The sequence below is a fragment of the Plectropomus leopardus genome, chromosome 3 (assembly GCF_026936395.1).
Source record: "Plectropomus leopardus strain MGB_pleo_1.0 chromosome 3, ASM2693639v1, whole genome shotgun sequence".
Lineage (NCBI taxonomy): Eukaryota > Metazoa > Chordata > Actinopteri > Perciformes > Serranidae > Plectropomus > Plectropomus leopardus.
In genome coordinates, this window is record NC_142178.1 from 30645 (window position 1) to 319002 (window position 288358).

At 40.8% G+C, this 288358-nt stretch overlaps 7 protein-coding genes across 22 annotated transcripts; 6 read left to right on the forward strand and 1 right to left on the reverse strand.

The window, feature by feature from the left end:
* Positions 1 to 19849: 19849 nt before the first annotated feature.
* On the forward strand, positions 19850 to 107375 carry ctnnd1 (catenin (cadherin-associated protein), delta 1). 9 transcript variants are annotated; one of them, XM_088075302.1, is made up of 25 exons: positions 19850 to 19985; positions 20119 to 20253; positions 28134 to 28227; positions 29689 to 29836; positions 31560 to 31634; positions 31766 to 31891; positions 33331 to 33617; positions 33743 to 33833; positions 33945 to 34135; positions 44825 to 45080; positions 51391 to 51462; positions 54895 to 55045; positions 76056 to 76257; positions 94160 to 94277; positions 96383 to 96539; positions 97849 to 97866; positions 98097 to 98162; positions 98430 to 98557; positions 101149 to 101299; positions 101424 to 101619; positions 101732 to 101925; positions 102848 to 102895; positions 104089 to 104171; positions 104879 to 104933; positions 105400 to 107375. In XM_088075302.1, exons 4-25 carry the CDS (start codon positions 29696 to 29698, stop codon positions 105456 to 105458), a joined length of 2865 nt encoding a protein of 954 aa, XP_087931428.1. In that variant the 5' UTR covers positions 19850 to 19985; positions 20119 to 20253; positions 28134 to 28227; positions 29689 to 29695; the 3' UTR covers positions 105459 to 107375. The 9 variants fall into 9 exon arrangements, with proteins under 9 accessions (XP_087931428.1, XP_087931429.1, XP_042341025.1 ...); XM_088075303.1 differs by lacking the exon at positions 28134 to 28227 and having other exon boundaries at positions 104879 to 104973; XM_042485091.2 differs by lacking the exon at positions 28134 to 28227.
* An 83-nt stretch (positions 107376 to 107458) lies between these two features.
* Positions 107459 to 126989, forward strand: LOC121942023 (uncharacterized). Of its 5 annotated transcripts, XM_088075307.1 has the most exons (8): positions 107488 to 107523; positions 107846 to 107964; positions 109045 to 109160; positions 109244 to 110274; positions 110455 to 110550; positions 116180 to 116684; positions 118030 to 119817; positions 126143 to 126987. In XM_088075307.1, exons 2-8 carry the CDS (start codon positions 107933 to 107935, stop codon positions 126514 to 126516), a joined length of 3942 nt encoding a protein of 1313 aa, XP_087931433.1. In that variant the 5' UTR covers positions 107488 to 107523; positions 107846 to 107932; the 3' UTR covers positions 126517 to 126987. The 5 variants fall into 5 exon arrangements, with proteins under 5 accessions (XP_042341019.2, XP_087931433.1, XP_087931436.1 ...); XM_042485085.2 differs by lacking the exon at positions 107846 to 107964 and having other exon boundaries at positions 107459 to 107523; XM_088075310.1 differs by lacking the exon at positions 107488 to 107523 and having other exon boundaries at positions 107603 to 107964; positions 118030 to 119112; positions 126143 to 126989.
* Positions 126990 to 127179: 190 nt separating this feature from the next.
* Positions 127180 to 132121, forward strand: timm10 (translocase of inner mitochondrial membrane 10 homolog (yeast)). The gene is made up of 2 exons (XM_042485451.2): positions 127180 to 127386; positions 130953 to 132121. The coding sequence occupies exons 1-2, from the start codon at positions 127316 to 127318 to the stop codon at positions 131146 to 131148; spliced, it is 267 nt and encodes an 88-aa protein (XP_042341385.1). The 5' UTR covers positions 127180 to 127315; the 3' UTR covers positions 131149 to 132121.
* A 142-nt stretch (positions 132122 to 132263) lies between these two features.
* On the forward strand, positions 132264 to 161019 carry unc93b1 (unc-93 homolog B1, TLR signaling regulator). 4 transcript variants are annotated; one of them, XM_042485089.2, is made up of 14 exons: positions 134530 to 134747; positions 137882 to 137998; positions 138127 to 138268; positions 138417 to 138570; positions 139151 to 139312; positions 140137 to 140266; positions 140396 to 140489; positions 141485 to 141609; positions 143116 to 143298; positions 143503 to 143779; positions 144472 to 144593; positions 144689 to 144811; positions 155137 to 155381; positions 158427 to 161019. In XM_042485089.2, the coding sequence occupies exons 1-13, from the start codon at positions 134646 to 134648 to the stop codon at positions 155374 to 155376; spliced, it is 1971 nt and encodes a 656-aa protein (XP_042341023.1). In that variant the 5' UTR covers positions 134530 to 134645; the 3' UTR covers positions 155377 to 155381; positions 158427 to 161019. The 4 variants fall into 4 exon arrangements, with proteins under 4 accessions (XP_042341024.1, XP_087931437.1, XP_042341023.1 ...); XM_042485088.2 differs by having other exon boundaries at positions 155137 to 155376; XM_042485090.2 differs by lacking the exons at positions 134530 to 134747; positions 158427 to 161019 and adding an exon at positions 132264 to 132450 and having other exon boundaries at positions 155137 to 157110.
* Positions 161020 to 182884: 21865 nt separating this feature from the next.
* Positions 182885 to 188225, forward strand: crybb1l2 (crystallin, beta B1, like 2). Its single transcript, XM_042485525.2, has 6 exons — positions 182885 to 182986; positions 183629 to 183729; positions 184234 to 184352; positions 185060 to 185192; positions 185351 to 185493; positions 187499 to 188225. Exons 2-6 carry the CDS (start codon positions 183634 to 183636, stop codon positions 187668 to 187670), a joined length of 663 nt encoding a protein of 220 aa, XP_042341459.1. The 5' UTR covers positions 182885 to 182986; positions 183629 to 183633; the 3' UTR covers positions 187671 to 188225.
* A 58795-nt stretch (positions 188226 to 247020) lies between these two features.
* rtn4rl2a (reticulon 4 receptor-like 2 a) lies at positions 247021 to 250648 on the forward strand. The gene is made up of 4 exons (XM_042485681.2): positions 247021 to 247230; positions 247792 to 248018; positions 248168 to 248401; positions 248653 to 250648. The coding sequence occupies exons 1-4, from the start codon at positions 247173 to 247175 to the stop codon at positions 249511 to 249513; spliced, it is 1380 nt and encodes a 459-aa protein (XP_042341615.1). The 5' UTR covers positions 247021 to 247172; the 3' UTR covers positions 249514 to 250648.
* Positions 250649 to 257826: 7178 nt separating this feature from the next.
* On the reverse strand, positions 257827 to 258708 carry LOC148189841 (uncharacterized). The gene has a single exon (XM_088075251.1). It carries the CDS (start codon positions 258706 to 258708, stop codon positions 257827 to 257829), a length of 882 nt encoding a protein of 293 aa, XP_087931377.1.
* Between the last annotated feature and the right edge of the window lie 29650 nt (positions 258709 to 288358).

Here is a 288358-nt window from a genome sequence, read left to right on the forward strand (position 1 = left end):
CATTTAGTTCTGCTGCCCACACTGAAAAAAGTGATTTTTTGGCCCTGTAATTATTACTTCAATTATGTATATAATTCTACAAATAAATATAATTTCAGTGCTTTTACTTTAAAATGTCAGTTTTCATGTCCTGTGTTACTTGGTGATTGTTTGTAACAATGTATCCTCAATTTTGCATATAAATTTTACCCTTTATTTCAAGTAATATTCACTAAACTACTACATTAACTTTATTAGTTGATAGGTGCAAGTAAGATGTACTTGGCTGATATCAGTGAACCTGGCAACCTTCTTTGCACTCGGACATCAGAGGCCCGTTCCACAGTGTGTTGTTGAGCGGTTCTGCCCGCGGACATGTGCGGACATAAACAAGAATAACTGGGTCACCACATTGGGATTTTCAGCAACATGGAACCATGGAGGTAAGTCTTAAGCTTAATAAACTGTGTACGTTCCGTTCTCTATGTTCCTTATTTGCGTAAGTCCGTGCTCCAGCACTGAAAACAGTGGTGCTAGCGAATCTTTTTTTTCTTTTTTCCGCTAGCTAACAAGTTAGTTCAAGTGTCGTCCTTTTTGCCTGGAGAGGTCCCATAGAGGAGGCCATGGTTTTATCAGAGCTGTATATGTTGCTGGGTGGAACAATTGGCTTGCACACATATATAATAAATGTTTCACAGATTTAAATGAATATAGTTGTCCTGCCTGGTATGACCCACCCCACCCCCTCCCTCGCTGGTCAAATCAATAGTCGTCTTACGTTCAATGTCAATGACATTTTTCAAGATATGAAAATAGTATTTGGGTTAAGTTATGATTTGATATTTGCGCACAGAAGAATTACCACATAAATATGTTTAAAATGTTGGATAGTTGCTCTAGAGGACAAGGCCGGTTAGACATGTGTGTTGAAGTAATCCCTGGGGGCAGTTTCAGGAGCTATGAGCCTGTTTTGAATTATTATTATTATTATTATTATTATTATTATTATTATTATTATTATTATTATTATTATTTTCTGTTAGGGGCTCAGGGACCATCTACATTTTGCAATACCAAAAACAGAATCTAAAGTATTCACAAACTACCTCTTATACATTGTAGAGTCAGAAAAAATGTGCAGAAAGATGTTGCACATCTGTTGACTTCACTGTTTTCCCCTGTTTTGTTTAATTTTTTTTTTTTTCAATAACTTTGTTGTAAGGAACTGTAGTGTAACAATAATGTCATGTCATATATCAGTAGTCTCCTGCTGGTTAGACTCCCAACTAGCAGAAGTCTACAAGTATGTGACATACCTTTTCTGTTTTTTTCTGCAATTAAATTATTAGAAAATGTAATGTAAGAAATATTGTAGCAGATTTTAAAGTTTCAATATGCATTCTAAGGCATGAGCTAATCGAAATTACTCTAAAAAGCACATAGATAACACTTTTTTCCCCTTTACAGAACCCAGAAGGACATTTGCTCATCCCTCTGCAACTTCTGAGTCCACAGCTGATAGAAGGTAAGATCAAATTGGTAATGAATAGGAACACAGAACACAGGTTTAGTTTTAATATATTGAATTTGTATGTTTCAGGTGCCATGAGATGGGTGTGTAAGATTTGTAGATTTGAATCAGAGAAGAGGGGAGCATTGTTGAAACACTACAGACTAAAGCATGGACATGGCGGTCGAAGCCAGTCAGTTCCTTGTCTCCACACTGATTGCCCCTGCTCATTTAAAACATTCAATGCCCTTCGGACCCATTTGTCTCGGCAGCATGCACAGATGGCCACACAAAGTGGACCTCTTTTATTTTCTTGTCTACTGTGCTCCTCTGGTTTTTTTAATTCAGAGAAGCAGTATTTTGAGCATCTTGGCAGCCATTTGAGAAAGTTTGAACTCGTAGCATGTCTCTTCAAAAACTGCAACTTCAGCACAAACATTTATTCAACATTCACTACCCGTAGACACAGAAAGCACCATTCACACTCCCCTGATGATTTTAAAGCAGAAGTCTTAAAACAACCCTCTGAACCCGTTTCAGCTCAGGATGAGACCTATGTGGAAGAAGGCTCAGAGCTTTTGGGTGGGGAACCACAGGAGTTGACCCAAGATATAAAAGAGAGGTTTGGTCATCTCTTTTTGAAGTTGGAGAGCACTTTCAATGTCCCAAACAAATGCATTGATGAAATAGTAGATGACCTTCAGTTTATATCCGCATGTGTGTCTGGTCCACTCTTAAAAGACGTGGTTGTATCCACCTTGAGAAACCATAAGTGTGATCTGGATCCAGCTGTTGTTTCAGATTTGGTAAAAAATCTGTGTGAGTCGCACCCTATAAGTACTACCTTGGGGACGGATGGGCCTTTCACAACACAGTACAAGAGGAGAGAATTCTTGAAAAAACATTTTTCAGTTGTCGAACCCGAAGAACACATACTTGACAAAAAGAAGGGCAAAACCTTCCAATATGTTCCAATATTGCCCTCCTTGTTGCAGGTCCTAAGCAAGACCTTTCAAGAAGAGACATTTGAATGTGGAAAAAATTCTGAAAACAAGTACCAGACATTTTGTGATGGATCTCACTATCAGAAATAAAAAAAAATTTCTGTGAAAGAGGACAGAGTCAGTCTAATACTCTACATCGATGACTTTGAGGTATGCAATCCTCTCGGGACATCACGAAAAAAACACAAAGTCACCGCTGTATATTGGGTGTTGGGAAACATTCCAGTGCAGTTGCGGTCCACATTGGCATCTATCTGTCTGGCAATTCTGTGTAAGGCTGAAGACACCAAGCAGTTTGGATTCCACAGAGTTTTAGAGCCACTCTTAGCAGATATTCAAAGCTTGGAGGAAGATGGTCTCTTTATTCCAGAGTTAGGCAAAGCCATTAAAGGAACTGTGGTCAGTGTGGTGGCAGATAATTTGGGGGCCCACTCTGTGGCAGGATTTGTCGAGAGCTTCACAGGATCTTACGTCTGCCAGTTTTGTATTGGGGAGCGATCAGCGTTTCAGTCCAGTGAAGTGAGATCCGGGTCTTTTCAACAAAGAACTAAAGATCAACATGCACTGCATGTGTGATAGATTGATTTTTGTTAAGAAACTGATAATTGATAATTTCTCAAGGCAGCAAAATCACTAAAATCAGTTTTAAAACACTTTATAAAATCAGTCATTAAAGAACGGTCATCTAAAACAGTAAAAAGGAGAAGTCATTTATAAATGGATGCTGTAACTATAAAACTCTTTCATAATTATTAATTTTCAAATTCATTGTGGATGAGATTAAAATTGTGAAAGCTGTTAAAATTTTAAGTGCTACGAAAGAGCTTAAAATAGTTAAAAACAAGGTTAAAACGGTTATAAGTATACCTGTCAGATGAGTGTATCTGGGATCTACCTGTTAAGCCTTTAGAGATTGATCGTGATTGATTAGTTATGCCTGCAGAGGCCGGAAGGGGGAGCTCTCAGCCACCATGCGTCATTCTCAATGAAGCTGTCAGAGAGGAAACATCGTGTCCGAGCATCTTTATTGATATCTCCCCTTTTCAGGGTGTAACACATGTACAGACAGCTGTGTCTACTCCAAGTCACACACCTTGCTATGGTGTGAAAAAACAGTGTGCATTGTCAGAAAAACTTAAACATTTTCATGTGACATCTGGTTACCCTCCAGATGTTTTACATGACACTCTGGTGGGCATCGTTCCTGTGGAACTGGTTTTTGTCATTTGATATCCTGATCAAGAAAAAATACTTTTCTCTCATGGAACTCAATAATGCCATTCGTGATTTCCCATATAAGTGGAGTGATAAAACCAATCGCCCTCATCTCATTCCTGCTAATTTTAGCACTCGAAAATCAGTGGGCGGAAATGCACATGAAAATTGGTGCTTATTGCAACTGCTGCCTCTGATAATAGGTTTAAAAGTACCTGAACATGAGCCTGTATGGCAGATGTTAATGACATTGAAAGACACTGTGGACCTTGTCATGTCTCCAGTCCACACAGAAGAAAGCATCTGCTATCTTGACAGTATGATTGCAGAACACCGAAGCAGATTCCTTGATGTTTTTCCCCAAGAGACACTCATACCCAAGCACCATTTCCTGGAACACTATCCTCAGCTCATTCGGGAATTTGGCCCTGTTGCCACCCTTTGGACAATGAGATTTGAGGCCAAACACAGCTTTTTTAAGAGAATCATCAGGCACACTGGTTGTTTCAGGAATATCTTGCTGTCCCTTGCAAATAAGCACCAGCTCATGGTTGCGTACCATCAATCACATGCTGTCAAACCATCACTTGCAGTCACAAAAACTACAGAGGTCTCTTTAGATGTACTTAAGGATGATCTAAAAGACCTGGTGAAATACAGATTCCCATCTGTTACAGCTGTGCGTGTTGCCAATAATGTGTTCTTTTTAGGCACCAACTATGCAGTGGGAATGTTATTGTGTTGTGGCTCCACTGCAGGATTGCCTGATTTTTCTGAAGTGTTGCAGATAATGGTGATTTGTGACAAACTGACTTTTTCTTGTGAGACAACAAAACACATGGTACAACGAACACCTCTGGAGTTAAGAGCTGGAGAACACAGCCAGTGTGCAGTTACTTGAACAAAGAGAGCTTAAAGATTTATATCCCTCAGCTGCATATACTCTTGCTGGAAGACGACTGACAACTTTGAAGCACCACATTTGCCTCTCCTTTTAAGTAAGACATGAGTAGAGAATGGTCTTGTACCAATTAATGTCTCTGTGTCTTTTTTTCTCAGTTTTTTGAAGCACCTTCTTCCTGTTGAGATGACAAACCCAGTGAAGCTGCGGATCATCTTTGGCGAGGATGACATTCGCAAACTAATTCTGCCTTCAGGCATCCCGGGCACAATTCAGGACCTCACTGATGTTATTCAAGAGACATTTCGCATTACAGGATCATTCACTGTAATGTATCAGGACATGGATTTTGATGGTCAGTTTTTCACTTTGACCTCAATTGAGGAAGTACAAGATAAGGCTACCCTTAAACTTGTAATGACTGAACCAGTAGTCTTAACTCTCAATCCTGTGGATTTATCAGACATAGAATCCCTAGTACCACAGTCTTCTGATGCAAGCTCTTGCCACTCATCTGGATCTCAGGACACAATCCTGCTTTCCCACCAAGATGAAAGTGGAACATCTTACAGGTCTAAGCCATGGCCAACTAAGTTTGAAATACCACCTTTTTCTTATGACGTAGACCTTGTACTGGAAGCTGGAAACCAGGCTTATGAAAAGGAAGGCACACTGTTGATCAAACCGAGAGTAACAAGTAGCATACTTGACAAGCTATCAGAGAAAATATTTTGCTTCACAGCATACCCAACTGGTGTCCAGATTTTAGCTGTAGCTGAACCCTTGGTAGAAAAGTATCCGTGCCTCAAAGAGCCAGGGTCTTTTAATGGCTTATATGGCTGGCAACAGAGGATCAAGTATAAAATGGGCAATTACCGGGCAAAGTTAAGAGGTCGCCAGCTAGCTATTCCAGAACTGGAGGTTAACACACTGAAGAGACGATGCTCCAATGAAGAGGGTTCATCTAAAGGCATCAAAAGGCCAACAAAAGCTGAAGTGAACTACCTGCCACCACTGCCATTAGGTGAGACAGAGGAAACTTTAGAGAAGGAGAGACTAGATTTGCTCAAGGAAATAAAGAGGAAGAACAATGGGACGATAATTAATGAGAAAATGGAGAAGTTTTTCGCGGTCCGAAGAATAGAGGCTGTAAATCACTGCCCCACAGTTCAAGACCTCATGGAACGATGGCCTTCTCTGTTCAGTGAAACTCAGGTAACTTGAGTTCTTTCTTCCAGTTACTGTATATCACACTACATATGGTTTTTCTGATGGGGACTTGTTCATGCAACAACTAAGTGTAATTGGGGTCTGTTGAGTCATCTTGATATGATTTTGTGTTTATATCTCTCGTTTTAGGTCAAAGAAGAGTTCAAAAGAATAACCACAATTCACCTGGAGCGAACCTTTTTGTCCAAACTGGACAGGCACACCACCAAACTCATGGAGATATTTCGGAAGAAGGGCGGGATTGCAGGAACGAAGATTAGACCAATGTTGGACTCACTGAGTGAGGTAAATGTTTTAATTAATTTAATTGCATCATCTAATGTTGACATCATACACACAGAATGTGTTGCTGATGTTTTATTTTGGTCAGTGTGTATTTATTTGGATGCACTGACGGGACTGCATTTTTAATTTCGTTGTACTGGTTCTATTCTATTCTGTTGGCCACAAACTTTTCTCTTTATCTCATATCACTGTGGCCACAAATTAATGCATGATTTCTCCCAGAAATGTAGACAAACTTGTCCTCTCTCATATTATGTGCTCAAAAAAGCAGAGACATTTACATAATTTTCACCGTGAGTCTTTGAGTGCGGCCAGATCTGTTCCTGCTGCTCCCAGACTCCAATACTAAATTTTCAGACAGAGACAATCAGAAGGGGCTCCAGTTTGATACTGGCTGTCACAACAGCAGCCCCGAGGGACAAAACTTAGGTTTGTTTATCACCCACTTTAGTGTCAAAGTTCAACACACATGCACACTTTGACATCCCCTTAATGTTTAGAGAGAATTTATCATGTATTTGAGTAATTCTGTCTTTACAATGAGTGACTCTTGACCTTAAGGCCGTGGGTTTGATTCCCATGTTGACAGAGACCCTGTAGCTACGATCGAGCCCTTGGTGGAGCACATTGTCTCAACAGACACCATTAAGAAATACATTTTAAGTTGCACATTTCTCATATTCTTGCCCACATAGAACGCTGTTGCAAGCTTACATTCCCTGAAGATAACTCTCTGTTTAAGTCAGTTTTAAGTCAGTTTTATTTATAGAGCCCATTATCACAAAACATGGTTTGCCTCAGAGGGCTTTACAGTGTACGACATCCCTCTGCCCTTAGACCCTCACATCACCCAAGGAAAAACTCCCCAAAAAGAACCCCTGTAACGGGGAAAAAAAAGAGGAAGAAACCTCAGGAAGTAGAGGATAGTGAGGGATCCCTCTTCCAGGACAGACAGACGAGCAATAGATGTCGTAAATAGCAAATGAAATACAATCATGGCAAAAAAGGAAAGACAAAGAGAGAGGGTGGGGGGGACAAGGGAGCAGGAACGCTCCCGAGAGGCAACAGGATTAGCGTAGTGCAGTTCAACAGACCCAGGCTCTGTAATCGCGAGCCCCAGGTAGTGAGAGTACCACATGACTATCACAGAGCTAAGCTAAGCTTGCAAATGGCAATGCAGTTAACAGACATGCATGATTTCTGATGACGGCATTGAGAGAAGGAAAAGGAGCTCAGTGTATCAGAGGAAGTCCCCCAGCAGGTTAACCTATGTCAGCCTAACTATGGGCTGGTCCAGGCAGCCTGAGCCAGCCCTAATTATAAGCTTTATCAAAGAGGAAGGTCTTAAGTCTACCCTTAAAAGTTGAAACGGTGTCTGCCTCCCTGACCGAAAATGGAAGAGGAGCATGTTAGCTGAAGGCTCTGGTTCCTAACCTACTTTTGGAAATTTTGGGAACCACAAGTAACCCTGCATTTTCAGAGCGCAGTGATCTTGAGGGTTGGTAAGGAACTATGAGCTGTGACAGGTAGGATGGAGCCTGACCATTTAGAGCTTTGTAAGTAAGGAGGAGGATTTTAAATTCAATCCTGGATTTCACAGGGAGCCAGTGCAGAGAAGCTAAAACAGGAGAAATATGATCCCTTTTCTTGCTTCCCATTAAAACACGAGCAGCAGCGTTCTGCACCAGTTGGAGAGACCTAAGAGATTTGTTGGGGCAACCAAATAATAGGGAGTTACAGTAATCCAGCCTAGAGGTGACAAATGCATGTACTAATTTTTCAGCATCTGTTTGGGAGAGGATATGTCTAATTTTTGCGATGTTACGCAAGTGAAAGAAAGCCGTCCTTGAAGTTTGTTTTATATGGGAGGCAAAGCATAAATCCTGGTCAAATAAAACTCCGAGGTTCCTTACAGTTGTGCTAGAGGCCAAGGTAATGCCATCTAGAGAAATTACATTGTTGGAAAAGGAGCTTCTGAGGTGTTTTGGGCCAAGAACAATAACTTCAGTTTTGTCTGAATTCAACATCAGGAAATTACGGCTCATCCAGGCTTTTACATCCTTAAGACATGTTTGAAGTCTAGATAGCTGATCAGTTTCATCTGGTTTCATAGATAGATATAATTGCTTATCATCAGCATAACAATGGAAATTTAAGGAATGTTTTCTAATTATGTTGCCTAGAGGAAGCATATATAAAGTGAAAAGGATTGGTCCAAGCACCGAACCTTGTGGCACTCCAAAGCAGACCTTTGTATGTGCGGAGGGTTGATCATTGATGTGAACAAATTGGGAACGATCTGATAAGTATGACTTAAACCAGGCTAGTGATGTTCCTTTAAGGCCAATTGAGGTTTCAAGTCTGTGCAGTAAGATTTGATGGTCAATGGTGTCAAATGCAGCACTGAGATCTAATAGGATTAAAACAGAGACCATGCCCGTGTCAGAAGCGATAAATAAGTCGTTATTAATTTTTACTAGTGCCGTCTCTGTACTATGATGAACTCTGAAGCCTGACTGAAAGTCCTCGAATAAACTGTTGTCTTGGAGAAAGTCACAGAGCTGATGAGCAACCACTCTCTCAAGGATTTGAGAAATAAAGGGGAGATTAGATATCAGTCTATAGTTAGCTAAAATCTCAGGATCGAGAGTGGGCTTCTTTAGAAGAGGTTTAATGACAGCTACTTTAAAAGACTGGGGTACATAACCTGTTAACAAAGACGCGTTGATTATATCTAATAAAAAGTTGTCTAATAAAGGCAAAACTTCCTTAAGGAGCTTAGTTGGGATTGGGTCTAGCAGGCATGTTGATGGCTTAGATGCAGAAACCAAAGTATAGAGTTGATGAAGGTCAATGGGGGAGAAATGGTCTAGATAAATTTCGGGCCTTGCTGCCATATCCAGTTTACATTTGTATGTGCTGTTATGTATTGTTCTCTGTAATAAATCTTCTTATCTTTTTTTAACAGCAACATGTCGAAGGCAGAAGAGACATCATCATCCGTTGCTTGGTTGAGTTCCTTGGAGAGTCTGTAGAGGAGCTGATCAAAGACTACCAGGTAAATTTTATGATTTTTGGATGACCACATTAAGAGGTCGTCTGGCCGTATAATCTGATATTCACTTCTGATGTTATCTTTCGGGGTAAAACTTGTTTATTCTGACAATAAATATGGGCATAAACATGAACTGGCAATTATTAACCTTTATTTAACCAAGTAAATCAATTCAGAACTAGTTCTCATTTACAATGATGACCTGGGCCAAAGGCAACATAGCTAATACGAATACAAAATTACAATATAATACAATATTAATGGCAGTGAGTCCTGTTTTTGGACACACTGCCATTCACTCACACAGATTTTTTTACCAAATCTGAAGCAACAGCTGGATCCAGAAAGGTGGATACAACCACGTCTTTTAAGAGTGGACCAGACGCACATGCGGATATAAACTGAAGGTCATCTACTATTTCATCAATGCATTTGTTTGGGACATTGAAAGTGCTCTCCAACTTCAAAAAGAGATGACCAAACCTCTCTTTTATATCTTGGGTCAACTCCTGTGGTTCCCCACCCAAAAGCTCTGAGCCTTCTTCCACATAGGTCTCATCCTGAGCTGAAACGGGTTCAGAGGGTTGTTTTAAGACTTCTGCTTTAAAATCATCAGGGGAGTGTGAATGGTGCTTTCTGTGTCTATGGGTAGCGAATGTTGAATAAATGTTTGTGCTGAAGTTGCAGTTTTTGAAGAGACATGCTACGAGTTCAAACTTTCTCAAATGGCTGCCAAGATGCTCAAAATACTGCTTCTCTGAATTAAAAAAAACCAGAGGAGCACAGTAGACAAGAAAATAAAAGAGGTCCACTTTGTGTGGCCATCTGTGCATGCTGCCGAGACAAATGGGTCCGAAGGGCATTGAATGTTTTAAATGAGCAGGGGCAATCAGTGTGGAGACAAGGAACTGACTGGCTTTGACCGCCATGTCCATGCTTTAGTCTGTAGTGTTTCAACAATGCTCCCCTCTTCTCTGATTCAAATCTACAAATTTTACACACCCATCTCATGGCACCTGAAACATACAAATTCAATATATTAAAACTAAACCTGTGTTCTGTGTTCCTATTCATTACCAATTTGATCTTACCTTCTATCAGCTGTGGACTCAGAAGTTGCAGAGGGATGAGCAAATGTCCTTCTGGGTTCTGTAAAGGGGAAAAAAGTGTTATCTATGTGCTTTTTAGAGTAATTTCGATTAGCTCATGCCTTAGAATGCATATTGAAACTTTAAAATCTGCTACAATATTTCATACATTACATTTTCTAATAATTTAATTGCAGAAAAAAACAGAAAAGGTATGTCACATACTTGTAGACTTCTGCTAGTTGGGAGTCTAACCAGCAGGAGACTACTGATATATGACATGACATTATTGTTACACTACAGTTCCTTACAACAAAGTTATTGAAAAAAAAAAAAATTAAACAAAACAGGGGAAAACAGTGAAGTCAACAGATGTGCAACATCTTTCTGCACATTTTTTCTGACTCTACAATGTATAACAGGTAGTTTGTGAATACTTTAGATTCTGTTTTGGTATTGCAAAATGTAGATGGTCCCTGAGCCCTAACAGAAAATAATAATAATAATAATAATAATAATAATAATAATAATAATAATAATAATAATAATAATAATAATAATAATAATAATAATAATAATAATAATAATAATAATAATAATAATAATAATCCAAAACTGGAGTGGCTCATAGCTCCTGAAACTGTCCCCAGGGATTACTTCAACACACATGCCTAACCGGCCTTGTCCTCTAGAGCAACTATCCAACATTTTAAACATATTTATGTGGTAATTCTTCTGTGCGCAAATATCAAATCATAACTTAACCCAAATACTATTTTCATATCTTGAAAAATGTCATCGACATTGAACATAAGACGACTATTGATTTGACCAGCGAGGGAGGGGGTAGGGTGAGTCATACCAGGCAGGACAACTATATTCGTTTAAATCTGTGAAACATTTATTATATATGTGTGCAAGCCAATCGTTCCACCCAGCAACATATACAGCTCTGATAAAACCATGGCCTCCTCTATGGGACCTCTCCAGGCAAAAAGGACGACACTTGAGCTAACTTCTTAGCTAACGGAAAAAAGAAAAAAAAGATTCGCTAGCACCACTGTTTTCAGTGCTGGAGCACGGACTTACGCAAATAAGGAACATAGAGAACGGAACGAACACAGTTTGTTAAGCTTAAGACTTACCTCCATGGTTCCATGTCGCTGAAAATCCCAATGTGGTGACCCAGTTATTCTTGTTTATGTCCGTGGGCAGAACCGCTCAACAACACACTGTGGAACGGGCCTCTGACGTCCGAGTGCAAAGAAGGTTGCCAGGTTCACTGATATCAGCCAAGTACATCTTACTTGCACCTATCAACTAATAAAGTTAATGTAGTAGTTTAGTGAATATTACTTGGAATAAAGGGTAAAATTTATATGCAAAATTGAGGATACATTGTTACAAACAATCACCAAGTAACACAGGACATGAAAACTGACATTTTAAAGTAAAAGCACTGAAATTATATTTATTTGTAGAATTATATACATAATTGAAGTAATAATTACAGGGCCAAAAAATCACTTTTTTCAGTGCAGAGCAATTAGGTTCATTAGTTGACCCTGAGGCATTTACTGACCTCCCTCCTCATATCTTAAATTGCTGTCAAAATTCCATCAAGTCCATTTTCAAGTCATTGATTGCTTCAAGAACTGGCATGTAGTTTATGGAGGAGCAAGATTAACATGATCTTACATGATGAAGGATTGAATTAGGTTGTTTTACATGATTCTGATATTTGAAAAAGTATTGAATCAGTATAAAAACCAACCCACTGGAATAATTCAGTGGCACAAAAGGGACACTGCAGGGCTTTTTCTTTTGTTTTTATTCTTTTTTTTAGTCAAAGAGGACAACTAATGTGCCAACTTCATTGCTACCTAGCAGCTATTCGAACCCTCTCAGCTGTGGTATATTGAAATAGCAACAAGAGACACATTTAGCAACTCATTTAGATCATCTAGGAACAAGGAGGACATATTGTCATTTATTCCCATGCGCGCTGCTCTCAGTAATCGCAGAACACTGCTGACAGCAGCCGTCAGGCCAGCATCTCCCCTCTCTCTCCTCTTGTGCCAGCTGTGTGTTTGATGGTGATAGGTGAGAGGAGATGCTGCTCGCGGTGTGAATTCAGGTGAAGTGAGTTTCCATCTCTTTAGTGTTGAAAGAATAAACTGATGTTTGATTCCTTTAAACTCCCAACAAGCAGAACAATATGTAAATATGCAGAGATCACAACAAAGCCAAGTAGGCCTGCTTGGGAAATGTTCTGTAGCTGTGATGCTACCTGACATTTTGGGGAATGTTCCACTCTATAGTTCCATTGTAACTCAAACAGAATATTCCTCCACCCTTCTCTGTTCCCAGTGAGAGGGTTTTTAGCACAAGAGGGAACATTTATCAGGACAAGAGGAGCTCTCTGACAGGTGTGAATGCTGAGAAGCTGCTTCTTGTTTTACAACCTGCCCCTCATTGACTGGCAGTATTAAAATAGCCACTAATTGACTGATACTGAACAGTACTGATGTTTATTTAGCTATTTATTTTATTGTTGGTCAGACCCTACAGTACTGATGTGTATTTTATTTTTATATTCTTTAGTTCAGCAAAGACTGATGTTGAACACATACAGTACAGATATTTATTCTCATCTTTTATTTATTCACTATTTTTGTTTGTGTGTAATGTTCAATAAGTAAATTGTTTAATAAAAGATGTTTAAGAAAGCAACCTTCTGAAAACTTTTGCATAGTCTTATCAGTGCAAAATCATTGCACAATCCACAAAGAAATGATATATTTTCATTCCAGCTCAAAATTAACTATATCCTTTGCCATATCTATAATTGATTTTTAAAAAAAAAAAAAAAAAAATCAGTATTGGTCTCAAAAATCCCATATTGGTCGAGTTCTAATTCTGACCAATAAGAAAAATAATTCTAATCACTCGACTAGGATCCGAGAGTGGTTTCATATGACTGGGCATAAAAAAGGTGGAGGTTCCAGGTTCTATGACCTTATTCAGGATGTACAAGTACCTAATTTGGAGGGATTGAGACTGAGCTGGGGAAAAAATGTGGGTGAAAAAATTGTAGAGGACAGATGGACCAAACTTGTTGTTTCTTGACATACATGATCACATGAAGCTTGGTCTTAATTCATTCAAACTGGTAAACAGAACATACGAGACCCCAAGTATGTTAGCCAGACTAAAACTAAGAAACAGTGACATCTGCTGGAGATGTGAAAAAGAGGTTGGTACTTTTACACACTATTTTTCTGTGAAAAAAAAGGTTTTGTGTGATGAGGTTATTGCCCTCTTGGGGAATGAATTGTTTAACTTAAGGCTGATAAATCTCCAGCTCTCTGCATCTTGAGTTTGTTACAAGATAATGTTGTTATGAGTGAAGAAAAGAGACCATGGGTCTGCCTGGCTACAACAACAGCATGTAGAATAATTTTAAGACATTGGAAATCACTTGGTCTCTGCTGTTTTAGGGAATGGGTTGAACTGATGACAAAAAATGGTCACGTCTTAACGTGTTACATACGAATAATGGGGAGAGAAGATATTTTTTTAATCAAATTTCAGGTCGTTTTTTGGCCTTAATAGAGGGGAATGCCTGACTAATATGATAATGACACCTGCTTTGGTGAATTGGTAGATTTTGAAAGTACTGATACTGTGAACGCAGTTTTTTGTTGCTTGCTTGTGTGTTGTATGTTACTCATTTTTGTGTTTTTTTTTTTTTTTGACATGGGACAGTGAACAGTTCTGTTGATTATGTGTTAAAACTGTTCTGGTGTCCTTACCAAAAACATCCATTTAAAAAAAAAGAAAGAAAAACCAAACCTTACAATATAGTCTGTCATTAAATACAAAAAAATTAAAATAAAAGTCTTTGTAAAGAATCAAAAATTTTAAAAGAAATTGATAGTACACTATGTCATAAGAATCTGAAAAAAACTAAGACAAAACAAAACATTACATAGTAAGTCATAAAAATGCAAAGAAAAAGTATTAGTTTAGCATATCAACAACTTTTAAAAATAACTCGTCATAAAAAGTCAGTCAAGTATGGTATGACATCAAAACACAAAAAAAGTCATAGATTAGTATGTCATCACAAAACAAAAAACTGATAGTAGAGTATGCCATAAACATCAGAAGAAAGTAATACTAGAGTATGTCATGAAAATTCAAAAGGGCTCATTGTGTAGTTTGTCTTAAAAATGCAAAATAAAGTGCCATATTGCACAATGTCTTCAAAATGAAAAAAGTCATAGTATAATATTGGAAAAAAATATTTAATATTACTATAGTATATTATTGAAATGAATAAAAAGTCAAAGGATACCCTCTCTCTTCAAAATGCAAAAAAAACAACCTGTCAAGGTATAATATGTCTTTAAAATGCCAATACAATGCCAATATTTGCCAATACAAATATCATCAAACATGGAGGAAAATATATGTTGCTTTAAAAACACAAAAAAGGTCCCTCCCTGGGGTCTCATCCCTGGCTGGGGTGTGGGGGGTGGGGGTGGGGGGCGCTGTGGCCTCCTGCCGTCTTCCCCACGGGGTATAGAACATCAGCAGAACATCAAGCGCATTAAAAGTGAAAGTTAACCGTCTGCAGGGTCTAAAACTTTACTTTAACTTACAGACATCTGCAAACAGCTCCTCTCATTCATTGATGTGATCTGATCGGCTGTATAGGTATCTACAGATCAATTATTCACCTTACCAGTGACAATTGCTGCCTAGGAGAGTCATGGAAACTCGGCTGCGCTGTGTTCAGGCACCCGTAAAAACATTGGGTTTTGGGGTAAGTCCGCAGATATGATTATATCAGCGATGTTTCAGTACAAACCAGCAGCTTCAACGCATAACAAATAGTGCTGTCAGTGGTTCTGAAACAACTGCTAATCTATTTCAACAGCACATAGTCTGAGTTTGCACCCTGAACACAGTTTAGTAGCTAACAGTAGCACAAAGCACAAACCAGTGAGCTGTAAATGCCGGAGGGCTGGATAGCCAGTTGGGGCAGATCATGGATGTAGGCAGATGGAGTAAAAGGAAAGTTACAACCGTCATGTGTTCACTTTGTAGCAGGTGGCACCCAGAATGGGGAAAGGGTACCACCTAGTGACGTTTTATTATATATAGCTCTACCTGAAAGAGGAACAGAGGCTGCATTGCTGATTCAGGCTAGTGGAGTAGGGCAGGTGCACAACTCACTCCATGCTGGCGTGTGGCGAACATGGAAGCATTGAAATACAGAAACGTCTTGTGGGCGTAACGTTGCTCTGTGAGTATTTTTTTTTTTTGTTATTTGAATGTGTGTGTAACATTTGAGTGTTTTCATTTGTTTTCGGGCCAGCTTCCCTGCTGAGCTGAAGGCGGCTGGTAGTCGGTAGTGCAAAAATAGATCGACGTACCAGGTATTTTAAAGTTAGTTGTGTTGAATTTACCGTTTTGTCGGTATTTATTTTAATATTTAATAACAAAATAGTTTTTAAGATTATTCATCTGTTTTTTACAGAACTTGGGTGGCCCGCTGTTCTTACTGTGAGACTATTTGTATAGTGTGATTTTGTTTTGTCTTGGTCTTTTTGGTCTTGTCTAGTCCGCCCTGGCAAGTGAGCTGGTAGCGGGCAAAAAAAGAAATGGATGTTGCCCTTGGGGCGGACTAGTTTTCTTTCTTTTTTCTTTTTTATTGTATAAACTTACTTCGTGTTATCTGCCTGCTTCCCCCAACTAATCCTTTACTCAGGGTAAACCCCACTTGGGCAGTCAGGGCAGGCCTAAGGTGTGATGTGGCTCATAGTTTGCAGTGAAAGCCATAATGTGTGGAAAATTTGGAAGCGTGTGAAATTAATTGTACAACTTAATTATTGTCATCAAAGTACTGTTTATAATTAACCCCCCGAATTTTACTTTACTAAAGTCAAAGATCATACTTCATAATATTAGTAAGCCTGATATACTCCTCTGTCTCTGTCTCTGTCTGTGTCTCTGTCTGTGTGTGTGTGTGTGTGTGTGTGTGTGTGTGTGTGTGTGTACGTACAAGCATCATGATTTTCCTTCATCGCGAGCATGGATATTGACACTCTATTGTGTCTCTTGTTGCTTCAAGAGGGTCCGAAAAGCAGCTAAATAGCAATAAATTCGGTATGCTGGTAGCCCTCTCCTCCTGTTACCCTGGAACCTTAGATCGTCTTGTTCGTTTGCAGTGACAGGCCATTGTTTATTAACTTAAGAGTATGTACTTCAATGTGGCTTACCATGAAAACAACCTGTGCTTCAGAGTTCAGAGAGTAGTGTAAACAATTGAGTAAGAGTGCACTCTGCTGAACTACATAAGGAAACCATTTCTAAACCACCCAAGCATCATTTTCTGCATGATATGGTCTGTAAAGAAAAGTTTTCCTATCAGCGCTATATGCTCCAACATGTCTGTGAAAGTCTAAAATTGGCCGATAATATTGGTAAACCAGTAACTCGGTTGGGCTCTATTAATTAATATATCATATCACTTCCTAAAATACAATATTTAAAAATAAAGAAACTCCAGTGATGAGAAGAACAAATGAACAAGTGAAGCACCCACAGTTTTTTTCACCAGGATTGTTGTTGTGAGTGTACGTGTGTTTGAACTCACCTGCAGCTGTGTGCAGAAAGCTTTGTGACAGAACTCAAGGCACTTAAGGACCACTGGAAGCTGCGCAAAACTGAGTAGCAGGGTTGCTGTGAAGAGAACACAACACACTTCATCTCACATGCAGGTAAAACCACATGCAGGTAAAATCACATCAATAGCTTGACCTCCATTTCCATTTTGAACAGTTTTTGCAAGTGCATCATATTCTGTATTAGAATTATGAGACAGACATGGCCCACTCAGGTATTAGCTTCATCATTGTTTAATATAAAAAAATAATTAATATGAAAATAATTTAAATAACAAAATTAAACTATTTGAAAATCAAGATAATTTCTTTGGCATTTAAATTTTTTGCCTTGTTGGAAATATGACCCAGGGGTGACCTCTAGCTCACAGGGTAGAGTGTGCGCCCCATATGCCTCCCACAGCGGCCCAGGTTCAAGTCCAGCCTGTGGCCCTCTTGTTGCGTGTCGGTCCCCCTTCTCTGTGCCAACCTTCCTGCCTCTCTCAAACTATCCTAAATATTAAAAGGAAAAATGCCCCACAAAAAATAATCTTCAAAAAAAAAAAAGAAAAGAAATGTGACCCAATCATGACACCACCCAATCAACACACCGCACACTAACGTTAACCCTGAACTGTTACACCCTTACTTAAGATGATTGAAGATTCCCTGATACCAGATGCTATTTTTACATCTTGATGCATTTAAAATTCCCAGGTTGTTTCGGGGAAATCTGACAATCATTGCAAAAGAGTTTGACAATAAATGTAGCTTCTAAATAAATATTCAAGTTGATACACTGGTGTTTCCTTGGTTATAACTCTCTGGGGCTTGCGGGGTTGAGGGAAATTGGATTTTTTTGTTTTTGCTTATGTAGACTATTTCATTTTAATCTCCACTTTAGAGGTAACTATTTTTAATCCTCTGCCTTTGTCTGACAGCTTCAGTTACTTTTCAGTGACAGTTTGTCATCCCTTTGCTGTTCAGTGGAGTCCATGTATCAGCAGATGTGTTGATGTGTGTTGATGTTTGTGATAAACTGTTTCCTCTATTTGCTGAGAACATTCTCCTTCTTAAGGTGCAGTCTGTGATTTTAAGTCAACTTTAAAAAAATCAGGTGTTTTATACACAGCCCTGGCTCTATAAATGGGCAACAGACAAAGAGGCTTGGATTGAGACACAGTGCTCCCTGTTGCCATAGCAACACTCTCTTCATGTTGACTTCACAGCAGTAAATCCTGCATACAGTGTTTGCAAAGGATTTTATAGACTTAAACATGTTTGCTAGCACAGTGGAGTTATTTGGGTTGATGCAGGTAAACTTATCTTCCTTGTTACCTGATCTACAAACACATAGCTCTGTCCCCTGCCTCGCCCTCTTTCTCTGCCAGTGTGTATTAAAGTCCTCTAAGGGACTGTCCATTATTTATCAGATGAGGGGGGAGGCTGTGGTGTGACTTTTTTTCACTCTCTCTTTAGCTTTATCTTGACCCTCCCAGAAGCTATAATAAATGTTATTCCCAATTAACACTCTCTCCAAAACAAAAGACACTTAAGTCTGTATCTTGTTTTTTTTTTCAAAATGCCTTACAACTTTTGCACCACTCCTTCTCCCCTCATAATAATGAATCCTAAGCACTGAACACATTTTCCCCTCTTCCTGGGTTACACTATTAAAATAATGAAGTGTAAATACAGTGTTTCTGATTACATTACTGCAACTGTCACAGCAAGTAGCTTAAAGTCTGTCTCCCTGCCCCTCACATACAAACAAAAACTAATTTTTTTAGGAAACACTAAAAACATTGGATATATTACTTTGCAAACTTGGTATATATATTTTTTTTTACAAACAACAATAGACCTCATATTGTTTCTCCCTGTAATTACACATGTTCACCTCTGTAACTAATTCATTGAGTGTTCTCTCACCCATCTGCATTAACATCATTGTCTTCGTTTTTAAACTAGTGCAAAATTTCATGGTTAATAATATCAAATGCTTTTTTTTAAGTCAATAAATATTCCCACTGTATATTTTTTGTTATCTATACAGCTCATTAACTCCTCAACTAGTTCCATTAATGCCATAGATGCTGATCTGGTTGACCTGAAACCATACTGACTGTCTATTAGCAAGTTATGTTTTTCAATAAAATTGTATAGTTTTGCAAAAAAATAGTTTTTCAAGTATCGTGGCGAACTGTGAAAGGATACTGGCCTATAGTCGGTAAAATGATGTGCATCACCAGCTTCATACAGTATAATGGGATGACTTTGGTGATTATTATTATTATTATTATTGTTGTTATTATTATTATTATTATTATTATTAATAATAATAATAATAATACCTTTTATTCATAGAGCACTTTTCAAGATACTCAAAGACACTTAACAGAATTAAAAAAAAAAAAGATTATAAAATTCAATGCATTTTAATACATAATAAAATACACAACATTAAAATTAATATGACATTAATAAGTCATTAAAAGCAGTTTTGAAAAGGTGAATTTTGATAAGTGTTTTGAACTGGGAGAGGTCAGTGCAGCTCCAGATGCTCAGCATCAGAGGAGCGGATGGTGCAAGGAGTGAGGAATGAGCTGGTTGCTGAGGTGGGGGGATCGCAGGAGCAGGAGTGAATGAGCAAACGAACAGCAGAGTTCTAACAGGAGAGGGCAGTGCTGGTGATGTTCAGGGAGGATTCCAGACTGGAGAGATGAATGGTGTGGCTGAATGTGTCAAAGGCCGCTGTAAAGTCGAGAAGGACGAGAATACTGAGGGTACCAAAGTCTGAGGAGAGGAGGTCATTGGTGACTTTGAGGAGAACTGTTTCTGTGCTGTGTTGTGAGCGGAATCCAGAATAAAGTGATTTGAACAGGCTATTGGAAGTGAGGTGGGTTTTGAGTTGAGAGATTTGAAAAAAACGCCCCGCCCCCCGGCTCTTCTATTCTCCTTCGCTCAGCCCCGCCTCTCCCCTCCAGTGGAGAGGAAGAGCAGAGACAAATGAACTACAAGCCAAACCAGGGAAGAAAGGATTGGTGGGTCTTATTTACCGTAACTACTACGAGTGCCCTCGCCCTGCGGTGGACACTTTATTTGTGCAGTTGTAAGGTGTTTGGCCAGTGGGGCGCGATTTTTTTGTCTAATTGCAACTCACTTATTGTCCGACAGGCGGGTGGAGGTGTGGATCGTGTCAGCACAGCAGCGGCAGCAATAGCAGCAACAGCTCTCCACTTGGCTAGGCCTGAATCCTCCTCGCAATCACTAATGGACTTTGAAAAACAAGCCTTAGAGTCTCCGGAATAGGTAACGACCTGCCTTTGATATTTCGCGCTCGGTTCCGCTGGTTTGGGGTTGGGATTGTTGTTGGTGGAAAGAGAAATGATCCTTAATTTGGTTAACTTGGTTTGTTGTATGTGCAGTGTACGCAAGCTAGCTATCATAGCAAGAGCTAATTTTACGAGCCTCGGTGTATTCCATCCTTAGCATGATGAATAACTAATCTAGAGTGAGACTCGGGAAAGTTAAGTAGGCCTACACCACGTAACGCGAATGGGCTGGTTTGCAGATGGCTGATACAACGTTATTGTTATAATATTTCAATAACATTAACGTGTCATGACTAGTCCTTGCGGCTTGTTGCCCTCAAAAAATCAAAGCAGCAACATTTAATCATACTTTTGTGCGAGCTGGGAGGTATTCAGGACAGGTGCGAGTACAAGGAAGTAACTGGGCCATTCAGGTTGGACTCAAAGTCCATTCTCAGTTTACTTATCAATTTGCCGTTATGTATTTTACCTGAGACGCCCACTCTCTGCGGACGGTGAAGAGACAAGGTTCCATTCGGGCTATTATGCTTGCAGATCTAGTGCTCTGCTGCTTTTAACTTTGGTGCTCTTAAAGTCTGTTGTGAAAACACAGTTTAATGGTTCAGCAGCTATGTTTTGATGTGCCACGCGGGAGAGGATGGGGACAGGGGGCGGTGGCGGAGCAACGAGGTGGTAAAACAGCGAAAACCTGTTGTGTTGGTCTGGATATGTGGGTGTGGTAAGGTGGCAGGCGTGTTTGTGTTTTGATAATGTAGTTCAGGCTAAATCTGCCTTGCCGGATCATTCTCGGAGTAGGCTTGCAGTCGTGGTTTTCATGAGTTTAGGCATGTGACGTAGCACAGCAACAACATACACATAAACCTGTTTGGTAGCTTGTCGAAAGTAACCATGAATTGTTAATTTTTAAGTTAGTTTAGTCAGCAGCATGGTGAGTCTCAGTGTAGCATGCTTGTTGCTTGGGCATGCTTGTCATGATCTCTAAATACCTTGCAGGCGTGGCTGCATTGAGACTGAGACAGAAATGGAAAAGATTGTGAGCAAGTTTGGACAAGCTTTCTCAGAAATGTCCCTTCTGTAGTATTTAAAGGGGAGAGGCATAACATTTTTAAGTAAATTTTGTTTGTCGGGCCTGGTCCCTTGGTGCTTTGCCAGGTGTTTTAATGAGGGCTATCATTTGTAAGCCCCTGTAATGATGGGCTTTCAAAGTACACCAGGGGTGTGTCCCTCAGTCACTGGGTTTTCTTTTTTATGCTCTCTCTCTCTCTCTCTCTTCCCCTTCACACACACTTCGGGTGCTTTTCATTACACTGACCTAAATCCTCGTGTCCCTCATTCGCCTTCTCTTCCCGCGTTTTCAGTCTCTCTCACAGGAGGTGCGAGCTGAGGAGTCGAGGAAGAGATGCAAAAAGAAGGGGAAGGGGTGCTTTTAATTACGCTAACCTGACTCCAAGCTTCCTTCACTCGCCTTAAGTCCCTCCCACAGGAGATGTGAGCGGAGGAGCCCAGGAGGAGATGCGAGGAGAGAGGAGGTTAAACTGTGTAATGAGAAATCTTTGGTTCCACAGGGTCAGGCCTGTTTCTCATAGCCGCGTGTCAGAAGTGCATGACTTTAGCCTCGCTGAAATGCAGCGTGTTTCATGCTAGTTGTGTTCACGAGGGCTGAAACGATTCCTCGAATAATTCGAGTAACTGGATTACAAAAAATGATCGAGGAATATTCTCTGCTTCGAGGAATCGTTTAAATTTGCCAGCTCAAAGCATGGTATTTCGCCCGGAGTACTTTTAATGCGGCACAACGAGCTGACGTCACGCACGTAAAGGAAGAAGAAAGAGGCGGCGGATATGTTTGGTTTTAACCATGGATGTAGAGGTAACGACGAAGAAGGCGACGAAAGCGAAGGAAAAGGCAGAAAATGTCAAAAGTGTGGGAGCATTTCAAGCTGGACACCAAGGCGAACACTGCGTGTATTCACTGTAAGACAGCGCTTGTATACCACAACAGTACGTCTTCAATGCTGCAGCATCTCCACCGAAGGCACCCTGTTTACTCCGAGAGCGGAGGACCGTCACCCGAGACAAGGCAAAATTAAGTTAACGTAGCGCTAATTAATGAGATTAACGTTACTGTACCTTGCTAACATAACGTTAGCCCTGCGGAGGGCTAGGTTTCTATTAATTATAACTACTGTCGATGCGTGGCTAACGTGCCTTTCATACAGGCTTTATTTAATCTGTAAAAACACAGCGCTGTAGAGTGATGAGGGTGGAAAATAAAAACATAATAAAGCTAACTGGGTAGTTAAAAAAGGAAACCAATGGTTCATTATTAGGTGAAATGTCTTATTGTCTCATGTATATTTATAATTGCTCTTTAACTAAACAAAAATATGTTTTATCCGATTACTTGATTTATTGATGGAATTTTCAGTAGAATACTCGATTACTAAAATATTCGATAGCTGCAGCCCTAGTGTTCACACATGCAGCATTGTTGCAACGTTGCTGCCACATTGCTGCCCGCAGATATTAGTACCGTATTTTCATATTTATAACCACAAATTCCACTCATTTATGAAGTTGTGCAAGGTCATGCACAGCCGACAAAACAAAATGCCATGTATCAGCAACTGATGGTATTCTGTCCACAGAGACACTGTCAGAGGGCTTTTGTTTTGAAAGGGAAGCAGGGAAGTTGGAGTAAAACAAACGTCTTTGTCTTTCCTCATCTCTGTGACAGAGAGAGACTTTTAAACTGCAGTACAAAATGGTATAGTTTTCCAAGTTTTCATTAAATAGTAATAGAAATATACAGAGGAGAAGATAAGACAGTCTAAGATCCCATATAATGAATGAGCAAGTATAGTTGACTTTTCCTTTAGAAAAATCTATATTTTTATTGGTAACATTGCAAAAGACTCTGTGAAGTGAGCACTAAGATAGTGATTTGGGGGCCTGGGGCCACAGGCACATTGCCTTACTTTCAACCTTTCTCTAATTCAGAATGTTGGCAGGCTGTTGGCAGCTATAGAAGAAATAGGCTTATTTAAAACTGTTTTTCTCAAGAACAATGATTATTAGCACACAGTAGAAGTTCAAGTCAGAGTCTTGCAGTCAGAGGTAGGCGTATTATCAGCACATTATACTTAATTTTACTTGAAGTTTGTTTAAGATGGAGCTTTTAATTCTTATGTAATGCTGGATCGTGTGATAAATAATAATGCATCATATGTTTATTACACTCCAACACACTGTGGTCAAATGAAACCATGTCAGTGAACTTTCAGGTCAAAAAATAAATAAAAAAAACAGGGAAGCAAAAAAACAAAATAATTGTTCATTAAGCACAATTTGAGTGAAATGTTCAATTAACCGTGATATTGATTTTAGGTATCAACGCTCTGCCCTACTAGACACAGCAGTGAGTGCATGAGGGGACGGTTATCAGGCAGATTGAACAATGTACACCAAAATTACAACAATTTCCTATTTTGTGGCGAGAAGACATCAAAATTGTATGGCCCGTAACGGGAAAACTGTAAAAGTTCAGGTTTCACGGACCTGTGACAACTTTTCATCACCAAGGGGTTGAAAATGGACACACCAACTCTTAAGTCGATCTGATTAATGCTGTAGGAGAAGATGGCAAAAGTATGAGGCCTGAAATTGCCAAAATTGAGCACAAAATTCAAAATAGCTAATCCCCTGTTGACTTTAGGGGATGGGTCTGAGAGGCTTTTTTGTTTGTCTTTGCATGATACATAAGTGTACTGCATTTCATAATTGTAGGTGAAACTAAATGTGAACTTCCCATAGTTCCTGTGGAGCCATTTTGCCACGCCCATTTCTGAAGACCCCAAAATACAAGATTTTTCGCCAGTCTGGATGAGCGTAGCAATTTTCATGGAGTTTTTGGGCATGTTTAGACTTCCAAAAATGCAATTCATTGGAGAGAATGCTGCACTCATTGAGTGAGATATTTCACACAATGTAGTACTTCTTATGACCACTAGGTGGTGCCGGAGAACACAAAATCAAAGTCATCCTGGTCTACATCATTTGTAGACCAAAGCATGTTAAATCAAACGATAATTGTGTTACAAGGTATACTTCCTGTTGCCAGCAGAAGGCGCATTGAGTATCATAGTTAACTGACATGTTGATGTTTTCAGGGCTGCAACCTGATCACAACTGCAAAAAATGTGGGGCTAATCCGTAAAGGCAAACTGAAATTAGAGCAGCTTCCTATTTGGTTGCGAATACTACATTGCCACGGCAACAGTGTTCATTAAAAACATATGAGCTTCACAAGGAGGCATCATAGAGGTCTTAAAGCAGCTTTTGTTACCAAGTTTAAGCTGACTGTGGTCAACCTGTAAGTGGATGCACCTAAAAATATAAATCATGTGACTTCCTGTTTCCAGTAGGTAGCAGTATGCCGATTAGTCAAATGAACCATGCAAATGTTATCAGGTTGGGACTCAAGCATGAGAAGTCTGGGGGCAGATTGGCCAATGTCTGATTGAGCTACTACAACTTCCTGTTTCATGGCGACATCAAAGTTGAAAACCTAGCCACACCCCCATTGTATGATGAAAACTCAGAAACTGAATAACTTTCGATGTCCCGTGATCTTACATTTCAGTGAAAGTCTGAACAAGCAGGCAGAGAGTTTCGATCCTTCAGTTAGATATTTAATGTGGGGTAATACCTCCTGTGGCCCGTGGCGCTAGAAACCACGTAAAATGTACATCATCTTGGTCTACATAATTTGTGGACCAAACCATGTTTATGTCAAAGTATAGTTGTGTCAAGAGTATTACTCTCTTTTTCCAGTTGGTGGCACTGTGATCATCATACTTAATTGACATGTTGATGTGTTCAGGGCTGCACCTTGATCACACCTGTAAAATTTGGGTCCGATCGGTTGATGCAAACTGAAGTTCTAACAACTTCCTGTTTGGCGGCGAAGACCATGTTGCCATGGCAACAATGTTCATAAAAAACCTATTAAATCACAAGCAGGCATTGTCATGGTCTTAAAGCTTTTCTTACGGGGTTTGAGCTGAGTACAGTCAACTTGGAAGGAGGTGCACATCAAAATATAAAACGTGTAACTCCCTGTCTCCAGTAGGTGGCGCTATTATGATAACTCAATTGAGCCATTCAGGTGTGTTCAGGGCGTGACTCTTTATCAAGCAGTAGAAGTTTTTGGGAGATTGCACGATGTTAGGGTGAGATACGACAACTTCCTGTTTCATGGCGAAACATCAAAGTTGGAAACCAAGTCACGCCCACATGGTGTGACGAAAACTCATTTTTTAAATCAGTTCTTATATCAAATGTCTTAAGGTGTCATGGAACACATTTGAAGTCAACTGGGTGAAGTGAAATCTGTAGGAGATATACTACATCAGAGAATAACGTGATTTTCATGCCATTACTTGTTGCCAGTAGGTGGCACAGAAATGGTAAGGGTTATCAAGAAGGTGTGTTCAGGATGGGACTGTCATCAAATGTGACGTTTGGTGCATATTGAACCATGTCTCTTAGAGTTATTAACTACTTCCTGTTTACCTCCTGGTTCATGGCGAGACATGGACATTTTTGGCCCAATAATGACCACACATTTTAATAACTTTTGACGACCAAGTCCTTCTGAGAAGATGTTTCATCTTGGGGTGTTACATGTGCCTACCAATTTTGGTTAATGTAGGTGAAAGCAGAGGCGGGGGCTGTTTCACACAAATGTAATAGGGGGTGTCCTGAGCCATTTTTTCAAACTTGCGCCTGAGACCCTTAAAATATTTTTTCAACAGACCTGATAAAGCTGCCAAATTTCATGGTGTAGTAATTCAAGTTGCCACTAGATGTCAGCAGAGGGGAGACAAATTCAATGTCACCTTTGTGTACATCATTTGTATCATGTAAATCCAATGATAATTGTCCCTCAAGGCTTACTTCCTTTTGCGAGTAGGTGGTGCTATTATGACTAGTGGATATTGTCATACTGATATGTTCAGGGCGGGATCCTAATGAAACCTTAGTTTTTTTGAGCATGTTCAGACCTCCAAAAATGCAATTCATTTGAGAGAAAAATAATAATAACAATTCTTTGCATTCCAAGAGGGTCCTCGCACCGTTCAGCACTGGGGCCCTAATTAAAGCTGCAAGCAGCGATGAACGGGCCTTTGCACCCCTACGCAAGTCGGGGCTACTGGCGAGACTCCAAGTGATGTAATCGTTCATTTCAGTGAAAGTCGGAAAAAGTATGCAGAGAGTTTGGACATTTCACATGTTGTAGTACTTCCTGTGGCCACTAGGTGGCGCTGGAAGCCACACAAAATCTACGTCATCTTGGTCTAAATCATTTGTAGACCAAGCCATGTAAATAATTTCATGTAAATCAAAGGATAGTTGTGTTATGAGGCTCACTTCTTTTTTCCAATTGGTGGTGCTGTGAGTATCATACTTCATTGACATGTTGATGTGAATTGCTGATGATTTGAAGTCAATCGGATAAACTCGCATGTCATTTCTATGTCATTTCCTGTTGCCAGAAGAGGGGGCTATAAGTAATAGTAACAATTGTCATGTAGGTGTGTTCAGGGCAAGACTGTCATCCAACATGTGGAGTTTTTAGTGCAGATTGGACCATGTCCCTTAGAGTTATAAAGCACTTACTGTTTACGTCCCGGTTCATGGTGAGACATTGATAATTGTCAGCCAAGTAACCCCAGAACAGTGAAAGTCAGAAAAAGTAGGAAGAGAGTTTCGATCCTTCAGTTAAATATTTCATATGGGGTAATACTTCCTGTGGCCAGTGGGTGGTGCTGGAGACCACACAAAATGTACATCATCTGGTTTACATCATATGTAGACCAAACCATGTAAATGTCATGTAAATCAAAGTATAGTTGTCTTAAGAGGTTCACTTCTTTTTTTTCCCAGTTGGTGGCACTGAATTGACATGTTGATGTGTACAAGGCTGCACGTTGATCTCAGCTGTAACATTTGGGGCCAATCGGTTGATGCAAAGTGAATTTGCAACAACTTCCTGTTTGGCGGCAAATACCAGGTTGCTAAGGTGATGGTCACTAAGGTGATGAACCAGGAAGTACCCTCCCCCTTGGGTACTTCCTGGTTCATGGCGAGACATGGAAATGTTTGGCCCAGTAACGGCCACAGTGTGATGAAAACTCACAAATTTAATAACTTTTGATGTCCCACGCCTTCTGAGAGGATTTCTTAAATTTGAAGTCAATTGGATGAAATCTGTAGGAGAAAACTGAATTATAATGACCCTTCTTAAAGGACAAAAATACACCATTATTTTATTTTTACATGCAGGTGGGGCTGCTTGATAAAGGCGAAAATCATAAACATGATTATTTTGGTCAATACTGAAATCATGATTACTTACCAGGATTACTCACTGACTTTGTAAACATGTTGCATTTATTGAACATAAAAGACTGTTGAACATTAATTTCCCTTAATACTTTTACAATAGAGCTTCTTTTGATGCCTTAATTTAAGTCCTGTTGAGTTGCTTTGTATAATTTGTGTCCTTAACTGACGACTGCTCTGGGGTTGTCCTTTTCTCCTTTTGTTTGTTTTATGATTTGGTCATAGGCCAATTTGTGTTTAAACTTAAGCTTATTGATAAGATTTGATGCATGTGATACAGACACCACCATGTCGCAAATCTTGCATTTTATTCATTTTTGTTCCATGTCGGATGCCTCATATCGAAAGTGTTCCCGCACAACAGAATTGTTCTGCCTAATTTGCTCCCCAAACGCTGTTGCTCTCCGTCTGTCATCTTTCCTTGTGCTGATACAACTTGCTTTCTGGTAGTATCGGCTGCATGTGATGAGTTTAGGCTGAGGGATGGAGGGGCCAAAATGCGCAGGCCCATGGCATTCAGGGCACAAGACAAGACGAAATACAGGTACACTTGCAAATAATTGTTTTTTCTCGATTACATTGTTTTTGTAATTGTCAGCAGTCGAAATTGAAATTTGATTAATTGCACAGCCCTACATGCAGACTTTATGTCCTTTATATTTATATATTTATATTTATATATATATATATATATATATATATATATATATATATATATATATATATATATATACACATATATATATATGTCCTTTATATTTATATATTTATATATATATATATATACATATATATATATATATATATTATGGGAGTAGCAGAGAGACAGCATTAATCAGTTTTTCTGTTTAATTTTTGAGGGAGGGATATTTGTTCTCAGCAGGCAAAATACATTTACAGTATGTATGCATTTATATTTTTCTTGTGCTACAATGCTTGTAAATACTCACAACCCACAGTGTTAAGTAACAAAGCATTACCTAACAGTGCTTAAGAATGACCTCTTTAATGCATTGAAGGATGTATGATATTTACAAAGCTACCAACATAAATTATAAAGCTAATGACGTAATTCTAAAGAATAACAACTCATAGCTCATAGACATAGTAATTATACGCGGGGTGCCCAGGTGAGTTACTGGGTGCCTTACAGCCCTTTGTGTCTTTAACATTGATATGAGGAAGGTATCTGCCAGACTGATTCTGTTTTCAGTTGCTTGTTATATATATATATATTTTTTTTACCTTGGAATGCAGGATAATGCTTCCATAGCACTATCTGACACTAGATCATTGATTGAAATCCAAAAAAGACCATTGACCAGCCTATTTTTTATGACTTTTTCTGTTTGAATTGCCATCCATTGTTATAGTAAGTGGCATAATAGAAAAATGAGGTCTGCCAAATGTGGTAATGCGATGCTGTCTCTGAATGCTCTCACACTTGCACTAGTCCTTCGTCTAGTTTTCACTTTTTTCTTTCTATTTTTTAACAATGCACAACAGAAGGTGAAGAAATGCACCAATTAAGTGACAGTAATGTTCCCTCATCCATGATCTGCAGTCCCACCATGTCCTGGCAATGAATGATCACTTTTGCAGATAAATCCTTCAGTAGTGAGCTCTTTCTTAACACTTGCTTTTGATTCAGTGTTTCTTGCTCGTATTCTGTCTGATCACACTTTTTCTTTGTACCTGCTTCTTTATCTCCTGTGCTTTCTCTTGCTTTATTTATCTTACCTTGCTTTGCCCTCCTGTGTCAGCCCCTGCTTCTTTTTAACCTTTAAAATTCAACATCATTAGTGCTTTAATGTGTGCATTAACAAATGTGCACGATGCCAGGGCCCCTCTGACTTTATATGTGCTTGGGGGACTCAGCCTTGCTCTATGTCTTTTCTTCAATTACATCCTGGTGTTGGTTGAATGTTTCTACTCTATGTTGTTGACCTTGTCCTGTCCTTTCCTGTCCTTTCCTGTCCTTTCCTTTCTCGTGCTCTGCTCTCAGTGTGTGAATGGAGCAGTGTGCCAGTACGGCCTCCCTGCTGGCCTCAATGCGGGAGCAGGAGAGGCAGTTTGAGATGCTGAGCCGAGCTCTGGAGGAGGAGCGGAGGTCATGTGACAGAACCCTGCCCCGCCCCCTCCCCAACATGCAGGTAACACGGAACCAACCCTGCCTGCATTTCCTCCCACCTTCACGCACATTTTTCATTGAAAGGTCACTTGGATTCACCCTTGATCCACATGAGTGCATCTGTTGTCATCACCATGGTCACCTCCATCCCATGTGTGTGGACTGGCTGGATAGCAGCAGAACCTAAACCAAACCTGTAGGAAAAAATACCTCCTTGGTAGGTTTTAGTCAAATTGGAGTCTTGAAATGTACTTGAATTAAACTTGAATTTTGGGAGTTAAACATAGTGAAATAAAGCGAGTCAAGCACCTTTCAATACTGCCTTCCTGAGGAGGTGATTTTCAGTCTCTGCTGCTTCTCACATTATATATTGTTTCCTTCCTCCATTGTGGTGGATGTCTAATTCAACATCCTCATCGTCATTCTTGCCCTCCACCAATCAAGATTAACAATGTAACCCATCATGTTTGTCTTGACCTTCACCATGGGAAATTGCATGCAGGGTAATGTCTTTGATGATATCTGATATTGGGCTTTTTCTAAGCCTCTCTAAGTAGCTGAGATACACTTTGTCAGCCATGTGGTTTATTTATAATTTGTTTTATTTATTTCAGGTAAAAGGAAGACACCCCTCAGCTGTTTTTTGAGTGGGCTTAAATCCATTAATGTGGAAAAGGGTTTAGCCATACTTGTTTCCTCAGCTATGAACTCTTTGTAAAAAAAAAAAAAAAAAAAAAAAAGCAACAAACTTGATCTCTGACATGAATAAACTGGTGTACAATGTGCACACACAAAAGCATACTTAAAGACCTGAGGCAACCTTTGAAACACACTGGGTCCTCTCACTTGTTCACTTTACCTTTTTCATTATTGCATTGGAGCACACATTTCCTGGTAAAAATCCCAGTCCAAGGTAATTTCAGTGGTTGATAAGGAGCAGAAATATAGGAACAGTGTGTGTTATTGTGAAAGCAGAACAGAAATGTGGGGTATGCTGGTTCTTATCTTTGCTGTATGTGTTTACATAGCCCATAGGTCTCAGAATGTCTCTGCTTCTCTCCCAGATAACATAACATGACCTTAGTCTTTACTGACAGGTTCCCACATGCTCATATCTGCCTGGCACTTTTTTACTCTTCTCTTTGACTGAGCCCTTATCTGAACTCAGGAGTGTGTTCATTTGCTTAAAGTCTTGTTTTTGTGATCTAGGCCTGAGTGGCACTTTTAAAGGCTGTTATTGCGCCCCCCAGAAGTATTTTTTCTAGATACAACATCTATGTCACCATAAGACAACTTTACTCCATGTCTGAATTGCTGTCGAGCAATTTGCCCACTGGCTGCACCCCCATAGTAGTGGAGTTTAACTGCAGAGATGGCTGTAGAGATGCATAGAACTGGCCCCTGTGGTTGGAATGCGAAGTGCACCACACTCATCACCATTCCTGGGCAGACAATGCTGTTGCTTTATACTCATAAAAGAAAGACGTTTGTGTCTTTGTCTCTCTGTGGCTCATTATTAATTTCATAGCTTATTATTTCATCCTTTAATTGTATTATCACATTGAATTCATAGGATTGTTGGCTAAGTGAGTTCCATTCAGTGGTTTGTGATAGGGCTGAAGTGCAAAAGTAAATCCTCTATGTCCAGCACCCACTCTACTGCACACTTGGATGTGCATGTCATTCAAACTTTTCTTTACCTTTATGTGTGTTGGATCTTCTCGTGTGTGTTGTCCTTCCTGCAGAACAGCCGCATTCTCTGTGATGCAGACATAGAGAGGCTCACACTGAACGAGAGTTACATCAACGGGACACATCACGTAAGCATCTTTCAGATCCCTTTCTCTCAGCTATTTTATTCCTAATGATTGTATGGTTTGAAGGTCACACATGGTTATCCCATGTGTGACCTTCATGTGAGTTTCTCTCTGAAATTTGTGTGCATATGCAGTTCAGGATGGAGCCTGGCCAGGTGGTGCAGGAGACATACACAGTGGAGGAAGATCCTCAGGAGGCACCACCTGTTGTCTCTGTGAAGGCCAGTGAAGATGGGACCACGCGATGCACAGAAACTACGGTAACACGAGTTAAATAACAAATAAACTTTGTTACAAGGGATAGTTTGGGATTTTTTTAAGTGGGGCTGTATGGGATACTTATGTATATTCAGTGTACAACATACAATAGCCGGGTATGCAGAAACAGACGGGGCGCACCTCAAAGCTCAGAATTACACTAATGTATAGGGGTTGATATGAAAATCCGATTAAGCCACTTTAAAAATGGCCTACAGAAAAAAATCTATATCTACCTCACCATCACAAACCCTTTCCTTTGGCACTACATGTTCTCAACCGCATAACTTCTGTATTCCTACACATAAGGCCAAAAGAGCCTTGCATTGTATCAAGCCGCTGGTCAGGTGTTTGTGTCAGAAAATGCTGTTACTGACTCTTACATGACATGACTGAAATGAAACTTTGCGATTCTAAAGATTTCACGTTGATGTTTTTTTCTGAGATGTGCAGAAAAAGTGGAAAAAAAGAAAGTTGCACTGAATATAGACTTAAACCTGCAAGTCTGAGACAGTTCTGCATTTGCAGTGAACATTCTCTCAAGAGAATTATATAAAACCACCAGCTAATAAACAAAAGAGACACTGGAGAGCACTGCTGAACCCAATCATCAGGTCAAAGTATACTAAAAACCTACAAATATATGAAATGACTCAAGCAAGCAGGAAAGTGTGAAGTGCTTACACCTTCTGATCCATTAATATTCTGAACTTGTGTTGTTAGCAAGTCCAGGCAGCAGCAGCTCTCTGTTTACAGTTCACAAATAACTTTTGCTCTGTTTCATTTCGGCCTGTTCAGTCTGCCTTTGTAAAAGTTCTCTGTACTCTGTTTTGTTGAAGTATCCCTTTGTCTTCAAGGTGAACCCCATATTGTTGTCGCTGCCATAATCACTCTAGTATTTTTTGTCTCTTCCATGAACTGCAGAGAGTTTGAATCAAACAGCTGAAGTTATACAGTTAAGAAAATGTAGCCAAAAGAAAATGCTGTGTGATGGAGAAGTAAAATGTTGATAACGCTCTCAGCACAGAGTCTGCTTAGACTGACATTGATTTTTTTAAGCAAGCCTTTTTTAAAATGGTTAAAATATGTTTGGATATCAAGCCTCTCTATACAGCAGTGTAAATGCTGAGCTGTGGTCTGCGCACCCCCTCTGTTTCTGCAAACAGGGAGTGTGCCCACCGCCAGCCGCTGTATGCAATACACTGACTATACATACGTATCTCATACAGCCCCACTTAAAAAAATCTATCTGATCAATCTGAGCTATTACTTTAAGCGAGCATTACAAAACTGACAACGGAAGAACAGTTTTGTGTGGCATAAGACTTTTTTTGTTAAGATTGAATCTCGTATTAACTTTAAAGTGTAAATTACATAATGCCAAACTTGTAAATATTACCTGTTGAATCTTGTCTCCTGTCTCCCTGTTTTGTCCTTAAAGGTAAAGAAAGTAATGACGACCACCACCACTCGCACAGTCATCCCTTCAGTGTCGGACACATTTTCCCTGGATGGTGGAGGTTCATTGACAGGTATGGGTGGCTACACTGCACCCATGGTCTACAGACAGGGACCTGGAGGTGGCTTGCCTATGGATTACCCCACTCAAACTGTGCCCCGCAACTACCACTACGGGCCGCAAGGGAATCTAGACGACTACCGCACTGGACCCCCATCTGAGATTTACGCAAGCCATAGTAGGGCAGCTCAGATGGATAATCGCTACAGGTATAGTTTTTGTTAAAACTCATGTCCACACAGCTGATGTAGGATAAACGCTATTGCCACAGGGTAATATGGCCCATAATTGCATCTCTTCCTTAATTTACTCTCAACTTTCCTGCCCTCTCCAGAACAGTCCATCCAGATGGGTACAGAACCCTGGATCCAAGCTACAGAGCCCCCAGCAGGAACCAGCTGGACCCCTATGCTGCTCAGCCACAGGCATGTCATTGTATCACTTTGTTGAAACAGAGTTTTACTTGATCTGCTGATACTTTTTGCCACAGCATTTAGCTTGTAACTTCTATTATTCTGGACCCTGTCCCTGTGTAGGTTGGGCGTATGGGAAGTGCCATCGAGCTATCCTCGATCCCCAGGTTTGTCCCAGAGCCATATGGTCTGGAGGATGATCAGCACAGCATGGGCTATGATGAGCCTGACTATGGCATGGGACACCCAATACAATACAGCACCGTACCCCACAACCATCATGCATTCTCCCATGGGCCCCCACGCAGGACTGGGTAAGTTAAGTATTTTTGCAGAGACTCATCTGTGTTTCAGGGCCACCACAATCTTTGAAAGTGATGTTTATGTGTCCAAGGAATGCACACAATGATGTCCCTTCCACGATCATTTATATTTTAGAGAAAAGAGGACGTCAAGGGAAAATATATTGAATTTATTTAGTATGCCTGAAGTGTAAACTACGGGCATACTATGGGCCCTATTTAGACGATCTATAGCGCATGGTCTAAAGCGCATGGTGCAAATGTTTTTAGGGCGTGCCAAAGTCCATTTTGCTTGTTAAACGGTGGATAATCTGGGCGCCAGGTGCGGAGCATGGCGCAGACGGGTTGTACTTTGTAGGGCTGGGGCATCGCGTCAATGTCATCGATTACGTAAATATGTTGATTCAGTTAACATGCGTCAGCGCGTCGCACCGTTTCATACAGTGCGCGTAATGAGAGTTTGAGCAGAGATGGGTGTGTGGGTGTGTTGTTTTTGTTTGGGCGCTTATGTTATCAAGTTAGAGCGTGCACGCTGCTCGCAGCGCTTGTCAGGTACGTCTGAGCTGCGTGTCAGCTGCAGCACATCTAGAGAAACGGTGGCTCACCGTTTTTTTACGTGACGCTCTCGTTTGTTGCATCTATACCACTTTATACTGCAGTTTAAAATCTCTCTCTGTCATGGAGATTAGGAAATACAAAGATGTTTGTTTTACCTCGACTTTCTTGCTTCCCTTTCAAAACAAAAGCTATCTGACTATGTCTCTGTGGACAGAATGCCTTCACTTGCTGATACAATGCTTTTTGTTTTGAAACGTTCACAGGACGGGGTTGTCAGCTGTGCAGGAGCTTGTATAACTTCATAAATGAGTGGAATATGTGCTTATAAATATGAAAATACAGCACTCATAATAGCAGGTAGCGATATACCTTCAGGCCCAGTTATAATCATTTCTGAGAAAAGTTAGTGTTATTCAAATTGCACTAATTTTACTGTAAGATATTTTGTTGGACTGCTAGATTTGAGATTTGTTAATGTAACAAAGAGTAACTGTTTTGTTACGCGTCCTAAAAGTGACTTGTATTTTACATTGTTTTATTTATTTTGCTGTTGGACTGTTAAATGTAGATTGCACTACATTCCTTTTACTGGAACAAGCTCTTGCATTAATTTTATTTCTTACACTTATCATATCAGACTGTAAAACACAAATTACCAGTTAAGACTGGGCTATTTTTGTTGGGGAATAATGCTCTGCAGCGTTTTAAAATGTTATTTTCTGTGAATTTGTTGTTATAATAATTGAGTAATAAAAAAATAATAGTTAAATCAATTAGAAAAAATAATCGATACATTCATCAAAAAAGTAATCGATAGATTAATCAATAAAAAAATAAACGTTTGGTGCAGCCCTAGTATTCTGAATGGGGAAGGGTAAACAAAGCTCGGCGCTCAGCATAAAAATCAAGCAGAAACATGAGGAGCTGGCTGGCATCGTCACACGAAGTTAAGCCTCACGCCTTGCATCCTGTAATGATTTGTAAATAGCAGGACTGAATGACACCCTATGTTTACTGACTGAAATTTAGATTGTGATCGAAAACCACTCCCAAGTTTCAAGCTGTTGCATATTAATTGGTAATCCAAACACAAAGATGGGCATGTGTGAGTTGTGTGTATCTGCGGTACAAGCAGTATGTTGTAACTGTAGTTGGCAATAAATGTAGTAGACAGTACCGGTAGGTTTTATTTCTTGCAGTATATGGTACTTTTTTTTTTTTTTTTAACCTGTCCTGTTCGGCAGCTTAGGCATGCAGTATGAGAGGTCTGGATGCCTTGAGGTGCCATAACAGATTTGCTCTGCAAAGGAGGAGTCTGACATACTTCCTCCTGTTGCAGTCCGTACTGAGATTTATTGGCAAGGCTACCGGACAGCACAACGTTAGAGTGGATAGGAAGAGAGAAAAGAGAGAGGTTGGGGGACACAGAGGGGAGGGGAAGACACAAGAGACAACAGAAACCGCAGCAACAATAACAACAACAACGACAATGAAAACGATGACAACAATGCTAACTACAATAATGACAGCTGCAAGTATTTACAACAGTATTAACAGTGGAAGCAGGCAGGAAATGTGTAAGTAAAAAAAAAAGAGGAAAAGAACAAAAAAAGTAAGTAATTAGAGAGAAAAAAAAAATAGAATAAAGTAAATAATAAATAAATGAAGTAAATAATAAATAAATAAATAAAAAAAACAAAAGAACCCCCCCCAAAAACCAAAAAAAACCAGCCTGCATAAATACTTACCCAATATAACCTTGACATGGATAACATCCATATTTGTAACTGTTGTACGTGTCTGATTGTATAACAGTTGTGTGCTGTGTGTGTGTGTGCTGTGTGTGCTGTGTGTGTGTGTGAGAGTTTGTCATTGGATGTGGTTTGTAGTTGATGGGGTGGGCCGTAACAACACCCCCCAAACTCCCAGGGGCAGGCAGGCCAAGACCTAAGCCACCAGAGCACCCAACAGCCCCCCATAACACGACAGACCCAACACCACGTGCCCCAGAGACAGCCACGCGCCCCACCCAAGGGGGAACAAGCAAGGGAACACAGAGGCAACACCCCCCAGGCCGGGGGGAAGCCCACAGAGAGACAAGGGATAGGAGGCCCCCTGGCCCAGCCCAAGGCCACCAACCCCGGCACGACCTGAGCCCACAGCCACAGGGCCCCACCAACCCGAGACCCGCCCGACCCAAGTGGGAGCCCACACGCACCAGAGAGGCCAGAGCCCCCCAACCCCGGCCCCAACGGGCGGGCCACGCCCACCATGACGACCCAGCCCACCGCCTGGCCAACCCATATACCCCGTGGGGAAGACGCCCCCCCGCCACCACCTCAGCCAGGGGCGAAACCCCAGGGAGACCGGGGAGAGCAGGCCCCCAGCCCAGTCAGAAGCCAAACCCTCCACAGGCGCAGACAGTGTCCAGACCATCCCAGAGCTACCCAAACCCCCGGCAGGGCAACCGCCACACAGCAGCAGGGCCCAAGCAACCACCCAGCCCAGTCCCGCACAGAGAGGCCGACCACCATCCCAGAGACACTGGCGACACCCCCGCAGCAGAACTGACGCCACACCCCCAGACCACAGACCACCCGTCCAGCCCTGCAGGACCAGGGACAGAGGCAGTGGGGGCTGTCCCCATGTGGCCAGCTTCCTGACTGGCCCTGAAACTTACCCCCATCACTGTCCCCACCTGGCCAACAGGGAGTCAGGCCTACCGGCCCAGGGGCCGCACCCGAACATCCAAGGGAGCCACTAGAGGACCCGAGACGGAGGCCCACCAGCCATTCGGGAGCAGGCCAGGAGGACACTGACACCCCGTGCACGGCAAGCCCCCGGCCAGGGGCCCGGAGCCGGGACAACATGGACCCACCCATGCCCGGGCGGCCAGCCCGACCAAGCAGGGGATATTGAGAAGATATAATTTATTTTCGGCAGGACCATCATTTTAACTGTTGCCACTCTTCCCATAAGCGATATGGGCAGATTCCTCCACCGAGTGAGATCATCCTCTATTGTTTTAAGTAGGGGAATGTGATTTAGCCGTGTCAGGTCAGACAGCCTGGTGGAAATGTTGATACCTAAGTATCTAATGTTTCCTGATTGTAGTGGGGCGGTTGACCCGCTCTTGAAATTAGAGTTTATAGGTAGGACTGTTGATTTGTTCCAATTAATAGAGTAGTCTGAAATAGAGGAAAATTTGTCTATGTGCTGTTGTCTCAGAGAGAGAGGCTTGTGCATTTTGAAGGAAAAGTAGTACATCATCAGCATAAAGGCTTATCTTATGGTTCACATTTGCTGTTCGAATCCCTTTGATATTATTATTTTGCCGAATTGCAGCTGCGAGTGGTTCGATAAATATGGCAAAAAGGGATGGAGAGAGTGGGCAACCCTGCCTGGTGCCCCTTTGGAGATTGAAGCTTGGAGAAGTTTGATCATTTGTTCTGACACAAGCACTGGGTGAACTGTATAATATTTTGATCCAGAATAGAAAGTTGTCTCCGAACCCAAATTTTTGTAATGCAGCGAAGAGAAATTTCCAATTCACCCGGTCAAAATCCTTTTCAACATCTAATGAGACTATTATGGCTTCCTTGTTGTGAATATTACAGTAGTCTATCAAATTGATTAGTCTGCGTGTGTTATTTGTAGAGTGTCTGCCCTTGATAAATCCTGTTTGGTCAGGATGTATTATGTGAGGTGTTATTTTTTCAATTCTTCTAGCCAGCGCTTTGCAAATGATTTTTAAATCTGCATTTATAAGTGATATTGGACGATAGCTAGATGGGAGTAATGGGTCTTTATCTGGTTTAAGGAGGAGGCTAATGTTTGCACAGTTCATGTTAGGAGGGAGTATGGAAGTTTCCTTAATTTCGGCAACCATTCTGTTGAAAATTGGTGTGAGCATTGGCCAGAATTCTTTGTTGAATTCTGCGGGAAAAACCATCGGGTCCTGGGGCTTTCTTGTTCAGCATATGCTGGAGGGCTTCATGAAGTTCCTCTATTGAAATAGGTGATTCCAAAACCATGATCTGTTCATTATTTAATTGTGGTAGTTCAACTGCACTTAAAAAAGCATCTATGCTGGAGTTTGACGGATTAATTTGTGATGAATACAAGTTTTTGTAAAAATCCCTAAATGTGTTATTTATTTCTTCTGGGACACAGGTTGTTTTCCCAGCAGAGTTCTTTATTGAGGAAATTGTTACTTTTTCTTTATTCTGTTTTAGTTGGTTTGCTAAGAGTCTACTGGATTTGTTGCTGTGTTCAAAGTTCTCCAAGCGTAATCTCTGTCGCTGAAATTGTGTTTTTCTGTCAAGTAATTCATTTAGTTTCAGTTTTAATTTTCTCAATTCACTGAACAAATGTTTATCTTGGGAGGCGGCATGAGCTGTCTCCAAAGCTTTAATTTGCTGTTCTAATTCTATTTCAAGAGCTTTCTCCTTTTTTTTCTTGTATGTGGAGTAAGAAATTATTTTACCTCGCATGACTGCTTTTGCCGCCTCCCAGAAGAACACATGAGGAGATGTCAGGCAGGTCATTTGTTTCAGAGAATATTGTCCACTCTTTTTTAAAGAATTTAATAAAGTCTGGGTCTTTAAGCAATGATGTATTAAATTTGCAATGTCTAGATGGTGGTGTGACTGTTTTCTTAGTGATTGTTAGAGTGACTGGAGCGTGGTCGCTGATGGTGATAGGGTGAATCTGTGTGTCAGAGATGTCCATCATAATTGAGTTACTTGTTAAAAAGTAGTCTAAACGGGAATAAGAGTGGTGGACTGGTGAGAAGAAGGTGTATTCTTTGAGCGTGGGGTGACAAGAGCGCCAAGCATCGCAGAGACCACAATCACTCATGTATTGTTTTATTATATCACTTGATTGCCAGTGGCGATGACTACCTGCTCTGCTAAGTCTGTCTAATTCTGGATTAAGTACCAAGTTGAAGTCCCCTCCCACTATAAGTGTTGTGTCTGAGTGTGCCGAAAGTGCAGTGAAAAAGCTGTGGAAGAAGGAGGGGTCATCAACATTTGGACCATATATATTGGCAATGCATAACTCTGTATTATGTGTTGATATATTGATTATTATAAATCGTCCTTCTGGGTCTGTGGTAGTGTTATTGCAAGTGAAATTTATTTTTTTACTAATTAAAATAGCTACGCCTCTTTGTTTGGTATTATAGCTAGCTAAGTATGTGTGAGGAAACTGTGATGAACTAAGTTTATGATGTTCTACTTTGGATGTGTGAGTCTCCTGCAGTAGAACAATGTCTGCCTGAAGGTTATTAAGGTGTTCAAAAATTTTGAGTCTTTTTTCATGCGATCCAATTCCACGCACATTCCAAGTGACAAACCGTAACGTGTTCATATCTAAACTAACTTATTGAGTGTAAATTTTAATTTAGATAAGTGGAGGTGTGTGTGTGTGTGTGTGTGTGCGTGCGTGTGCGTGAGTGTGCGTGCATGCGTGTGCGTGAGTGTGTGTGTGTGTGTGTGTGTTAGATGTGTGCAGCTGCCTTCCTGAGGAACCTGCATAAACAAGTTGTTGTATATTTGTTTTCTTGTATGTGTGCGTGTGTATGTCTGTGACAAGTGTATCTTTGTAAAATATGTAGTCGGACTGAGCATCATTGAAACACGATGGATTTAAGCATAAGTGGTGACACATTACAACAACTACAACAGGAAACAAAACAAACAGAACAGGTAACACAAATATACAGATTAACAGACCGGAAGGAAAACAGTACATTATGAGACGTGCACTGTGATTTTAGTTAATAAAGGCCCAAAAGGAAATTAGTGGAGGAATTGTTCTGTGTTCTGTATTACCTTACTCGGAGACTACCTTTAAGTGTGGTAGACGACGTTCATTCAGTAGAGCCAAGGAGTGACTTCTGGATCACGGAACAGCTGTCCATTAACGTAGAGTTTGTCCACAGTGATGATAGCCCGGGATCCTCCGTCGATAAATTTCTCTCTGATTGGGAACAGGCATCTGCGGCGCTCCAGGATTTCCTTGGGGAATTGATCGTTCACCCTGAAGTCCATTCCTCTTAGCTCCCTGCCTCGGCTCTTCACCAGCTCCTTTTGCTTGAAGTGTTCAAATTTCGCAACAATGGGTCTCGGGCGCCGGCTGTCTGGTCTCTTCCCTCCAAGGCGGTGGATCCGATGGAAGGTGATGTTCTTCACAGTGTCCGTTGGGAGTTTCAGTTGTTTCTGGAGAAACTCCTTGATGGACGCTTCCGGATCTTCCTCTGCCCGCTCTGGGATCCTGGAGAAAACCAGGTTGTCTCACATGCTGCGCGCTTGAATGTCGAGGATGGACTCCTTCATCCGTTGGTTATCCTCGGAGAGCTTCGTCATACCCTCGGTGAGCGATTTGACTGAGCCCCTCAGGGTCTCGTTCTCAGCCGCTAGCGAGGCCACCTGTTGCTGGCTAAATTCCAGAGGCTCACGTAGCGCCTGAAACTCTCTGTGGAGGACTTCCACCAGAGCCAGGCGGGCGTCAAAGCTGCTTAGCTTTGTATCTATCGAGTCTGGGATGTCTCCGTAGTCTCTTTCGGGCGACGAGGTGGCACTTGGAGACTTCTCCGAGCGGCTTCTCTTTGAGGAGGAAGTCGGCGTGTCGGTTGCCTTCCCCATGACGAGTCTGTAATAGCACTCGTCAACGTAATCCTGCAGGCTTTCCACGGTCTCTTCGTCCAGGATTTATCAGACAGATTTATTGCAGAATGGGGAGAACGTGTAACAGTAAGTTTAACTGAATTATTGGGCTTGTATAAGCTGACGTTGGGGGTTGAGCTGAGCTGTTTACATTCAGAAGGGCGCCGCCATGTTGAATCACGCACAAATCTCGCGACGTCTCACGCTAGCATTCCGTCTCTCACACTAGCATCTGCCTATCTTCTGATTAGAAGACCACCCACTCTGAGGAGCCGGCTGGCATCGTCACACACAGTTAAGACCCCACCCACTCTGAGGAGCCGGCTGGCATCGTCACACGCAGTTAAGCCTCACGCCTTGCATCCTGTAATGATTTGTAAATAGCAGGACTGAATGACACCCTATGTGTACTGACTGAAATTTAGATTGTGATCGAAAACCACTCCCAAGTTTCTAGCTGTTTGTTGCATATTAATTGGTAATCCAAACACAAAGATGGGCATGTGTGAGTTGTGTGCATCTGCGGTACAAGCAGTATGTTGTAACTGTAGTTGGCAATAAATGTAGTAGACAGTACCGGTAGGTTTTATTTCTTGCAGTATATGGTACTTGAAGCATAAAGTACCTGCTCTATGTAGTAGAGACACACAGCGTGCAGCTGATGTACCTCAGTGATATGGCTACTGTTATTAATACTTTTACTACATATTTACTTAGTACTTGCCGCAGGAGCAGGCACCTGTCAAAATGTCCTAATAAGGGCCTGAGCACTGAACGGTGCGAGGACCCTCTTTAAACTGAAGAAATTCTTATTAGGGCCTGAGCACTGAACGGTGCGAGGACCCTCTTGAAACTGAAGAAATTATTATTATTATTAGGGCCTGAGCACCAAAGTGGTGCGAGGATCCTAATAAAACTGGAGGAATTCTTATTATTAGGGCCCGAGCGCCAAACGATGCGAGGACGGAACGGTGCGAGGACCCTCTTGAAACTGAAAGAATTCTTCTTCCTCCTCTTCTTCTTCATCTTCTTATTATATTTCTCTCAAATGAATTGCCTTTTTGAGGGCTTTAATATATTCAAAAAGCCATGAAACTTTGCAGACTTATCAGGCCTGTTGAAAAATTTGATATTTTAATGGTTTCGTGCGTGGGTGGGAGTAAATGTATGAGTTGTGGCCCCTACTGATTTTCAACAAAGCAGCCCCCGCAGCACGTTCTACCTAGAGGTGTGAAACTTTGGAGGCCTGTGCAACACCCCAGTACCTACAAAAAAGTATCTTGGGGCCATACCGTAAAACCAACAGGAAGTCAGCTATTTTGATTTGAAGTTGTAATTTTGCTGTATTTTTGGCCATTTTCAGGGGTTGTAATCTTGAGAACTTGTCTTAGAGCTTTCATCAGATTGACTTCAAATGTTATGTCTACCTTCATAAGACCTTTGACAGCAAAAGTTATTCAAATCATGAGTTTTCATCACACCGTGTGATCTGTATGAGGCATCTAATTTGCATGTTCTGCCATGAACCAGGAAGTAAACAGGAAGTGGTATGTAACTCTGCTGTAAATGGCTCAATGTGACCCAAACTTCACATTTGATAGGAGTCCCGTCCTGAACACATCTATATGACAATTGTAAGTGATAATGAGAGCGCCACCTATTGGCACAAGAAAGGCAAAGTTTTACAGTAAGATGTCCAGCTCCTAGCAGGTTGACCGGATTGATCTCAAAATGGTCTCAAAAAATCTTTAAGACGTTGATGATGCTTTTCATTGTTTCATTGTTTCACACAGAGTTTTCATTGAAAGGCGTTGCTGAAGTCAGGCGGACAATTTTGATGTTTCGATATGACATCAAAAACTGTTGTAACTTCGCCCCAGATGGTCAGATCTTTACAAAATTTCACAGAATTTGATGAGTTCAGGCCTGAAGACATCTGCAGTGCAATTTGGAATCTTACTCGTAGCGCCACCTATTAGTAGCAGGAAGTTACTTTTTTTACTCTTTGATTTTCCACCTTTAGCAGGTTAACTTAACTGACCTCATATCCAATTAGAATAATGTAAAAACCTTCATGATGCACAGAAATGAGGCTTTTGAGTTTTCATCAAACGCTGTTGCCAAAGTTGCGCATTATTCGCCATAAAACTGGAAGCACTTTTTGAGAGGCGAGGCATGCACCAAAACTCACCAAACTTAGCACACACATCAGAAGTCCTAAAATGTGATATTTGATAGGATTTATTTTTTGCACTGATGTGCCAAAATGGCTCTGTAGCACTCTCCTACAGATTTCAATAAAGCAGCCCCTGCAGTACATTTCACCTGGAGCTACAAAACTTGAAAGACGTGTAACAGCCCAAGACCTACAAAAAATCTTCTTGGACCCATACCCTACACCCAACAGGAAGTCAGACATTTTGAATTGAATGTGCAATTTTGGAGTATTTTTGGCCATTTTCAGGGCTTGCAATTTTTCGATCTTCTGCTACAGATTTCATGTGATTGACTTCAAAATTTAAAAATCCTCTCAGAAAGCCTGTGATGTCAAAAGTTATTACATTTATGAGTTTTCATCACATCCTGTGGTTGTTTCTATTTCAATCATTTCCATTTCTCACCATTAACCAGGAAGTAGTTAAAAACTTTCAGGGACATGGTCCAATCTTCACCAAACTTCACGTTTGATGACTGTACACTGAACACATCTACATGACAACCATTTCCATTACTTTTAGCGCCCTCTATTGGCAACATAAAATGTCATGGAAATTACATGCTTTCTTCTTTGATGGAATGCAATATATATATATATACGATTGACTTTAAATCTGGTGACAAAACCCTTAAGACCTTAATGATGCCGCCCTCTGAAGTATAGGTTTTCCATGAACGCTGTTGCCATGGAGACCCAGTGGTGGCCACCAAAAAGGAAGTTGTTGTAACCTCACTTTACATCGACCAATTGGCCCCAGATTTCACAGTTGGGGTCAGGCTGCAGCCCTTAACACATCAACATGTCATTTAATATGATGCTTACTGAGCCACCCACTGTCAACAGGAAGGACAGCTCGTACTACAACTATACTTTGATTTTCATGAAGTTGTTCGACAAATGATGTGGACCGAGAAGCCACAGATTTTGTGTGTCCAAAGGAAGTAATTCACCATGTGAAATGTCTCCCTCAAGGGTCCAAAGTCTCTACATACTTTTTCCAAGTTTCACTGAAATGGATGATTGCATCACTCAGAGTCCCTGCAGTAGCCTTGACTTGTGTGGGGGTGCGAGGGCCTGTTCATTGCTGCTTGCAGCTTTAATGTATACTATTTTTGTTTTCAAATCATTGCTCTCATTATCAACTACTGGAAAAACTGTTTTATCCACACTTACTTTCTCTGCTTTCTGTTTATACAGATGGAAGTTTGTCAAAAAGTGTGAACATTCATAAACATTCTGCTCCTCCCTCCTCAGAAGTTACGAGGGAACCTTGGATGGCGACATGAGTGGTCCAGGGGACATGTACTATTGGGGAGGAGGAGCACCGCTAGCCCACGGCGAAAGAGGTAGCATGGCTTCATTGGACAGCACTCTAAGGAAAGGACCCGGCCCTGGTGGTTGGCGTCAACCAGAGCTGCCAGAGGTTATCGCCATGCTGAACTATAGGCTGGACCCCGTCCGAAGCAATGCAGCTGCATACCTGCAGCATCTCACCTATAGGAATGATAAAGTAAGTGATGCAAGCATGTATTTTTAAGGCATAACTGGAGCTCCTATCCACTGTCATGTAGCTTGTAATAGATTCTAATTAAAAGCAATTAGCTGAGGTAGTTGATCAGTCGATTAGCTAGTCAGTTTATGGTTGGATCGATCAGACTTAACAAGATTATTACATCAGGGAACAGCTAAAGCAGAAACGAGTGGAAGCAGACTTTTAGACCCATCCATGAACAGCAGAGTGTGCAGTTTTCATGGGAATGCATCCAGTTTCATCAAAAGTGGAAAAATGATGAGAGTTCAAAATAAGGCGGTACCCTCCTGATCATGTACATGTGCATGTGGAATTGCAATAACTGTGTGTATCGTGATTCTGGTAAGAGTACACTGTTGAAAAATAAAGTTATGCATATTGTTCAATCAAAAATCCCCCAAAATATGCAACCTACAGCTAAACCATTGATGTAAGGAGTAATTCTGGGCACACTACACTGGATAAAAGTGAAGATATTTAATATTTTTGCTGTATCTTTTTTGGTGTTGCACTTTGTAGACAGTCCCTGAGCACTCCTCTCTCCTTGGGCTGCACACAGAGAGAAATGTTACTTATCCAACTCGGAAGGCGTCTCATGTTGATGAAAATTATTTTGGAGCTCAGTGTCTACTATACTAGAGTTTGAAAGAACCATTGTTGGTGTTTTAATAATTTACTTGTGAGTAGGGTTGCAGTATACCATGGTATGTAAATTGACGATTATTGCACCATGTACATTTGCTTTTCTACAGTATTGCGAAAAAAAATGCCACCGGTCGCAGAACCTCACCTGTGCAGGCCCATCTCTTCTCCTCTCAGACTGCCTGCCAGACTTGTCAGTTTGCACTGCATACACATGCAAGGCAAACACCTTTCATCCCATGATGGGAAAAAATTAAAATTAAAATCAGCCGTGTGATATAACTTTGGATGGAGGAAGGAATAGGGTATTGTCCTTTGCGATAGATTTCCAGTTTGCAAAAATTGTGTCTGTCTGTTCAGTCACCTCTGATTTATACACACACACTGACCCCAATTTGATCCCATAAAGAGACACATTTTAAACTTCCCTGGATCGGCGGTGCTGACATAAGTGAGTGGGTAAGTTTGAGGTAAAGGCAAGAGTAGTCTGCAAAGTAGCTTTTATGTTTGTCATTTAATGTTTTTCCTTTCTATTAGTAGTTCATTTTGACATGATATAGTTCTGCTAACATGTAAGCTAAGTTATAAATCATTATTATACAGCCCGTTAGTTACATGCTATTTTTCAACCAGGTTTTTAATGTTTATCTATTTCCTCATGTAATTATTTACGGTCAAGCCAGCACTGCAAAGACATTTCCCAATCCAGCTTAACCTACTGTCACACAGTTTGCAATGGACATTAAGTTAGGCCCCACATCCTAACAAGCTTTTTCTTTTTTCTTTCCCTGTTTTCATTCCTTAAAGGGTCATTGTAAAGTATAATAGCAATAATAATAATTGTCTAATATTATGATACTGTGATATTTTCTGAAACAATTATTGTTCCATGAAAATCTCATAGCGTTACAACTCTGTTTATGAGTTATGGATCTAAAAAGAATCTATGAATATTAGTGTCCAGCCATGGAAAAACCAGGAACAAGTCACCAGAGGGGCATTTTGACATTAGTCATTGACAGTTGTGTACAGATTCTGAAAGTGTAGTGTCTAAGCTTTCCAATGATGTCTAACACATGGAAATCTGAAAATATTTGATGAAGATGTGGCTATTTGAATGTAGGCACTCCTCAAACTAGTTTTGTGAGAAATCCAGCCTTAAAGTTTCTGAAAGATACTCACCTGCCTGGGGAGCCAGGTAACAGTGGCTGCTCATCTGCATCACATTTACATAAATCCAACCCCCTACCGGTCTAGCTATCAGTGACATCTGTTAGCCCACAGGACAGTCATTCATGTACCCATGGGTGTGTTATTTACACATTATTCAAGCACATTATCAGGTTGGTGTGTTATTCAAATTAATAGCAGATGCTCACAGTTTCGATGTGCGTATCATTACATTTTAAAATGACAATAGCTAGCTAGATAACTTGGACATTTATGAAACTCACAGTGGATTATTGAAAGATAGCTTCTAGCATGAAAAACAGTTTGTAATCCCTGTATGTGACTTCAAATGAACACTAACGTAACGTAGATAACTTGGATGTTAATGAAAACTCACCGCACACGAAACTGAAAAGCAGACTTCATTGCCTCCGATCAGACAACAAGTTTGGGGGTGCTTTCTTTTCGTCGCAGGCTTCTTGATGGATGTAATCATCTCAGAATTTACTACTGTACACCTGTTCGCCTCAATGTGTCCATTTATTACCATGTCCTGCCACTCTCTTTCGGCCACTAAATAATCCATCCGTATGTTGTACTGTAACAGCCCCAATTTAGTTCTTCTGCAATGTGTTTTTCCTGCGCGACTTAATTCAGTGATGAAAACACACACAGCTTCCAGAAGTAGCAGTAACAGTTACTAGCCTACTTTAAATGCAGGAGCGGCTGCTTAAATAGCCATGTGGTTTGTCTTTAACGTGCAGCTGATTGGCCGAATAAAGGAACGAAAGCACATGAATAGCCAAAGAAAGCCAGTATGCTAGTTTACTGGGGTATCACCTCACCCCCAACTAGGAACCGACTTTTCCTCTAAAATAACCCAAATTCAAATACAAAGGTTTTGGTTTTAGGGCCCCCAATACTGGTATTTGAAGCATGGAATGGCTACTTCGTGATTTCAACTTGCATATTCTGCAAAATAACGAAAATCACGAATTAAAAAAAAACAACAATTTTTCTTTGTTTACACAACTTGTGCTGGGCTGAGTTCTTGCTGGTTTTCTGGTGGTGGGTCACATTTTTTCAACTTTCCCAAACTTCATAGAGCTGCATTCATATATATATGGAGTCCTGTAGACAGTGGCATTTGTAAGTCTAGCTGGCGATAAAACACTACATGAAAACATTTAACGGCAGGGAAAAGGAGACTATTAACAACCACATCGGCGTTCTCTCACATTTATAGGACTGGCACCCTTTTTGCTGCAACCCAGCTGAAGGCAGACAGCTCTTTTCTCCCTTTTTGACAGTTTTGGCAGCACCTGTAATGCTGCAATTGCAGTTAGGGACCGAAATTCACAAAGTTCAGCAGAAGAGTTTTCCTCTTTTGTTGTCGTCTTCGATAAAGGCCCTCTTAACAGTTTGGTGAACAATGTACTGTATCTCTGTAGTGAGCAAGATGACATGTCGTGCAAGCTGCACAAGTCTTAAGACTGTATTCTTTTCTGTCATCCACACCATTAGGCCACAGCACTTTCCCTGTATCAACTTTTTTCGTGATTTTTTTCAGTGTCAGCACTGGCATTACAGCAGCAGCAGTGGTGGAGGAAGTATTTAGGACCTACCTAAGTATCAAAACTACACTGTAAAAAAACTTTATTACTAAAGTCCTGCATAAGACGTTACTTAAATTAAAATTTGTAAGTACAATCAGGAAAATGAATTTTAAGTATTAAAAGTTTAAGTACTTAATGTTGAAAGTTTTAAATAAATTCAATTAATTAAAAAGAATTCATAAGAAAAGCATCAAATCCTCATATTTGAAAAGCATGAAATGTTTTAGCACGAAAAATGATTAAGGAATAACAAAATAGTTGCCAATTTTTTTTTTTCTCTTTTTAGCAAAATTCTTAATTTGTAAAGTAACAAGTAACTTAAGTTGTCAAACAATTGGCCTGAAGAATAATTTGCATCCAGTCAAATCAAGAGGTTTTTCTATTAGCTAAGTATGAATATTCTGTCTCTCATAAAAATTTGTCTTGCATAAGAAAAGACCAAAAGTTAGAAAACACCGGCAAATCCCGCATATCAGTGGGTACTTACAAAATAAGAACAAATTGTAGATACCAGCACAGATGAGAGAAACTTTGTTTTAAACAGCTTCCTGCATGAGGCCAAATGAAATGTTAAGTTTCACTTGCACTTCTGCTGGCGTTGCTTCGTCTTAGTCCAGAGTAGGCTCTGTGCTACAAAAGTGTGGTTCTTTGAACAACCACACAGTATGTAAATATTTCCCAAGATCCAGCTCCAAAAATTGAAAATCAAAGTGCCAAAATTGTAGCGGACCTCCACAAAAGAATGAATTTGTGAAAAAAAGCCCTGCAGTGTCAAGACTGCGGTTTTGCAAGCCTTTACCTTGGCTCAAGCTCTTAGCTGGAAAACACTTTTGACAATTTGACTGTCAAAAATCACACCAAGATTTTTAATAAATGGTCAACCTTGAGATGCTAAAGGGCCAAGAAAATCAACAGAGTCATCCAATAACTAGGGTTGCTAAAGATGATGATCTCTCTTACTTTCATGTAGATTGAAAAAAAAATGTTGACTCATCTAAGTTTTGTCAAATTAACATTTTTGCAAAGGCTGTACATAATCTTTTCCAGTTTTTTAAATAAACCTGCAGATCTATTGTATAGATAAATCTGTACATAATTGGCTAAGCAATGAAAAGGAATGTTGTGTTTATTAATAATGGAAACCAAAGGCAGCATATACAGTGAAAATAGGACAGAGCCCAAAATAGAGCCTTGAGGAACCCCACAAGCAAGTGGGGCCACTGCTGATGAGGTTTCGCCAAGGCCGACTGAAAAGCTCCTATCTGGTATGACTGAAACTATTTCAGTCAAACCTTACAGACAAGAGCTCCTCGTTATTATAACATTCAACTTATAATTCTAAATAAAGACAGTGTTAAGATTTTAAGAGCAAGTACCTCCAGGTTTATTGGGTGCAGTTTTTAGCACTTAATGTGCGCTAAACTGTCAAGGTGGAACTTCCTAAATGAATTGCATAGCCAAGGTGTTTTTTCATCTTCTTCACTGAGGGTCTTTCATTGTACTGTCCCGTGTCCAGCATTTTGCTTTGCTCCCTTAACCCTCTGAGCCCTAAGCTGTTCTTACCTAGTTCTTGTTTGCCTAGACTTTTTTTGTAATAATGCACGTAAAACCTTAGTCCCTTAATGAATAATCAAGCTATATACATCTTTTTTTCAGGACAACCTGGACTATCAGAATATTTAGGCTGCAGTGATGTCCCTTGAATGTACAAATAGTTATGAGACCATAAAGACAAAAGAAAAAGCAAGACAGAAATTTAATTTTACAGATCTTTAGTGATAAATCACACAAAAATATTATGTGCAAGCCTTTTTGCAAGCTTTTTTCTCCCAAGTGTTGGGAATCAGAAAGTGAAAACATAAATGTTGTAACTATTATAGTTCAAAAAATGGACACACTTTTCCAAAAACAGTCCAATTGTTTTTTTTTTTGTTTTTTGTGGTTTTTTTTGTAGTTGTGTTTTGTATCCCATTATCTGTGCCATTCTGAAAAGCAGCTCCTATCAGTGATGATGTAGAGGGCCATCACACTCCGGACACTTCCAGAGAGGGGCCCGATTCTCCTGCCTGCTCTGGCTGCAGTGAACACAAAGTTTACATCCGTATGAGGCCCCGCTGCTTGTTAGACTCCTAGTCTCCTGATTTACCCTTTTCTCATTATTATTATTATTATAGGGGCTACCAGAGTTTATTCTAATACACGAAGCGCTACCAATAGCACAGAGCGATAGATACAGTAGGATTAGGCTAATTGCAGTGCAGTTTGCTTCAGATGATGTGAGGCACACGTAAGTGGATACAAAGCATTGGACTGTCTTTCGCTTGGTGGACAAGACCAAAACAAACCTCTGAGCTCTCCAAAGGAACTATGGGAAACCAATATTGGGGTTAGTTTTGATGCTAATGTACTTTTATCATCAAAATATGGATAAAATATGGATGGAAGACACCCAGTATCGGATCTATCATTATGGATTTATTGAACAAGGTCCCGTAAAAACACCCGAATTCCAGGGCTGGATAGAGAGGCTTCTAAAAGAGCTACAATGCATCAGATCATCCCTCTGCACAGCACAGAGGGCAGCTTTCACTGGTGAAAAAAGTAAGGTCATCAGACAATGGTTTCAGAATTAGGACAACTTACATAAGTGGAACAAATTTTAGTTGCCGGCTCAGAGGGTTAATGTTTGGATTGAATTTGTTTGTACATCATTGCATCTTTTACTTATTTAATTTACTTTTGATCTGATTGATGTTGACATAGTATAGATTTGCAGGACTGATTAAAATCTGTAAACTGGACTTTTCCTGGACCCCATCCACATCACCGCTAATGTATATGCCTATTATTTTACTTTCCAGGTGAAGTCTGATGTGCGTCGACTGAAAGGCATCCCAGCTTTGGTCTGTATGCTTGACAATCCAAACAAAGAGGTACGTTTGCTGATTTTCTCCATGACTTTCTGTTCATCCTGTACTATGTTATGACAGGACTGTTGTAGGTGTATTTCCTAAATAACGGTGAGACATCTTATTGGCCTGAGACAAGGTGAACTTGAGACTGGGCACTAATACTTTCTTGGTCAATTCTGTAGGTCAACATTTGTGCTAAATAACAAAACATTAATGGATTTTTGAGAATATATATATATGTGTGTGTGTGTGTGTGTGTGTATATGTATATATATGTATGTATGTATGTATGTATGTGTATATATATATAACATTATGTATTTATATATGTGTGTATGGGTGTGTGCGCACATATGTGTATACAGTGCTGTAAAAAAGTATTTGCCCCCTTACCGATTTCTTACTTTTTTGTGTGTTAAACTCAACTGTTTCAGATCATCAAACAAATTTAAATATTAAACAAAGATAACCCAAGTAAACATACAATGCAGTTTTTCTGTGATCATTTTATTTGTTAAGAGAAAAATACTATCCAAACCCACATGATCCTGTGTGAAAAAGTAATTGCCCCCCTTGTTAAATGATGAGGTAATTGTGATTAATCATATTATCGTGGAAAGCTGAGTTCAATTTCATAGCCACACCCAGGCCTGATTGCTGCCAGACCTTTAAAATCAAGAGATCACTTAAATAGAACCTGTCTGACAGGGTGAAGTAGGCCATATTGAACCCAAGACATCATGCTGCGATCCAAAGAAATTCAGGAGCAGATCAGAAGAAAAGTAATTGATATGTCTCAGTCTGGATATGGTTACAAAGCCATTTCTAAATCTTTGGGACTCCAGCGAACCACAGTGAGAGCCATTATCCACAAATGGAGAAAGCATGGTACAGTGGTGAACCTTCCCAGGAGTGGCCGACCCTACAAAAATTACCCCAAGAGCACAGCGACGACTGATCCAAGAGGGCATAAAGGAACCCAGAACAACATCTAAACAACTGCAGGCCTCACTTGCCTCAGTAAAGGTCAGTGTTCATGACTCAACCATAAGAAAGAGACTAGGAAAAAATGGCATGCATGGCAGAGTTCCAAGGCGAAAGCCACTGCTGACAAAAAAGAACATAAAGGCTCGTCTCACTTTTGCGAAAAAACATCCCGATGATCCTCAAAGCTTTTGGGAAAATATTCTGTGGACTGATGGAACAAAAGTTAAACTTTTGGAAGGAGTGCATCCTGTTACATGCGAATAAAATGAACACAGCATTTGATAAAAAGATCATGCCAACAGTGAAACATGGTGGTGGTAGTGTCATGGTTTGGGGCTGCTTTGCTGCTTCAGCACCTGAACGACTTGCTGTGATTGAAGGAACCATGAACTCTGCTGTCTACCAACAAATCCTGAAGGAGAATGTCCGGCCATCAGTTTGTGACCTTAAGCTGAAGGGCACTTCTGGTTCTGCAGCAGGACAATGATCCAAAGCACACCAGCAAGTCCACTTCTGAATGGCTTAAAAAAAACAAAATGAGGGTTTTGGAGTGGCCTAGTCAAAGTCCAGACCTGAACCCAATTGAGATGCTGTGGCATGACCTTAAAAAGGTGGTTCATGCTCAGAAACCCTCCAGTGTGGCTGATTTAAAACAATTCTGCAAAGAAGAGTGGGCCAAAATTCCTCCACAGCGATGTGAAAGACTCTGCCAGTTATCGCAAATGCTTGACTGCAGTTGTTGTTGCTAAGGGTGGTTCAACCAGTTATTAGGTGTAGGGGGCAGTTACTTTTTCACATGGGCCATGGCGGTTCAGATGGCTTTTTTCCCTTAATAAATAAAATTGGCACTTAAAACTGCATTTTGTGTTTACTTGTGAGTTATCTTATCTTTTCTTATCTATAAACTTATATTTAAGTTTGCTTGATCTGAAATGGATAAGAGCGACAAAGGTGCAAAAAAGTAAGAAATCGGTAAGGGGGCAAATACTTTTTACAGCACTGTATATGCATATACATGACTGTTGATTTTAGAAAGAAGGATGCAAAGACACACACCCTTGTCTATGTCAGTTGAGCTGAGGTGGAGCAGGTGAACAGCTATAAGTTCCTTGGAATTACCATCACTGAGAACCTGATGAGAATCAGCACCTCCAAATCCGAGACCATGGTTCTCAGCCGGAATCGGGGACGAAGTCCTGCCCCAAGTGGAGGAGTTTAAGTACCTCGGGGTATTGTTCACGAGAGAGGGAAGGATGGAACGGGAGATCGACAGGCGGATCGGTGCAGCGTCTGCAGTAATGCAGACTCTGCACCGGTCTGTTGTGGTGAAGAGGGAGCTGAGCCGAAAGGCAAAGCTCTCGATTTACCGGTCGATCTTCGTTCCTACCCTCACCTATGGTCACGAGCTTTGGGTAGTGACCGAAAGGACAAGATCGCGGGTACAAGCGGCCGAAATGAGTTTCCTCCATAGGGTGGCTGGGCTCTCCCTTAGAGATAGGGTGAGAAGCTTGGTCATCCGGGAGGAGCTTAGAGTACAGCCGCTGCTCCTCCGCGTTGAGAAGAGCCAGATGAGGTGGCTCGGGCATCTAATTAGGATGCCTCCAGGACGCCTCCCTGGTGAGGTGTTCAGGGCACGTCCCACCGGTAGGAGGCCCCGGGGAAGACCCAGGACAAGCTGGAGAGACTACGTCTCACAGCTGGCCTGGGAACGCCTCGGGGTCCCCTGGGAAGAGCTGGACGAAGTGGCCGGGGAGAGGGAAGTCTGGGTTTCCCTGCTTAGGCTGCTGCCCCCACGACCCGACCCCGGATAAGCGGAAGAAAATGGATGGATGGATGGATGGAGAACCTATCTTAGTGAAAAAAAGCACAGAAAAGGCTCTACTTCCTACAGAAACTTAGCAAGGCTAAATTCCAGAGCAAGATGCTGGTTAACTTCTACAGAGGAGCAATAGAAAGCATACATCACGAACTGGCATGGTTTGTGCGCGGTCCAGGACAGGAAGGCACTACAGCGGGTGACTAAAACTGCCCAGAACATCACTGGTTCCCATCTACAGAGCATCAGTGACCTCGGTGAAATGAGGTGTCTGCACAGAGCCCAAAGGATACTCAAAGACAGAGCCACTCAAGCCACAGTCTGTTCACCCTGCTGCCACCTGGAAAAAGATACAGAAGTATCTGCTGCCGAACCACCAAACTACAAAGCAGCTTCTTTCCCCAGGCTGCAAGACTCCTCAACCCCTCCCTTAATGCCAAAAAGATGTAGCAGGATTTAGGATCAACTTCAATTTAATTTCTTCTTAAACCACATTCAAGAAAAATGACAATAAATCTGCCTTGTACCTTATACCTTGTTGTATGGTCTTGTGGGTCGTACATGGCCCGGAGGCCGGAGTTTCCCCTCCCCAGCTTTAAATGATACTCTGACTATTGTTACAATAAGCTGTGACTGTGTCATTGTTATAGGTTCACTATGCAGCCTGTGGAGCACTAAAGAACATCTCCTATGGCAAAGATCATGACAACAAGATCGCTATCAAGAACTGTGATGGAGTGCCTGCTCTGATCAGGCTGCTAAGGAAGACCCATGACCAGGACCTTACTGACACCATCACAGGTTAGACACCATCACAGGTTAGACACCATCACAGGTTAGACACACACCAAACAGTGCATTGTGGCCACTGACCAATTACGTCAGTGGAAACAGCAGAAACAGTCTTGGATTACTTGTAACTTTTTAAAGTGTATTACATTTTTAGTAGTTGACTCATGACGAGACAAAAAAACTCTGTTCTCTGTCACTCTGTTCTATACATGTTGAAAATGCAAACATATTAGGGGTGAACTGTTCCCTGATATGTTTATCCATAATAATTAAGGATAGATCGACCAATCAAAGGTAAAATGTCAGTCGACATGGTGTGCTTTTGGCCATTTTCGGGGTCGCGTTTTTTTTCCATCTTCTACAGATTTCATCTGATTCACTTCAAAATTAAAACATCTTCTCAGAAGGACTTAGTTATCAAAAGTTATTAAAATCATGAGTTTTCATCACACTGTTTGGCCGTTATTGGGCCAAACATTTCCATGTCTCGCCATGAACCAGGAACTAAACAGGAAGTAGTTAATAACTCTGAGGGACATGGTTCAGTCTGCACCAAACGTCACATGTTTGATAACAGTCCCATCTTAAACACATCTACATGATAACCCTTACAATTTCTTATAGCGCCACCTACTGGCAACAGCTAATGGCATGAAAATGAGATGGGTTCTTCTTTGATGAATATCTCCTACAGATTTCACCCAATTGACTTAAGATGTGGTCAGTGACGCCTTAAGACATGGTGTCACCTTGATGACCTGAACACATCTGCATTGCTCTATTTAGTTATGATCATAGCGCCACCTACTGGAGACAGGGAGTTAAATGTTTTATATTTTGATGTGCACCTCCTTACAGGTTGACCATATTAATCTCAAACTTGGTAAGAAAAACTTTGAGACCTTGATGATTCCTGCTTGTTATTTAAGAGCTTTTTCATGAACATTGTTGCCATGGCAACATGGTCTTCACTGCCAAACAGGAGGCTTTTGTAACTTCACTTTGCATCAACCGATTGGCCCCAAACTTTACAGGTGTGATCAAGGTGCAGCCCTAAGCACATCAACATATCAAATTGGATAATCCCAGCGACACCAACTGGAAAAAAGAAGTAAGCCTCTTAACACAACTATACTTTAATTTACATGACATTTACATGGTTTGGTCTACAGATGATGTAGACCAAGATAATGTACATTTTGTCTGGTCTCTAGTGCCACCTACTGGCCACAGGATGTATTACTGCATATGAAATATCTAACTGAAGGACCAAAACTCTCTGCCTACTTGTTCCGAATTTCACAGAAATAAAAGATTTACCCTCATGCTTGATGGGAGTCCTGACCTGAGCACATCTGCATTGCTTATTTGACTTATCGACATACCGCCACCTACTGGAAACAGGAAGTTACATGATTTATGTTTTTAGGTGCATCCCCTTACAGGATTACCACATTCAGCTCAAACTTGGTAACAAAAGCTGCTTTAAGACCTTCATGATTCCTCCTTGTGAAGATCATATGTTTTCAATGAACGCTGTTGCCGTGGCAATACAGTTTTTGCAGCCAAACAGAAAGCTAATGTAACTTTACTTTGTATTAACCGATTTTCCCCAAATTGTATGGGTGTGATCAGGTGGCAGCCTTGAACACATCAACATATAAGTTAACCATGGGACTCAATGGGCCACCTACTGGTAACAGGAAGTATACCATGTAACACAGTTATCGTTTGATTTACATGAAATTTACATGGTTTGTTCTATAAATGATGTTCACCAAGATGACATGGAAATTATGTCCCCTCCATGGCCACCTACTGGCCACTGGAAATATTATGCCATGTGACATTTTTCACTCCAGGGAGAAAACTCTGCGTGCATTATCTAACTTTCACAGAGGTAAGCGACTGTGTCAGATAGAGTTTTTAAGGAACCCCTACATGCGTTGGGGTGTGAGGGCCCGTTCATTGCTGCTTGCAGCTTTAATTATTATTATTATTATTATTATTATTAGGGCCTGAGCACCCAACGGTGCAAGGACCCTCTTGAAACTGAAGGAATTATTATTAGGGCCCGAGCAACACCTCAAGACGACCAAATGGGAAAGTCGGCCATTTTGAATTGAAAGTGCAATTTTGGTGCATTTTTGGCCTTTCAGAGGGGTCATAACTTTTCGAACTAGTCCTACAGATTTTATCCGTTTGACTTCAAAATTTAAACATCCTCTCAGAAGGCCTATGACATCAAAAGTTATTAGATTTGTGAGTTTTCACCACACCGTGTGGGCTTTAATGGCATGGATCTATTATAAATCTTGATACAGCCATGGGGGCAGGGCCTAGTTCATTCCTGAGAGCTGCTCAGTGCCGCATGAAGCAGAGAAAACTCTTTTCCCGGGTTTAGAAAAGTGTTAAATACCCCGGATCTACTGGCCCATAGAGCATGCTTAGAAGTGATTAATGACAGCTGAACGCGCCGGAGTGCGGCCAAGTGTACCCAAGCATTGACTCTGACTCACTGGCTCACTCACACAAGTTACCGGAGTCGAGTGCTTGAAGCGAACAGTGCTCATTCCTCTCGTAGTAGCTTAGCTTATTAGCAACAGCAGCTAATTTGCGGTATAACGACAGCAGTGCTGTCAGTTTTAATATTTACATGATAGTCAGATAATGGTATATTTATCTCTCTACACACACATACACACACACAAATATATATACAGCTTATCAGGGAATCATATCGTAATCACGGCCGGAGAAATTAAATTAACAGAACCAAAATGTGTTGTGCACACAAAAATATAATAAAAGGTGGTGCCTTGTAATATTACCCCACACAGCTCAACTTTAAGTAAATACTACGTTCAGTACTGTTTAGTAACTGTCACTAGTGCTCCGTGCAGCTTCCTGATAACTGGTAGTTTGAATACAGACAGTAGACTGCATACACGGTCTCTCATACAGACACAGTAAGACGTCCATATTAAAGGCTTTACCGCCAACAGCGTATGGATATGTTGTAAAATGGTAAAAATTATGAATTATGATTTTAAAAAATCCATTACTACGGCTGGCACGAAGCCTGTGTTGTGTCACAGACTCCAAGAGTTACATGCGTGTTTACACGGTAGAGTCCTGCGGGTCCTATGCGGGTTCATTTTATGTCTGGAGCAATACTGAATTCCAAATCTTTATCCGGAAAATGGTGCATTTTACGTCTTTAGGACTTAATGTTTTTAATAATGGCTTTTAAAAAATGAGTTCTGAAAAGTTAACTTGTCTTGTCTAAAATTATCCAGTGATTTAAGGAGGGCTCTTTCCCAATGTTAAGCAAATGGGGAAAAGCCGCTGGTTGGTTACTTGGCCAAACATTTCCATGTCTCACTATGAACCAGGAAGTAATTTATAACTCTGAGGGACATGGTCCAGTCTTCACCAAACCTCACATGTTGGATGACAGTCCCACCCTGAACACATCGACATGATAAGCATTACCATTTCTTATAGCGCCTCCTACTGGCCAAAGAAAATGACATGAAAATCACGTGTTCTTCTTTGATGTATATCTCCTACAGATTTGACCCAATTGACTTCAGATGTGGTTTCTACCTGTGACATAACAACTGATTTAAAAAACTGAGTTTTTGTCACACCATGTGGGCGTGGCTTGATTTCCAACTTTGATGTTTCACCAAGAAACAGGAAGTTGTTGTAACACAGCCAAACATCATCCGATCTGCCCAAAACTTCTCATGCTTGATAAGAGTACAGAGTATAACACATCTGCATGGCTCACTTGATTTATCGGCATACCGCCACTTACTGGAAACAGGAATTTACATGATTTATATTTTTAGTTGCATCCCCTAAAGGTTGACCACATTCAACTCAAACTTGGTAACACAGGCTACTGTAAGACCTTCATGATGTCTCCTTGTGAAGATCATATGTTTTCAATGAACGTTGTTGATGTGGCAATGCAGTGTTCACCACCAAACAGGAAGCTTCTGTCACATCAGTTTGCAATAAACGATTGGCCCCAAATTGTACAGGCGTGAACAGGTTGCAGCCCTGAACACATCAACATGTGATACTCAATGCACCACCTACTGCCATCAAGAAGTATGCCGTGCAACAATATCATCATGTGATTCACATGCAATTTACAAGGTTTGGTCTGCACATGACATAGACCAGTATGACTTAGATTTTGTTTTGTCTCCTGCGCCACCTAGTGGTTTTGGGAAGTACTACACCATGTGAAGTATCTCACTCAATGGTCCAGACTTTCTGCATGCATCTAACTTTCACTACAATTAAAGATCGGGGCAGTCACGTCAGTAACCCTGAGTTGTGTGGGGGTGCGAGGGCCCGTTCATTGCTGCTTTCAGCTTTAATTAGGGAGAAACTGAAGTTATTGTTATTATTATTATTATTATTATTATTATTATTTTTATTCTTTCAAATGAATTGCCTTTTTTGAGGGCTTTAAACATATTCAAAATGTCATGAAACTTTGCAGACTTACTGTATCAGGTCTGATTATAGTAAAATTTGATATTTTAATGGTCTTGCGCGTGGGTGGGGGAAAATGTATCAGCTGCGCCCCCTACTGATTTTCAGTGAAGCAGCCCCCGCAGCACATTTTACCTAGAGCTGTGAAACTTTGGAGGCCTATGCAACACCCCAATACCTACAGATAGGTCTCTTGGGGGTATACTGTAAAGCCAACAGGAAGTCAGCCATTTTGATTTGAAGTTGTAATTTTGGTCTATTTTTGGCCATTTTCAGGGGTCGTAATCTTCAGAACTTGTCCTAAAGCTTTCATCAGATTGACTTCAAATGTTATGGCTTCCTTCATAAGACCTTTGACAGCAAAAGTTATTCAAATCATGAGTTTTCATCACACCGTGTGATCTGTATGAGGCATCTAATTTGAATGTTCTGCCAAGAACCAGAAAGTAAACAGGAAGTGGTATGTAACTCTGCTGTCAATGGTCCAATATGACCCAAACTTCACACGTTTGATAGGAGTCCTGCCCTGAACACATCTATATGACAATTTTAAGCGATAATGAGAGCACCACCTATTGGCACAAGAAAGGCAAAGTTTTACAGTAACATGTCCAGCTCCTAGCAGGTTGACCGGATTGATCTCAAAATGGTCTCAAAAAATCTTTAAGACGTTGATGATGCTTGAAAATGAATATTGAGAGTTTGCGTTGAAAGGCGTTACTGAAGTCGGGTGGACAATTTTGATGTTTTTACATGACATCAAAAACTGTTGTAACTTCGCCCTCAATGGTCAGATCTTTACAAAATTTCACAGATTTGATAGGAGTCCAGGCCTGAAGTAATCTGCAATGCAAATTTGAATCTTAGTCATAGTGCCACCTATTGCTAGCAGGAAATTACTTTTTTTTAATCTTTGATCTTTCCCCTCTAGCAGGAGGACTTAATTGACCTCATATCCAATTAGAATAATGTAAAAACCTTCATGATGCACAGATATTACATGTTTGCATTTTCATCAAACGCTGTTGCCAAAGTTACGCATTATTCGCCATAAAACTGGAAGCACTTTTTGGGAGGCAAGACATGCACCAAAACACGCCAAACTTAGCACACACATCAGAAGTCCTAAAATGTGATATTTGATAGGATTTATTTTTTGCACTGATGTGCCAAAATGGCTCTGTAGCACCCCCTACAAATTTCAATAAAGCAGCCCCTGCAGTACATTTCACCTAGAGCTACAAAACTTGGGAAGAATGTGTAGCAGCCCAAGACCTACAAAAAAGCCTCTTAGACCCATACCCTAAACCCAACAGGAAGTCAGACATTTTGAATTGAATGTGCAATTTTGGTGTATTTTTGGCCATTTTCAGGGCTTGCAATTTTTTAATCTTCTGCTACAGATTTCATGTGATTGACTTCAAAATATAAAAATCCTCTCAGAAGGCCTGTGATGTCAAAAGTTTTTACATTTATGAGTTTTCGTCACATTGTGTGGTTGTTACTGTTCCAATCATTTCCATGTTTCACCATTAACCAGGAAGTAGTTTATAACTCTGAGGGACATGGTCCAATCTTCACCAAACTCCATATGTTTGATGACTTTCTTGCCTAGAATACATCTACATGACAACCAATACCATTACTTTTAGCGCCCCCTACTGGCAACATGAAATGTCATGGAAATCACATGCTTTCTTCTTTGATGGAATGCTCCTACAGACTGTATACGATTGACTTCATATCTGTTGACAAAACTTTAAAAAGCTTAATGATGTCTCCCTCTAAAGTATAGGTTTTCATAGACATAGATATAGATATTCATATAGACCCAGTGGTGGCTGCCAAAAGGGAAGTTGTTGTAACTTCACTTTACATCGACCAATTGGCCCCAGATTTCACAGTTGTGGTCAGGCTGCAGCCCTTAACACATCAGCATGTCCTTTAATATGATACTCCTTGAGCCACCTAATGTCAACAGGAAGGATGCCTCATACCACAGCTATCCTTTGATTTTCATGAAGTTAACATGTTTTGTTCGACAAATAATGTAGACCAAGATGCCACAGACTTTGTGTGTCCAAAGGAAGTAATTTACCATGTTTAATATCTCCCTCAAGGGTTCAAAGTCTCTACATACTATTTCCAAGTTTCACTGAAATGGATGATTGCATCACTCAAAGTCCCTACAGTAGCCTTGACTTGCGTGGGGGTGCGAGGGCCCGTTCATCGCTGCTTGCAGCTTTAATTATTATTATTTTTCTCTCCCAAGAATTGCATTTTTGGAGGTCTGAACCCACCCCCCAAACCCAACAGGAAGTCGGCCATTTTTAATTTTGTGCTGATATTTGGCGATTACGGGCCTCATATTTTTGCCATCTTGTCCTACAGGATTCATCCGATTGACTTCAGAATTGATGTGTCCATTCTCAACCCCTTGGTGATGAAAAGTTATTACAGGTCTGCACAAAACTTTTATAGCTTTCCCGTTATGTGGCATGCAGTTTTTATGTCTCGCCATACAACAGGAAATTGCTGCAACTCTTGTGTACATTGTTCGATCTGCCTGAAACTTCATAGGTTTTATTAGGGTCCCGCCCTGAACACATCTGTATGACAGTTTTCACTAGTTGTGATAGCACCACCTAGTGGCCACAGGAAATAACTTTTTTTTTTTTTTGTTTACAGTTTTATCAACTTGAATTACACAATTGGATCCACTTGAAATTTTGTCTGTATGATCCTAAGACCTTCCTGATTGAAAGTTATCAGTGGTTCATGCAAAACTTTTAAGGTTTTATCTGGTGTACAATTTTCGCAAGAAACAGGACGTTGCAACTGTGGTGTACATAGTCTGATCTGCCTGAAACTTCATAGGCTTTTTTAGGGTTCTGCCGTGAACACATCTCTATGACAATATTTACTAGTCATGATAGCGCCACCTACTGTCAACAGGTAGTGCCACATCCATATCTTATGTCCAAGGCGAGCAAATTCCAGCAGCAGGCAGCATAGCGACATAAGCTCCTTCACCACACATGGTTTTAACATGGGGCACCCTTACCTGAGCAGTCTCTGTAGATATGAGGGCCCTACCTGGCTTGAATTCAGCAAGCATATCTGAAATATATGTTGGACCCAGACCACTGAGTAACTAGTAGACAATGAGTAAGGCCTTGAAATCAATTCTATATGTAACAGAAAGCCACAGTAAACAGTAAGCTTTTCTTTTCTTTTTTTTTTTTTTTAACCTGTACTGTTCGGCAGCTTAGGCATGCAGTATGAGAGGTCTGGATGCCTTGAGGTGCCATAACAGATTTGCTCTGCAAAGGAGGAGTCTGACATACTTCCTCCTGTTGCAGTCCGTACTGAGATTTATTGGCAAGGCTACCGGACAGCACAACGTTAGAGTGGATAGGGAGAGAGAAAAGAGAGAGCTTGGGGGACACAGAGGGGAGGGGAAGACACAAGAGACCCCCACCCCCACCCCAGCCAGGGGCGAAACCCCAGGGAGACCGGGGAGAGCAGGCCCCCAGCCCAGCCAGAAGCCAAACCCTCCACAGGCACAGACAGTGTCCAGACCATCCCAGAGCTACCCAAACCCCCGGCAGGGCAACCGCCACACAGCAGCAGGGCCTAAGCAACCACCCAGCCCAGAGAGACCGACCACCCTCCCGGAGCCACCGGCGACACCCCATAGCAGAACTGACGCCACTCCCCCAGACCACAGACCCCCCGTCCAGCCCTGCAGGGCCAGGGACAGAGGCAGTGGGAGATCCCCACCCCGCCCCTGCCGACCCCCTGTCCAACAGGGATGCAGGGTGTATGCATGTGAAGGTGTGTGTATTTAGATATTTGTTACGAGATGTGTGAGTGACTACGGTGCAATTTAAAATTGGGGGGGAATGGCCAGGGCGTGGGCGCCCCACCGCTGGCAGACGGCGGAGTCTCCCAAAAGGCCCCACCCGCCCCCCATGCCCTCAGTGTCTCCTGTGCAATTAAAATTAAGGGGCGGTGCAATGACCAGAGCAGGGAGGAGGGCCAGGCCGCCATAAAGCAGCCCCACCCCCCACCCACTGGCCCCACTGGCCCCGCCTCAAGGCCCTAGTGTCTTATGAGGTGGGATGTAATGCGATAGGGGGTCAACAAGGAGGTAAAGTGGGGCTGTCCCCATGTGGCCAGCTTCCTGACTGGCCCTGAAACTTACCCCATCACTGTCCCCACCTGGCCAACAGGGAGTCAGGCCTACCGGCCCAGGGGCCGCACCCGAACATCCAAGGGAGCCACCGACCCCCCGTGCACGGCAAGCCCCCAGCCAGGGGCCCGGAGTCGGGACATCATGGACCCACCCACGCCTGGGCGGCCAGCCCGACCAAGCAGGGGGCCCCCACCCCAGACACCCAACATGCCCCCCACCCCATCCCCATCCCTCGAGCACCTGGGCACGCCTGTCCCGAGACGCCACAGCAGGCACCGACCTGCCCCCCCAGGGGGGGGCCGTGCCTGCCCGGGCCCGGCCCCCCCCGCATGTGCACGGCGACAGCACGGGCCCCAGGCCACCAGGCCCCAAAGCCCCAGACCCACCCGCACCAGCGAGGCAGCCCAGGCAGGGCCCAAGGGCCACCAACCCTCCAACCCCCCAGAGCATCCCCCCACACCGAGGAGGCAGAGGCCCCGCACCCCAGGCTTTTAACAGTTTTTTGACATAGGTTTTAGTCTTAAGTCCTTTGGAGTCAAGGTAGGACCTAAGTGCCAGGCCTCCTTTTTTAATTTTTTTTTTTTTTATTGGCGAAGAGAATAATTTCAGTCTTGTCTTTGTTTAGTTGAAGTAAATTGTTTTGCATCCAGTGGATTCCTTTTTAAACCATAGACAAAGTGAAACTATGGGACTATAGTTGTTTGGAGACAGTGCAATATAGATCTGCGTGTGGTCTGCATAACCATCATAAGCGACCTTAGAGTCTTGGAGAATTTGACTAAGAGGAAGCCTGTGAAGACTGAAGAGGAGGGCCCAAGAACAGATCCTTGTGGGGCTGTATACATCATGGCTGTTCTTTCAGACTCATAATTGTCAATACTGACTATACATTACCTACCTTCTAACAATGACCCAAACCAACCGAGGACTGTCCCTGATTACCAAACCCAATTCTCTAGTCTTTCTAGAGGATTTTATGATCCACAGTGTCAAATTCATCAGTAACTGTCAGACTACCAGAATCAGTATTCAAAGGGATGTCATTTAAAATCTTAATAAGAGCAGTTCCAGTGTTATGCTGAGGGCAGAAACCGAGTTGAAAGATATCCAGAAAGATATCCATTCATCTGCAGGAAATCATTGATTTGATTAAAAACTACTTGTTCAATAATCTGGTTCATGAAGAGAAGACTTGACATTGCTAAGTGTTAAAGGATCCAGATTTCTCTTTCTGAAGAGGGGCCTGACAGCTACAGTCTTTCGTGATGTTGGAAACATGCCTGAGACTAGCGAGCCATTTACAATATGTAACAGACTGACTGTCAAAGTGTTAAAAAACAAAAAAATATCTAATGAGCACGTGGATGGTTTAAGATACCTTTCTTTTCAAGAGTTTTGTTATCAGTTGCAGTGAATTCCGACATAAAGAACCATTCTTTTTGCAGAGAGAGACAAGGTTGTAATGTTACCATTTAGCTGAGTGGAGCTCAGACTTAATCCAATATTTTAAATTTTGTGATGGAAGAAATAGGTCAACTCCTTACATTTTTTAACTGACAGGAATTCAGGGGGAGTCTGCAGTGGGGGATTTGTTAATCTATCAACAGTGTTAAATAATTCACAGATAATGTTAATATTTCCATTAGTGATACTAGAGAAATGGGACTGCCTAGTCTTGTGCAGTTCAGAGTTGTAAAGACAGAGAGTTTCTCTGTATAGCTTTCATAGACAGTCTAAAGTTTAGTTTTTCTCCGTCTTCGCTCTGCCTTCCTGTAACCTTACCTCTGACATGCTACTGTTGTGGCTACTCTTTGGGTTTCCCAGAAGTCATTTTAGACTTGACAGGTGCTATTGCATCAGAGACGCCAAATATTTTGGAATTAAAGTGTTAAAGACAATCATCCACAGACCCTGCCTAATTGACTGATGAAATAGACACAGCTTTCATAAAAAGAGTGCTGGTACTCTCGTTAATGTACCTTTTTTGACAGTTTCAGATCTAGACTGAATAGCTGGAGTGACCCATGCATCAAATAAGATGCAGAAGTGGTCAGACAAAGCAAGATTCGTGCTGGTTACATGCTGTGACAGCTCAAATGTTATAAAAATAAAGCGCAAGGTTCTTTAAAAGTATTGTCATGGGACTGTCTTTATGAATGTTGAAGTCCCCATTTTAAAGAATTTAAGTTAGTACATATAATTTATAGCATTTCAGAAAAGTAATAAAGTGTGTATAGTATTTCAGGGCTTGTATATAGTAACTAACAAAATGCTTGGTGAGGTATTCACCACAGCACAGAGTTATTCAAAGGAATTATACTCACCAAATGATGACATGGTCTATTATTGATTATAAGTGGGATGGTGGAGTGGCTCTAATTATTTGAGTTGTAGGGGGCGCTGGTGGTACAGACAGGAGGTGAAAGGGTCACTAGGGACTAAGAGGACCAATCATTATTTTGGGCGGTGCTGTTGTGGAGTAGCTGGTGGTCAGTCAGTGACATGCTGCTGTTGTAACTGCATAAAAAATGTTTGCCAGAAGTGCTCATGTGCTATGGAAGCTATGGTGAATACTGTCTCTGCTAAAAAGGAAGCTTGTTCCCAAAAGAGATGAACATTTTTGATTAAAGACAAATTGTGTGATAGACAGACTGCCTGTAACCATGTATATATAGAGCCAGTTGCCGAGTGAAGTGTCGGATGCTCATCCAGAATGTTGTACCGGTTTATGAGCTGAATTTCACATATCCTGGATTTCACATTATGCTGGAATAGCAGGGGAAATATAATGGACCAAGGCTCCTGGTTGACAGTGGAACTGTGGATTTTCAGATTTGTGTGAAGGTAGGTGACCTTAGCCTTTTTCGTTGGTTTCGCTCCTTACTTTTGCCAGAGGTCCTCAGTGTCGGATTTGTCAGCCGGGATAGTGGAGCCCAGCTCAGCCTCAGCTGAAGCATTAGGGGCAGCGCCTGCTTTAACCAGGTAATCAAGGAACAGTTCTTCATCCCTAGTCTGTGTTGTTATGGATTGCAGATGTGTCCTTCCAGCTCTGCAATGATTTGGGTCAGATATAGGCAGCAGTCACACATGGATGGTGAGGTTAGTGGTGGCATACTGGGTTCAGACAGAAGCTGGGTAGACAGAAAATATGGCTGTTGCAGTAAAGATGTAGTGTGTGTTGAATTTTTAGTTCTCATTTTATAGCTATTGCTTTGCAGAAGCACAAAATACAAACTTACACTTGAAGACTCCACAAAAGGGAGTCCACAATGTTATCTTGGCTTGGGCAGAGATCAGAGCAGATTAAAGTCCTATAAGTAGAAAAACTTAACGGCAAAGGCCAAAAGACTGGGCCCACTGAGCTGAATGAGAATCTGCCGTTATAGTTATGGTGTCCAGTGGGCATGGATGTCATCAATCACTCCAGATTGAAACATCTGATGGTTTATATCTTTGAAGTGGTTCAAACACGTAGGCTTAAAAGACATGTATTTAGAAAGTGTAACTAGCATTATGTATTAAAACTGGATAAAATAAAAATTTGTGACAGAAATTCAATTGGACAAACAGAACACCATCGCATGGGCAGTAAATTTATAGATTAGGTTTGGTTTGGTTTGGTTTGATTTCATTTCATTTCATTTCATTTCATTTCATTTCATTTGATCTGATCTGATCTGATCTGATCTGATCTGATCTGTATTTGTCCAAAATCTGGAAAATTGTCTTTGGCTTCACAAAAACACAATGACATGAATTACAAACAAAACAACATTTAAAAACAAAATATATAAAATATATAAATATTGTAAATGTAATAATTCATTAACATGTTGTGGGAATTTCTTCAAATTTGACACAAACTCTTGAGTAGACTCAAGGATGAACTGATTAGATTTTAGTGGTCAAAGGTCAAGGCCACAGTGACCTTTTGAAAATGTTTTTTATGGCCATAACTCAACAATTGCTCAAATTTCACACAACTGTCTCATAGGATAAGATGAGGAAGTTCTGACATTTTACATCCAAGAGGTCAGAGGTGAATTGTGATATTGTAATGTTCTGCAAAAATACTTTTTTAGCCATTACTCAAGGTCATATGTCAGGAAAAGAAGGGGAAACATTTGGTCAGATACTGAATTGGTGACACTGATCTTGAAACTGTGCTGACATGGATGTAAACTGTCAGTGCAACTTGACTGGTGTGCAGAGGCATACAACTGCGTGGCTATATTTCAAATTCTATAGTGTAGATTTTTGGTTTCTCTTGTACAAAGGAAGAACTCTGTGACATATCGCATAGCACTAATGTCATATATGGTTTAAACCTCTATTGTGTGATTCCGCTACTTACACAGTCCTGTAATTTGAGGTATCTAAAAAAAAAAATCTGAATTGGTCAGTTTAAAAAATGGCTTGTAGTTGGTCTAGACTTGTGAAAGACCTTTTCACATACATCACAATCACAATATATGCAGTGAAATTCCCTGACAGTTAGTAATATCATTCAAATTGTAATTATCATGATAACCGCGTGTGATCACCGTGCTTTGAAATCATGGTAAAAAGTCTCGGCGGGGTCCCAAATTAACATCCGCCGAGTGCCAAATGTGATGAATTCTCTGGTGGTTATTTACCACACTAGTGGGTAAATATTTGTGCCAAAATAGTCATGGACAACACTCTGCTGAGAGTCTCCGGTGCATTTTTAGGGGTGCACGGCTCTGCTGCTCTGTGCAGCTGCTTCTGTACTCTCTGTGTCACTCACACACATCTGCGTGGTGCAGCGAAGCTGTTGTGAGCGCTCCTGTTTACAGCACGAGACCTCAGCTGATCACTAGACTGTCAGCCACTGGTCTGCGGGTGGCTAATGCTATATGCATACTGATGAAGGTTATGAGATATTTAGACAGAGGCCCTGTAGTTAGAACCAACACGGCAAACTCCTTTTAGTTCTCACATTGACAGCGTCAGTGCGGTAGCTGTACTTCTTATATTATCACGCTGATATCGATTGTCATGATAATTTTGATCACGATAATCGTGATATGAAAATTTTATATTGTAGTCTGTAAACTCTCCTCCTGCTGACTTCTAGTGAGCTAACTGCTAGCTAGCTTGTTCGAGTTAAAAACGAGGGAATGGTGTGTACCAAAATTTTGACTTCGATATGATACCTATCTTAAATATCTTGATACCAATACTGAAATGATACCATGCTAAAAAACTAAAACACCAAGAAAAGTAATGAAAGAATATATAGCCTAAGATGACAGTCCTGACATGACAGAAATGAAGGGCTTGAAAAAGGGACAGCAGAGGATAGGTATTTACACGACATTTGAGCTGTTTTATTATCAATTTATTATTATTATTATTATTATTAGTATTGTTGTAGTAATTAAATTTCAGTGGAAATCTGAAATTTAGCCATCAGAGTTTTCTTGTTTTGTAAAGTCAATAACGTGCTATGTTTAACCTGCACACAAGAGGGAGCTATTATGTAATTACTGAGGGGATTTATTCATTTAACTATGGGCACCTGATTGATACAGATTAATTTAGCTACTGCTTTGTTCACTATGTTTGCATTTTTTGAGTCTTTGTCACACTTAGTGTTGTTTTCAGACACAGCTGAAAGGTAAGGCTGCCTTAACTGGTTGGTTGCAGATTTTGCTGGTATGTGTTTGTGTGCCTTGTGGGGTGGGAGAGATATATAAATTATGCTAATGTTAGTTTCAATAGTTTAATAATTCAATTTGATAGCCTAAAACCAATACACACAAATGACACTAAGTGTAAGTCTGTCACTTTGTGATCTAAAAGCTCAAATCCAGGCTTATTAGCCAGCACACTACAGTTGCGCACTAAAGTAGACTAAACGCAAACCATAAAATACACCTCCTTATTAATGGAGGTCTCCACTCTGTATGTATGTATAGGGGCATGTCATCATGTTATTTATCACATTTGTTAACCAACCTGTTGCTGTTTGAATTCAATAATCAAGTCGGCATGTCTGTCGACGAAATGCTTTGGATGCTTTAGATCTTTGTGGTGTGGCTCTAGTTTTGTATCTCACCATGACAGCAAGCAAATGTTTGGCACACCCACAATGCCCGGTGGGAGTGAAAGAGCTTAGAACTATAGCCCCACTGATCGATAGGTTTACCAATATTATTGGCTGATATGAGCCTCTTACATACGTATTGGCGCAAATCGACATCAGCGTATATATTTTTTCAGATATGCGCCAATAAGAAAACTATTTTTTACAGACCATATAATGTAGGAAAAGATGCTTGGGTGGTTTGGAAATAGTTTCATTTTCTAAACTCCATTGTTTACATTACTGTTAGCACTCTGAAGCACATGTAGCTGAACTAGCATTCCAGCGAAGCAGTCAGTCAAGGGTTGTTTTCACGGTACGCAACATTGAAATATAACTGTGAAGTTAATAAACAATGACCCCATCATTTTGCAAAACGCACAAGATTTTCTAAGGTCCCAGGGTGATGGGAGGAGAGGACAACCAACGTGCCGATTTTATCTCTATTTAGTGGCTTTTTAGCGACAAAGCCGTTAGGCTTACTTAGGGACTGTTCTGTAGCTGTGGTGCTTCCTGACATTTTGGGGAATATTCCACTCTATAATTTCACTTTAACTCAAACAGAATACAAACAAAGCCTATTGTAAGGGACTTTTTTGTATGTTTGAATATCTGGATTTTTTCAACTGAAAGTCATTATATGATATATATGCGTGTATATATGTATATATAAAGAAGGTTTTGTGGAAAACAGAAACATGAGGAACAAAGGGTGATCAGCATTCAGTTTTGCTGACAATTGACGTTCTTGCTGACTTAACTCCTGAATAGGCTTTTTTTTTTTTTTTTTTTAAATTGGAAATCAAACAAGAAAATCTGATAGGGGAGATTAGATATCCAGTCACTCCATTTAAATTCAGAAAAAAATGAAAATTGAATACATAAATAAATGTAAAAAAGAAAATATAAAATATATTTAATAAAATGTTACACCCTTGACCTTAGTTGTGTGTCTAGATGGTTAAAGACATACATAAAGGGCAAGAGAAAACATTTAACTAAATAAATTGTACTCAGATGTTAAGTAGTTGTTGCCTTTCCACTTTTATCTCACTCTTTGGCAAAGGCACACAGTGCTCACAATTCTGTAATCATAATGGATACCGGCCAAAATAGTATGTTTAAGCAACTGTACATACAATGAGGTGGAGAGTAACGTAAGTTAAAATAATAAATTGTAAGGCAGCCAGACGTCTAAGAGAAAATGTAAGAGAAGTCAAGTCCAGATGCACCAAACGCTTTTAACCACCCAAATTTTCTCTTACCCAGTTGTGCTCAGTGATGAATCCAGCTTGATCATAATTCACCTGTAAGTACAGGTAAGGCCCCCATAACACTATATAAGGGCAGTTTTTGTGCCATGTGCAAAGACTCTGACACATGAATGGATGTGGATGAATGGGGAGGTGAATGCTCTTCTCAGAGCAAAGAAAGCTGCCTTTCAGTCAGGGGACATGGAGGCATACATTATTGCCAGAGCACGACTGGCATCAAAGAGGCTAAGAGGAGACATCCGCAGAGATTGGAGACAGACCTCAAGAGCAACAGCACAAAAGATACGTGGCTGGCGATTCAAAAAGTCACAGGCTACAAAAGTAGGAGTGCCCCCATCATATGTGAGCTGAACACATTTTATGCTCGCCTTGACCTCCTCAATAAGGACTCAGCTGTGGAGTCTGCCTCCAGAGGACTGGCCACTCTCAGTGACCACAACAGATGTGAGAAAACTCCTGCTGAGAGTGAATTTAAACAGGTCTCAAATCTCACTGTCACAAGAGACAGTTCCCTCCTGCCTCAAGATAGCCATCATGGTCCCTGTACCTAAAAAGTCTGCTCTGTCTAGTCTCAATGACTACCACCCTGTTGCTCTTGACCCCCATCCTGATGGAGATCTTTGAGAAACTGGTTCTCCTATGGTCCAAATGGCAGCTCAGAGTATCCACCCTTTTTGGAGTCCTTAGAGGGGGTGCTGGAGAGTGCTCCTTCTGGGGATTCCCTCGTTCTGCTGGGGGACTTAAACGCTCATGTTGGCAGCGACAGTGAGACCTGGAGGGGTGTGATTGGGAGGAATGGCCCCCCTGATCTGAACCCGAGTGGTGTTTTGTTATTGGACTTATGCTTGCCACAGATTGTCCATAACGAACACCATTTTCAGGCATAAGGGTGTCCATATGTGCACTTGGCACCAGGACACCCAAGGCCGCAGGTCGATGATTGCATCGTGTTGTTGGACTTGCAGCCGCATGTCTTGGACACTGTCAACTGATCACCACCTGGTGTTGAGTTGGCTCCGATGGTGGGGGAGGACACCGGTCAGACCTGGCAGACCCAAATGCACTGTGAGGGTCTGCTGGGAACATCTGACAGAGTCTTCTGTCAGAAGGAGCTTCAACTCCCACCTCCGGGAGAGCTTCGACCATGTCCCGGGGGAGGCGGGGGACATTGAGCCCGCGTGGGCCATGTCCCGTGCCTTTGTTGTTGAGGCAGCCAATCGGTGCTGTGGCCGTAAGGTGGTTGGTGCCTGTCGTGGCAGCAAAATTCGAACCCATTGGTGGTCAGTGGCGGTGAGGGGTGCCGTCAAGCTGAAGAAGGAGTCCTATCGGGCCTTCTTGGCCTGTGAGACTCCGGAGGCAGCAGACAGATACTGGCAAGCCAAGCGGAGTGTAGCTACGGTGGTTGCGGAGACGAAAATCCAGGCGTGGGAAGAGTTTGGTGAGGCCATGGAGAATGACCTCTGAATGGCTTCGAAGAGATTCTGGACCACCATCCGGCGTCTCAGGAGGAGGAAGCGAAGCAGTGCTCTATCCACACTATGGTGTGGACGGTGCGCTACTGACTTCGACTCGGGACATTGTAGATCGGGGACTCATGGGGAATCAGGAGTGGGCTCTCCCATCTCTGGGCTGAGGTTGCAGAGGTGGTCAAAAAGCTCCTCGTGGCAGGGCTCCGAGGGTGGATGAGATCCGGCCAGAGTTCCTTAAGGCCCTGGATGGCCCTGGATGATGGTTCATGGTTGACACGACTCTGCAACATTGTGTGGACATTGGGGGCAGTGCCTCTGGACTGGCCGACCGGGGTGATGGTCCCTCTTTTTAAGAAGGGGGACCGGAGGGTGTGTTCCAACTATAGGGGCATCACACTCCTCTGCCGTCTGTTCCCTGTACGACCGGTGCCAGAGCATGGTCCGCATTGCTGGCAAGTCGCAAGTCCGCAAGTCGGGCTCATTTCCAGTGAGGGTTGGACTCCACCAGGGCTGCCCTTTGTCACCAATTCTGTTCATAACTTTTATGGACAGAATTTCTATGTGCAGCCAGGGCGTTGAGGGGGTCCGGTTCGGTGACCTCAGGTCGCTGGTTTTTGCAGATGATGTGGTCCTGTTGGCTTCATCAGGCCGTGACCTTCAGCTCTCACTGGATAGGTTCGCAGCCAGTTGTGAAGTGGCCGGGACGGGAATGAGCACCTCCAAATCCGATCTAATTAGAATGCCTCCCGGACGCCTCCCTGGTGAGGTGTTCAGGGCATGTCCCACCGTTAGGAGACCCTGGGGAAGACCCAGGACACAATGGAGAGACTATGTCTCTGAGCTGGCCTGGGAATGCCTGGGGATCCCCCGGGAAGAAGTGGATGAAGTGGCTGGGGAGAGGAAATCCCGGCTTCCCTGCTTAGGCTGCTACCCCCACGACCCGACCCAGGATAAGCGGTAGAAAATGGATGGATGTAGTTTCTTGCATGAGGCCCATTGAGTATAGGGGCTGACCAAGAGACAGACCCACCCCTCTCTCCCGCAAACTCCCATGAAGCTGATCGGAAAACTTGACACTCTGGGCTTCAGTACAACACTCTGCAAGTGGATACTGGACTTACTCACGTGCGAACCCCGGAGAGTTCGGATTGGTAGTCACACCTCCTCTACTTTAGTGCCCGACACTGGAATCCCCCAGGGCTGTGTGCTCAGCCCCCTCCTGTTCACACTGTGCACCCATGGCTGCACTCCCAGACATCAGGAGAACTTTATTTTGAAGTATGCAGACGACACCACCATCAGTGGCCGTATTACAAACAACGATGAGAGTTCATACCGGGAGGACATCATCAATCTTACAGAGTGGTGCACAGAGAACAAGCTACTGCTCAACGTCATCACTGGTTGCCATCTACAGAGCATCAGTGACCTTGTTGGGAGCCATAAGGACACAAGACTCTGATGCAAATTAAAAAAATGCACTGCAGGAATTGTATGATGCCTTCGGCAGCAACGTGCCTAAACAACCAGATGAAATTTAAGTAGTAGCTGGTGATCTTAATAAACTCATCCTTCAACTCCTAAGATGTAGCAGGATCAAGGAAAAATGAATTTTTGTTTTCTCAGCGACTTGCCTCAAATGAGTTGCAAGTTACCCCAAATGTCCAGTTGGGCAAAAAAATCTGTCAATGCAGGACAAAGTCATTAGTTCCACAGGGTAATTAGGTCTAATTTTCTAAAGAAAGTTTCAGTCTCAGCTAGAATTTGAATATTTTGTCATGTTCAGGATTTGTTCTTGTCATCCACTACAATAGAATAGGACAACAATGAGCGGGAGCATTTTACTGCACAATGACTACGTATACTTTAAGTACTTAGAGTACATTTTGCTGATAATACTTTTACATAGCATATATGAATTCCACCACTTCAAAAATGTCAGTTTCTTTCAAAAGTTTTTTTTTTCCTTTTCATGCTTTCTGCCACAAACATGTTAGGCCTGGTACCCATTGTTATTCGCTTAGAATTAGAATATTTTTTACCTTGCAATTTTCATGCAAGAAATTTTCCACTGGACTTGGTCTACAGCCATACACCATATGCTTTGTTTTTATAATGAGAGGGCAGTTATGTAAGCTAATGTGCACAGAATATTTTAGTTACTACAATTCAGTAACTCAAAAACAATGTTTACAGTTGTCTAGTTTAATTTCTCATGGTATTAATTTTTGCCTTTAGAGGTTTTAAAAAGTTCTTAAAAGTAATTAAATTTATACTTAAAAAATGTGCTGATACCCTGAAAAGCATCAGCTACTGCCATCAGTGAGCAACCAAAATTTTGACCCATACCAATCTGTAACCGATAAATCAATCACTGCAAAAAAAGAGGAAAAAAAGAAAGATTAGGGTAGGAATTGACCCTGCAGCTGCTGTAGAAAGGACAGAGCCCTTGTACATGGGTGCCTGCTGGTGTGCTACTGGGTGCCCCAGTTGCAACAGTTTTTGTAGTGTCAGTGTAACCATGCGCAGCTGCACTTTTCTGAAGCCGGCTGGTTCAAACCCAGACTCTGCGTTGTGTTGTATTAAATGATGGACAGGATACCCGCTTACAGTTCATGCTGTCGTTTATTCTGAACAGGAACAGGATATGTACTGGTCAGTCATGTAGTTTGGCTCAAAAGGCAGCTCACACACAGCATGCTCGGTCACGTCTCTCATTAACTGGCCGTGTTCTCACAATACAAAATCACATATAAAATAAAATAACAATGAATGTGTACCTGAACAGGAACAGGATATGTACTGGTCAGTCATGTAGTTTGGCTCAAAAGGCAGCTCACACGCAGCATGCTCGGTCACGTCTCTCATTAACTGGCAGTGTTTTCAAGTAGCAGGAAGCATTTGTCAACTGCCTGAGAGGGGGGCGCCATTGAGCCATCTATCCTCATCCAGCCATTACAGCAAGTGGAAACAAACACTACATACAAACTCTGTTACATCAGCCTAACTTTTCATATGAATATTCCTATGTTTTTAACAGTGTCTTATTTCACTAAAATTGTATGAACGTATCATACACAATATTTTTCATAGGCTTATAGTTTGGCAGGGACAGAAGTAGGCTTAGTATCTGAAAACATTTGCTTTGTTTCACTTATGCTGTGACTGAGGAAGTAGAGCAGGCGGTCCACTTATCGAAGGATCAGCGGTTAAGTCCTCGGCTCCTTCAGTCAGCCTGTCAAAGTATTCCAATCCCAGTTGCTGTTCCATTGGTGTGTGTGTGTGTGTGCTTGTGTGCGTGTGCATCTTTAACTGATTAGCAAGCGGGCATTTGTATAGCCTTGGCCACCAGTGGATGACTGTGTGTCTGGATGGGTGAATTTGACAAGTAGTGTTAACGCATTTTGAGAGGTCAGAAGACCAGAAAGGCAATTCAATTTTGTGTTTTTCCCAGGAACGTTGTGGAACCTATCGTCTCACGACTCTGTAAAAATGGAGATTGTGGACCATGCACTGCACGCCCTCTCTGACGAGGTGATGGTACACCATTCAGGCTGGGAGAGAGGGAGCAATGGAACAGGAGGAGGGGAGGAAAACTGCAAGCCCAGACATCTGGAGTGGGAGACAGCCCTCACCAACACAGCGGGCTGCCTGAGGTATGAAACAAAGAGCTGATCAGAGGTGTTTGACTGCTACTGATGATATGACTGTTATGATGATAAGAGAGGAAGAATGGAAAATGGCATCCAAACAGACTGACAGAGCAGTGGATTGTACTAGGGAGGAAATAAGCAATGATGAGTTAAAAGAGCAGAGGAGATGGAAAACGTCATGAAGTGGTTTCAATGAAGAGAGAGCAAAGAAGCTGTATTCATGCAGTCTTTTATTCCACAAATCATTAGAGTGATGACACAGGGTTTGGTATTGTTTGTTTTATTTTCGATACCAGTGCTAAAATGATACTCTTCAAACAGTACAAGTGCCTAAACAATGCTTGAACAGTTTTTTTTCTTTTTTTTAATGCCCCTGCACTAACGATAGCCATTGCCAGTGGCATTAAGTTATGTGTGTTGTTTTTGTTTCACTTAATTTCAGTAGAATAAAATGATGAAGTTCATACATTTTATATCAAAGATCAACTTAAATTTGACGTCATAATGAAAAACACTTTTCTGGCCATTATTCAGCATCACTCAGGAACAGAAGGGGAGACATTTGGTCAGACACTGATCTGTGCTGATAGTAGAGATCTTCTGTGCTACCGGGGGGAAGATGTGAAGCATCCATGTTTTCACAGACAACCCTGCCACCTTCAACAAACCCAGGCTCCGTTTATGCGAGCTCCAGGTAGTGGCAGTACCACCTGGCTATCACAGATACAAGGCTAATAATGTAATACACAACAACTTTTTTTTTTCTTTAAAATGTTGTGAGGATGTGGGATATGTTTTGAATGTGTACTTTGTTTTAAATGTGAGCAGAAAAGTTAGTTAAACATATATTAGCTTAAGTCCAGGGATTTCTAAATTAATTATAATAAATTAAGATGGCATTGACGTGAAAAGGTGCCACACACTGCAAAAACAAGGACACAAAGGAAGACTGAGGGGTGAATCATGCCTACATGTGTGTTGATACATTTGAAATCTATACAGAATGCCTGAGAGACTTACTGCATAATATTTCATTATATTTTTATATTTTGAATTGTTACTTGGTGCCTGAATTCTGCTTTTTCTATCAAACAAAAAAGACATTTCCACAAGCAATTCCTCCAGATTGCAGGAAATGAAGTGTTTGATGCTCCAGATTTCTTGGTGGAGGACTTCAGACTGCTTTTATTTTATATCGTATTTTTCATCACTGCCAAATTACCACCTTGTGATTGGCTGCTGTCTGTGACCAGTAATGAGACCTAATTTAAGTTTGAATGTCAGATGCGTTTGTTTAACACTCAGATTTTAATTTCAATTTTATTCACATTACTTTTTTACCCTCTGAGAAACTAATGATAATGATGTTCCAGCAGCTCAGTTTGATCAAATCACACAGGTCCATAAAAGGTTGAGAACCACTGGTCTAGAGTATTTAAACTTCATAGCAGCATTAGAGAGAAGCAGCTATGGCTATGTGTGGAATGGCGCTGAAATCTGATAACTATATATTGTGTTATTTGTTTAGCAAGCGTCAAGTATATTTTGTAAATTGCACATTAGATACATGACTAAGCTGCAGCATGGAAAACATTTTAGTCAAAAGATCATTTCGTGCTTTCATCCCTGCAGACATGGATGTAAATGTTAAGTGCTTCTTAACTGGGGAACTGAAGCATATAATCATGTGGTGGTAAATCTAGTCTTTAGTGCATTATCACCTGAAGATAAGAACTGTTGTGATTTCATTACCTTAAAATGAGCTGTTATGGAGATACACCACCATGTTGCACCACCATGTTTCAACAGAACCCCAGAACAGACAACAAAACCGTGGCTCCCAGACGAGGGAGTGGAAGCATACATGTTCAAATCACAAGCAAGTCCCAAGTCTTAACCTTCAAGTCTCAAGTTACTGTGTTGAAAATCAAGTAGGTGAAGTCCTTGCTTTAATTTAAGCAAGACAAGTCAAGTCATTGCTCAGTTAAGCAATCACAAATCAAGTAATACTCATCAAGATTAAAAAAAAAAACATAAGTTGCGCCCAGTGGTGAAATGTGACTAAATACATCCACGCAGGAACTGTAGATCTGAGTCTTGTCACCTCGTTTTACTGTCTACTTCTACTCCACTACATTCATCTGACTGCTTTAACAAATTAAGATTTTTGTGCACAAAACATATGAAAATGTACAAGTACAGGTGGGACTATAAGACAGTTAATGAATTGACAAAAATTAATTGGCAGCTATTTTCAAAATTCTTTAAGTCATTCTTTATGAAAAAAACATTTCATTGTTCCAGCTTCACAAATGTCAGGACTTTTCGCTGCTTTATTTACTTACTTTTTATTGTTTATTAGTTTGAATGTTTTAATAATGTTGAGAACTGTTTGTTGGACAAAATTCTCTGTCATAGTGATGTGAGTTCTCATTACTTCCATGTTTTTACAAACTAAATGATCAGTTGATTAATTGAGAAACTAATCACATTAATCCATAATGAAAGTAATCAGTTAAAAGCTCAAAATGAGCTCTACCTCAACAAACTTCAATTGTAAAATCCTGCTTTTACATAAATGTATAAGTCAAAATCATCTAATGAGATCAGATATAAAGGTATTATAGTCACAGGGGACATTTTCTTGGTACAGCACTTTTACCTTTAATACTTTAAGTACCTTTTCATAGTGAGAAAAATAAATACTGTTGTTTAAAAAAAAACAAAAAAAAAAACGGTGTAAGCTGGAAAAACATGCCTAATAATCAGTCAGTCACTGAATAGGTTGTTAACATTAGCAGTGATAGATGTACCCGGTAGTGCTGTAGTAGTCGGAAATACAAGGTACAAGGTACAAGGTACAAGGTATAAGGTAGATTTATTTGTCATTTGACCCTAAATCCTGCTATATCTTTTTGGAGTCAAAGGAGGAGTTGAGGAGTCTCATGGCCCGGGGAAAGAAGCTGCTATGTAGTCTGGTGGTTTAGCAGCAGATACTTCTGTACCGTTTTCTAGATGGCAGCAGGATGAACAGACTGTGGCTGGGGTGGCTGCTGTCTTTCAGTATCCTTTGGGCTCTGTGCAGAAACCTTAGTTCACTGAGGTCACTGATGCTCTGTAGATGGGAACCAGTGAACTGGCGATTTTAATCACCCGGTGTAGAGCCTTCCTGTCCTAGGCCGTGCACAAACCATGCCAGTTCATGATGTGTCCAGTCAGTATGCTTTCTATTGCTCCTCAGTAGAAGTTAACCTGGCTCTTGCTCTGGAAGCCTTCCTAAGTTTTTGTAGGAAGTAGAGCCTTTTCTGTGCTTTTTTCACTGAGATAGGTTCTCAGTGATAGTAATTCCAAGGGACCTATAGCTGTTCACCTGCTCCACCTCAGCTCCACTGATATAGAGTATGTGTCTTTGCCTCCTCCTTTCTAAAATAAACAATCAGCTCCTTGGTTTTACTGACTTTAGCAGTAGTTTGTTCTCTGTGCACCACTCAGCAAGATTGTTGATTTCCTCCCAGTGTGATCTCTAATTGTTGTTTGTAATATGGCCGATGATGGTGGTCGTCCGCATACTTCACAATATAGTTCTCCTGATGTCTGGTAGTGCAGTCATGGGTGTACAGTGTGAACATGAAGGGGCTGAGCACACAGCCCTGGGGAGCTCCGGTGTTGACCACCAATGTAGAGGTGTGACTGCCAATTTGAACTCTCTAGGGTCTGCATGTGAGGAAATCCAATATCCAGTTGCAGAGTGTTGTACTGAAGCCCAGAGTGTTAAATTTTCCTATCAGCTTCATGGGAGAGATTGTGTTGAATGCTGAGCTAATGTCAACAGCATCCTGATGTAGAAGTAAATAAATAAAAAGAGGAAAGGGAAAACAAAAAGCAAAATATTGAATATAGTTAAAGGGGAATAAGCACATAATAATAATAACAACAACAATAATTGCTGTTATTAATATCACTAATAAATGGGAAAAAGGGGGCAAATTAAGCAGATAGAAAAGAATAACAATAGGATTTTGATAGTAAGGTAAGGTTATGTTAATAAAAATAAATTATCTAACACATTGATACGTTTATATATATATATATATATATATATATATATATATATATATATATATATATATATTAGTGCTGAGCATAGATTAATTTTTTAATCTAATCTCACTGCAATCCTGTAGTTAATCTAGATTAATCTAGATTAAAATTATAGATTTGGATTTTGCCAAAGACATTCAAAATAATATCTATCTATCTAAATGATGAAAATGCATCACAAAATGCTTGAGAAAGCTGTTCTACTATAATATTTGGTAAAGAAAAATAATGTTCCATAAGATTTACTTTGGTGTTTAACTTTTTTTATTTTGTTAAACACAGACATTTAGGAACACAGGTTCTGTCTCCATGTGGAAAAAGCTTTTTCCTGCTAACTGGAATGAACAGCAGAGGGCGCAGCCTCTGATAACATGATCATAACTGAACTGTGGGCCTACATTCGAGGTCATGAAGAAGACCATTAACAGTCAGCAGCTTTGTGACACGGCTTGAGCCAATCACTCCAGTCACTCAGGCAGACCAGCTTCCGCCTTGTTCACGCCTCCGCTGTAATTCGACCAGGTATACATCCGCGCTTAAACAACAAAGTGAAATTGGTGCCTTGCTCACTGTATAGACCCAACTTAGTGAATAGTTTATCGCGCGATTATATATATATATATATATATATATATATATATATATATATTCCACAGTGAAGTGTCCAAGCTGCAAACATCCCACCCCCAGTCTCTGATCATCATCTCAGGAGACTTCAACCATACATCGCTCTCCACCACTCTCCCAACATTCAGCCAGTATGTGGACTGCCCCACTAGAGACAATAACACCTTGGACCTACTGTATGCAAACACCAAGGATGCATACAACTCATCACCCCTCCCCCCGCTGGGTCGCTCAGATCACAACCTGGTGAGACTGCAGACCATTTACATACCTATGGTGAAAAAACAACCCCCGACTATACGGTATGTGAAAAAGTGGTCTGAGGAGGTCACTGAGGCGCTGCAGGACTGCTTCGAGACCACGGACTGGGATGTACTGTGCGGCCCACACAATGAGGACATTGACACCATTACACACTGCGTCACAGACTACATTAACTTCTGTGTTGAGAACACTGTATCCACCAGGAAGGTACGGTGTTTCTCTAACACAAAACCCTGGGTGACCCCTGAACTGAAGGTCCTGCTGAAGGAGAAGAGGAGGGTCTTTGGATCTGGGGACAAAGAGGAGCTGAGGAGGGTGCAGAAGGAGCTGAAGAGAAAAATCAGGGAGGGAAAGGCCAGCTATAAGACCAAGATGGAAACCTACTTGCAACAAAATAACGCAAGGGAGGTCTGGAGAGGCCTCAAAACCATCTCTGGTCACAGCAGAGGCCAGGTGAGGGGACCTGAAGCAGGAGACCAGGAGTGGGCAAACGAGCTGAACCTGTTCTTTAACAGATTTGACTCTACTCCCACTCCTCCCCCCACTCATCAGAGCACCGACCGGCTGGCTCTTTTTTCACACCACCTCAGCTCTCCGTCAGCCCCATCACCTCCACCACCACCCCTCATCAGCCCCTCCTCCGCCACCCTCGGCCTCTCCATAACAGCTGATCAGGTGAGAAGTGAGCTGAAGAAGCTGAAGGCGAGAAAGGCCACGAGTCCTGATGGCATCAGCTCCAGACTCCTGAAGGACTGTGCAGATCAGCTCTGCCTGGTTCTTCTGCGCATCTACAACCTGAGCCTGAGTCTGGAGAGGGTCCCAGCGCTGTGGAAGACCTCCTGTGTGGTTCCTGTCCCAAGACAGCGCACCCCAGGGAGCCCAACCACTTCAGACCTGTGGCCCTCACTTCTCACCTGATGAAAACCATGGAGAGGATTGTTCTCAGAAACCTCCGCCCCCTGGTGAGCTCACATCTGGATCCACTGCAGTTTGCGTACCAACCGGGCATTGGAGTGGATGACGCAGTCCTCTACCTGCTGCACAGATCCCTGACTCACCTGGAGGACACCGGCAGCACTGTGAGAGTCATGTTCTTTGACTTCTCCAGTGCATTCAACACAATCCAGCCTTCACTGCTAAGGGGGAAGCTTGAAAGAGCGGGAGTAGACTGTCACCTGGCTGCATGGACCATCGATTACCTCACCGACAGACCACAGTTCGTGAGGCTTCAGGACTGTGTGTCGGATATGGTAGTCTACAGCACCGGGCCCCTCAGGGGACAGTGCTCTCCCCCTTTCTCTTCACCCTGTACACTTCTGACTACCACTACAACTCTGGGAGCTGTCACCTCCAGAAGTTCTCCGATGATACAGCCATTGTTGGGTGCATATCTGAGGGGGACGAGCGGGAGTACAGGACCGTCATCACAGACTTTGTCAACTGGTGTGAGCAGAACCATCTCCAGCTCAACGCCAGTAAGACAAAGGAGATGGTTATTGACTTCCGCAGGAGGAAGACACCCCAGACTACACAGGTGAACATCCAGGGTCTGGACATTGAGATGGTGGAGACCTATCGATACCTGGGTGTTCACCTTAACAATAAACTGGACTGGTCTAATAACACAGATGTCCTGTACAAGAAGGGCCAGAGTCGTCTCCACCTGCTGAGAAGACTGAGGTCCTTTGGAGTGTGCAAGACTCTGCTCCGGACATTCTATGACACTGTGGTAGCATCTGCTCTTTTCTATGCAGTGGTCTGCTGGGGAGCAGGGAGCACAGATCGGGACAGAAAGAGACTGAACAGACTGGTCAGGAGGGCCGGTTCTGTCCTGGACTGCTCCCTGGACTCCATTGAGGAGGTGGGTGAGAGGAGGATGTTAGCAAAGCTCACATCCATCATGGACAACCCCTCTCACCCACTGCATGAGACTGTGGGGGCTTTAAGCAGCTCCTTCAGCAGCAGACTGCGACATCCACCCTGCAAGAAGGAGCGCTACCGCAGGTCATTCATCCCATCTGCAATAAGACTCTATAACATCAGCATCACTGGCTGAATAATTTGCACAACAAATTTTTGTAAATTCTATTCTCAAATCCATCTTTTGTGTACATACTTATTCTATTACTTACTTATTATGTGTACATACCTTTTTCCTCTATGTACATACTTATTTTATTACTTATTTATTGTTATTTGTTATTGTATAATTGTGTTATTGTATAATTGTGTTATTGTTATTTTCTTTGTTACATTCCACTTTCTCTTTTTCATGCTGCTGTAACATTTGAAATTTCCCCCAATGGGGGATCAATAAAGGAATATTCTATTCTATTCTATATATATATATCTGGTCGAATTACGCGGAGGGGGCGTGAACAAGGCGGAAGCTGGTCTGCCTGAGTGACTGGAGTGATTGGCTCAAGCCGTGTCACAAAGCTGCTGACTGTTAATGGTCTTCTTCATGACCTCTAATGTAGGCCCACAGTTCAGTTAGGGTCATGTTATCAGAGGCTGCGCCCTCTGCTGTTCATTCCAGTTAGCAGGAAAAAGCTTTTTCCACATGGAGACAGAACCTGTGTTCCTAAATGTCTGTGTTTAACAAAATAAAAAAAAGTTAAACACCAAAGTAAATCTTATGGAACATTATTTTTCTTTACCAAATATTATAGTAGAACAGCTTTCTCAAGCATTTTGTGATGCATTTTCATCATTTAGATAGATAGATATTATTTTGAATGTCTTTGGCAAAATCCAAATCTATAATTTTAATCTAGATTAATCTAGATTAACTACAGGATTGCAGTGAGATTAGATTAAAAAAATTAATCTATGCCCAGCACTAATATATATATATATATATATATATATATATATATATATATATATATATATATGAAAAAAATAGTGATTGATAATAATGTAGTGGAGATAGGCTGTAGAGAGTGTTGGGAGAGCAGGTCCCAATACCTCATACAAACAAGTTACAAGAGAGCCTGAGCATATGACAGTTTGCAGCGCATGTATTGGCTCTCTTAAGTGCTGACTAGGTGTGAATAACGGCCTGGGGCTGAGAGTGTGTCGCTGGTTGCCAAGCACGTTCAATACTAAATAAATTGTTGAATTGTTAACTCACATGTATCACGCAGATAAAACTGAATAAAAGTGCAAGGGGAAGCTTATGATGCCACTGTATACTGTCATCCCTCCAAGGACAGCAGTGCAGGAAGACAGAGCTCTCGTAGCATGGGCACTAATACCAGCCAGTTGTCTCTCCCACGCTACGACATATGCATCGTCATGTTTCAAAAACAAAACATAATTTCTCAATATCTACAAAAAGTCAAGTCCTTCCAAGTCATGTGACTTGAGTTTTTGTGTTTTTGCTTGAGCCACTATAGTAAGAAGCCCATTTGCAATCAGCAGTGCTGGTGTTAAACTGTGTGTAATGTTAAACCAGGGCATGGGTGAGAAATCGATTTTATCAGTTAATTCTCAATTTTCTCTTCCGCCACCCCCTTTGTGCTTCTGTAGGCCCAGTGGGCTGCACCCTCCCTTTGCGGTTCCCTCCCAGAGATTCACACAAACGACAACATGACAGCAAACATGAATGACATTGAAGAGTCCGTTCTTGTTTGGAACTGATTCGGTTTAGCTGCATCAGATCTCAGAACACACCAAAGTCTGCTCCAAAGTTATTTTAAAGGCTGTTGCAGCTAAAGTTAGCAGCTTTATTTCAATACCTCAAAGAGAGGCATGCAGCACAGTGGGAGAAACATGTTTCAAGACCGTGTCAGCCCACAAACACCCCGTAAAAGCAGCTGACATTTGTGGAATCATTTTCCCATTGTGTCCTGTATAACAGGAAAGTGACCTGCTGCAAAAAAAGCTGGTACTGATGCAGTCGCGCTGCATATCAGCTGACCCAGGTCCTTTCTATTTGGAGTTTGCATGTTATCCCTGTGTCTGCGGTTTCCTCCGGCCTTCTATGGTTTCCCCCACCTCTATCAAAAACATGTACATTAGGTTAATACACCTGTTGGTGCTCCTGACCAAGGCGCCCTCAGATGGCATGATGCCGGTCCCCAAGCACTGCATGCAGCTAGTCACTGCTGCTCACTGCTGCTCAAGGATGGGTTTAAGGCCGAGAACAGTTTCACTGTACAGTGTGTGTGAAGATAAAGAATTATTCTTCCTTTTCTTAAAAGATATGGTATCAGTGAATTCATGTATCTAGAATGTATATGTTTTGTGATATTACTTCAGCCCTCAGCGCAAATGTAAACAACTCCCACTCTCCTGAAACTACATAATGCACTCTTAAAGACAAGTTTGCAGCTTGAACTTAAACCCCAAAAGGGTTTGCCTTTGTTCATTTTAATTGTTAAAATTAAAGCAAAACGTGTTTTGAGTCATTTCTTTATCAATTGTAGTTTATTTTAAAGAACAAAAAAAAAAAATTGTAAATCGGTTTGGTGTGAAAAAATCAGATTTTATTTTTAGGCCATATCGCCCAGCCTTACGTTAAAAAGCCTTATTATGTCTTTATAGTGGTTTATATCACCTGGTCTGTCTGTTCTGGAGAGAAAGAGACCGCTATTGATAATTCGGCTTCCAGTTAAAACCTCCTCGAACATCTGGATTTTAAGTTATCGGGAAAAAAAGGTACATGTGTTGGATGAGCTGCCCGCAGCAACGTGCCAAACAGAGTTGGAAATACATGATTTGTACCATGAAACTCCTTTATTTGGTGTCTTTACCAGATTATAGTCACTGGATCTGTTTGTTTTGTAAAGGATAGGACCTCTGCAGATAATAGATCTCAAGTTAAGTACCTCCTTAATGTCTGGATCAGAAAAATACGAGCACACATTAACTTACTAGAGAAGAGGGTTGAGCAAAAATAATCATATGGTGAATGAGCTGCTCATCTCTGACATAGCGAACAACATCAGAGATGCATGATTTGTAACAGGAAACTACATCAGTCAGTTTTGTTAAACGGTCACATGGCCCATTCATTTTGGAGAGGAAGAGACCCCTGTGGATAATTCAGGTTGTTATGCCCAGCTCGTTCAAGAGCATAACAAAGAAGGAGGACCACACAATAATTATTTAAATTAACAATAAATTTATTAAAGATAACCCAACAAAAGCAAACCAAGATGTAGGTCAGTCATCAGTGGTGAGGTGTGAGTGTTGGGTGCATGAAGTGTGTGGGTGCGAACTCAAACCATAAGGAAACAAAAGACTGACCAAACAAACAACACCAAACCATGTTGGGGTGCCTGAGAGGCACCGGCCTTCAGGAAGGAGAGAGAAAGAGACATCTTGGAAATGGCCAGGCTTAAATAGACTTGGGGCAGGTGGGTTGAATCCCAGCAACGAGGTGGGAGGAGCCGAGCAGGGAGGGAGATCCGAAACAAAGAGCACAGGCAGGCCAAACAGGAACTGACAAGTGTTCCAGGGGCATCACAAGGTCCTTTTAATTTAAATTAAAACCTTAACAATGAACGCTAAAGGAATTCTTGCTGGGAAAAGTTTTAGCTGGTTACATTACACAATCCACTGCTTGACACCACCCAAATCCCCCTAAATTTTACATACTTAACCTAAAAGTGAGTACAGGCAGGGTCAAATGGGAGGCAAACTTTGCTTGCTAACTGTGTTCACTTGAATCCGGTGTAGGCAAGCAAGACATGGTAACTTGGCTTGGCTCTTAACAGTGCAGAGTGAACCAGCTGCTGCAGGGCCCCGAGGGTGACTGAAGTATTCAATCAGTCTTTCAGTGTGAACACTATGAATGCAGTATCAACATTCCTTTGTGTGGGAATGTGAAGCCAACCGTTCAGTCTGTCCAATTTGTATTTTACTGTTAACATATTCATATCATTGTGCAGCATCTTGTGTGATTATCAGTTATTATTTTATCTTTATTAAAAAGACTGTACAGGGGCTCTTTCAATAACTAATTGTACCATTGTGGAGAAACACATTATAGAGACATTCAACAGAGACTGTTGCTCCTTTAAGAAGCAGAGTTCAGAGCTGACAGCAGCTCTCATTCATCTACCGTCAGATGAATGAGAGTGTCTTGGTATGTGTTGTTGCTGTTTCAAAGTGAGAGTAAACAGACTCGACTCGACTCAGTCTCTTTGTCTCGTCATTCCCGTACTCCCAAACCATCTTCATTCATTCTGGTTATCTCTTTGATATCGCCTAATGTATAGGAAGGGAGAAGAGGCAAAAAATGGTCGTACTGGCATATAATAATGAAGCATAAATATATATTTTACACCAAACACATATTTTGTCATAGGTGACATCAGCCTGTTGATATCACTTATTTTATTTATAAAAATGTCAACTGCTGAAAATGAGGAATCATTCTAGAGTTGTTAGAATCTATACTGAATCAGATGATATTTACCTAAAGTGTCACCTTTCATTTTGGAAATGTGCAAACATGAACCACTCATTACAGCATAAGCATTCTTCCTCCGTGGGCAGAGCATAGACTGGTTACAGCCTCTGTACATGGAGCACCCGCTCTATCCACTGAGCCACCAGGTGCCCCCTCAAGTTATCCTTTATGGATGAATATCAGCTTTTTATTCAAGAAAAATCTGTGCTGCCCCACAGAACCTCTGTGTCAGGAAAGGATTAGGAAAGGAATTTCAGAGTTTACAGGGAAAGGACAAGTACAACACACTGGGGCATTGACTTTTACAGTGTAAACAGTGCATTCTAGCCTGCAAGACCGTTATCTATGCTTTCACTTTGACCACAAGGTAATTACAGAGTTCATTTCCACATCTAGAAAAATCTGTGTGAATAACTTGGGAGCCTTCAAGACTGAAAAAGTCTAGTCTAGTTTTAGTCTAGACAGCATCTTTGTAGTGCACAGCAGGCACTGTAGTGAAATTCTTTTATCTTTTTTTGCTTTTTATTAAGAAACAAAACAATATATTTTATGTAAAAAACAAACAAATAAACAAACCTAGAATATTCAGAGAAGTCATGAAATCTCACAGCATATAGTACCTGCTGAGGCCCCTCCTCACATGTAAACACACAGATGTTGATTTGAAAGATACGTGATTATCTACAGCGCATTTCTTAAATGTAATGTAGATTGCTTGCATATTGAATGAATTGCAATACTTAACATGAATGGGCTAAAAGCATTATACTAGCTGCACCGGGTTTTCTCCCTTGGATTTGTGTACAACAAAAGTATGCTTCTAAAATAATTTGAGAGATGCTATAGTCACAGAAGCATTGTACTAACATGGGCATTAAATAAAATCTCAGACCACCTTCACATTTAGAAAAAGCAGTAAGTACCCTAGATGAAAACTTTTACCTGTGCAGGTGAGTAGAGGAAAGGAAATCATAACAGTGGTAATTTAAATTCATTGCAGAGCTTCAAATGGCCAATAGGTAGAGCTCAAATGAAGAGTAGGCTGAGCCTGCTCAAATGAAGACAAAGATAACTGCTATGGGTAAACTTGAGAAAACCAGAGGAAATCCTTCTTTGATTAATTAATGAATAGGAAAGGATAATACATTAAAAACCCATATGCAGCGTGATATTTTTGTGATTTTAAACAGCTGCCCAAAGCATAAATTGACAAACACTGTTTTTTTTTCCCATCGAACCACACTCTTCTAAAGTGGTACACACCTTAACATCCCTGCAGTATCAGTAAAGCCACTAATAATGTCCCACTAACTGATAAGGACATTTCATATTCTAGAAATTCTTCACCATAAAATTCCAGTTAGTTTGGTATGTAAATGCTTTTGTGATGAATCAGCAAAATAAGGAAATGATGGGTTTTCATCAGCAGTAGCTGAACACGACTCCTCCTAGAACATGTAACGGAAAATTAAAATGGATATCTGAAGCACAGTGATGCAGGAGGAGTGCTTTTAGCAGCACTCCAAAATGTGTCCAATGGCTCGGCATGTTGAAACTGGAAAAAGGAAATGGTCTGATTCAGAGCCGCCAATGGAAAAGCCCTATAAGTGTGTATTTTGTATGTGTAAATGTGTATCTTATTTATCTTTGTCCTTCTACTGACTTATTTACTGCAATTGATTAATTTAATTAATATCTAATAAACTCAGAAACATAAAGCTGCATGAGGATGATGCAGTCGTGTACAGAAAGGGAGTACGCGTGCATATTTTCTCCACTGACACGCAGATGAGGAAAATATTGTTGAGTAATGCCAGCAAAAGTAGTCTTATACTCACCACAGATTACAACTGCAAAAAAATATGTGAGGTTATCATTTTCAAAAACTGCGTCAGAGCATTTTACCCAAACAAAGACCACACCATTGGGCAGCCTTGTATATAGTTTAATAAAAATAAGAAACAGGGAAAGGCTTGCAGAAGACAGGGAGCTGACACTCAGGATGAGGGTGTTGTCTTAGTGCAGGAAGTCTCAAGCCTCAATTGAATCCCTGTGTAGCTCTTTTCCTGAAAGAGAGAGGGAGAAAAGGACAGGAGAGGGGGTTAGACATACCGGTATAGGCCTGGGTCGGAAGCCACTTTGGGAGATAAGGTGTGTTTGCTCCCCAACTTCAGTTATGAAACTTTGTTTGCACTTCTCATAGTGAATTACTCGCTTGGAAATTAGCTTTTGCTGTGGTAACCTCAGCATTTGTCTATAGTGTTTCATATAATAGGCCTACAAATATTGATCCTTTCTTTGATAATTTATCAGACTTTGATCTTTTGTCAACCTGCCCGTCCGTGTGTCCAAGCTTTTTCCATCGTATAAAAAGGTCAAGGCTACTTCATTGTTCTATGCTGTCACACTACCATAAAAATAAGAGAGTGATTTCAATACAAAGAGTAAACTACTGCATTTGAATGCATGATTTAGTCAGATCTGTGCTCCAGAGGAGAGCTTTCATTAGGATGTGTAATATTGCCCTCTACTGGATTATAGGTTAATGAACTGCATTAAACTAGAGCCTTCTGCATTTTTACAACCCGCTTCGAAATAGTTCCTCCAGCACCCAGTGCTCCTACCAACCATACAATAACAAGATTACATATATAACATCATAATAAAAATGTTATAATACAGTAGTGTAACAATTTCAGTGTTTAGAATAATTCCCCATTAAGCCGAGTACCTTTCATTTTTTAAAATGGTAAATGGAATCAACAGAATCACAAAGCTAAAAACATTCACCCTTAAATTATTTTTCTGTTTACAGTAATGTTTTTCCATTGTTTATTAGTTTCAAATATGCACTCTTAATCCATATAAATACTTGTACCATGTTATCTTTAACAAAGCTGACATGTAACTCGCACTGACCTGTAAACTGAATTACACAAGCCTTTTCTCCCCTTTAACTTCCCAATCTTGGATGATAACATTAGCTTCCCAGTTAGCATATCTTTTCCTAAATTTACTAATTTAGCGGCAGATAATCCAATATCATGCTTTAATGCACATGTTAATTTAGCTAAAATATGCTGATAATATAAAAAACGATTCTTTAGATGTCTTACCCTATTAAAGCCCATCAGAAATGGTCTTCTCTGCTGCAATTCCACTGCGCAGCTAGCAATTAATGCTTCTACTGGGACCTATTGAGATGCTCCATGTTCCGCCATTGCTGTGAAAAAACGGTCCATTGGCATGAACGGAGATGACACGACTCTCTCTTAAAGGGCTCTGGTCGGACCTAAGTGTTGTATAATGTTAGATAGGTCACGATACCATGATAACCCAAGTGTAGCTTGCTAACACACTAACCTTACATGCAAAGTACAGCTAAAGGTGATGAGAATGTCATTGTCATTGTCACTAGTTTTGCGGTTATTTGCAAAACAGCTATTACAGGTATTTGGTAGGGCTGTAGATCACTAGTTTCATCACAATATTATATTGATTCTTTCGACAACAGGGTATTTGCAGTTATCACAAAGTCTGGCAGGATACAATATCAGTTCAATTCAGGGGCATGTGATCGATATAAGATGATATCATCTACCCATTTGACATTTGAGCCTGTCTCAGCAGCCATAAAACAATATTGTTTAACAAAAGTGTAAAATATGGTTCAACATCAAAGACAAAACTGTCTTTTGCAAGTCATTTTTCCCTATACAACATTCTAACAATGGTAATGTAAGACTATAACATTTTGCATTATATAATTGAGCCTAGCAGCTAGCTTAGTTCTTTCTACTCATAGCTTAAAAATTACATATATTATTAAAGGTTTTAGCCTGAACGGCTGAAATCCCATTATTTTTTCTTTCTTCAGAAATGTCTTCGCAAATTTGCAATGATTGGTAGTTGTGTGCAAATGCTGCTCAAGAAATATGATCACATATGATGCTTTTTGCAAAAGGCAAAATCCATCCTGTCAGTCAGTGCTCATCCCCTGCGCTCTGAGTTTCAGTTACTTTGTTCTGGTTCCCGGTTCAGATTTCCCTCTGTGAGAAGCAACACATACATGCACTTGTTTGTCCCTAGTGCCATTTATCTTCTTAATTCATGTCAGAGGGGGAGATAGTTGTTTTGGACATGTTGTAGGTACAAAGGATGTAGATGATGGTGACATTGTTTGTTGTTGCGGTGTTTCAAACTTTGGCTGTGTTGCTGTGATCTCTATACATTCACAACATAGTCAGTAGTTAATTACTTTGCATTGTTGGCTAGTATTATTGTAATCTTTTACTGTAAATATCTCACTGACGTATGAATTGCACCAGTGACTTTTATTACTAGTGATGATTATCAGTGATGTATTTATATTACATATTGACTCAGCAGTACTTTATTCTTGTATGAAATGTAGCTGCAAGGATAGTCAGTCAGGGATCGCTGCTATCTTCAGTGTCTGTTACCTCATTGGCCTTTTTAACATTGTGTCCTTTTGGTGTCTTGCTGTAAAACCAGTTGCCCTTTGGGGACAAATAAAGTTGAAGTTGAAATCCAATGCTTATTAAAAGTTATCAAAAGCTCGTTGATATCTGATATTGTTTGAAATTGAATGAACTTTTGGGGGAGGGGTGTGTCTCACCCATAGACTGCATATAAAGATGGACCATGACAGCTCCCCCAAAATGAGGCTATTCAATCTCGATTGCCCCCTGCTGTCTGACTGCAGTACAGATCCTAAAACCCGCCCCTCCATAGTAGTGAATGGTCATAGGCTGAACTAAAAACTCAAAGTACATGCAAAATAAATTTTTTCCAAAGACAATTTCTGTCACTGAAAGTAGTTCTCATCACCCTGATGTTTGTTTAATTTATTTTTTTGTGCTAAGTTTGGTTTTAATGAGTTATGAATTATACAAAAGGGGGCGTTTCTGCCATGATTGACAGCTGTAACAGCCAATCTGTGCACTCGCATTCAATGGAGCTGCTCAGGATTGGTCGGACGGGTGTTTTGGCGGGAACTCCCCCACTGCGGATATTGCTACTGCGCAGATGCAGGGCTTTCAATGACATCACCCATGCAAGATAGCAACACCCATATCCCAGATATTTAGATATAGATACGGCTGTGATTCAGTTGACCTCACGCGTGATATTGCTTTTATACAACAGTTCTACAAGCATCTTTTATTTGTTAATAGTAACAAGCGATAAACAGATCATGATTTGTTTGTCTATTTAATGTTTTTTTGGGCTCTGCTGACACAAATGGTTCCGCAGCAGATGGATGTGACAGCTGTTGCCTAGCAACATATAAACATTTTCTTGGATGCTGTGTCTCGCTCGGTCTGCATGTTATGCACAGAGCAGCTACTTAGCATCATCATAGATGGATAAATGCTTTCACTTTGCAAAGATGATATCTGTTAATTGTTAATCATTGAATCGATATATCAATCCAAAGAGATGGATAGCTTTGACCTGATGATGATTGATAGAAAATTAAGGGGTCATTTAGATGATCAAAATTCAGCATTAAGAGGGACATGGATGTCTATAAATGCCATGGCAATTTAACCAGTAATTTTTAAGAAATTACAGCCTGAAACAAAGTGATGGGGTGACTGACTGAAATTGTCATCTACAGAACCATGGTGTTAGTAAACTGAACTCCATTTTTTACCTGGTTCTTAATAAACAGGCTGAAAGTCTAACACCAATGAATCCATCCTCATCTAATGGAAGGGCTCACTCTCTGTTGAGAAGCTGAGTTTTTTTTGTCAAGCCAAAACATTATAGCAAGGGTTACATTTGAATTTCATTCTTGGTGGCATTCGAAAGTCTGAAATCAAACCTGCCTTAAGCTGTTGGAATCCTGGAATAAAAAACTAACTGGATATCAGTTTACACATGTTTCCATCTATTCAGTCTCTAAGTGGGACTGAGTCAGAAAGCAGTTGAAGAAATTTGTCTAGAGCTTTAACTTGATTTTACCAAACTCCACTCTAAAACAGCAGATTTAACAGGAACTTCATTCAAACCACTGTGTCCACAAACATTGTGTGTTGCCGTTATTTTGTAGGCAGCGTGGTGGTGTAGTGGTTAGCACTGTCGCTTCACAGAGTCATAGGTTCCGACTCAGGTAGGGGAAAGATTTGGACTTTGGGTGAGAGGCCCTTCCGTGTGGAGACTGTGGAAGGTTTCCCCTCACAGTCCAAAGACATGCAGGTCAGGTTAATTGGTGACTCTAAACTGGCTATAGATGTGATTGTGAGCCTTAACGGTTGTCTGTCTCTATGTGTCAGCCCTGCAATAGTTTGGCAACCTGTCCAGGGTGTATCCTACCTCTCGCCCAATGCTGGGATAGTGCCCCTCCACCCACTCTTTCCTCTCTCTTTTAACAGCCTCATTTATTTCCCAAACTTTCAAACTTCTAATCCATGTTTTGTTTTATATTCATGTTTTTCTCTACAACTTTCCTCTCGTCGAAAGAAATGTGAGTTCAGAGCGAAGTGAGGCAAGGAGGAAGCTGAGGGAATGCACGGGATTGGTTGATTCGCTCATGTACATTGTCCAGTCCCAGATTGATTGTAAAGATGTCGACAATAAGGTAAGTGGACCCCTGATTTATTTGACATTAAAGTGGAATTCCACCAATTTTACACATCAGTCTGTTTGCAGCTCTTGAGGAGTATCACTGCAAATATCTGAAAACAATTGTGTAATATCTGATGAATTGCCTTATGGAACCCTATACATGATGTTTTGAGTTGAGAGCACAAACATTTGTTTACTAGAAACCTTGAAGATTAAAAAAAAGTTAGTTAGTAAAAATATATCATTGGGGTGCATGGGGACCCCACCTTCCTACACAACTGATAGAGGCTTGAGGCATAACACACCCAAATGTATGACCAAACTGTCCAGTGGTCAGGATGGTTGTAATTAATTCATTCATTACTACAAAGGGTGTATGTTTCTAAGTGCTTTATTGTAGGTAACTGGACTTGCTTGAATTGCTTGAAGGCGTTTCCTCTCTCATCAGATAGGCTTCTTCAGTTCTAACTGACTAGTCAGGAGTTGCAGGCTTTAAACCCTGTGTGGGTGTGAACCCTTACAGAGTCATAGGGTCACATGTGACCCTAAGGTGGGGGTGAGAAATAAATCGAAACCGACATTCAGAACCTCTAACTGACATAATCTTGTCCGTGTTGGTTATTTTGTTTAAAAAAAAAAATCTGTTCATCCTTTCCTTACTGGGGTTACCATCTCTCATGCATCTGGCGTGAGTCTCATGCTTTCGGGCACTGTCTCAGGCTCTCGTGAGGAAAATCTCATGCCAAAACACTGACAGCAGAAGTGTTGACCAATCACATTAGCTGTATACTTACAGCCAAGCATTTGACAACTGAGCAGCAGTTCATTGTCGCGGATCAAATGGCTGATGGTCCAATAGCGAGCTTCTCCTCACAGCACAAAAGTGTCCGAATGAACAAACAGACAAAAATTCAGCAGTGGAAAGTGACTTCTTTAGACTTCTACACACTACTTTGTTTCAGTTTCAGGTTTAGTCAGACTTTGGATGGAATTATTTAGAAACACTAGGATGCATCACTCCATGTCTCATCCAGCCACTTGCGCTGAGTTCTCATTATTATTACCAGGGGCAGATGTAGTGATTTGGGGTCCGGGGCCAAAGGCACATTGCCTTATTTTCAACCTTTCTCTAACTGGAAATGTTGGCAGGCTGTTGGCAGCTATAAAAAATTGGGCCTACTCAAAACTTTTTCCCAAGTAAAGCAAATAATAGCACACAGCAAAGGTTCAAGTCAGAGTCCTGCAGTCAGGAGAGGTTTGTCTGTTATCAGCACAATGTTTTTAAATGTACCTGAAGACGGAGTTTTTATATTCTTATAGAATTCTGGATAGTTTAATAAAAAATAATGCATCTTAAGTTAATTTACAACCCAACACACCCTGCTAAAATGAAACTGTGTCAGTGAACTATGAGGGGGAAAAAAAATCATCTAAAAAGCAAAAAAAAAAAAAAAAAGATCATTCATTAATCGTAATTGAGGTAAAATGTTCAATTTATCGTGATATTAATTTGAGGTTAAATTGCCCAGCCATACCCCAAGGCCTCTGAAACTCAGGGCTAATGTGACCTCAACAACTCTGTAAGACTCCTCACCCACACAGCCTAGTATGTGTAAGAAAGAGTATGGACTGGTTAAGAAGGAGGAACAAGAAAATATGATTTTCATAATGGCTAAATAGTTTTCCCCAAACCCAAATTTATGAAAACCTTAACCATTTTTAATGCCTTTTGTAATGAATTTCAGTCATATAAGGTCACTTTTCATATGGAATAGGTCTATACTGTTTTTTTTTATTAGCCTAAATAAACTAAATATGCCCATGTTATTTATCTAATTTATGTTTCAGTCTCTACTTCTCAATTCTCCTCCTCTCCAGCAAGGAGTTGTCTCATTTTTTTATTGTTTTATGTTAGACAAAAGATTTTTTTGTACTTTTGTATCTCTCTCAACCTGCCTTGTTGTGTGTTAATTTTCATTGTTCAATAAAAAAAATACTGAAGCAGTTAAATAAAAAAACATTTTCAAATAAATAACTTGGCAGGTGAGGAATTCCTATTTTAATAATTCTTTTTATTCCCACCACAACCACCCCTCCGACTTCCCACCCTCTTTGAAGTTGATAGAAAACAGCGTGTGTCTGCTGAGAAACCTATCCTATCAGGTGCATCGTGAAATCCCAGGCTGTGAACGCTACCAGGAGGCCACACTGCTCAACCAGGGCCCCACCCCCTCAAGCCAAAAGGGCGGCTGCTTCAGTTCTCGCAAGAGTAAAGGTCTGTGCCAGAATGTGAGATGTGGCTCTGTTTGTTCTATCAGGAGTAAAAATATTTGTAATCTTACTGTTGACTGTAGTGTCACACACACGAAACCGTTCTCACAGGAATGTTAACAATTTCCCCAACTGAAAAAAAAACTCACCCCCTCTCTCACTTGAGATAGAGGAGGTGAGAAAACAAACTATTATTATAAAAAGCACCCATGGTGTTTCTCTGTCCTCCTCGGAGGACAGAAGAGGAGAGCAGAGCAGAGCAGAGCAGAGCAGAGTTCCCACCAACCACACTCACCACTGTAAGTGCAATGAAAGCCCCACAAGCAAAAAAACAACATGTCTTATAAATTAATGAAGCGTAATCTGCCCTAAAGATGTGCAGAAGATGAAAATAAAGACTTAACAGAATACAGTTTATTTAGGTTACTCAGACACAGGCTGCACCGAAGAAACAAACACTGTGGAGTACTCTAAGTACTAAAGAGACAGCGACAACAAAAGATTAGCGACAATGCCAAAAAGATTAAAGGGAGGGTCATTTTATGCTATATTTTTTTAAATAAAGTGATAATGATATGCTGTTGATATTGTCAAGCATAGGCTATACATTGGATTGATTTATTAGAACCTGAAAGAGGCCTTTATAAAGTGTGCACTGTGCAGCTGTATCATCTGGGAAAAAACAGACGTATCAGATCACGACTGTATTATCAGATACTCAATATCAAATAACTCGGATCGGGGACAATAAAATGTGATCAGGACATCCCTACATCAGATAAGATTTTACTTTGAGATATAATAGAGAGAATGACTCAACTGTTTAATGAAAAAGCAAGTTGAGAAAGTAGTTGTTATGCAAGATATAGATGTGGTACTTATTGGGGAGCACACAAGAAATGTCTCAGATCACTTAGTAACATTCTGGATATCAACTTATTGGTTAGATAATGCTTTTCTGTATATTAAAATATTTTGTAGTTGTGTTAAACAGGAATATATCATAGCAACAAATTCTCAAAGTAATACCGTACAGGACAGTTATAATGTGTGTATACAAAAAGGTTAAATGAGCTATTGTGATCTTTGATTTGCTTTATTTGGCCCTCATACTTTGCATGTCACATTGCTGATTTCTGTGTGGTGGTGGCAACAACAGTGCTGTTGGGATCTAAGCAGGTGTTAGCTGGGTGGCTCAATTATGGCTGCTTTCCTCTTACTGTAAATGCTCTCTCTTCCTCCTGTTCTGACCCCCCACCCCCCCAACCCCTTCCCTCCTCTATTCTTCTGTCCTGTTTTGTGCTGGGCTACAGATGAGTGGTTTTCCAAAGGTGAGCTCTTTACCTCTGTATGATTGCAGTAACAGAGTAGCTGAGCTAAAAGGTCAGTGTAACTGTCTCAGCACTAACATGCATGCATCATGCATGTCAGTTTTTGGCAGTAGCATACTGTATATTTAACTAAACTAGAACAATTATACTAACAGTAAAAGTACCTGTGCAAAATAAAGGCATCATATTGAGTGTCTGTGTGTTTCTAAGGCAGTGATGTTTGATTCCAGGTAGGAAAGATGAGGATACAGCTGCAGACATAATAGACATTCCAAAGAGGACCACGCCGGCTAAAGGTAACACATTTATTGTTGTATCATACAGTAAAGACAAAAACTGAAAAGAAAATGAAAAAATGCATTGTTTAAAACATTGTCATTTGTCTGTCTCAAACCACCTTTAACCTCCTTTTGCCCATCTTCTTTATCTCTTCATGTCCCCGTTTCTTCTGCATCTTCCCATCAATCATTCCTGCTATTTGCACTTGCTTCTCCATGCTTTCCCACCTCCTCTTTCTTCCCGCTTTTCCACTCTCTTCTTCTGTCTCTCTTTCTTTTCTGCAGGCTATGAGCTGTTGTACCAGCCAGAGGTGGTCCGCATTTATACTTCACTGCTAAAGGAGTCCAAGAACCCCACTGTGCTGGAGGCCTCAGCTGGAGCCGTTCAGAACCTGTGCGCCGGCCGCTGGACTGTGAGAACCACTCTTTATTATTATTCTGTTCCAATTTACCAACACTCCCTTAGCTGAATAAACACAATAGTTGAAGAAACATTGTCCCAGATTGTGGTAACCTGAAGAAACATGAACATATGCATAAATCTTATTAAACTGAAAGATATTGAAATCCCCCTACTGACAACATATTGTTAAGAAAACCAATATGCAATATTAATAAAAAAGGAAAAGGTCCAAAAAAAGGAAAAGATGAGAAAGATATGGCTTTCTTCCATGCTCATGTGCTGCCTTGGCTGACCTTGGCATGTCAACCCAGCGCTGCAGCCGCTTACTTCTCTATTACATCAGGGCTACCTGCTTGAAGGTTAGTCTTCAACTGATGATGTTTTAAAGCAGTGGGCTCATCAACAGTTAAAGGTCCTTTGTTAATTTGCTGCAAGTGTTTTTCCATCACACATTCCAGGTAAATGTAGCACACCTGTTGGAGGTAAGCTGTTTGCAGAAGTGCCATTAAAGCCTTGTTTGCAGCTTCCCATCTAACATCTCACTTTGGCTGCTCTGCTTGTGCTCTTCTTTCCTGTGGTATCAGCAGACATGTTTTTATGAAGAATATCTGCTCAAAAAGGTCCACTAATTTGGTAATGAACAACTTTGATTTTCTTATAAATTCCTCTCAAAAATTCCTCTCCTGTTATTTTGTAATGTCCAAATTTTATTATGAAGCAGCAAAATAGAAAATCTTAGGTTTTCATCAACAGTAACTTATCACAAGTCCTTAACAGCTGAAAGAGATCATGAAATGGAGAAATAAAAACAATATCTGAAAGTCATCTAACATCTAACTCGATGAAATTTGGGTTTATTTATTAATCCAGAGTTGGTGTTTGCTGGAATAGTGAACTAAATAACTGGATGACTGAGAAGACTACCTAAGACGGTTCCGATGAGTTTCATTACGTTTCTGTTGCGTTTGAATAAAGTGTGTTTTGCCATGAGTTTAAAGGCAGTTAAGCTAACCTTAGTGTTTGGCGCATCAATTTGCATTTGTATTTTCCCTTTCAATAGAAAAAAGGTGTAAAAGATAGGCTAAAACAGAATTCTCAAACTAGTGAACGTGACAAATTTACAGCCCCACTGATGTTTGTTTTCTCCATACCAACTAACACGGCCTCCATTTTGTTTTGTACTAAATGACCATGACAAACAGTTCAATGTGCTTTCTTTTCATTGTCCCAAACCCCTTTCCAAAGTGCTTACTCAGATAATGATAATGTGACTCTTCATATTTGGGATGTCCATACTTACAACTAAGCTGACCTTGATTATCAACACATTACTGCAGAGGAAAAAATTAATGTCATCTCCTGGGGTAAAAGAGGCAAGTCACATTTTGAATGACACTTTACCTATGAGGTTAAAGCCTGTTTCACACAGCATGCGTCAAAAGTGCGCCTCGCTGAGCAGCAGCGTGTTTCAGGCTTGTGGTGTTCACACATGCAGCATTGCTACAGTGTGGCTGCTGCATCACGGCCTGCAGAGATTAGTACTGTATTTCCCATGGATGTATTATAGTGAAGTCTGGATATAGACATGAGGGAGGGGTCTCGCTCATTCCATGCAGTTTGGATACTTCCATGGGGGTGGGGGTGGGGCCTTGTTCATTTCTATGAGAGCTGCTCAATGGTGCATGCCAAGCCCCCAGAAAGTGCGCCATGCGTTGATGGCGTTTATCTGCCACATGTGCCACTGCGCTGCTCTCGTAGAAATGACCCAGCGAGGCCCCGCCCCCATGGCTGTATCCAGACTTCACTATAATACATCTATGGGAAATACAGTACTAATTTCTACCGGCCGTGACACAGCAGCCACGTTGCAACAACCCTGCATGTGTGAACACCACAAGCATGAAACACGCTGCTGCTCATCGAGGCTAACGTCTTGCACTCAAACGCACTGTGTGAAACGGGCCTAAGGCTTCTGCAGCGGCCCAGGTTCGAGTCGGGACTGTGGCCCTGTGCTGCGTGTCATTCCCCCCTCTCTCTCCCACCTTTCCTGTCTCTCTCACACTATCTTATAAATAAAGGGAAATGCCCCAAAAAAGTAACTTTAAAAAAAGACTGCTACACAGATGATTTAAGAATAAAATAATCTTGGGAGTTTGAGTTCTAGTTTGAAAGTCCATTTCATGTGGGAAAGACATCACATGTACCTTCCTCCAATATAAATGCATGTGAAAATTAAGGCTCGTTAACCCAAGGTTACTCACGAAGATATTCTGTCTAAATGTATGACTGTTTTAATTCAGATTTGATCAATATTGTTGTTCAGTGAACTTTTATATGGATATACTTGAGAGTAGATTCAGATGATACAAATAATCAGTTCCCATGTGAAAATTGACATTTAAATGTTAGTTTGTATGTAATAGTGTAAAGGGCACTTATAAAACAGTTGTGTGTCAATTTAGGGGTGCACCTTTGCCATGTGTCATCGAGCATTTGAATTGGGCTGCATCACAAAATTAGAGCAGAAACTGTACAGCATTCTATCAAAGGTAGAGTAGTTTGTCCCCTGATTTCAATGAGAAAAAATGTGTTTTTGTTTAGTACGGGAGATACATTCGTGCCTTGCTGCGCCAGGAGAAGGGGCTACCCATGATGACAGAGCTACTGGCCCACGGCAATGACCGCGTTGTTCGCGCCATGTCTGGAGCCCTCCGCAACCTGGCCATTGACTCACGCAACAGAGATCTACTAGGTGTGACCTGGAGCACTCTGTGTAACTCAATGAGTCGTACTATCATAAGGCTTTATTTTATCAAAAGGATAGTGTCAGTATTTAGGTGTAATTGAATTTTTTCTTTGGACTTGTGTGTTGTCAGGAAAACATGCAGTGCCTCACCTTGTTGCCAACCTGCCTGGCGGTGGTCAGAGTCAGCCAGTGCGAGCGCTGTCAGAGGAGACTGTGGTGTCTGTATTGAGCACACTTCATGAGGTGTTGGGCTCCAGCCTGGATGCAGCCAAGACCCTCAGAGCCTCACAGGGAATTGAGAGACTGGTGCTCATTAACAAGGATGGGTAGGAGTTAATTTCTGAGTTTTTTTCTGTCCATGTCTACATGTTTGTTGCAAGTGAAATTCTTACAAGTCCCATCTTCTTTTTAACACTGCCTGTCCACTGGGATGACCAGTAATCGTTCTGAGCGAGAGGTGCGTGGGGCTGGCCTGGTGCTGCAGACAGTGTGGGGTTATAAGGAGCTGCGGCGCACGTTAGAGAAGGACGGCTGGAAGAAGACTGACTTCATGGTCAACCTTACCCCTCCTAACAACAACACCAGGGCCAATGGGGGATATGAGGACAGCACTATGCCACTCATAGACAAAGGTTAGGAAGCAAAATGTTAACACATGCATGTTAAGTGCACTGTTCTGCAAGGCCAAATATCTAAGTTTGATTAGTGAATGCAAGTGGTCAGTGCCTTCCACCTTTAACTCTCCTGTCCAGTTGAAGTATAGTTAGTATTTGTAGCATTACTACTACTTTGTTTTGTTGATACTAACAGAATTGCTTTTATGTTTGTTTGTTTTTTTTCTTAAATTTTGACACATATTGAGTCATGTCTGGGTTATTGTTTTACTTTGCACACAGGTTCAATTAGGTTTCCTTTAAAGACATAATTAAATTTGGAGGTTGGACTTTCCATAGCCCTTTTAGGTTGTGTATTGTTTTTGACGACACAAGTCTAGTATTTTACTTTCACCTCACTCGACTACTACTTTCACTTCAATTTATATTCTCCCGATTTAACTGTGGCAGTATTAAGGAGAAGCAACACTTGTTGCGGTTTATGCTATGTTTCTATGCCATTCATGACAAGTTGTTCATTTAAAATGACAACAGGCTGATTGTCGACTTTGGAGAATTAAATTAATTCTTGTATGTTTGCCTCAGCCTGCCTGGTCTGCTTCAAGTCTTTTAAGGGTTTACCACAATGAGGCATTTTTGGTTAGCCCAACCAGGGTTGTCAGTCACCATGTTTTTGTTAAAATATCTCTTTAATATACTCAAAAGGTCTTTTAAGCTTTTAAAACCCCACTCATCATCACACAGCAATGTAACATAAATTATACATTTGCAAATTCTATCTGGCTCATGTCTGAAACTCTCACAAAACACACACACACACATATAAACTCCTTTGTCTTTGGCAATTGATGATGTGGCTGTTAACACTGCTTCTCTGAGGGAACAAAAACCTGAAACATGACATTGCAGTGGTCATTGTTCTTGTGTCTTTAACACATAGGGGGCAAACAGGACCGGGAAATGATTCCAATGAATGACCTGGGGCCAGGCAAGTGTTACAACAGAAAATACACACAAGGTTTTTATACTGGCATATATACCAGATGAAACTTAGCAATGAACAGGTTTTTGTTTTTTTTTTTTGAGATCTTTGCATTACACACTCACACACACACTTGAGGCCTGTACCTCAAAGCAGGAATTGGTGTTAGTGAGGTAACTTAGGGTTTAACTCTGGGTTTTTAGTACAACAAAGCTGGTTCACTTTTTACCAGAATAAATCACTGTGGTAACCTGTGCGTAACAGCTGACCTACTCTGCAGCAGATGAACTTCAGAGTATCGGATCACAACCAGGCATACCCAGACCACTGACCAATCAGATCACTTGATAGAAAAGATTCCAACAAGACAAAGTCCTGGGTTACCCGTAAAAAGAGTGTGTTTATAGAGCAGTGGAAATTATTTAATCATTCTAGACTTTTTATTTTCACTCTGCTTTCAAAACAGAGCTTCTAAAATACAGACATTGTTTACAACATTAAACACAGACAGATGATTTTAACAGTATGATATTTGTAGTAGTAATAGTTGATATTCGATCCTGCAGTGACAGCTGACAGTGTGGTCTATTTAACACTCTGATTCCATCATGTCAGCTCAGAATAACATGAGACACCTGTGTGATGAAAACTGGAAATAAAAACCAAAGATTGTCTTTTAAATAATCCACACTGTTAATTGACTTCTGTGATTGTAAATTCAGCATTTGTTCAGATAAACTTCATCATTCATTCTCTAGTTTTCCAGTTTTTGCTTAGGTAGCAGAAACACTAAACATTAAAAAAAAAACTAATAGGGCGCCCGTCAGCTTGGTGGATAGAGCGGGCGCCCCATGTACAGAGGCTGTGTCCTCACCGCAGCGGCCGTAGGTTCGATTCAAGCCTCGGCCCTTTACTGCATGTCGCCCCCTCTCTTTCTCTCCCGCCTTCACGCTTAACCTTTCCGATCCAATTAAAGGCAAAAAAGCCATAAAAAATCTTTAAAAAAACAACTAAAAAACAACAACTTAAAAGTGAAGCTAGAGTTGTTTCTTAATCATCCAACTAAATAACAAGAAATACTCTGTTCTTAAGACATAATAAAAATTATTAAACATAACTGAAGAATATCAACATATCCTGCATATGTTGAACTGACTTTGGAGTACAGGCTTCTGGTTTAACATGTTCTTCCTCATCAGATGCCTATTCCACACTGGACCAGAGAGGGAGAGGACACACTCTGGATAACACACTTGAACCTGCTGACAAAGATGCATCACAGGTAAAAATTGGCAACATTTACACGTGTGAGCACACACGCACATTCACATACAAACTCTCCTACACTCGTCCTTCATCCAATTACTTACCTTGTTGTGTGCCATCACAAAGTTAGAAAGTGCTTTTTATCCTGGGTTTATTGCACATCATCACTTAGCTGAAAAGATTTAAATGGTTGGACATATGAAACTGGTTAACCATGTGCTACACACACAGAGAGACAAATACACACACACCTTTTGAGGTTCCAGATTTTAGGATGATACACAGGGCATTATACTCACTAACTGTGGGAAATATTTCCTTGTCAGCAGACGTGCTGTCACACTCACAGACAGCATGTTGATGCATGTGTTGTTTAAGCACAGTGGTTGATCTGTCTTTTTTTATTGGTGCTCGTTTTTGACCCCTGAAACATGAACTAACATTTAACTGACCTTTTGTAACCCTTCTTTCTTCTCTCATCTGATGATGAGATCTCATCACTTTCTCTTGCTGTTCCTTTGCCCTTCATCTCTCTTTTCCCTGTTTTGTGTCTCTTTACCTTCCCCTTGGATTTTAACTTTTAACCCCTTTGTTTCTGTATTTGCACCCTCATTGATGTGTTCTGACTTTCTGTTTGTGATCTTCGATGTCTCTCTCCTTCTCTCTCTTCCTCTATAACTGTCACACACTTCTACTCTCTTTCTTTTTGTCTCTCTCTCTCAGGGAGGGATTTATGGGGAGAAGCAGGCCTCTTTGCCTCTGATGGATTCTTACGATGGTTAGGCTACACCCACTGTCACACTGCATGTCAGGGCATGGTATGTGTGTCCCAATGGCTGCTCTCCTCAACTCACTGCATGGCCTTATATCTTAGTTGTGTATTAATAGCTGTGATTTTGAGTGTGTTTAAAAATGACTAGTGTTTTCAGTGAGCTGCCATTGTACTGTATTTGGACTGATCTGTGCTCGCCCTGCTGGTAAAAAAAAAAAAGTCAGTGATTTTTGTTCTCCTGAGATTTTTTTCTCTTTGTACAGTATGTGTAATTGTTGTTGATGTGTGATAACTTTGTTGCCAGCAGACATTATTTTGTACTGTATTTTCTACTTTTTTTTCCCATTGAAGCCCCTGCTGTGAATATGAATTTTTATAGTGCAATTCTTCTTGTCTGGGCATGAATGCCTCACACTGGCTGCTCCTCCCTTAAAAGCAAACTCACTCTCTTGTGCCTCTTCTTCTATTGCAGAAAAACTGATTGTGTGCATCACAAGACGACAGCCTCCTCCTGCCTACTGCCCATGCTGAGCTGACAATGGGGGACTACTACACAACAATGGGATGAAACTCCATCCTTTACACTTAACTCTTCTGTCCCTTTTACTCTTTTGCAGCTTCTCCTGTCTCTTTCCCTTTGTTGCATTCCTTTGTTGCAGCTAACAAACTAATGAAATGACACAGACTAACTGATGTGGCTCCCTGTGGACAGCCAGAAGAGACACTATGACCACTTTGTGCTCTGCAATTCCCTCAACTCCATAATGCTAACTAATCAATCAGATACCACTGGCCACAACACTACACACCCACACTACACTACAACTTGCCTGTACAACCCTAATTCTCCCTTTGCCAAAAATCAAAGACTATGGCTTCATCTGAGAACATTTATATGTTGGGATCAGAACTGGACACTTTTTGGTGAAATTTTACATAAATGGCTATTACTGTTTTGAAGAAATTTGAGAAAATGTGGTTTTGTTTCTCTCTGATGGTTAAATACGAGAAAAAATGATTTCCTTCCACTGAGAACCAAATTTTAATTATTTAATCAGATATGCATTTATGCTCCTGCTTGTGTTTTGGTAGTGGTTGCTCCTCTTCTACCTTGGCTCTGTACCACAGTAATGTGCATGTGCCAAATGAAACTGCTACTGCTTTGGCTGTCAATACATAATACAAGAAATTCATACACTCAGACTTTTATTACAGCTACATAGAAAACTGACAACTGCTTTGTTTTGTGTGCAGCTTGTGTCAGTGATAGTCCTTCAACAGGATGCACAGGGATTCAGCATTTTCTGTATTTGATTGTGATCCATAGATATAAACAGGTGGAGGTCCCAATATGGATATTCTTGCAGAAAGAAAAAGACTAGTTTTTCTTCATCTCATTTGAATGGATAATACAGTATATGTTTCTAAAGTGATGTTTCTGTTAAATGTAAGCAGCGCCATAACTTTGTAATTCTTGGAAGATATCACAGTGAGGTGCATTTTCTTGTATCTGCAGGTCTGTTATCTCATGAATGTACATACAAGTCTGCATCTGTCTACATCTGTGTTGGATAATTGGAGTGTCTCACTAATTCAGGATAGGTCTAATGGTTGAGCCCAACATGACATCGGAAACCAATCAAGTTTTGCTTAGTAGTCTATTGGTGGGGAGCACTGTATATGGAATTCATCTGTTTTCTATTTTTCACAAAAATGAAATGTGTGAGCTTGTATGCATGTAAGACCTGACTCCTGTTATTGGAATCGGTTTGTTTTATAAGGTATAAGACTCTTTAAATCCATGTAATTTACTGCTTCACAAACCCATAGCCAACTTGGCTTGAAGGTGACAGAACATGGATGTTTTTCTTAAGTACAGTGCTGGTTCTGTAGAGGATTGCATATAGGTATTCTTAGTGCAGAGTGAGATCTAGATACTTACTGACTTGATTAAAAGGAGCACTAGGGGGCACAATGTGTGTTTTTCTTCTTCCATTAATATTTTTGTAACAAGTTGCCTTCAGGAGATGACTGACTAAAAGAAGAGAAAGAGGAGAGCGTGGATTTGTGATAGAAAAAGGTCTGTGTAAGGAGATGTAGACTGGATTTTGAAATTAAGTGGAGAAAAAAGCACATTTAAACTATATATACAAGAGAATATTTGTTGATTTAAAGGTTTTGTGTAATTCCTTTTATATTGATTTGGGTTCTATTATTTTGGGTGCTCTAGGAGAACGCATATGCAATCAGTTTTCATATTTTGATCTTAATTAAATGATACTATCCTCCAAGACAGTCATAAGATACTGGAACACTAATAGGAAAAAAATGATTTTTGACTACACCTTAATCTCTTTGCCTTGGCTCTTAAAGTTGCACATTCTCATTATAAATGAATTATGTAACTAGCAATACTGTTTTTATTAATAAAAATGTGTCTAAGCCTCAGTTTTCTTTGTTTATCACATTTTCTGCCGTCTTGTCTGGTACTTTTTCTCACAGTCATTTCACAGAGCTGCCACATCGTGGCGCTTTGAGGTCTTGATATGCAACAATCGTTGGGCGTGTAATGCTGAACAGACGTGTGAGGCTTCTGGTAAGTAGAATTGCCAAGCAAACGTTAACGTTAGCTCGCTTTAGCAGCGGTATGTAGAAACGCTAGAGTTAGCTAACGTCACCCCTAACCTCGATTATAAATGCAGTTACATTATCAAGCTGTTTTTGTGAATGAAGAGAACTTCGCACAATTACTTAATTTATCGAATCGACTTTTTTCATTTAAAGATGGAGATGCTAACGGGCCAACATTTACAAAAAAGGAGATTAAATGGTAGCATGAAATTACGGCTTTATCCTCAAAAGTAAGATGTCTGACAATTAACACGAAGTTCACCAACGCTGTTAATAAAACAATGCAGTTGTTGTCCTCCACGTGCTGCGTGACGGCTGCCACCGGACCGAGTTCACAGTAAAGGCGGAAACACGACCCCAACCATGCCACCCTCATGACAGACAATGTTGATGCTGCAAAATTTCGGTATGAGTTCACATTTGCCCATTTTTTGGAAATAGCATACAGGCAGAACACACTGTTACGTAGTTATAGGGTAGCACTTAATTCACAATGACCAAGTTTAAAACTGCTTTTAAACAAAATTCTAAAAATAAAATTAAAAATTGTCCATGATCCTGCTACATCTTTAGTGTTGAAGGTTGAGTTGATTAAAATTACCAGCTATTGGGAAAATCCCGTTACATATTGTACTTGTAGTGCCGATAATGATGGTGATGATGATGATGGGGTGACAGTAACAGTACATATTTTACTTGTAGTACTGATGGTGATGATGATAATGATGATGATGGGGTAACAGTAACATATTGTACTTGTAGTACTGATGATGCGGTGACATTAACAGTACATATTGTACTTGAAGTACTGATGATGATGATGATGGGATGACATTGAAAGTACATATTGTACTTGGAGTACTGATGATGATAATGAAGATGATGATGGGGTGACATTGAAAGTACATATTGTACTTGTATTGATGATGTTGATGTTGATGACAGTGATTGGGTAACAGAACTATTGTACTCATGAGCTGTATTGGCCTTTATGGTAATGTTACTGATGCTGCATCATTGTAACTGTCATGACCTGTTGAAGGTGCTGCATACTACACTGGAAATGGTTACGTTATCAGGAGATGTCATATTTAATACTCACTGAATTATTATAGGCTCTATGGAGTTATGGTGGACACTTTTCTGCTCCCGTAGAGTGTGAATGTGCACTGGTGCAGGTCATCTCTTGTATGTTTCTATGTCATGTTGTTTTTGCGTTATATGTTATTACTGTGTTTTTGCTACTTGCTGCAACACAAACTGCTCTCTGGGACAAATAATAAAATTGAATTTAATTGAAATAAAATATGATAAATCACATTCCAACATGTAGTAAAAGCAATGCAGAGAGAAAGGTTCATTATTTGCAACAATGAACAGGGAGGTTCAATCAGTTGTGGGTGTACTTCTGTGTGTCTTTCACAATAGATTTAAACATACTTCTTTATCTGTCATCCTCGCCTCTGCCATCCTTCCTTGCCTCCAGTGCCCATATGAACATGCAGTGCTACCGGTGGCCAGGTCATGAGATAAGGCTTCTTGGAGAGCTGCAGAGACAACAAAACAATGCCCAGTACTGTGATACCTTGTTGCAAACTGAGGGTGAGCTGTGCGACATACGTTAAATTTGAAATGAAAGGGAATAAAAAAATTAATTAACCCTTTATTTTCTTATATTTGTAAAGGTATCTCAGTCCCAGCCCACAGTTGCATCCTTGCAGCCCTTAGCCCCTATTTGTCTCAGAAGTTGTCGGCCTCTTTGTCTCCACGATCAGGCCAAAAGCGGCAACTTCAGCTCCAGGCAGTGAAGGCTCAGACCCTGCTGAAGCTCGTTGGTCTTCTGTACTCTGGGGAGCTGGTGGTAAAAGGAAGCATAGAGCAGCATGAAGTGCTATCTGCAGCCTGCCTGTTTGGGATCACATACCTTGTTGAAAGACAGGAAGATCGGGCAGGGAAGGAGAAAGAACCCCAGAAAAGGAGTTTTGGGAATTGCAGAGACAATGAGGAAGCAGGCAGAGAGAAGAATGAAAGCAGAAAAATGCAGGATGCACAAGTTCAGGCTGAAATGGCTGGAAGGAGAGAGACAGATTCCCCAGATGTGAAGAAAAAGTTTGTATCCATAGGCACACAGACTGTTAAAACTGGTGAGAAGATAATGGACAATTATTTTACTCACTCTGGTCAAACCAAACACACAACACCAGAGCCTGCATCATCTGTTGCTCAAAAATTAGATTTTTCCATTTCATTGCAGTGCCAAAACTTCTTGCTGGATAAACCAACCAACCATTGCCCATCTATTTCCAGTATGCTCAGTGGAGCATGCAGTGATGGAGTGTCTACATTAGGCCAAACCTTTGACAGTGTAACAACTCCCACAACTCCAGCTTTGTCCAGCAACGTGATGACCTTCCCCATTTCCTTTAATAATGACTCAGACTCTCCAACAACTCAGGAAGACAGCAACTACCAGCAGTCATCAGAGTTTGGGGACAGTATACAGGTGTCAGCTGAGGAAGGGACGGGATTGGAAAATAGAAAAACAGCTGAGAATAGTGAAAATACAGAGTGGCCAAGCCACAGCAACAGAATGGAGATGCTAGGACAGGAAAGGGGAAACTTTACAAAGAAGAGGTATGAACATGAAGGGATAAAGAGCCTGGTTAAGATGAAACCGATGCAGCAGATGATGGAGACGGCACAGTTTTCTGTCAAGGTAAGAGGGGCTACTTAATTATGTCACATATCAAATAGCAAATATTTAGCTTCACAGAACTTTTATGTCTCAGCTTTGATGTGTTCCAGATGCCTTCAGACTGTCATAACAAATGTGTAGGATGCCCTCTCATTTTTACCCTTGATGTTTTCTTCACTGTATTTTCTTCCCTCTGTGCAGGTGAAGCTGAGGAGGAGGACCAAAGGAGAAGTGTGGGAGGTGGTGAGCATGCAAGACACAGATGAGACATTTTCAGGTCTTACCTCTTTGAAACAGGTACACAAGTATCATGATGGATTTGTAGACAGATACAGTTGTCATCCAATTTACATGGATTTGATTTGATCTGTTGAGAAAATGAAGATCTTACAGTTAAAATCACTAAATCTGCCATGTGCAGTAACTGCTCAATAACTGCTGTAGTTTCTTTGGACCTGTTAGTTATCCCATATTGTAAGGGCTTTTTTATATATTTACTCTTTACACATAACTGTCTTTGTTCATGGGAAACAAAAGAACAAAGGTGGAAAGTGTTTAGTGAAAGAGTCCTGCCACAACAAATTTGTTAATCAATAGGTCCAGGCAAGAATTGTCACTAATTGGTACCACCCAAGGTGGCAAATTCTAGTTTAGTATTTTGATTGTAAATTGTATCTCTAGATAATATATCAACATGATAACCCTTGCCAAGTGGCAGCCTAGTCACAGTCATCAGCCTACAATAACACCAATGGTTAATCTGACACATTTGAATGGAACATGCCATACATTAAAAAAAAGAATTCTGCTTCTTTCATTCACTTGTTTAACCACTGAACGTTATTGTCATAATCATAACAAACATCATATTACATTTTACATGCTATCATCACTTCTTGAGCATTCATGTTCTGTCATTTCCCATTGTCATTATTAGTAAGACCTGACATTCTTCTTAGTCATTATTAGCGTAGTACATGAACGCAACCCATTATGGGTTCTTTTTTTTCTTCAGCAGCAGTTTGAGGAGTGTGAGTTGCAGGTTAGATAATTGATCAGTCATTGTGGTCAAAGCTAATCAGATCGATGGATTAGAAGAGCACCTGTTGCAGAGGCAGATGACTGCAAACATTTAGACCCCATGCAATGAACAGTTAAGTATAACTTTCACTGCATCTGACATTATGCTGCTCAATCTGTGACCAGAGTGCTCCTTGCACTCCGAGCGTGTGTTTCAAACAATAGTTTAACTGTATCTGGGTTCTAAGAGCGCTTCTATTCAATGGTCCTGCTCCAAAAATAAATAATTACCGTAATTCCTAAAATGTTAGTAAATCTGTAAGTAGACCTCCACATAAAACACCTTGGTACTAAAACCTACCCAACATTCATAAACACCATGTGACATTCAGATTTGATTGTAGACACGTGTGTGTGTTCATGAATGCTAATCAATAGGAAATTGATGGCGTGCTCCCACCAGTCAGCAATTACCATTCATCTCTGCCTGTGAATAGCCAGTGAGCACCATATAAGGAGGTGATAATTACTACGGATGGGTGCATCCTTTCGACCTGCGAACATTATCATCACTATTATTATTGTTGTTGTTATTATTATTATTATTATTATTATTATTATTATTATTATTATTATTATTATTATGTGTATATTTGACAGGGACAAATGTATGAAACATTGCTTTATAAGAAATATAAAGTAGATGCTATGCATACAGGTTTCTAGCCAAGGCTAGTTTGCAACCCCAGTCCCTGGCTTCCAAAATTTAAACAGACACAACAGAGTACTGAGTTGAAAATACAACAACCATTAGAAACATACAATAAAATCAATGTATATAATAAAATGTAGGACTTCAACAAAGATGGAAGCCTGCATAGGTAGAGACTAAAATAAAATAAAATACAATAAGCATGCAAACAAAGAAAGAGGGAAAGAGAAAGGAAAAACTTTTCAACACTGAAAAGTTATTTTGGCTAAAGTGGAGTTGAGAAAAAATATTTTATTTTCTTCTGTTAGTAGTGGTTTGACACAGACAAGTAAATGAAAGGCCTGGAAGGAGGTAATGGATGCTTTTAACTGTGTCCTCAGAAGAACCATCCAAAAAGTTTAACAAAAATTGTTAAGTATGAAAGGTAGATTTACAAGGTACAAGGCAGATTTATTAGTCATTATAAAACATAGTTTTAAAGAAAAGAAATTAAGATTTGTCGTTGCTCCTGCTACATCTTTTGGAGTTGAAGAAGGAGTTGAGGAGAGCTGTTTTAATCACCTGCTGTAGAGCCCTCTTGTCCTGGGTTGTGCACAAACCATGCCAGTTTGTGATGTTTCCAGTCAGTATGCTTTCTATTGCTCCTCTGTAGAAGTTAACCAGGATCTTGCTGTGGAATTCACCCTTTCTAAGTTTCCGTAGGAAATAGGGCCTTTTCTGTCCTTTTTTTAACCTGGGTGGTGATGTGTGATGATCAAGATAGGTTCTCAGTGATAGTAAGTCCAAGGAACTTATAGCTGTTCACCTGCTCCACCTCAGCTCCAATGATGTAGACAGGGGTGTGTAGCTTTGCCTCCTTCTTTCTAAAATCAACAATCAGCTCCTTGGTTTTACTGACGTTGAGCAGTAGGTTGTTCTCTGTGCACCACTCTGCAAGATTGTGGATTTCCTCTCGATATGAACTCTCATTGTTGTTTACAATACGGCTGAGGATGGTTGTGTTGTCAGCATACTTCACAATAGAGCTCTCCTGATATCCCGGAGTGCAGTCATGGGTGTACAGTGTGAACAGGAGGGGGCTGAGAACACAGCCCTGGGGGGTTCTGGTGTAGAGCACTAATGTAGAGGAGGTGGAGGAGGTGTGACTGCCAATCCGAACTCTCTGGGGTCTGCATGTGAGTCCAGTATCCAGTTGCAGAGTGTTATACTGAAGAAGAGAGTGTTAAGTTTTCCAATCAGCTTTATGGGAGCGATTGTCTTGAATGCTGAGCGAAAGTCAACAAACAGCATCCTGATGTAGCTGTTCTTATTCTCCAGGTGAGCAAAGACTGAGTGAAGAGCAGTAGATATGGCATCCTCTACAATATAGGCCTATTTTTACAGTGCAAATGTGGATTTTTAATCTGGTTTGGGTCAGTTGTAATTTATAACAATGACAAGTGATATTTATGTGCATTCCTTATTTATACAAGCACTACGAGCAGTCAGAGGCTGGTGATTTTGTTAGTACCAACAGAAATAGAGTTACTGGAGTTACTAACATATTGATGAATGCTGAAAATGTCTTTCTGTAGACAATTTACATACATATTTGTTATGCTAATGTTTCATGAATTTGACCCAATATGTTGCGGCTGAAGTTTTAATTGCGGCAGGCCGCCACAAATGAATACCCTTGTTTAGAAACCCTGAGTGTCCTCTAGCTGTTTCCTCTTTAGTGCTCAGTTCAGCACAAAACCAGCAATCTCTCTGAAGGTTTTGCCATTGAATTTGAGGGGGGGGACATGGTGGAGTAAGTCAATAAAACTGCACCAATGAAAGAGGAGACCTTACTAGCTGCATTTGCTATTTGGAGCTGAACTTTTGTTCAATGCCGTGTTTCTATTTATTCTTGTTGCTCAATTTAAAAGTGCTACAATGGACCAGGAACAGCTGATTCATGAAGCTGCAATGAGGAATTATCTACACAGTATCTCCTTTTCACTACAAAGAAACAAAATACAGTGGCAGCTAATTGAAGGGAGATCTCAGGGGAACTTAAAGTTTTTGGTAAATGACCATAGCTAATAACAAGCAAGGCTACTTACTGCGAGCTATATTGTAGGCTATGCCGTTTCCAGGAAATATCACAATACACAATGACTGTTTTCTGGTTTAAAAAGTAATGTTACAAACATGGGGATATAGCGTGTAGGCTACTCACTCATCTTTTAAGTGGTTATGTTTCCACACTGATCTCGAGCACACAGCTGATACTTACTGTATGGGGTTTGTTTACATGAAGTAACAGACGTGAATATTCAAAGCATTCAATGTGGACAGAGAGCTATGCTATGCAATAAGTCAGGTGCTAGTTTTCTATGGAGACACGATTATGAGATTATGATTGTGAGACATTGTTATTACAGTGTCACACAGGATTGGCCCAGCTCTAATCATCTCTGTCTCCTTTCAAGACCACCTCATTGTATTGTGTTTGGTTTCCTCTCACACATTTCACGATGCTTGAGAATATCTTCAGATCCTGTTTTCTGTTTTTTCATGGAACTTGACTGTTAGGCCTGTTTAACACAGCACGCGTCAGCAGTGTGTGAGCAGCACCGACTGTGTAAATTTTTAATGGTGCCCATGTTAATGGGCATGCAGTTTGAGCATGCACACTGCCCACCCGAGCAGCGCTTGTCAGACGTATTTCAGCTGCATGTCAGCTGCAGCACATCCACAGAAATGGTGGCTCGCGATTTTTTACGCATACCACACACACTTGTGAGTAGAAATACAAAGTGAAAATGGTGTTTTGATGATTAGATTGACTTTAGACTACCTTTAACTGCAGTTTAAAAAACTCTCTGTCAAAGAGATGAGGAAATACAAAGGCATCTATTTTACTCTAACTTCCCTGCTTCACTTTTGAAACAAAATCCCTCTGACATTGTCTTTGTGGAAGGAATTCCATCAGTTGCTGATACAAGGCATTTTATTTTGAAGCATTTACAGGACTGTGTTACTGGCTGTGCAGGAGCTTGTACAACTTCATAAATGAGTGGAATGTATGCTTATAAATGTGGAAATACAGTACTACAGTACTACAGCAGCGATGCAGCAGCAGCGACGCAGTAGCAGCAGCAGCGACGCAGCATGTGCCAACACCACAAGCGTGAAACACGCTGCAGATGATGCTTGTTAGTTGCCTCTGATACTAACTTATCCGATTTGAGATAGTATCTGGGGACCGCTCCTGTTTTCAGACCCTTGGTTCTTCTGGCAGTCTGGGTGTCCTTATTTACATGCGCCTCAGTTGTCTGGTCTACCATAATCTTTCCTATGAAATTCTTCTTTCCCAGCTGGGCAGAAAAAACACCCACTACAAAGTTTACATGAACAAAAGGATTATCAAATTCCATGGGGACCTAAGAATTGCTGTGTTTTTGTTACCTTAGAATGAGCCCTTAAGAACTACAGAAGGTTGGGTCCTCTTGCATAGAGCCCGTCATGTTGCACTGCGGTGTTTCTTCAGTAGCCCAAAACAGACAAGCTCATAGAGCCTGTTTATATTCTTTATATATATATTATATTATATTATATGTGTGTGTATATGTAATTTATGTTTAATTTAAACTTATTTAATGCAAATGTTGGTACATAAGATCTTACAGTAAACTGCACACAAACCTTCTGTGTGGATACTGTAGGGCAATACTGGCAACAACGACTGACCCAAAAAATTAGTGAAGCTGCTCATTTAAAATATATACATGGAGAGATAAGTGTACACAGAAGAGGAGGTGGTGCAGGTGGATAGACTGAAGCTTTGAAGAGTTGTTTAGGCGCTGGGGCTCTACTCTGAAAGAAGTGAAAGGCAGTGTGGTGTAAATGTCAGGTAGAATTCTAACCTAGTGGGTCCAGAGTTGCTGCCTGAGGCTTGATGGACAACAAGTCTGTTTCGTGATCTGCTCCCATACTCCACCTCAGCAGCACCACAGGCATGCTAATAATTATTAGGAAAGTTTATTATTTTATATATAAATATAGATAATTTGATTTAAATGTACATGCATATTACATAATTAATGAAATTATAACAGAAATTGGTATTATAAAAAGTGTGTGAATGTAGTGGTTCTGATATGAATTTGATTTCATTAAACTAAACTTGAAAAAAAAATAATTGACCTCTTATTTATCTGCCTAAAGGATGGCGCCAACCACAAAAGGCCACAGAAGGACCTTACAAACAGAGAGCCCCTTCCCTCCTCTGTCCGGCCAGGCCTAGTTCATGAACCAGAGGCCGCAATTCTTCAGCCTGCTACCACCAACTCCCCTAACCAACCACCTCACACCAATACCACCTTTGACGCCCAGCTTCTCTCTGATGACCGCTTCACTCCAAACCAAAACAACAGTCCTGAGTCAGTCCCACTTCCCCAGCCTCCAGGCCCTGTTGAGGAGTGTGATGAGCAGATAGAGAAGCTATTGGAGGATATCATGATGGGCCTGAACATCCTGCCAAACTTTGAGAGGGACTGCAAGAAGTCTTATTATCTGCAACCAAACCATGATGAAGCAGCAGCCGTTTACCAGGCCCCAGCAGTGGAGAATGAGTGGCTGCAGAGTGGGATGCACACTGCTGTCAGTACAGCAGGGTGTATCTATGACCAGGATGTTGGGACACAAACTGGTCACTCATCAACTGATACAGGTATCTAGATGCATTTGTTTTTATATTTTTTCCACTAACAAGTTGTGAAATAGGGCTTGCAGTAGGGCTTTAAATTTAATCAGAGAGCATTTCCTAATGTTACAAGTAGCCATTTTTAATCCTAAAAGAGAACCTCTTTTAGGAACCCCGCTGCTCCTTTTTTCTCAGGCCTCTGTTCGAAAATCACTTGTATTTACATATAAAGTAAATCCCAGCAACTACAAGGTCAGTATGAAAAATCATGATCTCAAATTAAACATAACACTTGAGATGAATTCAGAGGTTTAAGCTTCAATATAGATTGCATTAGGTCACATTTACTGAAAAAACAGAGTAAGTCGACGATTCAAACTTGTCTGAAAAAAACTTGACAGTTTTAGAGTGAATATGCCTTTGAAATTATGTAGCTGGTGCCCAAAACCTATAACTACCCATATAACAACATCTGAAAGTCACTTGTACAGAGACAGATGCTTATAAAACAAAGAAGAGCACATTTAAAGAGATTTTAGAGGAGAAATGCGCAGGCGAAACCTTCAAATTGGCCTTTTTAGGTACATTTGTGCACCTTTTTTGCTCCCCCGATAACAGTGCAACTTATTGTGATATGACTTAGATGCCATTAGAAGTATTAAATCCATCTAAACAACTTGTTTTGGCTTTATTAAATGCAAAATAAATCTATCAGACCTCTGTTCATGTTCCCATTCGTAGAAAACCATAAAAAAAAGAGTTTCTATGGGCACCAGCACCAATCAACCAAGCTCATTATTAATTATTCATCATTATATTATGCAGTTCCCTTTTTAACTTTAAAGGTGACATCATACAGCTTCCTGCCATTCTGCCTTTAGCTGTCATTTTTCTTATTTTGTCTGAACAACAGTTCAATACCAAACATAGTAAATTTGCTATCATGAAATGGAGAAAAATCCCCACAATTGAAAGGCTATGAAAAAAAGGAATTATACTTGAATTATACTTGATTAATTGATTTTTCAATGAACACATTTTTTAAACTCAAATTTCAAACTTTGTGTCTTTAGTATTTAGCAGTACAGTTAAAACAAATTTAAATCATGCACTTTCCAGCAATTTCTAAATCAAACAAAGAATTCGGATCCTACCTTAAAAGTTCCTCAGTCCCAATCCTTCGCTTTATGAGAACTTCTCATTTTATCACATCAACAGTCTCACATGAACCTGACTTCTGCCCATATCGTAAATGCCAACAAGCTCTCCTTTTGTCAATCCTGTACTATCCACAAGCCCCACCTGAACACCAGTCACCTTGGCTTTGTAAATTCAAGATGGATTGATGGCAGTCTTCTCACCTGTTGTGTAGGTATCTATTGTTTCACAGCTCAGAACCAGCCCAGCTGCTCAGGCCCTTCACCTGTACAGGCCGATGCTATGTTAATCCAGCAGCGGCGCTCTCCTCACTCATCTGTCATGTGGAAAATGGATGGACAGAGTCACCAGGGCATACCACTGTCTAAAAGCCAAAATTGTCCGTATCCTGAAGCACCTGCAAGAACACCAGTCATGGCTCTCCACTCCAGTGGGAAGAAACTACTGACTTATCATCCAGCATGCCAGGAACCGTCTCCACAAGACAATCAGAACATCCCAGAGTTTCTACCCCTGATGAATGAAAATGAGCCATTACCTTGCATGGATGATTTGCGGCTTCCTCAATGCCTTTCTCCATTAGAGCTGTCTACCTCAGCAGTAAAACATCAGTCTGTTTGCAACAACTCAACAAACCAAAGTAATAAAAGTCTGCCACAGGCATCTCTACATGGGCGACCCTGGCTCACAGTAAACCCTGGACCACTACAATTTCCTCTCAGTGCCATCACTCACAGAGCAAATGAAAGTATGTCTTCACCACGGGGTACAAACCCCAGCTGTTGGTCAGGGAAATCACAGAGACATCTATTAAATTTACAAAGTGGGGGAAGTTGTGAAGCATTTTGTGCTGTGAAAGAGGTGGAAGAGAGAGGAGCAATACCTGCTCGTCTTGAAAATATAGCAGACCTGAAAAGTTATCCCAGGAAGATGAAAAAAAGTTTAAAATGTAAACAAGGTAACACTGAAGGTGATGATGCAGTGCCTAAAAAGAGGAAGAGAGGTCATCCACAAGAGGCCAGTTCTCTTTTTGCATACAAACATGTGAAAGCCAGTGATGGTACGAAAGGTCAAATCAACCTGAGTGTTTGTTCAGTCAGCTTGTCCAGCAACAATGTGCTGGTGAAGGAAAGAGAAATGGCTACCAGTTCTTCAAACATGCTAAATAAATTTGTAGAGAAACCAAATGAGCCATCAAACACAGAAGGTTGGAGTGAGAAAACTAAGAGACCTGGGGATCCCAATAGTGACCAGACACGGACCAGGACCTTTCTTAAAAAAACTCAAGAGACGCCAAGTAAGTCGAGCATAGAAGATTTCATTTTAAAACCCATGGAATGTAGATCTCAAATTGTGATTAAACAAGGAGTCGCCAGTCAGGGACATGGAATGTCATGGAAAACAATGCTTGATGAAAGCTTGCTCGAGAGCGCTGCTGCCAAAAGTGAAGTGAAGGCAATTCCACTGAAAAAGACCAGAAGTGCTGAGAGTGTGGTCGAGGCTGAGGGAGACAATAACAATGTAATCCCAGTAATCCCAGTGGAAAGAAAACTTCGGACACCCAAACGGCCACGGATAGTCACTCTGAAGGAGTTTCAAAAGATTATCAGACGCCAACACTCAAAAACAAGGGAGTCAAAAGAAAGCCAGAACCGGGAAACAAAAGATATTGTAAGAGATGTCAAAAGTGAAGGAAAGGCATGTGGTAGCACATTTGAAGAATTAACTAATAAGACAGAAATGGACACAGACATTGCTCAGCCTCACAATAGCAACAGTATTGAAGACTCCCATGTCTTCCTCAGTGTCACAGTTGATAAAAATCCTAATCGGATTTTCAAAAAATCAACAGCTGAGTATGGCAAATTGCAGCAAGATGACACAAACAACTCTACTAGTAATGAGACCAGTCTTTTTGCTAATCAATCCTTTATGGTCTTTGGAGAAGAGGGGGACAGGTTTGCAGCTGAGAGGAAACATCCACTGGAGAATCTGGAAGAAGGTAAAGTGTTTGTTCTTTTAGTTGTGGTTGACAGATTTTCAGCTCCTTTTTTTATGTGTATAGTGAGAGAACAAATTGGGGAATATAAAATTAAATATTGGATAAACTAACTGCAGATCATTGAGCTATTAAATATTTTTAATTTGATATATTGGTTAGGCAGAAAAAGATCACATTCACGTGTTTTTCAATTCTCACATACTGATGTGAGAATTGAAAAACAACCTGATTTAGTGTTATCTGGTAGTATTATACAGAATAACAGTGTGAATGATAGCAATGACCACAAGATGCTTGAATTGTCATTTCAATCTAATTATTCAGATTGAATGAACTTTATTGTCCTCCTCAGTGGAAATTTGTCTTTGACTTTGCTCAGACACACAAAGGTGCATACAAACATATAACACCGTAAACATTTAAAAACCCACAAAAGCATACTTGCCATCATTGGGCTGTGAAAAACAGATTTTCTGCTGTATTGCACCTACTCACAACGTCCCTGCCCCCACTTAACTGCACACCACAAATTAGTACATAAAATGCGAGGATGTAAACTAAATTACTTTTAATGAGCCTAAAACCAATAGCTCACAGTAGCAAACATTGTGAGAGTGTCAGTGAGTGATTGAGTGTTTAGGAGCAATCATTGCCAGGAACACCTTCAACAGAAGGAACAGGAAGGATGAAATGATGCAAGACTATGGTCTGCAGTCCACTTTGACGCTAGCTGAGCCTAGTGACCGTGTTAGCGCCGCCTTGGACGTGAGCTTGAACGTGCGTAGTGAGAAGTGACGGACAATATGTCAGGCACGGTTGTTTGGGTTGGTTTGCCAGGTACCATAGCACATCTAACAGTCTGGACATACCACAGAAACTGTGAAACACCCTTTTGAGTCGTATCACTCTGAAATCAGATGAGAAATTACCAATCATGGGAAGCAGGGCCGGAGAGAATGTTAAAAATAGGGAGAGTTCTGCATAAATCAGGATTGTTAGCAGGTATGCAAATGTAAAATATATATAAGATACAATACAATAGCGCAAACAGGCTGGAAAAAAATAAAAATGAGCATGTTACAAAATAGTAACGTTCCCTGATATGGTCATTCTATGCTCGTTGCCTGTATGGCATAGGGAATAATGATAATGTTGGATTTATGTAAAGATAAGCGAAACGTTCACCCCATTACAAGACAGCCCTGCATACACAATTATAAGTAAAAGTACAAAAGTATTATCAGCAAGATGTACTTCAAACTATCAGCAGCATCAAAAGTAGCGTTTGTGCAGTGAAATGTCTCCTGTGTCTGATGTATTATTTTATATTACAATATTACAGTTAACACTGCAATTCACTGTTGTAGCTCCTCACAGAGATACAACAGCTGGTTCAAACTACATAATATACAATTAGCTAGAAAAAATAGCAATAATAAAAATGATTATTATTTTGCTTTTTCTTTTAAACATTGGATAATTGTGACTCTTGGGACAATAATTTAAATGAAACCATTTAAGAAGTTTTGAGAGAAAATATCTTTTTGGTGGAACTACTAACAATTCAGTGACATAAAAATGTCGAAGAGGTACAAAGACACAACTTTTTGTAAGAGGTCACAAGCCAAAAAAAAGGTTTGAAACCACTGGTTTAATCAGTGCCTCCTGTTTGAAAACTGTACCATGCTGCGTTATCATTATGTTAATAACTTTCTGAAATACAGCTTTATAACTCCAGTTGTCAAATAAATGAAGCAGCACAATGTTTTCCCCTGAATTGTAGTAGAGTGGAAGTACAGAGGAGTTTACCATAAAACTTCTGTTAAAGGTACACTATGGACTCATGGCCTCATTGTGACCTCATCAGAGAACAATATGTTTCAATGTGTTTGAAGAGAGTGACGAACTAAGTCAGCTGTTTTTGACTGCCCTTATGTTCACAGACGCCCACTCACGGTCCAACACTGTTGTGTCAATATACGCAGAAACAACTTCCACTGCTTTCTCCATACACCTTGTGGCAATCATATTTCCTTATATAGATAAATGAGGGCGTGGCAGCATGCTGAGCCCGTCAGTTTAGAATGATTCTGATTTACCAACATACGCACAGAGGTAAGACCAAAATCAGGTGATACGCACGTGCCATGAATCCAACAGTAATTTTGTGTGCACACTTATTTAATGTACACAGTAAGAACGTTTCTACGCACACATTAGTACATGAGGCCCAATGAGAGTGGGTCAGAAGTGATAATTAAGAGGGGTTACTTTTTTAATGAGTCTATACATTGTTATGTAGGAAAATAATGCATAGTATACATTAAATAGCACTGGCTTTTATTTGCTTCTATCACTGACTCTACCAGTCTGTATATGGGACAGGCATTTATATGGGATGGGCCTTTAATTCCTTTCTCACAGTTACTTTAGGAAATTAATATGTCACATGAAATTACAAACATGACTCCAGTGAAATAAAACACAGCAAAACTCTCTGCTCTGCAAAGGTAGGAAATGCTATCACATTGCTTATTTAATTACGCATTAAAATGAAGGCACAAGTAAAAGGGCTACCTGAGGGACTTTTCTGGCCAACGCATCTCTGACAGTGCCAGTGGGGGGCGGCTGCAGAGTCATCAGCCAGGAACCACCCTTCACAGACATTTTGCTCCATTAGGGATATCTTGCTGTTGCCCCTGCAGCTGACCCAATGACCCTTGCCTTCTCCACACCTGACTTCCAGAGGTTAGCTGTCTGCCAACCACCCTGCATCTCTGCAGTCGTCTGTCGCCTCTGTGTACTTGTCCTTTTTCCTCTCAAAGGCAGCCTCCATACCCCCCTGCCACAAGTAGTGAGTTCTGCCATGATCACTGTTCGAGCTGTGGTGGACCATAGGATGATTTCAGGTCACAGCGAAGTTGTGTTGATGTCTGTCAGGAGCTTAAGCAGCCAATCGAGGTCCACTCTCTCTGAGATCCACTGATCTCTCCCTCTGGCAGATGTTCTGTGCTGCAATTCCTTGTCAATCAAAGTGGATTAGCATTTGTGGTGCTGCCTGTGTGTGTCCAGGATTTCAGCCAGTTTCCGCAGGACTCGGCCGTGGTGCCACCTGTACTGATCCTGAGCCAGTGGTGTTTTACAACTGGACACGATTTGCTGCAGGCTTGGGTTCAAGGCATTGCAGAGTTGGCAGTTTTCATCTGAGCCATGCCAGTGGAACAGGTTGTTGGTGCTTGGTAGAGTGTCATAGTTGGACCTAATGAGGAAGCTCAACCTGGTTTGAGCTATCTTCCTCATGTCAGCCCAAGTTATGGTTCAATTGACTAGGGGCCTCATGTACAAAGACTTGCGTGGATTTCCTACTGAAACATGGCGTACGCTCAAATCCAGAAAACGTCGTACGCACAAAAAAATCCTGATGTATGAATCTGTGCGCACGCATGAATCCAAGCACATTCCCTTTGTACATCCCAATCAGCGTGGAATTGAGCGCACATGTTGGAGTACCCGACCACTCCCTGTCTACGCCCCCATTTAAATACACAAATCATATTTAAATAAGCCCTGCACCTGAGGTTCCCCTCTCTGCACGATCAGAAAATAAGAAACAAAAGATGAGTAAGACGGGATTTTAAGCTTCCATTCATTAAGTTTATACACTTACACGGATCACACACTATTGTTGCAAATTAGTGCAGAAGTGCGCCGGGGAGAAGGTGAGGCTGATAAGTCTTTACGCACACTTTATGCACGGGGTTATTAACATGAATACGTTACGCACAGAGATAAACAGGGGCTTGTTAGAAAGATCTGAAACTGTAGTTTAACCAGCAAAACACAGCAAGTCACTGACTCTAACCGCTGACTAGTAATGATGCGGTGAAGACGGGATATGATTTGGGGGCGCACATGCTCAATGCGCATCACATGGACTAATATTAGGATAATTACACGACAAATTTACTTACCAAGAAGCCACCCATCACGCACAGTGCCAGCTTGTAGTCTGTCTCCAACCATGCTGTTACTCAGAATGCGTGAATCGTGCGTTGAACCAGGCCACCTCGCCACAATGTTGGTTAACTGCATTTGCGCATCACATATGATCTGTACATTGATGGAATGAAAGTGTTTCCTGTTCATGTATACAAATTCATCATGTGACGGCGCTTTTATAGCAATGTGTGTGCAGTCGATAGCTCCGATTACATTAGGAAAACCGGCTCTCGCTGCAAATTGCGCTTTAATGTTGACCTGTTCAGCTGCATGGTATGTGAATTTGATATATCTGGCTGACATACGGATAATTCCATCCCACACGGCTGGCATGGCTCGGCTGAGGGTCGACTGGCACGGTCCCGATCGGTCGGCCAGCTCCCTCTGGAATGCCCCGGTTGCCAGGAACCCCAGTGTGGTCAGCACCTGTATGGGCACAGGCAGCGCATGGCTCCTGGCTGTGTTGCGCTCCAAGGCCGGCCGCAGCTCTGCGCACAGTTCCACGAGGATTGCCCTCGGGAACCTAAAGCGGCTGATGAGCCAGTCGTCATCGTGTGCCAGTACATCGTCTCTGTCTCGAAACACACTTTCTCTTCTAATTGCACCATTTGCAATGTCCTCTAATGCTGCTAAAGCTGCCATTGTTTTCAGCGGTACTTTTTGCACCACTTTGCGCACGCTTTTATATCCACTCATGTAATTGGAGACACGTATGTGTGTGTGTGTGTGTGTGTTAATTGTTCACTAGTGTTAAGTGTCTCTGATGTGCACATCATTAAGTCATCATTCAGAGGACGGATTGGTTACACGTGTTTATTTTATGTTTCCCAGGATCACCTCTAAGTGTCGCCAAAGTATCAACGGCTGTAGAAACGTGCGTACGCCAGCTATGAAGTTGGCGTGAGGCACCGCACATTTCCACGATCATTTCACTCTTGATACATCTGAACTTTGCCGTGAGAAAGAGCGTACGCCACGTTTTTGTGCGAACGCACCCTTTGTACATGAGGCCCTAGGACTGTTTAAGGATTACATCTGCTCCTCACTATGCCCCCTTAACAGATGCTTGAGGAGAGGTTGGACAGCTTCAAATACCTTGGTGTCCACATTGTTGAGAGTCTGACCTGGGTCCCCCCCCTACAACATACATTTATTATTATTACACTGTTTTAAATCCACAAAGTGAAGGAACAGACAGATAGCATAGCATTCATATGATTTCATGTGAGGAATAAATTGAATTGAATCGACTAAAATTGTGTTGGGGGCAAAGGGAGATCTTCCCTGTGACACTGCTGGGATGAAAGGACACAGTAAATGCACCACCAACATGTCAGGGAACACACGCTATGGTATTGCTACATTGTGAACAACAAATCTGTGTTGGTAATGCAGGAGGAGAGTTAGCTGTTAGCCATTAGCAGGCAGTGGCTGGAACTAACTGCTACAGCTTTGCATTCATTTACATCATGATGCGATGAATTCCTTTTCAGTAAAAATTACCATTGGGAGAAGATAAATTATATCTCTTCAATGTATTCTTGTAAAATGTAGTTTTTGTTAAGAAACTTGAATAAATACAGCTGTTGGAAGAGAAATTTGTTGATTTTTTCATAGCAACATTAAATATGTATTAGAGAAGAAAATATGATATATTTAGTTAATAGAAGAAGAAAACATACTTTAGTAATCCCTGAGGTAAAATTATTTTTTTTTAATGCCTTGTTATTTTAAGATATTTTATGTGAAAGATTACTTTGAAGGTTAAGGTGTATTCAAAAGTTTGTCTCATTAAATTTCTGCTCATTCAAAGGTAGTATAATGAGGGCTTGATGACTTCAAAACAGTTACCTCTTTACAACGAAGATTTCTTTGTTTCCCTGGTACCAAAGGGGGAATAAATTTAAATTTAAATTCAATTTAAATAAAAGGCAGCCAGACACGGCATCTAATTGAGACCAGCGTTTGTCTCTCTATGTATTTTCCACACCCAGATAGTAAAAGGGATGATATGTTTAATTGGGGCTCAGCTTTTTATTGAAGTTTTATGGAAAAGTGGAAGTTTAAGGTACAAGTACCTCAAAGCTGTACTTAAATCCAGCACATGAGTAACTGTACTTTATTAGTTTCCACCACTGCTTTGCAAAAACTTTGTTTTATTTACTTGGGCTGATCTGCCACTTCAGTACAATTGAAGTGAATCAAATTTTGTTTGTCGTGCTCCAAGAATAAATAAAATTGCCTTTGAAAACTCAAAAGCAACACACATTTCTAAAAGCAATGTCTCAGCAGTTAATCTAGATAATCTTAGTTTTTCCTTTTTCAGCAGGGGAAACCTGGGGTGCACGAGTGACAGATACAACACAGCAGACTGCTAGCCACGGTGATGGCTCGGCTCACATTAACACTCTCCTGCATCGAGAAGACAAAATGCCCTGGGACCACAACTTGAACCACAAGTCCCCTGAGAGAACTGGTTCACGTCTGCCAGACCCTGTTGCTTTGAGCCAGAGCTCAGACTGTAATCGAGAAGAAGAGGACGAGGGGGAATTAGAGGTGGATGTTCTGCTTTACTCTCCAGAAAAAGTGCCTCAGACCGGAGTGTATGAGAATGGACTCAACAGCATCATAATAACTCCTGAGGAAGAAGAGGAGGAAGATGTCAACGAGATTGATGTGACAGGACATGGGGCAGAGTAACCTTTGTGTATGTGCATAGTTTTTACTGTTCCGTGACGATTTCAGCACTATTTTGTGCCAATCCTAATCCTCTTTTTGTTCTATTTTTATGTATGATCACAGAGATCTAAGACCAATTCTGTTTTGCTGAGAAGCTATTTTGGAGATTTTTATGACCTTTCTTTTCTGTTGTCAGCACCAGTCAGTGTCTGGTGATAAAGCTTCATCTATGCATGAATCCCAGGCTGAGTGCTTGTTTTGACCTTTGTTTAGTTCCATTCAAAGTTTCAAATGGATGTTTAATTTCCATTAGTAATATGCATAGCAAACAAATGGGGAAAAGGTTCTTACTGTTGGTTATATTTGTTTATGTTTGTATTAATTTGGCATTTTCAGGGTAAAGGCACTTCAGGAGTGTGTCTCTGTGAGTAATAATTGTAGAAAAGAAACATACTTTGAGCCAATATTTGTAAAGCACATTATGTTTTGTGTAAGTTACATAACTATGGTTTATTTAAAAAATAAACGTGTCTTTTAACGCATGTGAACTTTTTGACAAGACACCATTAAGTTGGAAATAATGTGTAGAGCATGGTGTGGAGGTGTACAGTAAAACAGCAGAGGGCGCACTGTTTCTGCCTTCGTTTTAAATGTAACTTTATTAACAACGGAAGTGTGAGCGGAAACGCCTCATACATGTTTTCTTGCAGGTTTGAAGGTTAAAGCAGAAACGCCCGGTAGATCTGTAGTCGGCTGAAGAGGCTCAGCAGAACGACGTGTGTGTAATTCAGAGCGGCTGTGAGCAGCACGGAGGACAGACATGGATCCCATGAAGGCGCAGCAGCTGGCGGCTGAGCTGGAGGTGGAAATGATGGCCGACATGTATAACCGGTAAAACAAACATGATTGCGCTAGCTGTTGCTACTATATGATACCTTCCTGTCCGCAGCACATGGCCCTGACTCCTAGTGTTTATTACAGGTATAACGTGGTAAAGAGGGGTAATGTCCGCTCCGCTGTGAGCCGGAGCCCGAAAGTCCTTGATGACTGTTGATGACTGAGCGACATGTGTTAGATTCACTGATGCTCAGTCCACACAATGCGACTATACAGAGAGCTCAAAGAAGCCATCGGCAACAAACAGCGCAGAGTTAATCATGTTCAATAGATTTGCAGATTCTAAAACAAATCCTAGAATGTTGAATTACGGTAACACAGGCTTAAATTGATGGAGGTGATCGAATACTTTTATTAACGCCGTCTTGTCAATCTAGCACAGTGCGAATTGATTTAAGGGTTTCAATGAACAGAAGTGGTTGTTTAATTCATTGGGTATATTGTAAATGTCAGAAATAAATTAAACAATTACTTGTCCCAATCTAAATTTACTCCAGGCCACATTGAAGTCTTGAATTGTTGTGTATTTATAATGGCATTTGTGAAGCTCTGTTGTTTTTCAATCAGTTTACTGCACCTTATTTTCCTTTTCTCTGCATCACAAGAGTGACTGAATGTCTCTCCTTAGAGATGAATTAAATTTGTTTCTCATCAGCTTTATGAATTCCTTTCTGCTATGACAAGCTGTTATTACTCTATGCACTCTTATCTAAAAAATGAGTCGGCGATGTTATCAAACTCAATTTTAATCAATTGCTAGTTTAAAAAAGCAACTGAAATGCGCAAGCATGACATTTTAAAAAGCTTTTGGGTCAAACCCTCCTCCTTGTCACTTCCTTCATGTTAGAACCTGTGTTTCAGTAGAAGAACAGGGCAAATCAGTTTGTTCTGACCAGAGTTTGGTTAAACTGTTGATCTCAAAATGGTCTCAAAAAATCTTTAAGACGTTGATGATGCTCAGTTTTGAGATCAATCGAGTCAACCTACTAGGAGCTGGATGTCTTACTGTAAAACTTTGTCTTTCTTGTACCAATAGGTGGCACTCTCATTATCGCTTAAAATTGTGATATAGATGTGTTCAAGGCGGCGCTCCTATCAAACGTGAAGTTTGGGTCATATTGGACCATTTACAGCAGAGTTACATACCACTTCCTGTTTACTTCCTGCTTCATGGCAGAACATGCAAATTAGGTGCCTCATACAGATCACACAGTGTGATGAAAACTCATGAATTTGATAACTTTTGCTGTCAAAGGTCTTTTGAAGGTAGCCATTACATTTGAAATCAATCTGATGAAAGCTCTAGGACAAGTTCTAAAAATTACGACCCCTGAAAATGGCCAAAAATACACCAAAAATCTTTTTCCTGGCATTAAGTTATCCTTTTGTCTCCTCACTGAACTGGATTTTATCAACACTGTAAAAATTAAGAGAGATGGCAAAGTCGAAACTTGTTTCAATTTTGCTGTGAAAGTAATTTTTAATAATTAACTTGCATTTTAAGCAGAAATCCTACTCATGTATAAGCTGTCAAAAACACAGCCCTGCAATTTTTTCAAAATAAAGTACCTTGTGTCAACAGCTGATGGGATTCTGTCAACAGAGACGTTTATCAGACGACTTTTATTTTGAAATGGAAGCAGGGAAGTCAGGTCAAAGCGCACCATGGAATGTGATTAATCAGCATAAAAAAATTTAATTGGTTATTATTTTGACAGCCTGAGTTTCAATACTTTCAAACCATTGTTTTTTTTTAAACATTTCAAAACCTAGTCGCTCAACATTGGCATCTACTGGCAGAAGCTGGCTTTGCATTTATTATTACTTTATGCGTTGAAAGCTCCCTTTTTCCCAGCCCAAAAGGCTACCTACATAGGTGTCATACATATAATCAAACCGTCAATTAATTGTTTAGTTCTTGTAGGCTATGGTGACTATTTCTTAGCATAATTATGCGGTCCTACAGTTTGTTGATTGTGCAATTTATTTGTTTAATGGAATTATTTTCAACATACTACATGCTAAGTAGATTATTTTTTTTGATTACCACAGCCCAGGATATGTCAGAGATTAGCAGCTACATTAATTTTTATACTTTTTTGTGTAGAGTCAAATACTCACACCGCTCTGCACACAAAATGTACTTTTCAAAGTGAGGCTATAAAAATATAAATATGATTTTGCACTTTCATTGAATGATTGTTTTTAAACCGACATCAGTCCTAATCATAAATATCAAGTACTCATTAAATTTCATAATTTTAACCCCATAAATACCAGGTTTTTGTCATGATGCCACTATGTTTTTAGATTTAAAAAAAAACACAACAAAAAATAATTATTTCCAATAAACTACATGCAAAATAGATTTTTTATTTTTTATTTTTTTGATGATCACAGCCTGGGATACTTCAGTAATTAGCAGGAACATTAATAGAGTGGTGAAGTAATGAGTCTTAAAACGCGGAAGTCCGTTAGCCTCTTAGCACTCCCGGTTCCCTCGTCCTAAAGTCTATGGGTTTTTTGAATGAGTTTTTGGTAAAATGTCGTAAATAAGCTCTGTGGATATTTATGTTTTGTTCTGCAACATAACATACGTCCACTTAAACACGATTTTTGAACTTTTAAGGTTTTACTCGTCTTAAAAAAAGTGGTTGCTAACAAGTGGCTAAGTGCCATTACAGCTTTACAGACTCTCATTCGAACTTGTACATTAATCTGTTTATAATATTTTTCAATGTGTTTTAACATGTTTTAACGTGTTTTTACAGTGTTTGTAGTGATGACGTTTAATACGTGGGACCATGATGATGTTTGTCTATAGCCTAACAGTAGCTTTTTGCTTTTGGCGATTTAATTTACGCTTAAAAACACACAAAAGTGGTCTTCATCTGTGAAGATTATCACGCTGAACAAAACATGTAAGTCTCATGAACTTGTGTAAGTTACAGAGCTTATTTTTGGCGATAACTGAAAATCCCATTCAAAAATCCCATAAGATTTTTGACGAGGGAACCAGTGCAATGCTTACTTCCTGGTTGGCCTACAAAAACACGTCATCCCTTCACCACTCTATTGTGACAGTGCATTTTGAAATCGCATGTATGTAGGCAGTTTGGTTTGTTTTTCCTTGGGCACAGGAATGACGGAGGACATCTTAAAGCATGTGTGTCTGACAGATTGAGCCGATGACCTGTTGAATATTGTTGTGAACACTGCTGCTAGTTGTTTCAGCACACTGTTTAAAGCACACCCAATTAGACTGTCTGGACCTGCTGCTTTCTTGGTGTTCACATGTTTTAAAGTCTTCTCACATCATGCTCAGAGAGGGAGAAAGGTGTCAGAGGTGCACCCACCCATCCATTAACTTCTGCTTCAGCTGCTTCTACTTGTTGATTACCGATTTCCTCAAAGCGGGCATAAAAATAGTTTAGCTTACTCAATACACTCTATGTGAGTACTGGTGAGACACCATGTTAAAGTGCTCAGGCATAAGAAAATATCTTAGTATATATTCCGATCTTCATGAAGTGTTAAAAATCTGCTTCCTCTCCTCCCAGAATGACCAACGCCTGCCACAGGAAGTGTGTACCTCCACATTATAAGGAGGCAGAGCTGACAAAGGGTGAGTCAGTGTGCCTGGATCGCTGTGTGGCCAAATACCTGGACCTTCATGAGAGGCTGGGACGAAAGCTGACAGAGCTCTCTGTTCAGGATGAGGAACTGATGAGGAAGGCAGCTGTGGGCAGTGGATAGAGATGCAGTGTGGGGGTTGAAAAAGTAATGGGGAGGGGATGGCATGTCTGGTATGACAAAAGACTGGTTGTTTATATGTATTGGTGGTTTTTGTTGGGTAAATCAGAAAAGTGTAATAAATAATGCTGTTGGGGTTCCAATGAGAGAAAGTGCTTCCTCTGCTGCAGTAGAGGATGAGACAGGATGGGCTGAAGAAATACTGCAGGACCTGCTGGAAGGACGGCATGAGGACATCTTCAAAGTGATCACTGTTACACTAGCCTCTGGATGTGTCACATGACGATCAGCTTGCCTGGTCCTCAAGGAGTCACCTGAAGATTAACTGGAAAGGATTAATGCCATGTAATATTACTTCTAAGTCATATTTTGTGCTTGCTTTTAGCTGCTTGGAGTGCAAGAAGGGTGCTACTTCTGCTGCAGAAACACAGACTCTGTGGTATCAACTGTGTTGCTTGCTGGTTATAACAAATGCTAAAAATGATTTGGATGTAGTCTTTGATCCCAAATTGCCCATTGAACTCGGGTGATTTTTTTTGTGGGGGGGTCTTCATGAGGTTGCAAGATACAGTGTTTTAAAGTGACAAGCTGTCTGTCATGCAGACATGCGTCAGTTATACAGAAGGATAAATGTACGGATCATGGGGACGAGCTGAATGATGTATGGTGATTGGTCTTTTTGTCTGAAAAACAATGCGTCCCCCCTCAGCCCTGTATGGTGCTGCGTTGGCTTTGTCTCCACCAACAGACTGCCAACCTATTCTGCTACTTGGACATGTGTTGAAGATGAACTCATCAGTCATGCTTGTGTAGACTGTGTGTTGTCAGTGGACCATGTTTTTGACAGTGAAACATGTTTTTGGCTGTTTCCATGTGCTAACCACTGTCAGTCAGGTAGCATTTTATTTGCATGTTGGAAAAGCTGTATAGTTATTTGTTAAGTACTCTAATAAACCAATGCCATCCTTTATCTTAACATCATGACTGTTGTTGTAATGATACTAAAGTCATACTCTTTGTCCTGTACACTTCTTTAGTACGTTTTATTTGCGCCACTGGCACAGAAGAGTTAGGTCGTCTGTACCTTTAAGACAAACTGAGGCACAGCAGGAGAGGAAGTGAACATAACTGACTTTCGTTTCCTTCGCGACAAATTTATTTATACATGCACCTTTTACATCGAAAAGGGGAACTAGGCAGCAGAGAGCAGATGTGACCAGGACAGAGGTGCTCTGTGTGTGTTTCGGTCACTCAGCTGGAAAAAAAATCCTTTATGCCTGCCACCATCCCCGCGCGAGAGACATGGTAAGTGGCTTTCCGCGTGCTTTTAAATGAACAGAATAACTTTTTGTAGTTGGGTGTGTCTGAAACAATAACTTGTCTCATGCTGGATGTTTCAGAATAGTTGAAAATCGCTAAACTTGTGTGGCTGATGTTATTGTAACGTCGCCAGGTTACTTACCTGGCGGTTCAAAACACGGTTACACCAATATTACAGTAGAAGTCATTCGGAGTTTTCCAAAATGTAATAAATGACAGAGGGATATCAAAAAGCACAGTTACAATAGCTTGGACCCACTCAAATCACGCAGATAGTAACTAACGACCAGCGGAAATGTTAAAGGGTTTTTCGGAAGCTGTGCTGGGAGACAGAATATACCGTGGAAACCACCTGCAGGTAATCTACAATACATTCAACAGCCTACCTCTGTGAGAAAAACATGTCAATCATTCAAGCCTGAAAATGCCCTTAGTTTCTGGCCTCATATAGCCTACGAGTACTGTATATGTAACATTAAAGAACTATTTTGTATTTCTCGCCCACAATTTTGGAGAACATATCGAAGGTCACATCCTCTTTAAAATAATGGAACCACGGTTGAGAAATAAGGAAGGTCCAGAATTCGAGGGAGGGGGGTTGGCCTAAAATTTCGCCCTGTGGCAGAAAACTTTGACATTATTTGACTAAAAATTCAGCATTTTAACATCAGTTTGGACCATTGTAGTTAGTAGCGCCTTTATAGTGGGCTGCCCATAATCCTGCAAACGTGTGTGTGTGTGTGTGTGTGTGTGTGTGTATGTAAGGGGATCGGTGGGGAGCGGAGAAGCTTAAACCTAACCTTACTATAGGGGTCTGGGGGCATTTTCCCCCAGGAAAAAATGTTGATAAACATACCCCGTCTGGGTGCTTTTTATGCACTCTGGCGCCTTATATACATTGAAAGTACTCATCATAATTTTGGTAAAGTTAAAATGAGTTCCTGAAAAGGTCGAAACTGGGGGCACTTCAAAACTAAGGTTCATACACTAAAGCATTTACATTTTATGCTAGTTTGTGGACTACTACTACTCCTCTACATTTCAGAGGTAAATCTTGTACTTTTTAGTGCACTATATTTATGTGACAGCTTAAGTTACGTTACAGATTCAGTTAACACAAAATATAAATCAACTCATGATATATGATGTATCATTAGCTATAGTCATGTTTGTGTGTTGGACTTTACTATAATAAAGTGGTGAAGTAATAAGTTGCTGACAAGTGGCCAAATGGGACTACAGTGTTGTCATGGACGTTAGACGTCATCACACTGCACACAGAAATTAACCCCGCCTTGTCCGCCTTTACAGCTCGCACTCGAACTTGTAGATTAATTTGTTTATAATATTTTTCAATCGTGTTTTAATGTGTTGGTTTTTACAGTGTTTGTAGTGGTGACGTTTAAGCCGTGCGACCACAATGTAGTTTGTGTATAGCCTAAAAAGAGCTTTTTGCTTCTTGCGATTTCATTTACGCAAAAGTCGTGCTTATCAAAACGTGTAAGTCTTATAAACTTGTGTTCGCCACAGAGCTTATTTTTGGCGATAATCGAAAAAGTTCCATTCAAAAATCCAATAAGGTTTTGACGAGGGGACCAGTGCAACGCCAACTTCCTGGTTGGCCTACAAAAATACATCATCCCTTCGCCACTCTATACATCCATGGTTGGGGTTGGGCTGCCTGAGTGAATGGATCGTCCGGAGGGATGTAGACGGGATCTCCGCCACAAGTCATAAAATGCTTACAGCGGAATCACCCGATCACAGCAACCTGTAGTTTCTGCACGCATCATTGTGCTCTGAGTAACTCCTTGTACATGCAGCACATTCAACTCTAAATATAATTTCTCGTCCAGCTTCAACTGAACAAATTAAACAAATGTATGTTTTGTGACACGAGGATGTAACTGCCTTTGAGCTGATTTCAAAAGAGGTCTGGAAATTCAGGCTGAATCTTTAAACGTTTGATTAGCATGAGTGCAGTCTATGTAGTTACTATATGAATCTCGCAGTTAGAGAAGGCTTGCAGTCCTCCATGTTAAAAAAGCTGCAAGAAACTACACGCTGATGTGAGAGGTTGGCTCAGCTGTGAGTATTTGTTTAACGTGCAGTGAGGCTCCCGCCCACCTCCCTCCGGACGATCCATTCTAGCATCAATACCGCCTGAGAGGGTGGACTGTATGAGCTGGGTTCCTACTTACGTCCGATTGGCTGGCCGAGGTGGCTTATCCGGCCTGCATTTAAGGATTACATCCGGTCATGGCGGCGCACGGACACCGCAGGTTAGTCTTGTCGGTTTTCTCTCTAAATGCACATTTGTCAGAGACCCTAACTCAAAGAGAAGAGTTTGTATTTAGGTTGATATATAGGCCAGCAAATGATAGAGATGGCAAAGTCAAAACAAATGTTTCAACTCTTTCAAACCATTGTTTTGAAAAAAATTCAAAACCTGGTCGCTTAACATTGGCATCTACTGGCAGGAGCTGGCCTTGTATTTATTATTACTGGATGTTTTGAAAGCTCCCCTTTCCCCAGCCCAAAAGGCTGTCATACATATAATCAAACCGTCAATTATTTGTTTAGTTCTTGTAGGCTACGGTGACTATTTCTTTGCATTATTATGTGGCGGTCCTATGCTACAGTTTGTTGATAGTGCAATTGATTGGTTTAATGGAATTAAATACTACATGCTAAATAGATTATTATTTTTTGATTACCACAGCCCAGGATATGTCAGTGATTAGCAGCTACATGGATTTTCGTACATTATTATTTTTTGTGTAGAGTCAAATACTCACAGGCGATAAAAATGTACATCAATGTGATTTTTTCTACTTTCATTGAATATATATATTTTTTAGGGCGGCACGGTGGCTTTGTGGTTAGCACTGTTGCCTCACAGCAAGAGGGTCCCTGGTTCGAACGGGGTTCGGTCCGGGCGGGGGCCCTTCTGTGTGGAGTTTGCATGTTCTCCCCGCGTGGGTTCTCTCCGGGGTCTCCGGCTTCCTCCCACGGTCCAAAGACATGCAGCTCAGGTTAATTGGTGACTCTAAATTGCCCTTAGGTGTGGTTGTGAGTGTGTATGGTTGTTCGTCTATATGTGTCGGCCCTGCGATAGTCTGGCGAACTGTCCAGGGTGTACCTCGCCTTCCGCCCGATGACAGCTGGGATTGGCTCCAGCCCCCCCGCGACCCTTACGAGGACAAGCGGTTACAGAAAATGACTGACTGACTGATATATATTTTTTAATCCATCAGTGCTAACCATAAATATCAAGTACTCATTCAATTTTAGAATTTTAACCCTATAAATGCCAGGTTTTTGTCATGATGCCCCCCCCCCCAACCCCAAAAAATGAATTATTTCCAATATACTACATGCAAAATAGATTTTTATTTTTGTTGATGACAGTCTAGGATATGTCACTGATTAGTAGCAACATTGATTGTGGCAGTTAACCTAGTGGAAATAGCATGTATTTTTTCCATATGCCAAATATGTTTTAAAAAAATGACATGATCGGGTGAGAAATAGTAAAAATGACAAATTCCAAGGCAAAAGCCCAGAATGACACCCAGAAATAACACAATGCATGTTTTTATGCTTTGATGGCTGTGGGATAAAAAAAATAAAATAGTCTGAATGGGTTTCAATGGTACATTTTTTTGTAGTTAACAATATAAATGTAACAATTTAATTTCCACATTGTATTTTAGACTTATTGTGGGAGCTGGGCTGGAAATTCCAAGATTCAAAAAAATACACAATCTTGCCAAAATTTATGCCATATGCATGAACACAGTCAAAATTATGAAAATATTAAGAATGAAAAGCACTTTAAAATGTGACTTTAAGCAACGCAAATTCCAGCATTTCCCGCAGTCTTTTTTTTTCTCTCTATCCTTTTTCTTCTTCCACTTTATTTAACACAGACAGTTTACAATGGCACCTTATTTTTCAACAGTAGTGCAATGGATCAGGTGCAACATATAAGATTGTAAACCACTTCATAAAATTAATAGAAAAAAATATTTTAAAACAAAACAAAAACAATGCTAGGGCTTCTTTCGTTGACCGTACTCATCTACAATGTCATCAAGTCTCACTGCACCACCCTTCCTCATATCTTCAAGGGCCTTGACTTGAGTGATAAACCTTTGGTAAAATACACCACAGCATCAACCACTATGAAATTTCCCAAGAATGAGGATGTTTTTAATAAAAGTCATCTTTGGGACTGTCCATAACCAGTCCATAAATAATGTCTTTTTGAGAGAAGAATATCACATATATCATGGTATAGTATAGTGCAGTACAGTATATAGAATTGTATAGTGTAATATATATAAAAGTAGTAATATTTATAATAATAGTACAGTATGAAAAAATAGTAGTAGTACAAAATTGAAGGACAAAGGATGAGTTACATTTGCACCTGTGCAACTGCAATACAAAAATTACCAGCTGAACAAGCTTGCACCGGAAAATGTTTATCAAGACAGCTGGAAATGCTGAGTGTTTGATGCAGATGAGGGTTGAGGGAATGTCCTGAGTTGAGAACATTTCACAAATAGCTAATGAGGAAAATGACTTAAAAATCAAAATTCTACATTGATTTGACAAACGAATAATACAGTTTTAGAAAAATGAATTCAGTTTTATAATTTTCTATTTTTCATTTTTGATATGGAAAATTGAACTGATAAGCGTTACACGGTCCCACAAGCAACCAAAACAAATGAATGTGAATACATTTTTGACCAGATTCAGGAGGATATTATTATCTAACCCCATATTACTATTCCATTTTATACTTGTGAAATCTGTTATATTAAAAAGATCAGATCTTTTTGAAAGTTTTATCAAAAAGATGGCTCATGGGTGTTAGAGTTGTTTTTTACGCCCAGGCCACACTGCCCGAATAAGAAGCGCACATGGAACCTGTTAACCTGAGTTAACCTTGGTTTTTAACTATGGTGTTCCACAGTATATATATATATATGTGTGTGTGTGTGTGTGTGTGTGTGTGTGTATAGATAGATGATAGATGGCAAATAAGTAGATTCAGAAGAAGATAGTGAGGGGGGAGGAGGGAGTGTCCAGCATTTCTCATTTCTGCTTCCTCAATCTGCTCTAATCATATGTAAACAGAAGAAACATTCATTAAATCAATTTTGAATTTAGAAGAAAGAAATATCATCTCTAAATTGCACATTGGATCATGCTCGTAAAGAAGTCAAATTAATGGGTACCATAAGAATTACTCTCAAGGAGTATTCAACTACATACCCCTGTCCTAAGAAGTGCAGGTGAAGCACTGAGGGATAAAATAAACAATAAATAATAAATAAGGATTGGATATATTTAGGTTTGCTCACCATAAAAAAAACAATGTTCTGCTCCCTTTGGTCACTAGATAGAGCCATCTGATCAAGACGAGTTGGCCGTGGCTGGTGATCGATTTCTAGCACCTCCCAATGGCGGCATTAATGAATTGCTCAATGTGGGACAAGAAGACAACATGCAGGGCCAGGTGAGCTCCCTGCTGTCTTGGAAAAAATCTTATAAAGCCAGTCTCTGTGATTCTCGTGTCTCACTAGAAGATTCACACTTTTTCATGATTGGTAACACTGTAAAGTCTTGTCTCCCTTCTTTCCTGAGATGGAGGAGTTTCTGGGTCCACAGGCAGAGTACGATGAGGAGGAGGAGGAGAGGAAATACTACAGGAGGAAGAGACTGGGAGTCATCAAGAATGTTCTTGCAGCCAGTGTTGGAGCCATGATTGTGTACAGTGTGTACATGGGTGAGTTGGACAGGAGAAAATACATTTAAATGAACAAAGAAACAGAGATGCATTGATATTCATCTCTGTTTCTTTGTTCAACTCTTGTCAGAGTTGCAAAGAGTCTGGTATGTTCTCTGAAATGTATTTTTGTGTGTGCGTGCCATAGGCCTCCTGCAGATGCAGCTGATCCTCCATTATGATATGACCTACCGTGAGGTGAAGTACAGCAGCCTTGGTCTTGAAGACATCGACCGCAAGATGCTGATGGGCATCAATGTCACGCCCATCATAGGCCTGCTGTACACGCCTGTACTTATCAGGTAGACACACTCGCACTCTTAACACAAATGATAAAACCTTTATAGTAAGTATGCCCTTGCTCTGCTTATATGTACTCTTGTTGGAGCTATTTGTGGGTAGTATTTAGTTGTTTCCTAAACATATGTCGTATTGTCTTGAGTAATTTAGGTGATGTGAGAGAGCCTTATTTAGATTATATTTTGATAGTGTTCTTTTTTTTGCTAGGTATTTTTTTAGGTTTATTATTAGTATTATATTTTATGTATTTAGTTTCTGCAAGTAGTGTTTGTTTTGTTTTCTGTTACGTCAGTGAAATAAGTAATACTAGGCATCCATGGTTATAAAGATAAGTAGACAGGTAAGGTACCAGTATGCACCAGGGTAGGCAAAATGTTTTTTTGTTGTTTTTGCTTGTTTTGGAGAAATATATCAAAAGAATCACAGTAACTTTGAATGGACAATGGACTTCTATTGCCTGCGGACATTACATCCTGTGGTGCATCAGTTGCCTTTTGATTGTTTGATTTAAGTTTGATTTTGTCGACAAATGGCCCCTACACTCCATAATAATAATATAAACTATATTTATCTCTCTGAAAGGTTTCTAGGCACTAAGTGGATGATGTTCTTGGCCTCAGGAATCTATGCACTCTTTGTATCAACCAATTACTGGGAGAGGTACTACACCTTGGTTCCATCAGCTGTTGCCATTGGTGTGGCCATTGTGCCACTATGGGCTTCCTTAGGAAATTACATCACAAGGTGAGAAACAGGATGTGGAAAGGTGAGGCAGATAAAGATGTTTCATAAGAGACGGAATTCCACTACCCATACCTACTGTAATCACTAACATTGCAGTGTCTTATGTTCCACTATAGTTTAGTTTAAGACTGAACTGTGCCTATAAACAAAATTTTATTTTACATGTTATACAGTTAAAACTGACTGGGCTGATAGCTAGTCATAATGGGGTGGCACCTGGGGTGGCCAATCAGATTAAAGGGGTGGCCTATGCCACTCCAGGCCACTCTTTAGACACTGCAATACAGATGGTCAGAGGCATGTCTATAACCACCTTTTTCCAAACTAAACATAATCAGTAATATCAACTACAAAAAAATAGTGGGTAATCATTTCAGGTAGTCATATCCATAGTAATCGTAATAGTCTTCATAGCCGTAATAGTCAGGAGGGTACGAATAACCTCCTTGGCCACCCTGGACTCTGCCTCTTGTAGGTGGTGGCATGTGGGGAGGCCCGTAATAATAGTACAGTCTATGGTTTTAACTTAAAGATGTTCCAGATATATCACTTAAAACGAGTTAAATTATTGTTATTATTTTTTTTGTAAATGTATTCCCATGTAACCAATGAAGCCATAAACTCATAAAGCACAGAGATCATAAGAGCCTCATACACCAAGGCAGAGAATAGTCATGTGATTGCATGGACATACAGTGAATGCACAGGCGAATCCATACACACCCACACAGGCCTCAAATTAACACACACCTAATTGTACATAATAAGTATGTTTGTTTCACTTAATGTGTTGTTAATTTTTTCTCTCACACAAACACATGAAGGATGGCGCAGCAGTACTATGAGTATGTCAACTATAAGGAAGAGCATGTGCTGGAGCAGAAGAAGCTCCCAAAAGGAGCATGCCATAGCTACATCATTGTCTTCCAGTCAGTCTTCTCTATTATTTTTCATGTGAGTCTTCCATCTTTTGACCACTAATGCTTCAATTCACACTGTTGTTTGTAGTGTTTAAGATTGGAAAAGAAGTTCGTATAGCTGCACAAATTAATGAGCAAAACCCCTTCATCTTTCCTTTTTCAGCTGAGTTTTGTCTTTGCGGAGTTCCCCATGCGCTTTGTCCTCAACAGTTACCTGCAAGACAACCAACACATTCTCTACAATGTCAAGTCCTGTGGTAATGACACATGTTACTTCATCTCCATTGATAGGCAATAGGCCATTTATTAACATGCTAACCAGAACATCTAAAGTTCATATGTTTGTGTTTTCAGCTTATTCTGCTGGTCCCAAGTGGCTAAAAATCAAATAGTGCAGCTTTAAACACTCACCTGTCTATTTCAAAATATACCATTTTCATACCAATTTTGTATTGTATTGTATTGTTGTTATTTAAATTCAAAGTCATCTTTATTGTCAATTGTTAGACATAAAGAAATTGAAATTGTGTTTCTCTCCATGCACATGGTGCAGATAGTAAGAGGACAAAAAGAGAATAGAAAAACAAAGAGAAAAAAAAGCCCATCATCTTCAGCTGAGCTGGCTTTATTGCAGAGCATCACAACATGACCATCATGCGGTTACAGCCTCTTGTAGCTCTGCCATTATTTGCTCTGCATGGTGCTTCTACATGCTCTCACTATCTCAGTGGCACTGGAGCCCTCTATTGATCTTAGACTGCAAGTGTATACAAAAGCCACTTCATAGCACTTCCCCTGGTTTGTTCTCTACTCCTGGTTTTACCAAATGCCAGTTTCATAGGTCTACATGAAGTAGAAGCACATATGTGAGGCTAGTTTATAGTTTCATCCACTTTGCTTTAGAAGGGGGCAAAGTGCTAAAGGAAGCACAAATTGACCTCATAAGGCTGATATGAAACTAGAGAAGTGCAATGTTTTTCCTGCTCAACTTTCGAAGGGATAAAAGATTTTTATGTTACACAAGAATAGATGGAAGAGAACTCTTTGTTCACACCACCACAGATGACCTCTTAATAAAACACAGCTATGATAACTGTTGCTGCTCTATCAGATAGTCATTCAATGTGCATTTTTTTAATCACTTCTATTGAGGTGCTTCAGGTGTGGCTTAAGACTCTGTTGGACTGGACCCTGTTGGTTGTTTCCTATCACCTCCTTTCTAAAGGCTGAACTGTTTTTCTTCCTCTGTCAGGAGCAAACATCAGTGGAGTGATCCCTGGCTTCAACACCACCGTGCTCACCAACCTGCCTCGCTCCATGCTGCTCATACTGGTGGAGAGTGTCCTCATGGGCTTCGCCTTCCTCGCCATGATCATCGTAAGATCCAAACATCACAATACACACACACACACACACCTCTGACTCAGAATTCAATTTGTTCAGGTTGTTTGTTTTGTATTAATCTAATTGTTTTATGTCTGTCCTGCATTTTAAAACTCATGGAAAGAAGGAAATGTAAGCCAGGGAGAATGCTCATTTACTGTGTACTAGATTTGGTATATATACCAAACCAAACGTAAAGCTGTGGAGAAAATAGTGTACACACTAAACTATGTGAGGAAACTAACACCCAGCTGAAACAGTAATCTGCTCCTTGAAAATAGTTAAATACATATATTTTTTTATTTAAAGAACCATCATAAATGTACTTCTCCTACTAGACACCAAGAATCATATAGAATAAAATTGTAAGAGTGGAATGTTAAATGACTTGCTTTTGTATACTGCCTTTCTAGTCTTCTGACCACTCAAAGTGCTTTTACACTACATGTCACATTCACCCATTGACACACTGGTGGCTGAGGCTACCATACAAGGTGCTCTCTGCTATTTAGTAACTATTCACACACACTGACATTGTTGGAACAGCCACCAGGAGCAATTTGAGGTTTAGTATCTTGTTCAGGACACTTTGACATGCAAACAGAGAACACATCGCTTAGTCTGTTCAGACATGCATAGGGCTTGAACTTATCCCAACATGCAGTGGGAAACCAGTCTATCAAAATGGTAATCCATTAGAGATTAAAGCGTCTGAAATTTCAAATCACAATTAGAGAGACCCACATTATCAGTGTTCAGTGTTATCATAACATTATCCAAATGTGCTGAAGATGTCCAAAAAGTATTGATAAGCAGTAGAGCTGGTGCGATTCATTACGTGATCAATTACGGAAATACCTCCATTTGAAGACTGTGCATCGCAATATAGTGAGCTGTACCTGTGCATTGCCTGATCGGAGCATGGATTCCACTGGAGAGCTAAAATGGTTTTTCACAGGAGTACAACCGCTATGCACAGACACTGACTATGCACTGACACACAGACTGAAGTGAAAGTATCCCAAAAAGAAGCAAGACAGCACCAACCCGTTTCCTTGAGTGAAACGTGTTGATTTTGGAAAATTTTACAGTTCGTTTTTTTGAAGTGTGGGTGGTTTTCATGATAATTAAAATTTGAATCTGTAATACTAAGTGCTGGAATTTTACTCTGGTTTATTGTGATACAGGTAACTGTTTGAGCTCTGTAACTCACAGGGAAAAAAAACACTGAAAATAATGCTTAAAAATCCACACCTTCATACAATTTAGAGCAATTTACACGGCTGGTTTGAGAATTGGATTGTTGTAAATTAATAGAAAGTTGTGTTCATGGATTGGCCTATGTAGCTTAGCTTTGTAGTTGAAGTTGCAGGGCTTCAGTGGGATACATGGCGTATTCAGTGCTCAAAAGAACTGCCTTATTTTTCAAAGCAGAGCAAGTACAAAATCTAATTCAAAATGATTCAATAAAAGTGTATTGCTGTTTGTTGCTAACCACAGTTCCTTGTGCTGTGTGGTGCTGCATATCGCCCGACGGAAGAGATTGACCTTCGCAGTATTGGCTGGGGAAACATCTTCCAGCTGCCTTTCAAACACCTGAGAGACTATCGCCTGCGGCTGCTCTGCCCCTTCTTCATCTACAGTGGATTTGAAGTGCTGTTTGCTGTGACGGGATTCTTTCTGGTACTGCACTCTCAGTGAAGCTTGTTGTACAGTAGAATAGCTTTTACTTGCATTGCTTAATTTTCTTAGTGTCTTTGTGTAGTGAAAAATTCAAAACAATCAAACAGATACCAAGCACACGAAGGAGCAGACAGATTATAGTAATAAAGACAGAGGATATGGAAAATAAAAATACTTATGTGATTTATTTCTTTTCCTCTACAGTCCTATGGTGTCTGTGTTTTGGGCCTGAAAAAACTGTGGCTCCTTATACTCGTTTATGGCCTCTCCTGCTCCATCTTTTCCTCCCTCTCCCTTTGCCTCCTACACCTCCAGCGCTGGGTGTGTCTGGCGGGGGGCGCTGCTGTGCATGGGGTGCTGCTTGTGGCTCTCTTGGCGTTGTCTCTACCTGCTGACAAGCCAGATGAGTATGAGGGTCCTCTGCTGGTCATCTCTGTGCTATGGGGCCTCGGCACAGCCCTGAACAAGACGGGCGTCAGCAGTGAGTAACAGCTGTGGTCAAGATTGTATCATAAACTGTAAAAAAAGATGGACGACGCGTCTCCACTTCTTTCCACTGTGTCAGACTGCAGTCACATTATCCCGGATATGGGCATTGCCACCTTGCAAGGATGATGTCATTAAGAGCTGGAGACTGTGAAGTAGCGATCTGGGATGGGGGAGTTCCCACCAAAACACCCATCCAACTAATCAAGAGCTCCATTGAATGTGAGCGCATGGATTGGCTGTCACAGCTGTCAATTGTGGCGGAAAAGCATCCTTTTGTATGATTTGATATCTCCTTAAAATTGAACTGATCATGAAAACAAACACTTGAACAAACTTTATGGCAATGAGAACAGCCTTCAGTGACAGAAACTATCTTTGGGAAAAATGTATTTAGCATATGCTTTATTATTATAGGCCAAACTAAACTTTGAGTTTTTAGTTTGGATTATGTCAATTCACTGACATGGAGGGGTGGAGGGGTGACTCCAGGGGGCAATCCAGATTGAAAAGCCTCACTGTGGGGGAACTGGCATGTTGTCTATCTTTATATACAATCTATGGTTTGTATGCACCCTACGCTTACTTTGTGTACACATGACATGTTAATATGAACTCCTGTGTGTGTGTGTGTGTGTGTGTGTGTGTGTGTGTGTGTGTGTGTGTGTGTCTGTGTCTGTGTCTCAGCTCTGCTCGGTATGCTGTATGCTGAGGACAAAGAACGTCTGGACTATGTCTATACCATCTATCACTGGTGGCAGGCCATCGCCATCTTCATAGTCTACCTCTGGTCGAACCTGCCTATGAGGGTACGATGTGTATGTTTAGAAAAAATGTGAGTCGATAACACCTCTGAGAAAAGTGTAGCCTTTTTACGTCACCCATTTTTGTCTATTTTCCTCAGGCCAAGCTCTCCATCCTGTTGGCCAGTTTATTGCTGGCCTGTTACTGTTATTGGGTGATGGAGCATCGGCTGGCCATGAAAGTGCCTTACAGACTGCCTCGCATCCCACGGCCACGGCACAAGGTAACCAATCACAATCAGTCACAAATGACTGGCTGATTGACCTTAGCAGAGTTATGCTGTCAGCCAAAGATTCAGGTGCAACTTATAAAGCCCAATAAAAAGGTATTCTTTGACATCAAATTGTGTTTCAGAATTTAGAAGCATCATTCAGAAGAATTTAGAAGCATCATATACAGTGCCTATCATAAGTGTTCACCCCCTTTGATGTTTTACCCTTTTATTGCTTTCATAAATCAATCATGGTCAATCAAATTTGGCTCTCTTAACACAAAAATTTATTGGAAAAAACTCTTTAATGTCAAAGTGAAAACAGATTTCTATAAAGTAATGTTAATGAAAGAAAATTATATAAATAAAAATAATTGTTTGCATAATTATTCACCCCCTTTTTAATTTAATGGTCTAATTCAATAGAGGTCCATCAAATTGTTGCCAATAGTTGCACAATTAGTGAAATGAAGATCACCTGAGTGGTGTGGGTGTGTTTCAAGTGATTGAGTTGTAAAACACCTGTGTCTGAAGGGTCCAGAGAGTGGTTGATCAGTATTCCTGGCTACCATTACACCATGAAGACAGAAGAACACTCTAAGCAACTCAGGGAAAGGGTTATTGAGAAGTATAATTCAGGGGATGGTTACAAAAAAATTTCCAAGGCACTGAACATACCCCGGAGTTCAGTGAAATCAATTATCAAGAAATGGAAGGAATATGGCACTTGTGTGAATCTGCCTAGATCAGGCCGCCCTCGTAAACTGAGTGACCGTGCAAGTAGGAGACTAGTGAGAGAAGCCACCAAGACCCCTACAACTACTCTAAAGGAGTTACAAGCTTCAGCTGCTGAGATGGGAGAGACTGTGCATGTAGCAACTGTTGCCCGGGTTCTTCACCGGTCAAAGCTTTATGGGAGAGTGGCAATGAGAAAGCCACTGTTGAAGAAAAGTCATATTAGATCTCGACTAGAGTTTGCCAAAAAGCACATGGAAGACTCCATGGTCAAGTGGAAGAAGATTCTTTGGTCTGATGAGACCAAAATTGAGCTTTTTGGCCATCAGACAAGACGTCATGTTTGGCGGAAACCAAACACTGCACATCACCAAAAACACACCATCCCCAGTGTGAAGCATGGTGGTGGCAGCATCATGCTGTGGGGATGTTTCTCAGCAACTGGACCTGGAAGGCTTGTAAAGTTAGAAGGCAGAATGAATGCTGCAAAATACACTGAAATCCTGGGGGACAATCTTTTTCAGTCTGCAAGAGAACTACGACTTGGGAGAAGATTTATTTTCCAGCAAGACAATGATCCAAAACATACTGCAAAAGCTACACAGGAATGGTTAAAAAAGAACCAAGTAAATGTTCTGGAGTGGCCGAGTCAAAGCCCAGACCTCAATCCTATAGAGAATTTGTGGCTGGACTTGAAAAGGGCTGTTCATGCCCGATACCCGCGCAACCTGACAGAGCTTGAGCAGTTTTGCAAAGAAGAATGGAGCAAAATTGCAGTGGGCAGATGTGCAAGACTGATTGAGACCTATCCACACAGACTCACTGCTGTGATTGCAGCCAAAGGTGCATCTACTAAATACTGACTTGAAGGGGGTGAATAATTATGCAAACAATTATTTTCATTTATATAATTTTATTTCATTAACATTACTTTATAGAAATCTGTTTTCACTTTGACATTAAAGAGTTTTTTCCAATAAATTTTTGTGTTAAAAAAGCTAAATTTTATTGACCATGATTAATTTATGAAAGCAATAAAAGGGTAAAACATCAAAGGGGGTGAATACTTATGATAGGCACTGTATATATATATATATATATATATATAATGATACTTCTTTTCAGCTGAAACAATGAGCTACATCTCATCAAAACGAGCCGCCCTCCAAGCTGGACAGATAATGTCCTCAGTAACTCTCCTGCCTGTGGGCACATGGTGAGAGAGGAGAGGGAGAAGAGAGGCGCTGTGCTGCTGCCAGAGCCATTGAGATTACTCTGAGCAGTGAGTTGCAAAAAGCATCTTAAAAGTCACAGAGTCTAGTGAGCACCAAGTCACCAAGTGTTTGGTGTGTCTGTTCACAAAATGCCCACAATCTGTTTTTTTCTATTTTGTAATTGTGTAAGTGTGCACGCATACTATAGCCTACTCCTTATAGAAAACTCAAGCGGAAAAATTACTGTGTGTGCGTGTACTATACCCTACTCCTTATTAAAAATATCTGCGATTTAAATCTATTTAAACCGCAGTGGTGCAGACTGAGTAAAGCATGTTTTCACTTGCGTCCATTATGTAAATATGCCAGTGGTCTAATGTATAACTGCGGTGGTTATTTTAAAGGCTGTTAAAAATCTAAAAAATAAAACAAAACAAATTAAAATAAACCAATTAAGATAATCGCATGCTACTGTGTTTTTTTAAGTTTAGATTAATGTTTAATATATATGAAATATATATATATATATATATATATATATATATATATATATATATATATTTAATCTCATGGGGCACTGTAAGGACCTAAACATATGCTGTATTCAGAATCTTCACTCTCTGCTGAACAGCCTCAACCTGTCTTAGAAAGGAGAAAAAAAACTTACTATACTATAAGATGTCGTCCATATTATCTGCTGAGAGAATTCATCAGTGTTTTTATTGTTGCTATGTACATTTCCCCAATGCAAATTCAAAACATGCACTGCAGGAATTGTATGATGCCATCAGCAGCAACATCACCAAGAAACCAGATGGAATTTTCATAGTAGCTAGTGACTTTAATCAAACCTCAAATCTGTCTTACCTAAATTCCACCAGCATGTCCAGACCCCCACCAGAGGAAAAATATCCTGAGCCACATCTACAAATATTCCTGTCAGCTACAAAGTCCTCCCACGCCTTTAGTTTGGCCTGTCAGATCATATCTCTCTGCTCCTTCTGCCGACGTATTGTCAGCTGATAAAAAGAGTCAAACCAACAGTTCAAATTGTTAAAGTGTGGACAGATGAAGCCACAGCAGGTCTACAGGACTGTTTTGAGTGCACAGATGGGCAATTGTTCAAAAAAGCTGCCACTCAAGATGACAAGATCAATATTGAAGAATATGCATGTTCTGTGATATCATATATCAGCAAATGTGTTGACAGTGAGATCATTCCCCAACTAGAATGCCTGGATGAATAGGGAGGTGATGGCTCTTCTCAGAGCAAAAAAAGCTGAGGCAGAGGCATACACACGTGGACAAAATTGTTGGTACCCTTCGGTTAATGAAAGAAAAACTCACAATGGTCACAGAAATAACTTGAATCTGACAAAAGTTATAATAAATAAGAATTCTATGAAATTTAACCAATTAAAGTCAGACATTGCTTTTCAACCATGCTTCAACAGAATTATTTAAAAAATAAAATCATGAAACAGGCCTGGACAAAAATGATGATACCCTTAACTTAATATTTTGTTGCACAACCTTTTGAGGCAATCACTGCAATCAAACGATTCCTGTAACTGTCAATGAGACTTCTGCACCTCTCAGCAGGTATTTTGGTCCACTCCTCATGAGCAAACTGCTCCAGTTGTCTCAGGTTTGAAGGGTGCCTTTTCCAGACGGCATGTTTCAGCTCTTTCCAAAGATGCTCAATAGGATTTAGGTCAGGGCTCATAGAAGGCCACTATAGAATAGTCCAATGTTTTCCTCTTAGCCATTCTTGGGTGTTTTTAGCTGTGTGTTGTGTGTTTTGGGTCATTGTCCTGTTACAAGACCCATGACCTGCGACTGAGACCAAGCTTTCTGACACTGGTCAGCACATTTCTCTCTAGAATCCCTTGATAGTTTTGAGATTTCATTGTACCCTGCACAGATTCAAGACACTCTTTGCCAGATGCAGCAAAGCAGCCCCAGAACATAACAGGGCCTCCTCCATGTTTCACAGTAGGGACAGTGTTCTTTTCTTGATATGCTTCATTTTTGCGTCTGTGAACATAGAGCTGATGTGCCTTGGCAAAAAGTTCCATTTTGTCTCATCTGTCCATAGGATATTCTCACAGAAGCTTTGTGGCTTGTCAACATGTAGTTTGGCAAATTCCAGTCTGGCTTTTTATGATTTGTTTTCAACAATGGTGTCCTCCTTGGTCGTCTCCCATTAAGTCCACTTTGGCTCAAACAACGACGGATGGTGCGATCTGACACTGATGTTCCTTGAGCTTGAAGTTCACCTTTAATCTCTTTAGAAGTTTTTCTGAGCTCTTTTGTTACCATTCTTATTATCCGTCTCTTTGATTTGTCATCAATTTTCCTCCTGCGGCCACGTCCAGGGAGGTTGGCTACAGTCCCATGGATCTTAAATTTCTGAATAATATGTGCAACTGTAGTCACAGGAACATCAAGCTGCTTGGAGATGGTCTTATAGCCTTTACCTTTAACATGCTTGTCTATAATTTTCTTTCTAATCTCCTGAGACAACTCTTTCCTTTGCTTCCTCTGGTCCATGTTGATTGTGGTACACACCATGTCACCAAACAGCACAGTGACTACCTGTAGCCCTATATATAGGCCCACTGACTGATTACAAGATTGTAGACACCTGTGATGCTAATTAGTGGACACACCTTGGATTAACATGTCCCTTTGGTCACATTATTTTCAGTCTTTTCTAGGGGTACCATCATTTTTGTCCAGGCCTGTTTCATGAGTTTATTTTTTTAAATAATTCTGTTGAAGCATGGTTGAAAAGTAATGTCTGACTTTGATTGGTTAAATTTCATAGAATTTTTATTTATTATTACTTTTGTCAGATTCAAGTTATTTCTGTGACCATTGTGAGTTTTTCTTTCATTAACCAAAGGGTACCAACAATTTTGTCCACGTGTGTACATCATCGCCTGAGCACGACTGAGAGCTGGCATCAAAGGAGGAGACTGTTCCCTCCTGCCTCAAGACAGCCATCATTGTCCATGTACCTAAAAAGTCTGCTGTGTCTTGTCTTAATATCGCTGTATGGCTCTAATCCTCATCATGATGAAGTGCTCTGAGAAACCGGTTCTCCAGCACATCAAAGACAGCATCCCTGCCAACGTGGATCCTCAACAGTATGCTTTCAGAACCAACACATCAACAGAGGACGCCATATCTACTGCTCTTCACTCAGTCTTCTCTCACCTGGAGAATAAGAACAGCTACATTAGGATGCCTTGTTGACTTCAGCTCAGCCTTCAACACAATCTCTCCCATGAAGTTGATTGGAAAACTTAACACACTGGGCTTCAGTACAATGGATACTGGACTTCCTCACATGCAGACCCTCAATTTGAATTGACCATCACACCTCCTCTACATTAGTGCTCAACATCAGAGCCCCCAAGGGTGTGTGCTTAGCTCCCTCCTATTCATACTGTACACCTGTGACTGCACTCCCAGACATCAGGAGAACTCTTGTGAAGTATGCAGATGACACCACCATCATCGGCCGTATTATAAACAACGACGAGTTCATACCGGGAGGAAATCAACAATTTTGCAGAGTGGTGCACAGAGAACAGCCTACTGCTCATTGTCAGTAAAACCAAGGAGCTGATTGTTGATTTTTGAAAGAACGAGGCAAAGACACACACCCCTGTCTACATCAGTAGAGGTGTCTGCACAGAGCCCAAAGGATACTGACCCCAGCCACAGTCTGTTCACCCTGCTGCCACCTGGAAAAAGATGCATAAGTATCCACTGCAGAACCACCAGACTACGGAGCAGCTTCTTTCCCTGGGCTTTGAGACTCCTCAACTCCTCCTTCAACACCAAAAAGACGTAGCAGGATTTAGGATCAACTTTAATTTCATTTATTCTTTAACCACATTTAAGACAAATGACAATTAATCTACCTTGCACCTTGTATATTCAGCTCAAAATTCATCATAATTGCTAATTTTACACAAATGTAGTGGATTGCCTTGGCGCGGTCTTTACATTTTCCCTCTGAGGAACTCCAGAGCTCAACGCCCCCTGGGCAAGTGGGGGACATGTCAAAAGACAATGTTTTATGGACCCAAAACATTTAACAGAGGGTTGTTAATTAACTTTACTGAGATTTCCTGTGGGCATCTGCAAACACGTTCTGCTTTTAAGCCACAGGAAATGTCAGTACTTGACCCTTTCCATCGCGAGTTGCAGTGGGAGATAGGTATTCTTGAGGCCCCATCCAGCATACAACAGGATGTAAGACATCTGCATGACCTCCTGGGGTCACTCAGGCATACAAAGCAACAGTCATTCATTGCCCCCCCCTTTGAGATGACAAAGGCAGGACATGTTGTAAATTCATTATGCATTCTTGTGTTGAGACTAACATCTGACAGAATCGCTTGGACCAAGGTTGCGAGTTAAGTTTAACTTAATTCCCTAATCTTTCTCTTTGTAGGTAAGAGTTTGTCTATGTGCTTTGATGAGGACCAACTCCCATTCTTATATCATTTAATTTGAATGAGTTAGGTAAAAGCACGGTTTATTCCCTTTTTGTGATGGAGCCGCACCCCATATTCATAGATAAAAACCTAGTGAGCTTCTCTTCAGGCTTCTTCTGCTTCTTCTAGTGCTTCTTCTTCTAGTGCTTCTTTTCGTTTCCTTTTGCTTCTTTCTGCGCTCCCTTTTACCGCGGCGCTTCTTCCGAGTTCTGTCAACTCTGCCACGGATCTAGAAGAAAACACCTGCTGCACAAACTATCAGCATCCGTTGCCTGCCCTTAAGGACTTTGTTTAAAGACTTTCACCAGTTCGCCGAAGCGAACACTGAGGCCAGTTAAAGACCGCCATACACCGACTCCACCTGCCCGGCTGCCGCCGCCTTTCAGTGGGTCACCTCGTCTGGAAGACGCGCAGCAGCTCTCCCCTGGAGTGACGCGAGGACCTGGACCTCCCCGGAGAAGTCTAATCAAGTCGGCAAAAGTAGGCAGAATAACATTTTCTAGTGATCAGAGTTGATGTCGTATAGCGAAGCTTTAATGCCAAATTTATAAATTCTAATTCACCGTTCAGTGCGCATCCACGCTTTAGACGGTCACGTATTTCCACCCACTATCATCCATAATTAATCATTTACATCACCTGAACATACACCACTTAGGTTCCCTTTCATTTGTTCACTGCCCTTTATATGTCATACTACTTCCTGTATTTACTCATCATTTTATTAGTCTAACTAAATTATTTTCATTTATCGCCAAGTCATTGTCTGTGGATAATATTTCATGAGAGAAACAAGATCAATGTATACAGGATAAACGGTACAGATTGTGAGATTGATTAAAGTGATGACATGTTTTAACACTCATTTAAGATTTAATTTTCTCCTGAATGGAAAATGGTGCCCCTTTTACTTTAACGAGTGCAAAATCCAAATTCTAAGGTAGTTATGGGGGGGTAGGTGTGTGCTCTATGTTGAATAAGAACTGGCATAACAGTCATAATATTAAACTACTATCCTGTTCCTGCTCACCTGATGTCAAGCTACAATCAACAGCTACTGTATATATCAAATGCAGACTGCGCTTTTTAAGGAGGGACTTCACATCAGTCATTATCATAGCGGTCTACATCCCTCCACAAAAAAATACAGTACTGCCCTACCTTATCTCTGCAAAGACCTGAACAACTTACAGACCAGTAATATGTCTAATATGTCATATTGACTGAACCACAGAGGAAATGAGGACACTGGATCATTGTTATACAGGATTCAAAAGTGGCTACAGAGCAGATTCCCTTCCCTCACTCAACAAAACTAAGCATCGGAACCATTCTGTAGAGATCAAAGTATTATGTAAACAAACTCCGGTCCAGAAATGGTCAGACCAATCAGAAGCCACCCTGCAGTCTGCACAACATGATGCCGTCTGAAGCATGCCCCAGGACACCACCACCATCGTCACTGATGACATAAATGACACTGAGTCTGTGCTGGATTTAATCTGTAAAACTACAGAGGCAACTGAACCAAAAGTGCTGTCAAATCATTTCATAGTCAGAAATCAGGGATTACCAGAACCATCCGGTATGAAAACAGACGCACTGCAGTTTACAAAGTAGGACTGCAATCTGGAAACATGGACAGCAGCCTACAATGTAAGAAGAGCAGTAAAAAAAAAAGCAAAAAGGAACTACAGAAAGAAAGAGGAACTTCAATTCCAGGAAAGCAATCCCAGAGGCATGTGTCGAGGTCTAAGGAAATGACAGATTGCAAACTTGCACCCCGCTCCTTGTCAAGTGTCCTTAGCAGGTGAGTTAAACAATTTTTATGCTCATTTTGAGGCCATCAGTAGTCAACAAGCAGAAGCAGCTGAAGCAGAGATAATGGATTGGTGGGTGCTCCTCTGACACCTGTCTCCCTCTCTGAGCATGATGTCCCGAGGCTTTCAAACATGTGAACACCAAGAAAGCAGCCTGACTAGATGTTATCAATGAGCTTGTCCTCTAACAATGTGCTGACCAACTAGCACCACTGTCCAAAACAATATTCAATGGGTCATTGGCTCAGTCTGTCAGATATGATAATGACGGCACATGTAGATTCAGCAGCCTGTAGCTCCTTAAATATTTGCTTCTCTTTTTGCTGTATTTTTATAATTTTTCTACGATAGAAAAGCACTTATCATAATCGAAAAGTTGTGTGGGATCTCCACCATACAGCATACTCCGAGTGACCAGTCAGATCAGAGGGGGAAAATGAAACTGAAAGCGCCGGACGAAGAGAGGGAGGAGGCTGACCCGACTTGGACCGAGAGCTGTTCCTCTACTAAGCCTTCTAATAGCTAATGTCCGGTTGCAGGAGAGTCAGGTGGATGGGGTGTGATTGAGGATCAGGACACAAGACTCTGATGCAAATTCAAAAATTGCACTAAAAGAATTGAATAATGCCATCAGCAGCAACATGCCCAAGAAACTGGATGAAACCTTTATAGTAGCTGCTGATTTTATCAACTCATCCTTCAATGCCAAAGATATAGCAGGATCAAGGACAAATAGTAATTTCATTTTTTTTTTAATTTCTTTGTTTAAAAGATGACTAATAAATCTACTTTCTACCTAGTTCACCAGTCCACCATCATTCCTGTGCTCACGGAAAACAAAACCAACCTGCCTGAATGACTATTACCCCACCTCACCTCTGTTTCGAAGTGCTTTGAACGACTGGTTAAGGATTTCATCTGCTCCTCACTAACCACCACTACCACAGTTAGACTACCATCCCAACCCCAGGTGTGGGCAGAGGACATTCTACCTTCAGGATACAGGGCCTCTTAATGAAGAAAAAATCTCTTGAGTATTGAAGCGCAAAATATGACAACAGAGACCTTGGACTGTCGAGCAGCTGAAATTGTATATCAAGCAAAAATGGAAAAGAATTTCTCTTTAATTCAGAGTGCGTGCATGTTAAAAAAAACAATAAAGTTGATCAGTTTATTTTGATAATCATAAAAGACACGCTGCGTCCCCTGAAGAGACTTATCACATACATCTACAACTGTTGAGGGATAAATTACACAATAAAGCCACAGGCATATTTCCATTACAACAGAGGTGCTGAGTTTATCATTATTTCTTTCTTTATGTGTTCAGGAGTGAACATGATGAAAGAGCGCTTACGGGAGCAGCAAATTATTGTCTTTGTATTCAATTAAATACAGGTTGAAAAGGATTTGCAAATCATTACATTCTGTTCTTCTTTATATTTATATTTTGAAATTGATGTTGTACCTTGGGCATTTATCCAAAACAAGATCTATAATGCTGGCCAGAAGCAGAACAAAGTTTTAGGTGGTGTGTTCTATATGTCAGAAACAAATATTCTCATGGCCATGACCATCTTCTTTTATCTGAATTATTTACTGTTTGAGCTTAATGTATTTATTTCTTGGCATATTTAATTCTGCTGTGAAGTTGTTTCATTAATGTTAAACATGAGCTTGATTACATGTAGAACCAAAACTAGGGCCCCCTCTGCAAGCCAGATCTGGGAGGGGAGCATGCCGATGACCATGGGGCCCAGTTGGGCACAGCCAGATGGAACTATGTGGATCTTTTAACAGAGATCTTGTGTGGGGTGAGATTTTCAGTCCTGCAAATAGTGATGTCCTGCGCTCTAACAAGCGTTTATAAAAATGAAATTTTTTTTTTTAAGAAACTCCTTTAGCTGCGCGAGTCAATAGAGTCTTATTACAGCCAGATTTTTATTGCAAAACCCTTTACTGGTGACAAAAAGGTGAGTAAGCACATTTTGATTTAAGAGCAGCTCACTTTTTCTCCTCAGTTACAAATATAATGAATATTTTTGTGTCTGCAGGTCAAGGGCTACCGCTACCTAGAAGAGGATAACTCAGATGAGTCGGATTCAGAGAGAAGTGAGGAAGATGATAAGGAGGAGAATGAGGACGAAGAGAATGGGGCAGCAGAGGACAGAGAGGAAGGAAGTCAAGACACAGGGGTCCAGGAATCACCCAGAGCCAGGGGGAGAGGTGCTGAGGGTCACTGCTGCAGACGGGAAGGTGCTCTTGTGATGGAGGGAGGGAGGGAAACGCGTTAGGTAAGGTGAGAGCGGAGAAAAAGGAGGACAAATGAGGAGATGCCAGTTAGAGTACTGGGTGCTGTTGCACTCATGACTCAATTTATATATATTTAACAGACAGTTATATATAATGTAACTACAACATTTTTCTGCCAAAACTTAAAATGAAAAGCTCTAATCACCTATACATAACATAATATATTTACAACAGTGATCCAGAAGAAAGGGTACAGTACAGTGTTCAAAGTTTGTGGCTCATATTTGCCAATCTGCCAATAATTATAGGGACAGAGCAGCAGCTCCTTCTGTGCTTCATTAAGTAGAAAACATTTACATAACAAAAAAAAAGAGAGCACTTATCTGGTAAGAAAGAACTGAAAGTGAGAGAAAAACAGAATGAGGAATTGATTTTCTAAGTTTATTTTCAGGTTGAAGTGTGTTTTGATAGTGATTTTTTAGAGAGCTTAATCCTTCTGGATGTTAACAGTGTGAGCAGCCTTGGCAATATTTGTTCTTTTGTCTTTGTTTACTTTTAACTCCTTCATTTATGCACATTTCTTTGAGAAAACAACCCAACTCAAGTTATTATTAGAAGCTCAGGCATGTATCTGTTGCCGGATGTATCTCTGTTATGGGAGGAGTGAAACAGGCTTTTTTGCAGAAGTTTAACATGAATGTATATTTCTGTTTTGAGATAGTTCAATATACATGACATCTATAACACGTATGTCCGAAGAGGGATCCCTTCTCAGCTGCTCTTCCTGAGGTGTCTACCATTTTTCCCCCATTAAAGGGTTTTCGATTTGAGGGTCAGAGGGATGTTATTTGCTGTAAGCCCACTGAGACAAACTGATTTGTGATAATGTGCTTTATAAATAACATTGACTTGACTTAACTTGGCAATAGGTACTTGTGATCATTAATGTATGGCCAATGCCAATAAGGCATGCATTGTCCTAAAAGTGGCCTCAGGAATAAAATTATGCGACTGTAACTGTGGACTATATAAATAATAAAGTATTTGTCAACACAACTATAAAAAAGATTCAAGAGTTCAGCTTGTGTAGCTGAGTACAATTACATGCACAAAATATTGTGGTTTTTGCCCTCAGTCCAAAAGGGCAGAATTCCTATTGAGTTGTTTTCAGGCTAATGAAAATGTTAACGTGCCCTAACATTTTATTCATTCATTGTTTGTAACCTCTTGTCCTCGGTCACGGTGTCCTCGCGCGGGGACTAGAGCCAATCCCAGCTGACACTGGGCGAAAAGCGGGGTACACCCTGGACAGGTCGCCAGATTATTGGAGGGCCAACACATAGACAACTTTTCATGCTCACAATCACACCCACAGGCAAATTAGACACCAATCAACCTGACCTGCATCTCTTTGGAATGTGGGAGGAAGCTGGAGAACCCGGAGAGAACTCACACAGGCACCAAGAGAACATGCAAACTCCGCACAGAAGGGCCCTGCCTACGGACCGAACCTTGTTCCAACCCAGGGACCCTCTTGCTGTGAAGCTACAGTGCTAACCACAACACCACCATGCCGCCCAACATTTTATTCATGTCAAAATATTGATAAGTAGGATAACTGGCGTCACAAGTCATTTTGCTTGTAATGCAGCAAGATAGTATTTTTCAAAGTTTTCCAGGGAGGGACTTGTGCGAACACAGCTTCTCTCAACCAGCTTCTGTGTCATTGTGATAGTTGTACAAATTAAAAAACTCATTGATATCCAAGTCTTTAATATTCTTTAAAAGTATGTGTTTTTCTTCTGCAGAAATGTGGCCTTTTCTTTTGGGCATGCATATTTACACTTCCCCAACAAACTTTTTGCTTTTTTGTTTGCGCGCAACACATCCATGTCAATGCACAGAAGTAACTACAAACAGGCAAGAGGCTGTGTGTTGCAAACTGCAGCTAACATCCAACTTTACATATTCTGAATGCACTGTACAAATGTCCAAAGAATGCTCCTAAAACCCGAATAACACTGAAATGTCCCCCAAATTAAACTGAAAATGCTACATTTGGAGAAAGGCCTGATTCAGAAAATCCAAAGGGAATATGCTATTTACATGACCTGGGTCTGTGTAATGGTTATTAGTTGAATTTTCCACATCAAAAATAGAAATAGAAATTGATCACTTCAAGCAAAACACACCAGAGCCACATCCTGGAAATCTCCAAAAGGACCTAGCTTAAAAGCCTGGCTTGCAGGCCTGTCACACTCTATTGCCGTTGAAAAACTTAGATTTATAATTATAGGTAAATTTTCTACTTTGTACCTTTGATAAGATATGTGTTTTATGAAATTTCAAGAAGGGGAGAAGGCTACAGAAGTCTGCTTGTCTAATTGTATCAATAATTGTAAAGGTAGCAATTTGATTCCCTGATTTAGACCTTTGAAAACGCTCAATGTCTTGGGGTATTATCTATCTACCTGTCTCAGTGATATTATTAAGATGAAACCGTGCTATGAGTGTTCTGTATTGTGCCTTGTTTTCAGTTTTTTGTTGTTTTTTTTTGCTGTACAAAAAACTCCCGAATTAAAATACTTAGAAAATTGAAAAAATTGGATTAAATTTTCTAAAACTGCATTTTTCATTTGTCAAATCAATGTAGAATTAAGATTTTGAAGTCGTTCTTCTAATTATCTATTTGTGAAATGTTGGAATAGGAAAACGGAAAATTGGGAAATAGTAAATCTGTATAGTAAATCTAGTAAATCTGTAAATAGTAAATCTGTTCTGTATAGATGCTCCAGCAGCTTCATGATAATAGTTATCATCTATTTTTGTTATTGCCATTTTGTTTAATATTTATCTTTTTCTGTTTGTTTTACGGCCCTGCGATAGTCTGGCGACCTGTCCAGAGTGTACCCCGCCTTCTGCCCAATGACAGCTGGGATTGGCTCCAGCCCCCCCGCGAACCTTACGAGGACAAGCGGTTACAGAAAATGAATGAATGAATGAATGTTTGTTTTACATGTTCAAAACACTCATCCATCCATCCATCCATCCATCTGAGCTGATTAAATAAAATCTCTCTCTTTGTCATCAGGTCTCTTGCATGCTCCCTGACTGTGCAGCTGCTCCATGCAGACCCTCACATCTCAACTCAGGACATTCCCTCAGCCTTCCTCTGCATCAAGCACTCAGCATTTCCAACTGTTTTGATAAACATTTTTCAGTACAAGCTTCTTCATTATTTAGCTGTTGACTGATATATTTGCACAGGTGCAAAGGGGACAAACAAAAAATACAATTTTAGAAAATTGAGTCTAATTTTCTATAAAAACTGATAAGTGATAAGTGTTACACAGACTGAACTGTATCAAATGTGTTATTTTGCCATTTTAAGAAAAATAGTGGAATATATATGTTGTCCTGGTCTCAGTAACAATGTTAACTTGCTGCAGGTATTATGTTGAACATGGGTGGTTGAATAGTAAAAGACATTTTTCTTTGACCTTGCTAAAAAAACATGAGGAAGGATCTGAAGGACAATTCATGAGGACATATGCTGTGTATGAGTGACAATGTGCGAGCATGAACCGCTACATTATTTTTGAGTCACTTAAGTGTCGCTCAAGCAGTTTCTGCTACTTGTCCCAAAGCACTAGGGGTGATAAAATTAATTGTTTCTAAGATGCACCGCAATACGAACATGGATGATTCTGCACTGATGCAGTAACAGCACATAATCAATCGATTATGTGCTGTCACTGCACTGTCACATGCAGTATTTCCTCTGCAATGTTACAAGCTTGGCGGCACGCCAAGGAGATCCCCGTGCCAGGCGCTGCTGCTGTATTTTTTGTCCTTAGGAGGTAGAAGCTTATTTACTAATCCTCCCAAGACTCCTGTTTTTCACTCCCCTGTCCAGGTGTCCTCCCAACGACACATTTATCCCATATTATAGAGCCCTTGACATCGAGGCTTAATGTCCACGGGGGGGCCAAGGGTCACATCCGCCCAAATAGCCTATACTTCTCGGTATACGTCTCAGTGCTGATGTACTGTGGGTAACCTCACTTCCGGTGCATCTTTGTCTGTGCCTCTGGTAGCGTCTCTGAGCTGCTCCTACGAGCAATTCCCAGCTAATCTTTTAACTTGTTCCTTACTTCGACTGCTTTTTATTTGTCTGTGACTGAAAGCTCACAGAAGTTTTATTTAATCACTCACAGTTGTCTCCTCCTCTCAGCGGTTTTTCTTGTTTATTCACAACCGCTTACTCACTGTTAGCCCGTTAGCTTCTTTAGCATTAGCTCTGGTTAGCGATGGCTTCTCCCTGCTCCTCTCCCTCTTCTGCTCTCTCCTGCTCAGTGTGTCAGATGTTTAGTTACTCCTCTGCCTCCTTAAGTGATAGTGGTACCTGTAACAAGTGTAGTTTATTTGCTGCGCTGGAGGCGAGGCTTAGTGATCTGGAAGCACAGCTCCGCACCGTGGAGAGATAGATAGATAGATAGATAGATAGATAGATTTTATTGATCTCAAAACTGAGAAATTGGGGTATAGCAGCGCCATACAGTATGAATAAAAAGAATAAAGAGCAAACAATATTAATAGAATATAAAAGGAATATGCTTAAAAAAACTTAAAACTAAGAAACTATACATATATACATATATACAAGTGTAAAGTGCGGAACAGTATCTGAACAAATAAAAATAAAGTCAGCAGTGTAGAGTGACATGGAGCTAAGACCAGAGTTTAAAGAGCAGACAGAGAACTCACCTCTGTCTGCTCTTTATTGTACAGATGAATGGCTTGTGGCAGGAAAGATTTCCTGTATCTGTCCTTTCGACAGCGAAGCTGAATCAGTCTGTTGGAGAAGGTGCTCCGCTGTCGGTCCAGTGTGTGGTGGAGGGGGTGCTCAGCATTGTTCATGATAGCGAGCAGTTTTTTAAGTGTCCTCCTCTCCACCACAGTCTCCACGGTCTCCAGCCTGAAACCCACCACAGAGCTAGCTTTCTTTATAAAAAAAAAACCACTCTGTCACCGCAAGTTTTTTCTCCATTTAGGAGGGCTCTATCTGCTCGGTAGCACATTAGCTGCTCCAGTTACACGGCAGAGTTTGGGACGTTGTCATTTAGCCTTGTTTCAGTGAAAACAAGAATACAGCAGTCACTCATGTCGCACCGTGCAGACCTCAGCAGTTGTATTTGGCCCATTTTGTTGTCCAGAGCTTGCACATTGGCTAGGTTGGGCGAGTGGTTGGGATAGCTGGCCCAGATGCCCCACTCTTGCCTCTCTTCGGGTCCCTCTCAAACCACTTGCGACATCTCCTGTTGCCACATAATCACTCGTTCTTTCACCGTCGCTCAAGCATAGAACTCACCCCTCCTCCCCCTCAGGCGATTGTTGAGACGACCTGATCGAGTCCTGTGACTGGAGCATGGCGGCAGCGTGGAGACGGGAGACACTGCTGCTTAGCTTGGCCTCTGTTTGTTTCCTTTTGTGCTTTGGTTATGCCACACACCCTCTCTCTTTGCATGCTGTTCCTTGGCCTGCTGCTTGCCGCTTGCCACAACAATGGCTGAAGACCACAATGCTATGGCTGGCATGATTTGGGCCACAATGTAGCTTGGGAGTTTGTTTAAATTGTTAACTCAATTTTACTGGTCATTAAACCTGTGAGGTTACCTCCCTTATGTTTTGTTTCAATTTTTTTCTTTTTTGTTTCTTTCTTTTCATGTGGTTCATGGTTTATTTTATATTAAGTCTCTTTTGAATAGTCTCCTTTTTGTGCTTCTTCTTCTTTTGGCAACTTATACATGCTGTTAAGTTTTGATTATTTTGAGCAATTTGCCATTTTGTTCACGAGTGGCTGGGATGACCTTATTTTTTTTGGGATCCCTTCACACCCCTTCCTGACGCATCTCCCCCACTGGTGGAGCTGGTGGTCGAAGAGCAGAGGGTGATGACTGTTATATTATTATAATCATACCAATTTACTATATTATTTCATTAATATACAATCATTGCTTATATATACTTATTATGATATATTTAATGCATTGACACCGCCTTTTTCTTCTCTTTGACACACATCACATATACTACTCCTTACCCCCACAAACAAACCTCTGTAGAACCAGTAACTACAGTACAGTAAAGTACTACAGAGCCCCTCTGGTGACATTTATTAAAAAAAAAGAAAAAGAAAAAAAAGATATATATCCTGCGTGGCTACAAAATAATTAAATGGTGGCCACGAGATAATAAGTTTGGGTTTCGTGAGATGAAAACGGACTAAAATCACCAGTGGCCAGTTTGTTTAAAGATGAGGCAATTTGGCAGTAAAAATGTAGGCTTGCTTATAAATGATAAAGTTCTGTCGGCCCATTTTTTAAAGAAGCAATACAAATTTGGTGTAATCTGAAAGAAGCCTTTATATAGGCTACCAAGTTAAAAGCTTGGGCAAAATAATGCCGAAATACTCTTATTTAATGGATAAAAGGAGACTGACGGTAGTGATAGACTGTTAGTTTATACCACAGCGCATTGGTCATGGCAGTGCCAGTTGCCAAACAAAAAAAAACCAAAAAACCCAGCAACAAAAAAAAAAGATCATTGATTTAACCATGCAAGAGAATACAGTATATACACATTCTACTTCAACTGCTGCAAATTACTGTCTGAAGTATAAATCATGATTTACAAATATCTCTCTGTCCTCCACTTCTGTTCAGTACTACGGACAGCTCCATACTACCCTCTTTCATTTAGTATTTCCATCAAAGACATGTCTGGCTTCACCTAGATGTAAGCTTTGATCAGTCATTGCATATTATTAACATTACATTTGCCATGGCAATAATAACAAAGGTTGACTATATAAAAGTAGACTATAATAACCTTTACTCATAATTAATAAACAGCATCAATCTAAAAGTTACAGCTTTCAAAGTGACAACCATCTCACTACCGAAGTTGAATTATCGTTGCATTTGTACGTCATCTAATACATTTGTCCAATTTACCTTTTATACATATTTATCAGATAATTAGATTTTAGGAACCACAAGTATTCCTGCATTTTTAGACCGCAGTGCTCTGGAAGGATAATTAGGAACTATGAGCTCTGAAGACCATTCAGAGCTTTATAAGTGAGGAGAAGGATTTCAAATTCAATTCTGGATTTTACAGGGAACCAGTTGGAAAGTCATTAGAGAGTTGTTGGAGCAACCTGATAATAGAGAATTACAATAATCCAGCCTAGAAGTAACAAATACGTGCACTAATTTTTCTGTGTCTTTTTGAGACAGGATATGCTTATTTTTTTTATTATGAAAGTGAAAGAATGCAGTCCTTTTAAAATGTGTTTCATATGAAAGGGAAAAGACCAATCTTTAAACAAATATAACTCCAAGTTCCTCGCAGTTGTGCTGGAGGCCAAGGCAATGGCATCTAGAGAAACTACATCCTTAGCAAAAGAGTTTCTGAGGTGTTTGGGGTACAAGTACAATAACTTTGGTTTTGTCTGAATTTAAGATCAGAAAATTGTGGCTCATCCAGGCATTTATGTCCTGAAGACATGCTTCTAGTTTAGGTAACTGATCAGTTTCCTCTGGCTTCATCTGTAAGTACAATTGCGTATCATCTGTATAACAATGGGTGAAGCCTTGAAACTGAGAAGAATGATGATTGTTCAGAGATCACATTTATCAATACCTGACCATTCCTACGCTGAAATTGGCGAGATTGGAAAATTTCATGAATCACACGTGAATCCCATGGTAGGATCATTTCTGCGATCGAATCTGTGCTGGTTAGCACATTATACTGACATGATGGCCAAGGTGCCAGACCATAAACAGCCTGATCCAAGAGGAAGCTAAGAAAATCAAAGATACAGTTTCATTCACTTTCACTGGCAACATTGTTTACACAAAGTTATTAACAATCCTTAAGACCACACCTTAAATATTTATTTTAAGTTTCAGGAAACTTTGTGATTGGAAGTAATAAGTAACCAGCAAACTTGGCCATATAGAAAAGGATAGTAATGGTATGGATAGTTTTAAGGTTTCGGGCAGACGGATCTTGACATTTCTCTGTGCTTACACTGAGAAAACGAAGTATCACACCATTTTAACAAAAAGATATATAAAAACATTCATGTGGCCTTAAACTATCCACTGCTGACTAATGATACTGTTGACCACAGGTGAGGTACATAAGCCAGCTCTGAAATGGGTCCACAAAGTCCTGCAGTATGAACAGTTTTCTTACTGACTCCATCCGTTCCTCAGGTGATCATGCTAAAACTCCTCAATATTTCATCTGCAAAAGGCATCTGTGGCAAGTGGAAGATGACCTCCTACTGCTGATGCTGTGTGCACCAGACATGTAGGATAGAGTGACTCCAGAGCTGACTACACTACTTCCTCTCTCATCATATCTACCTCTGTTCCACAGAAACACACTTATATAAACACACACACACACACACACACACACACACACACACACACACACTCTCTCTCAGCTGTCCACAGAGACGTGAAGGTGTACAAGCTGTGTGACTCACGCTCCACTCTCTACTCGGATGGAGCGGATGTTGGACAGGCACTCGGAGGTGAACTCTAGACACTTGCCCTGGAAATGTTCCTGCTCAAAAAACAGTCACTTGCACACAGGGGAAGACAGGACATGCGTGGGTGCTTACAGTATGTGTGTGTAAATTCAACTAAAAAATAAAGGGGCAGTACCCATGGGAAGTACATGGGTGAGGTTTCATTGGATTTATTATATCTATTCCTCGCAAAATAAAACAAGAAACACAAAGAACATTAATGAGAGAGGGAGCGTAAACTAGCATGTATGAGTATTGGCAAATTTAGATTTATTGGACAACAAAATTATTTTCTTAAAATGTGAACTTAAATTATGGCTGTCATGGCATTAATGCGTTAATCACAATAAGATTGAAGTCAGGGCATAACACCGGGGGACATTCCTGTCTTTAAGAGGCCGTACCAGGCTGAGTTTTAAAGCTACAGTGATGATATCATATCATATGACTAGAAGACCTGAGGAATCCAACCATGTACCAACCTTGTCATAATGCTCCAAAGTTAGGCTAAATTTTGGTGACAGGGTCATTTCACTTTTCACATGCTTACATTGGTCAAGTAGCTTTTTCTAAATCCTAAATTCTAACTTCCTATTACAGTCTGCAGTATTAAGCTCTGTTAAACAGCACACACTCTCACAATGTTGTTTGAAATAATACAGAACGTTAAAATAAAAGTGAAAATGAAAGCCCATTTAGACCACATGATTTTTTTGTGTTTTTGTGTGTGATTACCATATTATGCAAAAATATTATTAAACACTTCCTGATTGCAGATTCTACAATCTGATAATTTGTTGTTTTTTATTGATTCATAAGGAGATGTTTTTTGTGTGTGTGTTAAATGATGTTAGCCAGGACAATTAACAAATAGGCCTCATGAAAAGAATAATTTCATACATGCCTCAGAACTATGAAGATTTTTATTTTGAGGGCTGACAAAGGATTTCCAGTATTCCTATAACTGTTACCACCTTGACTCAGGGTTGGCGTGGACCTCCCATGCAATTGTCTATGCTCATGTTTGTGCATAAAAACAGTTTGTGCGTACACAATGAGCCTGCTGCAGCCGCTCAGCTCTCTCTGTCTGTCAATTTTCACTTTCAATGTTAATTTAATTCTCTGCCTCTCTCTGTCTTACTGTGTAAGTCTCTCTGTGTGCCTTTTCCTCTCTCCCTCTCTGCCTCTCTGTCTCACTCTCTCCCTCTGTCTGTTTGTTTCTCTCTGTCTCTGTCTCTCTTTCCCTCTGTCTCTCCCTCTCTCTCTCTTTGTAACCGTAGGCGGCCTGTCGACTCAGCAGATCATATAGAGCGCAGTCACAGAGGTGAGGGTGGGGGATGCAGGGCTGTTGTTGGTCTATTCGTATAGGTCAGCAGTGCCATCGTATAGAGTAACAATGGTCGGGGCTATAGGCAGAGAATGACAAGGATTTGGAAAGCCATCCGGGAAGCCTGTTAATGATGGCTCTCAAAGTTGAGAAAATTGGGACAGATGAATGCAATTAATAATTAAAGCTGCAAGTAGCGATGAACGGGCCCCCACACCTCAGGCATGCCGGGGCTTCTGGCAGGATGCCAACTGATGCAACTGTGTCTCTCTGAGAATGGGGAACACTCCACGCGGCGGTGAATTAGTGTTTCCTCCATCTAGTGTTGAGGCTGGAGATGCCTGTGTTTTTTTGTTGCAGAATGGTGGAGCTATAACCAAATATTGACATGTAGATGTCTTTATGCTGTGACACTTCAGCAGGATGGGAAGTTTGAGACAGATTGGACCATGCAAAGTCAAATGACAGCAGCTTCCTGTGTTATTATGGGATATTACCAATATATAGCTGACAGTCAGTGTAAATGGACTATGGTAAATGGACTATTCTTGTATAGTGCTTTTCTAGTCTTATTGACCACTCAAAGCGCTTTAACATTAGTCATGTCAAGTCAAGTCAATTTTATTTAAAGAGCCCATTATCACAAAACATGGTTTGCCTCAGAGGGCTTTACAGTATACGACATCCCTCTGCCCATCACCCAAGGAAAAACTCCTGAAAAAGAACCCCTGCAACAGGGAATATAAAAGGAAGAAACCTCAGGAAGAGCGGTAGAGGATGATGAGGGACCCCTCTTCCAGGACGGACAGACATGCAATAGATGGCGTAAATAACTAATGAAATACAATCATGGCAAAAAGGAAAGAGAAAGAGAAAGGGGAGGAGAGGGGGAGAGAGGCACAACAATAATAGAAACAGATGCATGTCATATTACAATAACGACAAGTGTGAAATTATTAATTGCACTCTATGATGATGTTGAGGGTGATGACAAGAGTCTCATGCGTATATTGATAGGGAGATGTCCAAAGGCAAGATCACAGCATCGGCGCAACCAGGACCAGACCACGCTCAGGGCGAACAGGGGGTACAGTATCAGTACAGCCACAGCACGAGCACAACCAAAGGCAAGGTTGCAGCATCAGCACAGCTATCACCACGGCTAGGCACAGCCAAGGTTATGGCCAGGATCCAGGAAAATTCAGAAATAAGGGAGCAGGAATGCTCCCGAGAGGCAACGGGATTAGCGTAGTGCAGTTCAACAGACCCAGGCTCTGTAATCGCGAGCCCCAGGTCGTGACAGTACCACATGGTTATCACAGATGTAAGGCTAAGCTAAACTACTGAGGCTAAGCTAGGCTTGCAAACGGCAATGCAGTAAACAGACATGCATGATTTTCCGATGGTGGCATTGAGAGAAGGAAAAGGAGCTCAGCGTATCATAGGAAGTCCCCCGGCAGGTTAAACCTATGTCAGCCTAACTATGGGCTGGTCCAGGAAACCGAGAAATATGATCCCTTTTCTTGCTTCCTGTTAGAACACGAGCAGCAGCATTCTGCACCAGTTGGAGAGACCTAAGAGATTTGTTGGGGCAACCAAATAATAGGGAGTTACAGTAATCCAGCCTAGAGGTGACAAATGCATGGACTAATTTTTCAGCATCTGTTTGCGACAGGATATGTCTAATTTTTGCGATGTTTTTGCAAGTGAAAGAAAGCCGTCCTTGAAGTTTGTTTTATATGGGAGGCAAAAGATAAATCTTGATCAAAATAAACTCTGAGGTTCCTTACAATTGTGCTAAAGGGCAAGGTAATGCCATCTAGAGAAATTACATTGTTGGAAAAGTAAAAAGAGCTTCTGAAGTGCTTGGGGCCAAGAACAATAACTTCAGCTTTGTCTGAATTCATCATCAGGAAATTATGGCTCATCCAGGCTTTTACATCCTTAAGACCTGTTTGAAGTCTAGATAGCTGATCAGTTTCATCTGGTTTCATAGATAGATATAATTGCATATCGTCAGCATAACAATGGAAATTTATAGAGTGACACTTTAATTATGTTGCCTAGAGGATACATATATAAAGTAAAAAGGATTGGTCCAAGCACAGAACCCTGTGGCACTCCGAAGTGAACAAATTGGGAACGATCTGATAAGTATGCTAGTGCCATTCTTTTAAGGCCAATTAAGTGTTCCAATTTGTGCAGTAAGATTTGATGGCCAATGGTGTCAAATGCGGCACTAAGATCTAATAGGATTAAAACAGAGACCAGACCTGTATCAGAAGTGATAAATAAGTTGTTATTAATTTTTGCAATCTTTTGCATCTCTGTACTATAATAACCTCTGAAGCCTGACTGAAAGTCCTCGAATAGACTATTATCTTGGAAAAAGTCACAGAGTTGATGAACAACCACTCTCTCAAGGATTTTAGAAATAAAGCTGAGATTAGATATCGGTCTATAGTTAGCTAAAATCTCAGGATCGAACATGAGCTTCTTTAGAAGAGGTTTAATGACAGCTACTTTAAAGGACTGTGGTACATAGCCTGTTTATAAAGACGCATCGATTATATCTAATAAAGAGTTGTCTAATAAGGGCAAAACTTCCTTAAGTAGCTTAGTTGAGGGTCAATAGGGGAAAAACGGTCCAAATAAATTTCAGGCCTTGCTGCCATATCCAGGCTATCTGTGTACGGGGTCAGGTCAGGTAAGGGCAAGAGGTGATGGATTTTATCTCAAATAGTTATAATTTTATCATTAAAGAAAGTCATAAAGTCGCCACTGCTTAGGGCCGAAGGAATATAAGGCTCTATGGAGCTGTGACTCTGAGTCAGCCTGGCTGCAGTGTTAAAAAGAAACCTGGGATCATTTTTGTTTTCTTTTCCTTTATACTTTAAGACTATCCAGCCAGACGAAATGGGACTCTTCCAGGTTGGTTGAATGCCAGTGTCTTTCCAATTTTCGTGATGTTTGTTTCAATTTGCGGATGTGGAGGTTAGACCATGGAGCTAATTTTCTTTGTTTCATTATTTTCTTCTTGAAGGGTCCAACAGAGTCGAGAGCTGATCGCAGTGAGCCAGTAGCATTATCGACGAGACAGTCAATTTGAGAATGACATAAGTTAATAAGAGTATTCTCAGTCGCTGTACGACATGGTAATGATGTCAATGCAGAAGAAATCAGTTTCTTAAATTTACCCACTGCTGAATATAGACACCTAGAATAGTAACTCTTTCTGAGAGGCTTGTAGTCGAGTAATTAAAAATTTAAAGTTATTAAATAACGGTCTGACAGAGCAGGAATCTCAGGAAAGATGAATAAATCTTCAATATCGATGCAGTATGCAAAGACTAGACTAGCGGTGGTTGGGTTTATGTACACACTGACTGAAGCCAATTGAATCCAAAAGCGGAAGCAGAACTAAGGCTATGATTATTAATATCCATGTGAATGTTAAAATCCCCTACGATAATAATTTTGTCTGATTTAAGCACTAAACTTGATATAAGCTCAGAGAACTCAGATAGAAATTCAGAGTATGGGCTGGGGGGCGCGGTACACAATAACAAATGGAATTGGCTGTAGAGTTTTCCAGGATGGGTGAAAAAGACTAAGAAAAAGGCTTTCAAATGAACTATAGTTTAGCTTAGCCTTAGTGTGAATTGCTAAGCTTGAATCAAAAATAGCAGTGATATTAAATAATATTAAATCAGTGACTAAATGAGCCTTGGTTGATAGGGATCTAACGTTCAGAGTCCGCATTTAATTCTCCTGTTATGAAGCTGTTTGTCAGCAGATGTATTAATTTTTATGAGATTTTCTTGTACTCCCTTTTTGATTATTTTAGCTTTAAACAAATGAAGTGGTCGGGGAACAGACACTGTTTTTATAACATTTACATTATGGGTGTGTGACTGTGCTAGAAGCTCAGAGAAGCGTGTAAGACTGCGACTCTGCACCCTGGTCCCAACTCTGGGATGTCATGGCTTTGGACCTCTAATAAACTCAGCCAGATTCCTAGAGAGGAGAACGGCTCCATCCAAAGTGGGATGGATGCCGTCCCTCTGGATAAGACCAGGAATACCCCAAAAGGAGTGCCAATTATTAACAAAGCCCACATCATTTACTGGACACACCCACAACAACCAGCCGTTTAGTGATGACATGTGGCTATACATGTCATCACTGGTCACATTGGGGGGGGGGGGTCCAGAGAAGATTATGGTGTCCGACATCGTCTTTGTGTATTCACACACCAACTTTATGTTCATTTTAATGACCTCTGATTGGCGTAACCGGGTGTCATTGCCGCCGATGTGAATAACAATCTTACTGTATTTACATTTAGCCTTAGCCAGCAGCTTCAAATCTGACTTGACGTCGTCTGGCTCCAGGGATATATTTGACTGTGGCCGCTGGTGTCACTAACTTCACGTTTCACAAAATAGAGCTACCAGTGATCAGGGTTGTGTCCTCAGCTGGTGTGTCGCTGAGCGGGGAGCACTTATTTGAAACGTGAAGGGGGGGTGGGAGGTGTACCGTGGGCTTCGGCTTACTATGGTTCGCTTGGACAGTCACCCAGCCTCCCAGCTGCACGGGGGTTGCCAGAGGGTGGCTAGCATGTGCATATGCTATGTCGGTCTGCACCAGCAACAGGGAACTTGCTAATTATCGCAGCTATTTTCCATGGGATTTTCCATGGTGCACACCACGGTCCACATTTGGTGCTCGGTGGGTGTTTATTTGGGACGGTCAATTTTTACCATGGTTTTAAAACAAGCACCACAATCATGCACAGTTATCATGATGATTAAAATTTGAATGGTATTACTAATCCTCGTGGAATGTCACCGCAGTTATCACTGAGTGTTGTGCCATTTGTATTCCCTATGTATTTTAATGTGGCTTACCGTGAAAACACAGTTTAACAATGGAGTAAGTGAATTACAGTATATTTCCGCCTTGTCCCCGATGATCTAAATAAGTATAAATGTGTCTCTTGTTGCTTTTAAAAATCAACGCCGATGAGAGGGTCCGAAAAGTCGCTCGGACCCTAATTGGGATTAAGTCGACACGTTAATAGTCCTCTCCTTCTGTCACACTGGGACCTTAGATCTTCTTCACAGTATGTATTTCAATATTGCTTACTGTGAAAACACTCTGACTGACTGCACCACCGTCCACGGTTCTGCAGCGCTCTCTGTCACAAGGTGCTTGAATGCTGAAAGTATTTTTAAAATGGAGTAAGGGTGCACTCTGCTGGACAAACTGTAGAAAACAATTTATAAACCACCAGCCATCATTTTCTGCATTGTATGATTGGTGAACAAAGTTTTCTTATCAGCGATATTGGAAAAAGTAAATGCTGATGCTGAAATGCTCCATAGCTGTAAAAGGCTCATATTGGCTGATAATATCAGGGAATTAAAAAATTTGTTGGACTCTACTAGAAATGTCAAAAACTTGACCAAAAATTTCAATAAAATTAAAAATGATGGGCTTTGGGTTGGGTTTAGAACATGGCTCCAAGAGGCTTTTTTGTAGGTCTTGGTATGTTAAATGTGTCACCCAAGTTTTGTAGCTCTAGGTTAAACGGTCCATGGGGGCTGCTTTATTGAAAATTTCTAGGGGGCGCTACAGAGCCATTTTGACAGATCAGTGCAAAAAACTCATATCAACTATCACAGTTGGTGATTTCTGATGTGTATAGCCACATTTGTTGAGTTTTGGTGCATGCCTTGCCCCTCAAAAAGGGCTTCCAGTTTCATGGCGAATAATGCCTAACTTTGGCAACAGCGTTTGATGAAAACTCAAAAGTTTGATTTCTGTGCATAATGAAGGTCTTTACAGCATTCTAATTGAATATGAAGTCAATAGAGTTAATGGGGAAAAATCAAAGAATAAAAAAAGTAACTTCCTGCTATTATAGATGACTATGATTCAGAATTGCACTGCAGATGTCTTTAGGCTTGGACTCTCATCAAATCTGTGAAATTTTGTAAAGATCTGACCATCTTGGGCGAAGTTACAACAGTTTTTTATGTCATGTTGAAACATTGAAAATGTCCACCCCACCACAGGAACGGCTTTGAATGAAAACTCATAATATTCATTTTCAAGCATCATCAACGTCTTAAGGATGTTTTGAAACCATTTTGAGATCAATCGAGTCAACCTACTAGGAGCTGGACATCTTAGTGTAAAACTTTGTCTTTCCTGTGCCAGGTCATTATCACTTAAAATTTGTCATATAGATGTGTTCATGGCGGGACTCCTATCAAACGTGAAGTTTGGGTCATATTAAACCATTTACAGCAGAGTTACATACCACTTACAAGTTCGAAAAATTACGACCCCTGAAAATGACCAAAAAAACACCAATATTACAACTTCAATTCAAAGTGGTCAACTTCCTGTTGGTTTGACGATATGGCCTCAAGAGACTTTTTTGTAGGTATTGGGGTGTTGCACAGGCCTCCAAAGTTTTACAGCTCTAGGTCAAACGTGCTGCGGAGGCTCCTTCATTGAAAATCAGTAGGAGACGCAACTGATATATTTCCTCCCACCCACGCACAAGACCATTAAAATATCAAATTTTTCACCAGACCTGAAACGTTTTATGACTTTTTGAGTATGTTAAAGCCCCCCAAAAGGCAAATAATTTGTGAGAAAAATAATAATAAGAATTCCTTCAGTTTCAAGAGGCTCCTTGCACCATCCGGTGCTCAGGCCCTAATAATAATTAAAGCTGCAAGCAGCAATGAACGGGCCCTTGCACCCCCATGCAAGTCAAGGCTACTGTAGGGACTCCATCATTTCAGTGAAACTTGGAAAAAGTATGTAGAGACTTTGGACCCTTGAGAGAGATATTTCACATGGTGAATTACTTCGTTTGGACACACAACATCTGTGGCATCTTGGTCTACATCATTTGTTGAACAAAACATGTAAACTTTATGAAAATCAAAGGATAGTTGTAGTACGAGGCGTCCTTCCTGTTGACAGTAGGTGGCTCAGTGAGTATCATATTAAAGGACATGTTGATGTGTTAAGGGCTGCAGCCTGACCACAACTGTTAAATCTGGGGCCAATTGGTCGATGCAAAGTTAAGTGACAACAACTTCCTTTATGGCGGCCACCACTGGGTCTCCATGGCAACAGCATTCATGGAAAACCTAATCTTCAGAAGGAGACATCATTAAGGTCTTTAAGGTTTTGTCACCAGATTTGAAGTCAATCATATACAGTCTGTAGGAGCATTCCATCAAAGAAGAAAGCAAGTAATTTCCATGACATTTTATGTTGCCAGTAGGGGGCGCTAAAAGTAATGCTAATGGTTGTCATGTAAATGTGTTCTGGGCAAGACAGTCATCAAACATATGGAGTTTGGTGAAGATTGGACCATGTCCCTCAGAGTTATAAACTACTTCCTGGTTAATGGTGAGACATGGAAATGATTGGCCAAGTAACAACCACATGATGTGATGAAAACTCACAAATGTAATAGCTTTTGATGTCACAGGCCTTCTGAGAGGATTTTTAAATTTTGAAGTCAATCGGATGAAATCTGTAGGAGAAGATCGAAAAATTGCAAGCGCCAAAAATTGCACATTCAATTCAAAATGGCTGACTTCCTGTTGGGTTTAGGGTATGGGTCCAAGAGGCTTTTTTGTATTTCTTGGGCAGTTTCTCATGCCTCCCAAGATTTGTATCTCTAGGTGAAATGTACTGCAGGGGCTGCTTTGTTGAAATCTGTAGGTGGCGCTACAAAGCCCTTTTGGCACATCAGTGCAAAAAAAATCATATCAGACATCACATTTTAGGACTTCTAATGTGTGTACTTAGTTTGGTGAGTTGTGGTGCATGCCTTGCCTCTCAAAAAGTGCTTCCACTTTTATGGCGAATAATGCGTAACTTTGGCAACAGCGTTTGATGAAAACTCAAAAGTTTAATTTCTGTGCATCATGAAGATCTTAACAGTATTCTAATTGAATATGAGGTTAATTGAGTAAATCTGCTACAGGGAAAAATCAAAGAGTGAAAAAGTAACTTCCTGCTATTAATAGGTGGCGCTATGACTAAGATTCAAAATTGCACTGCAGATGTCTTCAGGCGTGGACACTCATCAAATCTGTGGAATTTTGTAAAGATCTGAAAATCTGGGGGGATGGTACAACAGTTTTTGATGTCATGTTGAAACATTGAAAATGTCCAGCCCATCGCAGGGACGCCTTCCTGTGAAAACTCATAATATTCATTTTCAAGCACTATCAACATCTTAAGGATTTTTTGAAAACATTTTGAGATCAATCGAGTCAACCTGCTAGGAGCTAGACATCTTAGTGTAAAACTCTTACTGTCTTTTCTGTGCCAATAGGTGGCGCTCTCATTATCGCTTAAAATTGTCATATAGATGCGTTCAGGGTGGGACTCCTATCAAACATGTGAAGTTTGGGGCAGATGGACCATTCACAGCAGAGTTACATACCACTTCATGTTTACTTCCTGGTTCATAGCAGAACATGCAAATTAGATGCCTCATAGATGCCTCAAGATCACACAGTGTGATGAAAACTAATGATTTGAATAACTTTTGCTGTCAAAGGTCTTATGAAGGTAGCCATAACATTTGAAGTCAATCTGATGCTCTAGGACAAGTTCTAAAAATTATGACCCCTGAAAATGGCCAAAAATACACCAAAATTAAAACTTTAAATCATATTGCCCCAAGAGACTTTATTGTGGGTCTTGTGGTGTTACACAGGTCTCCAAAGTTTTACAGCTCTAGGTAAAATGTGCTGCGGGGGCTGCTTTATTGAAACCTGTAGGGGGCGCCACTTATACATTTCCTCCCACCCTGCACGAGACCATTGAAATATCAAATTTTCACCAGACATAATACATTTTGGAGTATGATAAAGCCCTTAAAAAGGCAATTCATTTGAGAAATAATAATAATGATAATAATAATAATAATAATAATAATAATAATAATAATTCCTCCAGTTTCAAGAGGGTCCTTGCACCATTCGGTGCTCGAGCCCTAATAATAAGAATTCTGTCAGTTTCAAGAGGGTCCTCACACCGTTCAGTGCTTGGGCCCCAATAATTAAAGCTGCAAGCAGCAATGAACGGGCCCTTGCACCCCTACGCAAGTCGAGGCTACTGGCAGACTCTGAGTGATGCAATCATCCATTTCAGTGAAAGTCGGAAAAAGTACGCAGAGAGTTTGGACCTTTGAGTGAGGTATTCCACTTGTTGAAATACTTCCCTTGGACACACAAAATCTACGTCATCTTGGTCTACATCATTTGTAGACGAAACCATTTAAATTTCATGTCAATGAAAGGATAATTTTGTGAAAGCCATACTTGTTGTAAGTTGGTGGCGCAGTGAGTATCATAGTCCAATGACATGTTGATGTGGTCAGGGTGCAGCCTGACCACAACTGTGAAATATGGGGCCAATCAGTCAATGTAAAGTGAAGTTACAACAACTTCCTGTTTGGCAGCAAATAATGGGCCTCATGGTGACCGGGAAAACCTATATGTCAGGGGGAGGCATCATTAAGTTCTTAAAGCTTTTGTCTCCAGACATGAAGTCAATCGGATAAAATCTGTAGGAGCAGTCCATCAAAGAAGAAAGCATGTAATTTCTATGGCATTTCATCTTGCCAGTAGGGGGCGCTATAAGTAATGGTAATGGTTGTCATGTAGATGTGTTCAGGGCAAGACTGTCATCAAAAATTCGACGTTTGGTGCAGATTGGACCATGTTCCTCAGAGTTATAAACTACTTCCTGGTTAATGGCGAGACATGGAAGTGTTTGGCCTAGTAACAGCCACAAACTCACAAATGTAATAACTTTTGAAGTCAACCAGATGAAATCTGTAGGAGGAGATTTAAAATCTGCGACCCCTGAAAAGGGCAAAAAATACGCCAAAATTGCACATTTAATTCAAAATGGCCGACTTCCCGTTGGGTTTAGGGTATGGGCCCAAGAGGCTTTTTTATAGGTCTTGGACTGTTACACATGGCTCCCAAGTTTTGTATCTCTAGGTGAAATGTACCACATGGGCTGCTTCACTGAAATCTGTAGGGGGTGCTACAGAGCCATTTTGGCACATCAGTACAAAAAAAAACACTTATGGTGAGTTTTGGTGCATGCTTTGCCCCTCAAAAAGTGCTTCCAATTTTATGGCAATGTGTGATTTTGGCAACAGCATTTGATGAAAACTCAAAAGTTTAATTTCTGTGCATCATGAAGGTCTTATTGAATATGAGGTTAATTGAGATAACCTGCTACAGGGGAAAGATCAAAGAGTAAAAAAACTTCCTGTTGCCAGTAGGTGGCGCTATAAGAAATGGTTAGGGTTATCATGTAGATGTGTTCAGGATGGGACTGTCATCAAACATGTGACGTCTGGTGCAGATTGAACCATGTTCCTCAGAGTTATTAACAACTTCCTGTTTACTGCCTGGTTCATGGTGAGACATGGAAATGTTTGGCCCAGTAATGGCCACATGGTGTGATGAAAACTCACCATTTTGATAACCTTTTTTGTCGGATTCCTTTTGAGAAGATGTTTTAATTTTGAAGTCAATTGGATGAAATCTGTAGGAGAAAATGTAAAAAACATGACCCCTGAAAATGGCCAAAAACGTGAAAAATTGCAACTTCAAATCAAAATGGCCGACCTCCTGTTAAATTTCCTGTATGGGTCCAAGAGACTTTTTGTTTGTCTTGGGGTGTTACATGTGCCTACCAATTGTGGTTAATGTAAGTGAAAGCAGAGGCGGACACTGTTTCACAGAAATGTAATAGGGGGCTCCTGAGACAAATTTTAAAATTTGTGCCTGAGACCCTTAAAATACCAAAATTTACTAGACCTGATAAAGCTGAAAGGCTTCGTGAGTTTTTGAGTATGATAAAGCCCCCTAAAAGGCAATTCATTTATAGGAAGAAGAAGAATAACAATTAAAGCTGCAAGCAGCGATGAATGGGCCCTCACACCCCCATGCAACTCGGGATAACTGGTGTGACTCCAACTGCCCCGATCTTTAATTGTAGTGAATGTCAGAAAATGCATGCAGAAAGTTTGGACCATTAAATGTGATATTTCACACGGTGTAGTACTTCGTAAAACCATTAGGTGGCATTGGAGACAACACAAAATCTAAGTCATCCTGATCTACATCATGTTTAGGCCAAACCATGTAAATTGCATGTAAATCAAATGATGATATTGTTACACGGCATACTTCCTGTGGTCAGTAGTGCATTGAGTATTACATGGTGATGTGTTCAGGGCCGCAACCTGTTCACACCTGTAAAATTTGGGGCCAATCGGTTATTGCAAACTGAAGTTAAAGAAGCTTCCTGTTTGGTGGCTAAGTTACAACAGCTTTCTGTTTCATGGCAAAACATCAAAGTTGACAACCCAGCCACACCCACATGGTATGACGAAAACTCAGAACCTGAATAACTTTTGATGTCCCATGATCTTTCATTTCAGTGAAAGTTGGAACAAGCAGGCAGAGAGTTTCCATCCTGCAGTTAGATGTTGCATATAGGGTAATACTTCCTGTGGCCACTAGGTGGCACTGAAGACCACACAATGCATGTCATCTTGGTCTACATTATGTGTAGACCAAACCATGTAAATTTCATGTAAATCAAAGCATAGCTGTGTTAAGAGGCTTACTTCCTTTTGCCAGTTGGTAGCACTGTGATGATCCGCATTAAGGCAGACACCACACCGATCCGCCTGTCGATCTCCCGCTCCATCCTTCCCTCACTCGTGAACAAGACCCGAGGTACTTAAACTCCTCCACTTGGGGCAGGATTTCCTCCCTGATCTCAAGAGGGCACTCCACCCTTTTCCGGCTGAGAACCATGGCCTTAGATATGGAAGTGCTGATTATCATCCCGGCTGCTTCACACTCGGCTGAGAACCGATCCAGTGAGAGCTGAAGGTCACGGCCCGATGAAGCCAACAGGACCACATCATCTGCAAAAAGAAGCAACCCAATCCTGAGGTCACAAAACCGGACCCCCTCAATGCCCTGGCTGCGCCTAGAAATTCTGTCCATAAAAGTTATGAACAGAATCTGTGACAAAGGGCAGCCCTGGCGGAGTCCAATCTTCACTGGAAACGAGTCCGACTTGCTGCCGGCAATGCGGACCAAGCTCAGGCACTGGTCGTAAAGGGAATGGACCGTACGTATCAGGGGGTCTGATACCCCATACTCCCGGAGAACCCCCCACAGGACTCCCCGAGGGACACGGTCGAATGCCTTCTCCAAGTCCACAAAGCACATGTGGACTGGTTAGGCAAACTCCCATGCACCCTCAAGGACCCTGCCAAGGTTCCAGAGCTGGTCCACAGTTCCACGACCAGGACAAAACCGCATTGCTCCTCCTGGATCCGAGGTTTGACTATCCGGCGGACCCTCTTTTCCAGTAATAGGGGAAGGCTGAGGAATGAGATCCCTCTTTAGAGGGGCCACCACCCCGGTCTGCCAGTCCAGAGGCACTGCCCCCAATGTTCACACAATGCTGCAGAGACGTGTCAACCATGACAGCCCAACAGCATCCACGGCCTTAAGGAACTCCGGGCGGATCTCATCCACCCCGGGGCCCTGTCACCGAGGAGCTTTTTGACCACCTCGGCAACCTCAGCCTCAAAGATGGGAGAGCCCACTTCCGAGTCCCGAGGCCCTGTTTCCTCACCGGAAGACATTTCGGTGGGACTGAGGAGGTCTTCGAAGTATTCCTTCCACCGATCCACAACGTCCCGGGTTGAGGTCAGCAGTGCACCGTCCCTACCATACACAGTGTTGACAGAGCACTGCTTCCGCCTCCTGAGACGGCAGATGGTGGTCCAGAACCTCTTCGAAGTCGTCTGGAAGTCGTTCTCCATGACCTAACAGAACTCCTCCCATGCCCAGGTTTTTGCCTCAGCGACCGCCGTAGCTGCACTCAGCTTAGCCTGCCGATACTTGTCTGCAGCCTCCGGAGTCCCGCAGGCCAAGACGGTCTGATAGGACTCCTTCTTCAGCTTGACGGCATCCCTCACCGCCGGTGTCCACCAATAGGTTCGAGTGTTGCCACCACGACAGGCAGCGACCACCTTACAGCCTCAATGTCCCCCGCCTCCCCCGTGGCATGGTTGAAGCTCTCCCGGAGGTGGGAGTTGAAGCGTCTTCTGATGGGAGACTCTGCCAGATGTTCCCAGCAGACCCTAACAATGTGTTTGGGTCTGCCAGGTCTGACCAGCGTCCTTCCCCACCATTGGCGCCAACTCACCACCAGGTGGTGATTGGTTGACAGCTCCGCCTCTCTCTTCACCCGAGCATCCAAGACATGCGGCAGCAAGTCCGACGACATGACTATAAAATTGATCATTGAAATGCAGCCTAGGGTGTCCTGGTAACAAGTGCACATATGTACACCCTTATGCTTGAACATGGTGTTTGTTAGGGACAATCTGTGGCGAGCACATAAGTCCAGTAACAAAACACCACTCGGGTTCAGAACGGGGGGCCATTCCTCCAGATCACGCCCCTCCAGGTCTCACTGTTGCTGCCAATATAAGCGTTGAAGTCCCCCAGCAGAACGAGGGAATCCCCAGAAGGAGCACTCTCCAGCACCCCCTCTAAGGACTCCAAAAATGGTGGATACTCTGAGCTGCTGTTTGGACCATAGACACAAACAACTGTCAGGATCCGTCCCCCCACCTGAAGGAAGGGAGGCTACCCTCTCGTCCACCGGGGTAAACTCCAACATACAGGCACTGAGCCGGGGGGGGGGGCAATAATTACTGCCGCTCCCACCCGGCGCCTCTCTACAGTGGCAACTCCAGGGTGGAAGAGAGTCCAACCTCTCTCGAGAAGACTGTTTCTGGAGCCCAAGCTATGTGTCGAGATGAGGCCGACTATATCTAGTCGTAACTTCTCAACCTTACGCACCAGCTCAGGCTCCTTCCCCACCAGAGAGGTGACATTCCACGTCCCTAGAGCTAGAGCTTCTGCAGCCAAGGATCGAACCGCCAAGGTCCCCGCCTTCAGCTGCTGCCCAACTCACATCGCACCCGACCCCTTTGGTCCCTCCTATGGTACCTCAGGTCCTTTATCCCAGCAGCAGTAAGCTGTGTCTCTGTCTGTGTATCTATGGGTTATATTTCTATTTTTGTTATTTTTTTGTAACAGTAAATATACTACACACCATATGTGTATTTCAACTTTCTGCAATGCAATATTCAATCACATATATCACATATGTGCCTATACATAGTATACAGTACCTGTATAAGTAAAAAGTGAATATAACATATATAGATTATATCATTTTATGTTTTTAGGTTTTTTCCCTTGTTTTCAGGACAACTTTACATATGTAAACACAAGATATAAAAGACCAGGGGCACCCATTAGCTCACCTTGAAGAATATACAGAGGCAGTGTTGCCGCTGCAGTGGTAGGGGGTTTAATTCCCTTTGCTGCATGTCCACCCCTCTCTCTCCTCCCCTTTCATGCTTAAGCTGTCATATGCAATAAAGGCAAAGGCCAAAAAAAATATCTTCATTAAATAAAAAAAGATATAAAAGACCAGTAAATGAAACACTTATACATAATCCTTAACTGCCTATCATGGTACAGATGGCACTTAGGCTGGAACTTATCCCAGCCGACGTAAGGAGAAACCTTGTACTATTACTGACACATAGAGCCATACAACCATGTCCACCTACGAACCCACAGGGTACCTTAGAACCCACGGAAAACCAACACAAGGGCATTTGAAGCCCAAACCCTCTTGCTATGAGGCAACAATGAAATGTCAAATATAAAAATGTCAATATAGGCACAATGACCTGCTATCTACCTCTGGACTGTGCGAAGGAAGATCAGTCAAACACAATTCAGGTACATACAGATCATAGGGCTTTTTGAGTGGCGCATATGATAATTATAATTGCCTTTTTTTTGCTCTATTCTTTCCCCAAATCTTTTTTTAATTATATTGTAAGTTTTAATTTTTCTGTAGTTACATAGGATCACATCATGATATAATGTAAAGTAAAACAAATATTTATAAAAATAAATAAATAGTGGCTGATTTTTTTGTCGTGTAAGTCAAAGCCAGTCAGGAAGATTTAGAAATGGCAAGGTAGACAAAGATCAAACAGGCTGGCTTGATTGTAAAGACAGTGATCAACAGGAAATATAGATTACATTACAGATGAGGCAGACACAAAAGAGAGGGAGAGAGACCAGCTTTATAGTTTCTCCGTCAGGTGAGAGAGAGCCCAGGGTTCCTCTGACAACTTGACAGCAGTTGTGAAAGTTAAAAAGCTTCAACAGTTTGTCAATATAATAATCTGTGTCCCGTTTTCATAAGGTGGTCTGTTAAATTTGATTGTGTGCCTGAAATGGTATGGATATGAAATGGACAGATTCACCTGCTCTGTGCTTCAGGAAAGGTCTCCACTTGGGATGAGCTTTGGGGGGGTTCATGTGTTTGCGCTGCGGTGCTGCTCACACCACGGAAATGGCTCGACTCAGTCAATAAACCCTAAATAACTGTTTGGTAACGTTTGCCTTGTGCTGCTAAGATGATCTTTGTCACTGTGTGTGACAAACAGAGAGAGAAAGAGAAGGGATGAGCGGATCAATATGCTGTGCACAACTGTAAAGTAAAGTGAGTCAAAGTTGTGGTAAAGTTGGGGTTATTGGAAAAAATTGCAAGGTTGTGCAGTATTCACAGGGATTGGCAGAATTTGCGTGAATTGGTGATATCACAACATTGCAAAATCCTGGAGGAACTGAATACTGCAGCTAAGCATGTATGGTTTGATTTTATGAAAGGACCCGAGAGAAGCATAGATTACCCATTTTAAAACCACTACCGTGTAAAATAACTGTGTACTTGTGTTCTTTTCATGTTTTCAGCAGTGCCAGATGTGTCAGTAAAAAATGTAAAAAAAATAAACAATTTGGAATGTGTTACGTCACATTTGAAGAATATAAAACACCTTCATATATGCTGTACTACAATGTATGTAATTTATAAGGATTTAAAGTTTGCTACTTACAACTCTTAAATTATAAGAGATTCTTTACCTACATTATTGCTTGTAACTGTCTTTATGAATTTTATTGGTTTAAATTGGCATGGATATTGCATCTTTTTTTTTTTTTATCTTTCAGGGTCTCATTTATTGTCCTCTTTGTGTATGTTTTATATTACCTATGTGTTCTAATGCTAGAGTGTGGATTTTCATGTGAAATACATGCCATTATCTTTCTCATGAAGAAAAGAAGCAAAGTTAAATAAAATTAAATAAATCACATTATGGAAAACATTCTTTTTTTTGTTGATGGTTCAAAAATGTATATTGTTTTACACTTTCCTTGCTCATGCATTGAGCATGACTTGTTATTTAAGACAGAAAAAAGTCACACATTACAATTTCTTCAAATAATGCTTCTGTGTATCCTCACTCCTTTTCCTCATCTGTTCCTAGAAGTGTTTTATCAGCTAGAGTGCCCTTTGAATGACCATGACTGAACCCAGTAACTGAATAAAGTCCAACGTAAGGATGGGGAACAGGAAACAAGCATGCATGATAAGAGATGTGCTCCAGGGTGCCCACTTATTTTCAACACTTCCACTCCTCTTTGACATTCATGTGACTCTTACAGCACATAAAGCAGTCACTGAGAGGACTCCTTCACTCAGTTTTACACTGACCTCTCTCCACTGCTCACTTGAGCAGGAAGAATTTGAGGAAATTCAGATTTGCATGATTAATGAGTCTGTCCACTGAATCCAAGTCATGAGTAATTTTGTCTCAGATCTCATCTGGTGAAGAGACACAGCCTTTATTTCCCTCCTGTCCTCATCAGCATATGTAAAACCTTGATGTCACAAACGACGTGACCTCATCTGTGCGACCATGTCTGGATGTTCTGGGTTGCTTGTGTGTGCTTCTGAATAAGCACCTCATGGACAAACACCCACCGCAATATTTTACCAACCCACGCAAGAAAATAGGTCAGGGGCTTTAATTGAATAGCTTCCTCCCACAGCGATGAGGAGAGATTCAGATTATTGTCCATCCACACACCCAGAGTTGGAACAGTGAGGTTATTGCTTCTCACAGCTTATTGCTTTCCCTTTTATTGTTTGTCCCACTGCCTCTTGATTACAGCACTGATGGGAATATGAGTGAAAAATTTTGTGACAGGCTGTTAAGTGTGAACCTGGTCAGCCAGGCTGTCATTATTATGACACTACTATTTGGGTCAGGGCTTTATATGTAACAGCTCACCAAGTGAGGCTTTTTAATTCACAGATTCATGTCATAATCAAGTTATTGTGTAGTTATTTTGTCTTCCATCGAGTCCTCTATAAGGCCGAATAAACATTGATTTTCAGTTGGTCACATTTGCTTCTTCATATTCTTCTCTTCTTTAAACCCATATTTCTCTGCCTCTGTCTGACCCACTGTGTCTCTTTGCCTCTCTCTCTTTGATGATGGGGGTATTTCTATTCTGTGGGGGCTGTGAGCTCAGCGAGTTTGTTTCTGTGTCTGTAATCCCCTGCTGCTGGGCGCCAGCATATAAAAGCGACAACGGGCCTTGTGCACTCTCACACAGACCACCAGTCTCAGCCCTGAGCCTACTCCTTTACGCACACACTGGCACAGGTAAGACAGTGGACAAACATCATACAAAACGAGCGAAGACAAGAGTGAAGGTAGTAAAGAGCAAGAATAACCTGATGTAATGAGAAAAGTCTATTGTAGTTCGAGCTCAGGATGTGGAAGTCAAACATTGCTGGTGAAATATAAATTTCTTTTTGCACAAATTCAAAAGCAGTCAATAAATCTGCTATACTCACAGTCAGTATCAAAGTTTACTGCGAGTATATATTAAGCAAAAACTAATGCTTAAATCTTGTTTGGGGGAACCTAAAATATAATTTTGAAAAATCAAGTTAATTTCAGGCTCGAAACTTGTAATAAAGTCAGCAGAACAAGTGAAAAGAAGATCATTTGTGTGGTAAAGTCTAGAGTGAATTCAGCCTTGTATAAAAAATGTTAGGGGTGTGATGTGGGGACCAGGAAAAGTTTTTTGTTTAAATATAGAATTAAAAGTTAGTGTCTTAAATAAGGATTTTAAATAAGTGAAAAATAATGTCCTTCTCCCTAGCATAATCCTTTCAGTCCCCTCATGTGACAACTTTTAAAATGGTTGGCATCTTCTCTTCTCTTCTCTTCTCTTCTCTTCTCTTCTCTTCTCTTCTCTTCTCTTCTCTTCTCTTCTCTTCTCTTCTCTTCTCTTCTCAGTCATCATGTCTGCTGGAGGAGAGAAATCCAAGTCTGCTTCCCAGACTGATGGGAAGGCAGCTCAGAACAAGATATCTGAAATGGGCATGATGTCCTACAAGGTACAGTACAAACACAAACAAAAACAAAAACAAAACAAAACAAAACAAAACAAAACAAAACAAAACAAAACAAAACAAAACAAAACAAAACAAAACAAAACAAAACAAAAACACACACACACACACACACACACAATCAAACATCTACAAATATACCATAAAGTATTTTACACAGTGTGAAGCAGCTCGCCTCTCACACAAACAGTTTACCTTCTGGGATGACGTCTACTATCACAGCCTTCTGGATGTTGCACCTCAGTGAGGAGGCGGGTGATAACTCCAATAACAGAAATACCTTCTGTGCTTTCAGTCACTGTGGAGAAAGCTGTCAGAACAACACAGTCACTTCACTGACCCTACATCATTCTTGTTGCTCGGGGTTTTGCTCAGTCACAGTCTTTCTTTTTCATTTCTACTTTCCTCAGGTGTTGTCTTTTACTTTGAAACCATCTATGCAACCTCCTTTCTCATTCTCATTTTGTTTACTTAACCCCAACTCTCCAGATGTGCGTGTTTGACCAGGAGAACTTCCAGGGCCGCTGCATTGAGATCAGTGGCGAGTGTATGAATGTGTGTGACATGGGAATGGACAGAGTGCGATCTCTGCGCGTTGACTGTGGACCGTAAGTAGTTGGTTACAGCATCATGCAAGTAATCATACCATACCCAACACCCACACTCCTCTGAGCACAGAGCAGGTAATTTTTATCATTATGTGACACATTTCACATTTCACATTTTGGGCATGTAGCTGATGCTTTTACACGGAATGATTTCCATAGAGTGCAGCAGTAGAATGAACTTCTGTACCTAAGCTAACAAAATAAGAAAGCAACAAACAGCAATGTTTAACATAAAAGTAGTGCAGAAATTTTCCTCTGATCGAATCAATCACTCACTCATGGATGTATGTATCATCATGTGGACTGATAAAAGGAAAATCATAATATTATTATCCAGAGGAGTTGTTTCAACGTAAGATCAAATCAGCAAGAGAAGACAGGAGGGCAGTGATAACTTACACCACAAAGCATATTATCCAGAGGAGTTGTTTCAACGTAAGATCAAATCAGCAAGAGAAGACAGGAGGGCAGTGATAACTTACACCACAAAGCATGTCCAATATACAGCACCTCAACTGGACTTCCAGGGTGACATCATCAGAGTTATTTTTTCATACTCATACAAGTGATTTCACAGGCTGAGTGGTATGGAATAAAAAAAAAATCATGTGTAAATGAATGCGGTACTCTGGACAATGCTTGTCCATTATACTGTCCATGCTCATCACCTTCCCCCTATCTCGTCCTGTGTTTTCTACCCTGCTCAGCTTCGTGGGCTTTGAGCAGATGAACTTCTGTGGAGAGATGTTCATCCTGGAGAAGGGCGAGTACCCCCGCTGGGACTCTTGGAGCAACTGCCAGAAGAATGATTACCTGCTGTCCTTCAGGCCTGTCCGAATGGTAAACCCCCTGTCTGTTTGACCTCTTAGGAAACAAAAAACTCTCCTGAGTTTGGCAGCTTCTGGCAGCTTCTGTCTATTTGTTATTCTTTTCTTCATCTTCTTTTTCTTCTCATTGCAACTGATTTATCTCCTTTTTCTTTCCCCGCTGTCTTCTAGGACCCTGAGAAGCACAAGATTTGCTTGTATGAGGTTGGAGAGTTCAAGGGTCGTAAGATGGAGATCATGGATGATGACGTTCCCAGCCTGTTTTCGTATGGTTTCACTGACAGAGTGGGCAGCATCATGGTCAGCTGTGGAACGTGAGTAGTGTGGCAACAAAATAAAACAAACCACACATGAATAAAACAGCACTACTAAATCCCTACAATAAAATTGCACGTACAAAATATTGCACATATTGCACACACACTGTTGTTAAAACATCACGAAACTATTGCACAATCCCTACAGCCTTCAGCAGCATTATTTTAAAGTTTGATTGAGGTAGGAACAAATGAGTTTTTAAACTGGTCGAGTTTGCAGTAGGGAACTCTGTATCGTGTGCCAGAGGGCAAGAGCTGGAGGATGCATGGAGGATATGTGACAGATCGCTCATTATCCTCTGAGTTTGTCTTAGAACAGACTGCTCACATGAACTGGAGAGGCTGGTATTCACTCCTTCCCATCACCTTCATGGTGGTGTGTACCAGATGAGCGAGCTTAGATTTTTGACTCAAAGTTTGGTTGCTGCACCATATCTGACTTAGCTGTCTTGTATGGCATGATAAAATAAAAACATAATCCTCTGGCCCACACCAAACACTCTGAGTCTTTGCTGTAAGAGTGAACACAAACCCTTGACATGGACCTTTCAGTTGAATGTGTTGTCCAAGTGAACACTTAGGTACTTGTTTGATCAGACCTGATCTACGAGTGCATTGTTTTCTGATATTTATACTGACCCTACCACCTTTTGCAACAGTTACAACATCTTTATCTGTTACAGAGATGTGGAAATGCAAAAATATCTGCTTTTCTCAACCTTTCCCGTTTCTGTATCAAAATAAAAGCCCAACGTTTCTGTTGACAGAATCCCTTCAGTTTTTGACACAAGGCATTTTAATGCAACATTAAACATTTGCAGGACCATGTTGTTTACAATGCAGGAGCTTGCATGGTTTCATATAAAAGTGGAGTATATGCTTTTAATTTGTTGTCACATGTTTGCAAGCCGCAGAAGTTTGGTGAGATTGCTGTCAAACGCTGCTAATGCATGCAGTGTGGCCAGGCATGTTATAAGAAGACTAATAACATTTTCATGCCTGTAGGGTAAATTGAGCCAAAAACCACTTAACTCAGCACTGAGTCGGTAAACAATAAACCTGTCTCTGTCAAAAAGTTAAAAAAATCTGAATCTGAAAAAAATCCTATAAAAGAAATCTGGTTTCTGGTGCAGTGACTTTCTGGAGTCCTGCCTTCACTGTGAGGTTACGAGGCACCATTTAAAACCATGTCCTCTTCACACTTTTTGTTTTTAAGCATAAAGCATAAAGATGTGGTTATAAATGAGTCTTGCAAAGCTTAGCTAACCAGCCGATGGCTGTAACTGCATAATTAACATACAGACTTGAGAGTGATACTGACTTATATCATCTCCCTTTCCATGGAACTGCAACTCAGCTATCTCAAGTCTTTTCTGTATTTGCTGCTCTCTTTTCTCAAATCATATATTTTTCAACAGTGTTGGCTACAAACATTACACCCTGCTTTTCGAAAAGTCCAGCTCCATGTACTGCCGTATGGGTGAGCCACTTTCCACATCTGTCGTCATTCTCAAACTAACAGAAAAGGAGGCATAATCACGTACTATGTGAGAGCTCTGGAAGTGAGTTTATGAATAGAGGCTTTTTCATCAGCTCTTTGCTGAGGGTGTTATGGACGTCAGCAGCTCAGTGTCTCTGTCAGTGCTCTCAAAGGTGAGGCTGATGGCAGACACTATGACTTAAATGCTCGGATTCCTTCATTTGTCTGAAACAGCATGACAAACTGATTGGTCTTTTTTTTTGCCTGATGTATATCCTCCCTCTACATCTGTGCTTCTGGCATCTTTTTTTCACATTTTAAGTGACCGCAACTACTATTTCAACCTTGTGGTTTTTTTTTTTTTGCCATGAAACAATTTTCTTGTAATTCTCTGATCAATCAGGCACCTTTCCCCTGTCACTTTCTGTATTGTTATTTCTCGTACTGTCTTGCAGTCCATCTCTACTTTGAAAATATAAAGTCTCTGTCCTCTCCCTCTCCACTTCTTCTATTTCTCCCCAGGTGGGTGGGTTACCAGTTCCCTGGCTATCGGGGCAGCCAGTATCTGCTGGAGAAGGGCGATTATAGGCATTTCAATGAGTTTGGCGCCCGCTGCCCCCAGATGCAGTCCATTAGGCGCATCCGTGACATGCAGTGGCACCCACATGGCTGCTACACCATGTCCTCCAAGTGAAACCCAGAGAGGGTGAGGAAGAGAGGGATTGGACGAGAGTTGGAGACCGAAGGCGGGCACAGAGATGAAAGTGGAGGCGGTGGAGGGAGGGTGAAGAAGGAGAGGAGGAGGGAGAGGGTGTAATAATTTATCCTCTGTCCCAAAATCCCTTGAATGCAGCAGGTTGTTATTTTTAGTTGTTGGAACATTGGGATCTAGTGAGCAATGAAAGTGAAGGAAGAGATAATTACCCACACTGTCGAGACTGGATCTGATAACAAACGCTCTCTCCATTTTTGTTCTCCCTTTCTGTTTGTCAGCTCCCTTCTCCACACTTCTCTTCTCGTCCCCTCCCTTCCTCTTTCCCCCTTACACATTTCTCTTCCACATCTCACCACTTTCAGTCCTCAATCAGCCTCACTGAGAGGGGTCACCAGCGTGGACTTGTGTGTATTTGTCTGTGTGATGGGGGATCTGAAACAGAGAGCCAGAACAAGAAAAGTGATGGCTAATACTTTGTGCTCAGATCCTGCTGCCACATCAACCCTTATCCCCAATAAAGCATCTCACATCCTGCTCCACTTGAACTGATGTCTCATTCAAAAGATATAGTTGTATTAACAATGTCTCAAATGCATGGAAAACAGAGCTAAAAGGAAGTGAGTCATGGACTCACTGGAAGACAAACACAACAGAGGTTTCTAAATGTTTCTCTTTATCTGCTGGATGTGGAAACACTCAATAGGCAACCTTGTAATCTCACTTTAAAAGGCGATAATATGTCATTCCTGTTTACTTTTTTTTCTGTTTACGTTTAGACTTGTATCTGCAGCCTCATAGTGGCTGTGTTTAATGCATTGATAGATACATATTAACTTTATTAATCCCAAAGGGAATGAAGCGCAAACAGAGCCCCTGTGCTAGTTAAATAAATAAATAGTTTGTCTGTGGATCTCGTGCAATCTTCATAGTCCTCCCTTATCCCCCCTCAACTCCCCAACTTCCAAAGGTGGAGTTGCACAGTAGGTGCACACACAGTTGGTGCTCAAACGCAGTTAAAGTGGATGGACTGTGCTCACCAGTTGGGTTTTTGGTGCTAAGATGTTGTCCATATTATCTGCCCAGAGAATTCACCAGTGTTTTGTTTTGTTGCTGTATACATTCCCCCAGATGCAAATTCAAAAACTGCACTGTAGGAATTGTATGATGCCATCAGCAGCGGAATAGAATTTTATAGCAGCTGGTGATTTTAATCAAACAGACCTCAAATCTGTCTTACCTAAATTCCACCAGCATGTCCAGATTCCCACCAGAGGAAAGAAATAGCCTGGACCATGTGCATACAAGTATTCCTGACAGCTACAAAGCCCTCCCAAGCCCTCACTTCAGCCTGTCTGATCATATCTCTCTGCTCCTTCTGCTGACATATTGTCAGCTGATAAAAAAGAGTCAAACCAACACTTAAAACTGTTAAAGTGTGGACAGATGAAGCCACAGCAGCCCTACAGGACTGTTTTGAGCGCACAGATTGGCAAATGTTTAAAGATGCTGCCACTCAAGATAACAAGATAAATCTTGAAGAATATGCTCTCTATCTTCTATGACATCATATATCAGCAAATTTGTTGATGACGTGGTGAAGACGGTGGGATCATTCCCCAACTAGAAAGCCTGGATGAATGGGGGGTGAAGGCTCTTCTCAGAGCAAAAACAGCTGCCTTTCAGTCAGGGGACAAGGAGGCATACATCATCGCCAGAGCACGACTGAGAGCTGGCATCAAGGAGGCTAAGAGGAGACATCAGAAGAGACTGGAGAGAGACCTCAACAGCAGCAGCACTAAAGACATGTGGCAGTGAATTGAAAATTTCACAGGCTATGGAGGCAGGAGTGCCCCCATCATATTTGAGGGCACACTGCGGGACGAGCTGAACACATTTTTTTCCGCCTCCACAGGACCGGCCACTCTCAGTGACCACAGGGAAACGCCTGCTGAGAGTGTATATAAAGAAGTCCGCAAGCCCCGACAACATTCCTGTACGTGTTCTGAAAACTTGTGCTGATCAGCTAGTTAATGTTATAACTGATGTTTTTAATATCTCACTCTCACAAGACACTGTTCCCTCCCACCCATCATTGTTCCTGTACCTAAAAAGTGTGCTGTGTCTAGTCTGAATACCACCCTGTGGCTCTTACCCCAATCCTGATGAAGTGCTTTGAGAAACTGGTTCTCCCGCACATCAAAGACAACATCCCTGCCAGCCTGGACCCTCACCAGTATGCTTTCAAAACCAACAGATCCACGGAGGATGCCATATCTACTGCTCTTCACTCAGTCTTCTCTCACCTGGAGAATAAGAACAGCTACATCAGAATGCTGTTTGTTGACTTCAGCTCAGCATTCAACAGAGTCTCTCCCATGAAGCTGATTGAAACTTAACACTCTGGGCTTCAGTACAACACTCTGCAACTGGATACTAGACTTCCTCACCTGCAGACCCCAGAGAGTTTGGATTGGCAGTCACACCTTCTCTACATAAGCGCTTAACACCGGAGCCCCCCCAGGGCTGTGTGCTCAGCCCCCTTCTATTCACACTTACTGCTCAGCGTCAGTAAAACCAAGGAGCTGGTTGTTGATATTAGAAAGATGGAGGCAAAAACACATACCCCTGTCTACACTAATGGAGCTGAGGCGGAACAGGTGAACAGCTTTAGGTTCCTTGGAATTACCATCACTGAGAACCTATCTTGGTCTCACAATTCACCACCCAGGTTAAAAAAGCACAGAAAAAGCTCTACTTCCTATAAAAACTCAGGAAGACTAAATTCCAGAGCAAGATCTTGGTTAACTTCTATAGAGGAGCAATAGTAAGCATACTGACTGGAAACATCACCAACTGGCATGGTTCGTGCATTTTTTCAGCCACAGCCTGTTCACCCTGCTGCCATCTGGAAGCAAAATTTAAGAAAAATGACAAATAAATCTTCCTTTTACCTTGTGCCTTTAATGACTTGGGAGTTAAAGGATTTTGGGGTTCTCTCCATGGTGCACTTCGGGAGCACCATGCTTCTCTGCTTGGCTGGTGTAACCAACACAATATACCTGCAGTAGAGCGGCAGGGAAAGCCAAGAGTAGGAAAAAGAAAAGACTTAACAAACAAATGAAGCTGACTGGAAAGCTGCTGTCCTCACCTGCACCTGTGCACTCTGAAAGGGTAACATCACTGCTTTTATACATCCAAGTTTGTTGCAGATGTTAGAGAGTACTACTAAATATGTGAAAAAGTCTGACAAATTGCTTCAAGAGATTACTAAAAGGAGTCAGCATCAGTTTTTGGTAATTACTTCTACACAGAATTTAGGGGTTGGGCACAGTCAGAGCAAATGGCTGATGCATTTTTGAGCACCTGCTTATTTAATAAGTCATTTAAAATGTAACCCAGCTGATTTACTTGTGTGTTTTGCAATATTAGTGAGGGCATTTCTCTCTTTTACACCACTGTTTCTTTACCAGCAGATGATGGAGAATGAGATGACGGACTCAATGGAAGCTCTATAGAACAGTGTCATCGGGGTCTTTGGAATTTGGAAGGTTGTCTTAAGCAGAATAGGTGCTGCTGTCCTTTTTTGCACACCATGTCAGTATTTGAATCAAATTTTAAGCGGTTGTCATGGGGCCCAAATATTTTTAACTGGTGAATATTTCCACTGTCTGACCCTTGACAACAGTGCTCTGGGGAGCTACGGGGGAGTCACCTGTAATCTATACACATGTATTTAGTTTTATAGACATTAAGTTGTAAAAAAGCATTTTTGCACCAGGAAACAAATTCGTCTACAACAAGGTCATGACAAACTTCATCATCGCAAAGAAGACTGACAATTACAGTCATCAGCAAACTTGAATCTGATGAATGAAAAATGAAAAATGAATCTGTTATCATAATGGCTGCAGCAGTCATTTGTGTATAAGATATACAAAAGAAGTGAAAGGACGCAACTCTGAGGCGAGCTGGTGGCAGCTTATGTTAGTTCAGAGGACAGTTTCCCATATACCTGTACTCTCTGTGTTCTGTCAGTAAGAAAATCCAGGGCCCAGCCTACAAGTTGAGGCAACATTTGCTGTTTCTCAACTAACAATTATGGCTGAATAGTAGTGAAAGCAGATGAAAAGTTCAACAAAAAGCAGGCTAGCGTGGTTCCAACTGCCCTCCAGGTGTTTATACAGAAGGTTGAGTAAAGTGATGGTGGCATCTTGCACATCCTCTAAGCAAACTTAAAAGGGTCCAAGGGGCCCCCAGTTAAGGGCTCTCTTTTGAGCTTAAGCTTTTCTTTTAAGTTTTTTGAATGACTTCATAACCAAGGAGGTGTGATGATTAGGTGCTATTACAATTTTCTATCATGAGGTGTCAGCAGTGGTTTGTTGTTAGACCTGAGACTGTTCTATATGCAAAAGCTAGGAGAAAAAGAAAGCATGCTACAGATATAAAAAGAATGTTTGGTAGGCAGGTTGGTAAATAAAGTTGGTCATAAAGCGGACAAAAGACTACGTCTACTCTTTAAACCACTGAACAAACATGGTACCAGGAGTAAAATGAGTGACGCTACAGTGTGCTGGATTGTGACAAGTGACATGGATTTTTTAAAGCCACTGGAGATTTGAAACAAACAACTAACAACAACTGCAACTGTACATTGCAGCCATGGGGCTGGAAACAAAGCCGGATGCTAGAAAGGTAGCATTGCTGCTAACAATAGCTGGCCCACAAGGCACAGAAGTATATAAGATGTTTGTGTATGACAACTTGAATGATAAAGAGAAACTGGACATTGTAATAAGTAAATTTGATGGTCATTGCTCTCCGAAGAAGAATGAAGATCGCAAGAGTGTGTGTATGTGTTTCGCTCTTGGATACAGCGACAGCATGAGCCTTTTGATAGCTTACTTAGGGACCTAAAGCTAAAAGCACAGTCATGCAACTTTGCTACATTAACGGACTGCATGTCTTGGGACCAGATTGTGAAAGACAAAAAGATGAAAGAAAGGCTTCTTAGGGAGATGGAGCTGGCGCTCAAAGGGGCTTTTAAGATCTGCTATGTGAATAAGTTCTCCCTACTGCATGTGAAGACATTTGGCGAAATAGCGGTGAGCACAGTGACCGCAAGTGGTGGGCCAGCTGTCGGTGCCACCTTGAGCAAGAGAAAGAAATACAAAAAGACCTGGTCTGCACAGTGGACGGATGATGGGGTGTTCAGCTGCAAGCGCTGCGGCTCGCAGCACAAGCTGAAACAGTGGTGAGCAGTGCTTTAATTGCCAGGGGAAGAACCACTTTGCTGCTTTCTCAAAACCGAAAGAGGGGCAGAAAGGAAAAACTGTAAACATAATGGAGGACACTGATCCAAGAGAAACATTTTGATGAGAGGCAGACCAGTGTGTTAGAGATATGGACTGAAGTTCATCAAGAGCAAATGCCAGTTTGGAGTCCAAGAAACTGCCTTTCTAGGAGACAAGCTCTCTGCATAAGGCATCCAGCCTGACCAAGAAAAGATCAAAGCCATACATGACATGCCAAGACCCACAGAAAAGACAGGTGTGGGGCTGGTCAACTTTGTAGGTAAATTTATTCCATAGTCAAACATGACCAAGAATGGCAAAAGCTCAAAAAGACACTAACAGCACCATCTGTGTTAATGTTCTTCAACAAAGGACGGAATTAGTGCAGTACTCTTATAGGCTGAAGGTGAGAATTGGAAACCAGTGGCCTATGCATCTAGGTCCATGACAGAGTGTTGATATGCTCAAATAAATAAAGAATGCCTGGGGTAAGTTTTTGGTCTAGAAAGGTTCCACAGCTACAAATATGGCATTAACTCTTTCACTGTAGAGACTGACCATCGTCCACTAGTTGCCATCATCAAAAAGAACCTGAATGAAATGTCACCAAGGATTCAGCAACTGATGATGAAAATGCAGAGATATTACATGAGAAAAGTATGGCCTGTAGGCTCCTGTCCATAGTTCCACCACATTAGATGTGAGCTGAGTGTTGTTGATGGACTGTTGCTGAGGCAAAACAGAATTGTCATTCCACAAAGCCTGACACAGGACATACTACAGAGGATCCATGGTCACATCCAAGGTCATCTCGGGGTTGAGAAGTGTAAAAGAGGGGCGAGAGACACAGTATTCTGGCCTGGCATCAACAAAGACATTGACAGACTGATAAACAGATGTGAAATATGCCAGAGACACAGAAACCTCAGGAAGAGCGGTAGAGGATGATGAGGGATCCCTCTTTCAGGACGGACAGACAAGCAATAGATGTCGTAAATAACAAATGAAATACAATCATGGCAAAAAGGAAAGAGAAAGAGAGAGGGGGAGAGAGGGGGAGAGAGGCACAGCAATAATAGAAACAGATGCATGTTATATTACAATAATGGTAGGTGTGAAATTAGTAATTGCACTCTATGATGATGTCACCGGCTGAGGTGCTGATGAATAGAGAGCTGTGTACCACACTGCCAAGCCACTCACAGCAAAAGAAACATCCAAAGCTGGAGCAAAAGATGTAACAGCTGAAGAGGAAGCAGAAGTTGTTCTATGACAATACAGTTAAGCAGCTTCCTCCACTGTCAAGCATGACACAGTCAGGACTGAAAATCCTGAGGGCTGGAAAACAAAAGCTACACTTCTTTAAGAAGTAGCTCTCACAGTAGTATTCACTGTGAGGGCAGAGGAAGGACAGATCATCAGACGCAATCACCACAGTCTTCTAAAGACACAAGAGACCTCAGTGAAGCCCCCAGTGAGTCTGAGTCTATGTAAGTATGCAATGTTTGTAAAACAAAATATAAAGACTTTAATGTTCAAAACAAAACTGAATTATAAGAACTGTTTACTGTCTTCCATTAGTGTTCAGGTAATTTTTTATAGATACCTAGAGAAACGAAGAAGTTTGTGTTAAGCTCACTTTAAGCATGTTAAGACCAAATACATATGTTAAGATTACATGTTAAATGGAAATGGTGATGAAAGACTGGAAATGAAAGACTGCTAACAGATGTAATTTTGTGACCACAGCACATTTTGTGCTGCCTCAAAGAAAGGGGGATGTGATGATGAGGTGCTATTACACTTTCCTACCACAAGGCATCAACAGTGGTTTATTGATAGACCTGACTGTTTTATATGCGGAAGCTAGAAGCAAAAGAAAAGCATGCCACAGATATAAAAAGAATGTTCGGTAAGCAGGTTGGTAAGTGAAGCCGACAAAAAGACTATGTATATTCATTAAACCAGCAAACAAAACAAGAGCTCAAGGCAACATGCCTGAAATCTCTTAGAGCTTTGGGGTGGCTGCTCTTAGCAACAGGCACCATGACAGACTTGTTTGCGGTATCTATTGCACTAAACTAAGCATTACTAAAGTTTTGCTTGCGTGTTTTAGTACGATGTGTACATGAAGTTTTAGTAATTCTTAATTTATTACTAAATTTCTTTGTATTTCATGCATGTTTTATTAAAACTTACTAATACAACACATAAATTTCACTTTTTCAACTTGCCAAAAAGTGACTGCAGCTTCTGTCTTGTCACTGAAAGGCTGTTTCTGTTTCAGAATGACTTTATTTCATTCATAGTGATTATATTTAAACACATAAACACATTCTCAATTCTTACGTACCATCAGAAGTCACACTGGCCTTCAAATCAAATTTCATGCTTCTCTGTTGTATTAAAGGCTTCTTTGTTTGGTTCTTCATTAAGGCACAAGATGTACATGTGATATCGCCGACCCTGTGACGGCAGCATTTGAACGCACCTGTCTTGTCCTTGGATGCTTACTGCTGCCCTCTGCTGGTGTGAGTGGCTAACGCACCTTCAATTGATTGAACATGAGAAGGTGGTTAATGACACATTAGGTTTTACTATGATTAATATTATTGAAAATGTTTTTTCAACTCAAGAATTCATTCCCATCCTTCCCTGTTTTTATTTTTCCCTTTCCTGTTTTCCTAAGGGTAATCAGTATATCAATTCAATTCAATTTCAATTTTATTTACAAAGCCCATTATTAAAAAACACAGTTTGCCTCAGAGGGCTTAACAGCATACAACATCCCTCTGCCATAAGACCCTCCCATCGTCTCAGGAAAAAAACCTGGGTACTGGGGGGAAAAAATGGTAGAAACCTCAGGAAGAGCAACTGAGGAGGGATCCCTCTTCGAAGAAGGACAGATGTGCAATAGATGTTGTAAATAACAATTAAATAACAGTAATGACAAAAAGGAAAGAGAAAGAGAGAGAGAAAGAGAGAGGGAGAGAGGGAGAGAGGGGGAGAAATGCACAGCAATAATGGTAACAATAGCACATCATATAACAATAGTGATAGACATAAAATTACTAAATGCACTCTATGACAGCATGTGATGTTATGCGCTAATGTGTTAACAGTGGAGGCATGATGCATAGTAATAGCAGTAGAAGGTCGTGTCGAGCAGGATCACGGCATCTGCGCAACCAAGGCCCACAACATCAGTGCAACTTCAGACAGGACCACAGCTACAGGACAACCAAGACTGCAGCCACAATCCGGGAAAACTACTGAACAAGGGAACACAAATGCTCTGGAGAGGCAACCGAGTAAGTGTTATGCAGTAAAAAGAGAAAAGTGTTTGTAGATGGAGAGAAGGAAAAAGGAACTCAGTGTATCATAGATAGTCCCCCGGCAGACTAAACCTCAGTCAACATAACTAGGGGCTGGTCCAGGCAACATGAGCCAGCCCTAATTAAAGGCTTTATCAAAGAGGAAGGTCTTCAGTCTACCCTTAAAAGTGAAGACTGTGTCTGCCTCCCTGCCTGAACCTGGAAGATGGTTCCATAAAAGAGAAGTGTGGTAACTGAAGTCTCTGGCTCCCATCCTCCATTTGAAGACTTTGGGAACCCTAAGTAACCCTGTGTTTTCAGAGTGCAGCGCTCTTGAGGGTTGATAGGGAACTATGAGCTGCGACAGATAGGACGGAGCCTGTCTATTCAGAGCTTTGCGGGTAAGGAGGAGGATTAAAAAAATTAATTCAAAATTTTACAGGGAGCCAGTGCAAAGAAGCTAAAACAGGAGAACTATGATTCCTTTTCTTGGTTCCCTTTAGAACACATGCACCAGCATTCTGCACCAGTTGGAGAGACTTCAGAGACTTGTTGAGGCAACCGGATAATAGGGAGTTACAGTAATCAAGCCTAGAAGTAACAGATGTGTGCACTAATTTTTCAGCTTCTGTTTGAGACATGATACGCCTTATTTTTGCAATGGTATGCAAGTGAAAGAAGGCAGTTCTTGAAGTTTATTTTATATGACAGGCAAAAAATAAATCTTGATTGAATATAACTCCAAGGTTCCTTACAGTTATGCTAGGGGCCAAGCAATGCCATCTAAAAAAGCAGGTGCCCCATACATGAAGGCTGTGTCCTTGCAGCAGCGGCCGCGTCCTTTGCTGCATATCTTCCCCTCTCTCTCCCCCTTTCACGCTAGCAATCTTCTGTCCTATCTAATAAAAGCAAAAATGCCAAAGAATAATAGGGGCAAGAACAATAGCATAAGCTTTGTCTGAATTTCACATCAGGAAATTGCAGCTCATCCAGGCTTTAGTGTCCTTCCTAATGCTGTTACCTAGGGGAAGTATATATAAAGTGAAAAGGACTGGTCCAAGCACAGAGTCTTGTGGTACACCGAAGCAGACCTTAGTATGCATGGAGGATTGATCATTAATAACAGGGTCAGTAGTTTATGTTGTGTTGTGGTATGTGTATATGTGTGACAGCATAAACGTACAGCTGAACATTACAAACATTTGAAGTCCATAGGAGCTGGCACCAATTCTCTCTCAATTTAGCCATGAAGGTAAACTGAGAACCTTCTAGCAAGAAATTAAAATAAATTATGCACAATAACAAAACAACCAGTATGGGTCGTGTTTGTTGCAGGGTGTTTGGCCACAAATCCAAAGACTTTGGGGGATGATGGAATGACGGCACAAAAGAAGACAGTGGGCAGAGGGCATGAGGACATTATGACAAAATCATGACAAAAAACTGGCATTTAAAAAGTTAAAATTCTGAAAATGAATGAATATTTGATATTTATGATTAGGAATTATGTTGGTTGAAAAAAATGAATTCAATGAAAATCAAAAATCATATTAATGTATAATATTTTTATATCCTGATTTTGAAAAAGACATTGTGTTTGCAGAGTGGTGTGAGAGTGAGAATTGACACTGCAAAAAAAAAAAAAGTTGTTGCATTGGTCCTTTAAAGGTATTTAAACAGGTAAACGGGACTGGGCGGGCTATAATCTGTCAAATATAATCACTATGAATAAAAACAAGTCACTCTGAAGCAAGCCAAAGGAGTTCTTGGTTTCCCAGATGTGTATTTGTATAATCTTGCATTTAATGCTTGATATTCCCTTATTTGTGTTATTGACAAGATGGAACTGGAATTGAACCCAAATGCACGACACCAGGTATCAAAAAGTCAAAAACACTTTATTTTTAAAGGCAGCAGCAAAGTCTTCACAAAGGCAGAAGCAAAACTCAAAATCACTCCAAAGAGGAAAAGTAACAACAAAAAATCTCTCAGAAGAGGAAACAAAGTATCAACAAAAAATCACTCAAATGATGTACACGAAAAAACTAGAGTTCAACAAAGTATCAAATGAAAATAGGTTTCAAACCTGAACAATGTAATTGAGCGAGGAACAACAAAAACTTGACTTGGGCATAAGTATGGCGCTGGTTCACTGGCAGACGAGACAAGACAAACTGGCACAGGACAAAGGCAGACGAGGACTATACAGTATATACACAAGGTAAGGGGAAACAGGTGGAGACAATCAGGGTGGGGCCAACAATCACACTGGCGGGAAAACACACAAAGGGAGGAAGTAGGTGACCTTAAACAAGAGGAGAGTTAGGATTTCAATTAACTTAATATTACAGAAATTTCACAAATGATTGAGAACAGGGTGATTTTATCCCATGAGGAACTTAAAAGAAGATAGAATTTAAAAATGAACAGTTTTTGCAGTATGCCTAATTGAAGTCAATTGTTTCTCAAACTTCTCAAAGAATATTGAGACTATATGTCACAAACTCACACGCAGGCGGACACTGTAGTGCAGCAGCACTCAGAGGAGTAGGCAGAAACATGGTCTTTATTGCAGTCCAAAGTCGTTACACAGGAATCAAAAACTCACAGCAACAGTACAGAGGGATCAGGCAAAGCTTACAGGTCTGGAAATTGGTCACAAAGGTCATACACGAGAAATTGATGTTCAGAAATGCTGGGACATTTTGCTTATGGAGAAGACAAAAGGAACTAGCACAGAGGGAAGGGAGAGCTTGGCTTATATACACACGAGGGAGGGGGAGAACGAGACACAGGTGAGGCAAATGAGGGTAATCACCAGTGGTGGGAGAGGTAACAAAGGGAGGAAATAAACTCAGAGACAACACAGGGGAAGGGGAAAATGCAAAATAAGGAAGGAGTGACGGACAGAAACCTCAAACCCTAACACTATAACTATGAGATAGATTAAAAAAAAAAACTCTTCTTATCATTAGACAGAGGAGTTGTCCCAGGTTTATACAAGATGCTGCTCCGGTCCTCCTCAGATCCCAGCACTCAGACATAGTCACAATGGGAACATGATTTTGGGGTCACATTCACTTCAGCTGAATGGGAGGACTTTTGAAAAGAAAAGTCAAAACAACTTCAAAGTCAGTCAGAGGTAGAGTTATATAATTGGAAATCCTTCATCCTCCCAGTATGAACTCTAATCGTTGTTTGTAATATGACCAATGATGGTGGTGTCGTCCGCATACTTCACAATAGAGCTCTCCTGATATCTAGGAGAGCAGTCATAGGTGTACAGTATGAATAGGAGGGGGCTGAGCACATAGCCCTGGGGGGGCTCCCGTGTTGAGCACTTATGTAAAGAAGGGGTGACTGCCAATCCAAACCCTCTGGGGTCTGCATGTGAGGAAGTCCAGTATCCAGTTGCAGAGTGTTGTACTGAAGCCCAGAGTGTTAAGTTTTTCAATTAGCTTCATGGGAGAGATTGTGCTGAATGCTGAGCTGAAGTCAACAAACAGCTTTCTGATGTAGCTGTTCTTATTCTCCAGGTGAATGAAGACTGAGTGAAGAGCAGAAGACAGGGCATCCTCTGTGGATCTGTTGGTTCTGAAAGCATAATGGTGAGGATTCAGGCTGGCAGGGATGTTGACTTTAATGTAATGGAAAACCAGTTTCTCAAAGCACTTCATCAGGATGGGCGATAGTCATTAAGACTAGACACACCAGGCTTTTTAGGTACAGGAACAATGATGTCTGTCTTGAGGCAGGAGGGAATAGTCTCTTGTGAGAGTGAGATGTTAAAAATGTCAATTATAACATTAAAAAGCTGATCAGTACAAGTTCTTAGTACTCATCCTAAAATGTTGTCTGGACCTGTGTACTTATTTATATTCACTCTCAGCAGGAGTTTCCTCACACTTGCTGTGGTCACTGAGAGTGGCCGGTCCTGTGGAGGTGGAGTAGACTTTAGAGCTGAGCATAAAATGTGTTCAGTTCGTCCTGCAGCGTGGCGTCACATATGATGAGGGTGCTCCTGGCTCTTTAGCCTGTGACATTTCTCATCTCCCGTTGCTGAGTGAATCTCAATTGCGTCTCATCCATTTCATTCTCCTGCAACCGGACATTAGCCAGAAGAAGGCTTGGTAGAGGAACAGGTCTCGGTCCAATACGGGTCAGCCTCGCTCTCCTCCCTCTCTTAGTTCAGCACTTTTGTTTTCTTCTCTCCCCTCTGCTTTGACTGGCACCTTGCGGTCTGCTACACTCAGTCCAAGCCCCACACAACTTTTCCCGATGGCGATGAGTGCTTCTCTATCATAGAAAAGCCGTGCTTTAGCAGAAGGGGCCGTGGAGTTGAAAAAATATAGCAAAATATAGCAAAAGTAGCAAGAATTTGAGGAGCCACTAGCTGCTGCATCTTCATGTGCTGCCATCGTCATAACAATTTGCATTGTTACCTCTGTGATATAGTATGTAATGGTGCAGTGCATGCAGACTGAATCTTCACACTCAGTGTAGTTTTTACCAAAGTGATGGATGACCAAAGGTCACTAACTGAGAGGTGACCATCTTCTGGAGACAGGCAGATACTCCTTACAGCTGAGCAAGAGACTGCCCTGTTGAATATGATGATTACAGTAACAGTGGTGCCTTCCTTTGAGGGAAATTCAAACCCAGAGAGTTGAATCCCAAATAATCTTTCAATGACTTGACAACATATGTCCACCATTTTTACCTTTGGTGATGTCTTTGGTGGAGTCTGTCCAGGGTTGGATGAGGCACACAAGAGGGGGTGATTGGTAGGAACAGCCTGTCTGATCTGAACCTGAGTGGTGTTATGTTATTGGACTTCTGTGCTAGTCATGGATTGATCATAACAAACACCATGTTTGAGCAAAGGATGGTTCATAACTGTATTTGGTACCAGAAAACCATAGGTCAAAGATCAATGTTCGACTTTGTCGTCGATATTCAAGATCTATGGCCATATGTGTTGGACACTTGGGTGGAGAGAGGAGCGCAGTTTTCAGCTGACCACCACCTTGTAGTGAGTTGGATGTGATGGTGGGGGAGGCTATCAGACAGACCTGGTAACCTGAACATGTACCCAGGGTAAACTGGGAATGTCTGTGAGGTCTTAATTTTCCACCTCGCGAAGAATTTTTCATGCATCTTGAGAAGGCTAGAGCTGAGTTGGCAGTTGCTAAAAAGCAACCTAGAAACCTTTGTCCACTCATGTCCTCTTTCACAGGACATGTCACATTCACCCATTCACAAACGCATTCACACAGTGGTGGCAGAGGCTACTGTACAAGGTGCAACTTACTAGGTAGTAACTGTGGGAGCTATTTGTTTGTTAATCTTTGTTTTTTGTTCGCTAATTCTAAGTAATATTTTTGTTTGATTATTTTAGATGTTTGTTTTATTTAGATTAGAGTTCTTTAGTATTTTCTTTAGTTGTTTGTTTAGTTTAATTATTTTCCAGTTTAGTGTTTAGTTTGTCTAGTTATTACGTTATTACCACTAAACAAAGATTTGCCCGACCAAAATGTCGCAGATGAAATAAATCCCGAGGACAGTGCCTCTAATGTGGTAAGTGTAAAAGCATGCATTTAAGCTCAAGCCGACAAGGCGGCTCTGATGGAACGTGTTGCTGCGTTAAAAAGGAAACATCTAATAGAAGCGCAAGAGGAAAAGCTGAGGAGAGAAAAGGAACAGCTAAAGCTCGAAATGGAGTTGGCTATAACAAATGCAAAACTTCAGATCTTAGAACTCAATTCATCACAGTGTGGCTCTAAACTCTAAGATGGCATGAACTCTTATTTTGATAGAAAAGAAGAACAAAAGAATGAGTAAATTCAATCCCAATGCCAACATTTTTGTTTCAGAGAAAATGGATGAAGAGGATAATGTTTTTGGTGTGCCTGCTCCTGTACTGCAGCCACCAGTTGTTCAGCCTAAACAAGGACCAAAGACACAAATGAATGAGATGCTATTAAAGACTGTTGCTCCAGTTCAAGTGGCAATGGCTGTTAACGGAAATGAAACAGGACATGTGCATCTTCACACTCAAGCTCCGACTGGTAACTATTCAAGTGACATTGTAAATATTATGCAAATATTAAGACAAATGATATAACTGCCCTCCTGGTTCAGCAAAATCTGTGCTCTGTCCTTCCTTCAGGAAACATCCCTGTGTTTGATGGGGACCCTCTTCAATACAAGTCTTTCATCAGAGCTTTGAGGTGGGGTTGTTTCCACCAAAACAGCTGTCCAACCAATTGTGTCCAGCTCCATTGAATGTGAATGCACAGACTGGCACAAACAGCTATCAATCATGACAGAAAATCCCTTTTTTGTAGAATTGAATAACTAAATAAAATTATACAACAGTTAGTTCCGGCCAAGCAAATTTACTGGTCGAGACGCATTCCATGAGTGAAGTGCAACATCACTGGCACTGTAAACTTTTAACTCTGCATGTATCACTCCGCTTCACAGCCATTCAAAATCTGTTAATTAGTGTAAGAGTGAAAGTGAGATATTATGCTTTAAAAGAGGGATATGTTTATAGTATGGTGTAAGCATAGATTCAAACTGCTAGTTGGAGCTGTTCACGTAGCTGTCAGTTGGTCAGGTTGAGGGAGGAGAGAAGAAGAGAGGATGGAGAGGAGTGGGGGGCGAGCTAGAAAGGACGGGGATTTTAAAGTGTGTCTTGAGCTGACTGTACATGCATTGGAGTCACTAAAAGTTACGAGGAAGCCCAGGAGGACGCAGCTGTGATGGATGGGTTTTGGTAAACTGCCGTTCACTGGGGGTAAACCAGCTGTTACAGCTGTTACAAGGATGTGCAGTGAGACATGGACACACTTATGTGACACTATCCACAGCCTGAGAGACAACAACACACACACACACACGCTGTCTGATACGAGACTCGAGGTGACAGAGATCACAGCAGTGAGCAGACACACGCTGGAGCAAAGAACTGTCTGATCAAACTAACTGTATGTTAACAGACTCTGATTTCACTGAAAACACAGAGATAAATGTTAATTATACTAAACATCTGCTCTGTGCAGAACATGAAGAGCGAGCTAACACAGATTAGCAAGCAGTGTGCAGGAAAATGTTTATGTGCTGCGAGGCAACAGCCGACACAAACAACTATTTGTGTCGGTGGAGCCAAAAAAATAATAAAAAAAAACCAAACAAATCATAATTTGTTGTCCAAACAAATAAAAGACGCTTTTAGAACTGTTGTATGAAAGCAATATCACACTCGATGTCGTGTGTTGTGCTCATATATCATCACGGCTGTGATTATCTTCGGCACTCGACCTGCGGCTTCCGGCCTATGACCAAATCACAGCCGTGATGATATATGAGCACAACATCACTCCCTCTCTTGTGATATTGCTGAACTGAACTTATCATAAAAACAAACACTTGAACAAACATCAAGGTGATGAGAACTATCTTCACTGACAGACACCATCCTTGGGAAAAATTTATTTGGGGTGTACTTTGAGTTTTTAGTTTGGCCTATGTGTAGTGCCCTCTAGACGTCCGGTCTATTTTATTGAGGTATGCTCCCCAAGTTCTTTATGTTTTAGAAATCTCTTTCTTTAAGATTAACTAATATTGAACGATAAGTATACTGTAACACACGGTGAAGTGAACTAATACTTATTCTGTGATGGAAGACACTTTTATTTACCCACTGAGTGTTTTTAAACTGGTTTAAGGGTTTTTTTCAGAATTGTTCATAAATGAAATAAGAATTAAATTATTTTTCTTACCTGTAAGTACCCTTTAAGTTTTTAATCTCTCTCTAAGGCACTTGCAAATTCAAATAAAAGTACTCTCTAAAATGTCTGCATAAACATCAACAGCACTATTTCTCAGTCTATACAAATGACTAGAAAAGCTAAGTTTTAAAGATTTACTGGTGGAAATATCAACACACAAATATGTTCTTTCAATAATGGAAAATAAAAAATAAAGAAACAATAATATTCAAGTTCAAAGGACTTCTCTGTACCTTTCAATAGACCAATTAACTCAAATCATCAGTTTCTCAGTACACAAATACCTTTTTTTTTAAAGTGCACTCAATATCAAAAACACCAAATAATGAAATACTACACCTAAAGCCGGCAATTTTAACTAACTGAAAATAAAATGGGTACCCAGTGTGTTAGTGATGCAGGCCTGGAGCGATGCCTGTGTGCGTGGGAGCCAGAAAACGATGATGGCTGCTTCGCGCTACAGCGCTAAAAAAACACAGTTACCAGCTCACTGCCGTAATGGCGTCCTCCTCATTCCGTCTGTGGTACAGCGGGTTGCTGAAGCATGGGATGTAGACGACTCCTCCCACTCTCCTGGTAGAAACTCACCGCAGGTCCTCTCATGCAGGTCTGGTACACAGCAGGCCAACAGCTTCACCGAGTTGAGTAGCTGGTTTAGCTGCACATGGATGAAGTCTGTCAGATAAACTAATGTGAGCTACATTAGCTGTTAGCTGCGCTCCTCGTTGAACACTCTTTGTCAAAGTACTCCTCCGGTTGACTCAAACACGGTGCTGCGCTGAATAACAGTCACTCTGAGACTCACTGTCCGCTTATCTCCATGTATATTCCTCAACAGCGTCCGCACTCTTCATAGTGTTTTTCTTACTGTAACATTTTCACCGCCATGCCGCTCCTCACTCTCGTTTCTTCTTTTGGCTGCACACTCTTACTAGTCAAGTCCCCGCTCACACCAACAAATCACACACACACCTTTCTCTTCCTGTTTTGCCACACCTTAACCAATTAACTACCAGAATAACACGTTTCTCAATCAGTATTTCCTCTTTACCCCTGAGACTTTTCAAAATAAAATGAAATATTTGCACTTATATATTATATATTATAAGTGCACATTTGTATGCTTTTAAAACTTTTTTAAACTTATTTATTAAACTCGACTCTTAAACTATTTTAACCTTAATGAAATATTCTTTTTAACACTTAATCACAGTTTCCCTGAAATTAACATATTTAAACTATTTATTTACTTATCATCTATTTTTAACAGGGTTACATATGTCTCATTTATTAATATGGAGGGAATGGCTTTATTACCTATACTGCAGTCAGACACCAGGGGGCAACCCAGATTGAAAAGTTACACTTTGGGGGAACTGTCATGTTGTCCATCTTTATTTACAATCTATGATATGTACTCTCTGTGTCCACAGTGGTGGCATTGACGGCGGGCAATATGAAAATGCACAAGTATAGCCTGTAGTTTGAAGAAAAAACATTTTTTAAAAATGAAATAAAAAATCTACCTTGTACCTACCTAACTACCTTGTACCTTTTATTTATTTATTTGTTTTTTATATTGGACTTCTGTCCTCTTCTTTGTCAAGACAAAAAGTCCTTATTGATGTCACACACTTAAAATGACTTAAAGAATCAACCAGCTCCCTGGAATTGGATTTGCTGGAGTACCTCTCAAGGTAATTTGAGATTTCTATCCACAGACCATGCAGTGTGATCACTCAACGTAATGCTTACTGCAGAGACATTTTGGATTTCAACTGATGGAGCAATTTGAACAAACATTGTTAATGAGTGAAAGAAGAAAGCTCTTCATCTCCTACTGCCACAGTACCTAAAACATGTTTTGAAGCTTTCCATGATTTCATGAATTATTTATCTCTCTCACCAAAGAGAATATTGATGCCTATTACATCAGCACCAAAATAGACTTCACCGCATTTTAGCATGCATTCTTTCTTTTCATAAAATATATTCAATTATGCATTATGCTTACTTCTTCCCCTAAGGCTAATTTAATAGTGACACCAAACTACATTATTCATCATGTCATCTTGCACATTCACTCTGTACCATGTGGTCAAAACATAGTGTGATGACTGTAATGAATAACCTTTTACGGAACAGGGCTTTTAGTGCTTCAAATCATGCAGATGTAATGGGGCAAATTTCAGTAAACTGCATTAGGGTATCATTCAACCATTGCTCAGAAATGATGTGTACAGTACATTAATATAATTCCTTTAAGTCCTTTCATTTTTTTTCTCCCTCACCAACTTGCTGAGCAATTCTTACACTCTCTGTTTAAATACAGCAAAACATGTACAAACTTCAATAAGAAAACATCAAATGTAACACAAGGACATGTTTATTCCCACTCTGCTCTGCAATGTTCTTTCAATTAGTATCCAAGTACCTAGTAGTAATGCAGAGAGCAACTTGATAGATATATTTTATCACAGTGATTTCACAAAAGGCAGAGTCTGATGTCTATGTAGAGTCCATTATTGATTGAAAAGACAGGGAGTTCTCATAACACACCTCCACAAACTGATGCAATCTAACACAATTCTCCTGCACATTATTTCATTTTTGAAGCCTTTAATATTCAGTCATGGTTGATTCTGTGGCAGCAGATGCTGCCAAAGGCAGCTTTGTCCCGAACCGAACGGCATTAGCCAGTTGTTTCTTACTCCAAAAGATTCTCAAGGGGGCAGCTGAGGCTCAGGAGGTAACGTGGGTTCTCCATTATTCAAAAGATCAGCAGTTCAATCCCCAGCTCCTCCAGTCTGCATGTTGAAGTATCTTTGGCCAAGATACTGAAGCATTGATTGCCATCAGTGTGTGAGAGTATGTGTGAATGTTTAACTGAGTAGCAGGTGGGACCTTGCATGGTAGCCTCAGCATCAGTGTGTGAATGACCTCTCAGATACAGTGGATACAGCTGTAGCAAGCAGTCATCACCACTCTGTCATGTAGAAGGAGAGAGAAACAGAAATAGCAAAACCAACAGGAAGAGGTCTCCCAGCTGAGAAACATGAACATTCTGACACTTAAAGAAACTGAGTTATGCATCATCACATTGTTATTTGTGTCGCTGACATCTCATATTTTCATATACAATATATGCACAGGAAATATCTGTCATGTGGAAAGTGTGGACCCAAATCCAACTTCTTTATCAATAATTTTTTTTTTATAACCAGGGCAAAATACTGTAGAGGTTTATTTTAATATGTTATTATGCAACATTTCAGCACTTTTCTCATAATTTTTAATGACTCTTTCATGAAATACTTCTGTATCTGCCTCTAACACTGCAGCAAAAAACCATAAAACAGATTCTTATGTAGGTGCACTCCAGAGATAAACTCTCATTTTTAGCCTGGCCCAGTTCCTCCTATCAAACTAGAGAGGGAAAGCCATACTTCACCTGTCACACTGGCTCCCAGTTTAGTTCTTTTGTCTATAAATACACTGAGATAAGACACCTACAAGGTGCTATGAGCCCTCTCGGCTTTGCAGTTAAATATGGATTGGAGGAGTATTGACGTCAGACTGACACAAACGCGCACACATGTACATATACGCACAAGTTAACACACGTACGTTCATTCATTTGTGAGTAGACTCCAGCACAAGCTGGCATACACACAAATACACACATTCAGGCACACATGCCTTATTTCCAGCCATGCCTCTGATGTCATTCTGTGAATTGGGACTGTCTCAGCAGCAGGGCATTATGGGATAGCTTATAACAGCTTAATGACTCCTCGAGGTACACTACTGCTAAATAATGAGACATGCGGGTGGGAGGGTGGGGGGATAGAGACAGAGTGAGAGACAGGGGGATGAAAACACACACACACACACACACACACAAAAACATACACATCCGCCCAATTTCCATCTTCTCACTTCCAATACCAGTTCTACACACTTCTGAGAGCTGCTTTATTGATGATCAAATAAATAAAATATCAAGACTTCTTTCCTTCAAGAGGATTTAAAGTCCCCATTAACTGGAAATTAATCATTGAAACTATAGTCGTATTCACATTACTCTCTTGAGAGCTGCTTTATGGAGGACCAAACTTGACTCATTGAAAAATGAGTGAAAGATGGCCACCATTGATAACAAAGACTAAGCAGAACAATCATCTCATCCCACATTCACATATTGGATTGAAATACCCTGTATTTGGCTGGCCTCCGTGTACATTCTGCTACACTCACTGCTATGGTGTTAAAGTCTTATCTACTTGGACTGATATTTGTTTGTTTTGTGTTGTTTGCAGTGTGTGTCAGGTCTTGAACCTCTTTGCGGCTGTTCCCAACGCAATCTTTACTCCTCTGCTTCTGCAACTCTGCAATGGAGCTGCTGTGTCTCTGCTCCTACTCCAGGACCCCTCCAAATGCACTGTTCATCATGGATCTGGTCGGAACTTTCAAACAACTTTCCAACTCAGCTCCTCAGCACCTCACACTTCTACAGGCACGGTCAGTCAGTTCTTACCACCAAGCCATCTATCTGCTATTGGTCTGTTGGTCTGTCTTTAACATAAAATCTCTCATGAGTAAGGCTGGTTTCCAAATTTTTCATGGACAAAAAGCTTGACCTCTTATGCCTCACTGAGACCGGTAACAGCCTACATTTTAGGTTAGCTCGCTTTGCTGTATCATAACAGCATCGAAGTCACTGCTGTTACTTGCCTCTTTTACACAGAAATGGTGCAGCATTTTTACGTAGAACTTTGTTTTGGCGTTGTTACCTTCTCCTGTCCTGGCCCAGAGGCAAGACCACTCTGCACCTTCTTTCTGCGATTGTAGGTTATATACAGAATGGCAGCATAACAGCATGATATTTCTGCCTTGAACAGGCAGCGTAAATGCACTCTCTGCCTCCAATCACCTCTTTCAAATGCTTAGCTGTAAAACTTACAGGTCCTAAACATTTAATTAATGGTGCTATCTATAGACCACCAGATCCCTCCACTGTTTTTCTCACTGAATTTTCTTCACCATTAACATCTGTATATGTGCCAGCCTGTTTTCACTCCGAACTCATCAAATGGCTGTGCTGTCAGTGCTTTTTTTGGGGGCTCTCACAAGTTTTAACTTGTTCGTGTGAATAATTTAGTTGGAAACAGGTCCAAGTTTTAAAGGAAGAAATTGTCACGGGTGAGGCAGAATGAGGACCCATAAATGCAGAACACAAAAAAGCAAACTGTTGTGCGAACAAAGAGCGAGCCTTCAACACTGACAAAATCCACAAAAACAAACTGGTGACCAAAAATACAAATATCAAAAAGTAGGAATCAAAGACTAAACTAAAACAAAGCAGGAACTCAGGCAATGGCACAGAGTGACATGGAGGATCACAGCAACAGGCAGGGAAAACAGCAGCAGTTACGACAGGTATGCAGCAGGGTAAATAGGAACGAAGCGGCAGGTACAACAGATGAACCGACAAAAGACAAAGGGAAACACATAAGTATATATACATGGGGAAACAAATCAAGACAATGACATACAGCTGGGTAGGTGCACACAGGAACAGGAGTTAAACACAGGGATTGGCTGACTAAATAAAGTGTAGCTGGGAACACAAGAATGGAGCAAACGAGACCTAAACAGAAACAGGTGTGCAGGCAAGACTAACAGGGAAGGACAGACCAGACTGATAAAACACAGGTGAAATGAATCAGGAAGACACAGAGACAAGTGACAGGTGACACGAGGAGTGAAAACACAAAATAAAACATGAGTAACAAGAAAAAAAAGAACTCCCAAAAAAAACAAAAATAAATAAAGTCCACACTATAACCAAGACCATGACAGACAACCCCCCTAAGACAACACATAACAGGAAACAGACTCCAAAACCAGGCGAGTGGGAGTAAGGGGACAGGGACAAAACAGTTCACAGAGGTACAAGGAAGTCCAGGGGGCAACTACGAGGACGACCCCACTGGCCATGCAGTTCAGGGGGATGACCAGTAGGATGACCAGGCAGGCCGAGCAGTTCAGGGGGGTGGCTGGGAGGCGGACCAGATAGGACGAGCAGTTCTGTGGGGTGGCCAGGAGGCCGACATGGCTGGCTGAGCAGTTGTGAGGGTGGCCAGGAAGTCGACCAGGTGGGCCGAGCAGTTCTGGTGACCAGAATGCCGACCGGACTTGGGGAGCAGGGACGGGAGCTGGGACAGGCGTTTTAGGTGGCTGCCCCGCGGAAGCAGGAGCTTCAGGCTGGAGTTCAGAGGAAGCAGGAGCTTTGGGCTGGGGTCCAGCAGGAAGGTGTGGAGCAGGCTGTGGTGTAGGCCCAGGTGGAAGGCGCAGAGCAGGCTGCCGTGGAGCAGGGACAGGGGCTGCGTGCGTCGTCCCAGGCGCTGACCACAGCTGTGGAACAGGGACCGGGGCTGTGGACATTGTCCCAGGTGCCAAATGGAGCCATGGAGCACGATCCACCGGGACACCGGACGCCAGAACTAGAGTGGCGTCCGCTGGGACCCCCGAGGCCGGAACAGAATTCCAGTCAGGAGGAGGCAGGAGGCTAGCCAGCCGGCAGAGAAGCTGGTGGCCAACAAGCCGGATACTGGGGACTCTGGCTTGAGTTTAAGCTAGTGTCTGGTGAGATAAACATGGGTGGCTTGGAAGTCTTCCTTAAGCTTTGAGGACCCCTCAAGGCCAAGAGGGTGCCCAAGAATGGATTGGAGGAAGGAGTTGGCTCTGGGTGCGAAGACTGCACCTCAAGGACACCAAGGTGAATAGAATCTTGTAGAGGCTGGCTGGTGAAGGGCTATGGTTGATCTGACTGGGAAGCAGGGAAGCTCAAAAGGTAATTTTACCACTCAGGAAAAAATGTCCTCAGCCATGGCCAAGTAGCAACCTCCTAATGAGCCACCCTCAGAAATTGTTCTGCTGGGTCCATGAGTGGTCGGTTTGTACTGTCACGGGTGAGGCAGGATGAGGACCCAAAAATGCAGAACACAAAAAAAGCAAATAGGTGTGCTAACAAAAAGCAAGCCTTTAATGCTGTTAAAATCCACAAAAACAGGAGTGAAACTCGGGGACTGGCTGAACTAAAGAAGGTGTGGCTGGGAACACAAGGGTGGAGCAAATGAGACCTAAACAGAAACAGGTGTGCAGGGAACAGGGAAGGACAGACCCAACTGATAAAACACAGGTGAAACAAATCAGGAAGACACAGAGACAGGTGACACACAAGGAGTGAAAACGCAAAATAAAACGTGAGTAACAAGAAAAAAGGGAACTTAACCAAAAACCCCCAAAATAAGGTCCACACTATAACCAAAACCATGACAGAAATTCAGAGCTTGCCGTGTTTTTATGCTACCCTCGAGAAAGTCAAGATAAAATTATGCAGCAAATAATTTGATTAAACTCTTAACTTATTAATTGAAGGGTAGCCAATATTTGGGGAAGAAAAGCTTGCTCACTAACAGCGCTGAAGCCATTCTGAACATAAAATGTCCCTCACTGCAAAGCAACAGACTTTTATTAGCAGCTAACTCAAAGCACAAAGCATACATGCCCCCTGAGAAGTGAACTGTCATGCAGCTTGTTAGCAGCTAAACTGCATTAACATCCACTCCTCAAGCTGAAGAACGAGAGAGCATTTGTCATTCTATTTCAACACGAGTCATTTGTTTCTTTATTTCATTCAGTTATCAGTCATGTTGGTCCCCATACCTTAGGCTGATGCCACTTATTGTTTCCCAGCAAGCTTCATGAGTTTAGTCAGAGTTAGGCAGATAAAATCACTAAGCAGCTGATTCTCTGCTTTGTTTATTGCTAACAAAGTCATAGAGAATTTTATGGCAATTGAATGTGTCATCAGATCTCATTTTACTGTGATATTTGAATAATATAGTCCTACATTATGCCTTATTAATCATTACAGTAAATTGGATGCTGGCATTGTTTTGTGTGGGGATCTGAAGTACAGTATAAGTTTGGGAGCAGCTTGCACACGCATGCTGAGTAGGAGTGGAAGGACAATTTTTTCGTCTCATTGTCCAATTATGAGTAATGTTAACTCATCACTGTAAATTGGGGGGGATAGGGGTCGGACCATATGAAGAAAGAACGTTCATTCTAGATTGGTTCTGCAGCAACAAAAATTAACTATGCACAAATTAATTTGCACATATTTGCACTCCTTTTTATTCACACACATATGCAAACACACAAGCACATAAATATTTCAACCTGACAGTTGGTGTGCGTCATGCAGTGTTGATGCTCATTCAGTGCCTCTGTGAAAAGTCTCAGGCCTACTGTTGAGTGATGTAAGATTTATATGAAACTCCTCTTCTTTCTGCTCAGACAAATGAGTGGGTGTGTTGAGCTTTCAGGAAGATGGATGGGTTAGAAAGGGAGAGGAAAGAAGTGGGAATAACACAATGCTGATTATATTTTCAGGTTGTTGTTTTTTTTACATGGTTTACACACCACAGCAGGGGATTAAAAATGTTGCTGGCAGGTATTTCATTGACATGTGACAAAAAGGTTATCCGTATAGCTTTGAGGTAGGTTTAAAGTCAGGGATAATAACACTTCTGCCTCTCCTTTCGTCTGTCTCAGAAGGCCATGTCTGCCTGTTTTCCTCTCTCATATCAGTCACCATCTATCTCTCTGTCTGCAGCCCTGGCTGTTTCCCTCTTTAGTTTACCGTGTCTGTATTGCGTGCCCATCTGCGTCATGTATGAGGCATGCCTGAGGGTTAAAAATAAAAGATAAAAGGGGAACAGGCGGATGCAAGGAAAGAGAGGAGGAGACTGATGACTAGGAGTGAGGATGTGAGGGGGAGAAGAGGGAGGACTGGCCTAAGAAGCAGCAACCAACAGGAGAAAAGTAATAAATCAATCTAGTAGCAGTTATTGGGTCACGTATTTACTCTACATCACCTGTTAAATTGGTGCAGCTGAATGCTTCCTGTCAGGCTGTACCATTTGTTGACATGGATCATAATAAAAGTGTATGAATTTTTTGTTAAGGAGATAATGTGATGGAAGATAATGGCTGAAATGTCATTGTATTTCTATCTGCACTTGAGCTGACTTAGGACCTCCAAAGCTGAAAAAAGTTTTTGAAAAATAATTCTGAGTCATTTCACAGATTTGAAGAGTTAAACTTCTCTCTCAAGCTCCCTTTTGTATTCTTCACACAACTTCTCTTGTGCCCTTGAGAGAGACCATCTGTCTGAGAATGTGTGCTGTTATCTCAATTTGATTGATCACATGTCTCACAAGAATAAGGGCTTTTCTCCTATGGGGCGCACTCTGAAAGAAATGGCAACATTTCTCCATATTTCGCTCTGAAACATGATTAAAAAGAGGTGTGAATTTTTCAAAGTCAACTTTTAATCACATTTAGAGCAATATTTGCAAACTTTGTTGGATTTACAGAAACGGCACTAGTAAAAATTAACGACTTATTGATTGCCTCTAAAGAAAGGTCTGGTCTCTGTCTTAATCCTGCCAGGACCATCAGTGCCACATTTGACACCACTGACCATCAAATCTTATTGCACAGACTGGAACACTTAATTGGCCTTAAAGGAACGGCACTAAGCTGGTTTAAATCATACTTATCAGATCGTATCAGATCGGAGTGCCACAAGGTTCTGTGCTTGGACCAATCCTTTTTACTTTATATATGCTTCCCCATAATCAACATAATTAGAAATCACTCTGTAAATTTCCATTGTTATGATGATGATATGTAATTTTATCTATCTATGAAACCAGATGAAACTGATAAGTTATCTAGACTTCAAACATGTCTTGAGAACATAAAAGCCTGGATGAGCTGTAATTTCTTGATGCTGAATTCAGACAAAACTGAAGTTATTGTTCTTGGCCCCAAACACCTCAGAAACTCCTTTTCTAAGGATGTAATTTCTCTAGATGGCATTACCTTGGCCTCTAGCACAACTGTAAGGAACCTCAGAGTTTTATTTGATCAAGATCTATCTTTTGCCTCCCACATAAAACAAACTTCTAGGACTGCTTTCTTTCACTTGCGTAACATCGCAAAAAATTACACTTATCCTGCCTCAAACAGATGCCAAAAAGTTAGTTCACACATTTGTTATTTCTAAGCTGTATCACTGTATAGTACGTATAGTTCCTTACCAACCCTCAAGATCACTGCGCTCTGAAAATGCAGGGTTACTTGTGGTTCCCAAAGTCTGGAAAGATAGGATGGGAGCCAGAGCCTTCAGCTATCACGCTCCTCTTTTATGGAACTATCTTCCACTTTCGGTCAGGGAGGCAGACACCGTTTCCACTTTTAAGGGTAGATGTAGGACCTTCCTCTTTGATAAAGCTTATAATTAGGGCTGCTCAGGTTGCCTGGACCAGGCCCTAGGTAGGCTGACATAGGTTTGGTCTGCCAGGGGACTTTCCATGATACACTGAGCTCCTTTTTCCTTCTCTCCATCTGCAAACACTTTTGTCTTTTTACTGCATTACACTTACTTGGTTCCCACCCTTGTTTCGTAGTTTTCACGGATCTTGGCTGCAGTCTTGATTGTCCTGTAGCTGTGGTCCTCTCTGAAGCTGCGCTGGTGTTGTGGGCCTTGGTTGCATACGTTCTTGATACACTAAGCTCCTTTTTACTTCTCTTGCTCCCCCCATCTGAAAACGCTCTGGAAGGAGTCCCACCCTGAGCACATCTTTATGACAATTTTAAGCGATAATGAGAGCGCCACCTATTGGCAGAAGAAAGGCAAAGTTTAACAGTAAGATGTCCAGTTTCTAGCAGGTTGACTCGATTGATCTCAGAATGGTCTCAAAAAATCTTAAAGACCTTGATGAAGCTTGAAAATGAATATTGAGAGTTTTTGTTGAAAGGCGTTACCGAAGTCGGGTGGACAATTTCAATGTTTCGACATGACATCAAAAACTGTTGTAACTTTGCCTCAGATGGTCAGATCTTTACAAAATTTCACAGATTCAGTCCAGGCCTGAAGACATCTGCAGTGCAGTTTTGAATCTTAGTCATAGCGCCACCTATTGGTAGCAGGAAGTTACTTTTTTTTACTCTTTGATTTTTCCCCTGTAGCAGATTAACTCAGTTGACCTCATATACAATTAGAATACTGTAAAGACCTTCATGATGCACAGAAATTACACTTTTGAGTTTTCATCAAACGCTGTTGCCAAAGTTACATTATTGCATTATTCGCCATAAAACTGGAAGCACTTTTTGAGGGGCAACGCATGCACCAAAACTCACCAAACGTGGCACACATATCAGAAGTCCTAAAATGTGTTATCTGATATGATTTCTTTTTGCACTGATGTAACAAAATTGCTCTGTAGCGCCCCCTACAGATTTCAACGTAGCAGCCCCCTGTGATAGCTCCCACCTAGAGCTATGAAACTTGGGTCATGTGTAACACCCCAAAACCTACAAAAAAGCCTCTTGGACCCATACCCTAAACCCAACGGGAAGTCGACCATTTTGAATTGATTGTGCAATTTTGGTGTATTTTTGACCGTTTTCATGGGTCATAATTCTTCGATCTTCTCCTACAGATTTCATCTAATTGACTTCAAATTTTACACATCCTCACAGAAGGCCTGGAAGATCAGTTATTCAATTCGTGAGTTTCTGTCACACTGTGTGGGCGTTACTGAGCCAAACATTTACATATCTCGCCATGAACTAGGAAGTAAACAGGAAGTATTTCATAACTATGAGGGACATGGTCCAATCTTCACCAAACTTCACGTTTGATGACAGTCATGCCCTGAACATATCTACATCTACTTATAGCGCCCCCTACTAGCAACACGTATGTCATGGAAATTACATGTTTTTTTTTGATGGAATGCTTCTACAGATTTTATCCGATTGACTTCAAATCTGGTGATAAAACCTTTAAGACCTTAATGATGCCTCCCTCTAAAGTATAGGTTTTCCATGAATGCTGTTGCCATGGAGACCCAGTGGTTGCCGCCATAAAAGAAGTTGCGAGCCACCTACTGGCAACAGGAAGTATGCCTCGTACCACAACTATTTTCATGAAATTTACGTTTTGTTTACAAATTATGTAGACCAAGATGACATAGATTTTGTGCGTCCAAAGGAAGTAATTCACCATGTGAAATATCTCCCTCAATCCCAAAACTAGTCTGGCGAATTTCCTTTAATTTCAGGTTTTACACTTTTGTGGCAATAGCCAGTTCACACCTGGGATAGAAGACGAGGTTTTAAGACATAGGCAAAAAAAGGATCATGCAGGATTATGGACCTCTACAGCAATGATAGGCTGATATCATTTAATGAATTACAAAAAAACTATGACCTTCCCTCACACCATTTTTTCATGTTTTTACAGATAAGAAGATTTATTTTTATATCTCAAAATAACTCGCTTACTCAGCCACCCCTTTCAAAGTTGGAAGAATTTACACTGAAGCATATGATTGGACAAGGACAAATGTCGATACTTCATAGAATGTTTGTAGATCACTCTCCTGAATCTACAGATGATAAGAGCCACAGCTGGAGTGTAGATCTCCAAGAGAACATTTCAGATGAAGAATGGGCACAAGTCTGCTTGAAGGCTCAAACACAAACAATTAATACCTGCCTCAAGCTGATACAATATAACTGGATTTTAAGAATTTACATAACACCTTCTAAACTACATCATTTTAACCCTAGTGTACCAGACATGTGGAAATGTGAAGTGTTTAGAAGTTTTTGGGAAGATGTTTTAGCTTTGATTTATCAGATAACAAAACTTAAGACTCCCTGTCAGCCTACGTTGTGCATTCTTTACCCAAGAGAATTTATAAGCAATTAGAGTCAGCGAGCACTTGCAGGCTTATGCCCTTTACAAGCTAAGAGAGCCATTGCTTTAGGATGGAAAAATATGTACAAACCAAGTTTGAACAAGTACATCAGAGACCTCTCAACATGAATTGACAAAACAGAAAAGGGAAACAAAAGGGAAACTGGAAATCTTCGAAAAGATATGGGGAAATTTATTGGAGTTTCTTACTCTCAATGTTAGTTATTTTTGGGAAAATCAGTCTGTAGTTGGGGTATAGGTACAACTGAGATGACGTAAATGTGAAAGTGTGAAAGTAAACATCTATATTGTTTTAACTGTTTTACTTAATTTTGTCGATATATCTGTCTTTTTTTCTTATCATTATTATCATTTTTTCTCTCATATTTATGAATTCCAGTTTCTAATATATATATATATATATATATATATATATATATATATGTATTGTATTTTGTTACTGAATTTCTTGTTTTTGTTGTTTTGTGTTTGTTTGTTGTTTTTGGGTTTTTTTTGGACTAAGTCTGATCATTTAAGTTGTTTGTAATGTTTTGAAACCCCAATACATTTTTTTAAAAAAGTATTTTATTTTAAATAATATATTTTTCTGAGTGTACTTACCTTTACTTAAGTAACATTTTCAATGCAGTGCTTTTATTGGTAGAGTATATTTACAGTGTGGTATTAATATTTTTACTGCTGATACATTTCCAGCACAGTTTTTAATTTGAATTGCCATTTCCTGCTGTTCAGCAACTATTTTATTGCCCTGTTCTTGGTGTTATTTGACCTATTAACATGCTGTGACTTTGCAGTGCTTTTATCACTGGTCTTAGAGCAATAATATTCACTTTTTTGATTGTGGTGCTATTTATTTATGAAGTTTTAAGTAATTGCACTTCTTGCAGCATCTTATTTTATTGTGTTCTAAATCCGCGTGCTGTTTGTATTTTGTGAATTGAAATTTAAAATGTGATAATTTCTCTTATGTGGACCCCATGGCTATACAAGTTGGGAACCATTGATTTACAGCATCCCAAATGTTTTATCTCTGCTGGGTCTTTGATTTTCCTTTGACGCCATTACTGACAATGAAAACTCACGTGTTTAAGTTTATTTAACACTACATTTTATTTCACAATTGCAAAAGTTCTTCTTCTCCTTCTTTTAACAGCCTTTTTCTGGTGGCATAATTTCAATGCATATCTTCATATTCACATCTTCTGTGCAAAAAGCACATGCCCATATAAAATGTTAAGTAAGCATCATCTCTGCTAATAAGTTCTCTATTAAATTGAAAATCTCTTCAGTCTGTCACATATTCCATACTTTATTTTTAGTTTAGTTTAACCAGTGGGGTTGAGTGGGGTTACAGGATGAGCAAAGTACTCCAGATGTCCCTGTCCCCAGGAACAGCTTCAGCTTCTCCTGGGGGAACTCCAGGAGTTCCAAGGCCAGACAAGATATGCAATCCCTCCAACGTGTTCAGGGTCTGCCATGGAGCCTCGTTCTAGTTGTACATGCATGGAACACCTGAAACGGGAGGCGCTCGGGAGGCATCCTGATCAGATGCCTGAACCATCTCAACTGGCCCCTTTAGTTGTGAAGGTGCAACGGCTCTACTCCAAGCTCCCCCAGGATGCTCCTCAGCCTATCTTTAAGTGTGCATTCACACCAAACGCAAATGTTGTTTTTTGCATTGTGTTACTCATTTATATATGGTCGCTTTTTTTTTTTTTGGAGCATTTTGAAACAGCTATGGTTGTGCCTGTTAGCTAGGAAAGGCAGCTAACAGCTAGCTTGGTTCGCAGTGAAAAACAGCAGATTGCTGAATGTAAATGCGCAGGCTCCGTGCCCTGAAACTCTTTATTATTTATCATGGCAGCACATTACAAGCCCTCCACTGTTTAATTTCAATAATAAAAGACCCAGTTAAATTACTCAGAGTGTTTTGCTAAGAAGCAACTCAACAAAAACAGCTTACACGGGACACAAATTTCAGAGCTTACCATGCAACTTTATAGTTTTGATCTTCGAGCCCTTCAGGTCCTTATTTGCCCTGTCCCTGTACAGTCCCGATAATGAATGACAGTCAGTGTCTCAGTGACATCAGGAGAATCTCAACTGACGGGCTATCTTAACACAATCTCATGCAAAACTTAAGTTGAAAATTTCATCTTGGCGCTGACTTGCCAGCTTAGCAGATAAACAAGCCCATCATTCATATGTGTGGAAGTACTTCACATAAGATGACTCCAACTCCACCGTGAAGCATGGGTTGTGAATAGCTGTTCTGAGTACAACAAGAACACATCTGCTATGCACAACCATCTTAAAACGAAATACCTGCTGCCAACAGCTAGCACTAGCAGCAATGCTAGCACCAGCAAGCAATGCCCAGCACATAGGCAGACGATCTTTGGTGTTTTTTTTAAGTGCCCAGTCATGGACAAGAGACAACAGCAGATAACAGACTTGCTTGTCAACTTTGTTATCAAGGATGTTCGACCATTTTCTGCTCTTTCTGGGACATAATGAAGTTTTTAGAGCTGGGCTATACATCCCATCACATGCTACACTTTGGAATGACATACACTCCAGTACAACACTGTGAGGGCAAGGATTGCTAAGGAGATGAAAGATAAAAATGTCTCACTTACTACTGATCTGTGAACATCTTGCACTATGGATCCATATATTACCATAACCGCTCACTATGTTACAGGCACCTGGGAGATAAAATCAAGAGTCCTGCGAACCACTATCATGCCTAAGAGACACACAGCTGTGACTATACTCAGAGGCTTAAAGAAACAATTGAGGAGTGGGACCTGGTTGTTTTTTGCATGAATTTTTGTAATGGAGCTGTGCTAGCAGTTTTCCCACCACCTTGGATGCACTAGGCACACTCTGCAGCAAGCGATAAAAGCAGGGCTGAACTTACCAGAAATTGAAAAAATCGCAAAGACCTGTTGTCTGTCATTTTCACCACTCTGCAGTAACAAATTGTGCTTTAAAGAAACGCCAAGAACAGCTGGGAGCAAAAGTAAACAAACTTCAAGAGACTGTGTAACCCACTGGAATTCATTGCTCACTGTACCTGAACAACTGTATGAGCAGAGAATACTGGTGCAGCTGTTCTTGTGGATGAGACAATGACAAAAGTTAACATTCGAAGATCCCTCGCCATGACAGAGTACTTGTGGGAACTGATGGAGCAGCTGATCCCGGTGCTTGGGCCTCTTTGCAAAGGCTACAACCATAAAGTGCTGAAAATTCCACGTCAGGCTGTCCTTCATCTACCCGGTCCTTCTGAACGTGACTAACCACACACTGACAGCAAGAGAGTCCAATCTGGAGGCTATTAGCTTCTTCAAGGACACCGTGAGGAAAGAGCTCATAACCCGCTTCAAACTGGTGTCCTGTGAGTTGGATCCCCGCTAGATCCCCGGTTTAAGCGTCTGAAGTTCCTCCCAGAATATATTAGAGAGGATGCCCAGATGCACCTGACTCAGCTAGTGCCTAAGAACGAAGGGGAGGAGCAGCCTGGAGCTACAGGTAAATAGAAGTGAACTAACTTTTGCTAAAATAATTTTAGGCTAGGCTACTTAACAAGTAAATAGTAAAAATGAAATTCTGTTGTTAATGTGGCTAATTGTCACTGACTGAAGCGCTCGTATTAAATGTTTCCTGATTGAAGCATCAACCAGTGTCTCATTGCTGAATAAAAGTCATCATAGAAAACTCATCCTTTCATTTGGTGCATATCGGTCCGCTACCTGAGGTGAGAATATTTATTATCCATTTCTGGTTATTTGGCACTCCTTTTGAGGGAAACCTGGTCTTATCCAGAGGGACGGCATCCATCCCACTTTGGATGGAGCTGCTCTACTCTCTAGGAATGTGGCCGAGTTTATTAGAGGCCCAAAGCCATGACATCCCAGGGTTGGGACCAGGGTGCAGAGTCGCAGTCTTACATGCTTCTCTGAGCTTCCTCTAGCACAGTCACACACCCATAATGTTATAATAACGGTGTCTGTCCCCCGACCACTTCATTTGTTTAAAGCTAAAATAAACAAAAGGGGAGTACAAGAAAATCTCATAAAAATTAACTCATCTCCTGTCAAACAGCATCATAACAGGAGAATTAAATGCGGAGTCTTGAACGTTAGATCCTTATCAACCAAGGCTCATTTAGTCACTGATTTAATATTGGATAACCATATTGATTTATTATGCCTCACTGAGACCTGGCTTTATCCTGATGAGTACGTTAGCCTGAATGAATCCACTCCTCCTGGTCATATAAATAGTCACATTGCCTGGGACACTGGCCGAGGAGGGGGTGTTGCTGCTATTTTTGATTCAAGCTTAGCAATTCACACTAAGGCTAAGCTAAACTATAGTTCATTTGAAAGCCTTTTTCTTAGTCTTTCTCACCCATCCTGGAAAACTCTACAGCCAATTCTATTTGTCATAGTGTACCACGCCCCCGGCTGATACTCTGAATTTCTATCTGAATTCTCTGAGTTTATATCAAGTTTAGTGCTTAAATCAGACAAAATTATTATCGTAGGGGATTTTAACATTCCCATGGATGTTAATAGTGATAGCCTTAGTTCTGTTTTCTCCATGCTTTTGGATTCAATTGGCTTCAGTCAGTGTGTACATAAACCCACCCACCGCTACAATCACACCCTCGATCTAGTCCTTGCATACGGCATCGATATTGAAGATTTATTAGTCTTTCCTGAGATTCCTGCTTTGTCAGACCATTATTTAATAACTTTTAATTTTTTATTACTCGACTACAAGCCTCTCAGTAAGAGTTACTATTTTAGATGTCTATCTGATTCAGCAGTGGCTAAATTTAAGAAACTGATTCCTTCTGCATAGACATCATTACCATGTCTTACAGCGACTGAGAATACTCCTACTAACTGAAGTCATTCTCAAATTGACTATCTCGCTGATAATGCTACTCGCTCACTGCGATCAGCTCTTGACACTGTTGCACCCTTCAAGAAGAAAATAATGAAACAAAGAAAACTAGCTCCTTGGTTTAACCTCCAGATCCGCAAATTGAAACAAAAAAAAAGAAATCTGAAAGACACTGGCGTTCAACCAACCTGGAACAATCCCGTTTAGTCTGGCTGGATAGTCTTAAAGTGTATAAGAAGGCCCTCCGCCATGCCAGGGCAAACTATTACTCATCATTAATTGAGGAAAACAAAAACAATCCCAGGTTTCTTTTCAACACTGTAGCCAGGCTGACTCAGAGTCACAGCTCTATAGAGCCCTGTATTCCTTGGGCCCTAAGCAGTGATGACTTTATGACTTTCTTTAATGATAAAATTATAACTATTCGAGATAAAATCCATCACCTCTTGCCCTTACCTGACTTGGCCCCGGACAGAGATAGCCTGGATATGGCAGCAAGGCCTGAAATTTGTTTGGACCATTTCTCTCCCATTGACCTTCATAGACTCTACACTCTGATCTCTGCATCTAAGCCATCAACATGCCTGCTAGACCCCATCCCAACTAAGCTCCTTAAGGAAGTTTTGCCCTTACTAGACAACTTTTTATGAGATATAATCAATGCGTTTTTATTAACAGGCTATGTACCTCAGTCTTTTAAAGTAGCTGTCATTAAACCTCTTCTAAAGAAGCCCACTCTCGATCCTGAGATTTTAGCTAACTATAGACCGATATCTAATCTCCCCTTTATTTCTAAAATCCTTGAGCGAGTGGTTGCTCATCAGCTCTGTGACTTTATCCAAGACAACAGTTTATTTGAGGACTTTCAGTCAGGCTTCAGAGTTCATCATAGTACAGAGACGGCACTAGTAAAAATTAATAATGACTTATTTATCGCTTCTGATACAGGTCTGGTCTCTGTTTTAATCCTATTAGATCTCAGTGCCGCATTTGACACCATTGACCATCAAATCTTACTGCACAGACTGGAAAACTTAATGGCCTTAAAGGAACGTCACTAGCCTGGTTTAAGTCATACTTATCAGATCGTTCCCAATTTGTTCACATCAACGATCAACCCTCCGCACATACTAAGGTCTGCTTTGGAGTGCCACAAGGTTCGGTGCTTGGACCAATCCTTTTTACTTTATATATGCTTCCTCTAGGCAACATAATTAAAAAACACTCTATAAATTTCCATTGTTATGCGGACGATACGCAATTATATCTATCTATGAAACCAGATGAAACTGATAAGACATGTCAAACATGTCTTAAGGATGTAAAAGCCTGGATGAGCCGTAATTTCCTGATGTTGAATTCAGACAAAACTTATTGTTAAAGTTATTAAAGTTATTGTTCTTGGCCCCAAACACCTCAGAAGCTCCTTTTCCAACAATGTCATTTCTCTAGATGGCATTACCTTGGCCTCGAGCACCACTGTACGGAACCTCAGAGTTTTATTTGACCAAGATTTATCTTTTGCCTCCCATATAAAACAAACTTCAAGGAAGGCTTTCTTTCACTTGCGTAACATCGCAAAAATTAGACATATCCTGTCCCAAACAGATGCTGAAAAATTATTACATGCATTTGTCACCTCTAGGCTGGATTACTGTAACTCCCTATTATTTGGTTGCCCCAACAAATGTCTTAGGTCTCTCCAACTGGTGCAGAACGCTGCTGCTCGTGTTTTAACGGGAAGCAAGAAAAGGGATCATGTTTCTCCTGTTTTAGCTTCTTTGCACTGGCTCCCTGTGAAATCCAGGACTGAATTTAAAATCCTCCTCCTTACTTACAAAGCTCTAAATGGTCAGGCTCCATCCTATCTGTCGCAGCTCATAGTTCCTTACCAGCCCTCAAGATCTCTGCGCTCTAAAAATGCAGGGTTACTTGTGATTCCCAAAGTTTCCAAAAGTAGGATGGGAACCAGAGCCTTCAGCTACCACGCTCCTCTCCTATGGAACCATCTTCCATTTTTATTCAGGGAGGCAGACACCGTTTCAACTTTTAAGGGTAGACTTAAGACCTTCCTCTTTGATAAAGCTTATAATTAGGGCTGGCTCAGGTTGCCTGGACCAGCCCATAGTTAGGCTGACATAGGTTTAACCTGCCGGGGGACTTCCTTTGATACGCTGAGCTTCTTTTCCTTCTCTCAATGCCGCCATCGGAAAATCATGCATGTTAACTGCATTGCCATTTGCAAGCTTAGCTTAGCCGCAGTAGTTTAGCTTAGCCTTACATCTGTAATAGCCATGTGGTACTGTCACTACCTCACGATTATGGAGCCTGGGTCTGAACTGCAATACGCTCCTGTTGCCTCTCGGGAGCATTCCTGCTCCTTTGTTTCCTAGTTTTCCCGGATCCTGGCCGTAACCTTGACTGTGCCTGACCGTGGTGATAGCTGTGCTGATGCTGTGACCTTGCCTTTGGTTGTGCTTGTGCTGTGGCTTTACTGTTACTCCCGCTCGCCCTGATCGTGGTCTGGTCCTGGTTGCGCCAATGCTGTAATCTTGCCTTTGGACACCTCCCTATCAATATACGCATGAGACTGTTATTATTACCCTCAACATCATCATAGAGTGCAATTAATGATTCTATCTATTGCACGTCTGTCCGTCCTGGAAGAGGGATCCCTCATCATCCTTTTCCGCTCTTCCTGAGGTTTCTTCCTTTTTTTCCCCATTACAGGGGTTCTTTTTCAGGAGTTTTTCCTTGGGTGATGTGAGGGTCTAAGGGCAGATGGATGCTGTAAACTGTGCAGCCCACTAAGGAAAGCCATGTTTTGTGATAATGGGCTCTATAAATAAAACTGACTTGACTTGCCGATTCTTAAATAAGTGGGCCTACTTAAATCTTAATAGGTGTAGTATGCATGTGTATTTTATGTCTGGCTGGAGAGGAAAGAAAAGGGGGGTATGTCCCAGGAGCGGTGTCTCTAGGGCATGAGCAGAACAGATGTGAAAAAAATAAAACAGAAATAAATGGTGCATCTGAAGAAGGACTAACCACTTTATGGCCCGTGTCCTTAGTGCCTGTGTTCAGAAAAAGGGACTGACCGCTTGATGTCTCCTATCCTGATTGCACACATTAATATTTATTGTTGTGTTGTTAAAACAGTGGGTCTCAGGAAGGACTAACCGCTTGACAGCTCCTGTCTGAGTCCACGCGTTTATTGTTGTTGATTTGTTGTGTTAATAATAATAATAGGGCCGGGACTCGATTAAAAAAATTAATCTAATTAATCAGAGGCTTTGTAATTAATTAATCGAAATTAATCGCATTTTAATCGCATATGTCTACGCTACCATCCGCCCGCTTTTTAAAACAAAATTTCCCATCCATGGGGCCAACCAAAGCGGTCTCATCTGCTTCTTCGTTCATTGTTGTTGTCTGTAGCATGGATGGTCTGAAGTCATGAACGGTAGGTGGTGCGCTAGTATAATCGGTCCCCGGGAAACTCATCAAGTGAGAAAGGTTCCGCGGTGCAAAAATTGGTGTGATTAAAATGCGTTAATTTTTTTAACGCATTAATTTTTGTGTAATTAATTAATCGTGATTAACGCGTTAAAGTCCCGGCCCTAAATAATAATAATAATGCATTTTATTTATAGGCGCCTTTCTTGACACTCAAGGTCACCTTACATCATCAACATAAAAGCAGACACAATATTAAAGAGACAAAATAAAATATAGAAATACAATATAAAATTAGACAATGCAATTGTGATCAGAGGGAGTAAGCCAGTTTAAACAGATGGGTTTTGAGTTTTGAAATGTGGTCGTGAGTCTGAGTTACGGAGGTCAGGTGGGAGTGAGTTCCAGAGCTGGGGGAAGAGCGGCTGAATGCCCTGCTCCCCATGGTAACAAGACGGGCGGGGGGGACGATGAGATGGATGGAGGAAGAAGATCTGAGGGTGCGGGTGGGTGTAGCAATGTGGAGGAGGTCAGAGAGATATGGTGGAGCAAGGTTGTGGACAGCTTTGAAGGTAAGGAGGAGTATTTTGTAGTTGATGCGGTATGTGATGTTGTGTTGTTAATATAAGATATAGATTAAATGTCTTTTGTGGAGATATCAGGCATTAGATCACATTATCACATTATCTAAGGTAACTTAGCTTAAGTCTTAAACGATCAAACAGCGGTGATGCACAGTAACCCATACCCAGTCCATACCCAGATTTACAGTAATATTTATTAAAAAGAGAGACACCCTATGAAGCTTTGATCAGGATTCACAAGAATCTATCTTGTATCATGTTTTTATCGAGTCTGTGTGTGAAAATATTCATATATTGTGTTAGATTTCAAGCGTAGTACATTGAATCATGGGGTCACAAACCACTAAGATAGTCAAATGTAAACAAACGGTTAATATTAAGAATAAGACGTAACATGATTTGCCTAGAAATGAGAGAAAGGCTATGAAGAAACTATTAAAGACAAATCCTTATTTAAAGAATATTCCAACTAAACCGGTACACCAAATGCCACCTAGAGAGTGGATTCAGAGTAAAACAGGCTTTTATTATGTTGAACCTTTTCTGACAGACATTTCAGAGTGGAATGATCAGGGATTCCCCAGAGAGGGCAGTTTTGACAAAGCTAAATTAGATTCAATTAACAGATATTATTTAGATTGGGATAGAAACTATATGACTGATGTATTCAAAGCTTGGGAATTGATGAGCAAACAGTGGTTTCATTAAAAAGTCAGAGAAAAAGAAAAAAGTAAGCAGCCTAACTCTCCCACAGACCACCGTGAAAACTGAGCAAGCACAAAGATGATAATTTTAAATCCTTACATCCAAAGTTGGATACTCTTGGATACCACCAGCATATTAATCTGATGACATGACCAAACAATATACTCATGAACAAAAAAAATAGAGTTACCTTTGTCAAAAGCCAGTAGTGTTAAACTTGTGACACTATTGATCATATTTGATGATTGAGTCATGGAAAAACCATTAACTCTGGTAGAAATTTACTGAATAATACAAGACACTCCTCAGCCACTGACTAATCCAACAGTATTTATTAATTAATTGGTGGACAACAGCTTTAAAGCAGAGTTCGATGTCCGGCAAACATGTCCATTACATTTTGACAACACATAAGTTGACCGTTTGATTATAGAATGTGACACATTACACTTTGATAATTATTGTAAGCTTTTTTTGGTCTGAAATGTGACTTTATACATCAAGTGTGACTAACGATGCTGGATCAAATGCATCTGTGTAGATCTGCTTTTAGTGACTGACAGTTTTCACGCCCAATGGGAAATCCAGACAGCAGCAGCCCAACCGGTGGCTGAGCCCCCCAAATCCCAAAAAAAATGGAAGAAGGGACTAAGAAAGGACTTGACAGGTAGCAGGAGAGACAAAAAAGACGCAGCAGGAGTGACTTTAATGGCATTAGTGCGAAACGACATGGCGAGGCCACAACAAGATTAAACTACCGACAGAGAAGTGACGGACCCAACGCCAGCCATCAGCAGGAGGAGAACCAGTGTTACAACGCAAAGTACATGCAGTGGCAGAGGGAGGAGCTCCGCCTGTGGTGTGAGTATTCCTAAAGTACAGTAGTAACCCTCCGGGTCATGAGCACAGCCGATCCTTTTGCAGTGTCATGTGTACAACGTATTTCTGTGTCCCGGCAGGTGGTTTGAATGAAGGAGACTCAACTACAGAAGGGTAGCCAACACCAGTGGAGCTGCAACCACAATGTAGTCAAGTACATTAACATCTATTCTCAGCCTGAGCATCATCATTAATGTTATCTGAATCTTCTGGCAATGTGGACTTAACGATGATTTGATACCTATTTGGCTTAGACTAATGTTATGCATAATGTCACATCTCATGTGTGTCCAGTTTTTCTAATTAAGTGGTTATTGTAGCGCACCTCTATCATGGTTCATTTATGAAAAGGGATCATGGTAAAACTTGAAAAAAAACATGAATTTTATAAAATTTATACATCTTTTAGAATTATTTTATATATCTGTATCTATCTTATGTAAACTTTCACCTACTTGCACCTACTGACCTTGAAAGTTATTGTAAGTTATTGTATATATGGTAACAAATGTGGAGAGACGACGTCCCACGTCTCGTACCCATTCTGGGAAGGTGCCCCAAAGTCTACAATAACATTTCCTAGAAGTATCCCTGTGGTCTTACTCTTGATGTATTAGTGATTGATAGGTACCAGATAAATAAACGGCGAGAAGCATGTATAGGGCATTGCTTTAGGTTTGGTCTTTCTCACACACTTCTGTCCATGCTGCTGTGCTGACCTGAGCACTCATATTAAACGTTTCCTGACTGAAGCATTGGCCAGTGTCTCACTGCTTTTTTTTTTTTTTTGCTTTTTTTGGCACTGTTTAATAGTGATTTTTTTTCCCTGCTTGAGTTCAGTCACACTTGCATTGACAAATAGATACCATTTATAAATAACATTTGTTTTAAAATTTATATGGAGAGAGAGAAAATCACACAAACAAAAGAAAAACAAATTAAAAGACATCTTATCCCCCCTGCTTCTATCCCACCAAACCAGTCCATAGATCCAGACACTCCCCACCCCAATTTGATCCTTATGAGAGTCAGAAAAGAATTATTTTGAATTATTTTTTTTCCAGATGCAGTATTTCATAAAATAGCTGTATATTTTTTATAGTGATGTCAGGTCATTTTTCAGTGACACTGTTTCACGATATTCTGCCTCATTGTTTTGCAGCCTGAATGCAACCTTTTCCAATTTGATTTTGTCTATAGCTTCATTAATCCAGTCTTTCTGTGATGGTGCATTTAACTTGATCCAGTTGTACATTATGACTTTTTTTGTGACCATACATAGTGTAAGAAATATTTTTTTACTCTTTGTTGAAACATTACTGAAACCATGCAGGTCTCCAAGAATACATGTTTGTGGTGTAATTGGTGTGTCTGTGTTAATGTAGGTCATCGCTTGTTTTGTAGTGACAAGCCAAATATCTTTCATTTTTGTGCAGTCCCGACATGTGGAGAAGTGTCCTCTCAGCAGTTCCACATTTACTGCAGTAGCTATTGTCCCTGATTCCCATTTTGAACAGCTGTGTAGGGGTGTAATATAGTCTGTTGAGTGTTTTGAATTGTCAGTCAGTCAGTCAGTCATTTTCTGTAACTGCTTGTCCTTGTAAGGGTCGCGGGGGTCGCCAGACTATCGCAGGGACGACACATACAGACAGACAACCATACACGTTCACAGTCACACCTAAGGGCAATTTAGAGTCACCAATCAACCTGAACTGCATGTATTTGGACTGTGCTCCAGAAAAGGATAAGCACTCAATGAGGATCCTGGGGTCACTGATCAGCAATTATGATTTAAATATGAATGCCAGAGAGCAGTAATAGAAAAAGAAAGAGAAAAAGAAAGAGAAAAAAAGGGAAAGAGGAAGCAGAGCCAGGGTGGCAGGTCTGAATGGACTCAAAACAACCACCGCCAGATCGGGCCGAAAGCTCTGCCACCTCTCTCTCCTCCCCGTTACATGGACGGGGATTTCAACTGAGCACAAGAATCTTGTGCTCCAGGAATATAAACATGAAAGACACTAGGATCACCAATCAGCTATTATGGCTTGATATAAAGGTCAGAGAGTAGTGAAGACATCTTTGGGGTCATCAGGTGGGAACCTCCTTTCATCAGTGTTTCACCTAGTTGGTCCCACAACACCTCCAGGAGGCTAGTCAGTGAACTCTGCTGTCCCAAAGCCACTCCCCTAGTGCCAGCCCTCACTGCTCCTATACAGCCTAAACAGCCCTGCCACCTTCAACAGGCCCAGGCTCCGTTTATGCGAGTTCCAGGTAGTGGCAGTACCACCTGGCTATCACAGATACAAGGCTAAGCTAAACTACTACAAAGCTCTCACAGATGCAAGCTAAACTACTATAAAGCTATCACAATTACAAGGCTAAGCTACACTATAACATGGCTATCACAGATACAAGGCTAAGCTAAACTACTACAAAGCTCTAACAGACTCAAGCTAAACTACTATAACTGTCCCCATATCAAACAGGCTAGTCACTGGGATATTTGCTATAAGCCTACAAGCTATCTGTATGATGTAGCCGATGATTGCTTGGTTCAAAAATACATGATTACTTGATTTTTAAGCTAGCAATCTTTAGTTGAACCATACGGTTATCTTTCAGGCTAATGATAAACAATCCAGTAGCTAAAGTTGCTTGCAGGAGACTCCTATAGTGGTTAGCTCGCTAAGTTACAGCATACAGCATACTCACCAGCGATTTTAGAGCTGTATCTCTGTCCACTTATTTCTTCACCAGTCCTCAGTGGTACAAATGGGAGACCTTTTCGAAGAGGCACTCTTTATCACTGCTGAAATGCACTTTGCCCCCCTTTTTCCACAGGAGAACCAAGACTTTTTTTTCCCCTTAATGCGGGCATGCTCTGTCTGCTCCCACCCTACTGTGCTGTGATTGACAAGGGCTGCGACAGTTTCTGTCCACCCCTGACACTACAAGATCCCCGATCTTTGTGAAATCTTATTCTGTGGCTAAAAACCGTCTGACATGTTGTTAGACTTCGGTCTTCTAAATGCATTTTCAAAGTATTCTAGTGTATGATATGCACTGATCACTTCTGACGCAGCATATATTCTTATAAATGCATGAAAATGATTACACTTTACTTAACACATTCAAAGATAACTTATGATACAGCATGGACTGTTACATCACACTATGAGTCCTTACTGTAGTTAATTGTTGATGTGTGAATAAGTGAGTATAGATATTTATAATGCATTATAAGCCCCAGCATTCAAACTCTAGTTTATAACAAGTGAAGAGCATGCATAAGACCCTTGCCACTTATAAATCATTTTAAGTCAATAAGTAATTATAGGTATTTTATACGCCAGTGTCATTAAGGCGTATTACAGTTGCACTAAGCTTATTCGGCATCTGATTGGTAGTAAATAGTGAAATTAGGAAAAAATGCACTGCTAGCTTTTTGCTGTTCCCCACCCTACTGGTCTATTCCTAATGTGTTAACCTCATTTCATCAACAGATGGCTCTCGCTCACCAAAGAGCACAGGATTGAATCTGACCTGCAGCTTTTGTTGTTGTGTGCTACAAGGTCATTAAGAAATGGCCATACACAAAAGTGAAAAAAAATATGTGGGCATAAAAGATATGTATCTACAGACAAATCTGGGGGAGGGGGGGGATACTATGTTTACCAACCCTGCTTGTAGTCCTTTAGATTTCTTGGAAGTAAGGGATATCATCTATCCATCCATCCATCCATCCATCCATTGTCGTCCACTTTCCAGCTCCTCCTTTGGGACCCCAAGGCGTTCCCAGGCCAGATGAGATATATAATCCCTCCAGCGCTTTCTGGGTCTGCCCCGGGCCTTCTACCACCTCCAGTGGGAGGCGCCCAGGAGGCATCCTAATCAGATGTCTGAACCACCTCCACTGGCCCCTTTCAACGCGAAGGAGCAGCAGCTCTACTCCGAGCTCCTCCCGGATGTCCGAGCTCCTCACCCTATCTCTAAGGCTGAACTCAGCCACCCTGCGGAGGAAACTCATTTCGGTTGCTTGTATCCGCGATCTCCTCCTTTTGGTCCCTACACAGAGCTCATGACCATAGGTAAGTTAGCTGTTGATAGTAGGCGATCCCATTTTATCACACAGAAATCTCTGCACAGGACCTTCAAAATCTGATTCACTTCAATGCGTCATTCTCACAGACTGTAGTTTCAGCCCCCAGGTAAAGTAAGACCACTTTGAACTTGCTCCTTTGAAATGTTAGATCTTTAACAGGAATAACTGTGCTGGTTAGTTACCTAATTACAGATAATGATCTGAATTTATTGTTTTTAACTGAAACATGGTTGGACTGAAACAGTTCTTTTCGACCAACTAGCAATTTCACCATTGCTTTTTAAATGTTTTTAGACTGAATAGGCGAGGCAAAATGTAGCCACACTTTTTTTCTGATTTATTTTTTTTGTAGACTGCTTGCTTTAGGCAAGTAAACTGTAAACCGAGTATCATGCACTGACTCTGAAATGCACAACTCCTGTCCTACAAATCAGTAGTCTATTGGCAGCCAAAAGTAACCAACACCTTTATTGATGAGTTCAATGACCTATTGTCCCAAGCTTCCTTAGATTTTGATTCTATATTGATTTCTGGTGATTTTAACATACATGTGAATGACATAAGACTATTATTCTAGGAGTTTACTGACCTAAAGCATATGACTGAACCTATTCAAAACATGGACTATACCTTGGATCTAATTATGACCCCAAGGGATGATCTTAGCAAAAATGGTGTAAAACTAAGCTTTCTGAACGTATTGTCATCTACAAAGACCTTTTAAATTACTTTTAACTCAGAAATCAGAAAAAGAAAGGCAAGCATATTATAGTAACACAGTGATAATAAAGTGATAATAAAACAATCTTTACAACCAATAACCGACAAGATTCTCTTTTCTATAATTGGCAAACTTTTAAATACATTTTTAAAATAATCCCAGAACTCCTCTCCTGGGTGATTTTATTTCACCTGACAAATGTCAGGATTTTGCGGCCTTTGTTCATTACAAAATAATGATCATCAGTGAAAATATTCCTACAGTTGTCCAAGCTCTTCTTTCTCCCCTCCTCATTTCACAAAATATTTTGCACCTGTCAGTGGTAATGATCACTGATGATGTGAGAGAGTATTAGCAATTCCACCCCCTCCCTTGATCCCATCCTCCTTCTTTTAGAGTTTTGGACTGTTAATCTGAGGATATTTTAACTGTTCTAAACACCTCTTTAGAATCTGACTTTTTTTCAAGCTCTCTTAAATCTTTGATTGTTAAACAACTTTTAAAGATGACCATTCTTGACTTGCACATTTTAACCAATTACAGACCAATCTCCAACCTCCCATTGTTTTTGCAAAATTAGTTAACCTAACACCTTAAGATAGACATAGAACAGGATTTTCTACCAACTTCGCTATTGACCCAACCGCAGCACCAAAACAGCCTTGGTCAAGGTTATTAATGACTCAACAATAACTAAGGATAATGGTAAGGTTTTTAATTTTGGTATTGGATCTCAGTGCAGTGTTTGACATGATCGATCATGGTATTTTACTAGACAGAATTGGATTGGTGGATTGCCCTATCTATTTAATAACGTAATCAAAGCTGGCTGTCATCATCTAAGAGATATTGCTATGTCTTAGAACTTTTTATCTCAGGATGATGCTGAAAAGCTCACTCATGCTTCTATTTCTAGTCTGTTGGACTGCTGTAATGCTCTGTTCACAGGAATGCCTAAAACACAAGTTAACCAACTGCAGCTCCTCCAAAATGCATCTGTGAGCAACCAGAACAAAGAAATCTGACCACATAACACCTGTGCTTAAGTCACAACAGTGCCTTCCAGTAAATGTTAGAATTGATTTTAAAATTTGATTGCTTGTTTTTAAGACTTTACATGGCCAGGCATCCCAATATCTCTCTGATATGCTTGTGAGCTATGAGCCAGTTCGACCTCTAAAGCCTCCTGCAAACTGTGAGATTTTTACAATCTTATTAGTTTAGTGCAAGCCACACTGTGTGACATGGCTCTTAATAAACTTGGGTACGATATCAAGTTTAATGTGTGCAGACTGTGCAATGATATCTCCAACTGAATCGCAGGCTATGGACGTAGGTCCATCGACGTCAACATGCATGAACAGAGGGTCGTCGCGGGCATCATTCATCTACTCCACTGTAGTTGTAGAGAAAAATGTAAACAAACAAATCGAACCTTTGCTGTAGCATGTGTGTCAGGAAAAATCTAGAGAAGAGAAGAAAGAGGGGAATGTTGACAAAGTCATGGCTGGGGAAGAAAGGCCAACTTGGCATGCCAGTTTTGCCACGAGAGCTCGAAGTAAGTATTAGCATCTTCTAGCATTTAGCAGTGTCACGCTGTTCAGTGTTACATTTCATGCTGCATTTTTATAGGTTGACTAGTAGACTTAGGTCGTAACAGCAGTCACACTGTGAGAATCTCATCCCAAATATCTGACACTGTCAAATATTCATCCCAGGCTGTCTTTGATCACGACTGTGCCAATGGCTGTCCTTGCACCTCTCTCACTGTGCGACATAAGACCACTATTTTAGAGCCACAACCAAAGATATCCCCATGTTTCTGCCACAATTGTTATCTTTCATCTGAGACAGCCCAAAATCACACATTATGTATGGGGCTTAAGATATATCTGGAACAGGTCACCTGATTATTCCCTGGGTCTCCACAAATATGGAGAAAGTGAAAGTGCCTTTATGTGCCTTTTTGTGTACATACTATTCTATTACTTAATTATTATTATGTGTACATACCTTATTTCCTCTATGTACATACTTATTTTATTATTTTATTACTTATTTATTGTTATTTGTTATTGTTATTTTCTTTGTTACATTTCACTTTTCTTTTTTCATGCTGCTGTAACATTTGGAATTTCCCCCAATGGGGGATCAATAAAGGAATATTCTATTCTATTCTATTCTATTCTAGCTGTTATGTTCCAAGCTGGTAGAACATGTTACCTGATGACATTAGAAGTGCCCCAACAGTATCATTATTTAAAGTTAGGTTAAAGACATTCCTTTTTAGCTGCACATTCCAGTGGTCCAGTTCAACCATTACTTTATTTAATTGAACTGAAGTTTAGTTTAGTTTAGTTTAGTTTCGTTTAATTTATTTATATTTTATCTTATTTTCTTGGTTTTACTAATGTATTATCATCTCGTATTAGTCTCTTTATCTTACTTGATACTATTTTTAGTTATTGTATTTAGTCTAATTCATATATATTATTCTCTTTTAATGGTCTACTTTTAGTATTATTATTTTATTTAATTTTAAGATTATGTGTGAAACAATTGTTCCATTCAATGGTAATTATGACTGGTCACAATATGCTAACCTGTGGACGTCATTTGCACCCAAATCTTCAATGATATTGACTGGTCTACAGTCATTTTCCAGTCATTTAGCAGTGCTGTAGGTAACTTATTGATTTAATTAAATTTCACCATTATTTTGGTGATTCACATACTCCAGTTGCCCACTGGCTCAGCTTGTATGTGGTAGCATTTACAAGACTGTTTATGTATTTATTTTATTTATTTTATTTTATTTTATGTATTATTATTTATTTTTAAACACAATAGGCAATACTATCCCAAACTATATAGTATAAAGTGGGCATGTCTGTAAAGGGGAGACTGATGGGTATGCATAAAACCCATTTTCATACATATAAAATGAGGTCTGAGGTCAAGGGACCCCAGTGAATTGCCGGACAGTTTTTCCTTGCCAAAACTTTGCCTAACTTTGAAGCGCTATTTAGCCCCGTTCCTGAGAAGCTATCATGACATACAGTAGTTGGTGCTAGTGGACTCCTTAGGTCTTCTAGTTTCATGATACCAGTATGTCAAAACGTAAGCTGGCAGGTGATTAAAAAAAAGCATTGTGTACAAACTTTAATTGCATTGTGCTTAATGTGTTGACAGCCCGATTGTCTACCTCCTTCTGGTTCTCTAGGTTCATGACTGTTTAGACTGATCAGGTGTTGATGTACTTAAACCCCATCATATCATTGACAAGACTAAACTGGAATGAACCCAAATGCACGACACCAGATATCAAAAGTCAAAAACACTTTATTATAAAAGGCAGCAATAAAGTCTTTTACAAAAACAGATGCAAAACTCAAAATCACTCCGAAGAGGAAAAGTAACAACAAAAATTCTCTCTGATAAGGAAACAAAGTATCAACAAAAAATCACTCAAACGAGGTCGCAGGAAAACTAGAGTTCAACAAAGTATCAAAATAAAAATAGGTTTCAAACCTGAACAATACAACAAGACTTGGCTTGGGGATGAATACGGCGCTGGTTCACTGGCTGACGAGACAAGACGAACTGGCACAGATCAAGGGAGACGCAGACTATATATACACAAGGTAAGGGGAAACAGGTAGAGACAATCAGGGCGGGGCCGACAATCACAATGGCGGGAAAACACACAAAGGGAGGAAGTAAGGTGACCTGAAACGAGAGGAGAGTTAGGATTTCAAAATAAAACAGGAAATCACAAGACAAGAAGACAAAAAACAACTTAACATAATTTCCTTGACATGACAATCACCTCTATATGCTAACGTTTTTGCTGACACTTAATCTTCAATCATTTGAAAGAATAAAAGATTATTATGTCTGGGTAAGTATATTCGGGTCCAAAAGAAATTGATTTAATCATTTGTGAAACATTTAAATGAAATATGTCTGCACAAAAGCCAAAAACTTGAATATTTATAACAGTCTTTCATTCTTTGAAATAATAGTGAACCAAACATTTCTCAAGATTTACGACGGTCTTACCACTGAAAATGAGAGACTTGCAAATGATACATTTTTGACATGAGGCTTACTTAAATTGATGTAAGTGAATGCACGACAGAATCTGAATACAATAAAAAGAAAAATTCTTTAGAGCAGTTTTTGAGGGGGACACCATAAGTGCTGCCAAAAGTACTGTTATACTAAAAGCATAAGGGTAAAGCCTGATTACTCAGCCTACGATTAAACTACACTGAATAATGAAAGGTAAATTACTTCAGGGTTGTATAGATAAACTGTATATACATAGATGTCGCATTGACTGTGTTGGCCATACATCATATGCCTGCCATATTAGATGTGGCAGGCCTGCACTGTAAACATATACAAGAAGATGTAGAAAGCAGAGTCTCTGCCAGATTTGCAGACTTTATTCACACTTTTGTCTCAATGATTGTCATTATTAGTACTTACAGTGCCTTGCGAAAGTATTCGGCCCCCTTGAACCTTGCAACCTTTCGCCACATTTCAGGCTTCAAACATAAAGATATCAAATTTAAATTTTTTGTCAAGAAACAACAACAAGTGGGACACAATCGTGAAGTGGAATGAAATTTATTGAGTAATTTAAACTTTTTTAACAAATAAAAAACTGAAAAGTGGGGCGTGCAATATTATTTGGCCCCCTTGCGTTAATACTTTGTAGCGCCACCTTTTGCTCCAATTACAGCTGCAAGTCGCTTGGGGTATGTTTCTATCAGTTTTGCACATCGAGAGACTGAAATTCTTGCCCATTCTTCCTTGCAAATCAGCTCGAGCTCAGTGAGGTTGGATGGAGAGCGTTTGTGAACAGCAGTCTTCAGCTCTTTCCACAGATTCTCGATTGGATTCAGGTCTGGACTTTGACTTGGCCATTCTAACACCTGGATACGTTTATTTGTGAACCATTCCATTGTAGATTTGGCTTTATGTTTTGGATCATTGTCCTGTTGGAAGATAAATCTCCGTCCCAGTCTCAGGTCTTGTGCAGACTCCAACAGGTTTTCTTCCAGAATGGTCCTGTATTTGGCTCCATCCATCTTCCCGTCAATTTTAACCATCTTCCCTGTCCCTGCTGAAGAAAAGCAGGCCCAAACCATGATGCTGCCACCACCATGTTTGACAGTGGGGATGGTGTGTTCAGGGTGATGAGCTGTATTGCTTTTACGCCAAACATATCGTTTTGCATTGTGGCCAAAAAGTTCGATTTTGGTTTCATCTGACCAGAGCACCTTCTTCCACATGTTTGGTGTGTCTCCCAGGTGGCTTGTGGCAAACTTTCAACAAGACTTTTATGGATATCTTTGAGAAATGGCTTTCTTCTTGCCACTCTTCCATAAAGGCCAGATTTGTGCAGTGTACGACTGATTGTTGTCCAATGGACAGACTCTCCTACCTCAGCTGTAGATCTCTGCAGTTCATCCAGAGTGATCATGGGCCTCTTGGCTGCATCTCTGATCAGTTTTCTCCTTGTTTGAGATGAAAGTTTGGAGGGACGGCCGGGTCTTGGTAGATTTGCAGTGGTCTGATACTCCTTCCATTTCAATATGATTGCTTGCACAGTGCTCCTTGAGATGTTTAAAGCTTGGGAAATCTTTTTGTATCCAAATCCGGCTTTAAACTTCTCCACAACAGTATCTCGGACCTGCCTGGTGTGTTCCTTGGTCTTCATGATGCTCTCTGCGCTTTAAACAGAACCCTGAGACTATCACAGAGCAGGTGCATTTATACGGAGACTTGATTACACACAGGTGGATTCTATTTATCATCATCAGTCATTTAGGACAACATTGGATCATTCAGAGATCCTCACTGAACTTCTGGAGTGAGTTTGCTGCATTGAAAGTAAAGGGGCCGAATAATATTGCACGCCCCACTTTTCAGTTTTTTATTTGTTAAAAAAGTTTAAATTATCCAATAAATTTCGTTCCACTTCACGATTGTGTCCCACTTGTTGTTGATTCTTGACAAAAAATTAAAATTTTATTTCTTTATGTTTGAAGCCTGAAATGTGGTGAAAGGTTGAAAGGTTCAAGGGGGCCGAATACTTTCGCAAGGCACTGTAAATGAATGTAAATCATTGAACATAAAAACAATTAATCAAAATCAGTTAAATGTAAATGTGCTTTTTATTCAGATATCCCACAGTTTTTATGTCTACTTGTCATTGTTTACATTGCAGACCTGCCATATCCAATATGGCGGACATGCTGATGTATCGCAGCAAAGGGCTGACACAGATAATGCAGCATCTGTGTCTCTCTGGACCCCAAGGCGTTCCCAGGCCAGATTAGATATATAATCCCTCCAGCACATTCTGGGACAAAAACAGCATTTCTCTTGTTTTAAACCAACTTTTACAAAGTAGCATTACTATGGTCAGCCAGCACCACCAACACACTCCTAGAGAGACTCCACAATCACTCCAGCTCAGCACTACAGTAACCTACTGCCATGTGGAGGTCCAGGTTGATTGGTAGTGGACCAAACCACTGTGAGATATAAGGAGGGGGGAACCAATGTCTAACAAACCTAAAAACACTTTGTCTTGTTTCTTTAATAAGCCCAATTGTTATAGTACATAAATGGTAAATGGACTGTACTTGTATAGTGCTTTTCTAGTCTTATTGACCACTCAAAGTGCTTTCTAGATGCCTGTGTTTTCTGCCTATGCACTTCACAGTTAAATTGTTACAGTAACCACTGCAAAATGACTTCACATCCCGGATCAAGTCAAGTCAAGTCACGTCAATTTTATTTATAGAGCTATTGTCACAAAAAATGGTTTGCCTCAGAGGGCTTTACAGTGTACGACATCCCTCTGCCCTTAGACCCTCACATCAACCAAGGAAAAACTCCCAAAAAAGAACCCCTGTAACAGAGGGGGAAAAAAAGGAAGAAACCTCAGGAAGAGCGGCAGAGCATGATGAGGGATCCCTCTTCCAGGACGGAAAGACATGCAATAGATGTCGTAAATAACAAATGAAATACAATCGTGGAAAAAAGGAAAGAGAAAGAGAGAGGGGGAGAGAGGCACAGCAATAGTGGAATAGTGGAAGACACATGTCATATTACAATAACGATAGGTGCAAAATTATTAAATGCACTCTATGATGACATTGTGGGTGTTGATACGAGTCTCATACGTATAATGACAGGGAGGTGTCCAAAGGCATGATCACGGCATTGGTGCAACCAGGACCAAGACCATGATTAGGACGAGCAGGGGGTACAGTACCAGCTGTTGCACTGGATGGACTGACCTTTTGGGGGCCATTTGGACAAGGGACTTTAAAAAAATGCACTACAGGAATTGAACAATGCCATCAGCAGCAACATGCCAAACAACCAGATGGAATCTTCATAGTAGCTGCTAGTTTTAATAAGCTCATCCCGCAACTCTGAAGATGTAGCGGGATCAAGAACAAATAACATTTAAATTTTTAAACTTTGTTTAAAAAATAACAAACAAATCTACCTTCTACAACTTCAAGTCAAGTCAAGTCAAGTCAATTTAATTTATAAATTCCATTATCATAAATCACAATTTGCCTTAGAGGGCTTTACAGCATACGACATCCCTCTGTCCATAAAACATCACCTCATACATGTTGTATTGCAAAAGTAGAGTAACAGTATGCTTGAGCTCTGGTGCGTGTGTGTGTGTGTGTCTGTTTACATCTTTGTACTTGTGTGTGACCATAACAGCCTGTTTTTCATTTGTGAGGTGTTTACAAACAGTATAAAGACAAAAATGACTTTGATATAAGAATAGCATAATATTATTTAAAGCCTCTGGACATTGTGGCCTGATCGTACACACACACAGACAGACATACACACACACACACACACACACACACACACACACACATACACACATACACACACAGAGGCCTATATAGCCAACAAGTTAAAAAAAAAAAGGTCATCTTGCAGTGCCTCACATATTCATGTGTGTGGAAAAGTTGAGAAAATTAGTTTTTATTTTGTTTTGTTTATAGCCTTTGAAAACAAAAATTAGTATATACAAGCTCAGTTGCAGCTAATAATAAAAATATAAGTGGCTGGAGTTTCTGCTTATTTCATCATTTTTGTGAAAGTTGCATTATGTAAAGAAACTGGTATTTAAAGAGTTAAAATTCTGAAAATCAATTAATATTCTGTACTTATGATCAGGAAGGAAGTCAATTGAATTTTTTAAATACAAAAAGTGGGAAAATAATATTAATTAATATGATTTTTATAGCAGTTTTAAAGAAGAGGACATTTTTGTCCTCGAGGGGAATGAGATGAACTATTTTTAAAAACTTCATACTGCTCAAAAAATAAAAATACATCAAAATCAATTTATCAATCAATCAATTTATTGCTAATCATCAACATATCCCATAGTCTGACAGTCCCTCCCCAAAAAAATCCAATTTGCATTAACTATGTAGAACCTGGTTATTCCATCATTTATATGTAAAAATGAAGAGAGGTCTCTTCTTTTTCATAAAATATCACTGGCATTATGTAAATAAACTGACATTTAAAGAGTTAGAATTCTGAAAATTAATAAATATTTTGAAATAATCACCAGGACTAAAGTTCATTAAAAGATCTAACTCTAAAAAAGGGAAAATTATATTAATTTATCTTCTTTTATAACAGTTTGAGAAGGAATGTTTGTGCTCTAGGAGGGACGAGAGGAACTATTTTTAAAAATCTCATGCACAAAAAATGAAAATGCACCAATATCAACTTTTGAAGAGTGGTCAGTGTAACTGAGGATGTGGCGTTGCTGTTTCCCTATTGGCCATCGCTCTTTCAAAATAAATAGGCACAGAAACGGTGGACATGCTGACAGATGCTGTGACTGTATGTGTCTGTATTACTGTAAAGCTATTCTACATTCTCTGTGACCAGTGTAACATGGCAGTATAGCATGCTAGACAGCTAACGAGCCATCTGCGGTCATTATGTCAGTTTTGGAGGGAGTGGATCACCTCATCAGTTTGTTTTAGGAACAGCCATGTCTGTATTAAAGTTATTAACTGATACGTGTTACAGTGTCAGAGTGGGTGGCACTGTTGTTATAAATTAAAGAAGAAAATAAAACACTGATTGAAACTGAAGTGAATATAATGCATTTCAGTGTCAGACCAGGTGCTGCAGTAATGAAAAATTCTCTGTGTTAATCAGCGGTGAGAGAATGATTCACAAACTGTCGGTATCAGCGGAGCTTGGCTCTGATAGCAGCCTCTGGCAGCACAGCCTCAGCCGGTCACATGGGGATGTTCATCCATGGGTCTGAGTGGAGCTGCAGAGAGAGGATGTGTTAATGATCAGTGGACACAGCTCCAGAGAAAGCAGCTCCCCTCCACTGTGTGACTGTGTTTAACGTTATAAGTGTATCGTTCTCATTTTAACATATTAGGCTACATGAATTTTGGCTTGGACCGCAACAACACATTTCATACACCTCTGGTTCCCAACCTGGGGGTTACTGAGCCCACTGTGGGTCGCAAAAGCTTCCCAGGGGTCATGAGGCCTTCTTGATATTAAAGGCTGTTAAAAACAAACAAAATTAAATAAAACATAATACAATGAAACAACTAGGATAATTAAATTCAACTGTATTTGTTTATATTAATGTTCAACATATACTTTTTTTTCTTTAATCTCATAGGGCACTGTAAGGACCTAAACACAGGCAGTATTCAGAATCTTCACTCTCTACTGAACAGTCCTGTTCTGTTGCAGATAACAGCAAAAAATAAGAAAAAGGAAATTCTGAAAAAAGAAGCCTTAAAAGAATGTATGATTGTATGTATATCTAATCCTATACAAAGTTTCAACAAATATCAGGACAACTCATCTCTGATGCAATATTAACAGGAAATAATCAACAAAATTCAACATAATTGCTATCTAACACAAACACAGTTAGGCATTTGGGTCATTTGTGCAGATAATCAGTTGTTCTCTAATGTTATTATTATAAATTTAACATAATATGAAATATCCCTAAAATATGTTTTCAGTTCCCTCAATGATAATAAAGAAGTTTTTATTTTTTCAAAGCAGTTTTAGGAAGGGGGCAATTTTGTCCTTAGTCTTGAGCTAATGCTATTAGGACAGCAGAGGGTTAAAGACAACAGAGTATATACACAATGCAAAAACAGTACGAAGAACAGGGGAGTCTAATGGGCCCTGCAGATATTAACTGGCAACCCCCCCCTCAGGAAACAGCAGCAACTAAGCAACTTAACAGGAAAATGTATTTTAATTTGCATATGTTTACAGTTTTTCTTTGAGAATGAAAAGAAATCAGTGTTAAACACAACATGTAGAAGTTAAAAATGGTGAAAATAATGACAGGCTGTCTAGCATCTTAAAAAATCAGTTACTTGTCTCTTTATTAGAAGAAAAAAAAACAATATTACACTCAAGTAGTCATTGTGCTGCAGACTGTGTGCCAGTGTGTGGAAGAAAAGCAGCAGTATATGGTAAAGCGGTAGTGGTGACGCCATAGAACAGAACAGATGAAAGGCACTGGAAAAAGGGAGGGAGCATTGGAAGACAAAGAGAAATACAATGTAGGAGAGGAGGGCCGAGCAAAACACTTAAGAATAGACAAGTGTCTTTGTCCATGACAGTTGAAGAGACTGTGAAACATACAGTTGCCTCTGTGAATGTGTGTGAGAAAGACAGAAGGACCGTGCCAGTGAGAAATGTGTTAGATAGTTTCCTACAAAACAATATGACACATTGAGTCATCATCGAGAATGTGCTGCTTTTCTTTGTCTCACTCTTAAAGTGTGTGACACTATGCTGTCTTTGCTGGTTATTTCAGAGTGTGTCTGTCTGCATCAGTCTTTCACTTAAAGCATGTTTTAACCATGTTTGCTCATCCTCTGCTATTTCTTATAGCTCTTCATTAGTGTCACCCAATGGGATGCAAAAACATGGAGTGCACAAATTAAATGAACCATGACAAAGACATCCTCCCTCACTCAGTATCCTTATTAAACCAACAGCACTCCATAGTGTTAATATAGAGAAACATATGTTTTTATGCCAATCTGAATTGTTCAAAAGAGGCCTGCAGCCAGAGATTAGAGGGATGTGTGTTGTTACCCTGGCAACATACACGCCTCCAATACTGCTCTTAGTGTTGATGTCACACAGGATAGAATTGCGCGGCCCCACCTATAGTAACATATCCAGGAGGCTAATTAGGATCTGCTGATTAAAAGTGTAGTCGGTTTATTTTAGGATGTCTCATACCACACCGAGCTGGTCGGTGCAGTGACACACTCCTCAGTAGGTAGCTAACAGTGGATCAAAGGCAGGCAGGGAGTGAACAAAGAGAGGTGCAGCAGGATGCAGACAGAGGGAGTGATAAAGACAGATGTTCAGATGGACAGAGAGATGGACTGGCAGATGTTCATGAGAGGGTGTGGGCCGGGGAAGCCTCAGTTTGTTTCACGACGTAGCAATCATCACACTCATTGAGGACATGGTGCCTACACAGTACCACAAAGCAGCTGTGTGGGTGACTGGCACAACACTGATTGACTGACACTTCGTGGTGCCATTTAGACAAAGTGCCTCAGTAGGCAGGCATGCAAACACACGTGAAAAGACAGACACACACTTGCACAGCTGATACTGTGGGTGTGTGTGGAGGGGAGGCCGGTGAGGTGCTAGTCCTGGATGGTCAGTGGGCACGATGGCTTGTTCACAAGTCCTAATAAGGACAAAGCAGGAGGTGTGAGGGAAAAGCCAATCACACCATGTAATGGATCCCCTCAATTACTCATTTGTTTGTGATGCATGTGGCTCAGTTGGCTTTGTGCATGATGAGGCTTGTGTACAGTATACACACTGTGTATGTGTGTGCACTGCATGTGTGCGAATATTGGTGTGTATGCATGTGTGCGGCCATACATACACTCTTACATGTGACTGTTCCTTTCCTCTTATACTCATCTGTTGAGCCGCATGCATGTTACTATGAATGGGAGCTGTTCTGTTGTCTACCTCCTCATGCCTCTCAGTCCACATTTATTTTCAATGTCAGAAATACATAAGAGGCTGGAAATAGTCTGCAAGGTCGAGTTGGGCCTCTTCTGGTTCTGCTAGCATGGCTAGAACAGCTATTGTGAAGACTATTTTCATCATCATTTCTAAGTTTTATTTCTAAAATGTTACACTAACAAAATGCAACAATTCAGACTTAAGCTAGTTATTCAAATAAAGAATGTAAAAATAAAATACACATCAGTTCTGTATGGTCTTTGCTGAACATTTAAATAAAGAATAAATACAATAAAATAAAAAGCGCTGTTTAGTATCAGTCATTTGCTTTTTTAATACTGCCAGTCAATTAGAGACAGACAGAAGCAGCTTCTCAGCATTTACATCTGCCAGGGAGCTCCTCTTATCCTCATAAATATTTACATATTGTTCTGCTTGTTGGGAGCTGGAAGGAATCAAACATCAGGTATTAGTTTATTCTTTCAATAAAACCGAGCTGGAAACTCACTACACCTGAATTCAGATCGCAAGCAGACAGATGACAGCGGTGTTCTGCCGTTACTGAGCAGTGAGCATGGTTATAAATGACAGTATATTTCCTCCTTGTTCCTTGATTATCTAAATAAGTCGCTAAATGTGTCTGTTGTTACTTTTTAAATATAACCTCACTGAGAGGGTCCGAAAAGCTGCTAAATAGCGATAAAGTTGGCACATTAGTAGTCCTCCCATCTCGTCACCTTGTGTCCTTAGATCGTCTTGTTTGTTTGCAAAACGATGGGGCCATTGTTTATTATCTTAACAGTTATATTTTAACATGGCTTACTGACAAAACACTCTTGACTGACTGCACCACCCTCCGCTCCACTGTGACGCTAGCTCTGCTACATGTGCTTCAGAGTGCTGAGAGTTGTGAAAACAATGGGGTTGGAGTGTACTCTGCCGGACAGACTATATAATGAAACCATTTCCAAACCATTTCTAAATATTATTGGCAGATATTAGCCTTTCACAGACATATCGGAGCATATCTGTATCGGGGTATATTTCTACCGATATGCACCGATAAGAAAACTTTTGTTTACAGACCATGAGGTCGGTAGAAACATACCCTGATACAGCTATGCTCCGATATGTCTGTGAAAGGCTAATATCTGCCAATAATATTAGTAAACCAATATATCGATCAGGCTCTAATACTGTTTGTACTGTTGGCCCAGGGACTACAGGCGGAAAATAGTAGTTCTGCTAGAACCTGGTACAATACAGCTCCCCTTGTTTTATAGAAGGTTCATGTTTTATTGTGCACTGTCCCTGTTTAAATACAATTACATTACATTATTGATAGATAGGTTTATTTTCTACATGGTAACTGGATTATGGAACAATGTGATCCATCTTGACCAGTAAGATAGAAACACCTTTGATGTTATGCAATATAAAAAGCAAAATTCATTTGTGAAAAATCTGATACAAGCTGTCAGCACACACCAAGCCTCTGACTAAATGAACACTTTTCAGTATCAGCTCAATGAAAAGTTACTTATGAGTAGTTAAACATTACAGAACTGTTGTTTTACATGACACTGTTCAGGGACTTCACTCAGTCTATTCAAGTAGTTAACTGCATCTTTAAATGACATCTGATGAATGAAAAGGTTTCATTCATCACACTGTATCATCCTACAACTGGTGGTTTAGCAAGCAATAACAGCTTGAGGCACAGAAACAGCAAAACAGACTTAAATTGGTGTACAAATTATACCCAACAAAACATCTGTTGTGTTTTGTTGTTTGTCTGGCTTCATTATTAGCCCCTCTCGCCCACTGATGAACCCAATATACAGTATTTGCAATAGCAATGGAGATACACACCATGAAGTTGGAATTGCATTTGCAAGTCCTGTTCTCATTTCACCACAGGATGAGTCATCCAAATGTCCTAAAATAGTAAAATAGTGAAAGAAAGCACACTTCTCTGTGTCCACTCCCTCTTTAGCCTCCTGTATTTCCATCATCAAAGAAACTATGTCAGAAGTTATTATTAGTACAAACAGCATGACTAGTGCATGTCGTATTTCACCTCCAACAACAAATATCACGGTTTTTTTGAGTGACTCTCTGCTATCAAACTGGAGGTTGAATCACAATTTGGGGACATCCTCCTTTTCTAAGACAGAACCATCTAAGCCCTTTTCTGTATTTTTCTGTCTGGCTGCAGCGCGCCGGAAGCAGACCATAACGGTCTCTGAGACAGCCAGCCAGGAAACTGTGGTGTGCGCTCTTCTCCTACCCGTTCTCCGCTCCTCCACAGAGCCCAGTCATCATTATCGGGCACCGTGCCCCCCCCACCACCTCCCAGTCTGTTTGTACTTTCACTCGCTATTACTCCCTCCCTCCTGTTCCTATGTACGTAGAGAAAGTCTCCTCCTCTCAGTCTGAGCGCACGTCTCCTCTCCAACCAGGCTTTACGCGCGTAAAAACTCTCTGAGAGAATCCCCAACGGTCGGCCCCTTCCCTTTCCGTTTCTTTCCGCCCTCACTCATTCATGACCCTGGATCGGTGACGTAGGAGATTCCTCGGTGCCCACTGCCGTAGGCAATAACGGGATGCTGGGATGCTGCGAGTATATATGGGACACTGGTAGCCATCAACCGGCACACTCTCAGTCGCTCCGACTCGGGAACCAGGGCATCAGCAGAGATAGCAGGCTTTACTTCGCCTTCTCAGGCTAACTCGCTTTGGGCTTTGGTTCAGGATGGACACCTCTTCGATTTATTGGAGTCGACGATGCTCCATCATGCGCAACTGCAAAAGTAAGTTTGTATCTGTCTTCTTTGGTTTGAGATACAGGGACACTGCAAACTCAGACTTGTGCTGCTTTGTATTACTTGTGCAACAAATTCCAATTTTTAAATAAAAGAGCGCTTGATGTACTTACATATATTAAATGCAAAATCGATAATTTATATTATGATTAGGTTATGATTGGATGGGTAATAAATTCGAAAGGAAACCCGGGAGTTCTCTCGGATAGTTACACTTTTTGTTTAAACTTACAATCGTCAGATAGCAGAATGTGAGGTGGATTCTAAAAATAACTGTATTAACGCTTAGAAAGAGCTGCTATGTTGTGACACTTGCTGTGCGTAATGGTTGGTGCTGGTGCAGCGCTGAGGCCTAAACCTAAATTATTGTAGAAATATAAAACTGTGCATCTTTTCATCTAGATATCATCCCAACTAAAAACCAGTGCAATAAATGCAAATATTCAGCGGTTTGGAATCTCAGTAAACTGTGATGTGTGGTACGGGATGATGGCAGCACCACGGACAGCTCCCGCTAACCCCATCCTCCTCCTCCCTGCTCTCCTCCAGGCGCTCTCTCTCTCTGGTTGCTGGTGTGGCTGCTCCTCGGCAAGCCAAGTCCGGCATCGGCGTGCCCGCACCTGTGCGTGTGCTACCCGACCCCCATGACCGTGAGCTGCCAGGCGCAGAACTTCACCGCCGTCCCGGTCGGAGTGCCCTATGAGTCGCAGCGCGTATTCCTCCAAAACAACCGCATCACGGAGCTTCGAGTTGGTTCTTTTGGCTTCGGGACTCAGGTAAGAGGAGTGTGGAAAACGCAAGGAGAAGAGGAGTATTTTTAGGAATCAAACAGTTCTCCTCAAATATATTTTTGTAATGTTGTAATGTATAAAGTATCCACTGAGAAAAAGAATCACCGTTCAATCCATTTGTTTTCCTGCTTTAGGTCCTGTGGCTGTTCTCCAACAACATCACATGGATAGAGGCAGGGGCATTCAGTGAGCTGAGGGACTTGGAGGAGTTGGACCTTGGGGACAACCCCAGCCTCCACAGGCTGGAGGGGGGAGCCTTCCGTGGCTTAGAGAAGCTCCAGAGCCTCCACATGCACCGCTGCCGGCTCACCGCTCTGCCCCATGACATCTTCCACAAGCTGTACAGCCTGCAGTTCTTGTACCTGCAGGTAGGAGTGCTGGAGACAATGCATGTAGAGAACTCTGACACACAGTTTTACACACACACACACACACACACACACACACACACAGAGTTCTCTCTCTCTCTCGCTCTCTCTCTCTCTCTCTCTCTCTCTCTGTCTCACACACACACACACACACACACACAGAGCATCACAAATGTCCTGTTACAAATATCAGAAATCCCAGTGTCTCTGATCTTTTCATGCTAACCCCTTCCTTTTCTTTTGCTCTTAAGGAGAATAATCTTCACTTCCTGCAAGATGACATTTTTTCTGACCTCATCAACCTGAGCCAGCTTTTCCTGCACGGTAATCGTATCCGTACCCTGTCAGAGAATGTGTTCCGAGGCTTGGTCAACCTCGACCGCCTTCTCCTGCATGACAACCGCATCAGGCAGGTGAACCGCCGCGCCTTTCGTGACCTTGGCCGCCTGACCATGCTCTTCCTGTTTAACAACTCCTTGGCTGAGCTGCCCAGTCAGACCCTGAGGGACACACAGGGCATTGAATTCCTTCGCCTCAACGCCAATCCCTGGTCCTGCGGCTGCGAGGCCCGCGCCCTGTGGGAGTGGTTCCGCGAGGCTCGTGTCTCTTCATCCGAGGTGATCTGCGCCTCCCCTTCCACCCGCCGCAACCAGGACCTCCGCTTTCTTCGTGAGATGGACTTTGCCCTCTGCCCCCTGCCCGACCCTGGCTCCATTGCTGGCTCCACCACCACCACTTTCAGCACCAAAACCCGATGGTGGTTTCATAAGAACAAGCCCCAGTCGTCCACAAAAGGTGTCTTTGAGAAATCCTCAGAGACCGTCAAAGCTGGTTTGTATGGGAAAGGCCCATCCACAACCACTTCAGTAGTCAAGTATGAGTTGGGTGAGGAGGAGCTGGCACTGCCCAAACTTGACGCAGAAGAATACTGGGCAAACTACGGAAATGAGGACTCAGGTGTTACCCTGCGATGCTTTGAACTCGAATGTCCACCTGAATTTGACCTGCCTCCATCTTCCTCTGCCCCTTCATCCTACTCACCTTTTTTCCTCTTACTACTAGCCGTTTCTGTTGTCAGCCTTGGCCTCAACCTCCACTTGCTATTCGGCTGAACCTGACTCTTAGTACCACATCTTTTTCCCTTCCAGCCTGTTTTATAGGCTGTGAGGATACCTGTTAGACTCTACACCCCCTTTGCCCGCTTTGCTGTAAGCCGAATATTAAGGCACAGCCAGGGAGATAGGAGGACGGTTAGATATTGAATCTACCACCTACAGGGCTTACCACTTTTCAGGGCTGATGAGAGTTTTTCAGCTAAGATTATTTACATCCATAATACTCTACAGGTATGGCTTTCTGTGTCTCACCTGTATGGTGTCACATTATGATTCCCTGCAATCAGGGCAACGAGGGCTGAGTCCATCACTAATGTCAGTGCATTTTGATAGCAGCTGTGAATGATGTTTTTTCACCTCAACTTAATTATAACTACTACTGCTGTTAGTGCACCCAATTAACTGGCTGCTACAAATACTACAGTTACTGTTAGAATCAGTGCTCAGTAATGACATCACTGTAACCACTTAAAGTGTCATGTAAATAGGGATACATTTTTGTGATATCTGATATGTGTGGTCCAGTGCAATCACATTCATTTTGATCTAGGAGAGAAGACTTTAGAGAAGACTGAGAGTTTACCATAAGACAACGTACTGTGAAGCTGGGAGGGAGGGAAACGAAAGACAGTGGAAGAATGCAGACATCAGTGAAAAAGGTAGGGTGGTAAGCAAATGACAAGGAAGGAAAGCAGGGGAGGGGAGGGGATTTTCAACATACTGGATCAGATAGAGGAAGAGAGAAAAGGACAGAGGAGGGGGGCAGTGTTCTTGCAGCAATAAAAAAAAGAGGCAGTGACAATAGAGCAAGACAAGGATAGTGCTGGCAGTAGAAGCAACACCCTGCAGAAGAAAAGTAATACATCCACTGATCACTAGTTGTTCCATCCATTCAACTCACAGTTTTCTGTAAACATGGTGTCATTTGAGACAACCACAGGGAAAGAATTCTTCCTGTTTGGAAGGCAGAGGTTTGGGGATTTTGGATGTCTTTCTGTGACATAATGATATACTGTGTAAAGGTTGTTGACTAGTGTTGAAGGTTTTCTACATGGTGATTTTGTGTTGAAAGCAAAAGCAAATAACAAATGTGACAAAACAAATAAAAACAAAATCAAAATACAACAAATAAGTAGCAGATTGACATTATGTGACTAAACACTGACTGAAGTGGAGTGAAAGGACCCACCACATAGACCTGACATCACAAAGAGAAGCTATCAGAATGGCTGTAATGGACATTTTTCAGTTTGTGTCTATTTGTCTGTGTGCATGTGTGTGTGTGTGTGTGTATAGATGGGGATGAATGGATTCACAAGCTAGCACCTCAGCAAAAGGCAAATACGTCAGTAGGTTTGTCACTCTGACTCATTGGTGGGCGATGCCAGATGGCCACACAAGGCGCGAATTGTGTATTTGTAAATACACAAAAAGAGCAATGAGAGAATCTGGTGACTGTCAGAGCCAGAGAGAGCAGGAGACAAATTAAGACTGACACATTGACATGCAGATGGACAGATGGACATGATGTGAAGTAATAGAAGAGTGGGCTTGAAGGTCGAACCAACAATGAATTTATTAATGCTGAGGCAGCAACAATAAAAAGAAGAAATGTGAGCGATCAGCAGAAGCAGTGTGAAAAAAAGGAAGTTACCAAATATAGGCATCTACTCTCTCCTTCAGCAGTGTTTATTAATCCCTCCCTATTCAAACGGTTTTCCACATTGCCTTGTAGGAAGCAACATACTGTAGGTGTGCTGATGTATAGGAGCTTGTTTCTTCTCCCAGCACTATTTTTCCTAAAGGCCAAGATGTAGTAGGAGTGAAAGAGTAGGAGGTAATGTTGGAGAGGCACACACACACGTTTGCACACACACACACACACACACACACACACACACACACACACAGCCAGTTAGCCTCGCTTCAACAGAAAGAACCTCACAGTCTTTTTTTCTCTATTGGGTTCAATAAGTCTCTTTGAGATTTTCTGTCAGTTGAGCTCTTGATGAATAATTACTTTGTAAAAATATTAAGTATTGTCTCACTGTTAAGTTAAGTCTCTATTGAGTGTTGTGGAGGAGGTCAAACTGAGCCCAGGTGCTCTTCAGTGGCCATGACAGAGAGATTACTGTCAGATGACCAAAGTGGCAGTTATACCATGTGCTGTCCCTTTTCAGTTTGTCAGTGTGCATTTGCTGGCTTATTTGTTATTTTATTTGTACTGTATTAGAAAAAAAATGTTATTGAATGATGCAGCATAAAGAAATAATAAATTCATACTTGTTTTAACAAAATGTGTTCAATCAAAGTGCATGCACACATGCACTCACACACACACACATGCATGCATGCAAACTGTCATTGTGTAAGTCCTCCAGGCAGTTGTCCAGCTTTCTCAACTGTGTAACTATTGAGCTGAGAAAAATGGATAACTGGAAGCAAAGAGAAGAAAACAGAGCATGAGCTGTTTAAACTCCAGCACAGTGACACTACACTACAATTCTCAAATGACACCAGAAACAACACCTGTTCTTGCTGACAGCATGCAATCAAAGAGACAACATCAACAACATTCTTAGGTTAAAGGTTAGCATCCCCTTTTCCAAGTGGTACATACAACATCAGAACAAGAGATCCCTTACTCCAGTGTTAGTGGGAGAACAAATCCATTGTTCTCATTCTGTGCCACAACCCAACAAAAATTTCAGCCGCAGCTAAAATAAGGACTCAGTATTCTGAGTTAGAATCTCATTTGTTCTCCTTAAAGGATCATGAGGCTCAATGCCTTGAGCTATGTGCTAATATCAACATCCGCTGTGAGAGTCCAGTGACTGAGGGATGATGTATGCTGTAAAGCCCTCTGAGGCAAATTGTAATTTGTGATAATGGGCTTTATAAATAAAATTGAATTGAAAATTGAATTGAATTAATACACACAAAATAAATGCTAACAAGCTGATGCCAGTGATTACTTTTCAGGTTACCTTTTGGCATGCTAACATTTGCTAATTATCACTGTACACAATTTGTAGCGGGGCTGATGGAAATGTCATTAGTTTTGCAGGTATTTGAGTTAAACCAGAGTATCTGATAAATTCAAATTGTGATCCAATGATGGCAGACAATGTGTGATCCAAGTCAGCAGTAGCTGTTGAGATATTTCAGTCTGCGGCAAAGTGATGGATCAACTTTGCCATCTGCAGAGCCATACTGCTGACATGGCTAAAGACTCAGTTTTGAAAGTCCAAATAGTTTATTTGAGAAACACGATCCAGGTAACTGTGGTGAATAACAACCTTGTCATTGGAGCTATTATTCAGTAGAAAGTAGTACCAGTGAAAACTTGTTTACAGAGTTATTTCCCAGAGCGACAAAGATATACAATGCTGAGGAATTGTATATCGACTCCAAATGTAACTTTTTATTCACCTTCATGCCAGAAATGACATCTCAAAGTCCTACCACATAAAAGAGTTTATCAGTTTCTAAGCATGTATTCTGTGATGTATGTGCACAGTCCTGATGAAGGAAACTATCCGAGCCTAAATGATTGTTATTACTAATTTTTATAAAGAGCTCATTTGTAGCAGTAGTTTGTTGTTGTCATGGTAACTTCGCATCCTGCTTGGAGTTATTGATCAGGCAGGTGAATATAAACAATAATTCTGTAGGCTAATTTGCACATGCACAGTTTAGTAGGGGAGGTGTAAGTCTTTAATAAAAATAACATTTTGTTTTGTTATTATTGGATTGAATCTTTAATTATGTGCTATATTCACTTTGTCAAACAATATATCTGCACCAGACACTATTCTGAACAAACAGATAACAAAGCAAACTGAAAGCTATTCCATACAAAAGACACACACACACGTGCGCGCGTGCACGCACACACACACAGATCAAACTGTGTGTCACAAAGCTCACTCAGTGGAATCACAGCTTGTCATGCCTGTATAAGGATGAAGCAAGCACAGCAGACAGCTCATCCTTCGCATTCCAATTCATCTCCAAGCTTTTGTGAGGCAGAAAAATTCCATGACGCATCTTTCTCGTCGAGCCCGTCTATAAACTGTATGGATTTGATTGGACAACATCCATGTTTCTCAACCGTGAGAGGCAGTCGGGGTGGGATGTAAATGTATCTGTGGAAGCTACAGTACGTTAAAATATGAATATTAATGATTCCCAGTTTATTTATGAGAAGAGAGAGAGCAGAGAAAAGACGGGAGGGGGCTGGTTGCTGCGAGCCTGTTCAAGTGCGTCACTACTTTGTCACAACTTGCCCCCACCTGCTGGGACCCCATCTCTCTGATTGTTTCTCTTTTCCTGCTCTCTCATGCACAAATGCAATGTGCATGTTGTTCACCCTTTTTTAATGTTCAAGACTTGAATTTCAGCATCCTCTCAGACTACAAAACAAATCATACATCTCTCTTGTGTCAGCAGGCATCTGCGTTCTTGCTTTCACACATACCCTCTTTCACCACGGCATCACTGACGTCATGTCCTCTGCTGTTTCCCTTACATCTCTTTACTTTTCTTTCTTCTGAACATGTAACCTCCTACATGAGCCAACAAGCTCCTATGATTCATGGATTTTCTGTCACTCATTTGCAGAAATAACTAGAAACGTCTCACTTCTGTTCTCCCATTTATCTGTGGGTCTATTTGGTCAGCCAAATTTTGTCTATGCCAAGATTCTAAATTTCTTTGTACACAGGTTCCCTTTGTAAAAGGAATACCCTCCCCAAATTAACATTTGCATATTAGTTACTCACCCTGACCCATTTTATTCCAATATTATGTTATTATTATTGTTATTTATGTTATTCCAAAATGCTTCCACTGTTTGCAAAGTATCCAAAAACATTCACTGAAACACTGTACAGATGAGTAGCGTGCCTGAGCTGTCTATGTATGCGTTTGACATGCAATTGTTAAGTACTAAGCATGACACATGGATTACATTCTACAAGTTGCATAAGAATTGTGTAGATGGATGTTCTGATATAGTTTTGCTGGAGATATGAGAGAGAAACAAAGCTCATTGTGAATTTGATGTTACATGGGATGAATTATTGACATACAATGTGTTATTTGGGGGCTGAAGTATTTCTTTAGATTTTCACATTATCACATGTCAGTTTGTTAAAAGTAAGCCCTGAGTCCACGGGTGCTTCTTATTTTTTTTCCATTTGTTCTTTTGCACTGCCAGTACAAATCTAGATCTTTTTTCCATATCAAAGAGATGACTTTTGAGATGATAAACACTTTTGATCTAATGTGCAGCCACAGAGCACTGTTGTTAATGGTCGAATGCATGTTAAGTTATGCAGTTGAATGGATATAGATACAAGAACATATGGGCACATGCAGTATACAAAGGGTTGAATACATAAGAAGCAGTCTGTAATGAAAATCTATGTAAATGAGAGGGAGACAGAAAGATAGCAACAGAAGAGGTGTGATGATTGACTCATGTACTTGGATCTCTTTGCAGACCGGAACATTTGGAAGGCTTAAGTGTACACGCACACATGTGCAAATGTACCCTCGCTGGCAGCATTTGGCTTTGCTTTGCTGGTACGCCTTGAAAGAAGCCCACTGGGAGACAGACGTTCCTCATTGCATCACACAAGTGGGAGCCATGCACATGCATGCCTACACACACACACACACGCAGACGCATACACACACGCACACACACGGCAACACACACACAAACACAATGTAAAGAAAAGGTATATTACATGCACAAGACTCACTGCGTTTTCCTCAAGCGGGCGGTCCCAAAAATATCTGCATGTTCATCCAAGGCGTAACTATTTGCATTTCAGTGTGTATTTTGTTTCTCTCTCTCTCTCTCTCTCTCTCTCTCTCTATATATATATATATATATATATATATATATATATTACACCCTACAAGCAGGCAAAACACACCACACAGAGGGCTAATTGGACCAAACACACACATATGTAAACATGTAGCAACACACACAGCAAACAGATGGACCCCACAGATGTCTGGGATGGATTCTGACATCATGTGTGAGATTGTCATTTGAAGTGAGATGATAGAAAGAGAATAAGAGTTGGGCAGGGAGGGGACAACAAAATGAGCAGGACAGAATGCATGACAGAAAGGGGAACAAAGACAAACAAACAAGAGTAGTGGGGAAAAGAGGCAGTAAAAACAAACAGAAACCTGTTGAATGAAACACCATCTGACCAGTCAGAGTCCTCGTGGCCCCCATGTAAGATATCAAAGCTGCTGTAGTGCTGACGCATGGTTAAAAAACTTTTTTTTAAAATTTTATTTTATTTTTATTTTAATTTTTAATTTATACGTTTTTATTGATATTCATTATACAAAACAGATTCAGCTTGGCATGTGTTACGATTGAGGTCGTAATGTGTGTTATTGTGGTATTTTGTTGTAGATTGGCTGTGTTGTACGTTTTGCTCCTTTGTGTGCCTGTGTGTGTATTAATTCAGGTGTGTCATCACTTGGAGCTGATTGGTGGATCGAGTGATAGGCTGTGATGGAGGTCTTCCCCTACTTAAGGAGCGCGGTGACATCACTGCAGCACAGGGGGAACCCCGTCTCTCTCATCTCCCATGTCATGCCACGCTTCCCTTTGTTTGAGAGTTTGTTTTTAGTTGGGTTTATTTTGGGTAATGTAAGGGTTAAACTTCAGTTTAGTTGACTTCCTTTTGTTCTGGATCTGTTAAGTTAAATTATACTTTGGTTGTCTTAGATTTAGTTAGAATCCTTTAATTACTTCTCAGAGCCGTTTGTATTTAACATGCTAACCTGATAATTGCTGTGCCTCTCTCCTCCTCTCCTCCTCCTCTCCCCCCTCCCCTCTCTCTCTTTCTCTTTCCTTTTTGCCACAATTGTATTTCATTTGTTATTTAAGACATCAATCGCACGTCTGTCCGTCTTGGAAGAGGGATCCCTCATCATCCTCTGCCGCTCTTCCTGAGGTTACAGGGGTTCTTTTTCGGGAGTTTTTCCTTGGGTGATGTGAGGGTCTAAGGGCAGAGGGATGTCATACACTGTAAAGCCCTCTGAGGCAAACCATGTTTTGTGATAATTCCAGTTTGGTTGAACGCCAATGTCTTTCACATTTTAATGATCTGTGTTTCAATTTGCGAATCTGGAGGTTAAACCATGGAGCTAATTTTCTTTGTTTCATTATTTTCTTCTTGAAGGGTGCAACAGAGTCGAGAGAAGATCGCAGTGAGCCAGTAGCATTATTGATGAGACAGTCAATTTGAGAATGACTTAAGTTAGTAGTAGTGTTCTCAGTCACTGTAAGACATGGTAATGATGTCAAAGCAGAAGGAATTAGTTTCTTAAATTTAGCCACTGCTGAATCAGATAGACATCTAGAATAGTAGCTCTTACTGAGAGGCTTGTAGTCGAGTAATAAAAAATTAAAAGTTATTAAATAATGGTCTGACAGAGCAGGAATCTCAGGAAAGACTAATAATCTTCAATACCGATGCCGTATGCAAGGACTAGATTGAGGGTGTGATTATAGCAGTGGGTGGATTTATGTACACACTGACTGAAGCCTATTGAATCCAAAAGTGTGGAGAAAGCAGAACTAAGGCTATCACTATTAACATCCATGTGAATGTTAAAATCCCCTACAATAATAATTTTGTCTGATTTGAGCACTAAACTTGATATAAGCTCAGAGAATTCAGATAGAAATTCAGAGTATGGGCTGGGGGGCACGGTACACCATAACAAATAGAATTGGCTGTAGAGTTTTCCAGGATGGGTGAGAAAGACTAAGAAAAAGGCTTTCAAATGAATTATAGTTTAGCTTAGCCTTAGTGTGAATTGCTAAGTTTGAATCAAAAATAGCAGCGACTCCCCCTCCTCTGCCAGTGTCCCGCACAACGTGACTATATGACCAGGAGGAGTGGATTCATTCAGGCTAACATACTCTTCAGGACAAAGCCAGGTCTCAGTGAGGCATAATAAATCTATATGGTTAACCAATATTAAATCAGTGACTAAATGAGCCTTGGTTGATAAGTATCTAACGTTCAAGAGTCCGCATTTAATTCTCCTGTTATGATGCTGTTTGACAGGAGATGAGTTCATTTTTATGAGGTTTTCTTGTACAACTCCCCTTTTGTTTATATTAGCTTTAAACAAATGAAGTGGTTGGAGGACAGACACTGTTTTTATAAAATTTACATTATGGGTGTGTGACTGTTCTAGAGGAAGCTCAGACAAGCGTGTAAGACTGCGACTCTGAACCCTGGTCCCAACTCTGGTTTGTCATGGCTTTGGGCCTCTAATAAAATCGGCCAGATTCCTAGAGAGTAGAGCGGCTCCATCCAAAGTGGGATGGATGCCGTCCCTCCGGATAAGACCAGGTTTCCCCCAAAAGGAGTGCCAATTATTAACGAAGCCCACATCATTTGCTGGACACCACCACGACAACCAGCGGTTGAGTGCTGACATGCGGCTAAACATGTCATCACTGGTCACATTGGGGAGGGGTCCAGAGAAGATTACGGCGTCCAACATCATCTTTGCGTATTCACACACCGACTCTATGTTAATTTTAGTGACCTCCGATTGACGTAACCGGGTGTCATTGCCGCCAACGTGAATAACAATCTTACTGTATTTATGTTTAGCCTTAGCCAGCAGCTTCAAATTTGACTCGACGTCGCCCGCTCTGGCCCCAGGGATACATTTGACTATGGCCGCTGGTGTCACTAACTTCACGTTTCGCAAAATAGAGCTACCAATGACCAGGGTTGTGTCCTCGGTCGGTGTGTGGTTGAGCGGGGAGTACTTATTTAAAACGTGAAGGGGGGGTGGATGGTGTACCGTGGGCTTCAGCTTACTATGCTTCGTTCGGACAGTCACCCAGCATCCCGGCTGCGCGGGGGTTGCCGGGGGACAGCTAGCAGAGGCTATGCTATGTCGGTCCGCAATGGCTACAGGGGGCTTGCTAACTATCGCAGCTAAAGAGGGATTATCCACGGTGCGGAGCCGTGCTTCCAGATCGCTAAGCGTCGCCTCCATCGCAGCAAATAAACTACACTTGTTACAGGTACCACTAACACTGAAGGAGGCAGAGGAGTAACTAAACATCTGACACACTGAGCAGGAGAGAGCAGAAGAGGGAGAGGAGCAGGGAGAAGCCATCGCTAACCAGAGCTAATGCTAACGAAGCTAACTGGCTAACAGTTAGAGAGCGGTTGTGAATACACAGGAAAAACCGCTGAGAGGAGGAGACAGCTGTGAGTGATTAAGTAAAACTTATGTGAGTTTTCAGTCACAGACAGATAAAAGCTGTCGAAGTAAGGAACAAGTTAGAAGATTAGCTGGGAATCGCTCGTAGGAGCAGCTCAGAGATGCTACCAGAGGCACAGACAAAGATGCACCGGAAGTGATGTAACACGCTTACCCGCAGTGCGTCAGCACGTCGTCTTCCCCAATCACAATGGTGTCTGGCTGATCAGATGTGGATTTAGCAATATTTATCCTGGCTCTTGCTTTAACAGGGTTTTGGGGGCTATTTCTCAGGTTCTGGTTAGACTTGGCTTCCCTGGGTTCAGCATAGGTAGTATTGTCACACATTTTATTTTGAGCCAGTGTATCATACCTGTTTTGCAGGGACAGTTCAAGTGGTGAAGTGAGTGTTGATATTCTCAGTGAAGTTATGTTCCACATTTGTTGTATTCCCATGTATAACAGTCTGTCCATCAGCACAGAGCAAGCAGCAAAGTGTCTGCACAGCAAGAGAGCAGGAAGATCCTCCAGTGTACCTCCAGTCATTTTTTTTTAGACATGTTAAGTTAAAAGTCACCTTTTGGTTTTATTCCTCTGTCATTAAACCATCACTACCGTTAGGGGTGAGATTAAACTAGTCATCGTGTGCTGCACATGTATATGTTAAGACTCGAGCATACTTTACGCACTGAATTTTTGTGGACAGCTACAGTCACATAGACATGGACTATTCATAGTACAATTGAGGGTCTGTGTCAGCCACCAGCAGTGAAAGGGAAGGCCAGCAGGTAATCTTACTATACTCCTACTGCCGACATCGGGTGAAACTAAGAAGATGCAGTTGGGTCTCTGTGTGTTGTTTGAGTGCAGACAACACAAAAGTAGTGGAGAAGCAAATAGTGACCCATATTCCCTAGATGTGGTCACAATGTAAATGACAGAAACTAATACCCTTTTTGGTATTTATTTTAGCACTGGGATTTAAGTTCTCCGTCGCTATGGCAGATTTCCGTCATTTGGAGCTCATATAGGCCATTTATGAGATTAAGTTAAGTTTTCCAGTCAGCTACATGAGAGAGATTGTTTTGAATGCTGAGCTGAACTCAACAAACAGCATCCTGATGTAGCTGTTCTTATTCTCCAAGTGAGTGAAGACAGAGTCAAGAGGAGTAGATATGGTGTCCTCTGTGGACAGGCTGGCAGGGATGCTGTCTTTGATGTGCTAGAAAAACAGTCTCTTGAAGCACTTCATCAGGATGGGGGTAAGAACTACATGGTGGTAGAGACACAACAGACTTTTTAGGTACAGGAATGATGATGGCTGTCTTGAGGCAGGAGGGAACAGTCTCTTGTGAGAGTGAGATGTTAAAAATGTCTGTTATAACATTAACAAGTTGATCAGCTCAAGTTTTTAGTATGCATCCAGGAATATTATCTGGACCGTCAGCCTTGTTTATATTCACTCTCTACAAGAGTTTCCTCATATCTGCTGTGGTCACTAAGAGTGGCTGGTCCTCTGGAGGCAGATTATACTTCACAGCTAAAATGTATTTTCAGCTCGTTGTGGCCTCACACATGATTGGGGCGCTCCTGCTTTTTTAGCCTGTGACATCTTGAATCAACTGCTACATATATTTAGTGCTGTTGCTGTTGAGGCCTCTCTCCAGTCTCTGCTGGTGTTTCCTCTTAGCCTTCTTGATGCCAGCTCTTAATCATGCTCTGGCAGTGATATACACCTCCTTGTTCCTTGACTGAAAGGCAACGTTTTTTTCTCTGAGAAGAGCCTTCACCTTTCCACTCATCTAGGCTTTTTGGTTGGGGAATGATCTCACTGTCTTTGTGATCACCACGTCATCAACACATTTGCTGATGTTCGCACAACGCACATACCACAGAAGATGCATATTCTTCAAGACCAATTTTATTATCTTGAGTGGCAGCATCTGTGCACTCAAAACTACAGAAGCCCTGAGGGGCAAGTGATTTTTTTTTCTGGTGATCCATTTTCTAAGTTCAATGTTTTTGCAAGGAAAAAAACAAACTTTTTTTTTCACTGGGTTCCACACATTAAAAAAAAAAACATTTCACAAGATTTTTTTTCTCCATGTGTGAAAACCAGTGATTTTTTTTTCAGGATGAAACTAGGGCTCATTTTTCTAAGTGTGTTTTTTTGTAATTCTTATTTTGACCACAAGAGGCTGAAGCGCACCTCCACCCATGTCCTAAATTGGACCAATAGACAAACATTTGATGGCGTCATATGTAGAATTATTCAAATTCTGATATATGAGCCATTTCATGTTACATAAAAGGTCAGGTCATAGTGGTCACTGTCACTTGCAGCAGTTACAGTACACTGCGTTTGTGTTTCTCATGTTTTATCTTCAAAATGCAAATCCTAACATCAACAGTAGTAGTTACCAGCAGCCTCCAGCAGGGGGAGCATTCAACTGTTGAGCTGAGTTCCTCACAATCAGGGTTTGGGAATCGTTTTTTTATATTATCAGCATATTTTAACTAAATTAACATGTGCATTAAAGCATGTCATTGGATTAACCTCCACTAAATTGGTAGATTTACAAAGCAATGACAGATATGCTAACAGAGTAGGGACACTGTACTGTATATACTGTACACATATCGTTAGCCATAAACAGCCTGTTAATTTAAAATGTCCTGCTCTTAAATAATTTTATCTAACACTGGGGCGTTAAATAGGAGAAAAGGCTTATGTCACTTATTTTACAGGTCAGTGTGAGTTACATGTCAGCTTTGTTAAAAATAACATGGTGCTCGATAGCAGAGTGCTATTTGGTGGTACATTAGTATTATGGATTAAGAATGCATATTTGAGACATCTAAACAGAATGTACAAAAAAAAAAAAAACATTACTGAAAACAGAAATGTAATTTAAAGGTGAGTGTTTTTAGCTTTGTGATTCTGTTCACTCCATTTGCCTATATTATGTAAGTCATTTAAAAAATGAAACATACAAGGTTTTATGGGGTTTTATTCTGAACACTAAAATTGTTACACTACTGTATTATATTATTAACCATGCTAGACATATATTTTATTATGGTGTTATTATAATCTTGTTATTGTATATTGGTAACTTACTATAGGAGCAGTGGGTGCTGGAGGAATGGCTATAGATGGACTACTTTGTGATGGAGGATGCTGCAGATCAGTACTGAGTGGACCTTTGTGGATCTGAAAACTTAACAATGTATGTTTCAAATAGTTCCAGCAATAAGGAATCATACTGACATAATAGCCAATTATACTTCATTTTATATTATAAAATATAAATCTCAGAACTGTATATATTGTTTTACAAATTGCAGATGGGATATATGACTTGGCTGCAGTGTGAAAAAAAATCATTATTTTTTTTCCCTGCTTAGTGTCATTAGGATCGACACCAAAAAAGGGTATCAATTTTGGTATAATCCATGCACCCCTACTGTGATGTTGGTTCAGGCCAGCAGAATGAGGCAGGTGCACACCTCATCCCATGCTGGCACGTTTGGAAGACTAGAGCAATGAAGTGCAGAAACAACTCACTGGTATTGGCTGAGCTAAGCTTACACAGAGTGTGTCTGAGAAAGTGAGCTAAATAAGAACAGTTTCAATGAGCACATTTATACAGTGGGACAAAATGTAGTGATCAGTGGGTAAAGTAGTTTGGTATACATTTCACAATGGAAGTGATGCAATCAAAGGATTAAAGCATAAAAATTTAGGAAACTGTCTCTGGCAAACAATGCTTGTTTGTGTTACACTGAGCAGAAACAATGTAGAGAGAAGGCTGGGTCAAGAAGGCCAGTATATGCTCTTTGCTCAGGGTGAGGGTAGCATTCAAAGGCAATGTAAAAACACTGTTCATTGATGTGAACTGATGTAAACACATATAGGCTAACTGTGGAATACTTTGAGGGTCACTTACTCTCACCAGAAAGCAGCAGCAAAGACAACTTGACCAAAGGCATGATGCGAGACCAGGGAAATGATCAGTCAGAGGCCTCCACGCCACTCACCTCAAACTGCACAGCCTGGGCCTCACTGGGATCTGACTCAGTGTAGCGCTCCCTAACAAACATAACAAGGACAGTTGTTTCCCTGTAGTATAAGTGAGAGAACTGCCTCTACTCTGAAGAGGCTATGATTCTGGCTCTTATTCAGCTCTCTCTTCTGCTGTCCAGTCAGAGCAGAAATTGAGCATACTTGACTGAATTGTCAAAGGGCTACAGAGTTCAGTACCCCCAAAATGCCTGTATGACATCAGCTGCGTGGTGCCTGCTGGAAGACCCCACCACCCCCACCCCCTCCCCCATTCACACATCAGGCCCTGTGAATAATCTGGGACATATATTACATATATTCATACAGTTTCTGTTCTGAAACAGTTTCATATTCTCTTTCTTTTGTTCCTTTAATAATTATTTATTTACATTCTCTGTGGGAAAGTTTTATACATGGCAGTGCACAGTTCCCATGGCTCACATTTTAATGGATAAAGAAAATGTTTCATCATATCATGGCTTTAGCTGTGGGTGCTTGTTAGTTTGCTGAGTCACCAGCTAAACTTAGGTAAAAAAACTAATAGCCTACATGCAACTGCAACACTAGGATCAACAAATTAGAAGAAATATCTTCATGTGTTGGGAGGATCACCAGATGTGGATGGTCTAAGTGTGGCAAATCAGTCAGAGGCTAACAGAAGAAACAAAAGAAGAAATCTTCAGTCAGTCTGACCTTGGAAAAAAGAGATATTGGAGATATTTTCAGACCACAAGATGATGAAATGGTTAACTGTCAGGAAACTCTCTGTCTAAATCAGGCACTACCAGTAATGGTAATAGCAATAGTAGTAATTAGAGTAATAGTAATAAAAATACTTTAAGACTTAGATATCCCTATCTCTAGGAACACATACAGTGGAGTGAAATAACATTTCCTCAGATAACAGTGCATATTAAAATAATTAATAAAAAACAGTGTTAAAAGACACTGAATAGCAGTTAAAAAGAGATAAGTACAATAGTGCAATACCTATAAAGTGCAGTTTAATGCCTGATGTAAAAAGGTAAAGTGCTTTATAAATATTCTTAAAAAGGGTCAAATATTTTATGTTTGTGCATGTTACAAACAGGTCAGCAGTACGATGGCATATCTTCTGCCAGATGGCAGGAAATCAAACAGCTAAACAGAATAGACAGTTCCTCAGAGCTAGTGCACAGAGTTCTGACAACAGAAGTTCAAAATGCTTGAGCGTCACGTGCCTCACATAGACTTCAGATAGTTCTCAAAGGTCTATGGTGGGCCATTTGAATACATAGTACAGAGAGACAAAACTCTTTTTGTTAAGTAGCAGTCAATGACTGCATTGATTTACAATATACACGTAGCACATCATATGTAGTATCGCTGAGAGTGTGTGTGTGTGAGAAAAATCTACTTACATTTTAATTAAAAACGTATATATATAATTTTCATATGTAAAATGTAATATTACACATAAATATGAGTGATATGACAGTGGATATGACATATATGGGAATACTGACATATTTTAGACTTACCTTTCTATGGTAAAGGGAGCAAGTTGCTGTTTATTGCTTTTTAAATACTGACTTTAGTCTTGTATGGTAGTCAAGAGCAGTTAAATCCTTATTCATTCTTAATAATATAATGATTGTTATAATTCACTCACTACTGTCAATTTTAACACTTTTAGAGGGACAGAAGGAGGCCAACAGGTTACCATTAGTGATTGTAAGCTGACAGCACAGTGCATCAATGGACTAGCAGCAGCACCAGCAGCAGTTTATAGACATATAGAGATGTGTATTTTATTTATCTTTGTTTGTCTACTGACTTCCTAACTGCAGTTAATTCATTTAATTAATAATAAACTCAGAAACATAAATAGCACATCAAGCAGTTGGTATGTGCCCTTTCTTTTGTGGTGTCCTCTCAGATAGTCTCCACCATGCTTTGCTATGCTGCACAGGGATGATCCAGTTGTGTAGAGAAAAACACAACTTTTCAAAAACTGCATTAAAACATTTTACCTGAACAAAGACCACACCATCAGGAAGCCTTGTATATGGTTTATTAAAATAAGTAACAGGGAAAGACTTGCAGAAGACAGGAAGCTGACTCAGGATGAGGGTGCTGTCTTAGTGCAGGGAGTGTCTAGGCTCCATTGAATCCTGTGTAACTCTTTTGCTGAAAGAGAGAGGGAAAAAATGACAGGAGAGAGGGTTAGACATGCCTATGTAGAGTGGTGAAGTAATGAGTCCTAAAACGCGGAAGTCCGTCAGCCTTTTAGCACTTCCGGTTCCCTCGTCTTAAAGTCTATAGGTTTTTTTAATGGGTTTTTGGTTAAATGCCTTAAATAAGGTTTGTGGTTAACACAGGCTAAAGATATTTACTCATCTTAAAAAACAAACTTGCTAACAAGTGGCTAAATGGGACTACAGTGTTTGTCAGGGACATTAGATGTCATCACACTGGGCAAAGAAACTCATTTAACCCCCCCTCTGCCTTTACAGCTTTACAGAGTCACACTTGAACTTGTAGATTTATCTGTTTATAATATTTGTCGATAGTGTTATAGTGTGTTTTTACAGTGTTTGCAGTGGTGACATTTAAGTCTTGTGACCACGATGTAGTTCGTGTATAGCCTAATAATAGCTTTTTGCTTCTGGTGATTTCATTTACACTTCAAAACACACAAAAGTGGTGTTTATCTGTGAAGATTATCATGCTAAACAAAACATGTAAATCTCATAAACGTGTGTTCGTCAGAGAGCTTATTTTTGGCGATAATCCAAAATCCCATTCAAAAATCCCATAAGGTCTTTGATGGGGGAACCAATGTGATGCCAACTTCCTGGTTGGCCTACAAAAATATGTCATCCTTTCACCATTCTATAGGCCTGGATGGGAAACCGCTTTGGGAGATGCGTCTTCGCTCCCCAATTTCAGTTATGGAATTTTGTTAGTTGAGTTTGCGCTTCTCATAGTTAATTACTCTTATAGAAAATTAGCTTTTGCTGTGCAAACCTCAGCATTTGTATGTAGTGTTTCGTTTGATAGGCCTACAAATATCGATCCTTTTTTAATAATTCATCAGACTTTGATCCTTTGTCAGCCTGCCCGTCCCTATGTCCAAGCTTTTATATTTGTTTAAAAAGGTCAAGGCTTATTGTTCTATGTCATCACACTACCGTGAATATATTAGAAAGTTTTGAATACAAAGTGTAAACCACTGCATGTGAATGCATGAATTAGTCAGATCTGTGCTCCACAGGAGAGCCTTAATTAGGCTGTGTTATATTGCTCTTTACTGGATTTATATGTTAATAAACTGCATTAAACTACAGCATTCTGTGTTTTTATAACAGCATGACCTTCTTACATTTTATAATACCTAGTCATTCTTCTGAGATCATATTGGTGAAAGTAATCCATTATTCTCCACAGAGAGTAATATTGTACGGTAACTTTTTTCATTCAAATAAAAGCTAACCACGAATATGCTATGTATAACATTTTTATAGTAAATTGCCCAACAGTGTATATTATGTATTCTGTAGAATTACTTCTATCAATAATATAAAATGAAGTATAACAGGCTAACGTGTGTATGATTCCTTATTGTTGGAACTATTTCAAACATTACCTTGTTAAGTTTTCATTTCCACAAAGGTCCACTCATTACTGATCTGCAGCATCCCCCATCACATAGCAGTCTTTAAACACAGGACTTAAAACACAGGACTTGCCCTGTGTTTAAATCTCATTCAGGTCTTTCACCTTCCCTCCCATTTACATCAATTGAAAATCAGCTGAGCTGTAACATAATATAGACAGATGGAGTCAACAGAATGACAGAGCTAAAAACATTCACCCTTAAATTACGTTTCTGTTTACAGTAATGTTTTTTTTTTTACATTCTGTTTAGATGTCTCAAATCTGCACTCTTAATCCATATCAATACTAATGTACCACCAAATAGCACTCTGCTATCAAGCACCATGTTATATTTAACAAAGCTGACATGTAACTTACACTGACCTGTAAAATAAATGACACAAATCTTTTCTCCCCTTTTATTCCCCAATGTTAGATTAAATGATTTAAGAGCAGGACATTTTCAATTAACAGGCTGTTTATGGTTAACATTATGTGTACAGTATATACAGTATGGTGCCCTAATGTCTGTCAGATATGCTAATAGATTACTGTTAGTTATTAGTTACTGTTAGTAATCCAATAACATGCTTTAATGCACATGTTAATTTAGTGTAACCCTTTTCACCATCGGCTCGTTAAATATGAGACAATTTACTTAACACTAAATAAAGCATCAAGGCTCCTCAAACTCTAATTTATACTCATATGGTGAAAGAGACATCTCATTGTAAAGTAACTGTCTAGGGAAAAATATGACTCTCACTGTCTTGTATATTAAGAGGCTAACAGGCATACGCTGTTTTTTCCTTTAAACCTTATAGTAATATAAACAGGAGGCAAAAAACACAAACACTGAATCTCAGTTTTAGAGTTTGTATTAACAATATTTAAAGACAAATGCAAACCCTTTAATATGAAAAATAAAAAAGAAATAAAATACCCGGGGTTTTCTTAGTAATTAGTCTTACTTTTGGAGTGCACTCTTTGTTTAAATTTGTTTTAGCAAGCTTGCTTTTTTTGGGATCGTTGGCGCGCTTTAAAACTCATGCAGGACAACAGTACCTCTGTGTGGGGAATGTAAACGGCTCCTACCGCAGGGAAATCCTCCTCTGGCTTCTCCGTCTGCAGCAACAACAGCGGCGATGAGCAGCAGCCTCCACAGCCTCTCCAACCAGCGGGAAAAGTCGGTCCTCGGCCCTCGACACACACAGCCACGACGTCCCTGAAACACCCTCAGCTCCGGCAGCCTCCTCCGATGTCCGTGCGGGGAAAGGAATGCGAGGAATGCAGCGATGTCTCTCCCACGATGGCGGCGGCTAAGCTAACTCAGCTAGCTCAATTTTGCAGCCGAAAACAGACACGCTCTGTCGGCAATTCACAGTCCATAACTCGGTAATTTAAGAGCGTGTTGACTGGCGAACCGTTAACAATCAATTAAACCCAAAAATAAATAAAACAAACACGGAGTAGTCTGTCTCCTCTCACTCATCTGTGTCTCTGCTCTCCGCCCTTGTTCTTCTCCTTCTCTCCGCTGCGCACTTTTTTATCTACTTCCTCGCACACCCAGGTGAACCGGAAATGATAACTTTACAGCTTATTATTATTAAACACAACTTTTAACATTTTTTTTAAAATATTGAACCAGCAATGAAATACATTTTTTAAAGGCACATATTTACCTGTAAATTATTTATTATATTTTAACCTCTTATTTATCATGTGAATTTGTAACCATGACAACTGAATAGTAATCAGGCATCTCATCAGTAGCTCAAAATATCCACACATTTTAAATGACAGGAAAACAATAACTGATAATATCAGGTTATTACATTAGCGACACTGATAATAGAAACAATGATTATTTAGAAGTCTTACCCTTTAAATGGTAAATGGTAAATGGACTTTACTTGTATAGCGCTTGTCTAGTCTTATTGACCACTCAAAGCGCTTTAACACTACATGTCACATTCACCCATTCACACACTCACACACATTCACTCACTACAAGGTGCCACCTGCTACTCAGTAATCATTCACACACTCACTCACACTCCGATGATGCAGCATCGGGAGCAATTTGGGGTTCAGTATCTTGCCCAAGGATACTACAACATGTTGCCCGGAAGAGCTGGGGATTGAACCGCTGACATTCCGATTAGAGGACGACTCACTCTACCTCTGAGCCACAGCTGCCCCATCACAAATGGTCTTCTCTACTGTAACTCCACTGTGCTGCTAGCAATTAATGCTACTTTGGGGAATCAGTAAGCGTTGTGAGAACCTCATCCATTTCCCTGTTTTACACAGTCTTAACCTTTGTATCTGTCTTGTGATTTAAATGTATGTGTGTAATGTAGATGCCCTCTCCTGATACTGAAAAACAAATCTACCTATAAATTAAGTCACCTAAACCTGAACCTAATTAGATGCTCCTGTCAGTACCATGGATGTATTATAGCAGGGGTCACCAACCTTTTTGTACGATATTTGCCATGATGTTTTAAAAGAAAACATCTGTAAACACTTTATTGGTCTGTAAAGATCTGTCAGTGGGAAAGCTTGCATTGCATGCTGTTCACTAGTGTACTGTAATCTGGGGTATAATTTGACACTGAAACTCTGAGTGAGTCTTGTAGATGTGCGTCAGTAAGGTGAGTTCTGTGTTTGTTCTTGATGAAATTCATGTCATAAAAAGACTGATTCACAGAGATAGGTTGAACCAAAAAGGCAGACAACTTTCATCGCTGCTGCGCATAGACATTTGTACTTTTCTGTGTCCACTAGGTACCAAAAGTTTGGTGCCCCCGATGGGCTTTGAGGTGGATGTCACTTTGCAAAGTGACAGCCAATACTCGTCTGGCCAGTCCAGCATCCAACCTGAATTTTGCACTTAGTTGCTCAGGAATGCATGTTATGTGTACTTGCATGAAAGGATTTGAAATGAATGACACACATGGCTCCAGTTGATCAAAGTCACAAAACCTGTCCTAAGACTCTTGCCCAAGTCTGTTTATGAGTTGAGAGTACTTTTTTGCAACTCTGTCAAAAGTTTCAGATGCAGAGGCATTGTTATTCAGCACTGACTGCAAAGAGGGAAGGTGCAGGATTTTTTTCTCTGTAAATGCACAGAAAAAAATGTTCATCTTAGCTTTAAATGTGTTTACAGCACTGATCATGTCAGAGAGCGGATGCTGTTTATGATTTTCACGACGGGAGTCATCACATGATAAAAGTGGCTCACTTTTGCACATATCACCTGCTGGTGAATGATGCAGTGGTAATGCAGAAATTTGGGGAAATTTTGGTCACCTTTGCAGTGCTAACGAAGCCTGTATATCGGCTCCTCACCACGGGGGCGCCGTCTGTTGTGACTGACACCAACTTTTCCAATGGTACCTTTTTCTCCACGAAATATCCCTTCGCCGTGTTGTCAACTCCCCTAGTTGTTGTCTTCAGGGGCAGTAGTGTCAGGAGTTCCTCTTTTGTGGAGAAATCATCAAACACCATTCAGACAAACAACATCAGCTGTGCCGTACTGCTGCTGTCCATTAGTCAGTGGACAGCAGCAGTACATTGGATGCTAAACCACCTGCACGTACTCAGATCCCGGTCCAGCTGTTCTGTCAACTTCCTGGACATAGCCAATACTCGCCTGGCCATCGTATTTGCGCCCAGTTGGACATCTGAGAGAGCAGAGATGGCTTCGGAACCATTCTTCTTGATTTTGAACATTGTGTTTGCAATTACCATCATTGCTCCTTTCAAGACATTCAAGACTTTGCCAAAAAATATGCAGCTCTGAATGAAGCTTCAGTTGCTTTTTGGGACTTTTTCACCAGCCTCGGGAAAAAAAGACTGCTGTTTGTCCAACGCTGCCTTTAACTCACAGGCTTTTTCTGCCTGTAATGCGCTGCCAAGTGGGTAGTTAGCATGGAAGCTATTGTTACATGTAGTGAAGTATCTCTCGACATTGCGCTGTTTTGCCGTCACCAGTCGTCCCACAAATGAGACATACTCTTTTCTTTCACTGTCGTAGAAAGAACTTTTCCTCCCAGTCTTCATGTAAATGGTATGTTTTCTTTTGCTTTTCTGACATTGTTTTTATTAGGTATAAACTGCATCTAGCTCCCCATCGTAGCTTTGCCAGCTAGCTTGCCTCAGTGAAAAGCGAGAAGGTGTGTCTCGCACGCTATCTTGGAAGTTACTGTAAACTTTGACCCCTGACAAGGTGTTGAGCATAGTGTCAGTGAATGCACCCTTGCCCCGACTCCTCCCCTAACCTCTCTCAATTAGGGCCAGGCTATACAAGGCACCTGTGCCTATTGTTCTTCCTCCGCCTCCTGAACTCTGACCCTGCTGTAACTGTTGGTGTGTGGTGCCCCCAGGTATGTTTAAAGACACATTTTAATGCACATTCTTACTTACCATATCTAAAAGTTAACCTTTATTTAAAGTCTTGATGAATGTGTGGTGTGGACACTTGTCCCTTGCCTTGGTGATCCTGACGATAGTATTCTGTTAATGCCCTGTATGGTGGTAAGTAAGGTTATAGTTTGTTTAAAATCCTTTTTTATTGGACAGTGCATGAGCCTGGCTAATTGCAGTTCCCCGTCTTCCAGGTTGCCCTTCACACACCACTGCCATTTTGCCCCTTTGGCTTTGCCTTAGTTTAATGTTTAACTTAGTTTTGATTCTCTAATGTCCTCAATTATTTTGCCTTTCGTTATACCTTTAGTTTCCCTTAGTTCAGTCCTATTTTGCTAATTTGTTTGCAATTTGTGTTGAGTTAAATTGGAATCATCACAGTTCTATTATTCTGGCCCTTTAATGTTTACCTTTGGGATTTAATTTGTGACTGGGGTCTCTTGGTTTGTTATTTTATTTTGACATATTTTTCCGGAGTTGTAGTGTAGTTTTGTATTGTTAAGCCAACTGGGTTACATTTCAGTAGTTTTTTCAACCCTTTTGTGTGAGTTATTTTCTTTTAGAAGCTGAGTGTCTTCTAGTTGTGAGGGACACAAATATAGGCTGCACCATTTTTTTTTTTTTTTTTGCCGTGAGGATTGCTGTGTGATTGCTGTGTTACTCCAAGGTGAGGAGTGGTGGCACCCCTGGGCACACCTAACCGTAGTCCGCCTCTCCACAAGTGACCTCAGCTTAGTTTTGTTTGGGTTACTTTTATTTGGACTGTGTTTTTATAATTACACTATTTTAAGAATTCATGTTAAGGCCTTTCTTTTAAAAACAAAAAAAAAAATAATTGTAATAAAGACATAATTTTATACACTTTAAAAGTTTTGAGCTTTTTGTCTAACGTTCTCTTTTCGTTCAAGCAGTTTCAGTCCCTGCCTGTTGGATTACTTTGCTTATTTTGATTTTTGTGAATGAATATTATTGGTCTAATTTTGAAACATATCTCTGCCTCCTTAGTGAGGAGCCTGTGCGCCTGTATGCCACCGGGGTGTAAGTCCCCGGTGGTGTTGTTCGGTTTCTCTTGATTTTTCTATCTTAGAGCCCCTCGTCCACATAAAAGTTATTGATTAAAGAAACAAAAACAAAAATCAAATACAATTTTTGGACCGAGCTTCATGGAGACTATTTTTAGAACATGCCCTGCAGGCAACTCATTTGGTCCCTGGGGGCTACCTCTGTATTATAGTAAAGTCTGGATACAGCCATGGGGGTGGGGCCATGTTAATGTCTATGACAGCTGCTCAGTGGCGCATGAGCATGGATGTATTATAGAGAAGTTGCCTATAATACATCAGTGGACTACATCCATAGAAGTCCCTCATGAGAAAAAGTTTTTTTTCCAGGTTTAGAAATGTGTAAAATACCCAAGCCCCCAGGGAGTGCGCCGTGCATTGATGCAAAATTTACATAGTGGCTGAAAGTGAAATTGCACCGTTTAAGTCGGTCACGTGATTCACACTGGCCCAGAAAGAGTTTTCCCCATTTTCAACATGGGGAAAGAGACAACGGTAAATCAGTACATAATTTTTTGTGAGCATCAAAACCACAGCGAAACGTCTTCTATCCCTGTGCAGATGTAAACCTAATGGTTCGCTAACATTTGGAAAGTCTAAAGAAACATCCATTTCTTCTTTGGCCAAGACAGCTCTCCTCGCTTCCAGCAGCTGAAAACACAAGTAGTACAATTAGGACTGCTCTGTGGTTTAATACAACACAGATATTGTCACTTTGTCACTTTGGTGAACAAATGTATCCAGGCTTGAGCAGCAGGCATAGTCAATGTAGCACATTACACAATATATTCTTGAATTTTAACATTTAATTCACTCAGTCACTCACCTAATATCTCCACATGGGTCGCTGTCCTGCCTGTCCTCTTCCTGCTGCATCGGCTGAGGATCAGCTGTAGCGTCGCGAGGCCGCTCGTTCGAAAAAAACGATTCCAGCGCCTCTTTAACTGTTCACCGTCATTTTGCAATCTTGGTCTTGCTTTTTGCTGAGCTCTTCCATGCTGCTCTGTTATTTTTGGGTATGTCTCCATGCAAACAAACACACGTACTTCATCTTGTTTTCTCTCCATGTGTGTTCAGATTTCCGAGAAAAACAAACAAACCCAAAACCAATGCTGATTGCTGGAGTAAATGACCAACCACACATGGACATTGTGGTTGGTCCCCCCAAACCCCCCCCAGTTGTGGGGGTGCCAGTTGTGAGCTGGCATCAAAGCCATCAACCAGAAACCCTGCGTCATCTCATGCTGGACAGTTTTCTGAATATTTATAAATGCTTATAACTATATGCACATATGCACGTTGTAAAGCATTATAGACATGGCCTTCATAGAACGTGTTACCCAAGTATGTTATTTGATCACCAGAACACACTCTCTGAACTTGATCTTTTGACCTTCAACAGAATGACACTTTGTTTACCATTAACTTAAAGACTAAACTCTTTTACAGTTCTATGTTATGTATTTATTATTGATTTGTTTGTTTTTGGATAGTTATAAGCCTACTTCCAACTTGAAAAACCAAAGCAAATGGTCTGGGGTTCAGGCAACTTTAGCAGGTACCAGTGAAAGTCCTTGGATTGGTATCAAGCTCCTCATCAAATACTCTACGAGAAAGTGAATAAATGAATTTCACATAATGTCAAACTAAAGTTTTACATCTATTTTGTTTCTTCATAACTGAGAAGTTTGCTCTCATACAAAATACTTTAAAGGCATTTTTAAAAATCGTTTTAGCATTGATGCTTAAGAGAGTGAGAAAAAGAGAGTAATTGTTGTGGTAGATGTGATACTGCTGGTAATTATATCATAATTATATCAAAAAGTTAGTAATAGGAAGTGCGAGGCAGCATGTGTTCATAGTATGCATATTGCAAAGGAGAATTAGAAATGAAGATGAAGTGTGTGTGTGGGTGGGTGTATTTGTGTTTGTAGAACATTTTAAAAGCTATTTAAGATTTATCTCATAAGTGAGTTTTTGTTTGACATTACAGAGAGCTATAGCTTCATCTTCATTTTTTTTGCTTTTATCCAACTATACAGCAAAGATTCTCTGTTAGCTGCATGTGTACTTTACCCTTTGTTAAGAACCATGCATGCTTTGCTGGGGATCAAAATATGTGCAGTGTTGAGTTTGATATAGTTTGGACATGCAATATGTTTAATATGAGTACACTTTGAAATAAACAAGCAAACAGCTCTGTGCAGCAGAGGGGGTGGGGCTTCTTTGGGGCTTTGCTGGCACAAAGCTGAGTTTACTTTTGCTGCTTGAATCTAGATATACTAACATTACAACTAAAGACAACCTTCTTTACCTCCCTGGAGCCAATAACAACAAGTGGGTAGCTTACAGGAACAGTGCCACTCTGCCATTGCAAATCAAACTGTGTACATTTGTTATACTAACTTAAAACACTAATAATGTTACTGCTGGCAAGATACCTCTGCTAGTTAAATCCATCCACTTTCTGACCCCTGTGGTTACGTCAATGCATTCTGTCAAGCTAATAATAATAATAATAATAATAATAATCATCATCATTTTAAAAATGCCTAGGTGTGCATTTCAGGGATGGGTTTACTGATTTGGGACCCCAGGCAACTCTAACTGGGAATGATGCTATTTACGGTTGTAGAAGAAACAGGCTGCTCTAAACTTTTGAGTGTGTGCAATAGGCCCATGGCAAGCACTTTCTATAACATTATGTTTTTGCTTCACCTTATAGGAAAGTGTTTGTTAAAAGACACTGATAAAGTCTTTCTACACAAACAGTGCTGCTACTCATGACATGCTGCTACTCATGACATGACATGAAGGTGACAGAATAATTCCCTCTAACTTTTTCATGAAGAGCCTTTAACCCTGAAGAAATGAGCTCTGCCACTCAGATTACATGGAGATGGTAACAGGTAATGAATCATACTTGAAAATTGCTCCTGTTATCAAAGGTTTGACAGCCCTTCAGGTTTTTGTCTCTGGCTCTATTTTAGCTCTTGCTTCCTTCACTCCAACATTTGTGTCAATAGCATTTCACGTGCATCACAACCAAAAGTCGTCATCACATGTTAAATATAGAATCTTACTGATTCCACCCTCATGTCACATTTGGCATGCTTGGTCTTATCTGATGTACACTGATTCTTTTTGATCTCAACAGAACTTCTGAGAGAAGTGAGTCATGCCTCACCAGTCTCCTGCCTCCTCTCAGCCCCTCAGCTTCTGCTATCACTGCAGTGGCCTATTTTCATTCATTTATTGTGGCTTAGCCATAAGCCTTGAGCCAACATATAAACAGTTGGTGGGTTCTTTTTTGTACTGATTCAAAGCCTGCTTCTATCATTTGCCTCTGTGGTTCTTGCACTTTCATGGTGGATTATGAATTTCTTCAAAACAATTGTTAAGATTCAGAATTGATAACAAAGACATTCTTGTCTTCGTTAGTATGATGTGCATCTCATTCAGTGACAGTGTGTATTACAATGTTTCATGATTAGTGATTATCAAGTTATAGTTTATAGTATTATCTATGTTTTCCTGGTACTCACTATCAGTAAATGCTAATGTGCTCCTTTTTTCAGTAGAGAGTGTGCCACTATTCTTAAGATTCTAAAAGCGCTAAAAGCTAAACATACCCACAAGCTAAACATATGTTTTAGCTGAAGGTTGCTAGGGCCACTAACATTGACACATGAAAAGATTTTTGAAGCCAGTAATTTTAAGTTCAAACATACAGTTAGCTTGCAGTCTTATAACAATCCGGTAGCTAATGTTAGCCCACAGGTTTAGTTGATGATGAGGACAACCCCTGATAAGAAAAACTGAAATTTCTTTTGGAGATTCCTTAGATGACCCTTAGGGTCAGCTGATGGACCAAATTGCCCTGAGGTCCGTTTCACAAAGCAGGTTTAGTGAAAACTCTGTGTCTGTTAACCCTGAAATGAGGGAAACTCTGAGTTTTTCATTTCAAAAAGGGAGGTAACTCAAACCAGAGAAAGAAGTGTAACTCTAGCCTGTTTCACAGAGAGGGGTAACTTAAGCTCTCGGTCAGTTACCGTAGTAACAGACTCTATGAACCTAACCTGGTCGGGACCAGGTTTTTCTCAATGAACCTCGAGTTTCTCTCTGTCTCCGCCCTCTTTCAGCCACATACGCTATTTGATTTCCTCATTCATTCAGTCAGCAGGCGAGTGTCGGAGTATAGTTCTGCCGTCTGTCAAAATGGCATGTCTTTTCATTAATGATCCAGTGGATGAAGGAGCAGCATTACTGCGCAGAGAATTAGGCCTAAATATTCGTCGGGAGATTGTTTTCAGACCGCGGATAGATGTTCTCGCATTTCCGGACAGTTATCTTTTTGAGCGGTACCGTTTCACATCACAGTCCATATTATACATACACAACCTAATCTGTCCTTACATTTGCAACATTACCAACCGCAGTCATGCTCTCACATCCCATCAGATATTGTGTGTTGCGCTGCGGTTTTTGCAAATGGCAGTTTCTTGTATAATGTCGGAGATGCAGAGCATTTAAGCAAGGCAACTGGATGCAGGGCGGTCAGAAAAGTGTGCCTGGCCCTGAAACGACTTTTACACATCTTTGTTGTTTTCCCTGGACATAAACCTGTCAGAGCCATCAAGGAGGAGTTCCACAGGATTGCAGGTGAATGATGTAGCGATCTATTAAATTAATTTTGAACCATATTCCGTTAATGACATTGTGCTGCAACCTCAGACTGGGATTAGTAATTTTAATTTCTTTTAGGATTTACCAGTGTGATTGGCTGCATAGATGGCACACACATCCCCATCACAGCTCCCTCACTTAATGAAGCGAATATGTGAATAGGAAGTCCATTCACAGCATAAATGTGCAGGTAGGCTACAGGTAGATTGACTACTGTTTCAAAATGTAAAAGACTGCATCATAGTTCAACATCTGTCAATCTCTGCACTGTCAAGATCGTATGTGATGCTGTACTCATCATTTCCAATGTGGAGGCCAAGTGGCCTGGATCTGTTCATGACTCAAGGATTTATCGTGAGTCTAACCTAAGCAACAGACGCTCTAATACTCTAATGTATCCACTATATGTTACAGGAGAGTTTTATGGCCTTCTGCTGGGTGACAGGGGTTACCCATGCCAACCTAGGCTGATGACCCCATACCCTGACCCTGAACCAGGCCCTCAACAGAACTTCAACCGGGGGTGACCCCTGAGAGGGCCTGTGATATTAATGTGGCATGTGTTGTTCTTCATAATATTGCCACTATTAGAGGAGAGCAACACCCTGCCCTACAAATTGAAGACCCAGATGATGACCCCATCCACCTGCCAGCTATCCAGGACGGCGGAGCAGTCAGAGACACCATATGCCATAATCACTTCAGAGTTTAAGTCACCATCATCACCACCACAGCAGTCAAATAAAGACATGATACACATTTCATTTGGTCTTCTTTATTTCCTGCAAATAAAAGAGCTAGTTTAGTTAATGTTCCAATAGTTAACATAATTCATCTGTGACCATGCACCCACCTCTAACTTGTGCTCCAGTATTTCAATTTCCAGATCGGCCCTCCTAATCTGGCGGTCCAAGTATTGTATTTCTTTATCTGTTTTCTGGATTTTTTTCAGCAAGTGTATTTTGTATATCTCTTTTACTGGTAACTGGGAACACATAGACAACATTAAATTATTCAGTTGCACATGAATTCCACAGAATGAACCTCTGGTGTTTACTGAACATCCATCTCACTGTGTCCATCTGTGCAGTGGAAGTTGAGGGACCGTCCTGCTGTTGCCCAGCCATGCTCTGTTAATGTGCAATACTTCAGTATAGGCTAAATGTCACACCCTATATTCCACCAGAATGTTAAGAAATGTGAATGGGAAGAGAACTATTAGTAACATACCTCTGTATGCCTTTCTGAATCATCCTCTTCATCCTAGATGAGTGATATGTTTCAGTATACTTAAACTACCATTTGGCAAAATCTTTGGAGTATTGCCTACTTATACAGTTACAAGGCCTGTTGTGGCGTGAAGGGGCTCCACCAGGCAGATAGCACCATCAGAATCTGTTGGGCCAAAAGAAAAAAAAAAGATATGAAAGAGAAATGAATATTTGTATGAATATGCTTTAAAAATATATTTATAGGCATATTACATTTTATAAAAGCACTTGTGTCTTGGGGGTTGGTCTCCCTCCAGGGATTCCCTCAGCCACTGGCCTTCCAAAATTCTGGCCTAGGGCCAGCTCCTCTGCCTCTGTTAGAGGTGGAGGTGCTGGGCCACCACCCGTTTTACGGGCATCTGCTTTCTTTCTGTTGGCTGAGTAGAAGTCTGTGTTAGCTTGAATAGACTTAATTATTTAACAAAACATTATATGGATGAAGACATTTAGGCTATGTGTGGGATAACAGCCACTTAATATTTAGGCTACTTTACAATGTAAAACATGATCAAAATGAGGTACCTCCATTAGATTGTGCCGAGGTCTTACCTGTTTGAACAATGTTTTTATATTTCATCTTAAGCTGCTGCCACGTGCGCTTCTCCCCCGCGGGATTACACCTAAATGAAATAAAATGAAATAAATTAATACACTACCATTCAAACAGTTTTCCCCTGTAATAGTATTGTGATTGCAAAGGACTACATTTAAACTTACGCATTGACCCGGGCAGCAATGTTCTCTGTTACAGCTGCAGCGGTGTTGCACTTCTTTCTAAAAACGTGTTCAAACTCCGCATATGAGCGCATTAAAATTTCCAATTCGAGTGGGGTGAAGAACGCAGCCCTCTGCTTCCCCGTTGCCATGGTGACTCGTCAAATCGGGGCTCCATTCATGCTGGCTTTTTATAGTTGTGGTGCACGCACTTAACTCCAGGTGAAACTACTCCGAGTTGATTAAACCAACTCAAATCAGCTGTTCTGGAACCAGAAACTCAGAGTTTCCTATCTCAGAGTAGATCAGCTCAGAGTTCAGGTTTACACTCAGAGTTTGTTGAACCTGCTTTGTGAAACGGACCCCTGTTGAACTTACAACTCTGGGCTGCAGAACTAAATTACGACAGATTTTATTGCCCGGAGATCCGTACATCATAGAAACGGACAATTTATGCTTTTGTTGCACCACCAACACGTGACACACATCCACACATCTCCAGACTGGGAGAGAGGACCACATTAACTGATTTTTGTATTCAAAGTAAAATGTACTATCAGATGTTGTGTGATGATCTCATAACTTCAGAACTGGAACTTTGCTTACATGCCGATTTTGAGGCCAAACTCACAAACAAGCTGTGCCTCTCTCTCTCTCTCTCTCTCTGTGTGTGTGTGTGTGTGTGTGTGCATGTAGGAGTGTGACCTTTTGTAACCCTCTGCCAGCAGCGTGCCACACACTGAATGGAAAGACTCTTAATGCAGACTTCCATTTTGATATGCATCTCCTTTATGACTAGCTTAATTATCCTTACTATATACCATTGTTTGCACATGCTATATTGTTTGGTAATCATGCAAATTGTTATTTTCTATTTATAGGTTTTGTTTTATAGAACTTTGGTCATATTAGGTACTTTCATACTTTATTGTTATTGTTATATTCTGATGCTAGTACATGTATACCTTTGCTCAAATAGTATTTTAAATAACCTTTAAGCTGCTGTTAATCTATCTTGAAGGAGAAAACGGTAACACTTTCTATAAAGACCACATCTATAATACATTATGACGGCATTTATAGTAAATTACAATGCATTCATAATGCTTTCTAAATACACTCATAAACACACATAATGCTTACTGATGCTGATGCACTATATCAATAGTCATAAACCATTATAGATGTGACTTATAATGATTTATTCACACATGATAACTTATGATATAGCATGGATGGTTATATCACACTATGAGTCCTTACTACAATTAATTGTTGATGTGTGATTAAGTGAGTATAAATATTTGTAATGCATTATAAGCCCCAGCATTCAACCTCTAGTTTATAAAAAGTCAAGAGCATCCATAAGACTCTTGCCACTTATAAGTCATTATCAGTCAAATCCATAATGGTTTATGAGTATTGATATAATGCATCAGTAAGCTTTATTTGTGTTTATGAGAGCATTCATGAAGCATTATAAATGCATTATAATTCACAATAAATGTCAGCATAATGCATGACAGATGTGGTCTTCATAGAAATTAGAGAGAACTTTTGAAACAGTCCGTGCTGCATGTGTTCTAAATGACGATTTAGAACCAGAGGACTCTGCACTAGAGAGACTGTGAGACAAAGAGAGACTTCAAATGAAACAAAGCCTGGTAAGCTGTCAGCATGATCTCATCTCAGCCACATGAGGTGCCAGAAGATGATCCAGCTGGTCATAGAGAGAGAGAAAGATGGAGGAATCAAACTCAGGCTGAGTTTGCAACGTTCAAACCGACCGAGGCCAGCTGCTGGAACCGCACAAGTGTAACCGAGCTGCCCGTCCAGTGTCCTCACAAAGGTCACACTGCAAGTTTTCATCAAGACTTCTGAAGAAGGTGATACGATCTTTCTTGTGTTTTTATAGGGTTGATAGTCTTAAATGATAGGGAAACACAGGAAGTGTTAGACCGAGGTTAGGATCTCCCATTTATACAATTACGGGTCATTCTCTGATCAGGCCCTTTCTTTATCTTTTCCTTATATGTTTTATGGGATAGTCTGCTGATCGATGCTTGACATTGATGGTTCCTTAATTTTAAATTGTCATCTGCTTGATCATCTTGCACTATTTCCGTGCAACTAATCAAGTTCAGATGTCATACCTCACTGGTTTTCAGTTCTTCACTGGTTTTCATTCCCTCATTTTTATTGTCACTTCATTTATTAGCTTGTTGTTCATTTAGTCATTGTATTCACTTTGTGTTTTTGCTGTGTTCACTGTTTGATCATTTATGCATACTTATTCTTGAGTTATTTATTGGTAGTCTTTTAGGAGTAGTTTTGCTGCGTAGTGTGTAGTTTAATAAAACTTTAATTTATAAAGAAACTTGATCTTGTGATTTGTGTTTGTATAATGTCGAGTCCTTGTACACCTGGAAAAAGAAGTCTGTAGCAACCTTCAAATTATGAGAGTAGATTAATTAATGAGGCAAAATGGGCTATCAACCTTTCAATTTTAATGGGTGGTGCTCCGAGGTTTTTAAACTGTAATTTTTAATGTAAACTTATTGTTCCTGAAAACCGAAATTGAGTCCCATTACTGTACTTCATCTTTATACCAGTTCAAGGTAAAAGGTAACTTTATTGTCATTTTTCTTAAACCTAGTTTAAGAAGAAATGAAATTTTCAAATGATCCGAAATCCTTTTACATCTTTTGGAGTCAAGGAGGAGTTGAGGAGTCTCACAGCCTGGGAAAGAAGCTGCTCTGCGGCTCCTGAGGCAGAGTAACCCAAAGTGATCGCTTCCACTATCCAGTTTTACAAACGCTCTTTAGAAAAGGCCTTGCCTGGTGTCCGGGGTCCATAACAAACAAACAATTGATCTGAGTGCCATAATGTCCTGGTGCCCTCCACATAGACAGAGAGAGCACAAACTGGACACAAGGTATGCAAGCGTTCATCCTCCTCTGACTGACAGGGAGGGGGGGGGACAAAAAGCCAAAAGGTCAATGACAATTGTTTTGAACCCAGCTGTAATAACCTTAGGAAGGACACCTTGTGTAACAGACGTGGCTAAGGCACATATGGAGGCTGACACGAGGACTGGTTTCCAGAATTTAATTTGGTCTGCAGAAGACACAAAACACACAATTTGCCCTCTGTTGGTCTGTCTGCACCTCAGCTCCCTCATCAATGCGAAGCAGCATTGTGCTGGTCTATTAACGATATATACATATGCAATAAAATTACATATAAATATGTCATTATTATAACAAACAAATTGCTTATTAAATTATTTGCGAAGCCAGGCCAAATATGACTGAAAACCATGAATTTTCTAATTAATTATTTTAACAAATCACCCAAAAACATTTAAGAGTATATTCATGAAACAAACAGTGACACCTCGTGGACAAGGTAAAAATGCACAGATGAAGGGGGGGGACTAAACAGAAACAACGGAAATTACAACATAAATCAAACAAAAACATACCTGCAGAAGACACAAAACACACAATTTGCCCTCTGTTGGTCTGTCTGCACCTCAGCTCCTAAACAACACATTTTTAACAATGAATAAGGTGGAAAATCTCCTGCTCTACATTAGGATGTGACTTCTGGCGGTACACAGTGTTGCAACGGTTACTATAATGGCAATAACGGTTACACGAAAACATCGTGCAAACTGCTAATAAAACTGTTCTGAACAGTACAAATCAGCTGTATATCATTATATTAACAACTGTTAACACCACACACCAAGGGTTACGGATTATATAGCTCATTTTCACATGTAAATAGCAAAATAATGTCGGAGCATTTTCTCACACAACTTATCCTCATCAATGCGAAGCAGCATTGTGAGGGCAGAGAGGAGGAGCTACGGAAGCTCAGGAGGTACAAGAGCCATGAAGGGCAAAAAGGGCCAGTTTCTACAGGAAAATTACAATAACAACAAATAAAAACAACTAATTGAGATAAAATTCACAAACACCCAATAAAATGTTCAAATAAAATAATTACAAATTGTCAAATATGGATTAAAAATATATATTGAGAATAAAGTGCATATTTAACTTCGTTACACTTGCATAAAGCGTGAAGCCAAAAAATGGCTACCTAGTGGTTTGCCATCTATCCCAACATGGCAAGCTGAGACAGCAGCCAGGTACACCTTAAATCTAGAGGGAGAAAGCCTCTTTTTTTGTAGGCTGTGAAGGAAACAGAGAATAACACTGATACTGCAGTGAAATGGACCATCGCCTTGTGCAGCACATCAGCGCCCAAACACTTAACACTTGTAGGTATAAAGAGTCCTGGTAGATGGGACTCTGGCATTTCGGATTACCTCCCCAACCTCTAGGTAAACTTTTGCAGGGCAGCATTGTTATTTCACGGATGTGGGCACCCGGCGTAAAAATGACAATTCAATTCAATTTTATTTATAAAGCCCATTATCACAAAACCCAGTTTGCTTCAGAGGGCTTTACAGCATACAACATCCCTCTGCCCTTAGACCTTCACATCGCCAAATGAAAAACTCCCCCCAAAAAAACCTGTAATGGAGGGATAAAAAATGGTGGAAACCTCAGCAAAGAGCGATTGAGGAGGGATCCCTCTTCCAGGACGGACAGACGTGCATTAGATGTCGTAAATGACAATTAAATTACAGTCATGACAAAGAGAAAAGAGAGAGAAAGATAGAAAGAAAGAGAAGTGAAGAGAAACAACAATAGTGGTAACAAAAGCATATCATATAACAATAGTGTTAGATATGAAATTACTAAATGCACTCAATGATAACATGTGATGTTATGTGCAAATATTGTAGGATACGAGTCCCGTGCATATATTAATAGTGGAGGCATGATGCATAATAATGGCAGTATAAAGTTGCGTCGAGCCAAGCGTAAGATAGAGCCCTTTGAGTCCTTATTACAGTTGAGTTCAGCATAGATATTTATAATGCATGATAAGCCCATCTGTCAACCTCTAATTTATGACATGTCAAGAGTATCCATTGCCACTTATAAATCATTATGTTATAATGTTTTGACTGTTGATGTCAACAATGTAATTTCTCTAGATGGCATTACCTTGGCCTCTAGCACTACTGTACGGAACCTCAGAGTTTTATTTGATCAAGATTTATCTTTTGCCTCCCATATAAAACAAACTTCAAGGACGGCTTTCTTTCACTTGCATAACATCGCAAAAATTAGACATATCCTGTCCCAAACAGATGTTAAAAAAAATTAGTACATACATTTGTCACCTCTAGGCTGGATTACTGTAACTTCCTATTATTTGGTTGCCCCAACAAATCTCTTTGGTCTCTCCAACTGGTGCAGAACGCCGCTGCTCGTGTTTTAACGGGAAGCAAGAAAAGGGATCATATTTCTCCTGTTTTAGCTTCTTTGCACTGGCTCCCTGTGAAATCCAGGATTGAATTTAAAATCCTCCTCCTTTCTTACAAAGCTCTAAATGGTCAGGCTCCATCCTATCTGTCACAGCTCATAGTTCGTTACCAGCCCTCAAGATCTCTGCGCTCTGAAAATACAGGGTTACTTGTGGTTCCCAAAGTTTCCAAAAGTAGGATATGAACCAGAGCCTTCAGCTACCAAGCTCCTCTCCTTTGGAACCATTTTCCAGTTTTGGTCAGGGAGGCAGACACCGTTTCAACTTTTTAAGGGTAGACTTAAGACCTTCCTCTTTGATAAAGCTTATAATTAAGGCTGGCTCAGGTTGCCTGGACCAGCCCATAGTTAGGCTGACATAGGTTTAACCTGCTGGGGGACTTCCTTTGATACGCTGAGCTTCTTTTCCTTCTCTCAATGCCGCCATCGGAAAATCATGCATGTCTGTTAACTGCATTGCCATTTGCAAGCTTAGCTTAGCCTCAGTAGTTTAGCTTAGCCTTACATCTGTCATAGCCATGTGGTACTCTCACTACCTGGGGCTCGCGATTACAGAGCCTGGGTCCGTTGAATTGCACTACGCTAATCCTGTTGCCTCTCGGGAGCATTCCTGCTCCCTTGTTTCCTAGTTTTCCTGGATCCTGGCCGTAACCTTGACTGTGCCTAACTGTGGTGATAGCTGTGCTGATGCTGCGACCCTGCCTTTGGTTGTGCTCGTGCTGTGGCTGTACTGATACTGTGCCCCCCGCTTACCTTGATTGTGGTCTGGTCCTGGTTGCGCCGATGTTGTGATCTTGCCTTTGGACACCTCCCTTTCAACATATGCATGAGACTGTTATCATCACCCTTAACATCATCATAGGATGCAATTAATAATTTCACAACTACCGTTATTGTAATATGACATGCATCTGTTTCTATTATTGGCGTGCCTCTCTTCCCCTCTCTCCCCCCTCCTCCCCTCTCTCTTTCTCTTTCCTTTTTTGCCATGATTGTATTTCATTTGTTATTTACGACATGAGGGATCCCTCATCATCCTCTACCGCTCTTCTTGAGGTTTCTTCCTTTTTTTTTTCTTTTTTGTTACAGGGGTTCTTTTTCGGGAGTTTTTCCTTGGGTGATGTAAGGGTCTAAGGGCAGAGAGATGTCGTACACTGTAAAGCCCTCTGAGGCAAACCATGTTTTGTGATAATGGGCTCTATAAATAAAATTTACTTGACTTGACTTGACTTAACTTCTGTGTCCTTCAAAACATCCAGCCTCAGCCTTTCTGATTTCCACTTTCTTCGGGGTTGGAGGGTCACCAAGTATTCTTGCTTCCAATGTGTCCAAAAAGTCTTTGGATTTGCTTCCATTGTTTGTTGTAAAGATCCTTGAGATCCATGTTTCCTTGAGACACAGATACTGGGTCAGTCTTCTGAGTGAGCAGCATTGCAGGCGTGAAAAGAGCTGGCATCTCAGGATCAAAGGACACTGGACCTAGAGTTCTCCCATTTATGATCGCTATGACTTCAGCCATCAATGTCACCAGTACTTCATCTGAGAGATGACTGTTCTCTTTAAGCAGCATAGCATTCAAAATGTGGCTTGTTATAACTATCATTCTCCCCCACACACCTCCCATGTGAGGGGAATGCGGTGGATTGAATGTCCAGGTGCAGCCTTTGTCTTGCAGGTGAGCTTTCAAGTCTGGGTCTTCTTCCTGGATGTGTTATGGATATAGCCAAGAACAATCTTGCTGTCTGTATAGAATGTGACTTGTGAACTTCCACATGAATTTCTGCCATCTCTGCAATCTCTGTCACTAAGACCACAGCACACAGTTCCGACCAATTAATAGTATGTGCAGGGGAGCCAACTTGGACTTCCCCATGATGAACCCAACATGGCTGCATCCCTCTGTATCAACTGCCCTCAGGTAAGCTACAGCTGCATATGCTCTTACAGCTTTGTGTCTTTCACCAACAGGGTAGATGCTGTCCAAGCATATTTTGGAGCAGGATCAAGAGCCAACTGAGTCCCTACAGACCTCTGTGCACTTTGACATGACCTCTGGAGGGTCCTCCTCCTCCTGTTGCTCCCCACCATGATCTTCCTTGGTTGTACAGCTCATTGGCTTCCAAAATGCTGGCCCTGGATGAAGCTCAGAGGTGTTTTCTGACATCCTTTGCATTGCACAGGTTTGTTGCAGTCCTTAGCAAGGTGTTTTGTTGATGAGGCCTGTGATGTAAGGGACACAGCCTTTCTGGATCCTCAACCTTCTTTTCCACATTGTCTTGTTTGTATTCGCCTTCCATTGAAACCTCTGTCTTTCTTGTAAACACAGATGGTTTGCTTGGTTGAAGAGGTTTATCTATTCCGACTGGACCACCCATGGTAAGTTCAGCAAAGCGAGGATCATTTTGTGTTTTTGCTTGATCTCGGACGAACTTCACAAAAAGGGTGGATATGTAATCTGATAGCCTTCTTTGTATTTTGAGCCAACTGTGATCCATTTCTCCAGAAGCCTATAGGGGAGCTTCTGTGTGATGGGATTAACTCCATGGGGTGTGTTCCATCTTTTCTAGCTACCTCCAGCTCTAGCAAAAGATCTCCTAGCTCCTATAGCTTCTGGTTGTCTTTGTTTGAGATCTTAGGAAACTCCTTTAACTGCTTCAACAAAGTGTTTTCTATCATTTCAGCATTGCTGTAGCTCTCTTCTAATCTTTGGCATACCATCTGCAGTCCTGCACTGACATCGTGGATGTGAACTGCATGGATTCACTTGACCTTGAGGAGTCCAGAGCAGACCCTTTCTTTGCTAATTAGATATTTGGCTAAGTCTGTCATGACGGACTGCTCATGAAAGGGGACTGAAGAGAGTATCAAGCGGGGTGGACCTTCTGAGATTGCAAAGTGAGCTTGATGAGAGTGACGTTCTTCTTTTGGGAGCTTTAACCTGTGCGTATGGCTTTGCTGACTGTGCTCATTCTTTGGTGCTGTGCTGGCAGTTCTTGGAACGTGTGGTCACTGATTTGCTATATATCAGCTTAAAGCATATCACTGCCTGCTGATATGAGCGCTGTCTGGATACCTTGATTCTCTGTTTCACCGTTGTACATGTTTGGCTGGTGTGGTGAAGTGAGAGGTTCTTTCTTTGTGAGCTGGGACTGTAGCTGATCTTGATCCAAAAAATGTTGTTGCACATACTGACTGGTGCGTTAATATGAGGGGTATGGAGTCAAATTTGTCACATTCCAATGTATTGGTTCTCTACCTTCATCCTCATAAGCCACTTCTAGAACGTCAGCCTCTGTGATGGCTGCTTCAGCATCACCCTGAATTTTCAGTGCCTGAAAGTTGGCCTTTAACTCAGCCGCCCTTTGTTACTGATCCACTTCAAACTCAGTTTTCCTTATTTGCTGTTCCGCTTCTTTTCAGCTCTTCAGTCTCTATTCTTGCCTGTTTGATGAGCATGTCTGCTTCTCTTTGAGCATATGCAGCCTTGATTCGTGCAGCTTCAGCTTTAGCCCTTGCCCTAGTTGCAGTAGAAGCACAGCTTGAGCCCTTGGAACTAGCAGCAGTCTGAGACTTTTCATCTTGTGTGTCTGGCAGAGATGTTTCTTGTATGTGTTTCTCCATGATAGACTTTCAATTTATGGCAAGTTGTCTGAGTTGTATGCAGCGCTGGTGACTCATGTCTACTTGCTTGTAGACTGAAAATTAAGTCTTTTTACTATTCTCCTCTCGCTTTACTGGACAGCTTAGCAGATAGCTAACATCTTATCCAACTGGAGTTGAGTTGAGGACGTTAGTATGGATATCGTTTTTTTGTAAAACTGTGAAAACATGAAATAAGAGAATTACAAAGGGCTCATACACATAAACATTGCAAACAATCTCAAATATGAGCCATAAAGGCCCAGTTAGTATCCAAGCTAATTTTAGCATTGTTCATCAAAGGCAGATGCTAATTGCAGTTAGCAGCTTTTACAACTCTACACAACCAAACAGAAAACATATAACCTTTCCATGTGTGCCCTGCAGTATGATGTTCTATGGTACATACAAAAATACTTTCTGACTTTGATCTTCAGAGGATAAAAGGTTGAAAAGTGGTAGGCAACTGCTACATGTGCTGTTAACAGAAATTGAAAATTAAATGAGCTACCTAAGGCAAGCAAAAAGGGACATAAAACATGAATGCATTACATTTTTACACCATAAAATGTGTCACGGAAAGAATGTGGAGCAGAACACTTTCATTATTCATTTGTACATGCCTTTGGAATATGATCCATGCTTCTG

Coding starts and splice junctions, on each gene's coding strand:
- ctnnd1 (XM_088075302.1), top strand. CDS start 29,696: ATGGAGCAGTGTGCCAGTACGGCCTCCCTGCTGGCCTCAATGCGGGAG. Junction 101,620..101,731: donor GTGCTCATTAACAAGGATGG/GTAGGAGTTAAT, acceptor TGGGATGACCAG/TAATCGTTCTGAGCGAGAGG. Junction 102,896..104,088: donor AATGAATGACCTGGGGCCAG/GCAAGTGTTACA, acceptor CTTCCTCATCAG/ATGCCTATTCCACACTGGAC.
- LOC121942023 (XM_088075307.1), top strand. CDS start 107,933: ATGACAGACAATGTTGATGCTGCAAAATTTCG. Junction 109,161..109,243: donor TACCTTGTTGCAAACTGAGG/GTGAGCTGTGCG, acceptor ATATTTGTAAAG/GTATCTCAGTCCCAGCCCAC. Junction 110,551..116,179: donor GTCTTACCTCTTTGAAACAG/GTACACAAGTAT, acceptor ATCTGCCTAAAG/GATGGCGCCAACCACAAAAG.
- timm10 (XM_042485451.2), top strand. CDS start 127,316: ATGGATCCCATGAAGGCGCAGCAGCTGGCGGCTGAGCTGGAGGTGGAA. Junction 127,387..130,952: donor ATGGCCGACATGTATAACCG/GTAAAACAAACA, acceptor CTCTCCTCCCAG/AATGACCAACGCCTGCCACA.
- unc93b1 (XM_042485089.2), top strand. CDS start 134,646: ATGAGCTGGGTTCCTACTTACGTCCGATTGGCTGGCCGAGGTGGCTTA. Junction 141,610..143,115: donor CCTTCCTCGCCATGATCATC/GTAAGATCCAAA, acceptor TGCTAACCACAG/TTCCTTGTGCTGTGTGGTGC. Junction 144,594..144,688: donor GGTCGAACCTGCCTATGAGG/GTACGATGTGTA, acceptor TATTTTCCTCAG/GCCAAGCTCTCCATCCTGTT.
- crybb1l2 (XM_042485525.2), top strand. CDS start 183,634: ATGTCTGCTGGAGGAGAGAAATCCAAGTCTGCTTCCCAGACTGATGGG. Junction 183,730..184,233: donor TGGGCATGATGTCCTACAAG/GTACAGTACAAA, acceptor CCAACTCTCCAG/ATGTGCGTGTTTGACCAGGA. Junction 184,353..185,059: donor CTGCGCGTTGACTGTGGACC/GTAAGTAGTTGG, acceptor TACCCTGCTCAG/CTTCGTGGGCTTTGAGCAGA.
- rtn4rl2a (XM_042485681.2), top strand. CDS start 247,173: ATGGACACCTCTTCGATTTATTGGAGTCGACGATGCTCCATCATGCGC. Junction 247,231..247,791: donor CATCATGCGCAACTGCAAAA/GTAAGTTTGTAT, acceptor GCTCTCCTCCAG/GCGCTCTCTCTCTCTGGTTG. Junction 248,019..248,167: donor CTTTTGGCTTCGGGACTCAG/GTAAGAGGAGTG, acceptor TTCCTGCTTTAG/GTCCTGTGGCTGTTCTCCAA.
- LOC148189841 (XM_088075251.1), bottom strand. CDS start 258,708: ATGGCTTCTCCCTGCTCCTCTCCCTCTTCTGCTCTCTCCTGCTCAGTG.